Consider the following 244,890-nt stretch of genomic DNA (forward strand, 5'->3'; position numbering starts at 1 on the left):
AAAATAACTCTATTGTTCCAGCAAATGTGCAGTTACAAAACAGAATTTTAGTAAATTGTGAATTAAAATGACAATTGACTACATTTTAGAATTTTAACTAGCAACTCATAGCTTATTTTTATTGCATTGATAAGTTTTATGTAGACATGCGACGTGCTGAATTTCAGAAAGGTTCTAATGAATCTCTGTTTCATTTACATTTGATTTTACAATTAAAAAGTCAACAGGTCGTTTGATGTGACCTAAAATATCCCATATGACTTCGCACTACATTATGCTACACCCAAGGTATTAAAACGAATAGACCTGTTAACATAATTCTATAGGCCTGACATCTGGCACCAGAACCCCTACAGTCACAGGTTTTTCATTCCTTCCCTGAAGGGGACGGCGGGCCTATAGTAGGAACTGTCCCGGCATTCGCCTTAGTGGAGGAGAATGGAAAACCACGGAAGACAATTCCCAGGACAGCCGACGGTGGGAACCAGCCCATCTCCGTCTCCCGAATGCAGAGGTGTAGAGCAACGGTAGAGCCGTGACCACCTGTACACCGAAGCCTACACTGCAGCCGCCGACACCATCTTGGGATTAGTGTTTTTTATTCGATCCGCCTTGTCAATACCTAAATGTATAATCACAATTTATTGTCTACATCTTTTCACGAGTACATTTTTTGAGAAGCTCAAAATTATCATCATCAGCTCACAATTCGAAAACCTCTTCACATTTCTAGGAAAGTATAGCATAATCATCTCCGTACAGGCAATGAAGGCCTTTGGAGGGGTGGAAGGTAAAGGCTTCAACTATCCGTAATTTTCCCCCAGGTATCAACCTGGTATTCATTTTTGATGTAGGCTGAGTGACCCTCAGGACCATATGCACCTCCGGAATTAGAAATCTCCCATCTTAAATTTTACATCTTCCTGACGAGGAATCGAACCCGCGTCCTTCCGGGTCCAGGTTCTTACAGGGGTTAGACAAGGCTGTAATCTTTCACCTTTATTCTTCATAGTTTATACGGATCATTTGTTGGAAGGTATTAAGTGGCAGGGAGGGTTCAGCTAGGTGAAAATGTAGTAAGCAGTCTGGTTTATGCTGACGACCTGGTCTTAATGGCAGATTGTGCCGGAAGCCTGCAGTCGTTTGGAACTTGAAAATAGATGCATTGAGTATGGTATGAAAATTCTCCTTTCGAAAACTAAATTGATGTCAGTAGGTAAGAAGGCCAAGATAACTGAATGTCAGATTGGGAATACAAAGCTGGAAAGGGTAGATAATTTCAAGTATTTAGGCTAGGATGTGTGTTCTCCCAGGATCGTAGTATAGTAAGCGAGATTGAATCTCAGTGAGCTCGCAGTTGCGATCAACGCTATTCTGTGAGAACGAGGTCAGCTCCTGGACTAAACTATGTTTACATCGGTCTGTTTTTAGACCAACTTTGCTTTATGGGAGTGAAAGCTGGGTGGAATCAGAATATCTTATTCATAAGCTAGCAGTAAGCAGGCATGCAAGTAGCGAGAATGATTGCTGCTACAAACAGGTAGGACTAATGGCAGGAAGGTACTCGGAATAAGAAATAAAGGCTAAGCTAGGAATAATAATAATAATTTCGTGTAGCTATTTCTAGCCGAGTGCAGCCCTTCTAAGGCAGACCCTCCAATGAGGGTGGGTGGCATCTGCCATGTGTAGGTAACTGCGTGTTATTGTGGTGGAGGATAGTGTTATGTGTGGTGTGTGAGTTGCAGGGATATTGGGGACAGCACAAACACCCAGCCCCCGGGCCATTGGAATTAACCAATTAAGGTTAAAATCGCCGACTCGGCCGGGAATCGAACCTGGGACCCTCTGAACCGAAGGCCAGTACGCTGACCATTCAGCCAACGAGTCAGACAAGTTAGGAATGAAGTCGATGGATGAAACTGTACGCATAAACCGGCTTCGGTGGTGGCGTGGTGTGAGGCGAATGGAGGAGGAAAGGTTATCTAGGAAAATAATGGACTCTGTTATGGAGGGTTGCAGGGGTAGAGGGAGACCAAGACTCAGTTTCAAGTACCCTGGATACTTAAGTTTGAAATCAGTTCAAGACATAGTGTTAGTCATACGCTAAGTAAATAAAATAAGCAAGAGAGGTGTAGGACAGGGTGCGAAAACCCCAGGGTGGGAGAGAGGGGTCTCCCCTATCAAAGGTTCCTCCCGAGTAAAATTGCCCTGTGGGACGGGGGACACTTTCTTTATAAAATAGAGAGGAAACTGTAGAACACATATTCTATTGAAATTAATGATTTTATTGTGCATATTTATATAAAAACACCAGCAATAATACACTGTAACTTTTTTGTTGATTACTAATAAATAATAATAATAAAATATGAATAAAAATATATAAATAAAATTACTCAAAAACTTAATAAAATTAATAAGCATAATTAACCGAAATGTCCGTAGTATAGGCGCCAGAGTTCACCAGAATGGATCCCTCGAATTTAGATAAGAGCATGATAAACTTTATATCCCAGGGGGTGTACATAATGCTGCGTACTGGTACATCTGCTGCAGGCCTTACCTAACCTCCTGAAAACGACTAATTAGGTAGGAACTGCACCTAGGTTCATCAATAACACTGATTTTAAAATAGCTAACTATATTCTTAACAAATTCCGTGCATGAGCACCTCATCAACATACAACATTATACATATAATACACACATAAAATATTGCTGGAAGACTCCATATTTACAACAACAACAATAATGATGAAAATCGTGGGAAAACGAAAGCGAGAACTAAGCTACCATTTGTAGATAGTCCGATGAACAATGTACATGTATGAAGATAAATACCCTTCACTGTCTCTATATCAATTCGACTTACCGATTCTCATAATCGGCAGTTATCACATCACACAGATACTGTACCTTGTACTACTGTGTTCACATATTTTAACACTTGTTGTAAAGATATATACACACGTCTGTCGATCCTCAACATAAATTTATGGAAAGTCTGAGATAGCTTTCACCAACATATAATGCTAGGCCGCCACAAGTGCTACAATACTTAATGCGCAAGCACTCTCCACAATCATCCACTTTCCACGAACATAACAAGACTACACTCCACGAACGTTTGAAGTCCAGTCCATTGCAGCCGTGTCACTCCAGTACCGTGTATCAGCACTACTTCCTTCCCGTACAGTGCGTCAGTTGTAGTTCTCTTATACAGTGTCACTGGTTGTAGTTATCTTCCTTCTCGTTCCTTCACAATCACCTCTACAATCACCCTTACAATGCTTCTTACAATCTCTTGGTTGCCGCCGTATGATCAACCTTTATAGACGTCTTGATTGGTGCTTGCCCACCAATCATGAGTGAACATCTTGTCAAGACCAAGCCCTGAACTACTTCTTCCTACAATAACAAACTCTGGGGAGTTTTACATGAATCATCAAATTTCCCTGGTACAACAACAAGCTCATCTCATCAGGCTGGGATATATACATGACTCATGAATTTCCCGACACAAGTACATCACAACAGACACTGGGGTAGCCATATGACTCATTCGAATTACCAGAGTTATTAAAGCAATGTTTTCCCACTCGTGCAAAACAAATTACTCATACCTACATATGTGGATATCTTCCAACTTATAAATATAAATGACAAAACATACAAATGAAATACCGATAATAATAATAATAATAAATCGTATACTGACAATAATATCTCTACCTTCTACATATAATTCGGGGGTGTGATATATGTACTATCACAACACATAATATAGAAATAATAGAATGACTGCCAGACCTTGAGCAATAAAACAACGCTACGGTCGCAACTCCGCACCTGCAGGCTATTGTTCATTTTTCACTCTGGCAAGTCCATCTGAAACCCGAGTAAAGAACATAACTTACTTGAAGCTCTCCTCCTTTGCCATCGCTCCAGTAGCTCGAGCTTACACTACTCCTGTACTTCTTGGAGAGGGAGTGTTTCCGATAGGTAACCAATAGGACAATATTCACTTACGCAGCACACAGACTGACAAATTTCTAAGGAGGGGGTAGTTTACTTACAGGGCTAGTTACGCCCTATGATCCTTCTCCCCGCCCTACCATTTCTTTCTAACCTCGCACCCTGGAATAGGATGTCAATAAACATGGCGTGGTACATGTGAAAATCACGCATACAGCTGTGTAAGGTATTTCCAAACACGTCATCAGTTTCAAGTATCGAGATAACATAGATTGGAGGATGGTGGAAAGCGTCACCACATATACGTAACTGTTATCCAACACAATAAGAGACTCTTAAAAATAAAAACTGTTTTCGTAGAACAAGTCCATCTCCTTCTCTGATAAAAAAAAATATAATCAATGCGTGTGGCTATTTCTAGCCAAGTGCATCCCTTGTAAGGCAGACCCTCCGATGAGGTTGGGCGGGTGGTGGTGGTGGTGGTGATTATTGTTTTAAGAGGAAGTACAACTAGGCAACCATCCTCTATATAACACTAATCAGAGGGAAAAGTGGAAGGGATCCGACACTTCGAAAAATGAAGATATCGGTCAAAGAAAGACAAGGGCCACGAAGGGCGTGAAAATGAAAGACTCCCTAGCCCTCGCAAACCTAATAGCGTCGGGGTCGGAAAAGAACAAGTGTTGACCCAGAGAAGTCGGATAGGATAGACGAAAGTGAGGAGCCTGACACAAGTAAGTGGAAGCAATGCCAGGATTCAGCTGAGGGCCCCATGGTCGCCAACCCACGCTCCAAAGTTCAGAGCCCCTGAGGCCCCTTTTAGTCGCCTCTTACGACAGGCAGGGGTTACCGTGGGTGTTATTCTACCGCCCCCACCCACAGGGGGAATGGGCGGGTGGAGAAGCGATGGTATTGTGGATGAATATCCGATTCGTTAACCCACGGTGAGCAGGTCAATGAAAAAGTGTTCAAAATGGTTGGGAGCCCAAAATTCTCACTTGAGGAATGTGCTTATCTGGTAAAGCCTTTTGGCTCAGTGTTAAGCTTTTATCGAAAAATCTGTGCATGTGTGTGTTCAGTCCCTCAGCCCGAAGGCTGGTTGGTAATGCCAACCAACCATTACCAACAGCTCCGCCATTAGCTGTCGTAAATGGCCTAGGCATCACTGAAGAGGCGTACTAAAGAAATGAGGAGTGAGATAGTATCCCGTTGCTTTCCTCACTGAGCCAGAAGTTGCTATTACATTCAGTCTGCCAAGCCCACTGAAATGTATGCACCAACCGACCCTATGAGCAATATGTTCACACCATTCACAGCAGGAACTCGCTGCATAAGGAATGGCATTGCTCATACCTCAGTCACTTTCATACTGTCAAAGTCAAGGATATGACTGAGACAGAACAAAATTATTCTAGCCCATATCAGAAGTCACAGTGCATTATAAACACTAGGTCTCGCCAGAAAAGGCTTTTGAAAAACCTGACTAGTATACTAGTATGTAATGTGGCGAAAGCTCTCATGTCCGCTGTGTGTCAGGTATAGTCCGCGCACCCTTTATCGATATTTCTTTGTACGGGGGGTGGAGGAAGGAGGGAGCTCTCACGGTTCCGGTTATACTGCCAACTGAATGAAAATGAAATCTGAATTGAATCGATAATATGATCGATCGATATAAATTTTCTAAACCTTTATTATCTTAAGCCAACAACTGTGTCACACACACATTATATAACATTATATAACATTTCTCGATGCGAATCTTGTTCCTAGCATGAATTCTATAGTTTGGCTTTGCTGTGTAAACAACAACAGTACTAGTACGTAAAGTGTACGCCAGATGTCTCACAGCGATGCATAAGCGATTCATAGTTTGTGTTTCAAAGGTTGCCAATACGAATCTCGAATATTGCCGAGGTCGACCTATTCAGCACTAGGGTGTCCATGTATCGCTAAAAGGTGCGCGTACGGTACGTGCCATAGTTTATAATGCAACTAGCATATTATGTACCCGTTCTTGGCACGGGAATTGGTAATCGATTTCACAATGGATAGGACATATACCAAGTTTGATAGAAATATATACTGTAGTTTCTGAGTTATAAGAACTCAACAAAGGGACGAAAAGGCAAATTGACAAAAAAGCTATAAAAAAGTTAGACTGAAAAGAGGTCCGTTTATGATATCTCCCTTATTAATCCTCGTATGAAAATGATGCCACGAGAAAAAAAAAAGGTTTTAGAAATTGATTTCCTTTAAGGCAGGTAGATTTCCGTTAATTTTGGATGTGTATATTTTGTGAGCGTGCAAAATCACCGTTTCCGTTTCGTGTAAACCCCCAGTCAGTTCAGGGATTTAGAAACAATACTGGCCCTAATACCTACCCAAACACAGGTGGGTTCTAAATATGAAGTTTGGTAAAAATATATATACTCAGGCGAACAAACAGACACCAAAGCTTAACAAAATATGCAGATGGTCATTATTACACCTGAAACGGATAACTAAATGAAAATTTCGACAAAATGGTCAATGTACAGACACGCGGTCGTTACGATTTTATTTATATATATATATTTGAAAACAGCGCATTTTTCTAACGATTACGACATGTAAAATATGGTTGTGAAGTTGGACGTAACCTACCAAGACTCCCATGATACTACTCTGCCGCTTTGTTTGAAACGAAAATGGCCTCTTCGGCTTACCAGACAAATCGTTTTCCAACGACAGTTATAAGGGAAGTACGGTCATGTTTCATAGAAGTTATTAGTGAAGTGGATTCATCTGTACAAGAAAGGTGGATCTCACTTACTGCATCTTGTATGGTTCTACATCGAATGGACAAGTCGATATAAGGCTTCTCCTAATTCTTCCTCATAGCGCAAGAGCCTAGAAGCGACTGCTGCTCTTCAGCCCGAAGGCCTGCAGATTATGAGGTGTCTACACCGGAGCCACTATATCGCCATCAGATAGCTCCTCAATTGTAATCATGTAGGCTGAATGGACCTCGAGCCAACCCTCAGATCCAGGTAAAAAATCCCTGACCTAGCTGGGAATCGAACCCGAGCCTCCAAGTAAGAGGCAGGCACGCTACCCCTACACCGCGAGGCTACATGTGCATGAAATTGCTGTAAGATATTGCGTAACATACAACTGAGACATTCAGTTTTACTAGGCCGTGCCCCTGCCTGTCGTAAGAGGCGAATAAAATGGGCTCCCAGGGGCTCTGAACTTGGGAGAGTGGGTTGGCGACCACGGGGCCCATAGCTGCATCCTAGCATTGCTTCCACTAACTTTTGCCATACTCCTCACTTTCATTATCTTATCCGACCTCCCTTGGTCAACTTTTGATCATTTCCGACCGTGACGGTATTAGAGTATTCGAGGTCTAGGGTACCTTTCATTTTCACGCCCTTCGTGGCCCGATGCCTTCATTTATGGAAGTGTCGGATCCCTTCCATTTTTTCTCTGTGATTAGTTTTATATAGAGGATGATTGCCTAGTTGTAGTTCCTCTTAAACAATGATCACCACCACCGCATATGCTCCAGTAAAATAGGGGAACCTGCTTCTCCTGCTGTATGGTACTCCAACACTGACCAAGGTGTTAACCGTAATTGGTTATTTCCACTGGCTCGGGGACTGGGTGTTTGTGTCATCCTTAAACAGAAAACACAAGGAAAACAAAGGAAGAATTAAAAATACAGTCGAACCTCGATATATCGAACCTCCATTACTCGAATTTTCAGTATCTCGAAGTAACTTAAATTTCCCGACCGTTTGTCCTATTATTCGCGTGTATTTATTTCTCTATTACTCGAAACTCGGTTACACGAATTTCTCGACTTCTCGAAGCAAACATTTCCTCCCTTGAAGCAAGGAATACGCTGTAACTCTAATTTTGTGCAACATTAGCTGTGCAATAGGACATTTGTGGTTTGTGGGGAACAGTTAACAAGTAAAGAAAGAGTTACAGTGATGCTGGGTGGTAATATGACGAGAACCGAAGAACTAAAACTTCTAGTGATCGGAAAATGGCAGAGCCTCGCTGTTTCTCGGGTGTGAATTAATTACCGGCCCCCGAAGTCGCCGATGACAAGCTCCATTTACGAATCTCGGTATTGACGAGAAGTTTCAACGTGAAACCATAACAAACAGAAGAGGCTAATGGTTTTTTTTCCAAGTTTTTAAACAAAAGCACATGCTTTTGACAGCTGTCACTTTGAAAGATCCTAACCCAACGTTTTTGAACAAGAGACCGTCGCTAACCTCACTGCTGCCATCTTAGCGGAGGTATGTTTCTTGTTTTACTACTATATCCTGTCTTCTAAAAAGTTACTATAATGAGGGTTATAATTAAAGTGATGCCATAAAATAGAGTTTGTTTGTATATTTGTACGTACTGTTAAATATAATGTGTTCAGTATAAGCCAGTAGGTACATATGATTTAATTATGTGCTATACATGCTCAAAAACGGTATTTTCTATATCTCGAAATTTCGATAAATCGAAATAAAATTTAGCTCCCGAAGTGATTCAAGATATCGAGGTTCGACTGTATAAGAAAAAAGTACCAGTAAAGAAGTCTAAAATATATAAGAATTTTTAAAAAAAAGTTGAAATCCGTAGCGCTATACTACTGCAGTTGACCAAGTAAAATTAATATATATATTTAAAGCAAAGACTTGGTACTCCCCTTGTGGGAAACAACTTATGTGCCTCGAAGTTTGGCCCCCAAAATCTTAAACAGCCAACAAATTTTCCACGTGGGACACAAAGTGACTGCTGCTTCAAAAGCATATTTCCAGAGTTTGAGTTGACAGCATTGATTCTGGATAAGAAATACTGTAGTATTAATTCCTGGTTGCTTATCACTCAAGACCACGATGTTAGAAGATGGGAACTCTTGATCCCATTTCCGACCAGAAAGTAGCAGTTTTACATAAAGTATCTAATGATAACTGAATTCTCAGCAGTAGCACAGCTCTCTATCCTGAGTACCAAGTGGAAACAGAAGAGATTATGCTAAAGGAACGCTTCATTAGTTTGATATCAGAATATAAAGATAAGGACGGACTTCACATTACTTCTTCCTGTAACCTTGGTGGGAGCAGCGTCTTGATGCTTGCCTTATCTCAACCATTATCAGGCGCCTAGTGCTTGAGATATCTCTGATGACTCCCTCTCTAATATTCAAGCTTAAACGTGTGCATCACTTCCCATCTTAAACATGGCAATTCAGTTATATTTATTATAGATTACTGTACAGTATGTTGAGTATTCATTCCAAAACAAGACATGGCGCAAGAGCCTCGAAGTGCCTTGGCCTACCAAGCGACCGCTGCTCAGCCCGAAGGCCTGCAGATTATATGGTCGTCACGACGAATTCTCTCATTGGCTTTCTATGTCGGGGCCGCAATCTCACCCTCAGATATATCCTCAAATGTAATCACGTAGATTGAGTGGACCTCGAATCAGCCCTCTGATCTAGGTAAAAATCCCTAACCTTGCCGGGAATCGAGCCCGGTTCCTCCGAGTAAGAGGTTGGCCTGCTATCCCTACACCGCGAGGTTAGCTTATTCAGTCCGAAGGCTAGCTGGACCCCCAACAGATCTGCCATCAACTGTCATAGGCTACCTAGGTATCTCTAAAGAGGCATACTTGGGAACTTAAGAGTACGGTAGTTTCCCGTTGTTTTCCTCACCGAGCCGGAAGTTGCTATTACATATCAGTCTGCCATGTCCAATGAAATGTACGCACCGCCCGATCTTATGAGCGATATTTTCGCATCATTCATAACAGGAGTCCGCCTCTGTAGTGTAGTGGTTAGCGTGATTAGCTGCCACACTCGGAGACACGTGTTCGATTCCCGGCTCTGCCACGAAATTTGAAAAATGTTATGAGGGCTGGAACGGGGTCCATTCAACCTCGGGAGTTTAACTGAGTAAAGGGTGTTCGATTTCCACCTCAGCCATCATCGAAGTGGTTTTCTGAGGTTTCCCACTTCTTCTCCACGAAAATGCCGGGGTGGTACCTAACTTAAGACCATGGCCACTTCTTTTCCTCTTCTTCACCTATCCCTTCCAAAATTCCGAACCCCCAAAAGGTCCCTGTTCGGCATAGCAAATGAGGTCATCTGCGCAAGGTACTGGTTCTCCTCCCCAGTTTTATCACGATCAAATGTCTCATGCTCCAAGACACTGCCCTTGAGGCGGTAGAGGTGGGATTCCTCGCTGAGTCCCGGGGAGAAACCAAACTTGGACGGTAAACTGACAAAGTAAAATTTTTAAAAATCATAATAGGGACAGGCTGCATAATTTTTTTGCTAGGGGCTTTACGTCGCACCGACACAGATAGTTCTTATGGCCTAGAAATGGGAAAGAAGTGGCCGCGGCCTTAATTAAGGTACTTTGCCTGGTGTGAAAATGGGAAACCACGGAAAACCATCTTCAGGGCTGCCGATAGTGGGATTCGAACCTACTATCTCCCGGATGCAAGCTCGCATGCATAATGTATGGCGTTACTAGCATCTCTCATACCTCAGTCACTTTCATGTTATCAAAGCTAATGATAAGACTCAGACAGGTCAATGTACAAACAGAGAAAATATCGATTCAGTGGTTGAAGCTCACGTGTTATGTTGGACGGTATCACTTTTATCATTAACTCGTCGGGGCCATGTTGTTTCGAGGCTATGAATCGAGAAGAAACGCTTATTTTAAACAGATGTATACTTGGCCGCAAGAAGCTGTTAGAGTTTTCACATTGTGTGTTCTCGTGATGTATTTATGTTCAAGTTGTATTTTTAAAAAACTGGTAGTTACCAACACAAAAAAGAACTACCAGATGGCAAAATTCTGGCACCTCGGCGAAAGTAGGTAGTAGCGCGTAAAAACATTATTATTATTATTATTATTATTATTATTATTATTATTATTATTATTATTAGTCTATTATTACTATGATTGTTATTATTATTATTATTAATAATAATTATTAATAATATTATTATTAAACTGGGGAGGAGGACCAGTACCTGTCATAGGCGGCCTCACGTGTTGTGATGAAGAGGAAACTTAGGAGGGGGGGGGCGATGGGAAGATTGGAAGGGACAGGCAAGGAATAGGAATGGAAGCGGCCGTGGACTTAACTTTACCATTCCGACATTTGACTGGAAAAAGACTGGGAAACCACGAAAAAGCACTTCGAGGATGACTGAGGTGGGAATCGAACCACCCCTCTGCTCAGTTGATCCCTGAGGCTGAGTGGACCCCTTTCCAGTCCTTGTATAACATTTCAAATTTCGTTGCAGAGCCGGGAATCAACCCTGTTCTTCCGGGGTGGCAGATTATTATTATTATTATTATTATTATTATTATTATTATTATTATTATTATTATTATTATTATTATTATTATTATTATTTCACGGCTTTCCCCACAATGTGGTGGGGTCGCGTTTACGAACTGTGTTACACAGTTAGACTTCGCTTTGTTTTACAACCAGTTTCCCACCAACCCTAAGGTACATGGAAAGATGTATTTTTCTGTGTTAGTTAGAAGTGTATATGAAAAGAAGTGTGTTGGAACAAAATACAAACAACCTGCTCCGGGTTATTAATTAACCAGTCGCGGTTAAACTGATCTTAATGGGGGTAATCATATTAACGAGGTTATTACAGGTTACAGATATCTTCACATGGTTATGAGTAGGGTCCGGATGTTTACGCAATAATAGGTTAGAATACATACTTACTGAAGCGAGTAATAGGTAGAGTCTACCCCACTACAGTAATGTTATGAGATTTGCATAAACATTACGGGTTCGGCCGATTAGAACCCCCTAGAGTTTATGTTACTCTCACTACACTACGTGAGAGCGGGCTAGTCGACATTTCCTACTAAATAATTTTGTTACTAAATAACCCCTAATGTTATGAGAGTTATGAGAATATTTAGAGGTATGGCTCCAGTGTATGAGATCCACACCAGGAAAATATCCGAAGCAAAGCAGCACGATTTGTTCTTGGTGATTTCCAATGAAGGAGTAGTGTTCCGAAAATGTTGCAAACTTTGGGCTGGGAAGACTTGGGAGTAAGGAGACGAGCTGCTCGACTATGTGATATGTTTCAAGCTGTCAGTGGAGAGTTGGCGTGAAATGACATTAGTAAACGAATAAGCTTGAGCGGAGCTTTTAAAAGTAGGAACGATCACAGTATGAAGACAGAGTTGGAATGCAAGATGACAAAATAAGGCAAATAATCATTTATACCACGAGAAGTAAAAGATTGGAAAAAATTATCAGGGGAAATGTTCGATACATTTTCAAGTTCTTTAATAACGTTTAAGAGAAGTGGTGGTGATTACTGTTTTAAGAGGAAGTACAACTAAGCAACGATCCTCCATATAATACTAATCAGAAAGAAAAAGTGGAAGGGATCCGACACTTCGAAAATGAAGGTATCGGCCAAACGAAGACAAGGGCTACGAAAGGCGTGAAAATGAAAGACTCCCTGGTCAGCGCAACCTAATACCGTCGGGGTCGGAAAAGAACAAGAGTTGACCAAGGATGGTCGGAATGGATAGATGAAAGTGAGGAGCCTAGCACAAGTAAGTGGAAGCAATGGCAGGACTGGGGCCCTGTGGTCGCCAGCCAACGCTTCCATTTTGAGAGCCCCTGGGGTCCCTTTTAATTGCCTCTTACGACAGGCAGGGGATACTGTGGGTGTTATTCTACCGCCTCCACCCGCAGCGGAATAAGATTTGATAAATAGCTATGAAACTACTGGTGGGGTATCTGTCAGCTGGGCAATATCCCTAAATGCAGATGATTGATTGATTGGTTGATTGGTTGATTGATTGATTGATTGATTGATTGATTGATTGATTGATTGATTGATTGATTGATTGATTGATTGATTGATTGATTGATTGATTGATTGATTGATTGATTGATTGAAAATCCTAAACACATCTGGGAATCGAATTCGTGTTCTCTACACCGTAACAATTCTCGACGCAGGCACTTAAGTCAGAGATCCATACCTTACTGTTTCTATCGTTATTAAGTTGATGATAGCGACAAGATATGCAAGTGTTATTTATTGTTCACTTCCTAAAGGTCACTCGACGAATAACTTAACATTAACAGGTACTTGTGCTCGTTTCGAGTACAAATTGAGATGAAACGGCGTATTTGAAGAGCACTCATCAGTTTTGCATTGGTTTATTGGAAAGGTAAACACTGCGCTCAGTGTAAGTGCATCTCTTAAATAAAGTTGTTCGAGCAGTGAGGAACACCTAATCACTTTTCACGCCAATAATTACTTTTGTCACTTTAAGTTGTGTTTCTCTCTCCCATGACCCAACTTGGCAGGTTCGATCCTGGCTCCGTCCGGTGGTATTTGAAGGTGTTCAAATACGCCAGCCTCGTGTCGGTAGATTTACTGGCACGTAACAACACTCCTGAGGGGCTGAAATCCGGCACATCGGCGTCTCCGAAAACCATAGAAATAGTTGGTGGGACGTACAACCAATAATATTAATGGTATTATCTCTCCCATGAATCTTCTTCTTCCTGGCCTATTTACCAATGTTACTGGAGTTGAAACTTGATGTAGATTCAGCTCCGTTTTACTGCTGGATACCCCTTCCTGGCGTCAACCATATCGTGTGTTTTTATGGTGCTTGGAGTGTTGTAGGTGAAGACAAATACCGAATCCCAGAGTCAGGTGAATTAAGCCCTACGCAGTTAAAATCCTCGGCCGATCTGCGAATCGAATCCAGTACCCTCTAAATCCAACACCAGTACGCTAACTTTTCAGGCAAGGAGCAGTATTGCCTCTCTCCCTACTAAATTATATCCTTCATCATGTTTTAGTGTTTAATATTGTTGCTTCTGATCTGGTCGCGAGCCTCATGGGGTAAGGAAAGTACTTCTGCTGCGTATGCGCATGTCCCTGGTTCGATACTCGACCATTGTAGGTATTTCAATTCTAAACTGAAGATTGGGTCGGTGATCACTCAGTCACTTTAGGCCAGCTGAGGAGGTCAAAGTGAAAAAACATGTTCTATATTTCTAACAGCTTAACAATTCGCCCTTTGTCGACGACTTTGTTGTAATTGCAGATTGCAGTCTTGGTTCTTGGAAACAGGTGCATTGAGTATGATATGAAAATTAGCATTTCCAAAAGAAAGGTTGTGTTACAAGGGAAGGAACCTAAGAGGATTGAATGACCGGCCGGCAATACGAAACTGGAACAGGTGAATCATTTCAAGTTGTCAGGATATGTATTCCCCCACGATAAAATAGGGCTGGGTAAAATTAAATCAAAATGCAACAAAGCTAATGCAGCGAGTTAACAGTAGCGATCGACGGTGTTCTGTAAAGAAAGAAGACAACTTTCGGACGAAACTCTCTTTATCGGTCTGCTCTCAGAAATACTACTGTACGGGAAGGAAAGCTGGGTAGGCTTAGGCTATTTTATTCATAGGTCGGGTGTGAAGGGTATGACAATCGCGAGAATGATTGCTGGTATAAACAAGTGGGAACAATGACAAGAGAGTACGTGGAATGAGTATAGATAAATTCCTATTTATCAATCAATCAATCAATCAATCAATCAATCAATCAATCAATCAATCAATCAATCAATCAATCAATCAATCAATCAATCAATCAATCAATCACTACTGATCTGCATTTAGCGCAGTCCCCCCGCTGACAGATTTCCTACCTGTTGTTTCCTAGCCTTTTCTTAAATGATTTCAAAGAAATTGGAAATGTATTGAACATCTCCCTTGGTAAGTTATTCCAATACCTAACTCTCCTTCCTACAAACGAATATTTGCCCCAATTGGTCCTCTTGAATTCCAACTTTATCTTCATATTGTGAGCTTTCCTACTTTAAAAGACACCACACAAACTTATTCGTCTACTGATGTCATTCCACGCCAGCTCTCCGCTGACAGCTCGGGACATACTACTTAATCGAGCATCTCGTCCCTTTTCTCCCAAATCTTCCCAGCCCAAACTTTGCAACATTTTTGCAACGCTACTCTTTTGTCGGAAATCACCCGGCACAAATCGAGCTGCTTTTCTTTGGACTTTTTCCAGTTCTCGAATCAAGTAATCATGGTGAGGGTTCCATACACTGGAACTATACTCTCCTTCACGTCATCACTACAACCCCTAAACTCCCTCATAACCATGTGCAGAGATCTGTACCCTTTATTTACAATCCCATTTATGTTATTACCCCAATGAAGATCTTTCCTTATATTAACACCTAGGTACTTACAATGGTCCCTGTTACGGGGTTACCCGTGCAGCAGAAAGAGGTTAAAAAGGTGCGGGCTTGAATGGGTCTACCTACGATGTCAAGAATAGATTTAAAACTTTAACAAAGGTTATATTTCTTTTAGAACTTCAAACTTAACAATTTTTTCATAGCAATGAGACAACAGATACTACAATAACAATCTACGAACAAGTCTTGCAATCCAAGATTAGTGACTCTTACAGATCCTGGGCTTCAAGCCCCTCGTTTTACAATTTCTGAGCTCCTAGCTCAAATTTACAACTTATCCAAGGGCAGAAATCCCCTAATTCAAAGAGCGCTTGCTCCCAAAATTACAACATCTAGACTTTCAGAGGCATTCGTTACAAAATTTTGGAAAAGAGCAAACAGGCTCTCACTTTCTCAAGCCTATTCAAAGTAACATTACATCACTCTCTGGTTTCTCAAACCACCATTTACAAATGGAACTTATTATTACAGGGGTATTAAATACCCAACCTATTGGACCTTCGTGGGATAAGAATAACAGGTTAAATTAATGGTCCAAACACAAAATGAATTGAGGCGTGTACTTGCACTCCTAGATATTGAACCCGACGGGGGCATGATCCAAGGACCTTTGGTTGATATTGATCTTCGTAATTACGCACGCAATGCTATTTAAGGGAAACAATGCTGAAACTGATTAATATTCATATCATTGATAGAGGTAATACCGAAACTAATTAATATTCATACCATTGAGATAGATAAATTGTGTCTTTAAAAAATGTTTCTACGAGATTTCTTTGCCTGTGACTTATTGCGCAGTATTGTCCTTTGTGCAGCGGGGGCCCGCAGAGGAAGCCAAGCCACCTTAGACCCGGGAGGGGTTATGAATGGTGATTCCCCGTGACATCACTCGAGACTCAGAGAATGAGGGGAAACCAACTTTTTCGAAACGAAATATAGGAGCCATCTTGGATTCGGACTAGCCAACTTAATTACCTACGATCTAGAAAATCAATGAAACTCAGATTATGGAGTCGTCTCTCGATTTAAAAGGGATAAATATCACTGGGACATTTATTTAGAGTGTTTAATGTCCCTTTCCTTGATAACTTTCAGAAGAAGAAAGAATACTGTGTTGTTTCTGCGTGGAAAAGTACTGGGCCATCTGTTTATTCTCATGACACGTCCTCGAAGAAGGGAGTTCACCACGCAGGGTGGGGGAAGCCGGACAGATTTTAATTAATTAAAAGAGATCCATTGAAGGTTAATTGAATGGTTATGTCTCAATCGCATCAACTAAATATTGGTCACCGATTAGCCGTACTATTATACCTCGAGTATGCCGTGAATAGGCAATACGCAAATTAGTGGAAGGGGTATCGCTCCCTTGTAAAAACTACTGCAGTAAGGGACAAGCATCATTCGGGACTCGCGGCTCATCGACGGCGAAGCTATGCTCGGTTAAGCCCTCGTTAGTTCTTTGTTCAAGTGAAGTTAACTCCCATTTTAAATGAAATAATAGAATTCGCATAAACAGTGTATAGTTTTGGTCTCTGTGACGCCAGTGTTAACTTTTTATAAAACCGTGATGTGTAAAGTAATATTATTATCATTACTATAGCCCGATAGTATTACTTAGCGGCGGACTGAATAGTGGCCGAGAGATAGACGGGATTCGGTACTGAACCGCGGACTACGTAGTCGCATACGAGATCGTGACCGGACGTTCACATTGAACGCTGTTAACCGGAGTGTGGAATTAAACAGTGGCGTTGTGTGTGTACAGGATTAACTGCCAGCGGCTCCACCAGCACGGAACCATGGGCTCTCAACTTCAAGGTGGTATGGAGATGCAAGTAATCACCGCGGTGCCCATGGACCAGGAGTAAGCCCAGGATGGACCTCCCGAGCTGACGAAGGTGTCATCATGTGATAGAGATGAGTACAAATTTTCAATATCTGGCATGCCTAATGGGGATGGGAATATCTATTGTAAGCTGACGCTATAAAAGATTAAAGATATAGTCTAGTTGAAATAGAGCGCCGAAATGGGCGCGTAGTTGTTAATTCTTAGTTTAGGAAACCGACGACAGGTCTGAGTAATTGATTGTAAATAATTTAGGGAATATAATAATTTAGTTTTGCATGTGGTAGAGATTTATTCAATTATTTTTTGGGAGATTTTATTTGATGATTCACGTCAGAAGACCAGGAGTAATGAGTTTAGGGGAGTGCAGTGAGAGTAGTTATTAATTAGAGTACTTATTATTTTGATAAGTGCATGGCAAGTAAAAACGGTAAGTACTTTAGTGTGTAAGGCACGTAACTACGGGGCTCAGCGATCGAACTGACAGCAAAAAAACCCTTTGAAATACTTAGATAGGAAGCGTTATGAGTTAAATTGATAATGTGATTAAACTTACCAGGATGTGATCATAGTGCGAGTGTCAAATATCAATTCGTGTGAATATTAATTAAGTAATAAATGTATTGCCGTGTGACGATAAAGTAACCAAGTGCTGATCATCGATTAATTATCAGTCAGTAATCAGATGTTAATTGCCGTGCGAGCACGTAATTGTGTTGTAATTGCTGAATAGATTCCGCACGATGACCATGTATGATTAACGCAGCGGGTAAGTCATGTAGAATGGCAATGATAATAATAATAATAATAATAATAATAATAATAATAATAATAATAATAATAATCGGGCAAATATTAGCATTGTAATACCGGAGCCGCGTTGTGAAAGTGATGTGATACTGTTGGGAAAATATGTGTTGAATTCGAGGTGATTTGCGCGAGTGTTTGAGACCTCGGTTTATTGTAGACGTACTTCCTAGTGGAGTGGTCTTGTGTCCTTATGAAAGGGAATGTTACGCCTGTTAATGGAGGCTGTCGACCGCATGTGGAATGGGGAGCGTTTCTTCTGCCCCGGCCACCAGTCGTGTTTTTTTTGTGTATATTCAGCTGTGTGGAAAGCAGGGGCCTTTTTAAAGTAAAGAGAAAGAGGCCTGTTTGACGGCAAAATATGCGATTCATTCAACACGCCAGAGTAGTGTATTTATTAACAAATGGCCCGGCCGATAATGCTAATGTTTACTCGTGAATAATTGTTAATTGTTCGAGTATAATATAGATAGGGATTACAGGACCCCGTCTTCATTGCAAGAGGTTGTCAGTTCGATGCTCAACGTAGACATTGGAGGTTTACGGCGTCTGAAGGAAGATCAAAGTGCCTTACATATCCGTTGCATATCATGTATGATTTATATGTTCTTTATATCATGTGTGGTTGTAATAAGGTCAGGAGTGGTTCTGTCCATCAGCCTGGCGATGTCTATAATAGCGAGGGTCGGTTCGAACCCAGGTGTTGTTTCATATGTGTGCATTTTTCTTTTACGCCTTTTCATTGGGAAATCTAGGTCTTCATTAGAGTAGGGATTGCTCAGATATGATGTCGGTGCATGTTAGTTTTATGTGTTAGTGATAATATAGCCTCAGTGTTATGATAAAATTTCCATTCGCTACATGTCACGATACATCGCTTCGCGATAAACGTACTCGTTTCTATCAAGCATAATGGACAGATGTCCATATAATAATTCACAACAAGTATGTGTAGTAATGTATTTCATTAGTGTGTCTTGATGCGCCATTTCCCATCATCATTAAGGTTGAATAAACCGGTTTGTGAGTTAAATTTTTAATTCGAATGTGTTCTCATTGTAGTTAAGTATGCCCGTCATCCTACCCTGTACGCCTTTAAGATAATGTTAGATAAGCGCCTATTTTAATATACTTTGACCCATGTGCGACCCTGTTGATCCTATGCCGGTGCCTTAAAGGGTAGGGGCGGGTGCAATATGAACACTTAAAACCTAAAGGGCACTAGTCCGATGAAACAGGGGCTATTACAAAACTACTGAGGTGACACGTATATAAATTACTTTAACACATTATAGAAGGAAAAACCGTTACAAAACGTAGTCACCTCAAAGCAAGATGAAGGGAAGCTCGAGAGGGTACATCACTCTCTATCCCCGATTTACAGTTAAAGATTTTATGAAATTTTTACATTACCCGGAAGAAATTTACATTTTATAAACGTAGGTTACATGGTTAAAGATTCGGACCTTCCCCTTGGAATAATCTGCGGAGGTAGCTACAACAAGATAGATGTAATTATGTGGCCATACCTTGTAGCAGTTCTAGCTGCCGATGAAAAGGCCGCCCGCCTCCTGTTTAACACACACACTCAGATATATGTCGATCAATTGGCCAAGAAACGTGAAAAGCCGCAGTTTATAAACCCTCAGGGAAGGTTTGAAATCATTCAAGACGAAACCAGCCACACCCTCTCAATTTATTGGTTGATTTCAAAAGTTACACTCAGAATCGAACAAGAAGCCTGTGATAGGTGGAAAATTAATTACAGAAATTAGAGATTGGCTAGGTTCAAAACTAGCGGAAAGAAAAGGAAATATTGCCAAGCTAAAAATAAATGAACATCATTCAGTTACAAAAACCTAGAAATACAAAACTTCTTTAAATTATAACTTCTTACACCTCGCAACAGGGTGCATGATCATAGTTTTTAGTAGTGTCATCTGTGAAAGAATGTCCAAACTTCTTGATGAATGGCAAACGAAACAAGGATAAATTTACTTTTTTTTCTATTTGCTTTACGTCGCACCGACACAGATATGTCTTATGGTGACGATGGGATGGGAAAGGCCTAGGAAGTGGAAGGAAGCGGCCGTGGCCTTAATTAAGGTACAGCCCCGGCATTTTCCTGGTGTGAAAACGGGAAACCACGGAAAACCATCTTCAGGGCTGCCGACAGTGGGGCTCGAATCCACGATCTCCCGATTACTGGATACTGGCCGCACTTAAGCGACTGCAACTATCGAGCTCGGTAAATAAATTTACTTAGTTTAGGCAACTGCACAATAACAAAATTACATAATATTTCTGTGGTGACATCTTCTGAGTAAATTTTTAAGTTGGTGTAGTTTCTGTCTCACTGTTTTACCAATAGAGGGGTTCGTTTAGGCGCGGAATTTGAATGCGCGGCGTTGGGGTGTACTTCCCGGTACAGTCCCCAAACGGAACTTTCACCCCCAACAACGCAGTAATTAAAACTGAGAGGACTATTCCTATTTGTGAAACACATAAACGGACTTTTAACCCCATTTATCATCGTGCCATTACCTACTGACCATCTCACAACATTCTCGGGGTCATTTCGCAGTTGCTCACAACCTTGTAACTTATTTATTACTCTGTAGAGAATAACATCATCTGCAAAAAGACTTATCTCCGATTCCACATATTTAGTAACACACTCGATAGATGAAGGTGTACGTATAAACCAACTTCCGTAGTGGCGTCGTGTGAGGCGAATGGAGAAGGATAGTTTACTAAGGGGGAATAACGGCTCGGCCGGAATCCGCTATTATCGGTACGTTCGCGGATTGGTCATGTATTTCTTCAAAAACGTTTTCCACGACGCAACTACACACTATCATACTGACTAGATCTTGCTCTTCCATGAGCTGACCTCCAAACTCTTTTAAAACGAAAGGAATGTGAAGGCTCGAAAATTTCGTCTTATGTTTCGCAATCGTAAAAATATATACTGTATATAACTAAACTTTTGACAAAACTGCTATTTAACACCACCAGTGCCACCTGTTGACGAACTTATGGAATTACTACGTCCGAGAGATAACGGAGTGTTTTGATGCGATAGCAAGACTGACTGCATTGGCTGTAGGCTGTAGTTCATTTCTGTTGTAATCATTATTCTCTCCCTAAAATAACAAAGACAAGACGATGCAATATTCAATAAACAAACATGGTGGCTGGTAGAGTTAATGTATTGGAAGGTAATGACACTATTTTGAGTATTTTAGAAGAGGGTCATAGTTTATTGTCTATTAAAGATTTTGATACTGAAGATAGTATTTCATACAGTGAGAATCCTAACTTGTTAGCGTTAAATAACAGTAGGTCGGTGGATGCAGAGTGCGTCTCGGCCCATAAGTGGCCATGGCTCTACCGTGGCTCTACGCCTCTGCATTCGGGAGACGGGACAGGGCTGGACTTCATGGCTGGCCCCAACCGTCGGCTGTCCTGAGAATGGTTTTCCGTGGTTTTCCATTCTCCTGCACTAAGGCGAATGTCGGGACAGTTCCTGGTAGAGGCCACGGCCGCCAACCCCCTCACCTTCTCCGTGCATCTCCTTCACATCCTACACATCTCCCAGCCTGAGAGACGGCGTTACCGTCTAAGAGGCCCACCTCCCCTTTCAGGGGATGATTGAAAACATTTTACTAGTAGTACAGTAATGGTAGGTCCGTAGATGTAGAGTGGGTCTCGGCCCATAAGTAGCCACGGCTGGTCCGCGGTCCAATAGCTCTGCACTCTGACCGGCTAACAGAGCAGAGGAGGGGTGACCAGGTCTCTACCGTGGCTCCGGAGACTTTGCCTGTGCTTTGAGGAACGTTCCAAAATCAAACCCCATGGCACTACAGCCCTTGAAGGGCCTTGGCCTACCAAGCGACCGCTGCTCAGCCCGAAGGCCTGCAGATTACGAGGTGTCGTGTGGTAAGTACGACGAATCCTGTCGACCGTTATTCTTGGCTTTCTAGACCGGGGCCGCTATCTCACCGTCAGTTAGCTCCTCAGTTCTAATCACGTAGGCTGAGTGGACCTCGAACCAGTCCTCAGGTCCAGGTAAAAATCCCTGAACTGGCCGGGAATCGAACCCGGGCCTCCGGGAGGCAGGCACGCTACCCCTACACCACGGGGCCAGCATGAAGAAGGTTACCAGGGCTATATGTTGTTTTAAATGTCATAGACAATGAGGTACGATTCACCACCTTGTCCTGTTAGGTTTTTAGTGTATAGTCAAATACTAAATAATTTTAATTCTATAATCACGCCGTATTTCTTTTTAATTGTAATAAATGTGTAATATTGTTCCTTTGGCAAAACTTTTATTGTATAGTATTGAATCAAAATCTCAAAAAAACTATTATTACCGCATTTAAGTTGGTAAGCTGTCAATCTTTTCCTCTCTGTCGAAATTCGCTGAGAGAGTATAAAAACTTACCATTTTGTGGCCTATTTTTAGTTTTGATTTATATACCCCCTACCCGCTATATCCCACAAACCCGGGTACTGTTTGTTGTCTCTATACATTTTTGCCCCCGCATTTTTAATTCCCAATCGTCGCTACTGCGCACTGACTGACTGCAGTTGTGAAACGTTACTTGATGTCTCTTGGAGTGTGTTAACCGTAGAACAACACCCTACCACTTTCATGGCACAAACAACACTCTGGGGTCACCGATGACCCAGTTAAAGTACGTAGTTTAAGCCACTATTTAAACATTCATTTTGAAATGTTGTGTTATAGCATTACAGAATTTCTTTCTAGTTAAATGTGGATTCAGTACCTTTCAGCAATTACAATACCGTTTAAATGGATAACATAATTACCCTCTTACGTACTAAAAACTATCTGCTGAATAAATGATTTCAGAATTACTTTCTTGTACACATGAATAACATAAAAAATATAATAAATCATTGTTTGTTGGCTCCTGGATAGTGGTGTACACTAATGTACTTTCTTAATCTTGAATCTTGAATGGAGTGGGTTAGTACACAATCTGTCAGTATTTGATACCATAGATTATTTTCCAGGGAACTGGTTTTCCGTTATCTGTTGACACTCTTTCAATCTCGTCCTTGACATCATCCTCTTCAACTGTTAGCTTACATCTACACCGTTACTATCAGCTGCTTAACCACTGTATTCAGCAATAGTTGCACCCTCGCAGAACGACTGTCCTTTGTTTACTTCTCGCGGAGGACGTATTTAGGCGGTGCACATGGCTGCCAACCTGTTCACATAGGAACTAACCCCCCCGGGTCAGAGCCGTGAAGTCTAGGCAAGACCATTGGTCTGGAAAGGTTAGGGTAGGTCCTGGACAACATCAGTGAAAGAGGGACAAGCAAAGCAGGTCTGGGGGCGTTTTAGAGCCGCGAAGAGGCCTTAGCCTCTATTTTCCCGTGGAAACACCATTAGTACGGACTGGTCAGAGTAGAGACTGCACAAGAACATTGGTCTGGAATGGTATAGCGCGTTCTATATAAGCTAGTAGTGGAAAAGTGAATCACAAGTTCCTTCCGTATTTTTTTCCCGATAGAGATTGCAGCGCATTCTATTATCTAAGTTTAATATCATATTATTCCAGTTCTTTATTCTACATTGTTTCCTTCAAAAGTCCCATTTACTTGTGCTTTTCTTCTACCTGGGTCGGTAACGGAATTTCATTACCATGATTTAATACGTTGAACAACACCTCATCGTCTGTAGGGGAACTTTATACCAGCTAATATCTGTGGCTTTTGTGCTTTTACTGCTGGTATACTTATCTTCGTACTTAAAAAAACACCAAAACATTTATTAAGAGATTATACATGAAAAATATATCATGAATGAATGAATTAGCTTCAACGGGCAGAAGAATATCACAAGCATAAATTAACTAAGTCGAAATTGTTTCTATTAGCCTATAACAAAATATTTTTTATGAACACTTACTATGCATGGTAGTTAATGTGGAAGAACAATATTGTAAATGTTAAATGCGTAATATTCACAAAGGTAAATAGCTGGGGGTCATTTATAGTAGGATTCATTTCAGACCCTTGATATTTTGTTCAAGTCCAAAGGGATCTACGATAAAAAAACGTTTCTGAACAACTGATTTAGGTCATGGAAGGTATATTTTGTTTTCATCTCAGAAATCTAAGGTACAGAGTGATGATGGTGCTATTGCACTTTTAATTAATTTCGTGTGGTTATTTCTAGCCGAGTGCAGCCCTTGTACGGCAGACCCCCCGATGAGGGTGGGTGGCATCTGCCATGTGTAGGTAACTGCGTGTTATTGTGGTGGAGGATAGTGTTGTCTGTGGTTTGTGAGTTGCAGGGATGTTGGAGACAGCACAAACACCCAGAACCCCGGGCCATTGTAATTAACCAATGAAGGTTAAAATCCCCGACCCGGCCGGGAATCGAACCCGGGACCCTCCGAACCCAAGGCCAGGACGCTGACCACTCAGCTAACGAGTCGGACGCTGTTGCACTGTGCGATCATTATATACATTTTTCGTTGCTAGTGGTTTTACGTCGCACCGATACAGATAGGTCTTATGGCGACGATGGGATAGGAAAAGCCTAGGAGTTGGAAGGAAGCGGCCGTGGCCTTAATTAAGGTACAGCCCCAGCATTTGCCTGGTGTGAAAATGGGAAACCACGGAAACGATAATTATAATTAGGGACCCGTGATTTCATCTGAGATATGACACGATACCACGTGTTGATCACGATACGATCAGCTCTCAGATAACGTGTTCATCGCTCCTCAGCACAGCTGAAGTTAGTATTATTGGTAATCATGGGAGCTCAGTGACTTTGACCGCAGTCGGAGAGGTGTGATGCCAGTAACTCGCAAACAGCTGTTTCCCTGCCATGGTATCGTGGGTGTAATCATTGGCTTGACAAGCCACCAACTACTTTTGTGGATTTTAGGTGTAAAGTCGCGTTGTTTGTTGCGTTTACCTCTTAACATGAAAGGCAAGCCGACATAAGCGCCGCTCTAGCGACAAGATCGACCTTGAATGTCCGCAAAGAGGTATCCGACCAATCAAATGTCTTTTATATACAGAGCGAAGATAATGTCTCAGTGTGTCACGTGTTTTCTCCACGTGCCTGCTGTCAAAGGTGCTGTTGTAAGATTTAATGGTGCGTGTGCATTTGTGAACAAAAATGTGAAGTGCAGAACGACGTTCCTGGAGGTAATTTATTATTACTATTCGTGGTCTTTCAGCAATTACCTGGGGTCGACACTTCGTAAGGATCTGGCCAAGTTTTACGGATGGATGCTTTTCCTGGTACCAACTCTATGCGGATGGATCCATTCACTATTCTGTATTTCTGTGGTGGTTTGTAGTGTGATGTGTTGTATGTAATAATAATAATAATAATAATAATAATAATAATAATAATAATAATAATAATAATAATAATAATAATAATAATAATAATACCGAGCTCGATAGCTGCAGTCGCTTAAGTGCGGCCAGTATCCAGTAATCGGGAGATAGTGGGTTCAAGCCTCACTGTCGGCAGCCCTGAAGATGGTTTTCCGTGGTTTCCCATTTTCACACCAAGCAAATGCCGGGACTGTACGTTAATTAAGGCCACGGCCGCTTCCTTCCATTTCCTAGGCCTTTCCTATCCCATCGTCGCCGTAAGACATATCTGTGTCGGTGCGACGTAAAGCAAATAGCATAATAATAATAATAATAATAATAATAATAATAATAATAATAATAATAATAATAATAATAATAATAATAATAATAATAATAATAATATGGTCTCAGCTACCGTGTGCAAACACCTTTTTTAAATTGATACCATCTGGCTGTTTACTTGTCAAACCGAAAATATCCTTGAAGGAGTAATAAGAGTGAAATGGGATTTTATCTGAGTTTCTCTTAAGACCAATATTTCGACGTTCCGTTTCACTGTAGGCCTACTAGATCGCAGGGCAAACCGAATCTCTCTTGGGCGTCTATGGCTGAGTTTTTGACGAAATTTTGGGTAAACACCTAATGTGTCATCATCATCATCATCTGTTTACCCTCCAGGGTCGGCTTTTCCCTCGGACACAGCGAGGGATCCCACCTCTACCGCCTCAAGGGCAGTGTCCTGGAGCTTTAGACTCATGGTCGGGGATACAGCTGGGGAGAATGACCAGTACCTCGCCCAGGCGGCCTCACCTGCTATGCTGAACAGGGGCCTGGTGGAGGGATGGGTAGATGGGAAGGGATAGGCAAGGACGAGGGAAGGAAGCGGCCGTGGCCTTATGTTAGGCACCATCCCGGCATTCGCCTGGAGGAGAAGTGGGAAACCACGGAAAACCACTTCCAGGATGGCTGAGGTGGGAATCGAACCCACCTCTACTCAGTTGACCTCCCGAGGCTGAGTGGACCCCGTTCCAGCCCTCATTCCACTTTTCAAATTTTCGTGGCAGAGCCGGGAATCGAACCCGGGCCTCTGGGGGTGGCAGCTAATCACACTAACTACTACACCACAGAGGCGGACACCTAATGTGTCACCAGATATATTTTACATGGCGACATCGTACGGCATGGAGTGTTGAATGAACTTCTTTCCACCTTTAAAAATTCCGACAACCTCTGCCGGGTTTGAACCCGCTATCTTGAGATCCGGAAACCGACACTCTACCACTGATCTACAGAGGCACCTTATGTAAATGAATATGTGTATTAGCTCGAACACAAATAGGTACCTAGTCCCCGAGTTAGAGGACTTAACCAGCGGTGGTGTGAAACTCCCAGTCGGAATCGTACCCTGGTCTCTTTGTCCTGAAGGGAACTACTCTGACAATTCAGGCAAGGAGCTGGACACATTGTAGAAGACAAAATTGTACTAATTACCGAATCCTGATGTCTACTGTACTTACTTGACGATGTCGATGATTCGTTGAAGTATGAATATGACGACGTCGATGCTGGTGTGGAGCATCGTCTTGGTACGAACATAATCCAAAGCGATTCGGTGGTTGAAGCTTGAAACGGCCAGGCTTTACCAAGTGCGGAGGTACTATGCGCAGATATCGAGCTGATTTTTTATATATATATATTTTTTTTAGGCTTTGTTTTTTATATTTTTACTGATATTTTCTTATTTTTCTCATTTTTTCCTTGTTTTCGTTTCATTTTTTGCTTAAGGACGACACACACACCCAGTCCCCTAGCCAGCGGAAATAACCAATGAAGGTTAAAATCCCCGACCCGGCCGGGAATCGAACCCGGGGCTCCTTGAACCAAAGGCCAGCGGCCGACGATGTTAGATTCATGCGGGAGATGAGCTATCACATTTCCTAACTGGTTCCTCAACATTGACGTACCGCTATGGGAAATTATATACTCAACAATCATGAGACCTACCTTCCGTCGAATGGGAGTTCGTATCTGTAGACCACTACGGACGCCTCATCGTCGCGAACAGTGTTTCACATGGGTCAAGGAACGACGTCAGTGGTCCTCGGATGCGTGGAAGAAGGTTGTCAGGTCAGATGATTTCCATGTGGATGTTCCGGTCCACATCAGATGTAACCAACATAAAGCCACATTCCCTGATTGCGCCGTTGGAGTCTTAGTGCTTCCCTGGAGTGGCTGTGGGACGATCTGGGAAGTGCTCCTCTGGAGTCCTAGGACCATGGTCATCCTTGAATGGCACCTCTGCAGAGAACTGTTAGCTATCTCTATATTCAGATGGTCTTTCCCGACCTCTGTGCCAACAGGACAACGCACCTCGCTATCAGGCTCGGATCACAAACATATGGCTAGAGGAACACACGACAACGAAGCCCCCAAACTCACCGGACTGTAATTCCATTGAACATTTTTGGGATATGTTAGCAATGAGCTGAGAGATCTGCTCCCATTTTCCAGCAAAATGTGCACCAACTGACGGACTGATGTAGCAGGCATAGCATGCTTGTCACCTTATGAAATCTGTTCCCCGACGTCTGCAACCCATGATCGCTCCAGAATGATGGACCAACTCATTAGGTAAGTGTTTCTTATTCAAAGGTTGTCGAATGTATATGTGTTCAGCATGGCCCATTAAAACATCTCCACATATCTCAATACCATCTTTTGGGAAGTATAATCCGAATTCTGTTGTGCCAATTTCTTCCCTTTTCAAAATGATCCTAAGCCTCTGTAATTTTAGAAAATTCTAATTTAGAAATTACGTTTGTGTACAGTACGTATATTTCTGTGCATTTAATGGCTGTGACCAAAACACCAGATCAGTAAAACACCAGTACAAGGTGATAACTCCGTCCTCCACGACATTGATAGTTCTCTGCTGGCGGCTAATCTCGAGGTTATACATTTTACACATTTTGGGAGGGAACTTTGGGTTCACCCGCTGTGAGTGGGGGCGGTAGAATAACACCGACGGTATCCCCTAAGCGTCATAAGAGGCGACTAAAAGGGACCCAAAGTTCTTGTAAATTCGGAGCATAGGTTGGCGACAACGGGGCCCTTAGTTGACTTCCCTCTGTGGGTGGGGGCGATAGAATAACACACACGGTGTCCTCTGCCGGTCGTAAAAGGCGACTGAAAGGGAACTTTGGAGTGTGGGTTGGCAACCACAGGGCCCTTAGCTGAGTTCTGGCATTGCTTCCGTTTACTTGTGCCAGGCTCCTCACTATGCAGAGGCTAATCCCACACTACTGAGGTGACTAGAATGACAAAATTTATGATTTACAGGAGAAAAACAGTTACAAAATCGTCGTCACCTCAAGATAAATAGAAGGGGAATTTGAGAGGGTAATGCACCCTCTACCCCTGATTTACAGTTTACGTCTTTAGGACTTACATGAAATTTTACATGAGAAAGAAGAAAGTTTACATTTTAGAAAACAGGCGGTTACATAGTTAAAGATTATAACCTTCCCTTCGGGTCAGCTTGCGGAAATAGCTACTTAGATGGAAACACTGTTGGCCATTACCTTAGCTCATGTTCTGCCTACCGAAGATTGAGGCCCCCGCCTTCTGCCTTAACACACACACTCAGTAATTCGACGATCAAGCAGACAAGTTAACTCGAAAAAGCTACATCTTTTATACCCGAGAGGAAGCTTCTAGAAGGCTCTGGACTAAATTCGGACACACAGTTTCATTTTTATTGTTGGATTAAATAGGTACAAGAAAGTCAATTCAGTTGAGAAAACCTATAAATACAAAACTTCTTTAAATTTCTAGTTATTCGACTTTGCACCAGAGTGCATGAGATCAGTTATTTAAATAGAGACATCTATGGAGAAAAGTCCATATTTCTTGAAATAGTTGTTGCAACCAAAACAAAACAAAGAAACCCAGTCGGTTTAGGAAACTTTAAAGTAACATATTACTCTGCATTTAGTAGTGACATCTGATCAATGTCCCAACTTCATGCACTAGCTGTTTCAAGTTTTGTATGATAGATAACGTTCTCCAAGGCGCTTCTTTTAAATGCGCGAGGTTGAGATGTACCAGCTGTTTTCATTAACGCAGATTTGTGGTTCTAGTCCCAAAAGTGGCTCATCAATGTAAACCTGAATTGTGTTTTGCAACTTGCCGGTATGAAAAAATCAGTACCAAATATTAATAAATACAATGTAAAAGTGGACATGTAAACCAATGATGTCTTTTAGTTTATTTACTTTGTTTGACTTCATTCATCAGCACAAAAAATATATTGAAATGTATGTTGATTTAAGAAGAATATGCTAAGTTTTCTTATTTTGTTACAAGTTGCTTTACATCGCACCGACACAGATAGGTCTTATGGCGACGATGGGACAGGAAAGCTCCAGGAGTGGAAAGGGAGTGGCCGTAATTAAAGTACAATCCCAGGATTTGTCTGGCGTGAGAATGGGAAAGTACGGAGAACCATCTTCAGGGCTGCCGACAGTGGGGTTCGAACCCACTATCTCCCGAATACTGGATACTGGCCGCACTTAAGCAGCGACTGCAACTATCGAGCTCGGTGTGTTAACAAATAACAAAAACCTTACTTTGTAGACGTAATGAAAGTAAATGTATATAGGAAATTGTATAATGCTATATGTGTCCTTTGTCTACGGATAATTTCCTTGTCCTATCAGACTCTATAATTTCTACTCTGCTCTTTCCACATGATACATACACCAAATAATAATAATAATAATAATAATAATAATAATAATAATAATAATAATAATAATAATAATAATAATAATAATAATAATAATAATAACAACTTGCACAAACCTTTACTGGGCGAGTTGGCCGTGCGGTTAGGGGCGCGCAGCTGTGAACTCGCATGTGGGAGATAGTGGGTTCGATCCCCACTGTCGGCAGCCCTGAAAATGGTTTTCCGTGGTTTCACATTTTCATACCAGGCAAATGCTGGGGCTGTACCTTAATTAAGGCCACGGCCGCTTCCTTCCCATTCCTAGAACTTTCCCGTCCGATCGTCGCCATAAGACCTACCTGTGTCGGTGCGACGTAAAAAAAAAAAAGACAAACTTTTGTTTCCATACGGTTAATGCAAGTACCCTTCTCCGCCTGCTTCCTTCGCCCTTGGTAGTCTGCCTGTCGTCACGAGCACAATAAAGCAACCTGCTGATGACCTACGGTCTATCAATCTATGCATGGTTCTATGTCTGTCGTATGTGATTATAGAGGACAAGCCACAAGAATGTTGAACACACTACAAAGAACGGCCTTGCAGTGGAGCAAGGCCGACCTCATTCTAAACCTCTGTTGAAGTTTATAACGGAGGTTCCCATTCAACACGTGACGAGGACTTTCACCGCAATCAGAGCTAAGATGTTCTTCTGCTTATCTGTGAGAAAACAGCTTTGGAACAATGGCGGATTACACGTTCCTCGTTACGTACTTGAACTGATACCGTGAGCCGGAGTGTCAAACGTTCAACTACGACAAGTGCGATGGAGAAGGCGAACAATCAACAGGCAAATGGCATAGAAACCAAACAAGGTACTGTACACACCATTCACATTAGTCAACTTGCTTCGCTACGGAATTCTATACGGAATTCTAAATGAAGTCATCTACACGTTGTGAATAAGATTTTTATTAAATTGCTTAATAGCATAGGTATTTAAAATTAAATTTTAGGCGCCTTCCCGTAAACTACCATTTTATCCAGCGTGAATGAAGTTATTTATAGCCTAGACTGTAGTGCCTCATTCCCCGACTTTTCAAACCGATTTTCATTAAATTATCTTCAGTCATTTTCTTGTGATGCGCGTACATACATACATACATACATACATACATACATACATACATAGACAGAGACGGCGGAAAATTACAAATTGCATTTCCTTGTTACTGAGGACATAACCGATACTGAAATACCGTTATTTTTAAATTCTGAACAATATTCAGGCAAAACTCTTGTTGTTGTTTGAGTCATCAGTCCATAGACTGGTTTGATGCAGCTCTCCATGCTACCCTATCCTGTGCTAACCTTTTCATTTCTACGTAACTACTGCATCCTACATCCGCTCTAATCTGCTTGTCATATTCATACCTTGGTCTACCCCTACAGTTCTTACCACCTGCACTTCCTTCAAAAACCAACTGAACAAGTCCTGGGTGTCTTAAGGTGTATCCTATCATTCTATCTCTTCTTCTCGTCAAATTTAGCCAAATCGATCTCATCTCGCCAATTCGATTCAGTATCTCTTCATTTGTGATTCGATCTATCCATCTCACCTTCAGCATTCTTCTGTAACACCACATATATACATAAAAGACGAGTTTTGTCTGTACATTGCTCAGAATTGAAATAGAATTGTATTTCTGTATCGGACGTGTCCAGAGTAACAAAGGAATGCATTTCTAATTTTCTTTCGTCTCTGTCAGTCTGTCTGTCTGTCTGTCTGTCTGTCTGTCTGTATGTATGTATGTATGTATGTATGTATGTATGTATGTATGTATGTATGTATGTATGTATGTATGCATGTAGGTGCGCGCATCACGAGAAAATGGCTGAAGATAATTTAATGGAAATCGGTTTGAAAAGTCGGAGAATGAGGCACTACAGTCTAGGCTATAAATAATTTTATTCACGTTGAGTGAAATGGTCATTTAGAGGAAGGCCTAAAATTTAATTCTCAAATATTTATGTCATTGGTGGTTTTATCGATAAATACCGCATAACTAAAGTCATATAGGATTACATTTACGTTCATTTATGTCTTATGCATTTTTACCGTACCGGCAATGATAACAGAGATAATCGTGGATTTTTTTAGTTTTGTTGCTAAGTCTATATCAACGCCCAGCTACGAGCAAAATGCATGAATAGAATTTAATGAAAATTGGTATGTAGAGTCAGGGAATAAATAATTTTAAAATACGTATGTTATTGACCCTGTCACAAAGTGCTACATAACAAAAGTCATAGAGAGTAAAATTTCCTTTCATCTATGCTTTATTCAGAGTCAGAAGGAAACTAAATGTGAAGGCCTAGAATATCGAAAGCTCATAAAACTGATCAACAATAATATTACATTGACCATTGTTTTTTGTAATATGCTTTGTTTGTTTTGTTGTCACTTAACTCCGATAGATCGGATTACTGCCGCATATGGAGTGTAACAGCTTGCCTAAATATTGGCGGGAAGTAGCTGGGGAGTTAGATTAACTTTCTTCTTTAGCATGCCATTCCTCTGGTTCATATATTTTATGATGCTGCTGATACGTACAATAATATACTGGTCCATCATAGTATTCCAGCTATTCGATTCCTACTATGAGGCGCTGACAGGAATGAGCGGTGTGCACACTTAACGGAATAATAGCAGAGGAGTGTTCATGGCCGTCAGCGACGTGGTCATTCCAGCTCTGGAACTCTGGACTGTTCGTTAAACGTGAGCAAATGTGTGGTTTTTCATTAGATTTCAAATGATAGCATTGCTTTCAATCGCGATATTTCTCCTGACGTCATTGAAATGACCTATGTTGATTTCAGTTGAGGAAAGCACCAAGTTAGTCTTTCTGAGGATGTAAAAAGGCAGGTAGAGAGTGCGTGTTTGCCATTATAAAGAAAACTCCCAAACTTGATTGTGACTAATTGTAGGGAAGAAGGCCTACCATTATAATGAAAATTCGCTAAAGCAGTCTTCACATGAGAAAAGACATATGGTGACTTTCCTGTGGCCGGCCGAATTAGTTTGTTAGCTTTATCTCCATGCAGTTATTGCAAGTACCCTTGTCTGTTTGCTTCGTTCTCCCTTGGTAGCTTGCCTGTCGACACGAGCTCGTAATCGCCCACTACACCACAGTGAATCCCACTTTAACTTAACCCACAAACTATTTATTTATTTATTTATTTATTTATTTATTTATTTATTTATTTATTTATTTATTTATTTATTTATTTATTTATTTATTTATTAAATTCCCCCGGTTTATAGCTCGCAATAGAAACATATTCTGTTGCTCTATTACAATTATAAATATTCTACAGGTATCTGTTTTTTCTCCATAACAAAAATTATTAATGTAATCCCCATATTGTACTGTCCAGAACTGCTCAAGTACCAAAATATAGCTATTTTCTTTCATTATTATAAACTTAAAACATTACGACTTCAAAACTGAGAGTGATATTTTAATGAACGATTCGGAAAATGTTACTCTAAATTTGTGCCAGCTCCCTTTAAAAATTCATATGCCTGAGACCGAAAGTTTAAGGACAGGAATCGTGTTCATGAAATATGCAGGTGTCTTTAAACTTTTGGTAGGACCTGTACAACAAGCGCGCAAGAACTCGGGTTGTGAGCGCCTGAATGCTTGCTGAAGACGTCGCAACAGCAATAGGCAAGGATGTAATATCTCAAACCATAAGGAAATGCATTCATGAAGCTGGCTTAAAAGTCAGGGCGAAAAGAAAAGAACCATTCATTAACCAGCGCAATAGGGTGAAAAACTGGAGTTTGCTCGCGCATACCTCAACAAACCCATGGAATACTGGAAAAAGGTTATATTCTCGGATGAGATGGGTGAAGGTATGTGTGGCGTAAACCAGATAAAGAATTTGACCTTAAGAACATTGTACCAACTGTCAAGCAAGGCGGATGTCATGGCATGGTGTGAGGATGCATGAGCTACTGGTTTTTGTTGAGGATATTTTGACTGTCACAGAATATGTGAACATACTCCGTGTTAATCTGCTGGCCAGTGTTGCGAAATTAACACTTGAGCACTCGTTTGTTTTTCAACAAGCAACGATCCCAAGCATACGGCTCGTATAACAAAGAATGACAGCTCTATAATGTTCGTGAGCAATTTCCAACGCTTCCACAGTCCCCGGACATCAACCCCATAGAAAAACGTGTGGGCATTGAACGGAGAGTAAAGAAACGGACATGCTCATCAGAAGGAGACTTCATCGACCATCTGAAGAAGGAATGGTCGAAAATTGATGCCGAAACCACATCAAACCTTGTAGGATCCATGTCACGAATGCTTCGAGGAGTTATACAGGTTCTTTCACTCAAAGTGGGGCCGGCCGGTCGGTCGGTGCAGCGCAGCGAGTAGATGGGCGAGCTGAAGGTCAGACGAGCACATAGCAACTCGCTGAACTTGGGGCCAGGAGAGCGCCCGTATGAATCGCATGTAAATAACAAGCACACATAACAACGCATAGTCAAAGTAAAATAATTTCTCTCTTTGTCACAGAAGATGTTGAAAATGACCTCCTCCTGCATCTACACATTTATGGCTCCATCTAAGGAAATTTTCATTCGTACGCATTAGTTCACCTACTGAGATAGCTTGAATTTCTCTCGTGATATTTTGTTTGAGTTCATCTAGAGTGTGAAGATGGGAGTGTTGGCTCCAGTAACTGCAGACGGGATAATAGGGCCTATAGTTTTTGAAGCCACAATCACTGGGCAGAGATATAGGAATGACATTCTCGTACCATTTTGTAACCATTGACGGACAATGAATGCCAATCTGGCTATTTCTAGCAAGACTCGGCAACCGCGCATACGGCTAACGAGTCATTAAGTTTAATTGAGGAAATTTTTGACAACAGGGTAATTAATAAACCATTGTGGCCGACAAGATTTATGGGGGAAATTGAAATATAAGGTTTATGCAACAAACCTTCACACTCTAGATGAACTCAAACAAAATATCACGAGAGAAATTCAGGCTATCTCGGTAGATGAACTAATGCAACGAAAGAAAAAGTCCTTAGATGAAGCCAGAAATGTGTGGATGCAGGTGGAGGGCATTTCCAATATCTTCTATGACTATATGAGAAATAATTTTACTTTGATTATGCATTATTAAGTGTGCTTGTTATTTACATGCGAGTCATACGGGCGCTCTCCCGGCCCCAAGCTCAGCGAGTTGCCATGTGCTCGCCTGATCTTCAGTTCGCCCATCAACCCGCCGGCCCCACTTTGGGTGAAAGACCCTGTAGATGCCCAGGGAATGCACACGATGTATTGTTTGTCAAACTGTGTGTGTTTGATGACAGTGTTCCAATATGTATGAATATTAATTTTGTGGACAGAACATTATATTAGTTTTGTTTTGTTGTAAAGGCTGCATAATTTCTATCTGTAGGTGGTTCTTCACACTTTATTAAGAGATGTATTTGATGAACTAGGCATGAATTATTTATGTTTTTATTAAAGATATGTGTCAAGCCACATATGCAGTGTACGAATACTTATTTTACCCACTGCAGTAATAGAAGTACTTCCTATAGGGTAATTTACCCCATTCTTCTTACTTCTCGACTGCCGGTATGAGTTGCTCAGACGGTTGAGGACTGGCCTTCTGAACCCAAGTTGGGAGGTTCGATCCTGGCTCAGTGCAGTGGTATTTGAGGGTAGTAGCGGTGATTAGGGGGGCGAGGGCTGGAACCCCCACTTTCTGGAGAAAATATTATATTTTATTTCATTTTGGCCGGCTGAAACTAGGAATTATAAGAAATATTCAAAACAGTAATTTGTACAAGCCCCGTTGTCTTATCAACTATTTCTTTCCTTCATTTTCTTTAGTTATTAGCAAAATTTTTCTTTCTTTCTTAATCTGCTTACTCACCAGGGTTGGCTTTTTCCTCGGACTCAGCGAGGGATCCCACCTCTACCGCTTCAAGGGCAGTGTCCTGGAGCGTGAGGCATTGGGTCGGGGGATACAACTGGGGAGGATGACCAGTACTTCATCCAGGCGGCCTCACCTGCTATGCTGAAAAGGGGCTTTGCGGGGGGATGGGAAGACTGGAAGGGATAGACAAGGAAGAGAGAAGGAAGCGGTCATGGGCTTAAGTTAGGTACCATCCCGGAATTTTGCCTGGAGGATAAGTAGGAAACCACGGAAAAACCACTTCCAGGATGGCTGAGGTGGGAATCGAACCCAGCTCTACTCAGTTGACCTCCTGAGGCTGAGTGGACCCCGTTCCAGCCCTCGAACCACTTTTCAAATTCCGTGGCAGAGCCGGGAATCGAACCCGGGCCTCCGGAGGTGGCAGCTAATCACACTAACCACTACACCACAGAGACGGACATTCTTCATCTTCAACTTATAAAAATGATGACGGCATTAACTCACTTAATTCTTAGTTCTATAGCCTACAAAAGGCTCGGCCTGAACACTGTCAGAGTCGGGATAATTTTATGTGCAGATTATTTACTGACCACATAACTCGCAGTTCTAAGAGGATTCTGGATCTCAAGGAGAGCCATTTCATGGTAGAGTTCATATGTGATGCCAGCTTTGTGTGCATTCGCGCCAGAATGAACTCATTTGACCGCATTAGCACGAGTAAGCTAAAAATAGTCCCGTTCAGTCACGCTGCACATAAAAATAGTTTACTTAGAGAAATACTATCAATCCAGAAGCGTTCAGGAGAAGAGTTTAAGAATGTTAATTGCTAACAAAACATTATATCCCCAAAATAAAAAAGTACAAATTAACATAAGGAATAAAATAAAGCCGACCGAGCTCGATAGCTGCAGTATCCAGTATTCGGGAGATAGCAGGTTCGAATCGCACTGTCGGCAGCCCTGAAAATGGTTTTCCGTGGTTTCCAATTTTCACACCAGGCAAATGCTGGGGCTGTACCTTAATTAAGGCCCCGGCCGCTTCCTTCCCACTCCTAGCCCTTTCCTGTCCCATCGTCGCCATAAGACCTATCTGTGTCGGTGCGACGTAAAGTAACTAGCAATAAATAAATAAATAAAAAAGTAAATAAAATAAATAAATAAATAAATAAATAAATAAATAAATAAATAAATAAACAAATAAAGCCGAAATGTCCCGCCTCCTTGATCTACATTGTGACAATGCGACGTGAACCCGGGGGCGTTGCAGTGCTGTGATCTCGTGGTTTTCCTCTGTTTACGTCACCCAGTGGCTATTATCGGGAAGAAGCTGGTATATGACCGCTGGTAATTTTGGCAAGACCGGGCGAGTTGGCCGTGCGCGTAGAGGCGCGCGGCTGTGAGCTTGCATCCGGGAGATCGTGGGTTCGAGCCCCACTGTCGGCAGCCCTGAAGATGGTTTTCCGTGGTTTCCCATTTTCACACCAGGCAAATGCTGGGGCTGTACCTTAATTAAGGCCACGGCCGCTTCCTTCCAACTCCTAGGTCTTTCCTATCCCATTGTCGCCATAAGACCTATCTGTGTCGGTGCAACGTAAAGCAAATAGCAAAAAAAAAAAAAAAAAAAAAAATTGCAAGTAGAATTCTGTTATCTTTTAAAATTTATCTTATAAATTGAGATCAATTTCTGAGGAACTAATCAATTTTATGAAAAGTTTTGCTGTAGATCAGAGCATAATATCTTCATTGATACTGCCAAATACTAATTCTATTCAGTTGACTTGTAGTTGGACAGTATTAAGTGAAAAGGAACCAAGACTTGAAATAATAAAAAGTGAGTTAGTGGTAGTTTTGAGTGTGGTTTAGTATTGCCTATTTTCAACAAAAAGAACCAGCACCACATCCGTGTGGATTTCGTAATTTGATAAAAGTAATCATTCCTCGGTACTGTAGTAAGACATTATCTGAAAATCCCTAAAGTATAAAAACTCACCGAAAAATTGAGTTTCATTTACCCCAGAAACTCTTTGTAAATCACGTTTGTGGTATTCCCTTTTGGGACCTAGATGACCATGCGACATACAACTGTACATGTGTAAAACAGTCTTCTCTCAAACTGGAAAAAAAAAAGTTTATTCTTCATGGAGATTCCAAATACCTATTTCTACGCCTGTAACATAAAAGTATCCTCATACAAAGGATTCACTTACTTTTTTAATTCATTCACGCCCATCCGCCCTTGCTTGGATTTTCCGAAAACAAAAGAATACATGTTTCTTTACTTTGAAAGAACATTCCAGATACAAATTTTCATGCCTGTAACATCTTCAGTTTTTAAGATATAGGCTAAGTATTCCTGTAAAAAAAATCATTTTTTCACTTCCTTTCACCGTCCTCTTAAGTGAATTTCCCGAAAACTAAAAATACGTGTTTCATAATTTATAAAGGGGCTTCCAAATATCAATTTTCACGTCTGTAACATCTTTATTATTTTTGGATATAAGTATCCTCATACAAATCATTCCACTAATTTTTCAATTCTTTCACCCCGCATTGAGTGGATTTTCCGAAAACAAAAGAATAATTCCTTCTTTACTTTGAAAGAACATTCCAATTACAAATTTTCATGTCTGTAACATCTTCAGGTTTTGAGATATAAGTATCCTCATAAAAATAATTCAAATCTTATTTGACCACCCCCCCCCTCCCTTAGAGTAAGTTGATTCACTCCCCCCCCCCAAAAAAATACGCGTCTTTATTTTTAAAGGAGATTTCAAATACCAATTTTCACGTCTGTAACCCTCAGTTTTTGAGATATAAGTATTCCCATGAAAGAAATTCAATTTTTCACTTGTTTTCACCGTCCCTCTTAAGTGAATTTTCCGAAGAAAAAAATGTGGTTCTTTATTCATAGAGGGGCTTCCAAATACCAATGATCACGACTGTAACAACTTCAGCTTTTGAGATATATATATATGTATCCTCAAAAATAATTCAACCCTTTTTTCACATAACTCCCCCCCCCCCACCTAGTTGATTTCTCCACAAAATGCGTGTTTCTTTATTTTTGAAGGAGATTCCAAATACCACTTTTCACGTCTGTAACATCTTTTGTTATCTTTAGAAATAAGTATCTTCATATAAATAATTCCACTAATTTTTTCCAATTTTTCACCCCCCTTAAGTGGATTTTCCGAAAATAAAATAATACGTGTTTCTGTACTTTGAAATGTTTATTTAGAAATGTTTAAACATTTATATTTGTTCCAAATCTCGAGTTTTAAGGATTTAAACATAAATAAGCATACTGTACATGTTTATACATTTCTAAATACTTTGAGTGTGATTACATAGAATCTGATGATGTTATTTCAAGAACGAAACGTCATTTTATCTTAATTGTTTCCTTTTCAGGTAGTTTATAAACTGATTAGGTTCGTACGGAAGGACGCGGGTTCGAATCCCCGTCAGGAAGTCGTAAAATTTAAGAAACGAGATTTCCACTTCCGGAGGTGCATATGGCCCTGAGGTTCATTCATCCTACACCAAAAATGAGTACCAGGTTAATTCCTGGGGGCAAAGGCGGCCGGGCGTAGAGCTAACCAATCTACCCCATCATGTGCCGAGGTTAGCAATGGTGGAAGCCTTTACCTTCCACTCCTCCAAGGGCCTGTACAGAGGTGACTTTGTTTCTTTTTGCTTTGCTTTATAAACTGATTTATTCAAAATTAGTTTCGGCATACTGAAGAATTTAACAGCTGTAAATCATAGAAAACGGACACTTTTATATTCAACAACGAGTCAGGGGCTGTTTCCCTCCTGATGAATGTTATCCAGTTAGTCTTTCCATGCGTACTGTTTCTTTTTTTTTAACTTGTTGGACTATTTGGTACTTGTTTCTTTTCCCTGTACAGTATCATATAAAACCACATATTTCAATTTTCATGTTTCCATTTGGAGTTGATAATATTCATCATCCTCTGGCCTCAGGTACCGTAGGCAATCAATCTTATAATTCGAGAATATTTAGGTTCACCCTGTCAGAATACAGAGGACCGGATGAGTTGGCCGTGCGGTTAGGGGCACACAGCTGTGAGCTTGCATCCGGGAGATAGTGGGTTCGAGCCCCACTGTCAGCAGCCTTGAAGATGGTTTTCCGTGGTTTTCCAGTTTTACACCAGGCAAATGCTGGGGCTGTATCTTAATTAAGGCCACAGCCGCTTCCTTCCAACTCCTAGGCCTTTCCTATCCCATCGTCCCCATAAGACCGATATGTGTCGGTGCGACGTTAAACCAATAACAAACAAACAAGAAAAAGAATACAGAGGACCTGGACATCTGTTGCGTGGTCTGTGGATTAAGTTTAAATTGCTATTTGAGTTAATTACGACTTGCTAAAATCTACTTCGATAATATCTGTTCGGTTCAGAGCCGTAGAAGTACTTAGTGAGAATTAAAAGTAATATCATCAAACCTATCCTCGCCGCTATAGAGCGTCCCAACCTTAAATTGCAGTACAGCGTAGATGGAGCACGCTGTTGCGAAATCGACTCGTGAAGATCACGCTCGAGTGTGACTCAAACAGGGCGTCACAGTTCCACATTTTTCGTTTGTAATTTTGTAATTTTAAGTTCATTCATTCATAAATTAATATTTGTAGGATGGTAAAATAAATACAACATACCTTAATCACTGGCGTTGCTCTCAGACATTGGACGTACACCTTCTAACATTTCTGCAAGGCCTGATGTTCCCGCTTTGGATGAAACGGGTTCGGGAGATGAACTTGAGGATGATCCGGACGATGAAGAAAGTCGTATTAAAAACTTTTCATCGTCGACATTGTCCTGTAATTCGTCTGCTTTCCACAAAACTCTTTCATTTTTCTTTACTTCGTTCACGTAATTTGCCCAATTGTCATGTTTTTATGGCATAAAAATTTTAGTTCAGCATTTGGAACAAAACCATGTTCATTACCCGCGTGGACTAAGGCAAATCACGGTCCTCGGCTTTTCGGTGGCCTAAGTCCCGAACTCACCCCTTCAAAAGCGGCCTGCCGTGCACTTTTCACTGTCGTATCCTTCCATTCTCTTGTCACTGTCTGCCCAATATTTACCCACGATTCATCTGTGTAAATTATCGCTTTATTTTGTGCCCTCAAACGTTTTATCTCCCTGAGATATCTGTGCCTCCAATTAATAATTTCATCGGTTTCAGTGAAAGCTGCTTTATTACCCCGTCTTAAATAACAGAAGCCTATATCATGTAAGAAGCGATACAACGTAGTTTTAGAAAATCGTGGCAAAGAATCTTCTCCATTTACGCGACTCAAAATTACGTTCAATGTCAGTGGTACGTTAGCAAATAAAAGAGAGTGAACCACACGACGCATCCACTTCTAACAATTTCATCATATTTAATTTTTCTGTCGTCCTTCTCTTTTTTTTTTTTTTTTCCGAGAGTTCGCAAAGGACCATGTGTGTGTGTTCCTTTCTTATAGCATAGATTGTTCTTTCGGAACAACCTGTAGCTTTAGCTGTTTCACTGATTGCGCTGCTCATATTCATAGTCTTTAAAAAATAATCCAGGACACTCATTATAATATTGCGTTCTTTTCCCCTGAGTTTACCTACGGGAACGTTTATTTTTAATTTGACGATCCATTATACATCCTTCTGCACTTTTTCTTCGAACTAAGAACTATATATACGAGCACGAACTGACAACTACGCAGACTACACAAACACAATCCACTTGTCCTCAAGAACTATACATTTATCACTGATCTTGTCCGGCTCCATGGCTAAATGGTTAGCGTGCTGGCCTTTGGTCCAGAGGGCCCCGGGTTCGATCTGGAAAGACCTGCACTCGGCCTCTTCGGAGGCCATACGCCATTAAATATATATATATATCACTGATCTTTATTTAATCAATCTTATAATACTGATTAAATGAACACCACTGCACACGGCTGCCAGTATATTTAAAAGCTCAGCCAGCCGAGTCACTCGTGAAACGTAAACAAACGAGACGTTCTCCCTGTCATAAATTATGAGATAACGAGATAGGGACTTGAGGTATGATTTAAAAATAACTTCCATATTCGAAGAGCGTTTGCTTTGCTTTAACCACGCCACGATCCTTCTGCACATTTTCTTCGAAATTAGATCCCCACGCACGAGCACGAACTCACGAACCACACAAACGAAATACACTTTCCCTCAAGAATTGTACATATGTCACTGATATGTATTTAATCACTATTGTACATACTACTGACTAAATGAGCACTGCACTGCATGCGACTGTCTGGAAATGTTAAAAGCGCATGTTTGGGAGATCACTATCGGTACTTCAGCCAGCCAGCCAGACAACCAGCCGAGTCACGCCCGAAACCAAAATTCAAGGAGATATTCTTCCTGTCACAAATTAATAACTAAGCAAGATAGGAACTTCGGGATTGTTTTAAAAATAACTTCCATATCTGAAGACCATTTGCCTCGCTTTGACCCCCCATGCAAATTCAATAGGAAAGACGCTGGCCAGCGACTGACTTTTTCGTGCCTACACATAAAATTCCCTGAACATGACTGAAAATAAACGCATATACTGCATTTTGTTATCATTTAAATTTAAAAATAAACTTATCTACATCGAGCTGAAATGTTTATTTACCATCAGTGAAAAAATTAGGAAAATAATGAATATAAAATACTAGTTATGGCATGATAAGTTCTATGCAATGAAGATTTTGCATTTGGCGAAACTTTCCATTATATTACCATTTTCACACTAAATTATTTTTTTTTACATTTTTTTGTTAACGGCATCAAATGCGCCTTGAAATTCTGTATTGTACCCGACATAGTCAGTCTGCGAACACGAGACACCCCAGGGGTGCTCAGTTCGGTGGCTGTAGGCTTATAAAATAAATGAATGTGGCAGGATTATCACAGGGTTCATCGAATAAGCACGTTCCAGGTATAGAACAAATATGACACTTTTATTTAATTAAATGCAATATTGGCCATCCTGAAGTCTGTGATTATGACTATGATCACTACGTTATGGAATTTAATATGGCTCTTGATGTAACAAACAAATGGGATGGTACACGGCAGTTGTTTCCCTAACATTCTAACAGAGTGTTTACATAGTTAAATTTTTTTTATCGTCTTTAAAGTTATTAAATTATTTATTTAAAGTTGAATGTAAAATTGTCATTCAGAAAAATGAGGTCTGGGCCAAGCCTTCATCGACAATCTGGAAAAAATGCAGTAATTGTAAGAACGAGTATAATAAAAAAATATCCAAGATTCAAAAAGTTAACAATTATAACAAAAATAAAATTTACAGTCGTTATCTTAACAATTTTGTAATTATAAAATGAAAAGTTGAATTTGCCTTGGTTTTCTCTAAGTTAATCCGAGACGTCGGATATACCTGTTCACGTCATCTCACATCTCTTTTCGTGAGAATTTATACTGAACTTTAAGCATCTGATCAATCATTAAACAAAATAAAACGCCTTCTGGGCTTGCGAACGTAAGTAAATGGGGGAGAATATCATCCATGTGGAAATCCCGTCCACTATCAATCGATAATATCAAAGTGTCACATATTTTCAGAACAGAACACATAGAAAATAATTCTCTAACTACTAACAAATTGCTACTTCTACAGCTAACTACGGAAATTATCAAGAAGACTGTGATTACTAAGAAGAAAATATCTACACTATGTACATGTCGACGAGTGTCGATCAACCGTATTACTCTCCTGTTAACAGATTTATTGAGTTCCAGCCAGATTGAGTTACCTCATGAGAGCGAAAAATTGTATCGACGAATGAGCTGGCATAATCACGAATCCAATATTATTTAGATATTTCGTCGAAGACCTGTTCTTTAGACCTAAAGCCTTCGCGAACATTCACCTGTACCTTCAACTTGAAATTATTGAATCACTTGAGAAAAGTTGGGATATTCCCACGAATTAAGAAGTACATCGATTAACATGGACTTTCATTTTCTTCATCTGAAGACACTAATATTAGACTACACCGCATTCATCTCGAATAATCCATTAACATGTGAAAAGCTCAGTTTCACGAAGATTCATGTCATGCGCAATTATTCCATATACTCTACACGTACAGTGTACCACAATGACGACTCTAACTTGTCGCATCCTAATCTCAAATATGTGTAACCACGAAATATCAGGACCTACCATCGTCCTACAAATACATAATATCCACTTAAATGTGTCTCGATGATCAATTACTCCAATTAATTATCACATGCCCCCAATGCACATATTCACATTAAATTCGTACATAGAATTCAGACTCAATATCCCGATGACACGTTATCTCAAACACGAGGTACAAGTAGAAGTTCTATTACAAGGAAAATATTGAAAATATGGACGAAATATCCTACCCTTAAATCCATCGAACATAAATTAATTCATATTCGTGACGAAATTCACTCAGTAAGCAAAGATGGTGTCGATAACACATGGATAACTCTATCAGAACCCTCACTGTCAAATTCATGGCCACATGGTTATGAAGCAATCGCATGTGTCAGTTTTACGATATACTCGAGCAAATATACAACCATAAAATGTGTCAAAATAGCTTACTAAGAAGAAAGAAAGAATAGAACAAAACTACATAGAACAGATATAAATGAGACGTAATCGACTTAACTTAAGGAGAAATCTTCACGTCTGGAAGTCTGGGTTCTCAATCAGCCATGCTAGGATGAAAGGATCTGCATCCCGACGCCGCCGACGGTGGTCGAAGGTTTAGAACTTCATGGTGAAGCACTGGTAATCCATAATGCGAAGTTCCGTCCTCTTCTGGAAATGATCACGTCCACGTCTTCCGCGTCCACTCGTGAGAAAGCTGAAACTTACACAAAGTGCTTTAGAATAAACTCCAAACACACACGTAACTGTATTTTGGAAATGACACGTACTTAAGGGATTAATATCTGCACATTCGACGTCTGATCACAGCACTGTTCTAAGTTGAATACAATTATCAGAGGTGTAGAGCACAGGAGTGAAGCCACTGTTCTTGACGACAGTATTCACGACGTTCCACGTTGAAAATCTTGCTGTCAAGGGCTCTGAGCGACTGACGATGATAGTCCAGGAACACGTCAGGGTGAGTGAGAGTGAGTACTCGTATCACATGACTTAAATATCGTGTCTGGTGCACATGCACGGAAGTAAAGTCAATTTAGGTACTAAATTCTTCTACCATATGAACACACAACTTCATCACCATTTTAGCCACAAGGTCGTGTAAATTATTTCAAAATTTTAGTCTTTAATTTATATCCTCTAAATGTGCTATTATTTATCCAGTTTATTTTAATTTAATCCTTGAGCCTTCCGTACTTATGCACGTCACCACCAAAGATATTATAAGTATTTCATTCATATCGTTCCTCGCAATTACAAGTGACACACGCTGGCCTCCTTTCTCTCGCCAACCTTCATTTTTTTTATTCTGTTAGTCAACCGGCCGCCCTCTTCTCGTAAAAAAAACTCGTTCTCGTCCTCGCCCAAGGTCGCGCACACCCCATCTCGCCGACAAGCGAACACAAGCCAGACCAACACCTGTCAGTCATCTGTGGCCTCACGGTCACAGTATATAGCACGATATTCACCCATTTTAACCGATAACATTCTGATTCACGGATATTTGGCAAACCCGCTGCATTGGAGTAGGACAGCGCTACCCGCAAAACATGGGAGAAGGAAAGAGACGGAATTATCCCATTACTGCTGTACTGCAATTTAAGGTTGGAACGCTCTATAGATAGAGGCTCTATTCACTCCAATCCTGACCCGGTCGAATGACTGGAAACAGACTGTGGATTAAAATTGTCATCATCAAACCTCCTAGAGTCAACCACTTTATTATTGCAGATGTTTATCGTTGTCCAGTTGTTAACGAGTCACCGCTTCCGGCTATCAGCTGACCGACACGACTTCCTCATACCATCTGACACGGAAGTAACGAGCATATTGTGTTACCTTGACGATGCAGTAGCCCGTGAAGTCAGCAGTAAAAATCCGTATAGGTCTAACTGAAATCTTAAGGATGTAAAATTATTATTTGAGCATTTTTTCTTGATAACTATTCGTCTCATACATAATACTGGTTATCCAAGTGTTTTTTTCTTTTTTCACTTTCGGTATCTGTCTATCTGTTTGGCTTGGCATATGTCAACCAAACTTTGTATTTGGAATCTACCCATTCAGGGTTGTGTCGTCAGGTGCACTTGACTTCAAAGTCATCGCATACAGTTGGGATTTATAAGAAAATCAAAACAGTATCTCCATTAATATTAAGGTAAGGTAAGGGTTATTCTGCCCGAAGGCAGGTCCGAACCTCCGCAGAGGTGTTCCTGAGCCGGAGTTTGCGTGCGGTTGGGTGGCCAGTTCCTTTCCGCTCCTCCATTCCCTTACCCCCAACCAACAGCGCGTGGCAACCCATTTAACTCCTGACCACGCCCAGTGTTGCTTAACTTCGGAGATCTCACGGGATACGGTGTTTCAACACGGCTACGGCCGTTGGCCCATTTATATTAGATCTATCAAAAAATATTATTTACCGAAAGTTGTGAGAATTGCAAATCCGATCGTTTACGCCATATACACATTTATCGTACAGCGAATAATGTCGGAAATACGAAAAATTGATTCTCATGAGATGCTCAGTGAATATCTCTTCAGCGTCAATTCAAGGTGGGTTTACAGGAAAACTAAAATATAGATTTTGCTTTTTTTCGATAGGGCAGATAATGATGATATCATAGGTGTTAACATAAGGAAAGTTCTTCATTTGGGTAATTAGGCTACATTAAGGAGGGCTTTTTTGTTCGATTTGCTTTGCGTCCCACCGATACAGATAGGTCTTACGGCGACGATATGATAGGGAAGCGCTAGGAGTGGGAAAGAAACGGCCGTGGCTTTAATTTTGCCTGCTGTGAAAATGGGAAACCACGGAAAACCATATTCAGGACTGCCGCCCACTATCTCCCAAATGCAATCTCACAACTGCGCGACACTAACCACTTGCTCTGTAGGTTGTAAATAAAGATTACAGATCTCTTCATATTGTTATGAGGGTATGTATGGGTTGTAGTAAGAGTGTGAGGAAAGAGAGTGAGTAAGTCTCTGGTAAGACCGCAGCTATAGAGTATGGTTGCAGTGTAAGGGACTCGCACCAGTATTGTTTGATACGATAACTGGAACCGATTCAAAGAAAGCAGTGCGATATATTGTGGGTAATTTCCGACAAAAGAGAAATGTTACGAAAATGTTGCTAGGTTTGGGCTGGAAAGATCTGGGAGAAAAGAGGCGAGCTGCTCGACTAAGCAGTATGTTTCCAGCTGTCAGTGGAGAGACAGCGTGGAATGGTGTTAGTAGACGGATAAGCTTCAGTAGAGCTTTCAAAGGTAGGAAATATTATTGGAATTCAAGAGGACAAACTGCGGGAAAAGTATGAAGAGGAAGTAGGGAATGGAATAGTTTATTAAGGGAAATGTTCGATAACATTCTGAATTTTTTGAAGTCTTGGTAAACAACTGATAGGGAATCTACCTCCTGGGTGACTGCCTTAAATGCAGATCAATGAAGATTCATTTATTGATCGGTGATTATTGTTTAAAGAGAAAGTACAGTGGGCAACGATCCTCTATTACCATTAATCAGAGGGAAAAAATGGAAGGGATCGACATCCGACACTTCGAAAAATGAAGGTATCGGCCAAAGGAAGACAAGGGCCACAAATGGCGTGAAAATAAAAGACAGCATAGGCGTCGTCACCTAGTACCGTCGGTGTCAGTAATGAACAAGAGTTGATCAAAGGATAGATGAAAGTGAGGAGCCTTGTACAATTAACTGGAAGCAATGATAGGACTCAGCTAAGGGCCCCGTGGTCGCCAATCCACGCTTCCAAGAGCCTCTGGGACCCATTTACGATAGGTATGGGTTACCGTGGGTGTTATTTTGCCGCTCCCACCCGATTCATTGATTAATCGCTCATCAACAGTAGGTTTCGTGGGTTTTCAGTTGCAGTGCTACACTAGCGGACATAGGGATTACAGTATGTCACTTAGAAGCAGGGTCAATTTCTGCACAACTTTGAACAAAGAATTGTACCGTACTATACATTCAGTAATCGTCCTCATTCTGTCTCGATTAGGTTCAACTTTATCGTACTTCACATTACCACCACATGCTTCCAGAAAAAAATCTGTTTAACATGTCAACATGTGAACTGAAGCACGGAGAACGTACTGGCTATTTTCAATTTGTAAAATCCCGTTCGCAGAATGGGTACGAATACAGGAATTACTTTCTGGATAAATGATGGAAGGGCAATAAAGGTTAAAGTTCTATATCCAGAATGTTATATTTAAAAAACCAAACCAAACCAAACCAAACCAAACCAAACCAAACCAAACCAAACCAAACCAAACCAAACCAAACCAAACCAAACCAAACCAAACCAAACCCCATGGCTTAACAGTCCCGCTTACTAAGCGACCACTGATCAGCCCGATTATGTGTTGTCATTTAAAAAATACACTGGCGGAAAAAAAATCAAACACCATGAAATAATGAATGTAGAACACGTAAATTTTGGCAATAATTTGTCGAGGTAACATACTTCATTGATTAAAGGTACAATACTACAGGTTAATATCCAGCGAGAAAAGCTATCCCAAATGTGCCATGCTGGTCCATTAATAACCGGTGTAATTGCCTGACTGTTGAATGCAGGCATGCAAACGTGCATGCATTGAGTCGTACAGGCGCCGGATTGTGGGATGGAGTTTCACACCTGTTGCATTTGGTCGGTCAATACAGAGACGGTTAATGTCGGTTGTGTATGACACTGGAGTTATCGTCCAACGGTGTCCCATATGTGCTCGATTGGGGACATATCGGGGATCGAGCAGGCCAAGACAACATGCGACACTCTATAGAGGACGTTGGGTTACAAAAGCGGCATGGGGCGTGCATTACCCTGTTGAAAACATCGCCGGCAATGCCGCTCATGATCACCAGACGGACGTACATATCTGCAGTCAGGGTGCGTGGGATAACCACGAGAGTGCTCCTGCTGCCATAGGAAATTGCTTCCCAGACCAGAACTCTCGGTGTAGGTCCAGTGTGTCGACGCCGCAGACAGGTGGAATGCAGGCGCTCACCTCGCCTCCTTCTAACCAACACACGGCCGTCACTGGAACCACTGCCTTCGTAATGTACAGGCCGTACTGTACCTCCGATGACGTCACACAAAGAGGCGAACTGTTTCCTCCGCCCGAACCGTGTAATACAAGGACATGATGCGTCTATACATTTTGTAATCACGAAATATTTACAAATATTGTATTAATATTAAGGTGAGATCACTAAAACCTGTAATCGCATCGAAACTCGTAAGTCAAGTCTATGTAATTTTAGTAGAAGTAGGTTTGAAGTACGATCTACGCGGTCAAAGCTTGAGGGTTTTGCTCGTTAATGTACCCAACAAATTATTATTATGAATTAATACAAATATGGAGATAACAAACGTGCAATAAAAAACTTTATATCCATACCTCTAGATGGCCATAAATGCAGTAACTTTCTTGGCTTTTTGTTGTTGTTGAAACTTCTGGCACTTTCCTTCGAAGGCTTTCACGAGACCCTTTCTTTATACAAATATTTGTATCATTTCTTGTTTAGGAATAGCCCATGTTTTCCCAAATATTAATGCACTGAACAGCCAGATCTATTAGTTACTTCCCACATTCACGGAAACTGCCGAGGAATGGTTTTTACTCGCATTAAGTTGAGGAGAAAAAGTAGCGCGTACTCAACATTACGAAACCAAGAAATAAACATATGTAGGCTCCATTGGTTACTGTCCATTTTTATACTTGTTCTGTATCAACAATAAAACGCTCTGCCGTAAATCTGTGTAACAAGAATGTCAAAAGCAGAACTCATCATCAGCTCTGGAAAATCAGTGAAACATACACCTTTATTCTTCGTAACAGGTATTTTTTGAGTTGGGATTCTCGTTTTTCATAAAGGTAACCTGCCCCCATAAGAAGAAAATGAAAATATTAATGTCTATTTACTTGCATAGTTGTATTTTCTCAGTGGCACACACAAGTTCTTAGCACTGTGGCAAATGCGTACTTTCACACACTGTATTTAAATTTGTAGCATATTATATTTCGACGTAAACGTGATATACGATAACAATTCAATGAATAATTTACACGAGTGTATTACGTCCCTTGAATTTACATTACTCACCACGTGAAGATACCATGCCTAACCTAAGCTATGAGGTCTCATTATTTTAATAACAGCTGTTTATGTAAATCCTGATGTGATAAATTTAAAGAAAAACATGCAATATACTTAAATATACATTTCTGTCCCTCAACGGTCACAATTATCCAAAGAATGCCACCAATCCTTATGGATTACATTCACAAGTACAATTTGTAACATTCGCGTAGCTCGCCTCAAGTGATCAGCTGATTGGGTTAGCGCGTTTTCTACAGTACGGCCTGTACATTACGAAGGCAGTGCTGGAACCAAGGCAGAACCGGCTTTCATCAGAACAGATAACGGACCTCCACTCCGTCCTCCAATGAGATCCCGTTTGACACCACTGAAGTCGCAGACGACGGTGGTATAGGGTAAATGGAATGCACGCCGCAGGGCGTCTGGATCGGAGCTGTCCTTCAAGTAACCGATTTCGAACAGTTCGTTGCGGCATTGTGGTGCAAACTGCCGCTCGAATTGCTGTGCGCCACAGCCATACGCCGAATACGGCGGTCCTCCCTCTCGGTGGTGTTACGTGGACGTCCGCAAGGATCATATAAGAGAAATAGATCCGTCACTCCTGTATAATAAAGTTGGCTGAGAAAACAGGTCATGGAAGCTACAGTGGCCACTTTCTCTCTGCCAACATAAGGAAATAAATCCCACGATAGTACCTCGTAGTAAACACGATGATGATAGTTGTTACTTTGTTAAAATTTTAATTGTGATAGAGATAATGATTGTATTTCGGTAGGAAAGTTGTATCTAAAGCTTCTCTCGTGTCTTGTACTTGAAAAGTAAATTGCAATTACCGTATTTGTATCTTGGCAATACTGTTATAACGCTAGTTTGTATCGTTGTTTCACCGTTCGCATTTTAATGTAAATATACATCTATTAAGTGATAAATGCAACATTGATTACTGAAAATGTTAATGCAATTCATATAAAACCCCAAAACGCCCATACTTGCCTAAATCACGATCTAACATAACCTCATTCTTTCGTTCGTTCGTTGAACCCTTCCCACGACTTTTATGTATGGGAATGGAAAACACGAGAAGGAAAGGATGAAAGTAATACAGAGCATAATGCACACAGTTTATATTTTGAATTTATTTATTCCAAACAGCAGGTAAGAAGCACAATCACACAGACGTTTACTCGCAACAGCTAGGTAGTTCAATGTGAAGTACGTTCATGACCATAATACTATTTCTTCACACTAAGAACGCGCATAATTATAATTTCACACCATACTCTCAAAAAACTGGATCAAAAATCTCGTTCAATGCGAAAGAATCTCAACAAATTTTCGTCCAACAAGCACTATTACATACCGTACGACCAAGGTCCCTTCGCGCGCAACGATAACGGTGTTGTTTTGAATTTGCTGTACCACGCAACTGAATGTGTAATACCAACCTGTGCCTTCTAAATTAACCCTCTAAAAGAGAATTTTAGTTTTCATTAGTTGGCGGAGATCGATTGGCCCATCTCAGAACTGCTTCGGACGCTCCCTATGAAGTGTCACCCCGTTGGACGTCCGGAGCCCGTTCTTCTTGCGAGCGTACCTTCTCGTCACCACCGCTGCTAGCACGCATGCGCAGTGGAGACCTTCCTGCTAAGTCATTCTGCAATAACGCAATAGGAAAATCCACCTTCATGTAGCTCAATTATACGGCCTCTTTCAACCGCAGTGAGCTGTTGATAATGGTCTCTTCGGCGTCGTAAAGGCATTCTTGACTCACTCACAGTCACTCCGTCCAATCTCACAGGTAACTAACGCTCTCGCGCAGTATAGCCCGTATTTAAAGCAAACCTAATGTTCAACGTCATGGGGCCGCTACTACCGCCACGCTAATGTAATTTACGGGAAATTGAACCAACGTCATCTTTCAGATGTATAAACATGTCTACCAGCGTTCATTAATCTGACACAGCCGGGCTGAGTGGCTCAGACGGTTAAGGCGCTGGCCTTCTAACCCCAACTTGGCAGGGTCGATCCTGACTCAGTCCGGTGATATTTGAAGGTGATCAAATATGACAGCCCCGTGTCGGTAAATTTACTGGCACGTTAAAGAAATCCTGCGGGACTAAATTCCGGCACCTCGGCGTCTCCGAAGACCTTAAAAAGTAGTTAGTGGGACGTAAAGCAAATAACATTATTATTATTATTATTAATCTGACACAACCCCTTCTCGGTGTTCGGAAATTTATTTCCGCCCGTGTAAGGTAAATCCGGTACAGATGCCGCATACACTGTAGGCAGATGTTCCCATCGTTAGAGTTAGACGGCAGTGTGTGTGGTTTTACAGTTTCCAAGGAAGAACTATTGTCAGCGAGTGTGATGAAAGTTGCTCGTATATTACTCCAATTATAGCCAATATCTTGCGGAAAGTACATGTTTCCTCCTAACGAAGTGTTTTCTTGTGTTCATTTATTGAATATTAAATTGGTTGCAAATGCTTAAATCAGTCGTTTTCAGTCAAAAGCAAAATTCTAATTGATAATAAGCTTATTTTTGGCCATGTTGGCCTCGATTTACAACAACAGGAGGGTGCGGCGTCTCTACTTGATAGTTGGAAGAGTTACCGCGCAACAATGAGGCAGAAATGAGTCATTGCTGTCAGATTCTGAAAGCGATCGGGAAATATTCAATACTATTCAGAGGATACCGGGATTTTATTAGAATATTTTATTGCCTCACCATTCTTGAAGTATATAGGTACCTTATTTTATTGCTTTCATTGTTAACATTGTTGTTATTATATACACTTACATTATTTTCAGAGACAAAAATGTATTTGATAGACCAGAGAGTGTTTTTAACATGGATAAGGATAAGTTTCGAGTGCAGGCTAACAACCACCTGATTCTGTGATAACGGGAAAAGGTTCCAAATCTGTTCATGTACTAAGTCAGAGAGTTATATTCAAGTTGAAGAAATTAGCTTAAATTTGAATTTGCTCTTGATTATTTTACTTGCGGCATCTCTCCCGAGCAAAGTGGGCACCTATACCGGATTCCAGGGAGATACGCCGCTGATGCAACAATTATTTGTTCTTTCCTTTCTCCCGTTTATTTTCAACTACGTACGTTTTGATCAACTCTGGTCTAATGTAAATATTTTTAAAAAAATTTCTACCAACTTGCAACAATTTTTAAAATAAATCTACGGATATATAACAAAAAATATAAAAAGTGCGGCAACTCTACTGGAATTAACTTACCTTCAAAATTTTAAGCTTTTGTGTGGTCATTTGTTCAGTAGCCTAAGCTCTGCCGTTTCTTTTCCTCTCCTGCCCTTGTTGGGTAATTATTCTTATTATTATTATTATTATTACCTACAGGATGTCTGCGGTACATGCTGGCAGCCATGCTGTTCTGCGGCGTGGCCCTCAACTACATCATCAAGGTGATGCTCTCCGTTGCTATCGTTGCCATGGTGAAGCCCCATGGTCACAGTGATGGCTCCAATAACACCAACATTTCAACAGAAGATACTTGTCCCGGGGGAGAGGAAGAATCTGAAGAGACTGGGCAGGTATATAAATATTAATAAAAAGCAGGAATTCTCTAAACTTCACTATTTACATGGATCTGTTTTGGGGCTGGGTGTATACCTAGAATTAGTGCCATCAATCTCACACCGACAGTAACCATTGCAACCAGTGTTTGCCTATCATCTTCTCACTGTGCGCTTTCTTCATGTAACTAAGAGCTTGAGAAAATCTCGTATCATTTTTTTTCGTGTGGCTATTTCTAGCCGAGTGCACCCCTTGCAAGGCAGACCCTCCGATGAGGGTGGGCGGCCTCTGCCATGTGTAGGATGATGATGATGATGATGCTTGTTGTTTAAAGGGGCCTAACATCGAGGTCATCGGCCCCTAATGGTACGAAATGAAATAACAAAAAGGTCAAATACATCCACTGACCAAAATAAAATAAAAATTGTCATGAACAATGATTTGATGGACATGAACCCAACAAAAAGCTACCAACCAACCAACCAACCAACCAACCAACCAAACAAACAAACAAACAAAAAAACAGTGGATCAGACTTAAAAAAAGATCGAAAATAATAGTATTACTGACCAAGGGACCACTTATAAAGCACAAGGATGCTTGATGTCTAAAGGGGTGCAAAATCCATGTCTAAGGCCCCACAGAATGGTACATGTCACGAGTAAAGTAGAACCATGGTATTAGTCATGTCGGGGTACTAATCAAAAGCAGCGAAGACTCACGGTGTTCCACACAAGAAGGTACTACTCACAAGGTTTGCACTTCGTACAGGGAACGCAGACCTATGGTGTTTCTCACACAATGGCGCCACTCATAGCCAACGCAGACCGATAATGTTCCTCACCTAGGTGTACTAACCACACATCCCGTGGTGTTCCTCACAGAGTGGGTACCAATCACAGCCAACGCAGACCCACGGTGTCGCTCATACAGTGGTACAACTCACAGGCAACGCCCAGACCCGCGGTGTTGCTCACATGGGTACGACGCACGGGTACTGGAAACCCACAGGAGAACCCCCTCCAGCTGCTACTAATCACAAACTTATTTCATACCTAATACAGTGGTACTACTCGCAAGTACAGGCAACCCATGGTGTTCCCCGCGTGATGGTACGATTCAAAATTAGTTTCATGGTTCTAATTCAGTCAGCCCTTGGTCGCCCCTTTTAGTCGCCTCTTACGACAGGCAGGGGATACCGCGGGTGTATTCTACATGTGCGTCCCCCACCCGCAGGGGGTAGTGTGTTTGGTCCGCGAGAGGTATTTTATTTCCCTCAAGTCCGCCGGCAAGCCGGTTAGGACCCCCCTATCCGCCACCTGGGACGCGCCACGTGGGAGTATCACCTCTCCCCCTGCTACGCCTGCGTAGCAGGTTCGTGGCCATGTGTAGGAAACTGCGTGTTATTGTGGTGGAGGATACTGTTATGTGTGGTGTGTGAGTTGCAGGGATGTCGAGGACATCACAAACACCCAGCTCCAGGGCCATTGGAATTAACCAATTAAGGTTAAATTCCCCGACCCAGCCGGGAATCGAACCTGGGACCCTCTGAACCGAAGGTCAGTACGCTGACCATTCAGCCAACGATTCGGACTCGTATCGAGTGAACCCCGTTCTACTCCTCAGTCCAGAATTAAAATCTTTCAACTGGCCGGAAAACGAACCCACGGCCTGGGAATAAGAAACAGGCACGCTACCCCTACACCTCAGGGATGGCTAATAATAATAATAATAATAATAATAATAATAATAATAATAATAAAGTTGTTGTTTGAGTCATCAGTACATAGACTGGTTTGATGCAGCTCTCCATGCCACCCTATCCTCTGCTAACTTTTTCATTTCTACGTAACTGCTGCATCTTACATCTGCTCTAATCCGCTTGTCATACTCATACCTTGGTCTACCCCTACCGTTCTTACCGCCTACACTTCCCTCAAAACCCCAACTGCACAAGTCCTGGGTGTCTTAAGATGTGTCCTATCATTCTATCTCTTCTTCTCATCAAATTTAGCCAAATCGATTTCCTCTCGCCAATTCGATTCAGTATCTCTTTATTCGTGATTTGATCTATCCATCTCACCTTCAGCATTCTTCTGTAACACCACATTTCAAAAGCTTCTATTCTCTTTCTTTCTGAGCTAGTTATCGTCCATGTTTCACTTCCATACAATGCCACGCTCCAGACGAAAGTCTTCAAAAACATCTTTCTAATTCCTACCTCAATGTTCTAATTGAGCAATTTCTTTTCTTAAGAAAGCTCTTCCTCGCTTGTGCTAGTCTGCATTTTATGTCGTCCTTACTTCTGCCATCGTTAGTTATTTTACTACCCAAGTAACAATATTCATCTACTTCCTTCAAGTTTTCGTTTCCTAATTTAATATTTCCTGCATCACCTACTTCGTTCGACTGCATTCCATTACTTTCGTTTTGGACGTATTTCTTTTCATCGTGTACTTCTTACCCAAGACTCTATGTATACCATTCAGAAATTTCTCCAAATCTTCTGCAGTCTTAGAAAATATAACGATATCATCACCAAATCTCAGGGTTTTGGTTTCCTCTCCTTGGATTGTGATTCCCTTTCCAAATTGCTCTTTGATTTCCTTTACTGCCTATTCTATATAAACATTGAAAAGGAGGGGGGCAAACTGCAACCTTGTCTCACTCTTTTCTGGATTGCTGCTTCTTTCTCAAAGCCCTGGATTCTTATCACCGCAAATTGATTTTTATACAGATTGTAGATAATTCTTCGTTTTCGGTATCTGACCTCGATCACCTTCAGAATCTCAAATAGCTTGGTTCAATCAACATTATCAAATGCCTTTTCTCATAATAATAATAATAGTAATAATAATTAGAGTTGTCGATTTAATTAATTAGTCGAACAGATTAACCGATTAATCTACAAATCCGATTAACCGATCAATGTACAGTACCTTAGCCGACTAATCGAACCAATTTAAATTGTAGTGTGGCGCAGGAAAAAATAATCGTTTTTCGTGGCACAAAACCTGTGTATTGTATTGTCATTTGCCATTTGGTGAGCTATCCTCAATTATTGTATGATTCTCTGATCATTAAAATAAGCTGATGTTCATATCTTTCTTTCAGAAAGATGAAAGCAACAATACCTCCTTAATTGCTTTCTTGTAAAATGAGGGTTACGACCATCGCTTTTACCAACTATTGAAGAGAAAATACCCGTCAGGCTAATGTAGTATATTTGCGGACCTTTACTAAACAGTCAGGTGGCATAATGGCAGTGTTGCCAGGTCTCCGGAAATTTCAGAAGATCTTCCGATTTCTTTACAACACACCGGAACCCCCCGCCCAAAAACAAAAAACAAAATCTCTCCCGAAATTTCTTCTAATCAAAATTTAAGGAAAATAAATAATAATGATGAAAAAAATGAAATGGCGTATGGCTTTTAGTGCCGGGAGTGTCCGAAGACAAGCTCGGCTCGCCAGGTGCAGGTCTTTCTATTCGACACCCGAAGGTGACCTGCGCGTCGTGATGAGGATGAAATCATGATGAAGACAACACACACACCCAGCCCCCGTGCCATTGGAATTAACCAATTAAGGTTAAAATCCCCGACCCGGCCGGGAATCGAACCCGGGACCCTATGAACCGAAGGCCAGTACGCTGACTGTTCAGCCAACGAGTCGGACAATAATAATGATAAATGGTGCTTAATATTTGTGACGAAAAACTCTTTCTTTTTCTTACTGCGTGATGTTCTATCGATAACATCACTCGTTAGTACTTCCCCGCATTAATTTTAGTCTCGATTTACGTAATCTCTGCCCCTCTTATTGAACTCAAAACTCAGGCTTGACTGCACCATTCGAAGGGGAATCACCGACTCGCATCTAGATCTGTATCCTGCTACGACTTCAGAACTGGCATACAATTTCTACACCTGATGAATAACTACGTCTACAGGAGGAGTGGGAGAAGAAAGAGAAAAAGGAGAAGAAGAATAGAGTGGCCAGAGAGTACGAGTGAGTGAAATTGTATATTATTTTCTCATGTATGTATGTTGGGTATTCAGCCCGAAGACTGGTTGGATCCTCAACAGGTTCACCATTAGCTGTCATAGATGTCCTAGGTGTCACTGAAGAGGCGTACTAGGGAAATGAGGAGTGAGGTAGTTTCCCATTGCTTTCCTCACTGAGCCAGAAGTTGCTATTGCACATCAGTCTGCCAAGCCCACTGAAATGCGTGCACCAACCGACCCTATGAGCGACATTTTCACACCATTCATAACAGGTACTGGCTACATAAGGAATGGTATTACTAGCATCACTCATACCTCAGCCACTTTCATATTGTCGAAGTCAAGTATAAGACTGAGACAGGTCAATGAAAGTAACAATTTTATTCTATCCCGTACCAGAAGACACAGTGCACTGTAAACACTACATCTTGCCAGCAAAGGCCTTTTTTTCTCTCATAATAACTTCAAATGACTATTGCATTCTTTAATTAGTTATATTATAACATTTTAGTGCTCGAGAAACTACCGAAATTTTCATTAAAACTCCCGAAATGTTTAAGTACAATTTACCGATTTTTTATTTGTAGACCCAGCAACACTGCATAATGGGTATATGTGGGGAAGGTACTTGAGAAGAATGTCATTGAAGAATTTCCAGGTAATGTGCGAATCGACAGTTACCAATTGCTAGAAAGACACGGTAGAAAATGTGACAAATTAAACCCTGGTTCGTGTGTGGTTGTTATTCAGAAGAATTATATTCGCAATCATTGTTTGTGGACTTCAGTTACAAATATGGCTTGTGAACCGATGAGAAGAAAACTTGGTGAAATACTATTGAAAGGTGACAGACAGACAGTATTTTGTGTAAGAAATGCGGAAAATCATTCAGTTATGCTGAAAGTACAAGTAGTCTTCAATATCATCCTGAGGATATTCACCCCTTCCAAAGTGTATCTGTATCTATCAATGCCTATTCTACTTCATCTTCTCAGTCAACTTTGGAGCACCTAATAGTGAAGTCTGTCCTCTGTTAAGGAAAATGAACTTACGAATAAACTAGTAAAGTGGATTGTACAGGATAGTAGGCTGGTCATTATTGTTTCTGATCGTGGTATTGAAGAGGTTTTACGAGAAGCTCTCATTTCTCACGCACCATCTTCGCTCTAGACACATGGTAAAAAATACAAGTTGTATGACTTAGAAAGGTCAAAATTATTAGATGAAATGAGAAAAGCAGACTTTGTTAATCTAACGGAGAATTTTTGGTCTTCCACATATAACCGTAGCTCCTTGGGGGTTACATCTCACCGGATTTATTAAAATGGGGGATTATTGTATTTCAATATTACATTGCTGCTAACTGCACAGAAGAGTTTGAAAATGTAGTTCGTTGAAAGGGGTTTGGAAGACAAAGTTGTTGTTTCCACTGTCAATGCAAGAAATATCATTCTAGGAGTTGAGAGACTAAAGTACGACAATTTCCGGTGTGCAGCGTACGCTCTACAATTAGGTATAAAGCAATCAAAGGTAGTGTGTGTGAACCCGATTAAAATTCTATTAATCGACCGATTAATCGATTAAAGGCATTCCGTTAACCGATCAACATTTTTAATCGATCGACAGTTCTAATAATAATAATTAGATAAAAGGAAAATCTTTTGAAACAATAAGCTGAAAAGAATGGGCTTAGGATCTCCTTTGAAAAACAAAATAATTGACTAATATCCCAATACCTCCCAAACAACTAAAAACAAGGTATAGTAAGATTGAAAAAGTTACAAGTTGCTTTACGTCGCACCGACACAGGTAGGTCTTGTGGCGACGATGGGACAGGAAAGGGCTAGGAGTGGGAAGGAAGTGGCCGTGGCCTTAATTGAGGTACAGACCCAGCATTTGCCTGGTGTGAAAATGGGAAACCACGGAAAACCATCTGCAGGGCTGCCGTCAGTGGAAATCGAACCCACTATCTCCCGTATGAAAGCTGACAGCTACGTGCCCATTAGCTCGGTGTTTCCCACTTCTTCTCCGGCAAATGCCTGGATGGTACTAACTCAACGCTTCGGCTGCCTCCTTCCCTCTCTCTTGTCTATTCCTTCCTATCTTCCCATCCCTCAAAAGGCCCTTGTCCAGCATAGCAGATGAGGCCGCCTGGGCGAGGTACTGGTCATCCTCCCCAGTTTCATCCCCGACCGAAACTCTCACGCTCCAGGACACTGCCTTTGAGTCATTAGAGGTGGGATCCATCGCTGATTCCGTGGGAAAAACCAACCCTGGAGCTTAAGCAGATTAAGAAGAAGAAGGTGTAAAAATAAAGTAACATTTTCTTCAGAACCGTTGTACTTCGTCACCGTTACTACAGTAACCTAAATAGTAAATAACGCGGTGCTGTGCCGCGAACTTCCAGTCTGAGATGAGATAACGGCGACCGGTAAGAAACAAGTGAAAAGAAAACTCTTGCGTTCCCGGCACGATTGCGCACGCAGTATACTAATTTAAATAGTGAAACCAAGCAAACTTGGTGACCACGAGGAAATTGCGAGCCCTGAAGATGGTTTTCCGTGGTTTCCCAATTTCACACCAGGCAAATGCTGGGGGATGTACCTTAATTAAGGCCACGACCGCTCCCTTCCCAGGCCATATGTCGCCGAAAACCTTTGATGTGTTGTAATATGTTGTCACACTGTTGAGTGGCAATAGTGATTGCTCCTAAATCCTACTGCCCTCCTTAGCTCCATACTCAGAAGCCAATTATGATACTTACCATTAAACTATAATTAAAATCATAATGCTGTTTACAACGTTTATTCTTCATCTTATTATTATTATTAGCTGCAGTGCCCATCATTGACGGGACAATCATACAGCATGCGCAAAGTTATCTAACTCCTCAGCTACTTTCGGCAAATATTCAGGCATGTTGTTTTAGTCGGGACGCAGCAGTGATCACTACTACTGATCTGCATTTAGGGCAGTCGCCCAGGTGGCAGATTCCCTATCTGTTGTTTCCCTAGCCTTTTCTTGAATGATAACAAAGAAATTGGAAATTTATTGAACTGATCTGCATTTAGGGCAGTCGCCCAGGTGGCAGATTCCCTATCTGTTGTTTCCCTAGCCTTTTCTTGAATGATAGCAAAGAAATTGGAAATTTATTGAATATCTCCCTTGGTAAGTTATTCTAATCCCTAACTCCCCTTCCTATAAACGAATATTTGCCCCAATTTGTCCTCTTGAATTCCAGCTTTGTCTTCATACTGTGATCTTTCCTACTTTTAAAGACACCACTCAAACTTATTCGTCTACTGATGTCCTCCCACGCCATCTCGCCACTGACAGCTCGGAACATACCAGTTAGTCGAGCAGCTCGTCTCCTTTCTCGCAAGTCTTCCCAGCCCAAATTTTGCAACATTTTGGTAACGCTACTCTTTTGTCGGAAATCACCCAGAACAAATCGAGCTGCTTTTCTTTGGATTTTTTCCAGTTCTGGAATCAAGTAATCCTGGTGAGGGTCCCATACACTGGAACCATACTCTAGTTGGGGTCTTACCAGAGACTTATATGCCCTCTCCTTCACATCCTTACTACAACCCCTAAACACCCTCATAACCATGTGCAGAAATCTGTACCATTTATGTGATTACCCCAGTGAAGATCTTTCCTTATATTAACACCTAGGTACTTACAGTGATCCCCATAAGGAACTTTCACCCCATCAACGCAGTAATTAAAACTGAGAGGACTTTTCCTATTTGTGGAATACACAACCTGACTTTTAACCCCGTTTATCACCATACCATTGCCCGCTGTCCATCTTACAACATTATCGAGGTCATTTTGAAGTTGCTCATAGTCTTGTAACTTATTTATTAATCCACACAGAAAAACATCATCCGCAAAAGCCTTATCTCTGATTCCACTTCTTTACTCATATCATTCATATATATGAGGAAACATAAAGGCCCAGTAATACTGCCTTCAGGAATTCCCCTCTTAATTATTGCAGAGTGAGATAAAGCTTCGACCACTCTAATTCTCTGAGATCTAGTTTCTAGAAATATAGCAACCCATTCGGTCACTCTTTTGTCTTGTCTAATTCCACTCATTTTTTCCAGTAGTCTCCCATGATTCACCCTATTAAATGTCATAGACAGGTAAATCGCGATACAGTCCATTTGTAATCCCATTTATCGGAGATGAGTGGCAGTATGAGAGACAAATCACATCACAACAAACAATGGTCAATGTAATGTTACTGTTGATCAGTTTTATGAGCTTTCGATATTGTAGGAATTCACTTTTTGGTTTTTCTTCCGACTCTGTGATATTAGGGCATCTAATGTAAAGGGAGTCCTTACTTTTCTTTCAATACCCCCTTTAGTCTTATTCTTCAAGCAATCGTTCTTTTACAGTTTTTTTCTCATTTTTATGATCATATTCGTAATTTTTCTTGTTGATATGTACCGATGACCAGTCGGTTTTACACCTTAAAGGAATCATAACAAAAACCATCGCAGTTAACACGAGTGAACACTATTTCCAAGTAAGCAATGCTCGGCGTTGATATGGACTAAACAACAAAAGTCTAAATTCGTCAATTCTGTTATCATAATCGATACGGCAAAACTTTATAAGACATAAATGATCGGAAATTGTATTTTCTATAACTTTCGTTATATAGCACTTTTCGATAGGACCAATAACATAGGTATTTAAAAATTAAATTTTAGGCGCCTTCCCCTAAACTAGCATTTTATCCAGCGTAAATAACATTATGTATATCCTAGACTGTAGTGCCTTATCCCATGACTTTACACACCGATTTGCATCAAATTCTGTTCACCTGGACTTAGCAACAAAAACCGAAATTCATGAATATCTCTGTTATCACAGCAGGTACTGTAAAAAGATATAAACCGAGCTCGATAGCTGCAGTTGCTTAAGTGCGGTCAGTATCCAGTAATCGGGAGATAGTGGGTTCAAACCACACTGTCGGTAGCCCTGAAGATGGTTTTCCGTGGTTTCCCATTTTCACACCTGGCAAATGCTGGGGCTGTACCTTAATTAAGGCCACGGCCACTTCCTTCTCATTTCTAGGACTTTCCTATCCCATCGTCGCCACAAGACCTATCTGTGTCGGTGCGACGTAAAGCAAATAGCAAAAAAAGAAAAAGATATAAATGATCGAATAATTAATTCTATATAACTTTGCTGATGTAGTATGTATCGATACGACCACTAATGATATATATGTTTGAGATTACCTGTTTTGCCTTCCCCTAAACTACCATTTCACTGAGCGTGAATAAAATTATTTATAGCCTAGATTATAGTGTCTCTTTCCCCAACTTTACGTACTGATTTTCATTAAATTATCTTTAGCCATTTCCTCGTGATGCATCTATGGAGAGGAAGGGGAAATCCTATGATTTTATGCTCAGGAGGCCACCACAAGTGATGTAAAGAGCAAGTTCTCATCTGTGTGTGTATTTCAGGGTGGAACGTTCGAGTGGGATGGTGAGATGCAGGGACACATCCTGGCTTCCTACTTCTACGGCTACGTGGCCACACAGTTGCTTGGTGGCTGGACGGCGGACAAGCTCGGTGGTCGGTGGGTGTACGCTCTCGGAGTAATGGTTACTGGGATACTGGCGCTGTTCTGTCCTCTGGCGGCCAACCTGCACCCCACGGCCTTCATGGCTCTGAGGGCACTGCAAGGTGCCTTCTCGGTAAGAAAAGGCGTGGTACAGCCACTCAAGTTATTATGCGAGACGTCTATCATGTATTGTAATCAGATATCATCAACAAGTTGAAATGTTCATGTCAGTTTTAGTTGTCTACCTCCCAGCTCTTACGTCGGCTTTGTGGTGTGAGCCATTATTATCTTAAGCCGATCTTTCATTTAATGTAATAGTATACGTATTTCACATAATTAGATTTCTACCTGTTTGAAGCACAATAAATAAATAAATAAATAAATAAATAAATAAATAAATAAATAAATAAATAAATAAATAAATAAATCAATCAATCAATCAATCAATCAATCAATCAATCAATCAATCAATCAATCAATCAATCAATCAATCAATCAATCAATCAATCAATCAATCAATCAATCAATCAATCAATCAATCAATCAATCAATCAATCAATCAATCAATCAATCAATCAATCAATCAATCAATCAATCAATCGATCAATCAATCAATCAATCAATCAATCAATCAATCAATCAATCAATCAATCAATCAATCAATCAATCAATCAATCAATCAATCAATCAATCAATCAATCAATCAATCAATCAATCAATCAATCAATCAATCACTCCAAGGGAATGATGGTAGACTGTCTAGATTTTGCGGTGATATCGTCATTCTGTTAAACGGCGTAGAGACCGCTAGGATTCAAATCGAACTATTACAGGAAATCGCCGAACAAACTGTTCTGCAGATATCGTTTGAAATAAACAGAAGTAATAACTAACATCAAAGACGCACCGCCAAAACTCCGGACGAAATACGGGGAATATCAGGTGAGTAGAACATTTAAGTACCTAGGTGTTGATGATCATGAAAAATGGACTGAATAAAGGAACGAATACGCAAAGTTGAAATATAAACTACCAAACGTTACGCATGAGCTACAACAAAAAATGCTTCCCAAATCTCTAAGATACGTCACTATAAGACGGTTCTGAAGCCAGTACTTGTGTATGCAGCCGAAACCCTATCCCTAAATGCCAATAAAGGGCTCCTGGAGAGAACTGGATAAAAAAGGAACGCAGAATAAACCATGGGATCCGACCACAAGAATGGAATTCACCAAAAAAGATTCAACAAGGACGTCTATAACAAAATAGAGGAAATTTGACGGTCACCTCAAACGAATGGACAGAAACGGGTTGTCCAAACGGATGTTTCACTTAATTGATTCGAAACTTAAAACCACGATGCCTTGGTTTAGGAACACCAAAGAAGACCTTCACGTGCTACGTATCAAACCGGAAGACGCCTTTGACAGCGGCCTTTCTCGAAAAACGATAGTGACGAACTGGCTAAACCGAGACAAAAAGGGGGGGGGGGGGGACACTGTCCTTTGGACAGAGGAAGGCAAGCAGGCCCACTCAGAAAGAATGAGGGAATTCTGGGTTCAAAAGAAAGCAAAGTTCACTGCCAAATGTAACAAGACATAATGTGGTCCTCGATGGCCCCAGAGAATAAATGGACGGTGTTGACCAAGCGCCAAATTGTCATTTCGAGATATTGACGTGAACGCGTTTATTAGCATATAAATTCGAGTCGTGAATGAATTGGCAGATTTCTTTCACCATAAGGAGGACTAAGGTCAGTTCTATTTACAGACCAATCACCAACTGCATAGCAAGTCATTAAGTGTCTGATTTTCCATAAAATGTCGCTTAGTCAATTTTAAATTTCGGAAGTAATTCATTCTTTCTGTTTCGCATCAACTGACCAAGTGACAATTTTGTCGGTTGGTCATGTGATGCATATTAATGTTATGCTTTTACTTATGTTTTACATTGGGGATTGTTACTACGGAAGGGTAATAATCTAGGTAAACAGACGTATAAATAGTTTTATGAGTAATGTTGAACAAAACTTTTGTTTATTATTCTACAATACCGTTAGCATACATACAAAGAAACATATTATCCTCACTATTACATACTGACATTTTACAGATGGGTTTCACTTATGCCGGTCTATCTACTTGATATCACTAACAACAGAAATTGAAATAAACTTCAGAATGTTCAATCTGACACAGGAATGGGAAGTATCATCAGCTTCATCTAAGTTTCCTCTTCAACAATGAAATCAAGTTCCTGGCAATCGAATCCATCAATATCGTCTTCAATACCCGGATGACTGCAGAGTTTACGATAAAAATCAGTGGCATCTTTTGGAATAAGTGACATCAAAGAGCGTATGTCGCTGAGCTTCGCTTCTGAAATGGGTTTTCCATTCGGCCATAGAGGTGTTAACACATTGCTAAAATAGTGGGTCACGCCATTTTGTGAAGGACGACCAACAGCTTTTTTCTTCTGAATGTTTATTTCAACTGGCTGTCCTTTATATTCCTGCTTGAAGAAAATGCTAAATGGTTTGTCTTTATGTAACTCTATCTCTTTTACTTTCAGCCAGTTTATCTTCTCTCTCAAATTATTTGTCTTCCGGTTCACGATTTGTTTCTCAAGTAAATCTGTACTTTTAAAATCCTCAGACTTCATTCTGTGAACAACTAAGGAATTCCTCTTCCTACAAAATTTCATCACATTGATGTAGTCCTCTGCTGTATACAACCTTTGCTGAAGTTTCAGTGCACATTCTATGTCCCCGAAATCACTATCATTGGGGAGAAAGCTGTGTCCTGCAACAAGGAAACGTTGAGTGATTTTTTTCACTGTGATATGCTGTTCTAAGATAGCTTTTAACATCAAAACCATTTTTATGTTTCGGTTCTGTCCTCCACAGGAATCTGACCACAAGATTACTTCTTCAACAGCTGGTAGCTCTTCCATTAAATATTTCATCAGGCATGAGGATACCTCCTGTGACCCTCGGCCTGCCTCACCCTCTAACCAAACATAGCAGTGTCCTCTTTCATCCTTACCGCTGCGTATTCCTAAGTTATAAAGCCATAACTGCCTTTTATAAAAGACTGTATTTGTAGGAATTCTAGGCAATGGCAAGGTTTTCTCTAGGTCAAAACAAAGAACTTCCAGGGCGCCATCTTTTTTTGCCTTCGACATGTCCGATGATCTCATATCCTGTGCAATTTTGGCTTGTTCAAGATGATTTTCTGTTTTTGATTTAAAATTCTCGGCTTCGCATCCAGTTGTGTTTTGGATCTGAACTTCCAATGTGTCACAAACATTGCATGTGTCCTTTTTTCAGTGGTTTCCTTTTGATGTTGAACTTCGTGAGGAATATCTTCTTATAACTTGCTTTTGATACAGGATTTGAAACCTCGTCCTTGTACATATCATACATGACATTGACCGTTATTTCAGGGGCAAGAAATTCTGCTTGTGTATCGCTTCTCCTATAGTGAGATTTGTAACGTGGAAACTTCTTTATGTGGTCTATGACTTCTCTCAGTTTATTTTCAGGGAGTTTATTTCTTCCACCAGCCAATCCACGACGATCCACAACGCCCCTTGGTGACTATATCTTCTTAATTGCCAGATGAACCTTTCCACTGGAGATCCTAAATGTTTGCAAGAAGAAACTTTTGCATACTTTGACACCGCGGATGGTGTAAGTTCTTGTGGCTGTTCTTTTGTTGGAGTCCTTCACTCTCTTCCGTTTGACATCTTTTGTTGTTACCATGGCACAAATAAGAGCTGTTTGTGCATCGTGTGATGTAGTACTATAGAAGTTTTTAAACTCTTCTTTCACTGCATCAATTCCTATCTTGTTCAGACATTTATATGAACAAATGTATTCTCTAAATTCTTTGGGTTCTTTAAGATATCCCCGCTGTGTGATATAGGTTTCATTTTCAACACATTTCATCTTCCTAATTCTTCGATTCTGAAATTGATATTTTCTTTTCCGACCTTTTCTTGGTCTCCCTTCTCCCAGAGAATCATTATTTTGAGCTTCCAATATCTGAGATGCTTCATTCATCGGCTGAGGAGTTGAATAACGGGTCTGGCTAGCCGCATAATTAGAGATGTTGGAGTCTAAAACAACATGTTCATTAGTAGCATTACTATCATCGAAACTAACGTCTGTATGGGAATGAGAGAAGTGATGTTCGTCCAGTAATACAGGAACGGACTGCTGTTGATCTTCAGACCGTGTATTTACCTGTAAAACAGAAACACTATATTGTGGAGTAAGAATGTATTTCTTCCTAGAAAAACCTTACCCGACTCTAATCTACAGTATCTGCCTGGCAATGCTATAGGATATGATGGTGTTTCTTTTCCATTAAATAAATCGTACTTACCTTCAACAATGTTGTTGCATCCATTCTTCCCTCAACAAAGTTTAAATCACTAGAGCATCTCAGTTTTAAATCTGAATAATCATCCTGAAGATTGCTAGTCGTGGCTGTATTACAGCTCAGAACAGTAGTTTGGGTAGCATGACAGCATTTCATTGGACTCAGCTCAGTCAGACTGCTGTAGAAAATGACATCTTTTGGAGATTTGTAAACGGGTGTCGCAATAGCTGGTGTCTGTGGATGTAAATCCGGCTCATCTTCCTGCGTAATGAGAAGAGGATATAGAATGGTGAAACTGTTTGAAAAACAATCCATAAGTAACATGTATTTGTCATGTACCGTATGCTAGTGGTACTGTGATGTAGACTGAACAACTAACCTGTAATAATGTTTGCAAGTAGATTTCCTTCCTTGCTAACTCGACGATTCGATGGGCTCTTGAGGAAGACCTAAAGTGATCCATGCCAAAACAGAAGTGAATAGTGTTATTAAGCACTCTCAAAATAATTTTGTTGATATGAAGACGGTAGACAATCACGGAGAAACTTCACTGATGTCACAGGAATAAAAAGGCGGGAAGGAGCAATACGCATAACATGACCAAGCGACCGCCAAATGTCGTTTAGTCAGGTGATGCAAAATTCAACTGCATGAGAGTTTCTTTGGTCAGTTGATGCAGAAATATCTTCAGGCGATATTTAGATTGGCGCATGGTCCTAATCGATTTATTTTCGATATAAATGATGTTCGAGAGTACGAATATTTTTTTCCATGTAGTTTGAAGCCTCGGCTACCAGGTGGTGTAGATATCTCGAAAATTGAGAATTGGCGCTTGGTCAAGTGATGCATAACACAGTCCAAATAATAATAAAATAAATAACACAAGGCCACGAAGGGAGCCGGAGTTTTGATCATAAAACCAGGAACGTCGAGTTCACAATCTCTCCGCTAGATGGCAGCTAACTGATATGTTTCGTAAATTAATAACATTAGTGAGATAGCAAGCGGATTGAATTTCTCTGTTATTGTCAATGAAAGTTCGTGAACATGAAAAATTGGTGCTTCCGACATTGTACATCGGGCAGTGCCAAGAAAGTAGAAGGTGTTACTTTTCATGAGTTTCCTGTAGATCCAGTTCTGAGGGGAAAATATTGAATTGCTTTTTCCAGACAGAGAGAGATGCAGGGATCTCTGCGGTCGCTTATTGACTATTCGACTTTAAGTAGAAACGCGAAAGTCGTAGAAAATAGACAATAGTCGACGGATGCAGTGTGGGTCTCGGCCTACAAGCGGAGACGACGGGTCCGTGGTCCGACATTTCTGCACCCGGACCAGCCAATCAAGCAGAGGAGGGGTAGCCACGGCTCTACCGTGGTTTTGTATTCGGCATGTGGAGAGGGGTTGGTCCCCACTGTCGGCTGTCCTGAGAATGGTTGTTCGTGGTTTTCCATTTTCCTGCAGTAAGGCGAATGCCGGAACAGTGCCACGGACGCCGATCCTCTCACCTTTTCCGCACATCTCCTGGCCTGAGAGACGGCGTCACCGTCTAGGAGGCCCGCCTCACCCTTCAGGGGAGGAAAGAAGACAAATTAATAGTAATAAAGTATAATAATACTTTAATGCCTTCAATGGACGAAATTTTCGCCACCTAGGCATCACCACTTAGAGGTCAGAAACACAGTACTGTAATGTAAAATGTGAATACAATTTAACAAGCAAATGAAACCACCAACTAAGACAAGCTGTATATAAATTGAGAAATAAAATACAATTCCTGAAGACGTTCAAGAAGAAGGAAATGTCTGAACTTGAAGAAAAAGTGGATAAAATTTAATCGGCTGGAACTGAAAAGTATTAAATTGTTAAAACGTATCCGCTGACTAGAATTAAAAAAGTGATGATAAAGAATTATCATGAATTTAAAATAATCAGTGGATCTAATTAAGAATGCCTTATTTTCTTATAAAATGATACAAAAAATAGATTAAGGTATAACAAGTCATTGCCTTGAACTATGCCGACAAAAAAAAAAATCAAGGATGTTCTTCGTTTTAGGCTCTATTAAGAACGATGGTGGAAACGGATCGGCGGAGAAAATTTTTCTTTTCGAGAAAATGAGATTACTTCGTTGCTTCCAGGCGTGCAATTCAAACTGAGGAACTTGCCGATATCCGTATTTTTTGTGATGAAAACAACTACCACGAATCATACTGATACAAAAGTGCGCCAAGCAAGAACTATGTATGTATGTTCAGTCCGTCAGCGATGCCGCTGGTGGGATCCTCAACAGCTCTGCCATCAACTGTCATAGATGGCCTAGGCATTACTGAAGAGGCGTACTAGGGAAATGAGGAGTGAGGTAGTTTCCCGTTGCTTTCCTCACCGAGCCAGAGTTGCTATTACATATCAGTCTGCCAAGCCCACTGAAATGCATACACCAACCGATCCTATGAGCAACATTTTCACACCATTCATAGCAGGGACTGGCTGCATAAGGAATGGTATTACTAGCATCGCTCATACCTCAGTCACTTTCATATTGTCAAAGGCCAAGGATAAGACAGAGACAGGTCCATGAAAGTAACAAAATTGGTCTAGCCTATACCAGAAGACACAGTGCACTGTAAACACTAGGTCCTGCCAGCAAAGGCATAAGCAAGAACTAGCACTTCTGTAATATGCATCTGACACAAAGTTCACGGTTTCCTTAAATCTATACTGGCATGCCAACATAAAAAAATTTATCACAAAATTTCACAGGAGCTACGGAAATACATCTTACATACGTGTCCATATAGACACGCTGGGCTGTTAAAAGTTAATGCCCTTCAGCTCCGTGGCCGGTTTAATATGGCACAAACTCATCCATAATGAATATTCACATGATATTTTGTATAAAATGAATTTGTAACATTAAAACCACCTAAATCCTGTACAAATATAATTTGCATTACCACTCATGACATGAAACGTTACAACACAGCCTTCGTGATGAACAGGCCGTACTGCAGCTCGGATGACGGTGGTGGTGATTATTGTTTTAAGAGGAAGTACAACTAGGCACCTATCCTCTATATAACACTAATCAGAGGGAAAAATGGAAGGGATCCGACACTTCGAAAAATGAAGATATCGGTCAAAGAGAGACAAGGGCCATGAAGGGCGTGAAAATGAAAGACTCCCTAGCCCTCGCAAACCTAATAGCGTCGGGGTCGGAAAAGAACAAGAGTTGACCAAGACAGGTCGGATAGGATAGATGAAAGAGGAGCCTGGCACAAGTAAGTGGAAGCAATGCCAGGACTCAGCTAAGGGCCCCGTGGTCGCCAACCCATGCTCCAAAGTTCAGAGCCCTTGGGGCCCCTTTTAGTCGCCTCTTACGACAGACAGGGGATACCGTGGGTGTTATTCTACCTCCCGCACCCACACGGGGAGCTCGGATGACGTCACGCAAAAAGGCGAACAGTTTCCTACGTTCGACCCGCACATTGCAATCACATTATATGTCTCTACCTTGTAGTTAAGATTGGTGGTGGTGGTGGTAGTGGTGATTATTGTTTTAAGAGGAACTAGGCAACCATAAGCCTTTGCTGGCAGGACTTAGGGTTTACAGTGCACTATGTCTTCTGGTATAGGCTAGAGCAAATTTGTTACTTTCATAGATTTGTCTCTGTCTTACCCTTGGCTTTGACAATATGAATGTGACTGAGGTATGAGCGATGCTAGTAATGCCAATCCTTCTGCAGCCAGTCCCTGCTATGAATGGTGTGCAAATGTTGCTCATAGGGTCGGTTTGTGTGTGCATTTCAGTGGGCTTGGCAGACTGATATGTAATAGCAACTCTGGCTCGGTGGGGAAAGCAACGGGAAACTACCTCACTCCTCATTTCCCTAGTACGCCTCTTCAGTAATGCCTAGGCCATCTATGACAGTTGATGGCAGAGCTGTTGAGGATCCCACCAGCGGCATCGCTGACGGACTGAACATATATACATACAGGCAACCATCCTCTAATAACACTAATGAGAGAGAAAAAATGTAAGGGGTCCGACACTTCGAAAAATGAAGGTATCGGCCAAAGGAAGACAAGGGCCGCAATGGGCATGAAAATTAAAGAATCCCTAGGCCTCGCAAACCTAATACCGTCGGGGTCGGAAAAGAACAACAGTTGACAAAGGAAGGTCTGATAGGTTAGATGGAATTGAGGAGCCTTGCACAAGTAAGTGGAAGCAATGCCAGGACTCAGCTAAGGGACCCGTGGTTCGCCATCCTACGCTACAAAGTTCAGAGTCCCTGGGGCTCTTTTAGTTACCTCTTACGACAGGCATGGGATACCGTGGGTGTTATTCTACCGCCCCGACCCACAGGGGGCTTGTAGTTAAGAAATATTCTCAAATGTTTTACTATTACTAGAACAGATGAGATCATCAACATGTGTAATCGTTTGATATCTCGTAAGTTCGTCTAGGTAATATTATGAGAAGTAGATTTAAAATGTGATCAAAGTGGTCAAATCATAACGATTGTATTACTCGTCCATGAATCCAAACAATCATTATTAATGTGCGTTAATAAAAATATGAAAACTCTAGGTGACCAAAAATATAGTGCAGCTATCGCGAATTTCTTTTCTTGGAACTTCTGGCACGATCTGCATTGCTTGCAATGCCTAAATATTGTCTACTAGCTGTTACCCTCTGCTTCGCTCGCGAGGATTTCGTAATTTGATCAAAATTACTTGTTCCTCGCTATTGCACTAAGACATTATCTGTAAATCCCTAAAGTATAAAAACTTACTGAAAAATTGCATTTCATTTACCCCAGAACCTCTTTTTAAACTACGTATGCGGCATTGCTTTTTGGGGCTAAGATGACCAGGCTACTGGCAGACCTAAATCTGGAACATGCGACATGGAACTCTACATGTGAGAAACAGTCCTCTCTCATGTCGAACGATAAAAAGTTTTCTCTATTTCTAAAGGAGATTCAAAATACCAATTTTCAAGTCCGTAACATCTTAGTTTTTGAGATATAAGTATCCTCATAAAGAGCATTCAACCCATTCTTCACTTATTTACGATCTCCAGCTTAAGTTGATTTTCCGAAAACAAAAAGTACGTGTTTCTCTATTTTTGAAGGAGACTACAAATACCAATGTTTACGCCTGTAACATGTTATGTTTATGAGATATACTGTAGATATACTCTTTTAAAAACTGGCCAACTCTTTGGCTGAGTGGTCCGGTTCACAGGGTTCCAGCTTCGATTTCGGCCTGGGTCGGGTTTTTAATCACGTGTGATTAATTCTTCTGGCTCGGGGACAGGTTGTTTGTGCATGTCCCAACACTCTCCACTTCATATTCACTCAACACTCCACATTACTAACCACAACAGGAACTCGCAATAGTAATTACATCCCTACACATAGGGTTGCCGTTAGGAAGGGCATCCAGCCATAAAAACAGGGTCAAATCCACATATGCGGCTCAGTTCGCTCCCGAAACCCTGCTGGTGTAGGAAAAGCTCATTTTAAAAATTCGCCCGCTTTTTTATTCTTTTCACTCCCTTAAGTGGATTTTTCAAAAAAAGAAAGCGTGTTCATTTATTTTTAAAGGAGATTCAAAGTACCAATTTTAACGTCTGTAATATCTTCAGTTTCTGAGATATATGTATCCTCATATACATACAGTAATTCAACTCCTTCCTCACTTCTTTTCACCCCCCATCCTCTCCCCTTGAGTGGATTTTCTGAAAACAAAAATGTGTGTTCTTTTGTTTTTAAAGGAGATTCCAAATACCAATTTTCATATATGTAACATATTAGGTTTTTGTGATATATTGTAAATAATTTCGCTGCTGTAGAATCCTGGAGCTGACGTCATGGTTACGGCAGTTACGGCAGATTCCTAGAGCAGGAGTAGTGTGGTGGCAATATTTCCATAACAGTTGGTTTTAGGACCTTAAAGCATGTTTTTCGAGCCTGGAGGGCTTACGAGTTTTGTTTTTGCGTCAAGGGGCTTAAATTGAGCTTTGTCTCGTCCTTGTACGACGAATTCGATATTTTGTCTGTATTAGCCTATTATTTCTATAACTCCCCGTGACCCCCCCCCCCTTCCCGCGAATTGTTTTGAAAATAAAATACAGCTCATGTCCCTTAGAGGTAACGAACATTTACGTTAGTAAAATCATTTTAGAATCGGTCCAGTAGTTCCTGAGATTAGCCATTACATACAAACAAACTTTACCTCCTTATATAGTATAGACTAGCAATAGTTTAATTTACTGTAAATTGTTAAAGTGCATGCATAACTGTGACAAAATCATTTAATAGAAGGTTCTACATTTTGGACTGAACTGATCTTTTATTGCACGTCTTCAATATTACCTAACCCAAGAAATAACACAAGTGTAGGCTCACTTGGTTACTGATCGTCTATGTTACTTTTAGGATTGCACTTTATCAACAATAAAGCGCATAGCCATAAATCTATATAAAAGCAGAACTCATCCGCACCTCGCGAAAATTAGTGAAACATACTCCTGTATTCTTCGCAATAGTTACACTTTCGGTTAGGATTTTCGTCTTGCATGAGTTTCCCCTGCCCTCATTCCAAATAAATGAGAATATTGGTGTATAGTGTGTATAGTCACTTGTAAACCTATAGCTGGATATTCATCGTGATTCACACAACGTTATTTAAATCATTAATATTATATTTCCACAAACATGTGCTATACGGTAACGATTCAGTTAATAAAATCCAAGAGAAGCATTATATTCCTTGAATTTACATTACTCACCACATGAAAATAACATACCTAACCTAAACTATGAGGTATCATTATCTCAGTAAGAGCTGTTTATGTAAATCCTGATGTGAAAAATTTGTAGAAAAAGCATGCAATATACTTAAAACAGTCATCAGTCACAATTATCCAAAGAATGTTCTCAATAACAACGTAATATTGTTACTTTCACAAGTTCAATCAAGATCGACTCCAATCCTCAGCTCAGATGGTGGTGATTGGTGGTGATTATTGTTTAAAGAGGAAGTACAACTAGGCAACCATCCTCTATACAACACTAATCAGAGAGAAAAAGTGGAAGGGGTCCGACACTTCGAAAAATGAAGGTATCGGCCAGAGGAAGGCAAGGACCACGAGGGGCGTGAATGTGAAAGACTCCCTAGCCCTCGCAAACATAATGGCTTCGGGGTCGGAAGAGAACAAGAGTTGACCAAGAGAGGTCACTAAGGATAGACGAAAGTGAGGAGCCTGGCACAAGTAAGTGGAAGCAATGCCAGGTCTCAGCTAAGGGCCCCGTGGTCGCCACCCCACGCTCCAAATTTCGGAGCCCGTGGGGCCCCTTTTAGTCGCCTCTTACGACAGGCAGGGGACACCGTAGGTGTTATTCTAACGCCCTCCACCCACAGGGCGTCTACCTCAGACCATAATATAAAAAAATCATGGCGGCCGAAGTAGCCGGATTGCTGGTATTGGCTAACAGGAAAATATCGCGTACATATTATATAAACGGCGGTAAATTAACATGATAAATGTAACATCATAGGGAAAATCACTTTTACATGTATGAAAACGCTTCGCCAACAAGAATAGCATATATTCTACTAGAAAAGAGACCAACAAGCTGATTATTTAGAAATTTCAATTCGTCAAATAACGCTTTATTCTTAGATTTCACTTCGCTTGATAGATGAAAATACATGATAAAACTGTTAAAATGATACTTCTAACATCATTTTGAATGTTTCAAAATAAATTAATGTACGAAATTCCTCGATTTATTCGCTCTCATGAGAACTGTGAAACACAATTTGTTGCCTTAGCTTTGAAGTGGTTGACAATTTCCCAAATTCAGCACCCAACGAATAGGAAGTACACCCGAAATAATAATGTTATTGGCTTTACGTCCCACTAACTACATTTGTTACGGTTTTAGGAGACGTCGAAGTGCCGAAACTTAGTCCTGCAATAGTTCTTTTACATGCCAGTAAATCTAACGACACGAGGTTGACGTATTTGAGCACTTTCAAATACTACCGGACTAAGCCAGGATCGAACCTGCCAACTTGGGGTCACAAGGCCAGCGCCTCAACCGTCTGAGCCACTCAACCCAAGTTCACTGGAAATGATTATGTTAACCCAATGGACGGCCCTGGTAATGTTAACGTAACATTAGCATAACAGCACTTCACACAATGAGAGTAACCTTAGTAATGAAACGTTCAGACACTAAATATATATTAGGTTTTTACCCATTAAAGAACATGAGTGCAAAAACTCTATTGACTAAATGATTTTTAACCACATGCATGAGCTTCAGTTCAGCGCAGTTTGCTTGATAACAGATAACCACAGCATGAATCGCAAAGTGGTGGTAGTATAAAACCCTACGTTACAAACCCAGCTAATCCCTCAAGTCACTAGTTCTTCTGTGTAACAGTATACAGATTGCTCCAACTGTCACATAAATTTTGTTATACTCCAAGATCCAGCCAAACATTTCCGCAGGCAAAGCACAGATTATTGTAAAATAAACTTGCATCTAAATCACTCGACACTTTGAAACACATAGACACTGACAGAATAAAACAATATCAATTATATTCTATCTAAATCAATATTTTTGAAGAGACACGAATTGTTTTAAAGTAGAGAAATGGCTTCCCTAACCTCAGAGTTATTCGCAAAATGATGTACTGTATGCACGCTACAGTTTTGTCATGGACTTCAAAATAATCACGAGGGTATAGTGCGCATTGGTATCACCTAAATATCACTATAAAATTTGTCACAAATGGAACATAATAATTACTTTTACACATATTAAGTGAAAAAATCCCTGGCAAATTAAGAAATATATGTTTTTTTGGAGAATATGAATACGTACTTTACTACTTTACAAGTACATTTGGTGTTGCGCTCACAGTGACACACGTATGTCTTTTGTCTTACACTTTGAACAATTTCGTGTGTGATATCTGTGTTCTCTGAAGTTCTTTGCTTTCGTTTCATTCTTCACTTGTTAATGACATCATTTCATGAATTGTATCGCGATATGGAATATTTAATAGGCGACAAAATGATATGGCCAATGTACATAAGAAAAACTCAGTGGACTAGTGATTTCGTTCTAACAGAAATAAAAATATTTATTGGTCCAGGGATCATTCTATTTTTCTTTTGACCTCCATTTTGCTGTTTGTACTGGCCAAAGATAATGAGAATCTACAGACATAGCACTCCCATTCCACGGTGCTAGCCCTGGACCTGAATAAAGTAACAAAAGACGGCACCAGCAGCGAATGGACAAAGATAATGAGAATCCACAGACATAGCCCTCCCATTCCACGGTGCTAGCCCTGGACCTGAAGAAAGTAACAAAAGACGGCACCAGCAGCGCAGTACGTCATAAACCAGTCCTGTCTACAAGCCTTAAGTATGTTTTCATATTTCTCAAATAACGACGGTATTTCTTAATTTGCCAGGGATTTTTCACTTGATATGTGTAAAAGCAATTATTATGTTCCATTTGTGACAAATTTTATAGTGATATTTAGGTGATACCTTTGCGCATCATACCCTAATCACGATGTATATTCCTACTCCATTTCTATCTTAATGTTCTATTCCGTAGGAAACCTAAGAATAGATGTATGAGAGGCATTCCCATAGTTAGACTAAACCCTAGTCCACCTAGTGCACTCATGTTCTTTTTAATGGGTAAAAACACGATCAAAACAAGCATATTGTCACATTACTGCGTATAATTACAGATCGTATGTGTCCACTGACTCATATAAATACACTCGCACACTTATATTTTACAAAGAAACTAACATTTGTCGTCAAATTACACAGGCTTCATATGATAACAACAAACCAAAAACAAACCCAGATTTCCAACAATTCCGGCTACTCGCTTCGCCATCTTTGAACGATCGAGAGTAGCATCACTGCCTTCGTGATGTACAGGCCGTACTGTACCTCCGATGACGTCACACAAAGAGGCGAACTGTTTCCTCAGTCCGACCCGTGTAATGCAAGGACGTGATGCGTCTGTACCTTTTGTAATTATGAAATATTTACAAATGTTGTATTAATATTACAGGTGAGATCACTAAAACATATAATCGCATCATAAGTCGTAAGTCAGGTCTATGTACTTTTAGGAGAAGTAGGTTTGAAGTGCGATCTCCGCGGTCAAAGCTCCAGTGTTTTACTCGTCGATGTACCCAACAAATAATTATTATGCATTAATACAAATATGGAGACAATAAACCTGCAATAATAAATATTACTTCTATACCTCTAGATGGCCACAAATACAGTAGCTTTCTTGCTTTTTTGTTGTTGTTGACACTTCTGGCAGTATCCTTCGAATACATCCTTGAGACCCTTTATTCTATATAAATATTTGTATCACTTTTTGTTTAGGAATAGCCCTTGTTTTCCCAAATATTAATGCACTGATCATCCAGATCTATTAGTTACTTCCCACATTCACGGAAACTGCCGAGGAATGGTTCTTACTCGCATTAATTTTGGGGAGAAAAGGCAGCGCGTACTCAACATTACGAACCCAAGAAATAACCATATGTAGGTCCCATTGGTTACTGTCCAATTTTATACTTGTTCTGTATCAACAATAAAAAGCTCTGCTGTAAATCTGTGAAATAAGAAAGTCAAAAGCAGAACTCATCATCAGCTCTGAAAAATGAGTGAAACATACACCTTTATTCTTCGTAATAGGTATTTTTTTCGGTTGGGATTTTCGTTTTTCGTAAAGGTTACCTGCCCCCGTACGAAGAAAATTAAATTGTAAATGTCTATTTACTTGTATAGTTGTATTTTCGCCGTGGTACGCACAAGTTCTCAGCGTTGTGGCAAATGCGAACTTTCACACACTGTATTTAAATTTGTAGCACATTATATTTCCACAAAAACGTGTTACACGATAACAATTAAATGAATAAATTACACGAGAAGTAACACGTCCCTTGAATTTACATTATCTACCACGTGAAGATACCATGCCTAACCTAAACTATGAGGAGTCATGATCTTAATAACAGCTGTTTACGTAAATCCTGATGGGATTTAAAGAAAAACATGCAATATACATAAAATTTTTGTCTCTCAACGGTGAGAATTATCCTAAGAATGCCCCCAATCCTTATGGATTACATTCACAAGTACAATTTGTAACATTCACTTAGCTCGCCTCAATCGATCAGCTGATTGGCTTGGCGCGCTTTCTACAGTACGGCCTGTATATTACGAAGGCAGTGGTAGCATTAAGGTCTGAGCAACTGAGGATTGGAGTCGGTCTTGGTTCAATTCATAACATTCATGTAGACATCCCTAATCGATTAGCTGATGGGCTTGGCACGCTTAGTACAGTACGGCTTGTACATCACGAAGGCAGTGGTTACGTGGACTCCCATTCATTTGCCATGTTTGGACACTTATGGTCAGTTAGACCAGGTTAGACTATCTTTACTAACTTGCAATCTTCGCTTGCTTTCCTCGATGTTTCTCCTACAGTAGTTTCTCTAAAGCAAATCTTTACTGTTAGTGTCATTTATGGCATTTTTCCTGTGAAAATAGTATTTCCTTTTTGTTTTGGGAGACATAACCCCCATGTTACACACGCTTTCTATAATTGGGTTCTCTAACGTGAATAATGTGCAACCAGGAAATGTCACGAAATAATGTAACATTCAGAAATCCTGCAGTATGGCGAACATTAAGGAAGCGACACGGCGCTGAAAGATAGCAAGTCATTGACTTCATGTTTTCCTGCTCCGACAGCGTTATATGTAGCAGTGGTTCCTGGTATAAAGAGAAATCTGACTTAATTCTTCCTTCTGCCGTTCGAAGGCACTTGCTTCAATACTGAGTGTTTAAAAAATGTGCAATTTTGACTTGATGCTTTTTTAGCTCCAGTCGATTCAGTTAAGAAAGATGGCGATTGGTCAAGGTAAAGGTATACTGCTTCTGGAGCAAACTGAAGCCTATGGCTAAATATTTGTAGGACATGGTGAAACGACACTTAATATTTGTGTACTTTGGCATAGAAAACCAGCAGCGGGCTGTAGATTTGTGAGGTCACAGAAAAGTCTGAAAATTCCACATCCTAAGACACTGATGATCGTTAAGGCGCTGAAGTCTAAACGGTCTGATATCGAGGTTAGCCGGTTCGAGTCCCGTTGGTCGAAAAAATTTTCACCATCAGAATGTTGACCAGCAGGGTAGGGGAGGTGGTGGTATACAATGTCTAATCACTAGATTACGTACCGAAAGCCTGGATTAAATTCCAAACCTCTCCACAGTGCTCATATGGAGTGAGGGCATATGGCGCTGTTGATGGTGATTCGTCCGTCGGATGGGGACGTTAAGCCTTGAGCAGACCCTTTGATGCTATTCGACAGGAGTAGGCTATGTGCCGGCACCGGGTTTCACCCTCTCCGTACTATCATATATCACGTCATTCATTTCATCTCATTAACTCCTCTGATGAGGTTGACGTCAGGAAGGGCATCCGGTCATAAAACCCCGCCACAACAGATTCATCTCACCTCACACCCGACCCCGTAGGGAAACGGACAAGGGCTGGACAAACATTCTAATTGAGATACGGAAATAACTTCTTCAATTCTTACATCTTGAAGATAGTGCGTTCGAACTCCACTGTCGGCAGCCTTGAAGATGGTTTTCCGTGGTTTCCCTTTTCAACACCAGATAACTGGTGGGGCTGTACCTTAATTAAGGCCACGGCCTCCCTTCCTATTCCTGTCACATTGTCACCATAAGAGCTATCTGTGTCGGTGCGATGAAGAAAGAACCCACCTTCTCTAATTAAACAACGCCTCCATTACGAAACCGAGAATCTGAAATACGCGGAAAATTTGAGTTCACTTATCATGGCCATTGAACCATAAAACCCATTAAGTAGTAGATTTTGAGAGGATGTGGTTTAACTTCTTAAGACTGACATTCTGTTTCGATTTTTTCTACCAATACTGAATTAATCGAACTCAATTTGATGGTAAAAACGCGGAAACTTTATTTTGAAAACATTTCTACTTGAAAAATACATTTCCAGTTTCGTCTAACAACGATTACTGTAATAAAAAAATCTGCAGGAATTCAACACGATGAAGTAGTGATTGATCGTATATTGTTGACAGTAACTTCCTTATAATCATTCTAGTGCGCAATGAATGAAATACGGGTAATTGAAGGTCTTTCCGGAATAAGGAGGTAAGCAAAAAGTTATATAAAAATGAGATTTCAGTGGAAATAGTGTGTATTAGCACACCTCTGTGCTGTGGTGTCATCTTATGTCATATATTTGAACTTCAAGCTGGTTACAGCCAGCAGAACTTTGTGCTCCGCGATGTGAGGTTGGAACATCAGTCAATATGGTGGGCAGTGCTTGTGTTGGTTCATTACCAGGTGTATTGTCCGGCTCCATAGCTAAATGGTTAGCGTGCTGGCCTTTGGTCACAGGTGCCCCGGGTTCGATTCCCGGCAGGGTCGGGAATTTTAACCATCATTGGTTAATTTCGCTGGCACGGGGGCTGGGTGTATGTATCGTCTTCATCATCATTTCATCCTCATCACTACGCGCAGGTCGCCTACGGGTGTCAAATCAAAAGACTTGCATCTGGCGAGCCGAACTCGGACACTCCCGGCACTAAAAGCCATACGCCATTTCATTTCATTACCAGGTGTATTAGATCACTTAAATAATAAATGCCATAGACCAAATCATATCTATACTTCGAAATATTATATGTATACTTTGAAATATTTTCTTGAAATTTTCGTTGTTGTTATTTTTATTATTGCTCATATTACTGTATTTTGCTATCACTTGTGTTCCAAATGCTCCTACAGGATTTCTCTTCTGTTATTATTTATTTACTTACATAGTTTACGCCCACATTGGAGCACTTAAATCAAACCCAAATACATTTACGTTAACAAAGAATTAACTGAAGATTTAGCTTGCATCATCTTCTTCCTTTACCAAAACCTCTTCATTCTGGCTGACCCGGCTGCCATTTCTTCATCAGATATGACATATTGTTTGTGTTGTACAGTTTTTAATGTCAATCTTATTTGTTTGTTCTTGAGAATCCTTTTTTCTTCTCTATTTTCAATTTGCTTCATTGTAATATTCAGCTCTTCTAAATCAATCTGAACTTCTTTAAACCAATTATTTTTTGTTTTACTTTTCCAGAAGTAATTAAATAGTTGTTTTATTATCCTATTATCATTTAATCTAGAAAGATGACAGAAAAAGGCAATTTTTCTTTTTCTCATCGTATCTATTATAGATTCACTTTCCCTATAAACAACTGCATTAGGCAATAATCTCCATTGTCCTCTCTTCTGTTATATAGAAACGTGAAACATACTTGCAGATTATTTCCCATTTTATCACTTTTAATTCATACATTATTTTTAAAACCTTGAGTTATAAAAATAAAATATTGTTTTTAATAGATGAACTAATTTGTACACTTGCATATGTATTTGCTTCGTCTCTCTTGAAAATGTACTGATTTGCTCGTTACATCCTTATTCTGTCATAGAATTACGGAGTTTTACTACACTCTTTAATAAACTCTCATGATACCTCACACCTTAAGATGGTCTGCCCTATTTAAAACAGCTGATATTATTTACTGTATGAAAATGTTTTATTTTACAGGGAGTTATCCTTCCTGCCACCAACGTGCTCATGTCCAAATGGTTCGCGATTGAAGAGAGGCCGAAGATCTCTGGCCTTGTCTTCGGAGGTTAGTGAGTAAGTCATTAAATAATACGATATCTCTCAGTTACACGCTGTAGATCACTGAGACTGTACCGGTACAAAACGTGTGGATTGTGGAAGAATGATACGCAAATCTTTGCAATGGCAGTAAGTGAACGTACACATTTATAATCATTCCCAATTTATCACGTTGTGTTTACTTTTGAAAACACTAATTGCGTTGTTGGTGGCGGTGATTACTGTTTTCAGAGGAAGTACAACTAGGCAACCATCCTCTATATTAACTCTAATAAGAAAGAAAATATGGAAGGGATATATGAAGGTTTCGGCCAAAGGCAGACACTAACTGCAACCATAATCATCACCAGTAGCGGAGATGGGGAGTTGGAAGTGGTGAGGGGGGCACAAAAGTGTATAAAAGAAAAGTACCGTGGTCTGGGCAATATAGTAGGGAGAGATAAATAGTGGGGAGAGATAAAATAATAATACTCTGAGTGAATTTCGACAGAGAAGTAAAAGTTGACAGGTTACCAACTTAACTGCAATAATAATATATATATATAGATTTTAATTCAATACTATACAGCAAAACTTTCACCAAAGGAACAAATAGACACACGCGCAACTAAGAGTTTGTACCATCAGGTACTAATCGCGCTTGCACACGTTGCTACGCGAGTCTCCCCTACTTGCTGTGACGCTATACGAATCGGTTGGCTGCGTCGAATGACATTTTGTGCATATTTTCCCTAAGTATTGTTTTTTTTTTTTTTTGAATTTTTAAAGAAATTAAAGGCTAGAATCAGGTAATAGAAGCAGGATTTGTGCAAATTGTATGTATGTATGTTCGGTCCGTCAGCGATGGTGCTGGTGGGATCCTCAACAACTCTGCCATCAGCTGTCATAGATGGCCTAGGCATCTCTGAAGAGGCGTACTAGGGAAATGAGGAGTGAGGTAGTTTCCCGTTGCTTTCCTCACTGAGCCAGAGTTGCTATTACATATCAGTCTGCCAAGCCCACTGAAATGCATACACCAACCGACCCTATGAGTAACATTTTCACACCATTCATAGGTGGTGGTGGTGATTATTGTTTTAAGAGGAAGTACAACTAGGCAACCATCCTCTATATAACACTAGGCTAATCAGAGGAAAAATCGAAGGGATCCGACACTTCGAAAAATGAAGATATCGGTCATAGAAAGAGAAGGGCCACGAAGGGCGTGAAAATGAAAGACTCCCTAGCCCTCGCAAACCTAATAGCGTCGGGGTCGGAAAAGAACAAGAGTTGACTAAGAGAGATCGGATAGGATAGATGAAAGTGAGGAGCCTGGCACAAGTAAGTGGAAGCAATGCCAGGATTCAGCTGAGGGCCCCATGGTCGCTAACCCACACTCCAAAGTTCAGAGCCCCTGGGGCCCCTTTTAGTTGCCTCTTACGACAGGCAGGGGATACCGTGGGTGTTATTCTACCGCCCCCACCCACAGGGGGTATCACGTTGTGTTTACTTTTGAAAACACTAATTGCGTTGGTGGTGGTGGTGATTACTGTTTTAAGAGGAAGTACAACTAGGCAACCATACTCTGTATAACACTAATCAGAGGGAAAAATGGAAGGGATCCGACACTTCGAAAAATGAAGATTTCGGCCAAAAGCAGACACTAACTGCAACCATAACCATCACCAGTAGCGGAGATGGGGAGTTGGAAGTGGCGAGGGGGGCACAAAAAGTGTATAAAGCAAAAGTACCAGGGGTCTGGGGAATATAGTAGGGAGAGATTTAAAAAAAAAAATCTACTCTGAGTGAATTTCGACAGAGAAGTAAAAGTTGACAGGTTACCAACTTAACTGCAATAATAATAGATATATATTTTGATTCAATACTATACAACAAAACTTTCACTAAAGGAACAAATAGACACACGCGCAACTAAGAGTTTGTACCATCAGGTACTAATCGCGCTTGGACACGTTGCTACGCGAGTCTCCCCTACTTGCTGTGACGCTGTATGAATCGGTTGGCTGCGTCGAATGATATTTTGTGCGTATTTTCGCTAAGTATTTCTTTGAATTTTTAAAGAAATTAAAGGATAGAATCAGGTAATAGAAGCAGCATTTGTGCAAATTGCGTTTTCTATAATTCCTAGTTTTACTCCTAGGTGGCCATTAGTATCTGATGGCACAAAACATTAGTTGTGCACGTGTGTAATTGTTCCTTTGGTGAAAGTTTTACTGTATAGTATTGAATCGAAATAAAGAAGAAACTATTCACTCATTTTCTTACCAAATAGTACAAAGTTTTCATGACATCGAGTGGCGAAGACTCGAACTGCTGCGTAACTTAGTTTGTTAAGAAGACCCGTAGGTAGCGCAAGAAGTCAAAACACAGAAATGCAATTTTTACATCACAGGCACTTTTGTTCAGATCAGCTGTAAAATTTCAGTTGTACCCTTTGGGTCCTTTCTCGCACAACGGGTCACATATAAAGAAAGAAATTTCTCATCAATTTAATTTTTAAGCTTAACTTTACCTCTTTGAAGGAAAGAAAATACACATTGACAAATAGAGAAAGTACCATCACACTGAATGGGAAATTGCACACGGTGAAACTGCCTCATAACAGAGATCCACATCACGGTTGAGGAGCAATTACCTAACAGATTTTCGAATTAAGCTACCAAGGTTCTAAGATGGAAATAGGAAAGCACCCTTGGCCTTGGTATTTAACAATTTCGGTAAATGTAGAATGAAATGATACCATTGTGATAGTACATATATCACACCCCCGAATTATAAGTAGAAGTTAGAGATATTATTGTCAGTATTCGATTTATTATTATTATTATTATTATTATTATTATTATTATTATTATTATCAGTATTTCATTTGTATATTTTGCCATTTATATTGGTAAGCTGGAAGATATCCACATATGTAGGTATGAGTAATTTGTTTTGCACCAGTGGGAAAACATTGCTGTAATAACTCTGGTAATTTGAATGAGTCATCTGGCTACCCCAGTGTGTGTTGTGATGTACTTGTGTCAGGGAATTCCATTTGTCATGTATATATCCCAGCCTGATGAGATGAGCTTGTTGTTGTACCAGGGAAAGTTTGGTGATTCATGAAAACTCCCCAGAGTTTGTTATTATCTTGGGAGGAAGAAGTAGTTCAGGGCTTGGTCTTGATTTGAGATCACTCATGATTGGCTGGCAAGCACCAATCCAGACGTCTCATCTGAGAGGAGGGGGATGTTGATGTCTATAAAGGTTGATGATACGGCGGCAACCAGATGATTGTATTAGGACATTGTAAGAGAGATTGTATGAGACATTGTAAGGGTGATTGTAGAGGTGATTGTAAAGGAACGAGAAGGAAGATAACTACAACTACAACTGACACACTGTACGGGAAGGAAGTGGTGCTGATACACGGTACTGGATTGACATGGCTGCAATGGACTGGACTTCAAACGTTCGTGGAGCGTAGTCGTGTTATGTTCGTAGAAAGTGGCTGATTGTGGAGAGTGCTTGCGCATTAAGTATTGTAGCACTTGTGGCGGCCTAGCATTATACGTTGGTGAAAGCTATCTCAGACTTTCCATAAATTTATGTTGAGGATCGACAGACGTGTGTATATATCTTTACAACAAGTGTTAAAATATGTGAACACAGTAGTACAAGGTACAGTATCTGTGTGATGTGATAACTGCCGATTATGAGAATCGGTAAGTCGAATTCATAGAGACAGTGAAGGGTATTTATCTTCATACATGTACATTGTTCATCGGACTATTTACAAATGGTAACCTAGTTCTCGCTTTCGTTTTCCCACGGTTTTCATTATTGTTGTGTTGTAAATATGGAGTCTTCCAGCAATATTTTATGTGTGTATTATATGTATAATGTTGTATGGTGATGAGGTGCTCATGCACGGAATTTGTTCAGAATATAGTTAGCTATTTTAGAATCAGTGTTATTGATGAACCTAGGTGCAGTTCCTACCTAATTAGTCGTTTTCAGGAGGTTAGGTAAGGCCTGCAGCAGATGTACCAGTACGCAGCATTATGTACACGCCCTGGGATATAAAGTTTATCATGCTCTTATCTAAATTCGAGGGATCCATTCTGGTGAACTCTGGCGCCCATACTACGGACATTTCGGTTAATTATGCTTATTAATTTTATTAATTTACATATTTTTATTTATGATATATTTTATGATTTGATTTTATTTATCAGTAGTTATCAAATATTACAATTGGCTTCCCAACGTGTGGCTGAATGATTGGTACATCTGTTAGGCTTATAAGCGTAGGTGCACTTGTCAGGTGTGGATGGAATTCTACAAACTGTGTCAGTGAAGTGTTTTATATGTTTCATGTGTATTTTGGAGTATGAAGAAATGTTGTAGCGAGTCCAGTATTATAAAATTGAGAAGTAGAGAGGTTTTTAAAGTTGCTGGTACTAAGAATCAGGAGAAGAGAAGGCAAAAGAATTCCACCACATTGAGTTCATCTAATTTAAGTGAGAGTAGCAAAATGGCTGATAGTAGGAAGGATCTATTGGCAACGATGGGTGAGGAACCGAGTAACCCGTCTCAAACTCAGAATGTAGAGGTTGTTAAGGAAATGGTTCAAGGGGAGGCTTTAACTTTTAGTATGATTAAATCGCTATTTAATGAAATGTCCAGTAAGATTGATAGTAAGAATGAAGAGTTGAAGGTTGAATTGTCTAGTAAAATTGATAGTCAAAGTAAGGAATTAAATTCAGTTAGTGTTGAATTAAATGTTGTTAACAGTAAAAGTGATGCATTGTCCAGTAAAATCGATAATAATAATGTTGAATTGTCTAATAAGATTGATAGTCAGAGTAAAGAGTTGAAGAGTGAATTGAGTTTTTTAAGCAATGAAATATACAGTATTAATAGTGAATTAAATTCAGTTAGTACGGAACTGTCTAGTAAGATTGAGAATCAGAGTAAGGAATTAAATTCAGTGAGTGTTGATTTGTCTAGTAAAATTGATAGTTTAAGCAGTGCTGTGAATGGTAGAATAGATGAATTGAACCAGAAGTTTGATCATCAAAACAGGGAAATTCAGGAAGTCAATAATAAGGTAGAAGCTCAATGCTTGGAACTGACCGAGAAAATCGAATGCCGATTTAATGTAGTTAGGAAGGAATTTGTTGAAAACAGCAAGGAATGCGACAAGAGAATAAAAATAGTGGAAGATAAAGTCGAAGAAATAGATAGAATTAAAACCAGCCAGAATGTTTTAGTGAAGCGAATAGATGAAAAGACTGAGAAATTGGAGAAAGACCTCAAGTCAGTAGAAGGAAATGCCAAAATGGTAGTTGAAGAAGGAATTAAAGCATGTCATGTAAAGTTAAGGCAGGAGATCAGTCAAATCCAAGTAGGTAGCAGCATATGTAATAGGTACGTATCTTGTACGAAGGACTCTGAATTACCCAAGTTTAATGGTCGGCAGTTTAATCCGATGGAATTCTTGAAAACGGTGGAGAAACGGTTTTGCAAGAATCTTGACGATGGTTTGATTGATTGGAGTATGGTTGATGAGCTGTTGGATGTTGCATTTGTTGGAGAAGCGAGATCTTGGTTTCAAGTTTATAGACAGGGTATTTCGAGTTTAGAGGAATTTAGGGAGAAATTTAGTTCTAAATTTTGGAGTGAAGCTATTCAGGGAAGGGAAAGAGATCGCGTGCTATTTGGCAAATATAGACCTCAGGAAGGTGTATCTATGACGGAGTATTTCTTAGCGCATGTTCTGATCAGCCAGAATATTGAAGGTCTAGCATCGGAGAGAGATACAGTCCGCCAGATGTTGAGGCATTTTCCTGAGAAGGTCGGATTAGCTGCATGTATGCAGAATATTGTTACGATTAAGGAATTAGAGCAGCTGTTAGAGAGGTTTGATGCTTTGGAATGGCAGGGGAGGACTAGGCAAAGTGAAGGTAGGAATTACGGGAATAATGGGAGACAAGGTAATCAGCTAGGGGGAGATAGGAATAATCAGAATTTCAGTCATTCTAGGCAAGGGAATCAGGGTGGTAATTCCGGAAGGGGAAACATACAGTCTAATCAGGGAGTTAATCACCAGGAATATTTTGGCAGAAGACCTAATCAAGGGGAATCAGAAAGTAGGGGGCGTACGGATCAAAGACCTCCAGAACAAGTGCCGAGACATGATAATAGTGAACAGTCCATGTCAAGTAATTTAAACCGGAATCGGACTTCTTAGTTGGGTCAGATAGGCAGTCCGATACCGAAATTCCTATTCACGCGATGAAACAGGTAAGTTACGAGGTAGACGTGAAAGAGGAATTATTGTATGACCATGTGTTTTGTGTTCAGGGAGATTTTCAGAATAGGTGGCGTGAAGAAGGTAAGGAAGATGTGTCGGATGACTTACTTTGTACTAGTGGTGATGGTAATAGCGGTGTTGCGATCGATAATCTTGTGGAAGTTTCTGAAATTGAAAGTGAAGTTTTTTGTGAAGTTGATGAAGGTTGTTTAGTAAGTGAAGTGTGTTCACGGAGTATACATCATGAGGATGTTTTTGTTGATTTAAGTGTACGTGAGGAGAGTAAAGTTAGGTCCATTATGTGTGAAAATGGTGACTTTGAGATTAATGAAACTTCTGATAAGAGAGTCGAAAGTAGCAGTGTTGTTGGTATGAAAGTGGTGCAAGTAGGAGCTGATATGGAAGGTGGTGAAGATGGATTAATTGTTGAGTCATTAAGTGGTAATGATAGCAACATTATAGTGTATTACGGTAAGAATTTCAGTAATAGAGTGAGCGTGTGTGAGAATGGAAGTGTGCGTGAGATGAAAGAAAGTCTATCCAAGCGAGTGCGTAATGTTTTATTTAATGCTGAGAGTTGTGTGAAAGATTTGAATGACGTGTTGTATGATATCGATGTGGAATGTGTGAAAAAGTATGTGATCTGTTTGCTTGCATTAATTATGGTTTTGTGGAAGAGTAAACGTAGTGAGATTCCCGCGCATTTCAGAAATAGGGATTTCTTTGTTATGAATGTTCTGAATGAAAGTTTGTATGATTCTTGTGTGACTGGATGGTATGAATGTCTGTGTGTGAGATAGAGTGTATTCTAGAAGTAGTTAGTTTTATTGCGGTACGCATTCCTCGCTTATCGATGCCAATGTTAAGTTTATGTATAGTTTTTTCATTAATATCAGGGTCCGTATACTGTGGACAGTAGAATAGGCAAGTGTGCTTATAGGCTCCTACCCGCTGAAAATAAGGTTCTTGGGACATTTAATATCTATAGCCTTCGCAGATATAAGAGATAGGATCTGCACCTTGGATGTATATATTATCAATATTAATGTATGTGTACAGTAGCAAGAAGGGATTGTGTTCAATGCTATATGAAACAATCAGAGTTGTGTGTATATAGCCATATTATTATTATTATTATTGTTTGGACAAATTGTATTTCGTGTGTGCGAATACAATGCAGTAGACGCAATGTATATATCATTATTACAGTAAATTATGTGTTCAGTTATGCCATTATAAGGTTATGTATGAAGTTCTGTTTTATGGTGAATCATAATATGTGATATCATCGATTCACCAAGGGGGCGTTATGTGATAGTACATATATCACACCCCCGAATTATAAGTAGAAGTTAGAGATATTATTGTCAGTATTCGATTTATTATTATTATTATTATTATTATTATTATTATTATTATTATTATTATTATTATTATTATTATTATTATTATTATTATTATTATCAGTATTTCATTTGTATATTTTGCCATTTATATTGGTAAGCTGGAAGATATCCACATATGTAGGTATGAGTAATTTGTTTTGCACCAGTGGGAAAACATTGCTGTAATAACTCTGGTAATTTGAATGAGTCATCTGGCTACCCCAGTGTGTGTTGTGATGTACTTGTGTCAGGGAATTCCATTTGTCATGTATATATCCCAGCCTGATGAGATGAGCTTGTTGTTGTACCAGGGAAAGTTTGGTGATTCATGAAAACTCCCCAGAGTTTGTTATTATCTTGGGAGGAAGAAGTAGTTCAGGGCTTGGTCTTGATTTGAGATCACTCATGATTGGCTGGCAAGCACCAATCCAGACGTCTCATCTGAGAGGAGGGGGATGTTGATGTCTATAAAGGTTGATGATACGGCGGCAACCAGATGATTGTATTAGGACATTGTAAGAGAGATTGTATGAGACATTGTAAGGGTGATTGTAGAGGTGATTGTAAAGGAACGAGAAGGAAGATAACTACAACTACAACTGACACACTGTACGGGAAGGAAGTGGTGCTGATACACGGTACTGGATTGACATGGCTGCAATGGACTGGACTTCAAACGTTCGTGGAGCGTAGTCGTGTTATGTTCGTAGAAAGTGGCTGATTGTGGAGAGTGCTTGCGCATTAAGTATTGTAGCACTTGTGGCGGCCTAGCATTATACGTTGGTGAAAGCTATCTCAGACTTTCCATAAATTTATGTTGAGGATCGACAGACGTGTGTATATATCTTTACAACAAGTGTTAAAATATGTGAACACAGTAGTACAAGGTACAGTATCTGTGTGATGTGATAACTGCCGATTATGAGAATCGGTAAGTCGAATTCATAGAGACAGTGAAGGGTATTTATCTTCATACATGTACATTGTTCATCGGACTATTTACAAATGGTAACCTAGTTCTCGCTTTCGTTTTCCCACGGTTTTCATTATTGTTGTGTTGTAAATATGGAGTCTTCCAGCAATATTTTATGTGTGTATTATATGTATAATGTTGTATGGTGATGAGGTGCTCATGCACGGAATTTGTTCAGAATATAGTTAGCTATTTTAGAATCAGTGTTATTGATGAACCTAGGTGCAGTTCCTACCTAATTAGTCGTTTTCAGGAGGTTAGGTAAGGCCTGCAGCAGATGTACCAGTACGCAGCATTATGTACACGCCCTGGGATATAAAGTTTATCATGCTCTTATCTAAATTCGAGGGATCCATTCTGGTGAACTCTGGCGCCCATACTACGGACATTTCGGTTAATTATGCTTATTAATTTTATTAAGTTTTTGAGTAATTTTATTTATATTTTATTTATTTATTATTATTATCATAAAAATGTTACACCATCCGCGATGTGTAGGGACAGCCTGTCTGGTTTCCACCCCGAAGCTCAAAGTTCCCAGTTCAAAGATAGCAGTAATGTTGTTGGTTCTACATCCTACTAAGTATTTCACAGTGTATTGCTGGTACAGAGATGCCATAACTTTATTACACATGAGTTCTTGTACGGTGATGATGGTGGTGATTTTTCTTTTAATAAGAGGAAGTACACATAGGCAACCATCCTCTGCATAACACTAATCAGAGAGAAAAAAGGAAATGTTCCGGCACTTCGAAAAATGAAGGTATCGGCAAAAGAAAGACAAGGGCCACGAAGGGCGTGAAAATGGAAGACTCCCTAGGCCTCCATACATAATACATAATAATAGATGAAAGTGAGGAGCCTGGCACACGTAAGTGGAAGCAATGCAAGGACTCAGCTAAGGGACCCGTGCTCGCCAACCCAGGTTCCAAAGTTCAGAGCCCCTGGGGCACACAGCTAAGGGTCCCGTGGTCATCAACTCACGCTCCCAAGTTGAGAGCCCCTGGGCCCCTATTAGTCGCTTCTTTCGACAGGCAGGGGTTACCGTGAATGTTATTCTACAGCCCCCACCCACAGGGGGAACTGCCACGAAACTATCGTCTTTGAGCTCCGTCAAATATCCACCGTCTGAGTCACTCAGCCTAGATGTATCACAACAGTATGTGGACTGCTAATCTTTCCACTGTAATTATATTACGAGTATTAGATGAAACAATATTGGACAATTCTTTGGTGGATGTGTGTAACACTGTTTGCATTGTTTTCAGGTAACTACGCTGGGACTCTCATATCGATGGGCTTGTCTGGAGTTCTAGTGGACGTCATGGATTGGACTTCGGTTTTCTATGTGTACGGAGGAGCTTGTATCTTGTACGTTCTACCATGGTTATACTTATCTTCTGACACACCCGAAGTGCACCCTAGAATCGGTGAGAAGGAGAGAGATTACATCATCAATGGCCGTCGGGAGGATATTGCTAAAATGGAAGACCAGAGTCAAGAACAGGTACTAGACATATCAGAAGGGTAGGGGTTCGTTCAAGTGGAATGTAGACGACGGTGATGTTATCACAGCAAGATGCTGGCAGCAACCTCAGTTGCCAATCAGTCAGCAATGATCTGCATTTTGGGATGTTACCCAGGTGGCAGATTCTCTATCACTTGTTTATCTGATACTAGCTGATGTACCCGTGCTTCGCTACGGGATTTTCAGAAAGACTGACTTTGTGGTTTTCCTAACCTGAAATCAACGTAGGTCATTACAAAAACGTAAGTATGAATGTAGCGATTTAAAGCAATGCTATCATATAAAATACTCGATCAAATGGAAAGCCGCACGTTTTATCACTTTTAACGAACAGTGCTGCGGTTAGATTGCGGTGCCAATCTAATAGTCCAAAGTTCCAGAGCTGGGATGACCGGGCCGCAGATTGCCATGAACACTCATCTGCCATTATTCCGCTAAATATGCACACTGTTCATTCCAATCAGTGCCTCAGAGTAGGGATTGAATAGCCCGAATGCTATGATGATCCAGTGTGTTACGTACCAGTAGTATCAGCAAATTTATAAACCAGGGGAATGGCATGCTAAAGAAGAACGTTATCTAACTCCCCAGCTACTTCCCATCAATATTCAGACAGGCTTATACACTCTGTACGACTGGGCGAGTTGACCGTGTGGTTAGTGGTGCGCAGCTGTGAGCTTGCATCTGAGAGATAGTGGATTCGAACCCCATTGTCGGCAGCGCTGAAAATGGTATTCCGTAGTTTCCCACTTTCACACCAGTCAAATGCTGGGCCTGTACCTTAATTAAGGCCTAAGGCACTCCTAGCCCTTTCCTATCCCATCGTCGCCATAAAAACCTATCTATGTCGGTGCAACGTAAATCAAATAAAAATACTCTGTACGGAGCAGTAATTCTATCTACCGGAGATGAGGGGCAACAGAAGACACAAAGCACATCACGATAAACAATGGTCAATGTAATGTTATTGTTGATCAATGTTACGAGCTTTCTATATTGTAGGCCTTCACATTTAGTTTTCTTTCGACTCTGTGATTTGTAAAATATTTTATACCATAAACTGTAGTTTCTTATTCTCCGACTTTACATACCGATTTTCATTAAATACTGTTTACCCATTTTCTCGTTACTCGGCGCTGATATGGACTTAGTAACAAAAATCCAAATTCATGAATATCTTTGTGATCATAGCCAGTACGGTAACAATGTATAAGACATGAATAATAGGAAATTTAATACTATATAACCTTAGTTATGTAGCATTCATCGATTACACCTCTAATAAGAAATATTCGAGAATTACATTTTAGGCCTTCCCTTAAACTACCATTTCACTCAGCGTGAATAAAATAATTTACAGCCTAGACTATAGCGACTTATTTCCTGACTTTGTATACCGATTTTCATCGAGAAAGGACTACTAATAACAACGATATTTGAGAATTAAATTTTAGGCCTTCCCCTAAACTAACATTTTTCTCAGCGTGAATACAATTATTGACAGCCTAGATTGTAAGAACTTATTCCCTAGCTTTGCATACCTATTTTCTTTTAAAAAAACGGCCACTAATAACATAAATAGTTGAGAATTCAATTTTAGGCCTTCCCCTAAACTACCATTTCACTCAGCGTGAGTAAAATGATTTATAGCCTAGATTGTAGAGGCTCATCCCCCGACTTCACATACCGATTTTCATTAGACCACTAATAACATAAATAGTTGAGAATTCAATTTTAGGCCTTCCCCTAAACTACCATTTCACTGAGCGTGAGCAAAATGATTTATAGTCTAGATTGTAGAGGCTCATCCCCCGACTTCACACACCGATTTTCATTAAATTCTCTTCAACCGTTTTCTCGTGATGCGTGTACAGACAGACAGACAGACAGACAGACAGACAGACAGACAGACAGACAGACAGACAGACAGACAGACAGACAGACAGACAGACAGACAGACAGACAGACAGACAGACAGACAGACAGAAATTACGGAAAAGTAAAAAGTGCATTTTCTTGTTACTATGGACATGACCGAGACAGAAATACCATTATTTTCAAATTCTGAGAAAAATGTACAGACAAAACTCTTATTTTATATATATATAGATTTTCTTAAATACTTTCAAAGAATTTGGAAAGTTATTGAATATCTCCCTTTGTAAAGTACTCCAATCTCTACCTCCTCTTGCTAAAAATGTCAATTTGCCTCAGTTGGTCCTCCTGAATTATTACAACTTTATCTTCCTATTGTGATCTTTCCAATTTTTAAAAACATCACTCAAACTTAAGTCGTAGACTTTCACGGCCAATATATGACATTATAATATATAATTTTAGGGATACTAGGTGGCGTAATGTAAATAATCTCCTGATGCGTTTCGATCCTGCGACCAGGACCATCTTCAGAGCAATAACAAATAATGTATTGGCAACTGTCGCTCCATAGTAACCAGACTCAAGATAAAGAGATTCTGTTAGAAATATAGTTCATTCCAGGGCCTCCAGAGTCAAGGAAGGAGATGTTGACCAGGGTAGCCATGATCTACTCAGTATATAGCCGTCCCCTTTGTTATACAAACTTATTCGTCAACTGATGTCGTTGCACGCCATCTCTTCAGTGACAGCTCGGAGTATTCCTTCCTACCCAAAGTTTGCAACATTTTCATAACACTGCCCATTTTGTCAGAAATCACCCAGAAAAAATCGTGCCGTTTTCCTGTCGTTCTTTTCCAGTCCCCGAATCAAGTAATTCTGGGGAGGCTCCCATACACTGGAACCATACTCTAATTAGGGCCTTACCAGAGACTTATACGCCCTCTGCTTTATTTTCTAATTACAAATCCAAGTATCCTCGTAACTATATAAAGAGATATGTACCCTTTTCATATAACCCCGTTTACATGATTACTCCAATGAAGATTCTTTTTTTTTTTACAAGTTGCTTTACGTTGCATCGACACAGATAGGTCTTATGGCGACGACGGGACAGGAAAGGGCTGGGAGTGGGAAGGAAGTGGCCGTAGCCTTAATTGAGGTACAGCCCTAACAATTGCCTGGTGTGAAAATAGGAAACCACGGAAATCCATCTTCAGGACTGACGACAGTGAGGTTCGAACCCAGTATCTCCCGAATAATGGATACTGACTGCAGCTATCGAGCTCGGTCCAATGATGATCATTTCTTATATTAACACCTGAATATTTATAGTGACCCTTTGAGAAACTTTCACCGAATCAACGCAGTCATTTCCTCTCTGTGAAGCTCACAACCTGACTTTTTACCCCGTTTGCCATCATATCATTGTCTGCTGTCCATCTCAAACATTGTTGAAGACGCTCACAATCTTGTAACTTATGTATTACTCTATAGAATAAGATCATCCACAAAAAGCCTTGTATTTGATTCCGGTTATTTGCAAAAACAGTATAATGTTGTGCATGGTCACTAAATAATATAAAGACTAATTTGTGGGAAATGGGGGGACATGAGAGCTGAGTGGTGCAATCACTCCTTTCTCCCGAAGGCGGTCGCTGTTCGATTCCTGATCAATGCATATGGAATTTTTGAAATGGAAATTCATGTCCCTGTGGCTCGGATTTCACGTACAACTGTAGGACCCATGGCTACGTTCACGATATCAACAGTCACGTGAAACTACAAGATTGCTTACTGTATGTAATTGTGGATGTTCTGAGGAGTGACCAGTTACATCAAGTTACACATTACGGATTTTATTACAGGTCTGACCTATTGGCACCCAACATTCTTTCTTCGTCAGCATAATCAGTCCCACTAGGTAAGACGACTGATGCAAATTTTCTTCCTTCAGAAGGGTCTGTAGTTTCCCGTCTCCTCTACAGATCTACGTAGGTTCAGCCTGCCTTAAATGTTGCCCATCCATCGCCTTCTGGGACGCCTTGAACTTTTTTTCCCTTCGCAAATATTTTCAGCATCTTTCTTCCTACATATTCCTGGTCCGTTCTTTTCATGTGCCATATCATTTCAGCCTAACTTCCTTGACCTTTTCAGACACTTTCACCACCTTCATCCTTCCCCTTACTACCTTGTTTCTTATTTTATCGAGCTTTGTATGCCGAGTTCCAATCCTCAGCAAACTCATCTCTCTACCACACCCAGTTAATCAGCCCATTTTCTTGTCACCGGCTAGGTTTCTGATCCGTAAGTCATAGCTGTTCGGGCTGCTGTCTTGTGGATCTTACCCTTGAATGCATCCGATGCAGTCACACAAATCATAGTGAACACCTTCTTCCAGTTTCACCGTATGGATTGCATCCTGCTCTTCATTTCTTCCTCCAATCCATCATCTTGCTGGACATATGAGTCACGCCACACAAATTTGTTTATTGTTCGGATCTCCATTCTATTCATCTTTACACCTGCTTCGGGGTTATTAATTCGGTTTTGGTTTTGCTAATCCTCATTCCTCCAATGTCCAATACTTTTCTGCATCCCTTTAACCATTCCTTCACGTCCTTCTATGTCTCTGTGCAGAGCACCACCTTATCAGCGAACATGGGACCTCGTTCCTTATATCCTCGCTTAGCACATCAATAATAATAATAATAATAATAATAATAATAATAATAATAATAATAATAATAATAATAATAATAATAATAATCGTACGTTCTAAGCTCACAGGGAAAAGCATTGTTAAGGCCATCAACACGTTTGCTATACCTGTTCTCACATACTCATTTGGAGTCATAAAGTGGACTACAACGGAGTTGAAGGATCTTCAAACGAAAGTGAATGTGTTACTGACAAAACACAACATGCATTATCCAAAATCAGCCTCAGAAAGACTCACTCTGCCTCATTCTGATGGTGGTCGTGGACTAATAGACCTTGAGAAATTACACAATGAACAAATTACATCACTAAAGTGCTACTTCAAACATAAATCAGAAGCCTCAGCCCTACATAGTGCAATGGTTGTGGCAGATAACGGTTTTACACCCCTCAATATGAACACCCCGGCTGCACTTACAATGCCATTCTCCACAAATGAAGAAAAGATCGTTCTATGGAAAAAGAAACATCTTCATGGGCGGTATCCAAATGAGTTAAATCAGCCATATATCGACACTCAAGCGTCGCATGAGTGGCTGACACATTCGGATATATACCCAGAAACAGAGGGCTTCATGTTCGCCATACAAGATCAAGTCATTGCCACAAGGAACTACAGAAAGCATATACTGCATGATCCGTCTGTCAATTCAGATCCGTGCCGACGATATAATACATCTCCAGAAACCATCCAGCACATAACCTCGGTTGTCAATTAATGGCAAACACAGACTACAAGTACAGACACAACCAAATTGCAAAAATCATTCACCAGAAATTAGCCCGACAAAGTAACCTAATCCATTGTACCACGGCATATTGGAAGTACAAACCCCAATCAGTCTTGGAAAGTGAACATTACAAAATTTACTGGGATAGAAGTATTATCACTGATAAAACTATTACCTGCAATAGACCAGACATAACTTTTGTAGATAAAAACAAGAAAATCTGCTTCATAATTGACATAGCATGCCCTAATACTCACAACCTTCAATCAACATATACAGAGAAGATTTCCAAATACACCGATCTGGCCACACAGATAAAAACCATGTGGAAACTCAACAATGCTATCATAATTCCAGTAGTGATTGGATGTAATGGTATTATACCAAAGACACTACACAGGAGCATTGAAGCCCTTAATCTCCACCCTCTCACTTAAAGAGAATTACAAAAAGCAGCATTACAGGCCACTTGCCATATACTAAGAAAGTTTATTGGCATGAACCATCCACCATACATAGAGGACTAATGAAAATCGTCCACTAATAATTATGGCCGTTTATATATAGTAAATATCTCATAAATATCTGTCAAGTCTATTTGTCAACAATGTTAAGTATATACCGATATGTAGGAAGCATATGTGCGTATGTATCAAATAGTACTTCTTCCATGTACATTGTACCGAAGAAGCTCATAAACCCAATTATAAAGTTGTGAATTATATAATAATAATAATAATAATAATAATAATAATAATAATAATAATAATAATAATAATAATAATAATAATAATAATAATAATAATAATAATAATATTTTACGAGGGAATGTGGAAAATCTTCAAAAGACACTTGTGAAGGGTCCGCACTCCACAAGAGCGTGGGATTCTTACCCACTAAAGACTACACACCTTTCTCCCACGATGTGTATCATCACCCCGGAACCACTCTCGCATTACTTCAGGGTGATGTCGTGCTTACTTAGTCTTTCAGACTTCTTCTTTCTTCATTTCTCCTTTACGGGCGTTCGTACGCTTCCAAATCCCTCTTCTTCTGACGAAGGACATCCTCCCATATACAGTACACTGCCACCCGATCCCAGGATTCCTGGTTTCAGTTTCCACACATCTCTTTTTTATATCATCCGATGGCCGCACACAAAAAAAGGTGTGAAGTACATCATTGATGTCGTCACAGTATATGCATGCTGCATCACTCGCTTCTCCCACTCTATGCAGGAATTTCTGGGAATGTCCATGTCCTGTTAGAAGCTGTGTGAGGTAATAATTGACTTCACCATAAACACTTCAACCCAGATATCCAAGCGTTGTATCAGTCGCTTGGTCCATTTACCCCAAGGGTCACTTTCCTATCTGAGTTGCCATCGCCTCATCCGTTGACTGAAAGCACGCTTCTCTGCACATTTCTTTCCCAGTGGGTACGCCAGATTTCTTGTCTATCCAATGCAAGTAGATCTATTGGGGCTATTGCTGCCACCGTGAGGATTGCAGGTTAAGAAACCGTGCGGTATTCACATGCAATACGTAAAGCTGCTCTCCGTTGTACGGCAGTTATACTTCTCCGCTACCAAGCAGATCTCAAGGATTCAACCCAGATTTCAGAGCCATACAGGAACACTGACTGAACCGTCGACATGAGAAGGCGTCGTTTACTGGATTTCGGACCTTTAATATTTCCCATCAGTCTACTAAGTGCATTAATATCTTTTACTGCCTTATCTGTCACTCTCTGAATATGATTCCAAACTGTGAGCTTGGAGTCAAGTGTTACTCCTAGATATTTTGTTCCCGTGGACGTTTCAATCACTAATTCTCCAACAGTAATTGGCACAAGAAAAGATCCTTTTCCTCGTCAGAAGAACTATCTCAGTTTTGTGTTCTGCTAGTGTTAGCCTGAGACTAATCATCCACTAGTTATGCGCCGCGTCACCTGGTTCAGTTTGATTTGAGCCATCTTAACATTACGAGCGACCACATCATCAGCGTAGCCCAAAAACTTCGTATCATCTGGCATCTCCACACGTAACAAGCCATCATACATGATGTTCCATAGATCTGGGCCAAAGATCGATCCCTGCGCTGCACCAACCGTCCGTCGTTTTGTCCTTTGTCCGTCTTCCGTATCATACAGCACAGTGCGATCCTTGAAGTAGTCTTTCAGTATGCGCACAAGATACTGTGGTAGCTTGAAAGTTTCTTCATGAGCTTCCAACATGTCGCTCCATCTTGCCGAGTTGAAAGCATTCTTCATATCCAGGGTCACTAGAAGTGTCAATTTGCGGTAATGATGATTGCACTTGACCAATCAGCTTCTCGTTTACTGGCAAAAGAGAAAGAACATTTCATTATGGTTGAAGGAAGTAAACAAAGATCTGCAGAAACTGGGAGAAATAGAAAGAGACTTAAAAGACCTGACATCTTTCAGGAGGATGCTTAAACAAAACAGGTTCCAGGACAAACCAGGAAGACAAAGAAGGAAGACAGGTATCCTCTGGATAAAGGAGAGGAAGGAAGAACACAGCCAGAGGATGCGCAATTACTGGGTAAACATCAAAAGTCACCCCAAACGCAATAGTTGAATATCGTGGTCCTTAGTCGGCCTATACGAAGCAAGAAGAAGGAAGCAGTAACAAGCTGAGAACGGAACCTTGCTGGACTCCTACTTGAAGAGGAAACACGGTCTTCTTTCCAACATTCCACTTTTAAGGGTCTAGGGCCCACATTTGTTTCCGACTTGCTGTAGTTGCTTTAAAGCTACTTGTTCTTCTGATAAGTTAGCAAAATAATACATAGTTTATTTTAATCTGGAAAAAATAATTGCTGAAACAGATTAAGTATTTTTTGAGATTGCCCTCAATATGCAAACAAACTCTCAACGTCTTCGCTTTATAAGTATCTTTATAAGTAGTATTAATAGATTTTTTTTTTTTTTGGCTGTTGGCATTGAAAACATTCCAGTTACAATGTTAACAGAGCATACACTGAATGAAAATCGTCACTTACAATCTTTAACTAATACACAGTGCTCTTATATATATTAAAATAAGTGAAGCTATCCCCCCCCCCTCTCCGTTGGTTTAAGACTTCGCTCATCCACATTTCTCCATCACTTCTTTCGTTCAATACGCCCTCTTGAACTCTTCTTTATTCTGTCCTCTTTGTCCCTGTACACTCGTATAACAGATGTCTCATTGTTTCTTCACTTTCTCCGCAGATTATGCATTTATTTTTGTCTTCTTTAGCCTAGTGCCCGTTTGCCAGAGCTTCGTTCCCGCGCCTGAATCTGTCAATGATGATTTGGTCTTGCTTGTGTCCTCTTCTGCGTAGGTATCGCGGTAAATCCGTTGTTCTAATATTCTTATATATTTGGCAGCCCTGGGATCCCTCGATCTTGTTGAATCTGACTTGCTGTTGTATGTCTTTGTCCTTCTTGCACAAGCTGTCAAGTACGTCCTCGTCTTGTCCCCACTTCCTTCTAACCTCTTCTGGTGACAGGCCGTTTCGGTTGTAATATTCTCGTCGCCTCGTCTCCCATTTGCATAGTCTCTTTATAATATTAAAGTAGAAAATATCGCAGTAATTACAATAATATTAATCAAGTCGAAATATCTTCCACAGGAATCTTTTCCTGTCCCTTGGCTCAGTATTCTGACATCTCTTCCTTTCTGGGCCAATGTGGTTCTTCAGGTTGGTTTCACCTGGTTGAGCTACACACTAATGACAGAACTACCAACTTACAGCAAGAATATTCTTCACTTCAGCCTCACAAAGGTAAGATATGACATATTCCAGCCACAGAGTATGTATGAGTTGGACCTCATTAATAATAATAATGATAACAATAAAAGTACATTTGGAAGGCAGGGATGAAATGGCTTCATGGACTAATAAGATTAGCGTGGAGTGTTGGTAACATGCCTCCAGTAACTGCACATAACTATAAGAAAGCGAACAAGAAGGATTGCAACAACTATGGATGTGCCAAGTCTAAATCAATCTACCGACACGGCATCCTACTCTTAAAACAGGTCGTGAGGACCAGGAAGCCGGACACTCGTTTTAAATATCGGCTCTTGGCTAACTTACGACCTATTTAAACTGGTCACATTCCCACTTTTCTGCCTAATTTGAATTAATGCTCCAAATTACTAAAATCTAAATTCAATCCCATCTGAAAAGGCCCGTTTGTTAAGAAGGGAAGCTTTCGACCCTCTAAATTCTTCTTCTCCTAAATTACTCCTACCCCATGATTAAATTTTTAATAACCTAGCGAAGAGGGGGTTTCATTCCTGACATGGGGAATCATTTTGTTCTCCATGACAAATCGCTTCTCCCCCCAACAGTGTACGTGATATATATTTTACGACTTATAGGCACGTAGTGGAAACAGATGAGTAGAAGGGTATAGTTTTCACCCTGGGACTCACACTAAAAAAATGTATATAGAAGCATTTTTACTGATCAATATACCAGGCAAAGTGTTCACTGACATGGAAGGGAGGGCGCGATCAGTGGTTGAGAGGACTGGATGATAACGACTGTGGTTTCAGACCACAGAGGGGCTGTCAGGATCAGATTTACAGAATGTACCAAGTAATTTAAAAATGCTACGAGAGGAATAGACAGTTTATATTTTATAGATCTAGAAAAGGCATATGACATTAAAAGCGCCCAAAGGTATTTATGTTGACAATTGGACTGCAGTGAGAATTGATGGTAGAATGAGTTCTTGGTTCAAAGTACTTACAGGTGATAGACAAGGCTTTAATATTTTACCTTTCGTTGGTCGTAGTTTACATGAATCATCTACTGAAAGTTGTAAAAGGCAGGGAGGGATTCAGTTAACTGGATTTTTAGTAAGCCGTTTGACCTTTGCTGACGACTTGTTCTTAATGGCTGATAGCCTGCAGTCTAATATCTTGGAATTTGAAAATAGATGCAATGAGTATGATATGTAAATGAATCTTTTCAAGACAAAACTGATGTCAGTAGGCAAGGGATTCAAGAGAATTGAATGTCAGTGTGGGGATGCAAAGCTGGAACAGGTAGATAATTAGGATGTGTGTCCTCCAACGATGGTAGTACAGTTCGTGAGATTGAATGAAGGTGCAGTAAAACGAACGCGCTGAGCTCGTAGTTGCGATCAGCAATATTCTGTAAGAAGGAAGTCAGCTCCCGAACGAAACTATCTCTACATCGATCTGTTTTCCACTTCCATGTTTCAGAGCGGTCTAATCTCGGCCTTTCCGTACGTGTTCGCCTGGATCTCAGGAGGTGTCTTTGGGACAGTGTCTTCTTGGCTGCAGGCACGAGGATACTTTTCCCGCATGACCGCTTACATTGTTTTCAATGGGATAGGTAAGTTCTTTAAGACTAAAATATTGTATTTTCTGTGTTAATCCAAGTACTTTAAGTGAAGGGCAAGTTACTATGTTCCCCTCCTGTGTTGCCATAGAAGGTGATCACTGTGCTAGATGTCATACACTTCCAGCTATCTCGGGAATACGAACTGTCAGAAGCCACATTTTTCTGAAATTAATTCGCGTTACGGGGGGACCTGCACCTTTCAACTTAGAAAACGGGGTGCATTAAACCTCTTTTTCCCCTCAGCAATGAAAAGGAATACTAAAAGGAAACTTAGTAAGACAAACATATTATTCCTTAATAATATTCCTACATATTTATAAATCAAACACATGAATATTTTTCTATGATTCTTCTTTTATTATGATTAGTAATGTTGTAGCTACAACATGTACTAGAATCAGTGAAGTCCATCAAGTATAAATATTATTTTATGAAGTTATTTCAAGCGGTAGTCAATGTTTTCATTAATTTTCATTTCAAAATATGTTTTTAACATAACCAATGAAGATAGCTCAATAATTCTAGTATATCTTCTTCTTCTGAATGAAATATGCATACATGAAAAATTGAATCTTAATACATTAATAATTTAACAAAATTTTCGCACTGTTATAAAGAAAAAAGTTCAATTTGAAATTTAAACAAAATGAAAAATCGCATTTTTGGTCGGTCAAAGATGTCGGTCTCCCTTAAACTTCAAGCTTCCTTTCGGCGTTACAACGTCTATACAATAAGACTACACATATTCGAACCTTAGTGTAAGGCTCGGTTGTCAAGCCTTGCCCGCCGTAAGCGCAGTGCTCGTGTTACAAATACTAGTGCATGAGGGTGTAAGTCGCTTCCTCTCAGTCGGTTCGTACTTCCCCATGTTGCTGACTCAGGGCCGTGCTCGCCTAGCGGTGATAAGCTCCAGTTACCTCTTTAGGTCTACAAGTAAACGTTGAAACATTGAGCTACGTAGGCTGTGGCATAAGGATCGACTCTGTAATTGTATGAGTATTTGTGCAGTGGCAGCTAGAAGGACCCCGTAGACTCCGCGGGGCGGGGACATGGATTGTGAGGGGCGTATGACTCTTTCTTACTTCAGTAGCTGAAGAGTGATTTTACATATTGAAAAAGCTACAGCACACAACACAGTATTATTTGTATTACAGAGAGTTATTGCAAACTTTGACCGTTGTAGTGCAGAGCTTCTTTCGTCAATAGTAGTTATTTCTGAAAGAATGTGGATTTCCCAGCCTCTTCAAATAATAACCATCCCTTGCTGCCACTCACAACAATCAACAAGGCCTTTGAAGTAAAGCAAGTTCTGAGATCCCAGTAGTCAGCGAAGATGTGATAACTCGAAACTCGAAATACTGCAGTTACGAGCCTGTTTATAACTCTCGGCAGCCAGTGCAGTAGCGAAGTAGGCCTACGATGGACGGTTGAGTTGTAAATTATTTGGTCCTAGGAACGAGATTATTTCTTAATATTGTGACGGTAAGCGTGTTTGGAATATGCGTTTCGTGTATTGTGCCCTTTTTAAGGCATGTGTTGTGGTGACCCTCTTGTAGACTTTTGCCTCGGCTGCTGCTGAAAAATAAAAATACCGCACACGTAGATTCCTACCTCAGGCGTGGTGCGTCCATTGTTTTCCCGTACTTGGGCTGAAGTGGGGGTGGAAAGAAATAACTAGGGGTAAAGCTATCTACAAATAACGTTACTCAAGACAAATTCAAATTAAACTAATAGAATTTATTAACGAAAGCAAAATAAATTAAGCAAAAATAACGCAAATTTAACTTTAATTGAAATAAACTGGATTAAATGACTTTAATTAACAAAAGCAACTGGATTAAGTTGAATTAACTCATAAAATAACCAATCAAATGGATTAATTCCAAATTAGATAACAAAACAAATGGATTAACTCACAATCGTCGAAAGGACGCTAACGTAATAATGTCTTTTCTGAATCTTCTAGCAGTCTAGTCTAGACTCATAATATCATACTCTCAAGTGTAAAACTGAAATTACCATATGATTTAAAATCATCTCAAATTAAATAATTAATCAATGAAAATAATTAATGTTTAGCTGCAACAACCTAAATAGTTACATAACTTCACTCTCTCAAATCATGACCTCCAACCTGGTCAAATAACTCAAATATTAACTTGAAAATAGTGTTAAACCAAATTATACCAGGAACACACACTTCTCCAATTGAGACATTACTTCTCTTACTATTGTTATAAACTTTGATACACTGCAAGTGGCTGAAAGTTGCCTATCATTGCTGTCTTTACTCTTAAATCAAATAAACGTCACAAATTAATTGATCGGCTGTAATAAAGTCTTAGATTGTCCACTGTGATGGTTACTGGACAAAATATTACAATAACAGGAAAATACCTCTGTTTTGTAATAAGTCAAATGAACTCGCCTTCTATACCTACGATTCATTATCGCTTGTTACCTTCAACCTACTTAATTCATATGTAACACTTTGCATTGTTACTGGCGGCAGGTTCCACCTTCTTAAATTAGATTTTGCGGCATTATTTTATACTCGCATACTATCCAAGGTCGGTTCATTTGCATGATTCAAGTCTAATTTACATAAATTGTAGTTGTGACATTTTTTTGCGGTGCCTTTAGTAGCGTAAATTATATGCTGCGATTTATAGACGGTGACCACCGGGCTGTCCTTGTAGCTCTACTAACTATAAACAACCCTGCTTGAAATGTATATTTACAAATATTACACGACACTGTCAACCTAGTGTTCATTAAAAACATCGGGAAAAAAACACAAACAAATCTAAACTACGCCTATAATTAATTCAATAGAATGATCTGATATCCGCGTACCTTTTACGCGAACTGAATTTAATCACTGTCAATTAATTGAATTATTATTACTGAATAATACAAGTCTTTACGCTACATCAAAATGAATTAAGTCAACGATTATTTAAACTCACACGGTTATAATTTTATTATTATTTTTTACAGACGCTGATGTGCTATTGGTGGCAATCAATCTAAATAATTCGTTTTACTCATAACACATAACACAAAATTTCAATCTAGAAATTAAATCATTTCCTCAACAATCGCAGAATAACTCCTATCTCATTGCTACCTCACTCAACGGCTTCGTTATTATCTCGGTCTAACCTCTCTTCATTGGAGTATCTCTGCTATTCAACAACTCTTCTTTATTTATGTGTTCTCGACGTAGACCTGAACTCCAATTCACTTGAGCTAAATAACTTCAGAGATTCACTTTGTCGACATTTTAACCATAAGACGAAATTCATTTAGTATACGCGACGTGATCCTCTAGACTCTACTCTTTTACTTCTTAATTATATTCAGGGATACCATTTCATACTTGTAGTCATCTTTTATTTCGGACCTCTTGATCAAAATACATTTCAACATTTATATCTCTGCAAGTTAGTAATGGATTCCTACTCAAACATGTAATATTAGTCTCTATTTAAAACATGATTTCCTACCAATAGACTTTAGCTCTCTAACTCCCATTTGCATCAAAATAATGAAATCTATCCGTTTACCTTCGAAATTCGGAATATTATCACTATTATTATTATTATTATTATTATTATTATTATTATTATTATTATTATTATTATTATGCATCCCAAACATCGTAGATACCTTATTGCTTGATGAAATACGCTACCTCAGTTGAATTTAGTGTGCTTTTCAAACAAAATATTTTTAAAATTATTATTATCTCCAATCAGCAATAATTATGGACTTAACTTATCCCTGTGATCAATTATTTCCATCTTTCTAGTACCGAAACCCCAAGGCGGTTTCAGGCCTTTCATTGATTACAGAGCGTTAAGCCGTAAGGTCGTATTGGAATCAGTGCCCTTTCCTGATTTTCATTCATGTTTTTCTTTGTTTCGTAAGGCTAATTTCTTTACCATCCTTTATCTTAACCAAGCGTATAATCAGGTTCCTCTGGCGGAAGAATCGAAATATCTGACTGTTTTCGCTACACATTGGAACTTGTGATCCCCACGGGCACGGCTGTTCTTACCAGACTGCTGGATAAGGTCTTCTCCGACATCGAATTCGAATATCTGTACCATTACCTTGATGATGTCGCGTGACTTTTCGGAAACCTTTGAAAAACACTTGGATCATCTTAAGAAAGTCTTAAATCGCCTTTGTAAGGCCAGATTAACAGTAAAGTTATCTAAGGTAGCTTTTACCAACTCTTCGATGTCCTTCTTATGGCATAGTGTGTCATCCGATAGAGTTTCAATCGACCATACCAGAACGGGGGCAATTCATGACTTTAATTCTCCGAAAGATGTTAAAGGGATCGCTAGATTCATTTGCATGGTGAATTTCTTCAGGAAATTTCTTCCCTAAACCTACTCCATAGGAAATGTGTCAAGTTGAGTAGGGGCCATAGCAGCGAAGTGCGTTCGAAGACTTGATGTTAGCTATCTGTAACGCCCCAGTCTTAGCTATGCCAGTTTTCTATAAGACGTTCATCCTTCAGACGGGCGCCTCATCATCTGCAGTCACTGCTGTCCTTTTCCAAGAAACTGAACTCGGAAGGCGGCCAATTGCCTATAAGTCTAGGAGCTTTTCGACTCAAGAGTTCAAGTACTCCATTTATGAGTTAGGACTTGCTGTGTTGTTCGCCTGGAAAAATTCCGCCTGTTTCTTGAACATGTTAGGTTCGCATTGGAAACCGACAATCAGGCCATAAGTTGGGTTTTAGCTAGACCCGTCGTAGAGGACGTATCGCCCGATGGCCCATCCGCATCTCGGCGTTTCAATTTGACGTGCGACACATTCGGCGATCGGAGAATGTGGTTGCAGATGAGTTAAGCCGCATGTTTTCTGGAAAGGTTGATCCCATTGATTCGGAAGAAAGTTCTTCTCCATCTATTTCCATACTTTCCTGCGTTAGTGCTATTTTTACTGATGCCCCTATGCTATTCCGTTACATTGAAAAATATCAACGGGGAAGATCGAGCACTGGCACCTATTATGGAAACCCTTTCATCTCGGGAATATGTTGTCTTTTATGTTCTGAGGAATGGTGTTGCCCTTCGAGGCATGATCAAAAGATGAATGTTGTAGTTCCAGTTGTTCTTGTGTCTATGATCTTCAAGTAATACCATGAGACCCCATTAGGTGGACATTTAGGCATCTTCAAAACTAGAGAAAAAATTAGAGAAATGTTTATCTGGAAGAGTATGGACGGCGAAATTAGGGAAATGGTTAAAGCTTGTAAATCTTGCTTGCTCAGTAAGCCCACCTTGTTCACAAAGGTAGGGTTATGTTCGGCTCCATGGTGTAGGGGGCAACGCGTCCGCCTGTCACTCGGCGGCCCCGGGTTCGATTCCCGGCCGGGTCTGGGTTTGTACTTGTAAATGATTAATATCCCTGGCCTGGAGAGTGGGTGTTTGTGTCATCCTTAACGTTCCTTTCCTCAATTCAACACTTTACACTTCCGAAATTACAATTACACGCAGGTTCATATCATATGGTGCAAGTAGTGGCAAAAGATCTACAGAGGTCTATGCCACGAACGAATATCATTATTTAAAAAATCAAAGCTAGGGTTATTATCATCTCATCAAGCATCTTGCCCTATGGAGCGATTATGTATAGATTACGTCGGGCCCTTTCCTCTATCTAAGGGGAATGGGATCAAATTCATCCTTGTGTGCATAGACGGATTTACATTGTTTTCATGGCTTTTTCCGACAATTCAACACTTTACACTTCCGAAATTACAATTACACGCAGGTTCATATCATATGGTGCAAGTAGTGGCAAAAGATCTACAGAGGTCTATGCCACGAACGAATATCATTATTTAAAAAATCAAAGCTAGGGTTATTATCATCTCATCAAGCATCTTGCCCTATGGAGCGATTATGTATAGATTACGTCGGGCCCTTTCCTCTATCTAAGGGGAATGGGATCAAATTCATCCTTGTGTGCATAGACGGATTTACATTGTTTTCATGGCTTTTTCCGACAAATGTGGCCACCGGTCAGTCTACCATTTATTGCCTTAATACTATTTTTGCTTCTTTTGGCCCTTGTAAATATAATAGTCTCTGATAATGCCAAGGCATTCACCTCTAATTTATTCCGCAAATATTGTTTCAACCTATCCATCTCACATGTAACAGCATCAGCCTATTACCCACAACCATCCTTGCTGAGCGGGTTATCCGTAATCTTCGATCTGCCGTATCATCTATTATTATTATTATTATTATTATTATTATTATTATTATTATTATTATTATTATTATTATTATTATTATTATCTGCGGACGGCCTTTTGAATGGATTTAGCCCAGTTTTATGGTCGGATGCCCTTCCTGATGCCAACCCTATGTTTGGGAATGTATTCAACAATGAATGTTTCTGTGGTGGTTTGTAGTGTGATGTGTTGTTATTTTATTGAAGCTGTGTGTTAAGCTAAGCATAAACACCCAACCCCTGAGCTATAAGAATGAACCTGACGCGATTAAGACTACTGTCCCGGTCGAGAATGGGGCCCTCTGAACTGAATGCCAGTACGCTGACAATGCAGCTACGGCGCCAGACTTCTAGTTGGCCTTTCTGAAGAATAAAAATGGTTAAAGCATTAGAGACCTACGCACAAGTTTTTAGATTTAAAGTATCCAGTGGCGTAGATCTCTTTTCAGTCCTTTTATAGTTCCAAGTAGAGATGGCTAAAAAATTACGTAGCAGTTACTTTGTCACAGTTACATGTCTGTCACTGTTACAAATGTAACGAGGACAAAAAATTACAGGTTACCGAGTAACGACAGCAGAATAACGTACCAGTGAAAACAGTAACTGGGAAGTGGAATCTGACACTAGTAGCAGCTTACAGATTCAGAATGTCATTCAGAGTTCAAATAGTACGCATGTCTTCCAAGTGAGAGCGCTTTCGTAGGGAATTGCTTTAAGTCTAATATACTATAGTCTATTATACTCTACAGTGTATTTGTTTAAGTTGCTGTTGTCATCTGGTAACTAAAGTGTAAACTGTTCTAACATATTCAGCTGCTCAGGGGTAATCGTTGACTCAGACGTCGCGCAGGGCTACCTACATTATAATATTATTAAACGTTTCACACGTATAATTTTTCCTGAACCATAAATAATTTAGTAAGCTAACTTTCCATATTGAAATTATAGATAACATATTATAGATATGATAACATTATTTCATTTTACTTAATCGATCCTCTTGTACCGGTTTGTGTCGAGGTTTGGCACAGATCATCATGTTTTCTTGTTTTCTATCCTTGATCGGCCCATTGTCAAACTCACTCGTCTAGATTTCAGAGAGCCGGGCTGAGTGGCTCAGACGGTTAAGGCGCTGGCCTTCTGACCCCAATTTGGTAGGTTCGATCCTGGCTCAGTCCGGTGGTATTTGAAGGTGCTCAAATACGTCAGCCTCGTGTCGGTAGATTTACTGGCACGTAAAAGAACTCCTGCGGGACTGAGTTCCGGAACCTCGGCGTCTCCGAAAACCGTAAAAGAGTAGTTAGTGGGACGTAAAACAAATAACATTATTATTAGATTTCAGAGAAGACGCTATGTTGTCTTCTCATTTCATCCGTTGTCTGCCTCTCCTTAACTTTATAGCAAATAGTAATGCGTGTTTTGCTGCACCGACTTTCAACAGTGTAGTGATGCGTGCGCGCATGTGCGAGTGAATGAATGGGACTTCGCAACACAGCTGTAAGGAGACAAGCTTGAAGCCGTGACCAATAAAAAATGAGTAACGTTGAACATTTTGTTAACTGTTATTTTTCACAGTTACACAAAAATAACTTCTTGTCACACCTCTAGTTCCAAGATTTTTCTCTCTGGCTGCAGCCACCGGAACTACATTACATTTCATTCTATATTATAGCTAAAGTATTCAATAAACAATTAGTTCTCTAACATATGACACACGTCAGTCCTAATGGCAAGAGTACGTAACAAGTTTAAGTAGTTAACAGAACATACGAACAACACACATAGAGAATTCTTATTAAACGCCTTTGAGTAAGTGTGTTTTTAACGAACTATTTAGAGAGATTGCCGTACAATTTATTTCGTGATATTTTAGACACACGTTCGTAGTAATTAAAGTTTTTGATTTTTATGATTATTGTTGTAAGTTATTAGGGTCGGTGGGGATTTTAGGCCCCTTATACTCTTCCTCCATCCTTATTTACGCCTTAGAAAGAATCAATGTATATTTGACTGTTTGTGTTGTCAGCCGCCATTGGACCCGCCATCTTCCTGCTGCTCATCACACTACTGGGTTGTGACTCGACCGCCATTGTGGTGTGTTTTGTAGCTATCGCTACGCTCAAGACTGGTATCTACGGCGGCAGTATGTTGAACAACCTGGATTTGGCTCCGAACTTCGTGGGCTCTACGACGGGCATTCTCTATACGCTGGTGAACCTGACGGGCGTGGTGTCACCTATTGTCAACGGAGCGATCACTACAGGGCAGGTACTTACGCTACTCTACTTTACTTAGAATATAATAGAACACTCCCATCCCCTTATTCCGGATCGCCTGGAACTGGAGAGAAAGTAATAATTTATTGCAATCCAAATTATTTTTGATAAATGCGTAATTTTGTTATTTTAAAATATTATTATTGTTATTATTATTGAATTTCCCATTACAAACCTTATTTTACAAGTAGTATATTAGGGCTATAGATAGTGAGACTAAGTTAATACATAACAGTTCAATTAAAATAGAGATGACTTATAAATTAGATGGAGAAATTTAACAAACACTTTATAACAACATCTTCTCTGAAATACCATAGTGAGAGGTGCTTGGTATTCTATATTACACATGTTTAAATGCATTAATAATTCATATCTACTCCTGTTAAAAATCGGACACTCAAATAAGAGATGAGGAACAGTTTGTTGCATTTCACAGGTACAGCTGTAGGGCTTCTGAACACTGATTCCAAACCTCTCGAAGTATGATCCAAACTTTCCATGTCCTGTCAAAAACTGAGTTATAATATGTTCATGTTGCAAAAATCTACTTTGTAATCTGTCTTGAATATTTGGAAAGAACAACTCTCTTCTTAGCCGGCCATTATTGCTGGTGATCCATTGGTTGTTCCACATATCTTGTGTATACTCCCTCAATTCCTTTTTTACATGAGACATAGGGGACTTTTCATATATCAACAAGGCATCAGAAGAAGTAGTAGCTGCTTTGGCAAGTTCATCAGCTCTCTCATTTCCTTCTACTCCGTCATGACCTCGGACCCATTTCATGCAGATATGGTTACTGTAGCCTAATATGTGTGATCTTACATTAACAGCTACCGGATGAAAGTTATATTTTTCTTGGATTGCTCTCAAAGCTGCCTGAGAGTCACTCAATATTTGTGCAGCACAACTGTGTTTTTTAATCAATATAACTGCCTGTTGTATAGCGCACACCCTCCAGGGTTGGTTTTAGCATCCGACTGAGCGAGGGATCCCACCTCTACCACCTCAAGGGCAGTGCCCTGGAGCGTGAGATACTGGGTCGGGGATACAACTGAAGGAGAGGATCAGAACCTCGCTCAGATGGCCTCACCTGCTATGCTGAACAGGGGCTTTATGGGGGATGGAAAGATTGGAAGGGGCAGGCAAGGAAACGGTCGTGGCCTTAAGTTAGTTACCATCCTGGCATTTGCCTGGAGGAGAAGTGGGAAAACAGGGAAAGCCATTTCGAGGATAGGTGAAGTGGGAATCGAACCCACCTCTAATCAGTTCACCCCCCCCCCCCGAGGCTGAGTGGACCCCATTCCAGCTCTCGTACCACTTTTCAAATTTCGTGGCAACACCGGGAATCGAAGCCGGGCCTCCAGGGATAGCAGCTAATCACATTTAGCACTAATTTATCTATTACAACATTAAACATTACAGTTACGCCTAATCACTGTTTACAACCAATGCCTTTGCTGCCAAGACCCAGTATTTACAGTGCACTATATCTTCTGGTAGGGGCTAGAAAAATGTGTTACTTTCATTGATCTGTCTCAGTCCATCATTGGCTTCTACAATATGCAAGTGACCGATGTATGAGCGATGCTAGTAATGCCATTTCTTATACAGCCAGTACCTACTGTGAATGATGTGAAAATATCGCTTATGGGGTCGGCTTGGCTTGGCAGACTGATGTGCAATAGCAACTTCTGGTGGTGGTGATGGTTATGGTGGTGGTGGTGGTTATTTTTTTTTTTTGTTTGTTATTTGCTTTACGTCGCACCGACACGGATAGGTCTTAAGGCGACGATGAGGAAGGGGCTAGGAGTGGGAAGGAAACGGCCGTGGCCTTAATTAAGGTACAGTCCCAGCATTTGCCTGGTGTGTAAATGGGAAACAACGGAAAACCATCTTCAGGGTTGCCAACAGTGGGGTTCGAACCCACGATCTCCCGAATACTGGATACTGGGCGCACTTAAGTGACTGCAGCTATCGAGCTCGGTATGTTATTGTTTTAAGAGGAAGTACAACTGGGCAACCATCCTCTACTAACACTAATCAGAGAGAAAATATGAAAGGGATCCGACACATCGAAAAATGAACGTATCGCCCGAAGGAAGAAAAGGGCCACGATGGGCGTGAAAATTGAAAGACTCCCTAGGCCTCGAGTGCTCCAACACCGTGGTCACCAACCCACACTCCCAAGTTGAGAGCCCCTAGGCCCCTTTTAGTCGCAACTTATGATAGACAGGGGATACCGTGGCTGTTATTCTACCGCCACCACCCAAAGGGGGAAGCAACTTCTGGTTCCATGAGGAAAGCAACGGGCAACTACCTCACGCCTCATTTCCCTGGTATGCCTCTTCAGTGATGCCTAGGCTCTCTGTGACAGCTGCTGGCGGAGCTGTGGAGGATCAAACTAGCTTTCAAGCTGAATACTCAACATACATACTCAAAATGGTACTTTTAAAATTTTATTTATTTTCGTCCTACTGTAGATATTCATCATCATCATCATCATCTGTTTACCCTCCAGGTTCGGTTTTTCCCTCGGACTTAGCGAGGGATCCCACCTCTACTGCCTCAAGGGCAGTGTCCTGGAGCTTCAGACTCTTGGTCGGGGGATACAACTGGGGAGTATGACCAGTACCTCGCCCAGGCGGCCTCACCTGCTATGCTGAACAGGGGCCTTGTGAAGGGATGGGAAGCTTGGAAGGGATAGGCAAGGAAGAGGGAAGGAAGCGGCCGTGGCCTTAAGTTAGGTACCATCCCGGCATTCGCCTGGAGGAGAAGTGGGAAACCACGGAAAACCACTTCCAGGATGGCTGAGGTGGGAATCGAACCCACCTCTACTCAGTTGACCTCCCGAGGCTGAGTGGACCCCGTTCCAGCCCTCGTACCACTTTTCAAATTTCGTGGCAGAGCCGGGAATCGAACCCGGACCTCCGGGGGTGGCAGCTAATCACGCTAACCACTACACCACAGAGGCGGACACACTGTAGATATTAACAGTCTTATATAGTCTAGGGCAACATGTACCTTAGCATTATTAATTTGTATTAGTGCAAGTATGTATTTATGTCATGAGTCTAAAGAGAGTTTCTCTCAGTTTACAGTAGGTACATATCATGAATAACTGGATGACTATATGTATGAATTAATTAATTAATTAATTGATTGATTTCATGATTGAGTTGTATTCATACATGCATGAATGAAAAAAACACTCCTCTCTCCCAGTCACGGATAGCTACTAACTGGGGAGGGAACCCTCATTATTGAATGAATGAATTAATTAATTAAAATTCAATCTGTAATCAATGAATGAATGCTCTCAGCCTACACCTGCGGAACTCCAGCAGCTTACTTACTTACTTTACACTTTTTTGGCTCAGTGATATTACGGCAAACGAGGCATAAGTTCCCAACCTCCCCTTTTATAATTCCTTTTTCCATTACTTGGAGGGAACATTCCTTCACGTTTTTGTTCTCATTTCGTTAGTCATCTTCGTTATATTTCTATGCTCTCATATGGGTCATTATCGCTAAGGCGTCAAGTCATTCCAATGTGACATCATGGTCAGCGGGCTCGAGTCCCGCCGTTGAAGAAAAAAAAAAAAAAAAAAAAGGTGCCAGATTTCCATTTGTGAAAATCAAATGATCAGAATTATGACTTTCAATATATTAAACGTCCGTCTCCTTGGTGTAGTGGTTAATGTAATTAGCTGCCCCCCTCCCCGAGGGTCCGGGTTCGATTCCCGGCTCTGTCATGACATTTTAAAAGTGCTACGAGGCGTGGAACGGGGTACACGCAGCTTCGGGAGGTCAACTGATTGGAGTGGAGGGGGTTCGATTCCCACCTCCCAAATCTTCGAAGTGGTTTTCCGTGGTTTCCCCGCTTATTCTCCAGACAAATGCTGGGATGGTACCTAACTTATGGCCACGGGCGGTTCCTTCCCTATTCCTTGTCTATCCTTTCCAATTCCCCCCCCCCCGCCCGCAAGACCCGATCAAGTGAGGCCGCCTCGTCGAGGTACTGGTTCTCCCTCCAGTTTTATGCACGACAAAAAGTTTCATGATCCAGCACAATGCCCTTGAGGCGGTACGGTTGGGATCTCTCGCTGAGTCGGAAGGAAAAACCAAACTTTGAGAGTAAACGGATTAAGAAAGAAAGAAAAATAAAACCCAAATTGACAACGTTTAATTTCCTTGCATCTAACGAATCATTTTCGGGAGACATCTCTATGGAATGGGGAGTGGACAAGTGTAGGATTCAGTGCATAGAAAGGACCTGTGAAACTACCACGAATGTAATAATCAGTTCTTCAGAGTATGAGGAGATGAGGCCTCTTTGAAAAGGAGCCTTCTTATACGTATCTCGGGCATGGCCATCCGTCAAATACTTCACATCACAGGCTGCACGGTAGCCAGGTAATATCGCGTCACACACATCGTATCCCAAATTTTCAGATGACCCCCCAGCCGCAAGACATACAGTATTGATGTACAAATTGTCACCATCAGAATGTTGGCCAGCGTGGTAGGACAGGTGGTGGTATACAATTTCTAATCACTGGATTGCGTACCATAATCCTCTGTGCTTCAGGTTGAAGATATATGACGTTGTTGATGGTGATTCCGCTGTCGGATGGCGACGTTACCCTTGAGAAACGAATCGGTGTCATCTTTAGAGGAGTAGGCTATGTTCCTATACCGGATTTCACCCTCAGTCTACTTCATTGCCATCGTCATACACTCACCTTGGCGTGCAGGATACCCATGGGGGTCAACAAGAAATATCTCTCCGGCGGCCACATGGCATTACATCACATTATCTTTCTGATCAATAATGGATAATTACCACACGGCCTTTCAACTTATTAAAACAACCATCACCACCAGTTAGTTCCATGGCTAGTGTGAAATAGAATAATTAGGTCAATGATTATTGAACAATGAACATCCACAGCCTGTTTCCAGTCATTCGACCGGGTCAGGAATCGAATGAAGTCTCCATCTAGCGGCGAAGATAGGAATTGTGTCGGCTGCCGAGGCCTGTCGCACTCCTCTGGGGCAATGATTAATGACTGACCGATGAAATGAAGTGATATTGGAGAGTGTTGCTGGAATGAAAGATGACAGTGAAAACCGGAGTACCCGGAGAAGAACCTGTCCTACCTCTGCTTTGTCCAGCACAAATCTCACATGGAGTGACCGGGATTTGAATTACGGAGCCCAGTGATGAAAGGCCAGCGGGCTTCCGCCTGAGCCACAGAGGCTCCCTATTATTATTATTATTATTATTATTATTATTATTATTATTATTATTATTATTATTATTATTATTTGTTTATTTTTCATTTATTCTCATTTCACTTCAGGTGATGTATTGGCTCCCACTGAAACGCGAAACAAACGGCGTTGCGAGACAAAGCCAGAACTGGTAGTCCCCGCAGGCATCCCTCTCTCGCGCGCAGCTGTCGGCTTAGTCACGCCCAGCCACCGCTCCGGTTCCAAGATAATTGAATGACCCAGTATCAGTTCCCACATTGCATTCTCAACCACCTTTAGTCCTTATACTTATCTCCTAAACGCTACTAGCTGAAATTATTTACAAGTGGAGCTCAGCTTTAAAAGAAAGCTCGTTCCCAGATAGGTTGTCGATTGTTGACACTGCACATTTTTCATTCCAACTGACCTCATTACAAAGTTCATGGTTATCAGATGGACCCAGGTAAGCTAGTATCCAGGTCATCTTCAGACTCAAGAAAACAGGTGATATCAACAACAGAAATAAAGCATGAACCTTTGCAACAAGTATCGCGTGTTAGACCAGATAAATACAGTAGGTTCAGGATCAAACTAGTTCTAGTATCCATTCCAGATGAAAAAATGACTGCATATTATCAAAAAGATATTCAGAAAACTCTACATTAATCTGTAAACGACTGAAATACCCCAACCAGCCTCCAAAACTGAGGCGTAGGTTCTCTGCAACAATGTATGTCATACATTCATCAGTTCATTGTCCGGCTCCATGGCTAAATGGTCATCGTGCTGGCCTTAGGTCGCAGGGGTCCCGGGTTCGATTCCCAGCAGGGTCAGGAATTTTAACCATCATTTGTTAATTTCGCTGGCACGGGGGCTGGGTGTATGTGTCGTCTTCATCATCATTTCATCCCCATCACGACGCGCAGGTCGCCCACGACTGTCAAATCAAAAGACCTGCACATGGCGAGCCGAACTTGTCCTCGGACACTCCCAACACTAAAAGCCATACGTCTTTTCATTTAATTTAATTTCATCAGTTCATTTGAGCCGAATGTAATAATTCAAAAGCAGAAGAAAAATGAACTACCTTCCAGGAGAAGTCTTGGTGATATTATTAACATTATATTTGACGTGTTCGTATAAATGCAAACATTTGAGAGGCTGTCTACAATCTTCGCTTTGGTCTTCAAGTAATTGATGTCAATACCATACGCTCAGCTCACTTAGTCTAGCCTTTGTATGAGGGTTTCTAGTTCATATTCATATGATGGAATTATCAGAATATCAACCGCGTAAATGAGATTGTCTATTTTCCTGTCGCCATTATACCGTCATTGCAGTCTCAAGTACTTCCCTTATGCAGTATTCTTTTCTTAGTCCGGTTACCGTCCAGGTTAGTTTTTCCCTCGGACTGACCTAGGGATCCTACCTCTACCGCCTCAAGGGCATTGTCTTATAGCATGAGGCTTTGGGTCTGGGATACAACTGGAAAGGAGGACCAGTACCTCGCCCAGGAGGCCATACCTGCCATGCTGAACAGAGACCTTGTAGGAGGGGAGGAAATGGGAAGATTGGAAGGGATAGACAATGAAGAGGGAAGGAAGCGGCCGTGTCCTTGGCTAGCTATCACCACAGCATTTATCTGGAGGAGAAGTGGGGAACGGCGGAAAACCACCTCGAGGATAGCGGAGGTGGGAATCGAACTCTCCCCTAGTCAGTTGACCTCCCGAGGCTGAGTGGACGATAGAGTTAGTTTATTTACCAACTCTATAAAATGGACCCCATTCCAATCCTCGTACCACTTTTCAAATTTCGTGACAGAGCCGGGAATCGAACCCGGGTCTTCGGAGGTGGCAGCTAATCACACTAACCACTACACCACAGAGGTGGACTACTGTACTGTATATATTTAGTACTAGTGGGGAAAATCCACCCTTGTCTTACTCTAGCAGCAGTAGAGTAGACCGCCTGAGAGTATGATATTGACTCTGACCGTACCGCCAAACATCTATAATTAATTAACCACATTCTTAACTTGGTCACTCCTGTTCTTGCATATTCCCATTAGAGATTGTTTGTAAAATCGGCCTGGGGAGTCTTATCTACCTTTATTGTCTTTAACGTAATTTTTTCTTGTTTTTTGCAGCAAACACTCACCAAATGGCACACCGTGTTCTACATCTCTATCGGTACTTGTGTGGTGCCATTCATTTTCTTCTGGATATTCGGATCCGTAGAAGAACAGACCTGGAACCAACCTAAAGGGAAAGAAGAAGTAAGAAAGGACTCCTGTAAGACCTCGCTTAAAGAACGACGGTCGGTGTCGTATGGAAGTAGAAGCAGTCCAGTATCCTCTCTTCAAGATCTTCATACGTGACGAGCTTGTGATACAGAGAATTATTTTAACATGTAAACATACACAAAATCAATCTGTCATAATTTCTTTGTAAGACAAGACATTTCACGAAACATCCAGGCACTAAGGGTGCAAGTACAGTGGAGGCAGCTAGTGCCGATCTGAGCGAGGAAATGCCTCATGTTCCTAAATGGGAGTGGACATCGTAGCATTGGCGTGTCGGCGCAGCTTATGAGTGAGAAAGCCTGCTGGAATGAAATGATCATTCTGGTTTCCGATACAACCCCGATCGGATTGCAATGTCACCTCATGCCTCTGTATTGGGCGTTTCTTCCTGCTGTGGTCCTAGCTATGGATATGAAAACAATGATATCAAAAGTATTTATTAAAGTTATGGAAAAAATATACTAATTATTTTATACGTTTAATATCCTCATTATCATCATGAATAGATAACCCTTGATTAAGAAGTAGTGGAAGTTAAATTTTCATTCGTATTAAATATGACTACAAATCAATGTGTTAAAAGCAGTTATAGAAAATTAATAATGAAACGAAAATATATAATAGTTTACTTCTAAGCTGTTTCAGTTTTAGAACTTTTCCATATGAAAGTTACGCCAATTCTTGATTAACCTATGTTCGATTTTCATTTAATGTGGCGGAAGGTTTCGATTTCCTTTCTTAAAAAGACAGAAAGAAACCACATTCCAAATCTGCTTTGAATTAATAGAAAACGTAATGTTATTCAACATAAAAAAATGTTGCTCTCAACCCGTCAGTTCCATGAACCGCAATTTTTCTGGTCTTAACTTTAAGCTAACATTATCAAAAGTAAAAATGTGGACAAAAATCTTGCCTGACGAGCGGCTTTCGTAGCACATCCTTGCATAGCTCTTGGAAACAGAAATATGTCTGCAACTCTCAACTGCCCATGCATCATTGTCACGTTAAAATAACGTACCAGGGAGCATTTGGACCATGGCGTAGTTGTCCAGATCAAACCATAACAGTAAAATTATTAATGGACAACTACAAAAGAAGACAGAAACAAATGATTATCACTTTCGTAGACTTTCGGAAAGTTTATGATTGCGTTCACCGACCTTCAGTATTAAAAATATTACGAAATTTTGGATTACATCCTAAATTAGTTAAAATGATAAGCTTAACGTTAACAAACACTAAATCAAAAGTGAAGTTTAGAGGAGAATTATCCAAAGCATTCATCAGAACAGGACTAAGACAAGGTGAGGTACTATCAACACATGTTTATAGTTGTACTCTGGAATACTTGATGAGAGAATGGTATAACAAGAATAAAAAATATAAAAACTGGATACACTAAAGATGAAATTAGCCTAAATTGCTTAGCATTTGCAGGTGATCTGGCACTATCTAATAACCTTAATGAAGCTCGGACTCAAACCACAAGTCTCCAAACTATTGCTGGAAAAATAGGATTAACAATTTCATTTGAAAAACTAAAATAATGGCAATATAGCCTCTTTTAATAAGCAGTGTTCTGATATGTGGGAAAGAAATAGAAATTGTAAAAAAATATAAATACTTTGGAGAAACTATAACATACAATTTAAACGAAAATATTCTTGGACAGAAAGAACGAATATATTATCCAGAGCTCAAAAAGTAACCAGAAATACATACAACAAGAAATGCTTCTCAATAAATACAAAATCGAAACATTATAAGACTGTAGTCCAACCTGAAATAACTTATGGAAATGAAACATTATTAAAATAAAGCAAAAGAATAATATAGACACAATTTTAAAAATAGAAAGAACATGCATTAATAAGAAGTATCAGAAAGAAGGAGAATGGCATATCATCCCAAATGCAGAAAAATATCAGGAAATAGAACCTATAATGAATTTCATAAGAAGAGAATATAATTCTTCGGTCATCTGTTGAGAACACCTCAAGACAGGTTAATGCGCAGAATTTTAGAAAACCTTTGGAAAAAAAACAAGCTGTCTGGATAAAAGAAATAAAAGAAGACATGAACGAATTAGATATAATACTGACGGATTTAAACAACCAATGTAAATAAATTGAAGAATAGTAAAATTAGATTCCTACCAAAATGTGATAGAAGAGAAACAACTAAAAGGGCATTTTCAGAAGAATAACGACAACGAAGATCGAATAGAATAAAGAAATACTGGAAGAGCAGAAAAGAAAAACCATAAAAAAATCATAGAGGACCGGACAGAAATTGACTACAGTGGTCCAATGCGGCCAAAATGCACAATAAAAATAATTATATAAAATGCCACAAACTTTAAAAGAAATATTGGCTGCAATAACATGTTTAAATATATTATTTCCTTTTGTGTGATAATTTTTAAGGGAATGGCTCATTCCCTTCATTCCATGCAATAACCACCCCTGCTCACTGCTCTTCTTAAATTGCAGTTTCCGGACACGCTGTACTATTTTTCATACGCTTCAGGATAAATTCATCCTCAATACAAAAAATAGGCTCAAAATTATCTATATATCGTACTCCATTATCTGAACGGATTTAATGAAATGTGAAACAAATTACTTCCTCTACAGATAAGCTGGCTTTGGATCTCTCGTTTATTATTATGCTATATTTACTATACGACTGTTAACCTATAAACGAAATTGGGCTGTACCTTCAGGTAACCCTTGGCTAAGGGCAACTATTCCTTGAGGACTTTCTGTCTTCTCTGGTCATAACCGATGCCAGACTGCCGAAGCGGTAACAGTCTTCCTAGCTGTGTTGGGGCCAGAAAGTACAGTACTTGGCACGCAATGCTGTGCACTAAAACGCAAGTATCAGCGCCCTAATCTGCTTTTAATAGCTCATCACTGCTGCCAACTTGACTAATCACATATTGAAATCATGAGACGTAAACATCAACAAACTAACCTCAATGTAAGTAACAATAATGCAGTTCCCTTATACACGTAGGCCCTAAATGATCAATGAAGATCTTCATAATTAAGTCGGTTTTCAAGCTCAATGAGGACTTAAGGAAATAAACACACTCTCTCAGCGCCAATTTAGTGTTATATGTTTCTACATTTGTAGCCTCCGTGGCTCAGGCGGAAGCGCGTTGGCCTCTCACCGCTGGGTTCCGTGGTTCAAATCCTGGTCATTCCATGTGAGATTTGTGCTGCACAAAGCGGAGGCGGGACAGGTTTTCTCCGGGTACTCCGGTTTTCCCTGTCATCCTTCATTCCATCAACACTCTCCAGTATCAATCAATCAATCATTCACTACTGATCTGCATTTAGGGCAGTCGCCCAGGTGGCAGATTCCCGGTCTGTTGTTTTCCTGACCTTTTCCTAAATGACTGTAAAGAAATTGGAAATTTATTGAACATCTCCCTTGGTAAGTTATTCCAATCCCTAACTCCCCTTCCCATAAACGAATATTTGCTCCAATTTGTCCTCTTATATTCCATCTTTATCTTCTTATTGTGATCTTTCCTACTTTTAAAGACACCACTAAAACTTACTCGTCTACTGATGTCATTCCACGCCATCTTTCCACTGACAGCTCGGAACATACCACTTAGTCGAGCAGCTCGTCTCCTTTCTCCCAAGTCTTCCCAGCCCAAACTTTGCAACATAAACGCTACTCGTTTGTCGGAAATCATCCAGAACAAATCGAGCTTTTTATCTTTGGATTTTTTCCAGTTCTTGAATCAAGTAATCCTGGTGAGGGTCCCATACACTGGAGCCATACTCTAGTTGGGGTCTTACCAGAGACTTATATGCCCTCTCCTTTACATTCTTACAACAACCCTTGAATACCCTCATAACCACGTGTGGAGGTCTGTACCCTTTATTCACAATCATATATATGAGATTACCCCAATGAAGATCTTTCCTTATATTAAGACCTAGATACTTACAATGATTCCCAAAGGGAACTTTCACCCCATCAACGCAGTAATTAAAACTGAGAAGACTTTTCTTATTTGTGAAACTCACAACCTGACTTTTAATTTTTTCCATCTGTCAGTCATTAATCATTGTCCCAGAGGAGTGCGACTGGCTTCGGCAGCCGGCACAATTCCTATCCTCGCCGCAAGATGGGGGCTTCATTCATTCCAACCCTGACCCGGTCACTGACTGGAAAACAGGTTGTAAGTTTTCATTTTCATATTTCTACCTTTATTTTTATATACGCATTACTATAATCGTATTCTTCGGTATTTACCTGGTGTAAATATTTCAGCTCCCTTCTTGAAATCTGCTATTATTTGTGAGACTGATGTGAAACGACACTGTAATAACACAAACAAATAAATTACAAGAACATATGCCTTAATAATAAGAATACCGAACTCGATAGCTGCAGTCGCTTAAGTGCGGCCAGTATTCGGGAGATAGTAGGTTCGAATCCCACTGTCGGCAGCCCTGAAGATGGTTTTCCGTGGTTTCCCATTTTCACACCAGGCAAATGCTAGGGCTGTACGTTAATTAAGGCCACGGCCGCTTCCTTCCCACTCCTAGCCCTTCCCTGTCCCATCGTCGCCATAAGACCTGTCTGTGACGGTGCGACGTAAAGCAACTAACAAAAAGTAAAAAATATATATATATATATAAATAATAATAATAATAAAAATAATAATAAGAGAATAAGAATAAGAATAAGAATAAGAATAAGAATAAGAATACACAAAGGCTAAGTCTGCAAATCGTATCAAAGTCGTAACAAGACAAGGTTAAGTTAGGTTGATAACGAAATTTCTTTCCATTTCAAATGAACTGATTTTTATAGAGGAGGAAGGGTTGCTTTCCTTTTCGGAGGAGTTTTTGCAGATTTTTCTTGCTTTTTATACATCCTTATTGAATTCTATACATACAAATTGGACGAAATAAGTCCGTATTAATAAAATGCTGCGTTTGTCATTCAAGGCCAACTACGTTATTAAACGCACTATTCGAACATGTCACAATTCTACTTACATGGTATTACGCAAATAGATTTAAAATCCTACAGAAAAATAAAATATGCTTTACTTATACTCGCAAATGTTACAGTAGTGATTTTCACAACACGACCGTGGCGGTACGTATAATCTCGCCAGTAATCGGGAGATAGTGGGTTCGAGCCCCACTGTCGGCAGCCCTGAAGTTGGTTTTCCGTGGTTTCCCATTTTCACACCAGGCAAATGCCGGGACTGTACCTTAATTAAGGCCAGGGCCGCTTCCTTCCACTTCCCAGGCCTTTCCTATACCATCGTCGCCGTAAGACATATCTGTGTCGGTGCGACGTAAAGCAAATAGCAATATATATATATTCACGCAAGTCAAAAAAAAAAAAAAAGACGTCGTATCCGCAAGTTCGGAAGTCCGTAAACCGTACGGTTAGTGACACTGAATCGAACCGCCCACTTAGAAAGTAACCCTAAATCACTACCTTCAGTATTAACAGGGGAAAAAGTTTGTACCCTTAGTATATGCACTTATATGGCAGTGTCTTAATAACAAGTGTTAATGAAGAAAGATGAAATGGAAGAGCCCGAAATTACTGCGCGGAGCCAGTGCCAGTCACAGCTAGAGCTCCAGAATCCATACCCCTCCCCACCAAATTGAGAGGTCGTGGGAGTTAAAAATGAATGATCAACATTGCTTCTCAACACTCTGTAGCAGAATCAAGTAACTCATGAATGGGTATTCAAGTGAGCTGTCCTTGTATAGCTCCATAGCTGGTCTCGAGCTGAACTGATCCCAGGGTTTACGATTCTGATAAGTTACTGCCAACATTTAATGCAGGAGCAATAAAAGCGTTCAACTTTGCCCTCTATTATCTATCCTCCTACCAAGCTGTTACGAGATAGTATGTTTATAACAGTGCTGTTACTGGATGCTGAGGAGAATGGAGCAGAAGGCTGAACCACAGCTAGCGGCTGACAAACAAGGTAAGTAGGTGAGTTCTCAAATAGAAGTTTACTCAACCAAATGTTATATGGGTTGCATGGAGCAGTGTTGACAAATTTCCTTTGGTCTGATACTTCCAACATGCTGTAGCCATTGTCTCTTAACACTAGAAGTAGGGCCCATAGAGGAAACACATTTGTACCGTCTTAAAGTCTTAATCTTTGTATTGCAAAACCATTATAAATAAATAAATAAATAAATAAATAAATAAATAAATAAATAAATAAATAAATAAATAAATAAATAAATAAATAATCCAGGCTTTTGTCACGCAATCTAGTGATTATAAATTGTATACCACCACCTCCCCTACCCTGCCGGCCAACATTCTGATGGTGAACATTTTTGCTACCATCGGAAATCGAATCGGCTAACCTCGGTGTCAGACCGCTTAGACTTCAACGCCTTAACGATCATGGCTACCAGGCGGGCAATAATAATAATAATAATAATAATAATAATAATAATAATAATAATAATAATAATAATAATAATAATATGTTTATTGCAGCGAATTGCCATATACAAATAATAAACAAAAACATTCAATGCAGAACTTAATTAGAGGAATTTTCCTTCCTTCACACCTTAGTAGGTGATAGCGATCACACTACTTCCCACATAAAGCACATATGCATCTCTCATTTGGCGGGTGATAGTGTACTTCGTCGTGGCGCATAGTTTGAAGTGAAAGCCGTGCACATCTAGCCTTGTTGCTGCGTGCCGTAACTCGTAGTTGGCTTCCTTCCATTTGTCTTTCATCATCGCATCTGTACTGTAGAAGTCCAGCCAGATTTCCGATTTCTTACTCTGATGTTCGCGAAATAAACTTTGGTATGCTGGAGTTTTTGGGAGAGAGAATTTATCATTGGAAACAGGATACCTGTAAACAAGAAATTATAATAATAATAATAATAATAATAATAATAATAATAATAATAATAATAATAATAATAATAATAATAATAATAATAATAATAATAATAATAGTATGGCCTCAGCTACGTGTGCAGAAATTTTGATCTGATGAAATCTAAGCTGCCTGCCCGTCAATTTCGGCGTTCTGCTTTACTCTACCCGGTGGCGGGGTAAGCCGGATCTCTCTCTGGCGATCTATGGCTGAGTTCTAATTCATTTTGTCGGTAAATACCAAATGTGACACCAGAGTTCTGTGTAAATGTCCATATCGTACGACATAGAATGTCGAATGGACTTTCCTCCGACCACCTGTAGCATTTTTGAACCCGTGATCTTGAGATGTGGAGGCCGAAACTCGACCATTGATCTGTAGATGGGGCTATTAAAATTATATGACTTTGATTTCACTGTCAAATATCAAATTGAAGTGCCTTATTCAGACCTGAACGTTGGAGACCAGGTCAGTATCCAGGGGACACTCAATAGGTATCCTGAAACGGAGTTTACTTGCGGTGGTACGGTCAGTTCCTTTACGCTCCTGCTATAGCCAACAGCACGAGGGTTACCCATCCAAATGATGACCACGCCTGATGTTGCATTGCTTCGTAGATGTCGCGAGATCTTGATTTTCAACATGGCTACGCCGTTGGCGAGAATTCACTAGAGTTAATAAACGACAAAGAATCATGAGTTGAATGTGCCTCAATCGCAACGATCCAGTTATTATTCTTTGGCGTAATTCACCTAGGAGAAGCATATGAAATGAGTAAATTTCTAAGGAACTTAATCCCTGGACGGCAACTGTTATTAGTCACAGTGGCAAGGCAGATCCTGGGACGTGAACTAAAACAATACCTGAGATAACAAACTGAAATGGCGATAAGACGAAAGGGGTGTCAAATACGCCGACCAGAAATCAATTGAGAAAATTTAAACAAATGCCACACATACTGAAAATCATAGTGTAGGAATTCCATTTGAAAGGAGAACCTGTGTTAAATGTTGGTGGTGTTGGTGGTGATTATTGTTTTAAGAGGAAGTATAACTGGGCAACCATTCTTTCTTAACATTAATCAGCCCGTAGGGGTCGGAAGTGACTACAGTTGGCCAGGGGAGGTCGGAGAGGGAAAATTAAAATGAGGAGGTTGGTGCAAGTAAGTAGAAGCAATGTCAGAGTGGTGGTGGTGATTATTGTCTGAAGAGGAAATATACTAGGGCAATCGTCCTCTATTAACATTAATCAGAGGAGAAAGAATGGACGGGATCTGACACTTCGAAAAACGAAGGTATCGGACTAAGGAAGACAAGGGCCACGAAGTACGTGAAAATGAAAGACTCCCTAGGTTTCGAATGCTCTAATGCCATTGGGGTCGGAGAAGAAGAAGAATAAGAAGAAGAATAGTTGACCAAGGGAGGTAGGATAGGATAGATGAAAGTGAGGAGCCTGGCACAAGTAAGTGGGAGCAATGTCAGGACTCAGCTAAGGGCCCCATGGTTGCCAACACACGCTCCCAAGTTGAGCCAGACTCAGTTAAGGGCCCCGTTGTTGCCAACCCATGTTCCCAAGTTGAGGGCCTCTGTGGATGCCAGGACTCAGCAAAGGGCCCCATGGTTGCCAATCCACGCCCCCAAGTTGAGAACCACTGTGGATTTCCATGTTTAGTCACCTCGTTCAACAGGCAGGGGATACCGTGAATATTTTCTACCACCTCAGTCCACAGGGGGAGACTGGCTGATAGTGATGCGAAGAGGACAAGTAAGAACTAATTGGGATGAATTACAGTTAACTGAATTGTACTCAATTACAGTTACAAATAACTTTCGCAACAAATAATCAGTGAAATTAAAATTACTTTACAGAACGCTAGCCATAAGGAAATCGCTGACCTTTTTCGCATGGGGCTGCAATAATACAAACATTTGTACGAAATATACCTAATCATTACTTCATTTTAAAAATCTTTCTTTAGCATAGAAAGATTAAGTCACTGTCGTCACTTGGTGAGACCAAACATGATCGCTTGGAACTTTCGAAATGATCTTTCCCCATCAGTTTTATTTTACTAAATAACTTTTAGTGTTTCAGATAATTTGCTATTTATTTTACAAATAAAATAATTGGTTCTAAAATTCTTATCCCTAGCCTCGACCTCTTTTGGGGAAGGACATCTTTGCGTTTAATGAAAATACGCCTTACAGGGGCACTTGAAAGATTACCCGTCTTTAAATTTAAGAACAAAATTGGGATAACTTTGATATCTTTGGAAGTCGTGAATAGTTAAGAAAGTACCTCATCCACAATTGGTGAAGCAACTGGCTCTGCTGCAGTAGAACTGAAAAAGTTATCTTCATCATAATTTGTTTGTTTCTCGTTTCTGCTTCCGTGCAATGTATTTCAATTACTAGAAAGTAGCGATTATAATTTTATTTCCAGAAGTAAATTATAAGTAAAAATCACTTTTTGTAAAGAGTAACGGTCGCAAGTAAACATTACTAAGGATGTGATCGTTACACCGAGCTCGATAGTTGCAGTCGCTTAAGTGCGGCCAGTATCCAGTAAGCGGGAGATAGTGGGTTCCAGCCCCACTGTCGGCAGCCCTGAAGATGGTTTTCCGTGGTTTCCCATTTTCGCACCAGGCAAATGCCGGGGCTGTACGTTAATGAAGGCCACGGCCGCTTCCTTCCATTTCCTAGGCCTTTCGTATCCCATCGTCGCCGTAAGACATATCTGTCTCGGTGCGACGTAAAGCAAATAGCAAAAAAAAAAAAAAAAAAAAAAAAAGTGATCGTTATAAGTAATCCAATTACTTTTACGTAATTACATTCCAACGCTGCTGACAAACCGACAAGAAGTCATTAGAATTATTACACTGCTCCAGTCGTTCCGGCCGTTTTCTTCGGGTTAATCTCTTGGTCAACTTACCATTTATTTATTTATTTAGTAATTTAGTAAGCAGTCTGGCCTTTGCTGACGACTTGGTCTTAATGGCAGATTGTGCCGAAAGCCTGCAATCTAATATCTTGGAACTTGAAAATAGGTGCAATGAGTATGGTATGGAAATTAGCCTTTCTAAGACTAAATTGATATCAGTAGGTAAGAAATTCAACAGAATTTAATCTCAGATTGGTGATACAAAGCTAGAACAGGTCGATAATTTCAAGTATTTAGGTTGTGTGTTCTCCCAGGATGGTAATATAGTAAGTGAAATTGAATCAATGTGTAGTAAAGCTATGCAATGAGACCGCAGTTGCGATCAACATAATTCTGTAAGGAGGAATTCAGCTCCCATACGAAACTGTCTTTACATCGGTGTGTTTTCAGACTAACTTTGCTTTACGGGAGTGAAAGCTGGGTGGACTCAGGATATCTTATTCATATGTTAGCTAGTTGTTGTTTTACGTCGCACCGACACAGATAGGTCTTATGGCGACGATGGGATAGGAAAGGGCTAGTAGTGGGAAGGAAGCGGCCGTGGCTTTAATTAAGGTACAGTCCCAGCATTTGCCTGGTGTGAAAATGGGAAACCACGGAAAACCATCTTCAGAGCTGCCGATAGTGGGGTTCGAACCTACTATCTCCCGAATACTGGATACTGGCCGCACTTAAGCGACTGCAGCTATCGAGCTCGGTATTCATATGTTAGAAGTAACAGACATGAAAGTAGCGAGAATGATTCCTGGTACAAAAAGGCGGGAACAATGGCAGGAGGGTACTCGAAATGAGGAGATAGAGGCTAATTTAGGAACGAACTCGATGGATGAAGATGTACGCATAAACCGGCATCGGTGGTGGGGTCATGTGGGGCGAATGTAGGAGGATAGGTTACCTAGGAGAATAATGGACTCTGTTATGGAGGGTAAGATAAGTAGAGGGAGACCAAGACGACGATGGTTCGACTCAGTTTCTAAAGATTTAAATATAAGAAGTATAGAACTAAATGAGGCCACAGCACTAGTTGCAAATAGAGGATTGTGGCGACGTTTAGTAAATTCACAGAGGCTTACAGGCTGAACGCTGAAAGGCATAACAGTCTATAATGATAATTTATTTATTTATTTATTTATTTATTTATTTATTTATTTATTTATTTATTTATTTATTTATTTAATTATTTATTTATTTATTTATGCCTTTCTAGACATGGCGGGGCTCAGGCCATGAAGCTTGCTATTATGGAAAACCATACAATTATACATCTACAAAAACATAATATACTGGGCATTATAACGTCCTAAAATTAAAAGTACATTTAATATAATTTAAAGTTAACGTAAAATGCAATTTAAATGAATTTAAATTGTAATGAAAAACTCATTTTAAAATTATTAAATGGATGCACAGCATTTAATACTATTAAAAATTAAATCTTGTCCGCCTCTGTGGTGTAGTGGTTAGTGTGTTTAGCTGCCATTCCCGGAGGCCCGGGTTCGATTCCCGGCTCTGCCACGAAATTTGAAAAATGGTACGAGGGCTGGAACGGGGTCCATTCAGCCTCGGACGGTCAACTGAGTAGAGGTGGGTTCGATTCCCACCTCAGCCATCCTGGAAGTGATATTCCGTGGTTTCCCCACTTCTCCTCCATGCAAATGCCGGGATGGTACCTTACTTTCGCCACGGTCGTTTCCTTCCCTCTTCCTTGTCTATCCCTTCCAATCTTCCCATCCCCCACCAAGGCCCCTGCTCAGCATAGCAGGTGAGGCCGCGTGGGGGAGGTAGTGGTCTTTCTCCCCAGTTGTCTCACGCTCGAGGACACTGCCCTTGAGGCAGTAGAGGTGAGATTTCTCGCTAAGTCCGAGGGATAAACTGACTCTGGAGGATAAACAGATTAAGAAGGAGAAGAAGAAGAAGAAGAAGAAGATGTAAAGGAGAGGGCGTATAAATTTCTGGTAAGACCCCCAACTACAGTATGGTTCCAGTGTATGGGACCCTCACCAGGATTACTTGATTCAAGAACTGGAAAAAGTCCAAAGAAAAGCAGCTCGATTTGTTGTGGGTGATTTCAGACAAAAGAGTAGCGTTACAGAAATGTTGCAAAGTTTGAGCTGGGAAGACTTGGGAGAAAGGAGACGAGCTGCTCGACTAAGTGATATGTTCTAAGCTGTCAGTCGAGAGATGGCGTGGAATGACATTAGTAGACGTATACATTTGCTTGGTGTCTTAAAAGATAGGAAAGATCACAATATGAAGTAAAGTTGGAATTCAAGAGGACAAATTGGGGCATACATTCGTTTAGAGGAAGAGAAGTGAGGGACTGGAATAACATTCCAAGGGATATGTTCAATAAATTTCCAATTTCTTTACAATCATTTAAGAAAAGGATAGGAAAACAACAGATAGGTGATCTGCCGCCTGGGCGACTGCTCTACATGCAGATCACTCTATGGAGACTGTGAAAGCACGTTACCTGAAATATGCCCTGGGAATATACAAACTGCGATCTTCCGTGGCTCAGGCGGAGCGCGCCGGCCTCTCATCGCTGGATTCCGTGGTGCAAATCCCGGTCACTCCATGTGAGATTTTTGCTGGAAAATGCGGAGGTGGGACAGGCTTTTCTCCGGGTACTCCGGTTTTTCCTGTCATCTTTGATTCCAGTAACACTCTCCAGTGTCATTTCATTTCATCTGCCAGTCATTAATCATTGCCCCAGAGGAGTGTGACAGGCTTCGGCAGCCGGCATAATTCCTATCCTCGGCACTAGATGGGGGCTTCATCCATTGTTCTGCCTTCTACAGCCGACAGCAAGAAACTGCTCGAAGAACTGTAAAAGAAAAGAAGAGAGATCTAGCCGGAATTCTTAGGAACAGAAGCCATTATATCATGATCTGGCACAAATCATGACCCTATGATTTCACTAGCCGCACGCAAATACCACCACGAACTCTGCCAGTGAGAACGTTATCACGAACCAAATGAGAGTTGTATCTGTGAACTGTGTGATCAGGTTTGTGACCGATAACATGCTACTCATTGTAGTAAACAGATCGCTAATGGAATTCTACAGAATCTGACTTATAAGCTCTGCGCATCCTGTGGATATTATTGACATGAAATGGCGAATGGCTTTTAGTGCCGGAAGTGTCTGACGACATGTTCGGCTCGCCAGGTGCAGGTCTTTAGATTTGACGCCCGTAGACGATCTTCGCGTCGTGATGAGGATGAAATGATGACGAAGACGATACGTACACCCAGCCCCCGTGCCAGCGAAATTAACCAATTATGGTTAAAATTGCCGACCCTGCCGGTAATCGAACCCGGGACCCCATGTGGCCAAAGGCCAGCACGCTAACCATTTGCCCATGGAGCCGGACTGTGGATATTATTATTATTATTATTATTATTATTATTATTATTATTATTATTATTATTATTATTATTATTATTATTATTATTATTATTATTATTATTATTATTATTGCTTTAAGGGGAAGTACAGCAACGTAACTATAACCTCAAAGTGTTTAAAGAATTAGCTGCATTACGCTTTGCGAATAGGAATTTCCCAGGACGTAACTTAGATGAATAAAGGCAAGGTCGTACATTTTCCATCATTTCCTCAGAATGAGAAGCCTCCGTGGCTCAGGCGGCAGCGCGCCGGCCCGTCACCGCTGGGTTCCGTAATTCAAATCCCGGTCACTCTATGTGAGATTTGTGCTGGAAAAAGCGGAAGCGGGATAGGCTTTTCTCCGAGTACTCCGGTTTTCTTTGTCATCTTTCATTCCAGCAACATTCTCCAATATAATTTCAATTTCATCTGTCAGTCATTAATCATTGCCCAAGAGGAGTGCGACAGGCTTTGGTAGCCGGCACAATTCCTATCCCCGCCACTAGATGGGGGCATCATTCATTTCATTCCAGACCTGTTGAAACTGCGAACAGGCTGTGGATTTTAATTTATTTTCTTTCCTCTGGACAGTGGTGAGGCAGCCATATTGCTGGACGTGTATTATGACTGTGGCCGGCTGGAATTTCTGTTACTGGTGTCTCCTAGCTCCTAGCGTTATCTCGATTGTATGCTAAATTCCTAATGCACCGTTTTATCTTATGTCGGTGCATATCAAATACAATTTGTACTATTATTTCAATTCTTTTGACGAATACCTGATCCAAACTCTGAATGTTGGGCTGCAGAGGAAAGGGACGAATAGAAACTTCATGTAGCTGATAAGAGGAGGTTTACATGGGCCCGTAGTCGGAAAATCTCTGGAAGTAACACAAAATGTAGATGGTTTCGTCACTTTTAACGATGACGGAAGGAGTGCATGGCTGCTTCTACTAGATTGCCAACTAGTTCTTTGACTTCTTCTGATGCCTTTTTCGTTCAGAATGTTGTCGATTTCAGACATGTTGGTAGCGTTTCGTAACAGTTCTGCTGAACAATATTTATTAGTACCAGTCTCTCACGTTCCTTAAGCAAGAGACCCTGGCGCTGGCCTTCTGGCCCCAACGTAGCAGGTTCGATCCTGGCTCAGTCCGGTGGTATTTGAATGTGCTCAGATACGTCAGCCTCGTGTCGGTAGATTTACTGGCACGTAAAATAACTCCCACTGGACTAAATTCCGGCACCTCGGCGTCTCCGAAGACCAAAAAGTAGTTAGTGGGACGTAAAACAAATAACATTATTATTATTATTGGACCCGTCTGCGACCTCTAGCTCTTTTCCTGAAGTTCTTCCATTGCAAGGGGAGCTGAGTATTCTGTACTTTCCTTCGTTCCTCGTGAGATATCCGATGTATTCTAGCTTTCTTTGTTTGATGGTCTTTCGTAGCTCTTTCACTTAATTTATTAGCTCAATGCGTTTTAGTCAGCCCCATGATCAATACAGGGTGATCGGAAACAATCTCACCCTTCAATAGATCACCTAAATATCCCTCTTAACTAGCGAAAAATAACTTCAAAATACTCAACACTTTCAAGAAATACTGTATGCCCATGTAATCGCCTCAGCCAACTCCTCGTAGCCATAATAGTGCGGGCCGGACAGATGGCAGGTGACTCTCTGTACGTTCAAATAGTCTTACCTCCCCTTAAACCCCGCCGGTACATCGTTATACTTTGCCAACACCACATTTCAATTACTCCACTTTCTCTTATACTCCTCCCTTTCCAGAAATAATAGAAAACAGTGCAACTGGTAGCAATGACGTCTATACCACGTCTTCTAATGCTGAAAGTTATCAAGGCCTAAACAATAAATAATACCAACCAGCAGTTATGGGACATAGGACCTACGCGTCGGCGGTCCCACTATTCATTATCCACGTGCGTGCCCTTCGGGAGCTGATAAATAATTTGAAAACAATAATTCGATACCTCATGCTGTTGTTATTTTATCAGATGCTGAAGTTAGCAATCAGATCGCTTCGCGGGGAAATTCAAATGGGCTTTGCGAGGGGATGTTGCAAAACCTGTACGTGACTTAAGACCGCTTGAGAACCATGTCGATAAATCAGCATCAGACGCACCGTGGGTACTTGTTATGGAGCGATCCTATCGGCAGGGAGGTTCGTGTTCAAATCCCTCCCCTGAAGATTTCTTTTATTCTGCTCTCAAACGATGGAAATCTAGAACACATCATAATGTAAGCATCTGACACATTGTTCCATTTACAAAACTTGAAAGCAATGGGAAAAACGTGGCACGAATTTCTGAGAGCAAGACATCGGAGACTCATGTTGTAGTCCAAGCGCTGCGACCCTCTCCCCTCGTCGCACCTCGCGCTGTTAGCTGCTGAATGCCCGATAGTTGCCGGGATCGGAGGGATAGTGTGCGCTAGGCTTCGCTCAGTCAGATCGCCACTGCTAACAACCATGCGTTGCTCATCGTATATACATCCTCACCTCATACTTCTGACTTAATTATACACATAGCAGAGTGCTGGTATTGCACTTCCTCTTGCTTCTACATTCTTATAGAAAGACACTGCAGGGCTGGTGTTAAAGAGTAACATGGTTTTCTTTTTATAGGTAGATCTGCTAAAATGAAATGCATTCTTCAGGTTTAGTGTTCTCTTATGTTGGTTGGAGTAGAACTCGTGATTATGGGTCGGACCACACCACTGATCTCTCGAGGAAGCGATGGGTACGACTGCTGGTAATGCTGTAAAATTTAACATTTTACTTTAATAATAATAATAATAATAATAATAATAATAATAATAACAATAATAATAGTGCATGGGACTAGTGGGAACAAAATCGAAGTGAAATGCTTCGCTTTCGCAGATGACCTAGCTACCATTACTAAGAACAAGGAGAAAACTAGGTATGCTATGGAGACATTACATAGTATAGCATCACAAGCAGGCCTTCAGATATCATTCGAGAAAGACGCGCACATGCAGAATTTTAATAAAAAAATGCAAGAAAGATAAAACTGAAACGACATATGAGACAAATTCACAGGCATCTTTTTAAAAATTTCTTCGAGAAATAATTCTTTCTTTGGGATTAGACAGTTTAGCTAATGATCATAACTTCAGAAGGCATTTAGACTAACTTGGGGTCATTACAATAAGCGAGTAATGTCACATAATGCTAAATTGAAACATTACACAACAGTTATCCTACCGGAAGCTCTATATACACCAGAAACCTTAAATTTAGGACGTCAAACTAAAATTGAAGATATTGAAAAACAAGAACGTAAAAGTCTTTAAAATGTTTTTGACCCCATGCAAGTAAATGGAATTTGGATCAAGAGGTGAACTGCACAACTCTATACTTACACAGATAGTTTCATCAATACTGTACGGAGGAGACGTTGGAATTTTTTTGGGCACATTTTTGGGATGGATAATAATAGAAACACAAAAAGGTAATAAATTCCCAAAACAGGAGAACAAAATGGCTGAAGGAAACAAGAGGGGACCTGAATGAATTAAACATCGGGCAAGACATAATGAAAAATCGCGAAGTCTTCAGGACCCCAGTAAATAAACACACATATATAGTCAAAACTAGCAGCAGGACTGGTACATAGTAGTCAGAAGAACGGAAGAGGCAACACAGTGAGTTCATGAAGAGATTTTGGAAGAATAGGAAGGCGAAAATCACCAAGCCATTAAACAAGTCCCAACGCGCTCTATGAATGGGCATACCGAAACAAGAGGTGCATGGCAACTGTATAGGCTTGGTGGTGACCTAATGAGCATGAAATGAATGGCGAAGACATCATTAATATCCAGACCCCAATCCAGGGGAATTAACAGTAAGAGGGGGTTGATTCTGTGAACTGAAACAAAGCCGGATTCTAACTTCCTAAATCTTAGGCTACCATCTTCACTGATCACGCGTAGCTTGTGAAACAGCCTTGGCAACACCGCAGACTACAACTCCAAAGACTTAAGGCTTGACGTTCACCAAACCAACCATCGAAAAGGGATAACCTGAGTGTAGTGGTAGCCCACGTCTTGATCTCAGCATACACCCCTGTTTCGAACAGAGAATACTTTTACGTAATTTGTAAGGAAATCATCGTTTCATTTCGTGAAGGGCATGGTCGTGTATGGTGGCGCCATTCTATATTAGTGTAGCCTATACTTCACTAATTCTACCAGCGTACATCTGGTTGATGACTGACATCAGAGACCACTTCTCATTGTTCTCAGTGTAGAACAGTAGAGTATTCCTTGAATCAAAATACCTCGTGCCGTACTATTTTTACACTCTATTAAACAATTAGGTAGTATAAATTAGCAAAAGATGGTAATAACTTATAACGTAGAAGGCTACCAAGAATTTAACGAATTAATCAAAGATTTAGAAGCTCAGAATGCTGAAGTGTACGTCCTTTTCTTAGCTTCTAGAAATGAGAAGGGAGAGTATTGGTGTCCAGATTGTACGAGAGCAATGCCAGTCATGGAAGAAGCGCTGAATCACGCAGATGAAGATGCTCATATTATCTACGTAGAAGTCGGTGGGATTGAGTGCTGGAGGAATCCTGACTGTCCATTCAGGAAGGATCCTGATCTAAAGCTGAAGCATGTTCCAACTTTGATTGCGTGGGGAAAGCATGAGAGATTAGAAGATGAAGAATGTACCGATCTGGAACTGCTGAAGACAGTTTTCAGCCAACCAGAAGAATGAGCTAAGATATGCATGGACCTTCTTGGCGGTAAACAACTACAGCAATAATTTACAATCAAATTGATTTAGTGAAGGAAGTGTTGAAGAAATAATGGAAACTGTAACACATTCGGTTTAAATTAATATTAACAGAATAAAATAAAGTGAACAGAAGAAAGTGTTGATATCAGTTGACAAAGACTGTGTGTGAAGAGAACTTAGGTGAAAGTTATGAGCAGGCTAGGATTTTGATGACATATCATCTTTTAATTGGTTCACAACAGACATAGCTAACTTGTACAGAAATCCTGGCCATAGTTCCCACATTGTAGAAATGACAATTGATAGGTCAATGTATACCTTACTGCAAGTACATGGAATTTCGTATATCCCAGGATGTAAAAGTTGGGACAATTTGTCCTTAGTTTTACTCAGACTGTGAGCAATTTTAGTGACGGTGCCAAACACTATCTTTATATTGTGTTTGAGGAGGACCTTGGCAATTCGATGTGTGGTGTTATGAATTGTAAGGTAGGTAGGCAGTTCCCTTCACTTCTTCCTTCTGTGAGCTTTGCTTGGTCGTTTCTCTGGGATGCAGGGCTCCATGAATCTGCAAATTGCTGTAATCATTACCCTTGAACGTGACTTCGAGTGTGTCCATCTCCACCTGGATGTTTGCTGGCTCAAAAAATTCGTCTCGCCCTCTTGGTGAGTGACGTGAGAATGCCTTGTTTTTGTGCTGGATTGTCCCCACTTTTACATCCTGACGAAATTCACTAATTGTGGTAGGGTATACATTGGCCAAACATGCTGGTCCATTGATACTCGTATCAAGGAACATGAACGTAATATTCGTCTGGACCAGCCAGACAAATCAGCAATAGCTGAGCACGCTCTAGCGTCGGGCCATGATGTCATGTTCCAAGATGCTCGATTTCTTACTCACACAAGACACTACAGGTCCAGGATTATACGGGAAGCTATGGAAATACATACGTAGAAATTTTAACAATTTCAACAGGGACACTGGCTATCAATTAAGTAATGCCTGGTTGCCAGCCATTAAAGATCTACGTAGGTAGTTCCTTTCCCTGTCCCTTCACTAATGTTATTTCGTTTCGGTGTTTTCCAAATTCGTACGTTTCTCATCGCTAGATGTTTCTTTTCAGACTTGTGTCAATGGCATACCTTCATATGTGCGTACGCCTGTTATGTTATGTGACCCTCTCAGACTGATTCTGATGGTTCTGCCCGTTGCTTACGCTATTATACAAGGCTGGGAAATGAGCAAGGAGAAGTGGGGTCGCAGAATTTTTTTTCAATTCTCCCGCTAGGATCGCCTTTCTTAGACATAAGTTTTGAATGTCTTCGTACGTTCAGCATGGGTCTTGTGACAAGTGCTTGTGAAAATTCGCTAATGTACAGCTAATTATGATATTTACGGAGAAACCACGTGTTCTGAATGTTGCCTATCATCCATTTTTGTTGTAGTAGTGCAAATAATTATGAATATCATGCCATGTTTGAAACATTTCAAGAAGATTTATGGCTTCATTGAAGCTGTTCCTGTAACCAACTTTTTCTGGGCTTACTTTCTGCAAACTCCTTAGGCCAGCAATTGTGTCTGTCGATAATATTACTTTAGCCCTTGCAACATTCATCTTTTCCAAATTTGTAGGGTATATTACTTTCCTAGTTAATTTCCGCACACGTTTCACTACCAATAGTTTTTTCAGGTGGTACAGCTTGTTTGCATGTTCTGCAGTCATCAAGTTACTTTAAAATTCAAGCTCACATGTTGTGAACTTACATTTCTTTAAATATGGCCAGGGTCAAAACTGAAAAATATAGGACTGCTGGGATCTAATGGGTGCTGAAGTCGATGTACAAAGTCTGTCTCCTTTCCACACAAGTAGTGAAACATGGCCACATTCACTTGACAATTATCGGTCAAAATTCGGACGACTTGGAGTACACAATCTTTAACAGCCTGTAAGGTCTCGCGTGTTAATTTGGCTAGTTGATCTCCTGTCAGGCTGTGTGTAAAATAATATAACACAGGAATCCTCAAATGTGTAGAAACATATTTGAACGTAATGCAGAGCAATTTATTAGCAAGCGTATCTTCAATACCGACATGATCTCCCTCTATATAATTCATTCCAAGAAGCTTATCCAAATTCCTGTCATAGACCAGCTTTGATTTTATTGCCATCTTATCTATGATTATAGAACCTACCTTTTCATTATCATGCTGTAAGGATTTATTTTCTGTAATCAGACGAGCTCGTACCAAGGGAGTAATTCCTGTCTCCCCTCTGGAATGGCTAATGTAAGTTTTTAAAGTTTTTGGTGTGGTAGGTGCAAAGTATCTAGACATCTTACGAACCGGTAACCTTTGGATGAGCTACAGACATTTATAGCATTCTCTGTGAATTTACTCTTTTGTTTACAAAAAGCTTGAATCTGTTCCAAATCACCTTGTTCAGCTAGTCCTGTAATTTTATTTATTTGACTGTCAAGTCCATGTTGATATTTTTCATTTTTGAGTTGATGTATCCTTTCATTTAATAAATATGCTTTAATAATATTATTTTGCTTCATTACAACTGCTCCTTGTTTCCTATATTTTCTGACTATTCTTTTTAGTTTCAAACCTACTCTAGTGCAGTATAGTTCAATAGAACACTGTGGGCCTATGGTTTTATATAATGGTTCGCTGATAATTACAGGTGGAGGGCCATTCTCTTCAGTGGCTGTACATATAATTGGCTCCACATGAAGTTGAATTTTCTTAATTTCCGTCTTCTGTGGACTTCCTCCTATATGGTCTTTCTGTATGTGATTGTTTGTGTCGCGGAAAATCTTGAAATACGGATTGAATGACGAACGGAAGTAGGATTTTTATTGCTGTGCTTACACTATAATCTGCGTATTTCAAATGCCTACTGCAAACGGTGGAATGTACGCTAGGTTTCCACAGAGATCTAAGTCTATTTCCTTGACGACAAACTGCCAATCACCATTTAGTTTTAAGTTCCTCGTCTTTCGGAAATATGTGAAAAGAAATACCACATCATTTTGAGGTCTTTGATTTACACTAGAGTAGACCGTGTTTTTTAAGTTTATCCGATGTTCGCATTACGTAAATACGTCGTTAATTTCAGTCACTAAATTATAATCAACTGCACTAGCACAAGAAAGCTCATAAAGTACAAAATCACTTCTTGAAATGCTCGTGAATGTTTGAATGAGTACTTCGCCCGCGCAATTTTATGGCTAAGAAGAGTGCACCTAGCGGCAAAACGATGCTTTTCACGAGCCCGAGCAAAAATCAGTTTCACGACCAGTGAGGCCTTGTATAATAGCGTAAGCAACGGTTCTGCCAGCTTCCGCGTCAGAGGAGCCATCTGGTGACGAATGAACGTACCATTTCCACTTCTACTGGGTCACGTCTAAATTCAAAGCTCTTTGTTTTAGAAGCCTTTCTCGAGGACTGTCGAGATTTTCTTCTGATGACGCAGAGCACAGTTCTCTGCGAAACGTAAAAATTTCACATGTATATAACATACCTGCCAACCCTTCCGATTTATCCCCATGTGGGTGGGGGTGGTAGAATAACACCCACGATATCCCCTGCCTGTCGTAAGAGGCGACCAAAAGGGGCTACAGGGGCTCTGAACTTTGGAGCGTGAGTTGGCGACCATGAGGCCCTTAGCTGAGTCCTGGCATTGCTTCCACTTACTTGTGCCAGGCTCTTCACTTTCATCTATCCTATCCGACCTATCTTGGTCAACTCTTGTTCTTTTCCGACCCCGACGCTATTAGGTTTGCGAGGGCTAGGGAGTCTTTCATTTTCATGCCCTTCGTGGCCCTTGTCTTCCTTTGGCCGATATCTTCATTTTTCGAAGTGTCGGACCCCTTCCATTTTTTCTCTCTGATTAGTGTTATATAGAGGATGGTTGCCTAGTTGTACTTCCTCTTTAAACAATAATCACCACCACCACCACCCGACGCTATTAGGTTTGCGACTCCCTTCATGCCCCTTGTCTTCCTTCGGCTGACACCTTCATTTTTCGAAGTGTCGGACCCCTTCCATTTTTTCTCTCTGATTAGTGTTGTATAGAGGATGGTTGCCTAGTTGTACTTCCTCTTAAAACAATAATCACCACCACCACCGCTCCTCTTAAAACAATAACCACCACCACCTTCGAACCATCGAACGTTCTCAATGTTGTTCATTTTTCCACTTTTTTACTTTATCTTGTTTTCTGAAGCAGCCGTCTTACAATGCAGAAAGATGGAGACAAAGTCAATTGCATTTAACAAGTTTATAGCACGTAACCTGCGGTAAAGTACAGATGTTGATTCACAACGGAGCTTTCCCAGCTCATTCCAGCTCTTTACAACATTCTGTTTCCTTCTGCTGTTTATCTAAAGCAGTAGTTTGTCACCTGATATCTTACTATATTAGTTATCATGTCTACAGCGCAGTACAAAAACAGCACTGCATTAGTTGGCTGTACCGGACTGCAATTGTTCTGTTCGTTACGCAACCACGAGTGATAACCGTAATGTCAGTTCACGTTCAAAACAAGGTAGTGAGTGTTACGTCATCATTAGCACTCGGATTCTTCTGGAATTACATATTCCATTCCTTTACTATAGCTCATTCCACGTTAAGGAATCAGTATTGCTTTTATGGACCTACAAGGAGTGAACACACCCCCTCTTAGACACTCATAATTCCTTGTGATTAAGGCCTCAGGGGCTCTGAACTTTTGAGCGTGGATTGGCGACCACAGGGCCCTCGGCTGAGACCCGGCATTCCTTCACTTACTTGTGCCAGGCTCCTCACGTTCATCTATCCTATCCGACCTCGCTTGGTCAACTCTTGTTCTTTTCCGACCCCGACGCTGTTAGGTTTGCGAGGGCTAGGGAGTCTTTCATTTCCACGCCTTTCGTGGCCCTTGTCTTTCTTTGGCCGATATCTTCATCTTTCGAAGTGTCGGATCCCTTCCATTTTTTCTCTCGGATTAGTGTTATATAGAGGATGGTTGCCCAGTTGTACTTCCTCTTTAAACAATAATCACCACCACCACCACCACCACCACCACCACCACATTGTGATTAAGGAATATTATAATGTGCTTTATATTGTATTATGAAAGAAAGAAATAAAGAAAATGGTTTTGCCGGTGAGTCATTACTTAACATTCTCTATTGATAAATACATTCCAAGGGAGGAAGCAGAATGGCGGGAACAGCCATCGCTTTGTTGCCTTCCTTTATTTTCCTTCTGAGTTTCTCTGGTAGGTGTTACCATAGAGTTAGTAAATAATACACTAGAGGTAGCATTGGCGCTGCAGTCGCGTGCGAAGTTGAACGAGCGCGCTGTTTGGCTAAAGCTGGATTGTTTGGCACAGTCATTACTGGAGCTTCCCGCTAAATTTAAGTATATACTTCTCTGAAGGAAAATGCCAGTCTCCTGTGCAGCTTATGGCTGCATAGAGAGGTTCATAAAGGGCAGTGGCGTATCATTTCACAGGTACGTTTCCTTGAAATTCATTTCCGTGCGTATAAAATAATACTTTGCATGACACTTATTGTCATGTGAATTGGCCTACGTGGGCTTACTTAATGACTGATTCCCCTGTCGGCGTGAATGAATTTCTTTGGATCTTTCCTTGAAGACTGAAATTAATGTTTTAGGAAATGTAAGGGATGACATTTTTCTTTCGCTGAAAGCGAATATCCAGAAAAATACCGAGCGAGTGGTTGTAGGCTTTAGGTCACATAGCTGTCAGCTTGCATTCAGGAGATAGTGGGTTTGAACCCCACTGCCGGGAGCCCTGAAGATGTTTTCCAATTTTTACACGAGGAAAATGCTGGGGCTGTACCCTAATTAAGGCCACAGTCGTTTCCTTCCCACTCCTACCCCTTTCCTGTCCCATAGTCGCCGTAAGACCTATGTGTGTCGGTGCGACATAAAGCAAATTGGTACAAAAAAGAAAATAAGAAAAGATGTACATGATAGCCTGGAATTGTGCTTCTTTTTTACTTTCTGTGTATACAGTATTTATAGCATTAAAAGCTATTGAATATATTTTCTGTATATACAGTTTGTTGCTTTTCCTTCGTACAATACGTGTAGCAGTCCCCATTCATACCTTACCAGATTTTAAAATATAGAGACTATTATAGATGTCCTGCACCGTGTGAACATCTGAGTCCTTTACTTTCGTCAATATTATTCCCTGAAATGTCATATGGAGATATAAGCATAATAAATTATTGACCAAGCGAGTTTACCGCGCGGTTAGGGCCACGCAGCTGTAAGCTTGCTTTCGGGAAATAGTGAGTTCAAACCCCACTGTCGGCAGTCCCGAAGATGATTTTCCGTGGTTTCCTATTTTCACACCAGGTAAATGCCGGGGATGTACCTTAATTAAGCACACGGGCGCTTCCTTCCCACTCCTAGTCTTTTCCTATTCCATCGTCGCCATAAGGACTATCTGTGTCGGTGCGATGTTAAACAAATTGTAAAAATTATTATAAGTATTTTTTCGGTTCTCTTCAATCATATCATTTACCACCCTCTATTTCCATTAACGAAAATCATTTTATAAGTTAAAATCTTAAAGCAATTCATGCATTTCAGGAAAAAACTAAATAAAAACTCCATAATAGTATGAAACCACAACCGAGTGTCGTATTTCCACTTGTAATCGCGTTTAGAAAACATCGATAATAATAATAATAATAATAATAATAATAATAATAATAATAATAATAATAATAATAATAATCAGAAAATGAAATCATACTGGGCCAAGAAAAAGCAGAAGATCTTAACTAAGAGTTAAGACGAGCCCCGTGGTCCCTAGTAGGCCAAAACGAATAATAATAATAATAATAATAATAATAATAATAATAATAATAATAATAATAATAATAATGGCTTTACGTCCCACTACCTACTTACACGGTTTTCGGAGACACTGAGGTGTCAGATTTTTTCCCACGGGAGTTCTTTCATGTGCCAGTAAATTTATCTGCAAGAGGCTGACATATTTGAGCATCTTCAAGTATCATCGGGCTGAGTCAGGCTCGAACCTGCCAACTTGGGTTTAGAAAGCCAGCGTCTAAACCAGCGATAACAATATTTTGTCTACTTTACCCCCAAATCTCGCCAACGCTTTTAGGCCTAGAAGCTCGCTCATCCGCTTCGTACAAGAGGGGACATTTTCGGCCGTTGATCAGAACTATACCAAAGTCCTGGTCATTTACACAAAAGATAGCGAAATATACGTGCCCTCCTTCTAAACCTATGTTGTTAGAAGACTTAATATGAACAGTATATTGATTTTGTGTTTCTTAACTGCACCTGAACACCGTGCTCTTTTATCACGCATTTCTCCTGTATTTATGCTTTTAGGGCTTTCTTTTTTACTGGAGAGAAGCATCGCAAGTATACTGTAATATCTGAGAATGTTTACATGTAAGAATTTTAAACCATATCTGTATCCACACAGTTTTAAAAGTCCTTTATTTACATTGATGAGTATAGCGGAGTGAGCTTTTTGCCAAACAGCTGCGATTTCAACATGTTCCGCTGGCTACAGCGATTCTCTCGTAGACGGTGGCGCCAATGCTACCTCTAGTGTATAATTTACTAACTCTATGCGTGTTACGCATAATCCGTTACGGTGCGAATCACCGGCAGCTTATCACTCTTAAAGGGAAGTCATTTATTTATTTATTTATTTATTTATTTATTTATTTATTTATTTATTTATTTATTTATTTGAGCCCTCGCTGGCGAGATGTAGTGTTTACATTGCGCTATGTTTTCTGGTATGGGCTAGAGCAATTTGTTACTATCATTGACCTGTCTCAGTCTCATCCTTAGCTTTGACAACATGAAAGTGACCGAGGTATGAGCGATGCTAGTAATACCATTCCTTATGCAGCCAGTTCCTGTTATGATTGGTGTGAAAATATCGCCCATAGGGTCGGTTGGTGCATGCATTTCAGTGGGCTTGGTAGACTGATATGCAATAGCAACTTCTGGCTCGGTGAGGAAAGCAACGGGAAACTACCTCACCCCTCATTTCCCTAGTATGCCTCTTCAGTGACGCCTAGGCTGTCTATGACAGCCTTTGGTGGAGCTGTGGAGGATCAGACCAGCCTTCGGGCTGAATACCCAACATACATACATTTATTTATTTATGTGCGTGTGTTACAATATTATTTTACTGTGCAGCACTTGTTACTTAAGATTCTGATGCTGTGGTGTGCAGCAATACATCACGGCACGACTTGTACTGATACAGAAATTCGCTATGATGTTTGTCTGTGCTTGATTTTGTTATTTAGTTTTTCTTCCTTAAGAGCATTTTATTTTTGCCACATTTTTACCACTTTATCACAAGGACAATTAAATGTTACCATTCTTTACGTGGGGCGATATGAGGGTACAGTAGTACCCGGCGTTGCCTGGGCAAATTTGTTAAATAAACTGCATCCCCCAACCCCGAGCCTATAAAAATGATCTGTTGTCTATTTTCTCCCAGTTTGCCTTGAACTTTAATACTGAGGATTTGGATGTGCAGTAGTCTATCTATGCTGCTGTAAAAACCGAACTAAGCCCTCCCTACTACACCTGTACCCTAACTTAAAAAAAAATTGCATCTTACTATCTTCCTTCTTTTGTTCAGGTCAGCATTGAGTCTTCGGTTCAGAGGGTCCCAGGTTCAATTCCCGGCCGGGTATGATTAATTCTTCTGGCTCGCGGACTGGGTCTTTGTGTTTGTCCTAACACTTTCATCTTCATGTTCAGACCATGCACTACACTACCAACCACCACAGAAACGCGCAATAGTGATTACATCCCTCCATTAGGGTGGGCGTCACGAAGGATATCCGGCCGTAAAACAAGGCCAAATCCACATGTGCAACACAGTTCGCATCCGCGACCCCACAAATGTGGGAAAAGCGGTAGAAGAAGAAGATCTTCCTTCTTTTATTTAGAATTTAAGTACTGAGTTTCACCAATTGGCTCTATATGCCACTGTTTTCCTGTGATGTTGTTGAGCAGAGCCATTCGATATGGCAACCTTGTTCTCATAAGAGCAATACTGCTTTCTTAACTTGGAATGAGCTATAGCAGACACGTGAAAATGAAACATGTCGGCGAATTGTGCTTGTGATATGGTTATAACTGTGATTCATTTTACAAATTTTTACATATTCTCAGTAACATTACATATTATCTGAAGAATGTCCGACTCGTTGGCTGAATGGTCAGCATACTGGCCTTCGGTTCAGAGGGTCCCGGGTTCAATTCGCGACCGGGTCGGGGATTTCAACCTTCATTGGTTAAGTTCAATGGCTTGGGAGCTGGGTGTTTGTGTTGTCCCCAACATCCCTGCAACTCACACACCACACATAACACTATCCTCCACCACAATAACACGCAGTTACCTACACATGGCAGATGCCGCCTACCCTCATCGGAGGGTCTGCTTTACAAGGGCTGCACCCGGCTAGGAATAGCCACACGAAATTAATCTGAAGAATGTAACATTTTTGTACATATCTAGGAAATTCTTTAAAAAAAATAGTGTCAGTTCGTTTAATTTTCAGACTACACTAAAATTATTAGCGAATTTCATCTCATATAGAATATAATTCAATTCCTAAAGATGGCTTTAAAATTAGGATTTCTAACCATTAGTCTGTGAAATACAGTAGGTCTGAGTGCATCAACAACACTATTCCATTGTCAGAATCTGGTATGGCTAGGTGCCTTTCATTGGTCAGAGTTTCTAATAAACTCCATGCAGTCTTAAAACGAAATCCAGGTTATCCCAGCTTTCTGTCTGTTTGCAAGATCATTAATGGTGAACCAAAAGAGCACCCGGAAGATATTTCACCCAGATAGTTTTACATTTTAAAATATGCACAGGTAACTTCCTGCACTGTTGAACAGTCCTTCTCAGCCTGTAAGATCATTTTTTTGGAGAAATTCTTGGTGACACACTTCGCATCACGATTTAAAAAATGCGTACTATTTATGCCACTTAATAAGGGGTTAAAGAGAGATTCTATTTTAACTTTATTTGGTGACTTTTATTTGTTTCATTTTCAGGGCATAAGAACAACAGGAAGTTAGCTACGACAATAAAACTCCGGAATTTACACTGCATAATATTATTTAAAATATTTACATTATTTTCATTATGACTTTAATTTTATTATTTACTATCAAAATCAGAAAACAGTAGACTACATGTATAAATTAGCTGAAACAACAACGCTGACTTTATCATAAAATATGGTCCCCCTGTGGGTGGGGACGGTAGAATAACACACACGGTATTCCCTGCCTGTCGTAAGAGGCGAATAAAAGGGGCCCCAGGGGCTATGAACTTTGGAGCATGGGTTGGCGACCACGGGGCCCTCAGCTGATTCCTGACATTGCTTCCACTTACTTGTGCCAGGCTCCTCACATTCATCTATCGTATCCGACCTCTCTTGGTCAACTCTTGTTTTTTCCGACCCCGACGCTATTAGGTTTGCGAGGGCTAGGGAGTCTTTCATTTTCACATCCTTTGCGACCCTTGTCTTTCTTTGGCCGATACATTCATTTTTCGAAGTGTTGAACTCCTTCCATTTTTTCTCTCTGATCAGTGTTATATAGAGGATGGTTGCCTAGTTGTACTTCCTCTTAAAACAATAATCACCACCACCACCACCACCACCACTCATAAAATATGGAGGTATTTGAACTAATTTATTGTCTTATAGTATAACCATAAATCATAAAAGGAATATACGAACATGCTTGTAAATTTAGTGCATTATAATAGTTTGTGAATATTACATATTTTACTGATATTTACTACATTTTTATGTACATACCATGTGTATGCATAAATTTTTGCCGGTTTTGTAGTAAAGTAAACACGTAATTTCCAAGGGAGATTCATCGTTTTGTCTATTCAAAATATTGGCCATCTTTCAGGTAAGTTATGAATAACATGTCAGAAAAACTGCTTGCCTTTTGCGGCAAACCATTCGTCGAGCTATTTTCCAACTTCCTCGAAATTGCTGAAGTGCTGCTCTGCGAGCGCGAGCCCCAGTGATGCGAAGAGGTGATAGTCAGATGGCGCCAGGTCGGGGCAGTAAGGCGGGTGTGGAAAAATGTCCCATCCAAGCGATTTCTAGGCGCCTTTCACTGGTTTTGCTGTGTGAGACGGCGCATTGTCGTGTAACAAAATCACTTTGCCATGTCTTCTGGCCCATTCCGGTCGTCTTTCGATCAATGAGTGAATTAAATTAATTATTTATCGACGATTGCGTTGTGCATTAACGGTTTCGCCAGGCTTGCTCGTCTTCGCACTTTTTCGCTCTACCAGGGCGCGCACTGTCTTTCACATTGAAATCACCACACTTGAATTGTCGAAACCATGTCTCTAATCAATGGAACGTCTTCACCGTACGTTACTACGAGCAAACGGTGACTTTCCACCGTCGTTTCCTTTCTTATAAATAAGAAAAGCAATGCGTGCCGCAAATGTTCTTTTTCAGGCAGAAACGTCGACATGATCACTGAACGATACAACACAGACGCTAGTGTTTGGCGAACTCAACTTGTGTGTGTTGGTAGGTTAATGTCAGACGAAAAAACTGACGTATGTGTCAAATTCATACGCTGCGTGCTGTTCGCTGGCGCCATCTCTTAGTGAAAATGAAAAAGCCTTATGCATACACCTGGTACATAAAAATGAGGGCCCTAGTCACCAGTGTGTAATACGGATGTTATACAACATTTTATACATGTGCTACGAAGTCAAAACAATTGAAGGACAGATGAGCAGGAATCCGTCTGAAAAAATCATCCATTTAAGCTGTGAACTTATAACTGGTGGTGGTGGTGATTATTGTTTTAAGAGGAAGTACAACTAGGCAACCATCCTCTATATAACACTAATTAGAGGGGAAAATAGAAGGGATCTGACTCTTCGAAAAATGAAGATATCGGTCAAAGACAAGGGCCACGAAGGGCGTGAAAATGAAAGACTCCCTAGCCCTCGCAAACCTAATAGCGTCGGGGTCGGAAAAGAACAAGAGTTGACCAAGGGAGGTCGGATAGGATAGATGAAAGTGAGGAGCCTGGCACAAGTAAGTGGAAGCAATGTCGGGACTCAGCTGAGGGCCCCGTGGTCGCCAACCCACGCTCCAAAGTTCAGAGCCCCTGGGGCCCCGTTTAGTCGCCTCTTACGACAGGCAGGGGATACCGTGGGTGTTATTCTACCGCCCTCACCCACAGGGGGAGAACTTATAACTGCAAAGATTGAAATAACAGAGACATTTAATTGTCATGAAGACGAAGAATTATATGGACTGAATGAAGAATAACATCTGTGCTCAGGCGATAAATTATTTTCCATGGTAAGTTCTCCCACAACGGTATCCCCTGACTGTCGTAAGAGGTGATTTCAAGGGGCCGCAAGGGCATGTGTTGGCGGCCACGGGGCCCTTCGCTAAGCCCTGGAAGTGTTTCCACCTTCTTGCGTCAGGCTCCTCACTTTCATCTATCGTATCCAACCTTCTATGGTTAACTCTTGTTTTTTCCGACCCCGGATGACATTAGGTTGCGAATCGTAGGGAGCCTTTCATTTTGACGCCCTTCGCGTTTGATCAATACCTTTATTTTTCGAAGTGTCGGACCCCTTCCACTTTTCCCTCTGATTAACACTAATAGAGGATGGTTACCCAGTTGTACTTCCTCTTAAAACAGTAATCATTTCCACCACCACCTTCTCTAACAACGTCCGGTGACTCATACGAAGGGGAGTCAAAAAATAACCAGAATGATTTTATTTCAGCAAAATACTGGCTACCTTTATTCAAATTCACTTACAGACATTGAAAGTATTCTCCCTCAGACACAATACAACGGTTCCAGCGTTCAGTCCACTGTTCAAAACACTCCCCCAAGCCCTTTCTTGATAGTCTGTCGAGTATACCCGAAATTGCATTGTTTACTTTTTGATCACTTTGAAAATTACGACCCCGAAGTTCCCTTTCCACTGCAGGAAATAGGTAGAAGTCGCATGGTGCTAGGTCCGGTGAGTAAGGTGGATGTGGCATCACCTCAACGCCCAGTTCGGTTATTGTGTCTTGTATCTTGTTTGCCCGATGCGCAGATGCGTTGTCCTGGTGCAGGATCCATCCCGTTTGAGCAATGTTTGGTCTTGTTTATCATTCCAGCAATCTGTTCAGTGGTTAAACGGCGGTCTTCCCGCAACATGACATCAATTGTGTTCACAATGATGTCGGTTTTTGAACTTGAGGGTCTTCCGGGGCGTGGAGCATCTTCAAGATCAGTTTTACCCTCCTTAAGTGTTTGTGCCACTCAAAAACTTGCGCCTTTCCCATGACTTCCTCTCTGTAAACTTGCAGCAACATTTCCGCTGATTGTGTTAGAGTTTTGTTCAGGAGAACGCAAAATCTATTTGAAGCGCGCAGCTGCAACTTGAGATCCATGTTGGGTACAGCGAATACGGCCTCCTTAGTCAGGTGTTGCCCCGCAACTGAGCCTGAGGCGAATGACGGAATGGCGTGCTTCGCACTGTATCACTCAAGGCCAGACCTTTCATCACCTGCAAACTCCAGCGCGGCATTAACAAAAAAAGGTGATTTTCTGACACCGGAAAATATTATGGTAGGGTGTTTTTAAATAAAAAAAAGTAAAAAATAGTAAACCTTGCAAAGGAACGCTATAACCGGAGTATAAAAAATACAAGATAGGTGGGAGCTCTCTGAAGCTAACTAAAGGGACAGTTAACGATGTCGGGAAACGACAATAAAAGTGTGGAATATGACAAATAAACCCGACAGTATAAATAAATGGACATTCAAACGATTTGTGGAAGCAAGAAAACATACAATATCTACAACTAACTACAAAAGTTTTCATTCCGTACACTGAAGGGGTGGGATGGGCCTCCTAGACGGCAACGCTGTTTCCGAGGCCAGGGAGATGTTCGGAGAAGATGAGAGGGTTGGCGGTCGTGACCTATACTAGGAAATGCACTGGCATTCGCCTTAGTGCAGGAAAATGGAAAACCACGGACAGCCATTCTCAGGACAGCCGGTGGTGGGGACCGGCCCCTCTCCGTGGTTACGTCTCAAAACTCACGAGTTTCAAAACTCACGGGCAAAAATTATTTACAAATAGTATCAAAACTCACGACTACAAACTGGTTGCTAAAGTAAACATTCTAATGAGTCTCAAAATTCACGACTCCGGACAGCAGGTGCTTGCGATGACCGCAGGAGGGATGAGGTGCGCGGTGACTCACGCTTCCCTTACGACAGGCAGGGGATACTGTGGATGGTATTCTGCCACCCCAACCCACAGGGGAAAAATAATAGCTGGGGAATGAAAGAGACCGAGGTATATTATTATTATTATTATTATTATTATTGTTAAAATATTTTGCTGTTGTCTTAAAGCTAATATAATGCATTTGTTTACCTTTCACATAAATTTATAATAATGACGTGTGGCCACCGGGGAGGTCTGGTGCAGGTCTTTGGAGTTGACGCCGTATAGGTGACCTGTACTTCTGTGGGATGAGGCCCTTCACAAGATGAAGGCACTAATGCTGAAGACGGCACGAACACCCAGTCCCCGAGCCATAGGAATTAACTAATGAACGCTAAAATCTCCGACCCGCGGAAATCGAACCTGGGATCCCTGGACCCCTTGGACCAAAGGCCAGCATGCTAACAATTTATGCATGCAGACGGACGACATAAAATCAAAGTAGGTATATTGCCCATTGCTAGTTAAAACAAACTATCAGTTGGTAGAACTGGGGCTTAGTTCCATTATGCAGCCAGAAGGCGGCATTTACTTGAATCATCATCATCATTAGTCGTTGTGCTCATTACTGAGCGTCGTGACCTCATAACTCCATCATTTCCTTGTTGCAACCTTGACAAGATGTCTCCATCCAGAGCGGTTTTCACATTTCGTTAGTATGACCTGAAGTGGTAGCCCAGTGATCTTCTTCGCCTGATCTATCCATCTGCTTGCTGTTCTTCCTCGTGGTCTACTGCCTTCAATTTTGCCTTGTAAAATTACCTTTTCCAAGTTCTCTCCGTCTCGTCTCAAAATGTGGCCAAGGAACTGGAGGTAACGTTCACTCACACGGGAAGATAGACGTTTCTTGATGCAGAGTTCTTCCAGAATGGAAACATTAGTTCTTTTTTCTGTCCAGGATACACGTAGCATTCTCCGCCAACACCACATCTCAAAGGCATCAATGCGCTTTCTGTCTTTAGCATTCACGGTCCAGGTCTCACAGCCGTACAAAAAGACGGAGAACACTAGTGATTCTACCAAGCGCATCTTCGTGGCTTTTGATATTGCCCGGTTCTGCCAGATCTTAGTAAGTTTAACCATTGCAGCACGACCTAAGACAATACGTCTTTTTACCTCTTTATCACAGTTTCCCGTGTCGTTGATGACAGACCCCAAGTATACAAATTCCTTAACTATATCCAGGTCTTTTACTTGAATAAGGAATTTTATTTAGAGATATTAAAGGTCAAAACAGTTACTTCACTCATTTAGTTTCAACACTTGCAGATTCATTCGGTAAAAAGGCGAATTTCTATTTTTATTAAGAGTTCATTTATTCGCTTATTTCAGTAGATTGTCTACCCGACACACGTAAACCGAAAAAAAACAACTCATTACGCATTCCATTATTCTGTGCGATATAACTGAATGATATTTGAAACTCATTCGATTATTTAAATAATCGGATGGAAGTTATTCGATTATTAAAAGTATTCCATTATCCCATGACTAATAGGGGTGGACATTTATCCATTCAAAGAAGAACTGGCCCTGTTCGTGAGTTTTGAGACTGGTCCAGGTAGAGAAACCTGTTCTTACTAATCATCTTCCTGGAATTTGTGAGTTTTGGGACTCGTGAGTTTTGAGACGACACGCTCTCCGTCTTCCGAATGCACAGGTGTAGAGCCACGGTAGAACCGTGGCCTCACCTTTTCTGCTCGGTTTGCCGGTCGGAGTGCAGAGATGTCGGACCACGGACCAGCCGTGGTCACTTGTAGACGGAAGCCTATTCTGCTCCACGTGTGTTTGGGGGTGGTAGAATGTTACCCATGGCATCCCCTTCCTGTAGTAAGAGGCGACTAAAGGGGGTCCCAGTTGCTCTCAACTTGGGAGCGTGGGTTGGCGACAACGGGGCCCTGAGCTGAGCCCCAATGTTGCTTCCACTTATTCGTGCCAGACTCCTCACTTTCATCTATCCTATCCGACCTCCCTTTGTCAACTCTTGTTCTTTTCCGACCTCGACGGCATTTTGTTGCGAGACCTAGGGAGTCTTTCATTTTCACGCCCTTCGTTGCCCTTATCTTCCTTTGACCGATACCTTCATTTTTCGAAGTGTCTGTTCCCTTCCATTTTTCTCTCTGATTGGTGTTAGACCTATATAGAGGATGGTTGCCCAGCTTTACTTCCTCTTAAGACAATAATCACCACCACCATCACGCCTACTCTGCCGAATGCTCTTTAGCAACAGCTTCACAATATTGTCATTGTCTGAATTTAGATTCACGGCCTTCGGTGAGTGAATGTTGTCCTTTACAAAATCCTAAAATAAACGCTATGGCGTAGTTCCGTTTGTGTCTTGGTCGAGTCAACATCGCAGTGCTTGCTCTCTGTATTGTGTGGTCTGTGCCTGGCCTGTTGTGCTTGTGTATCTGTCAAATAGCCAACTTATATATATATGAGTGCTTAAATATTGCGGATGTGAGCGTATATATTCGCTGGACTACAGTAATTAAGAGAAACAAGATTTGGCCCCTGATACGGGCCAGACCATTAATCTGGCTCTACAAAGTTGTTACAATAAGGGTACTATACAGTTGGATGCGACGGATTATAACACATCACAAACATATTTGATGATAACAGCAACCGCAGCAGCAGCTACTTCAACATCAACAACACCTGCTAACGGATATGCCTGTGCCTACTACTAGTGATATGTCAAATGTTCCACCAGCTACTGACAACAGTGTATCAGGTATGCCCTCTACTATAACCTTTTACTGCACATTGTTGCCGTGAGGCAACATATCACTATTCACCTATGCAAGTGAATACAGAATGTGGACAAAGGTAGTTTTGCGGCACACCTTCAATCAGACACATATGCTAGTGATATCTTTTTTTTTTTTTTTTTTTTTTTTTTTTGTTTACACACAACAGACGGCAAAACAGGGCTACAACCAACTCCTTCCATCCCATCAACATCCACGCGTAACAACCACCGTTTATTTTCCGTGGGCCCTTCCCATCACATTACCACATTCTTCAGGAGTACTTCTGGCTCAACTTCAAAGGCATTACCGACCTCCGGTCATGCAAATATACTTGCGCAATACATACCCATGGTCAGTAGGCAGTGATGATTGGTAGTGATGTGCGGGAATGACGCCTGGAATCGCGAGAATCGGTTCCTACGACTCCGATGTCGCACTCAACGTCGCATGCGAGGAATCGGTTCCCGATGACGTCACCGGTGTGTGCTGGGCATACTCACTAGAGTGAGTCTTCCGTATACAAGTGGGGCAAATTCGAATGTGCGATATTTACTATTTCTTTTGTACACAGAGAAATGTCTTATTGGCTGTCATGAATGGATTATGCCACATAATAATGAAATAACAATTTATCCTGGTTGTCTGGAAATCACATTTCACATTCCGATACTGGTTGTAGCAATCGAATTGTTATTTATGCTTATACTGTATTTTTCTATTGCAGTTTTCAAATATCGCTAGTATAAACGTATAAAGTCTGTGAACTTAAGTCACATTTATATAAGTACACAACTTGTTTCGTAGTATACCTGTCTTCCATTACATTTAATTTGCAACGAACATTTCGTGCTACTGTCCGATTCATTGGCTGACTGGTCAGCATTGAGGCCTTCGGTTCAGAGGGTACTTGGTTCGATTCCCTGTCGGGTGGGGTATTTTAATCACCTCTAATTAGTTCTTTTGGCGCGGAGACTGGATGTTTGTGTTTGTCCCAACATTTTCCTGTTCATATTCAGACAACACACTACACTACCAACCACCAGAGGAGCACGCACATAGGGCTGGAGCCAGGAAGGGCATCCGGTTGTAAAACAGGGCCAAATCAACATGTGCGATACAGTTTGCACCAGCGACCCCATAGGTGTGGGTAAAGTGGTAGAAAAAGAAGAAAAACATTTCATACTACTGCTAGATATTATTATGAGAAACTGTCAGAATTACTATTTTTGTTTTCATCACAGCTTAACATTAGTTAAGGTTGTCTCTTTAGTACAATTGTATTTTGTTGAAATAGTAGTGTTATATTATGTCATAATCCCCGTACAAGTTTTGATATGTTTACAATCCATACAATTTGATTAGTTTCAGACAGAGAATCATATTTTCTGGTCAAATTACAGTCGCATTACAATAGGCTATGTAACTGCAGGACACTGCAATGAGAGCAGGCATGGCTTGCAAAGTTACCCGGTTATAAACCAAAACGAACTCACATTACAGAACACATTCGTGCTGCACGTGTTTACGTATCTGCATCATACATGGTGCTACTAGTTCCTCGGAATCGATTCCGGAATTCCCCAGGCATATGGAATCGACTCTTCGCGATTCCAGTCGCAACCCATCACTAAATTGATCGGTATTTGAATGTTAAAAGCCTAGCGTAAAATTGCTGCTGCTACTTATCGTAATTTCACTCTCCCTATTTGGGAGTGGGCCACCAGTCCAACTAGGGGACTCTTTGACCTTATATTTTGGTGGGGTAGGGGTAGCGTCCCTGCCTCATACCCGGAGGCCCCGGGTTCGATTCCCGGCCACGTCAGGGATTTTTACCAGGACCTGAGGGCTGGTACGAGGTCCACTCAGCCTACGTGATTAGAATTGAGGAGCAATGTGACGGTGAGATAGCGGCCCTGGTCTAGAAAGCCAAGAATAACAGCCGAGAGAATTCGTCGTGCTGACCACACGACACCTCGTAATCTGCAGGCCTTCGAGCTGAGCAGCGGTCGCTTGGTAGGCCAAGGCCCTTCAAGGGCTGTACTGCCATGGGGTTTGGTTTTTATTTATTCTTATTCTTCTTTCTTATTCTTAATCTGCTTACCTTCTAGGGTCGGTTTTTCCCTCGGACTCAGCGTGGGATCCCACCTCTACCGCCTCAAGGGTAGTGTCCTTGAGCTTCAGACTCTGGGTCAGGGGATACAACTGGGGAGAATGTCCAGTACCGCGCCCAGGCGGCCTCATCTGCTATGCTGAACAGGAACCTTGGTGGGGGATGGGAAGATTGGAAGGGATAGACAAGGCAGAGGGAAGGAAGTGGCCGTGGCCTTAAGTTAGGTACCATCCTGGCATTTGCCTGGAGGAGAAGTGGAAAACCACGGAAAACCACTTCCAGGATGGCTGAGATGGGAATCGAACCCACTTCTACTCAGTTCCGAGGCTGAGTAGACTCCGTTCCAGCCCTCGTACCACTTTTCAAATTTTCGTGGCAGAGCCGGGAATCGAACCCGGCCCTCTGGGGGTGGCAGCTAATCACACTAACCACTACAACACAGAGGCGGACGGGGTTATTTAATTGTTATCAAATTATTGGACGGGTGAGCTTTGACACACGCATTTTAAATTTCGATTGATGTAGTTTCTGGCGTGTGGTTTGCCACAAAAAGGCGTTACCCAGTGTGAGTTACACCCTGTACCCGCCTGTTACCCCGGTTTATTTAAACTTTCATGTATTTAGATAGTGATACAATATTTACATTTTCGTATATTAAATGCACTTCTAATTGTTTCAGAGTTTTTTGCTTATTATTCAATATACAGCATTCACAAGAATGAATTTCACTTCAGTTTTTGAGTTCTTTTCTTGGTGTCATTATTAATTTACAATTATTAATATTGTGCTTTGTGTTGTTGTTACATTTAGATGAATTTGTTGTGTGTTGTTTTGTTTTATTTTGAAAAAAACATATTTCTTGTATATTTATTCTCATTAGACATTTTCTATATTATAATTATAGCATGTTCACTTAAGATGTTTTAAAAGTGTAACATATTTTCAATGTATTCCTTGTATGATTGGTTAATGATTCTGACTTTTGACCTTAAGGTTACCTACAGGCTTAACAAAGGGCGAAACATGTTCCTAAGAAGTGTACATAGTGTTAAGTAAATTTCACCTACGTAGCACGTGGTTGTATTGAATAGGTGGTACAATAGATTAAATTATTTTGTGGTAATTTGCTTACAAAAATAATGCCAATTAAAGCTCTAGATAATGAATTGAATAAATGCATAGAATTATGTATTTTAGGCTCAGATGTTACTAGAGTAGAACGCAGCCCGGAAGGCGGTTTGAAGAGGGTTGCGCAGTAACATTCGCGCGCTTTGTAGTATGACGTGCTTTCCGCTGAGCCAATAGAATCATTTCAGTAAGAGGTGCCTGTTTGTGCGGGTCACGAGTGAATGTTTCGAGTATTATTTGTAAATATCATAATCAACGAATTTAGGGAACTATTTCCGTGTGAACGATAGATCCAGGAAGAGCAAAAAGACAAGTATTCCGTCGACAGGCGAGGGAAATAGTATTTAAAGTGTATTTGTATTTTGTAAGCATGCAGCAGCAGGCGTTCATAGGGGAAGGTGAGGAACGCCATGTTGCCACGCTTCAAAAGAAGACAGCACTCGCGTGTGGTATCGGCCTGCGAACAATACAGAGGATAAAACAAGCTTCGGAAATAAAAATAATGCGGTGTTCAGGTCACCAGAGAAGAACCCTTAGAGGAAGAAGCCAGTGACGTTCCTCGATGATTTCAATAAAAATGTTCTGCGTACAACAATATTTGATATGTACAAAAACGGCGAATATCCTAAGGCATTGAAACTGGACCGTCCATTTACCTACCTTAATATCTCGAAAATTTTCCTCAACACTTTCGCGGGTTTTGATGTTAAAAATTAATTTGGACTTTTGGGAAACGTTTAAGTCCACGAAAAATATAGGTCATCGCTTTGGAATTCAAGATATAACTGGAAGAAAAAATGTTTACACATTCATGCTGTTATGCTCTCTGCACTTCGCCTTCATTTCTCTCGACTTCCATTTAACTTCTTTAATATCTCAAAAATTTCCCTCAACACTTTCTCGGGGTTTGATGTTAAAAATTAATTTGGACTTTCACGAAACTTTTAAGCCCACAAAAAATATAGGTCGTCGCTTTGGAATTCAAGATATAACTGGATGAAAAAATGTTTACACATTCATGCTGTTATGCTCTCTGCCCTTCGCCTTTCACTTATCTCACCTTACATTTACCTTCCTTAATATCTCGAAAAGTTTCCTCAACATATTCGCGGGGTTTGGTGTTAAAAATTAATTTGGAATTTTAGGAAACGTTTAAGCCCACGAAAAATATAGGTCATCGCTTTGGAATTAAAGATATAACTGGATGAAAAATTGTTTACTCATTCATGCTGTTATGTTCTCTGCACTTCGCCTTCATTTCTCTCAACTTCCATTTAACTTCTTTAATATCTCGAAAATGTCCCTCAACACTTTCTCGGGGTCTGATGTTAAAAATTAACTTGGACTTTCAGGAAACTTTTAAGCCCAAAAATATATAGGCCATCGCTTTGGAATTAAAGGTATAACTGGATGAAAAAATGTTTACACATACATGCTGTTATGAGTAGGCAAATTGGCATCACCGCACCTCATACTTCTCTCTCTCTCTGCGCAACGAAACCGCCTTCCGGGCTGCGTTCTACTCTAGTAGCTGGTACTGCACGGGTCACACGACTGTCTCAGAGGAGACTGGGGAGCGATCGGCCGGGCGATGCCGAGCGAGCGAAGGCCAAATCCGAATGCGAGCGATTACACACGAGTAGAATTCTTGAAACCGATCACCAGAGTCTTGATGCATTACTCCCTTGCAGCACTCTGTGCCTCACTTACGTCTGTACCACCGACTCCATACTTCCCACATGTCAGAAACCGAACTTATATTTCAACACATTTACCTATTTCTCCTATTTTTTCCGTGTGGGTTTCTTGAACCAGAATGCTATGAGTCTGGTGTTCTTTGAGAACCTTTGCTAGGTGTTCACACTTTGCTCTGCTTATGCCCTCGATGGTTAGTTGGCATATTTTCATTGAAGGGCCAATGTTACGAACTTGAGGGCCCTGAAAAGAGCCCCTAGGTGTGTTTCTTCTCCGTTTTCCTTCATCAAGAGGTCGTACGACAGACTTATTCTAATGATTCTCACTTAGCATCACCCTGGGGACATGTGTAGGGTAATTTAAGGTTATACAGTGGTCCTCTATTCATTCTGATATACGTAGCAGCTTCTCCAGCTAAACGACTGAAACCCAGACACCCTTCTTGGTGCACTGCAATGAACCTACAAGACACCTCCTTTAATGTGTCGTACGCCTGGAAAGAACAATGGCAACAGCAATACTCGTTACCACATCATCACTTCATTAAGAACCCCTGCAAGTGCCTAGATGGATTTTTCCTTCCCAGACGGCAGTGGAGGACGCTAAACCGAATTAGGACCGGCCAAAGTAGATGTAGAACCACTCTTTTCAAATTTGGATAGAAGACATCACCGCAATGTGACTGATGAGAAGAGGAGCAGACAGTGGATTACATTGAATTTGAGTGTCCTTTGCATGCCTTTTTTTTTTGCTAGTTGCTTTTCGTCGCACCGACACAGATAGGTCTTATGGCGACGATGGGACAGGAAAGGGCTAGGAGTGGGAAGGAAGCGTCCGTGGCCTTAATTAAGGTACAGCCCCAGCATTTGCCTGGTGTGAAAATGGGAAACCACGGAAAACCATTTTCAGGGCTGCCGACAGTGGGGTTCGAACCTACTATCTACCGAATACTGGATACTGGCCGCACGTAAGCGACTGCAGCTATCGAGCTCGGTATTGCATGCTTTTATAGAGGCTTCATAGAGGACTTGGTCTCAAGTGAAGCTCTTTTCTGGCTCTCACCTTTGATTTGGAACTTTAGTTATGAACTTGAGATGGTTGTTGTACATACTGTATATAATATTGTATTCATCATACGCTAAATAGTAATAATTTCTCCTATTCTTCCCAATCATTACCCTCTCCCCTCAGTATCACAACAGACCATCGACAACACAGTTCAAGAATGAATATTTGGTACATCAAATAATCCGACTCATCATGACCTTAATTACTCAAGCTATATCTGTCACCCGGGCAGTATACAAATTGAATTTATTCGTTATCTTCTTTTTCACTACTAAGCACTCAAACTACTACACAGGAGTTATAAAATAATTCGGTGAGCTAGTAAATATGGGTAGGAAGAATATGGATGCAAGGAACATCTTGCAGAAAGTCTTGAACGTGTCCTGTATGAACATAATATCAAGATAGCATCCATATCCGAAACTTGATTTCAGCCTTCTAAACTGGTTGTAATTCGTAACTATATAGTGCTTATATCTGATTGACTGGATGGAAAAGGAGGAGCCGCCTTAATTATTCACACTTCGCTTGTTTCTCAACACATTCCACTCACCTGTGTTCTATCCCTTTCCGTCCAAGTGACCGCTGCGTATATTCAGACTGGTAGTATAGACTTCACATGTGTCTCCGTTTATTCTGCACCGCTCTTTGTAATCGACATGATGACATGGAATGCACTATTATTCCATTGCACTGCACGATATCTTGTGTGTGTGGTGATTTTAATGCCCATACCCCTGGATGGGGATGCTATTTCACAGATCGATTTGGGGATTCCCTTTTACAAATGGTTAACGCTTATGATTTTATTATTTTGAATTATCATTCTCCTACGTTGGTACCTTCACCGTACGCCCGCCACTCGGCTGTTCATGTAAGCATATGCTCCTCTTACGTCGCCACCATAAGTAACAGGCCAGTTCTTTCAGACTCAGTGGGTTCAAATCATTATTCTATTGAGATTAAACTGCAAACAACTGTAACTACCATTCCACATAAAATTCCTCGCAATTAGTGAAACATCAAGAAGGCCAATTGGAACGTTTATTCGAAGAACAAGATACAGGAAACTCAAAATTTTCTAGTTAAACTGTCAGCAGTTGATAGTTACTCTCTACTTGTTCGTGCTTTGGAACGTGCTGCAGACTCAGCTATACCACGCACGAGGCTAGTTCCCATAAAGGGACATCCCGCACCATAGTGGAATGCACACTCCTCACATGCAGTTGCTTTACGCCGAGACTCCATTCCGCTACCTTAGGCAACATTTTACAATGTGACAATTTTATACAGTACCAGCGTACTAACGCATATGTTAAAAATTTTAATGAACCAGAAGGAAAGGAGTTGGTGTTGTAAACAGGATAAGGTTTACCAGAACACAACTTGTTTATTTGCTTCATATAGAAATTTACAAGAATAAACATAAAATTGTCTTGAAGCAAAGTAGATAATTAAGCTTGGGAGAGTTTCTGTCACTGTACACTATATACACTTGGAATGTATTTACACTAGCTTCTATCTTGAAAAGATAGTTCGTAAGAATGTTCAGTTCGTGATAGTCGAAAACTATCAGTTTCACTAGCATGGATTAGTGAAGAGAGTTCCTTCTACTTGCAGTGTTTGAGTTTATGAGCTTGCACTGAAGGAAAGCTAAGTACACAATTAGAGAGTCTAATGTGTGACTGTCGGAGCCTGAGGGAGATAGGGGATATGTAGAGTACAGCATTGGGGCTCGACTTGGATGAAGGAACGGGAACTTGGAACAGTGACCTGAGGTGAAACCTCATACTACCAGAATTCCGTCCACCTGGTCGAGACACATTTTTAAGAGGAGTAGCCTCCGTGTTCGACGTACAGTGTATTCTGGAGCAAGACACTGGGGAGAATCCTGGAGAGTGGTAGGCAGGGAGCTCCTTTTATACAGCACTCGACGTTACAGGCACGCGCACTGAAGGCTGCGCGTCGAGTCTCGAAATATCCACGCTTGCGTGCGTGCGGCTGGCTGGCGCTGAGCGGAGAGAGCGGAGGACATACAACAGTTGGCAGCAGATTTTTTTCATCTCTAAATCTGACACATGTATCAGTGATGTATGGCATCGTATTAAATCGTTCAGAAATAGGAATTACAGTCATCAAGAAGATACTGTGGAAAGCTCTTGGCTAAGAGAATTTGCGTGTAGAATTGCTCCAACTTCTGTTATAACCCGTCGTATGTCTTTCAATCTACAACCGACAGGCCATTTTTTAAGTACTCCACTTAGTTTAGAAGAACTTCAATTGGACATTAAGAACAGTTCAAATACGTCACCCGATATGGACCATATTAGATATCCAGTGTTACAACATCACCCCCTAGAAGCTATGAGGCATTTGTTATGGATTATAAACACAGTTTGGTCTACACAAACTATTCCGGCTTCATGGACAACGCAGATGATAGACCCAATACTCAAGCAAGGAAAGACACCAGGAGATTCCGCCTCATATAAATCATTAGTATTATCATCATCAAGACTGTGGAATGGATGGTTAAACACAGACTGGAATGGTGTTGAAGAAACTCAATTTATTACCAAGGACACAAAGCAGTTTCCGCAACAATCGAGGATCTTATGACAGTCATGCACCTCTTATGTTTGCCATTCACTCTGCCTTCATTAAGAACATGATTTTAGCAGCTCTATTTATAGACATATCTTCTGCTTACGATAATGTTCACATGTCAATCCTAATCGATAAACTACTCGCGTTGGGCCTTTCTGACCCCTCTGTTGCAAGTATCTATACGGTACTCTACTACAAATAAGGGAGACTTCCGACATCGGAATGTACTGTTGGGTCCACGGCATGTAGTTCAAGGCCTCCCACAAGGAGCAGGTTTGAACCCCTTATTAAACAAGATATATACCACTGATCTGGAAGCAATATTTTCTTCACCTGTCACCATTCTTCAGTATGCTGATGACGTCTGCCTCTTCGCTTCGACGAATACGATTGGAGACACCAAACAGCAGCTCCACGGCGCGGTTAACAGCATGGAAACCTGGGTAATAAGCAACGGACTGGAAATATCTGCAAGCAAGTCCAGAGCATTATTTTTACACATCGAAGACTACAGCATCCAATATTAAACTCGGTCTTAGGTCCGTTTAATTTCTTAGTACAAGCTCACGGTAAATTTCTTTGGCTAATATATGATAGCCGATTGACGTGGTCCGTTCACTTCCAACATCTTTTGAAGAACGCAGAGAAAGCCTTTAATATTATACGTACTTTAACTAGAACGTGGTGGGGTGCCTATGCCATTGTACTGTTCACACTATATAGATATACTGTACATTGGATTACGACTGCATGTTTCATCATAGTGGCTTGAGACGCTATATTAAAACATTAGACATATTATAGTTCCGATGTATTCGGCTTTGTATAGCGGCTATGAATTCAACTCCGAATAACGCTCTTTTACTAGAGCAGCTTAAATGCCACTGCAAATACGGAGACATTTGCTGTCATATATATTCACCCTGAAGCGAGCATCTGTGTCAGATTCTCTCACCATTTCAGGACTTCAACATCTGTTAATTATCATTATACAACAACGCTAACCACAGCTATTACAAGAATTTCCGCTCTGCAACAGACATGTCTTTCTCTCTAACTTCCAATTATTCACGAGCAAGGCGGTGAGGACCAGTACATACGAGTATGATACGCCGTACCAGCAATGTCTTCGTCCGATACCATTCCATAAACTTCATACAGGCCACAGCACGCAGGCTATTCCGCAAGTGTTGGAGGAATGTCTATCAACCAACTGTCCTAATGCATTTAGAATACATATGGTTCAAGGCCAACTTTACTTCCATTGTAGGATGTTTTTACTTCTGTCCAAATACCTCAGTTGCAACCGAATATTCATTACCTTCGGATAGATCAATATTTTCTGCAGAAGCCATAGCGATTAGTGCAGCTCTTGACTACATTGGAAATGGTACACGGTCAGTGTGTGTCAACTTAAGCGATTCCGTAAGTGTTCTTACTACGCTATCTACGCCTAGATTACGCCAATCTACCAATGTACATAGCATTACTATTCTTCAGAAAGTGTACGCCTTAATGCAAAGAGGATTTAGCATTCATTTTGTGTGGATACCTGCTCACAGTGGCATTATACATAATGAACATGTGTGGATGGTTTTGTTAAAGACTCAACTGGTTTTTTAACCCAAGGTGAATAACAGTTTTATCCCTTTCTACATAGAGAGTATTAATTCTGTGCCAACTTGAGTGTGTGTGTGCATTTTAAATTTTAAATGCATAGACTAGCAACAGTGACTGATTTACATGCAATATTTGTAATATTTTCAAAATAATCCATTTCACCTCTAGCTTGTTTCATTTCAGACTTTTGCAGATCAGCTAATTTCTTGTGTAACATGAATTCTCCCAGAGCAGAATTCTAAATGTGTTCATTTACGATTTGTATGTGTTTATATATATATTGCTGGCGTTATGGTCGATCCAGACCAAATGCCATATCTATATAAAAAGAAAACACGCATGGGGAATCTAAAGGCAACACTTTTTTTCTTTTCTTTTTTTTACAATTTGCCTTACGGTGCACCGACACATGAAGGTCCTTCTTTCCACATTTCTTTACACCTCCTTACTCAACAGTAGCGTAGCCTGGATCGACCAATAGCGGGGGTTAGAACATACAGTAATAAAGGCGCTTGTGAGAGTGTAGTGAGCGAATACGTGAGTGTCATTATAAGGAGACTAATATAAGTCAATTATGTTGATATTCAGATTGGACGTGGTTTCCCATTTTCACACTAGGCAAAAGCTGGGGCTGTACCGTAATTAAGGCCACGATCGCTTCCTTCCCATTCCTAGGCCTTTTCTGCCCCATCGTCGCAATAAGACCCATCTGTATCGGTGCGACGTAAAGCAACTAAAAAAAAAATCAAATCAAATTACAGTACAGTATTAAATCTTACATTAAAATACCAACAAGAACAATATGATCACGGTGAATGGTTTTACGGGGAAAGGTATGTTCATATTACAATCTAAATTCGAACTTTTGCGGCTTCTTAGAAAATAGATTCAAGTGATCTGTTGGTTCTACAATTAAGTTATGTCTCCGTGAATGTTCAAAAGAGCCAACACATTGAGTCTATTTTCACTTGTTTACTATGAGTTCCCGTTTATATTCTTTTGTAAAATCTTTATGGGGGCGGGGAGGTATCTAACCTCCCCCTTTGGCTACGCCCCTGTTACTCAATTTCATTGGCCAACATTCATTTCATCCTCATTAGCTTCTGAAGTGAGATCCTCTTGTGGGTGGGAGCGGTAGAATAAAACCCACAGTATCCTCTGCCTGTTATAAGAGGGGACTAAAAGGAGCCCAGAGGCTCTGAACTCGGGAGCGTGGGTTGGCCCTCAACTGAGTCCTGGCGTTTGTTCCACTTACTTGCGCCGGCTCCTCACTTTCATCTATCCCATCCGACCTCCCGTGGTCAACTCTAGTTCTTTCCCAACCTCGACGGTAAGAGGTTTCCGAGGCCTAGAGAGTCTTTCATTTTCACCCCTTCGTGGCCCTTGTCTTTCTTTGGCCAATACCATCTTTTATTCAAGTGTCGGTCTTTTCCATTTTTTTTTCTCCCTGATTAGTGTTGTAAAGAGGATGGTTGCCTAGTTGCACTTCCTCTTAAAACAATAATCACCACCAACACTCTCAACTGAAGCTGGCATCAGGAAGGGCATCCGGCAGTAAAAATATGCCACATAATGCCGTGTCACCTCATCCAGACCCCGTACCAGGAAAAAGAGGCTGAGGGATATACAGACATATTCTAGCCAAGATATGATTTCGCTTTATGCGGGAGATAACAGAAACATTGCCACTATTGTTCGCAGGATGTCTGAGGTACATAGTAGCAGCTCTACTTATTCTCGGCGTGCTGCTAAGCTACGCCGTCAGAGGAATGCTCTCGGTGGCCATCGTCGCCATGGTGAAGTCAACCAACTCTACCTCATTGAACATGACGTCCAGTGAAGACACGTGTCCAGGCGAAACGGAGGAATCTGCCGATAAACAGCAGGTGAATCAATAACGTATTAGATGAACCAGACACTAGTTGTGCATTGATTAATAATAATAATAATAATAATAATAATAATAATAATAATAATAATAATAATAATAATAATAATAATAATAATAATAATAATAATAATAATAATATACATACATACATACATACATACATACATACATACATACATACATACACTCATTCAATCTCTCAATGAGCGCAAACTATTGTGCAATTTCCTTGCAGGTATTCATTTCTCATAAACAATTGAACCTATAGATAAAATATTTGTTGAAGGTATCCACAGGGTTTCTATTTATATGCGAGGTGAATTATGTTTCGATAATACTTAAAATTAGGTCTGATAAAATATTAAATGGCTCGCCTCTGTGATGAAGTGCTTAGTGTGATAAGCTGCCACCCCGGAAGGCCCGGATTCAATTCCCGGCTATGCCACGAAATTTTACAAGTGGTATGACGATTGGAACTGGGTCCACTCAGCGCCGGAAGGTCAACTGAGTAGAGAGCGATTCGATTCCCACCTCAGGCATCCTCGAAGTGGTTTTCCGTGGTTTCCTCACTTCTTCTCCAGCCACGGCCACTTCTTTCGCTCTTCCCTGTCTGTCCCTTCCAATCTTCCCATCTCTCCCACAAGGCCTCTGTTCGGCATAAGAGGTGAGGCCACCCGGGCGAGACACTGATCCTGCTCCCCAGTTGTATTTCCGACCAAATGTCTCACGCTGCAGGACACTGTCCTTGAGACGGTAAGAGGTGTGATCCCTCGCTGATTCCCGGAGGAAAACCAACCCTGGAGGGTAAACGGATCAAATAAATAAAACATTAAATGCGACAAACATACACTATCACGCGCCAATTTTCCTCCTGTAGGTGAGGGCAGTAAGATACACCCACGGCATCTCCTACCTGTCGTTAGAGGGGACGAAAAGCGGACCCTAGGTGGGACAACGTTTCTCCTAACTGAGTCTGCCATTGCTTGTACTTACTTAACCTCCCTTGGTCAATTCATTTTATTTCTTTTTGGCTGTGACCGTATTAGATTTGCGAGACCTATGGAGTCCTTTTTTTCATGCCCTTATTCCCCTGTGGAAGGGAGCGATAGAATATCATCCACGTATCCCCTGCCCATCGTAAGAGGCGACCAAAAGGGGAGTGTCAGTTAGCGGCCACGGGGTTCTTAGCCGAGTCCTGTCATTGCTTCCACTCACTTGTGCCAGGCTCCTCACTTTCGTCTATCCTATTCGACCTCCCTTGGTCAGCTCTTATTCTCTTAGCTTTCGAGCGTGTGCTAGCGGAAACGATAATAACCTAAATTAGCCTACTTGTTTCCCTTCCGACTCTGCCGGTGCGAATACTTTTCACCCCTTTTTGTCTCTATAATTTAATTAATTAAATTAATTAATCCCAGCGATCTGCATTTAGGGCTATTGCCGAGATACTGTCAGTTGTTTACCTAGTCTTTTCTTAAATTACTTCAAAGAAGTTAAAAATTATTCTTTAATTTCTCTTCCCAGCCCGAAGTTTGCAACATATTTTGTTAGAAATCACACGGGACAAATCGTGATGCCTTCTTTTGGATATTTTCCGGTTCTCGAATCAAGTAATCTTGATTAGGGTCTCCTACACTTCAACCATACTCTAATTCGTGTCTTACCGGTTATTTAATTAAAAACTCTCTCCTTTACATCCCCCTGTGGGTGGAGGCGGTAGAATAACACCCACGGTATCACCTGCCTGTCGACTAAAAGGGGTCCCCAGGGATTGGAGACCACGGGGCCCTGAGATGATTTCCGGCATTGCTTCCGCTTACCTGTGCCAGGCCCTTTACTTTCAACTATCCCATCTGGCCTTCCTTGGTCAACTCTTGTTCTTTTCCGACCGCGACGGTATTAGAGCACGAGGCCTGGGGAGTCTACGCCCTTCTTGGCCATTGTCTTCCTTTTGGCCGATACCTTCATTTTCCGATATGTCAGATCCCTTCCATTTTTCTCTCTGATTAGTGTTATTATTATTATTAATAACAACAACAACAATAATAATAATAATAATAATAATAATAATAATAATAATAATAATAATGTTATTTGCTTTACGTCCCACTAACTACTTTTTACGGTTTTCGGAGACGCCGAGATGCCGGAATTTAGTCCCGCAAGAGTTATTTTATGTGCCAGTAAATATACCGACACGAGGCTGAGGTATTTGAGCACCTTTAAATACTACCGGACTGAGTCAGGATCGAACCTGCTAAGCTGGGGTCAGAAGGCCAGCGCCTTAACCCTCTGAGCCACTCAGCCCGGCTCTGATTAGTGTTATTTCGAGGATGGTTGCCTAGGTGTACTCCCTCTTAAAACAATAATAACCACCACCATCTCTCCTTTACATCCTCACTATAACACATAAATACCCTCATAACCATACGGAGAGAACTGTAACCTTTATTAAACCTGCTTTATGTGATTACCCCAATGAAGATCTTTCCTTAAATTAACACTTAGGTACTTACAGAGATCTCCTTGAGGTACGATCACCCTCAACAACCCAGTAATTAAAACTCAGAGGACTTTTCCTCTTGGTAAAACTCAGAACCTGCATTTTCACCCCGTTTATCATCATACCATTGTCTGCTGTCCATTTCGTAACTATGTTGAGGTTTTGTTTTACTTGTGTTTTTTTTGTAAGTTGCTGACAGTCCTGTAACTTATTTATTACTCTACATAATATAACATTATATGCCAAAAGCCTTAAGTGTGACAACAGTTTTTTCTCATATCCTCTCTATATTTCTCTACACCGAAATGCAGTCCTTAAATCAAAGAGGCTGTTAAAGAATAGTGGTATAACTATACGGGAGGACCTAACTAAGACCCGTACTGACATTCTCAAACGTGCTGTAAGCCATTTCGGACTAAATTCAGTGTGGACTATGGATGGTGTTATAATCGTACGCACTGGTGATGTGTAACATCGAGTGAAGACGAAACGGGATCTCGAGGAACTGAAGAAACGCTACCCAGCTCCACTGAAATGATGTGGCGAGATAGTTCGTATTCCTCATTCTCTATTCTGATATGCTTTACTTTGTCCGTTATGGCAACCCGTAATGGTGGGAAGTCGTTGATTCGTTCAATAAATATATATATTATCTCACTTCATCACATAATTTCTAAAGCCGTAAATTATTTTTATATTGATATAGGCTACTAAAATAATCATACTTCTTTGAAAGATCTGTTATTTAACTATTGTGTTTAATCCTTTATACTATATTGAACTCATGAAAAGTAATGAGTGTGTCTTATCTGACTTACTATACGATGTTAGTGTGAGAAATACAAGAATTCTTAAGGTCATTCATATCAGTTCTCAGTCTCTTGTTGACTCCTCCCATATATCTGAGTTACGGCACATTTTTGACAAGAGTTCGTTTGATATTATCGCAGTCAGTGAAGCATTTCTTAAACCTTCAGTACCAGATTCTGCCGTCTGTCTTCATGGGTATAATATTTTCCGTAATAACAGAATAAACGGAGCCGCTGGTGGTGTTGCAGTTTACTTGAAGAACAGCATAAAATGTAGTGTACTTAGCAAATCTCCTGGAGAATAAAGTAAGAAACCCGAGTACATAGTCTTAGATATAGCCCTTTCAGACATTACAATTCTTTTCGCTTTATATAACGTCCATCAAACGTAGGATGCATGGACACATTCCTGAAGGATATGTATTCTCATGTTATGAATTATGAATATATGTTCGTTGTGGGCGATGTTAATGCTTGATTCGGAACTGGGACGTTTGAAAGCGAAAACACAGGTGACGTGCTCAACGCTTGTAAACTCGACTACCTTCCATTCAATCCAACCTTTAATACTGCCGCTTCCGATAGCACTCTCTACATAATCTCATCCAACCGCAATAAGTTGGTAGTAGAATACGGACAGGAACCAGCTGCCGATATTTCTGGTCATCACTTGCTCTATGCTGTATTCACTTTATCCACGCCAAAACAATTCTTGTTCGAGACTTCAGTAAATTTGACGTAAACAATTTTCGTGCTGACACTGAATTACTACCCTGGAATACGTTTTTCCAGTCTTATGACATAGATCAACAAAGTATCTCTCTTCGACAGCTTTGTACTTTCTCTCTATGACAAGCATGCGCCCCAAAAAATAATTATCGTAAAACACCATTCAACACCATGGTTCAATAAGCGTAGTAAGGAATTGATAAGTAAACGGGAAAGAGCTAGGAAGAAATGTATTATAACAAAACTTCCAGATGATTACGAGCAATTCAGGATCTTGCGTAATGAGACAAGTCATTAGAAACATTTAAGTGAAGTATGCGTACAACAGTTTCCGTAACTGTAAGAGTACCTCAGCTTTTTGGCGTGCTGCGAAATCACTTGGTATTGGAGTCAGTCACTCTCTAGATAGCCAGATGCCTGTCATTCCATCTGAATTAAATGAGTATTATATGGCATCAGTCTCTAACTTCAACTCTCCGAAAGAATCAGAAACTGCCAAACATTATAGATTTCTCACTCCAAGTAACAGAGATAACTTCTATTTCATGTACGTACACCCTTCACAGGTAGGAAAATCAGTCAGAACGTCCAGATGATATCTCAATATCCATGATTTCTACCTGCATTGACATATTTCTTCCTGCCCTTGTGCATTTGTTTAACTTATCTCTACAGAATGGACTTTATCCCTCAGAATGGAAGCGTTGCAACGTACGTCCTGTGCCTAAAAGAAAAATACAGCAGTCTGTAGTGATTTTAGGCCTATTAACATCATCTGTGCACTTAGTAAGGCACTAGAAAAATTGTTCATGAGCAGATATGTGAATATCTGTCTAAATACCACATTCTAAATCCCTACCAATCCGGCTTCAAGAAGGGCCATATTACTACTACTGCTCTGCTGAGAGTTACGGATGACATACGCGCGGCCACCGATAAGAGGCAGCTTACTATCTTATGTCTCTTTGATTTCTCTAAGGCATTTGACTCTATTAATCATGAGTTGTTTCTTGCTGAGTTGAAGTCAATTGGCTTCTCGCAGAGTGCTCTGTCGAGGTTTGAATCATATCTATCAAATAGATCACGAAGAGTCACTTTTGTTGACGGACGATCCCCTAGCTGTGAGTCAGCAAACCGTGCCGTACCACAAGGATCAGTCCTCGGTCCTTTACGTTTTTCTATCTATATTAATGACATCTCTGAAGTCTTTAAAAGCAGTACCTTTCACATGTATGCTGATGACTTACATGCTTACTCCCACTTCAGTCCCACCAACGCACCTTCTTGTATAATGCATTTTAACCATGGCATATCTCGATTGATCGAATGGAGAGCAAATCATAACCTCCAGTTAAATGTGGCTAAGACTCAGCTTATTTGTATAGGTTACACAAAACTCCTGAAAACTGTTGATCTCAAATCTCTCCCAGAAATAAAAATTCTAGATACAGATATTCATTATAGTGACACCGTTAGCAATCTAGGACGGATTTTCGACAGAACCCTATCCTGGTCTGATTATACGTCAAATTTGATCAGAAAAGTTGTGTCATCCATGTATATTTTCAAACGCAACGTGTCATGTACACCATCTTTCATGCGAAAACTACTTGTTCAAAGTCTTATATTCCCAAAAATTGACAATGGATCAGTCGTATACAACGACTTGTCTGAAATTTTGAACATAAAAATACAGAGAGTACCAAACGCATGTGTTCGTTACGTTACAAATGCCAGGCGTGATTAACACATTATACCCTATTACGTACAGCTGCAATGGTTGAAACTCCATGAACGACGGGAAATCTCAGTAGCCGTTACTACGCACAAAATTCTCAAATTGAAAACCCCATCCTACCTTTATAATGTTCGGCTCTATGCTAAATGCATTTAAACCTATGGTGTCAGCACATAAGAGAGATAATAGGTTTACAAAAACTACCCTTCAAATTCCCCTTCACCATTAAATTTAACAAATCCTTTGTTTGCACTGCATCCCGTATCTTTAACGCCTGTAATCTTCACCGTTTTGCAAATAACACTAACTGTATCCAACTAAAGCAGTCCTTAACATCTATCTTCCTGGAGGAGTACTCAAGGGGCTGAGATCAGGCATTCTTGTGTCTAACAATCAGAAATGTGTATATTTCTAAGTAAATTGTTTCTCTGGTTCAGCTTTATATTCTTTAGCTTCTTGTAGTATAAAATAATAAATAGGTGTAATGATATACTTTCTTACTCCTTATATAATTTATGTTGTAATTTCATTGAATTTGGTACCTGTATTTTATTTTTTTAAGTTTAATGTTTAATTTAATATTTTAATATTAAAAAATGTAGTTAGTGTGTTCATAAACCTGTATTGTACTATACGAAGACGTTAAATAAAGGGGATGTTCAGCCTCAGTGGCATGTAAGTCATCAATAAATTCAAATTCAAATTCAAATTCAAATTCAAATAGTTTTAGGCTATATAGACTACTGTATACAGGTTGACCCCAAACTCCACATACAAACTTTCGGAGGTTGTTCACGGACACCTTCTGAGTATATTGGTATAAGGGAACCGTGGTCTACGGTGGCTCGGTACAGGGTAATAATGTAATTATGATTTATTCGGGCCGGGCTGAGTGGTTCAGACGGTTGAGGCGCTGGCCTTCTGACCGCAACTTGGCAGGTTCGATTCTGGTTCAGGCCGGTGGTTTTTGAAGGTGCTCATATACAGCAGCCTCATGTCGGCAGCTTTACTGGCAGGTAGAAGAACTCTTGCGGGACTAAATTCGGCACTTTGGCGACTCCGGAACAGTAAAAGTAATTAGTGGGACGTTTACTGTTGCCATTCGTTGCCTAGCATGGGGCGAAAATGGCGCCCCTATTACATCTTAGGGTATCATTTTACGTTCTTTGATGCTTTCTCTTAGCAACCTTTGATGCGTCATGTTTCATTTTTCTGTTTTCTCCTGATGAAGAAAGGCAAGGTCCCTTTTGAAACGCGTTGAGTGTGTTTATATAGTTCATTACACGTCATAAACCCAAAATATACAACATGAATAATAAATAATATTAATTAATTAATTAATTAATTAATTAATTAATTAATTAATTAATTAATTAATTAATTAATTAATTAATTTATTTATTTATTTATTTATTTATTTATTTATTCGGTCATCCTTGTTTCCGTGAAAATACTTTCACAACAGTGAAAAGCCTGTAATATGCCTTTAGAGGGTGTTTTAAACGAAACAATTCCTTGTCTTTGGCTTCCGACATGCTTTTTTTATTTTTTTGCTAGTTGCTTTACGTCGCACCGACACAGATAGGTCTTATGGTGACGATGGGACAGGGAAGGTCTAGGAGTGGGAAGGAAGCAGCCGTGGCCTTAATAAGGTACAGCCCCAGCATTTGCCTGGTGTGAAAATGGGAAACCACGGAAAACCATTTTCAGGGCTGCCGACAGTGGGGTTCGAACCTACTATCTCCAGAATACTGAATACTGGTCGCACTTATTCCGACATGTTAAAAAGCTCTTGCGGGACAATATCCCGACACCCCACCGTCTGTGAATAACTAGCATTTAGGACGGACGAAAAACGTAGTGCAATACAGGTACAAAGCCAACTGCGGCAAAAAGCCGAACGAACTGCAATTACTATATAATGAGTACCGGAGACCACGAGTCCCTCATACCAATATACTCCCTGAACAACCTCGGTGGAGTTCGGCTTCACCTTGCATGTAAGAAATCATCAAAGGTCCAATAATACTGCCTTATAACCCTTGCAGGCTTACACCTCACCTTCTACTTTCATTTAATTGAGTTAAGAGGGTATGTTTGTTGTTTTACACTAAACCAATAACAACCTCCCACCCTACTGTTTCAGGACGGCCCGTTCGACTGGGACGAACAGCTCCAAGGGGAGATCCTCGCCTCATACTTCTATGGCTACGTTGCGACTCAGTTCGTGGCCGGCTGGGCTGCAGATAAATTTGGTGGTCGAGTGGTGCTGGGTCCCGGAGTTCTTCTGTCTGGAGTGTTGTCTCTGCTGTGTCCCGCCTCGGTTGACGTACACCATGGAGTTTTCATGGCCAACAGAGCACTGCAAGGAGCTTTCTCTGTAAGTCTGGACTGTGAACTTTGGAGCATGAGTTGGCGACCACTGGGCCCCTAGCTGAGTCCTGGTATTGCTTCCACTTACTTGTGCCAGGTTCCTAACTTTCGTCTATCCTATCCGACCTTTCTTGGTCAACTCTTTTTCTCTTCCGACCCCGACGCTATTAGGTTTTCGAGGGCTAGGGAGTTTTTCATTTTCATGCACTTCATGGCTCTTCTCTTTCTTTGCCCGATACTTTCATTTTTCGAAGTGTCGGATCCCTTCCTTTATTTCTCTCTGATTAGTGTTATATAGAGGATGGTTGCCTAGTTGTACATCCTCTTAAAACAGTAATCACCACCACCATCACCACCACTTCTCAACTTTGGAGCGTGGGTTGGTGACCACGGGGCCCACAGCTGAGTCCTGGCATTGCTTACACTTACTTGTGACCGGTTGTTCACTTTCGTCTATTCTATCAAACCTCACTTGGTGAACTTTTGTTCTTTTCCGACCCTGACGGTATTAGGTTTGCGAATCCTAGGAAGTCTTTCATTTTCACGCCTTTGTGGCCCTTGTCTTCCTTTGACCGATATCTTCATTTTTCGAAGTATCGAATCCCTTCCATTTTTCTGCAAGAGGATGGTAGCCTAATTGTACTTCCTCTTAAAACAATAATCACCACCACCACCACGACGAAGAAGAAAAGGTACTGGGCGAGTTGGCCGTGTGATTAGGGGTGCGCAGTTGTGAGCTTGCATCCGTGAGATAGAGGGTTCGAACCCCGTGGTTTTCTGTGGTTTCCTTTTTTCACACCAAGCAAATTCTGGGGCTGTACCTTAATTAAGGCCACGGCCGCTTCCTTCACACTCCTGGGCCTTTTCTATTTCATCGTTGCCGTAAGACCTATCTGTGTCACTGCGACGTAAAGCAAATTCTAACTAATCGAAACAGACTTTCAACGTATTAGGTCGTGTTACGTACATGTAGTACGTGTTAAAGAGATGTTAAGCACAGAACAAAAATGGCCAGCCGGACACCAGTGGGATCCGAACCCACAACCTCCCGATTTCGCGTCGGTTGCTCTACCAGTTGAGCTATGGTGGCCTAGGCCATCTTTGTTCTGTTTGAAAGGATCTGAGCTACAGGTCTGGCACTGCTGCTAGCACACTGTAGAGTGCGTTTAAGTCGCCCGTTGTGGGGCATGTCAATGAATATTGAATTTTCACGACCGCATTGTAATCGAAACAGACTTTCAACGTATTAGGTCGTGTTACGTACATGTAGTACGTGTTGAAGAGATGTTAAGCACAGAGCAAAAGTGGCCAGACCTGTAGCTCAGATCCTTTCAAACAGAACCAAGATGGCCTAGGCCACCATAGCTCAACTGGTAGAGCAACCGACGCGAAATCGGGAGGTTGTGGGTTCGGATCCCACTGGTGTCCGGCTGGCCATTTTTGTTCTGTGCTTAACATCTCTTCAACACGTACTACATGTACGTAACACGACCTAATACGTTGAAAGTCTGTTTCGATTACAATGCGGTCGTGAAAATTCAATATTCATTGACATGCCCCACAACGGGCGACTTAAACGCACTCTACAGTGTGCTAGCAGCAGTGCCAGACCTGTAGCTCAGATCCTTTCAAACAGAACAAAGATGGCCTAGGCCACCATAGCTCAACTGGTAGAGCAACCGACGCGAAATCGGGAGGTTGTGGGTTCGGATCCCACTGGTGTCCGGCTGGCCATTTTTGTTCTGTGCTTAACATCTCTTCAACACGTACTACATGTACGTAACGCGACCTAATACGTTGAAAGTCTGTTTCGATTACAATGCGGTCGTGAAAATTCAATATTCAAATTCTAACTATTAGCAGACGAGAGTGAACAGGATTCTGGAAGTGAAGAATCAGCAGACAAGAAACAGACTGCATTTCAGGATATTCCTTTGTAACTGCGACCTAAAATTTTACCTTATATCTTGTCATTAATATACTGTTTTGTAATTCATATGTCTTTATTACTAATCTTGACCATAATGGCCAGTATTGGGTCTGTATTGACTTAATTACTTGAAGCTTTATTTTGCATTCTAGATGCACTTTCTACTTTCAAATCCACTTTTAAACGCACCTTTCCAATGCAAGATCCATTTAAATTCTTTTATTGTAATCCATCTCTTACTTAGCCATAAGCTGCACCTTGACCTGACATAAATTATGCTGGTTCATATGTCTTCTCATATGTTTCTTTAAGTAAGTAAATAAATTACTTTTAGTTAACTTTTGAAGTTAAACTACGAGTTAAGCTTTATGATTACTTAGTGGAATATAATTCCGTGCGGGACTAATGCAGGGTTAACATTTGTCACTCTCTCCTTACACATTCGTAACATATTTTTCTCGATTTTTTTTGTCTCGCTGACTGAATCGCTTTCCTTGTCTTCCAGGGAGTGGTTCTCCCCTCAACTCACGTAATAATTGGTCGCTGGTTTACTGTAGAAGAACGATCAAGAATTTCCGGCTTTGTACTGTCAGGTAAACATCCATGATATAAATCTGACTGGTTCAGTACTAAAATAAATCAGTGTTTTCTATCTTTATCATGAGTTTACCTAATATTTATACACATGGTGTTTTATTTTCCCTGATCGTAAAACCAAATTAAAATTAGAGAGTAATCTCATTTTTGTAACCTTGTAACATTTTTGATTACAGAGAAAGCTTTGATAATTCAGTTTTGGGATTAGCCAAATTATTATTTTTCTTCTTTTTTAACGGCTTCATGGGACCACTTCGGTCAATCATTTAATGGCCATTTTCTTCGCTAAATTTTCTTTCCGAATTGCCAAGTAGCTCTTCATTCGTTCTGATCTTTTCTGTCTTTTCATATATTTTTCATTGTATGTCGTTTGTCTGTTCTTTGGTTTAAATCTTATTTTTAAGCTTTTCAGTTTCATTATATTTTCTGTTTTGTTTTATTGTGCAAATTGTCCAGAGTTATTTCTAGTTCTTCTATATCCTCTCTAATTTCCTTAATCCACCCTACTTGTTGCTTCAGGTTCCAGAGTTTCTCTATTAATTTTCTTATTATCTGGTTCCTGATGTCCTCATAATGTGACCAAACAAAGAGATTTTCTTTTTCCGTTTCCGTATAGTATCTGTGATGGGTTCCAGCTCTCTGTATACCATTTCATTTGACACTACCTACCATTGTCCATCTTTTGGATATTTTTATAAGTTTTGCATGTCCTTGCTATTCTTCTCTCTACTTTTAGGATGTTATCGATTCTGTTTCTGTAAGCGACTTTAAAAAGAGTTTCGCTTCCGTATGTCACCTGTGATTGAACTACCGTCTTGTAATGTTTTAATTTTGTTTTGATCGATAGACAGTTTCTATTGCATGCAGACCATGTTAATTGTTTATTATTATAGTAGTTTTTTTCTGACTATTGTAGTTGATATATGGTATCCCTTTGGGTGGGGACGGTATAATACAACCACGGTATCCCCTGCCTGTCATAAGTGGCGTCTAAAAAGGGGCCAGGAGCTTTGAACTTGGGAACGTGGTGTAGTGACCACTGTTTCCGTAAATAAGTCTGATATTGTTGCCACTTACTTGTGCCAGGCTCCTCGTTTTCATCTTTCTATCAGGCCTCTCTTGGTCGACTCTTGTTCTTTTCCTACTCCGAAAGTATTAGGTCACGAGGTTTAGAGATTCTTTCATTTTCACGCCCTTCCTGGCTCTTGTCTTTCTCTGGCCGATACCTTCATTTTTTAAAGTATCGGACCCCTTCAAAATTTCCTTCTTGCTACTACTACTACTAATAATAATAATAATCGTATGGCCTCAGGTACCGTGTGCCGACATTTCGATTTGACGCCATCTGGCTGTCTGCTCGTCAATTTCGACGTTCCATTTTACTCTAGGCCCACTAGATGGCAGACAGAGTAAACCGGATCTCTTTTGGGCGTCTATGGCTGAGATAGGGGAAGGTTGCCCGGTTGTACTTCCTCTTAAACCAATAATTACCACCACAATCTCAGTCCGATTAGCTTTAGTGAGGTAAGCAGTAAAACACAGGACAGTGCCATTATTGTTCATATGCTGTCCACCTTTCCCTAGCAACGAAGTATTTATTTGTTTATTTATTTATTTATTTATTTATTTATTTATTTATTTATTTATTTATTTATTTATTTATTTATTTATTTAATCCGTTACCCTCCAGGGTTGGCTTTTCCCCCCAACTCGGCAAGGGATCCCACCTCTACCGCCTCGAGGGCAGTCTCCTGGAGCGTGAGACATTTGGTCGGGGCATACAACTGGGGAAGAGGATCATTACCTCGCCCAGGCGGCGTCACCTACTGTGCTGAACAGGGGCCTTGCGGGGGATGGGAAGATTGGAAGGAATAGACAAGGAAGAGGGAAGACAAGGGTGAGGTGGGTAATGAATCCCTCTCTACTCACTTAACCTCTGGAGGCTGAATGGATCCCATTCTAATCCTCGTACCGATTTTCAAATTTTGTGGCAGAGCCGGGAATTGGACTCGGGCCTCCAGGGCTGGCAGCTAATCACATTAACCACTGCACCGCAGAGGCGTACAAGTATTTATTTACTGTATACAGTATAATAGTATGAAATATTGTGAATTCGGTGTTGTGTTGATTTCTGCAATTACAGTTCTCAGAATTACAGAAGAGCAGCATCCACGGCGAAACAAGGACCCAATATTCCATAGCCAGGTATGTGACACCTGTTGGAAAGGTCGTCCATCGTGGAACATTCTTTCCGGTGTCCGTCACCGTAGCGTAACGGTTAGCATGATTACCTACCATCCTCGGATACCCGAGTTCGATTCCAGGTACTCTTAGAGATTTTTTTTGCTAGGGGCTTTACGTCGCGCCGACACAGATAGGTCTTATGGCGACGATGGGATAGGAAAGGCCTAGCAGTTGGAAGGAAGCGGCCGTGGCCTTAATTGAGGTACAGCCCCAGCATTTGCCTGGTGTGAAAATGGGAAACCACGGAAAACCATTTTCAGGGTTTCAGAGATTTAACAATGACAGAAGTGCTGGTATGCGGTTAAAATGGTTCATGCAGCTCACGTCCATTGGGGAAAATCCCGGAAAGAGCTACACCACCTCAGAATTTCCGGTAATAAAGAGCAGAGCATCAGAAAAGTCCGAATTTACTTCACGTTACAAAACTGTGCGAGGAGCGATTGAATAATGAGACACGAAATACCAGAGCAACGTTAGCTGTCGTTAACAAGTCATGAAGGACAATCATGGACGACTTCTCCAGCAGGTGTTACGTGTCCGGGCACGGAAAACGGGGCCGCTTTTCCGTGCAAGATGTTGTACAAAATCCAAAAACAGTGGACCAGATAGTCTACAGAGATTTCATTATTATCCCGTTTTTGCTGGATTTGAACCGTATTCGTAACGCCAGAAATTTACCCCTCCAACGACAATGGATGTAGCAACATGGAACTACAACCCACATCGTTGAGGAGTCAATCCTTCTGCAACGACACTTTGGAGATCACCTAATTTCTTGTGGAACTCCATCCCCGTATCCTTCCTGCTCCTCGTATCTAACGCACCCAAATGCCTACATATGGGGCATGTTGAAGGAATCCGTATTCAAGACAGATGGCACACTATAAGTATTCACGAATTTCTCGAGAAGATGTCGTCATTTTTGGTATCCTTACAGCAGTAACCTTTAATCATCAGCATGTTCAAAAATCTTCAAAAACATCATGAACAATGTTTGACACGTGGTGGTACACATTTTAATGTTAAAAACATGTCTTAGTAGACAAAGTAGGGGGGTGAAAACCGTGAAATTAAGCAATTTCCTCAATTGTGCCGAAAGTTGAAGGGCTAATAGGCCTGGAAAGTTTTTAAATTGTGAGTCTTGGATAGCTCTATCAAATTAAAAGAAAAAAAAATTGAAAATCACTTCCGTCCTAAATGCAGTTCTGAAAAACAGCCGAAAATCGCTTGTTTCTTTACTCGTTTTCTTTTTTTATTCAAATCCTAGTCAAATTAACTTATTTACATAATTATTTCTGTAATGTGTTTCTTGGTTCAATACCCTCAGGTATGTTTGATTTTTGAAAAATGTCCACACCAAATGTAGTTATAAGGGCTCAAGTGAAACTCTGCATTGACTCACATTAGCGCTCGTAGTGGTAGAGAAAGACAAACTGCTAATCTAATCGATGAATAACGATGATTAAGGAAAGGATTGTAATTTTTAGGAATAAATAAAGAATATGTTCTCTTACTTTATTATATTTTATTTACCTAAAATTCGTAGCTCATATCCCTAGGATGTTTTTAACGTTGAGTTGGTTGCCTGAAGGGCAATAATTGTGGATTATTGAACACATACTGTATCAAGGCAATTAAATAATATTTTAGTGTCATTTATTTTTGCGCATATGGTATACTCCAATGAAAATAACTCCCTAAAACCATTACAGACCGTACAACAATCGTGTGTCAGTGAATTTCATTCCTGTATTCGCAGCGAATGCGGCTGGTAACCTGGTCGCACTGAGTCTGTCTGGCCTTCTCGTGGAGCAGTTGGGCTGGCCCTCCGTCTTCTATGTCTTCGGAGGGATCTGCTTGCTCTTCATCGTACCCTGGATATATTTTGTTTACGACGCTCCAGAGATTCATCCAAGGATCTCTAACAGGGAGAAGGACTTTATCATCAGAGGTCGGCAGCAGAGCCCCATCGAAGATCACAAGGTGCAGGAGAAGAGGGAGGTAAATATACCACTAGAGATTACGATCAACAAACAACACAGCATTGCCAGTAAGTGGGATTGCTTCCACTTATTTGTGTCACGCTCCTCACTTTCATCTCTCCTATCCGACCTCCCTTGGTCGTCTCTTGTTCTTTTCCGAACCCGACGCTATTACAGTATTCGAGGGCTAGGGAGTCTTCCAGTTTTACACCCTTCGTGACCAGTAGCGACGATTGCAATTTAGAAGTAGGAGGGGGGGAGGAATGTACAGAAGAAAAGTACCCGGGTTTGTGGGGGATATAGCTGTGAGGTGGGGTATGTACTTTGCGACTACTCCACTCACATATAAAAATATAAAATTGAATTAAAATGAAAAATATTAACATATTCATGAAACACAATGCTCAATCGTCGGACTCTGTACTCACATTTAGTTCTTACCTGATTACTTACACATACAATATTTGATGGGTGCCAGCTACAACTCAGTGCAGCAATAATAGAATGAGAGTCTTGATTATCTCAAGGGCGTGAGGTAATAAGCTTACTTAAACAGCATAACACATAGGTTCTAGGAAAAGGAGATTGTCGCTTCGTTTCCCCATTGAATTTAAGGTTATCTAATTCTACCATTGAAATTTGATATTGAGCAAAATATATTTTTTAAATTTTGTCCTAAAATAGTAAGACTTGCTGCGATAAAACAGATGAGAATAAAATTATGTCATAATAACTGAAAGAAACTAGGCATTAAATTTAAATTCCTCTTGACCGGACATTTAAAAGTTATACAAGATATATATCCCTCACTGTTCACTTGACTGTACCTTCAATACTTTGACTGTAATTACGAAGTATTCCTTTGAGTTGGTGTCTCAAGCCTAATTTGGTGATGTATCGTTTTTGTTTCACTGACGAGATATAGCATGGCATGAAACTTGATTCACACTCCGAACATTTAATCCATATGGTGACTGACGACTAAGTATCCATGTAACTGCTGCTTCTCCATCTCACGGACTGACTACTACCATCTCAGTAGTACTCCGTATGGCAAGGTTTGGTATCCCACCGACTTCACTGCAAGTCTCTCTTTCCAATTCCTTCCAACCAACAGCTTCCAACTAACTGAACTCTCCGAATGACCGACCGACTGAGGCCTCTCCTTCCCAATGACTGACGCTATAATATACGGTGAGCTTATATAGCCATTAGTTGACATAACTACGAAATCTCCAAAAATAGCGATGATTTCACACCCACCCAACTCAAACTGTTGCAGGTTGTAGTGAAATTGCCTGGGGCACTCTAGGGACTCCCAAAAAATGAGCTCATCGTTAAATGCATACGATGACAGAGCGACGACTCGACAGTTACGATAGCAGTATTGCACAATGTGTTGCAATGTCAAAAGTTATTTCACACAATTTATCTATATCTGATATTATGCAGCAACTCTTACTTTACATGCCTTTAATGTTAGTCTACACACACATATATACTGTATATATACATAACAAATTAACTACAATCACGCAAGCGATAATCAATTACTTCATAGCGAAATTAGATTACAGAATTGAATTAAATAATAATAGTTACAATAATAATAATAATAATAATAATAATAATAATAATAATAATAATAATAATAATAATAATAATACAGATATAATCTTGTAACGGGATTTGAACCGTTACAACACGAAAACTGAAACAAGCTGAAAATGGTAAATTTTTGATGCTCTCTTAGCGAATTTCGTCAGAGAGGTACAGTAAAGGTTGACAGTTCACCAACTTAAGTGCAGTAATAATAGATTTTTGAGATTTTGATTCAATTCTATTGAATAAAACTTTCACCAAGGGAACAATATTACACATGTATTACAATTAAATCGAAGTACGGCGTGATTATACAATTAAAAATCATCTAGCGTTTGACTACACACTAAGAGACTAACAAACACAAAAGATACTGCCAGACTGACGAGTGTCCATGACCTTGACAAAAAAAAAAATACAAACACTGCTACCCTTCCTCACAGGACATGAAAAGTCTCCACTACTTGCTGTCGTGCTATAAAAATTGGTTAGTCGCGACGAACGACATTCTGTGCGTATTATCGCTAATAATTTTCTTAATAATGAATTAAAATACAGGAAAGAATTAGCTGTGCAATTGACCAGATACGCGACCAGTTACTGTCACCTACTATAAGACGTTTGCCTCTTATGTATGCTTTTAGTCCATAGTTCCTAGCTGTTACTAGGTGATATCGCAAGACTCTCTGTTCCATGATTGTCTCTTTATCCATATCTCTTCTTATCCAAATCCTTTCTCCTTTTAAGTTCTTCCCATTGAGGATAATTTTGTTCGCCTTCAAAGAAGAAATCAACTTAACCTTAATAGGTCGTTTCCCTTTGACTCTCCCCAGCCTATAGATTTCATCAATATCTTCTTCTTTACAATTTATCTTTATATGGTTATTTATGATATCTAACACTTTATTCATTAGATCATTCAGATCCTCCTTTTCCTTCTATGGAATGCCGTATATGAAAATATTTTTCCTCTTTGCGTCCTGGATAGTCATTTTCTGTTGCCACTTTAATTTATCAGTTTCTCCTTCAATCTCCTTCATATTCGACTTCAATAATTCTATTTCCCTAGAGTTTTCCACCACCTTTTCTGTCATAATTCTTGTCTCTTCTTTTATACAGTCTTTCATTTCTGTCATGTCATTTCTCAGCTCGCGAATTAACTCCCTCGTTTGCTCAAACTGGCAAGCATCTCTGACTATTTCCCTAATCTTATCTATGTCCTCCCAGCTCAATGAACCCGTTGGTCCAGGGTTCATTTCTATGCCTCCTATTATCAGAAGAATTGCCACCACTGCTGCTACCATCAGAGTTCCCTCAAGCCCAGATTTTCGTAAATGCACCTTATCACTTGGCGTACACACACACTTCACTCGCCCGTGCCATCGACCTATGGCCGCGCGATATTGCTCTATAGCAATATTCATACTTCTCACTCAGCACTCACTGCACAATACAACCTCTCGCTTCGCTAGCTCGATTACAACTGGAAAGAATTAGCTGATAGGCAACAGGGCTTATACAAATAGCTTTTTTTTAAAAAAAAATTCCTGTAATTCCTTGTTTTAGCTGGCTAAAATGGAATACAAATGTAATGTTTTCTCCACAAAGTTGGGGGGCTACTACCTCCCCTCGTCCCTCCCTAATCGCCGCTACTGTTCGTGGCCCTTATCTTTCTTTGGTCGACAACTTCATTTTTCGGGGCGTCGTATCCCTTCCATTTTTTCTCTCTGATTAGTGTTATATAGAGGATGGTTGCCCAGTTAGACTTCATCTTAAAGCAATAATCACCACCACCCCCACAATCGAAGACAAATGCATTTATCCATAATCACTGGAGAATGTCCAAGGCAGCTTCCACACCAAAATGGCAAATAGCATATCGTCGGTGCGGAAGCAATACTGTGTATCTCACAATGCACTTCGTATCCATTATTTTCGTTAAGATTGGTCACCCCTCCCGGCCACACATGGACATGAGGTCGATTACAACAATTTTTGTTGTGTTCATTTTCCTATGCGTACGTGTAAAGGAAAATGAACCTTATCGTACCGTACTCTAGGAATTTATGTTGGCATGACGTATTTAGGCACTCCTAGAATCCGGAGTACACATCAATGAACAGAAATACTACAAATAAAAAATATACAATACGTAACTAACATTAAAAACTGGAAAAAATATAAAAAATATGATACTAAAATTATAATTATTGTCGCCCTTACTTATTATTGACTTTGACTCTATACTGTTCCATATCTGTGGGTCAAAATTTGTGTTATGTACATACCTGGTTACAAAAGCTCGTTATTATACCCCGTACATGGATGATACTTCACATATTAATAATTTCCCGTATTTTTTCCTACTCAATATGATCAATTTTAATCTGGTTATTTAATGTACGGGTAATTGATGAATGTGGAATCTCCCTTTTCCAACTTCGGTTGTCCGAGACAGGAGATACAAGACTTGATTCATCCTGAAATATAAGCATGCATTTCTGTATGTGTAGTTTAAATGTCCTATAATATAATTTTAACCATGTGTACTCGTAATGATTCCACTGTTTTCAGTTTGTTACTTGCCAATTACTACTCAAATCCCTTCGCAACTTCAACAGCAGGTATAGTACGCGAACCTTTGCTTGAGCCCTGAGCTCCATAGTGCTGAATGGGAACTAGGGCTGAAGGAAAGGTTCGCGTACTATACTATTCCCTCATTCACCACTTTCGTTTTTTTCTCCCACAAGCATTTTACAATTATCAATAATGTCGACAATTTCCCTGGCCTTTTCCATTCCTTGTTCATTAATTTTACAATAGTGTAATATTCAGATTGTCTTTCAATTTTATTTATCTCTTCCGATTACAAATATTTAAACCGTTATGCTCTTGTACTTTCACATTGTTTCAAGAAATGTGCATTTCCTAACTCCTTCTCACATAATAAACATGTATTTGCAACTCCTTCAAATGCCTTATTTTTATAAACTCAAATCAGCCACCGTACCATTCCCCTGTATTTTCTTTTGGTTAATTTATCATGCATTATTCTCATACCTGGATATACATTCATGAATTCCTCCAAAGCTCTCCTATTATCACTCTCAGCTCTTAGCATTTGTATTTCTATATATGCTGCTCTCTAAGACACTCTTACAGTACCATGTATTTAAAGATCTATCACAAAATTTTGAATTGATTTCTTCCTTCGTTTTGGTTTTTTAAATTCGTTTTTAAAAGAAATTTGTTTAGATGTTTTATGTAATTCATTGTCAATAGTAAATTACTGCTTACACGATATATGCAAAGAAAAACGTATTCATCTCCGGGAATAGCTGTGCAACAGGGGAATTTCAAAATTAAAAAATGTGTAAGCCCATTTTACCCTAAGATAAATAGTGTGAAAATTGGACTTGACTTTGATGCTCTTGCCGTACTGTACCCTCTTAGTGGATTTTTCTCTCTAGCAGATTGTTATGCCACAAATGTTATTACGAGATATGTTATAAATATTTAATCTAGTTAAGTAAATTCACTTCTTCAGGCAGTGTCATCTACTCCGTGGGTCAGTATCATGACGTCGCTTCCTTTCTGGGCTGCGGTGGTCATGATGTCTTCCTTTTTGTGGATCAACAACACGCTACTCATTCAGCTGCCATCCTACATCACTAACGTCCTGCACTTCAACATCAAGCAGGTATGTTGCACTGTTTCTCTCGTTCTTCTTCGACTACTTATGGACAATGAAGTATTCGAAATATTTTATTCTTTTCGATTTTGTTCATCGAAGGATCACGAAACGTAACATTGTGCATTCATCTTGGCCCTTATTTTCTTGACTTCCAATAATTCTTCATCCTTGCACTTTGCTGTTTCCTCCTCTCATGTGTTCACATGTTATTACCTTTCCTCTTCTTCCGCTAGAAATCTTGTATCAAACTTCTAAAAGTTGTTCTGTCTTGCACTATATCGTCTGTTATTCCAGTCTCTGTGACACCTTTTGTTTACTCCTTAGATTCACTGGTTGCCGTTCTTGCTCTAGTAAACATGGTTAAACACTCCTTTTTTATTTCATTCTCCTCTTTCTGATCGTGTCTCACATCCTTTCATTTTATTCGTCCTTGTATAGATCTTTATTTTTCCTATGTCTGCTACTCTCTGAGATACTCCTACAGTATAATGTATTTAAGGACGTATCACAAAATTTTCAGTGAATTTCCTTCCTCGTTTTGGTATTGTTAATTCGTTTCTAAAATATGTTTAACTTTTTACGTCATTCGTTGTCATATTCAGAGCACAAAATGACTAGGATGCTCGGTATACTAAACAACACGTTAGAGAGGTTCAGGCTAAAAATAAACACAAAGAAAACGAAAATGATGGTCGTTCAAAACAAGAAGACAATGAAAACAAACATTAAATTAGGCTGTGAAAAAATAGATTAAGTTAAAGAATTTTGTTGTCTGGGTAGTGTTATTACCAATGACAATCAGTGCCTGAGAGAAGTCAAAAAAGAATAAGAATTTATGTGGCAAAACAAGTGTTTCAAAGCAGGGAAAATCTATTGTTAAATAAGCACATAGGAATTGACACCAGGAAGAAATTTGTTAAAACGTTTGTTTGGAGTGTGCTAACTTACGGTTGTGAGACCTGGACTTTGGGAAATCAAGCGCAATCAATACTAGAAGCTGCGGAAATGTGGTTCTGGAGAAGACTGACAGGGACGAGTTGGACAGGAAAAAAAAAATCCAAATCTTGAATGACGTTGATGAGAAACGGACCTTAATTTATTCAATAGAGCAGAGGAAAGCTAAATTTCTTGGACACGTCCTACGACATGACACCTTTCTCCAGAATGTCTTCGAAGGAAAGGTCCTAGGGAAGAAGTCGAGAGGAAGATCGCATCTCTCATACCTTAGGAACATAATCACCCAGCTGGGTTTTGCTTCCTATGTCACGATGAAAAGAACTGCTGAAGACCGTGGGATGTGGCTGCAGCGACAAGGCTTAGCTTTAGATAATGGACGGATGGATGCCTAAACTCTCCTTCCTCGCTTTTCAATGATCCTCAGATTTTCCTTAATATTTTCTGTACCGGAAGGTACACCTCAACACCGCGCAATCAAAAGAAGCGCCTTAATGAACTCTATCTATCCAACAAAACGTGAAACTGCTTCTGCAGGAAGTTGGGACATTAATCAGAAGATGTCACTGCTGAATAATTGAGAAGTTTATCATTTCTAAGTTTCCTAAACTGATTGGATTTATTTTGTTTGTTTTGGTGAAGGCCTACTTCAAGAAGTTTTCTCCATAGATGTCATTACAAAAACTCTGCTCATGCACTCTGGTGCAAAGTGGAAGAACTTGAAAGAAATTTTGTGTTTATGGGTTTTCTCAAGTAAATTAACTTTCATTTGTTTTTTGTATATATTTCAAAGTTTGCAACACTTCTTTCTCATTCCGCCAGTTTTGAATCTGGCCAATAGGAATTTTCTGTAATTATTTTTCAGCCTATCAGAGGCTTCTTGTTGTTTTTTTGGGTGTAACTTTTGATTCTGCCAATAAAATCGAGAGGGGGTATCCGGATTAGTCCAGAACCCTCTAGAACCGTCCCCTCGTGTACATAAGCTGCGGCCTTTCCGGCTACCTTGTCTCTTGATCGCCCTATTTCTGAGAGTCTGTGTGTGCTAAGACAGGAGGCGGGGCTCCTCATTCTTCGCCAGGCAGACCAGCAGCCAAGGTAATGACCACCAGACTTATTTTTCTGTAGCTACCTCCGCAGATTTACACGAGGGGAAGGTCCTAATTACTTCTATGTAACCTGTTTTCTAGAATGTAAATTTCCTTTCGGTTAATGTAAAATTTTTTAAAAGTCTTTAACTGCAATTCGGGGATAGAGAGTGCGTTACCCTCTCGAGCTCCCCTTCTACTTGGTTTGAAGTGACTAGGATTTGTAACCTTTTCTCTATTCTTAAAGTGTTAGATTAATCTCCACTCTAGTCACCTCAGTGGCTTGGGATTAGCCCCTGTATCATCGGGCCGAGAGCCCAATTAGGGTTTTAAAAGTTCTAGGAGCGCAAGTGTACGCTTCCATTCATTTTGTGTTCGGGCCAGTAATCCAACCTGTTCTTTTTCCATGAAGGCCCAGTAGGTTGGGTAATAAATACCCCTGTGTAATTTAAATTGTGAATTGTCCCTAGAGAGGCCAGGGATTTGTAACGTTGCCTTAAGCGGGCTGTTAAAAAATCTGTTAAGTTTAGAGAGCATGTAAGCTCTTTTCTAAGTTTTCTGTAATAGTGAGGGGAGCCTCTAGAAGGCTAGAGATTGTAACTTTTGGACCAAAGTGCTCTTAAATTTGGAGATTTCTGCCCTTGCTTAAATTATACCTCATTTACGAAATTGTAAATTTGTAAAGTAGGGGCTTCAAGCCCAAAATATTTAAAGTTCTGAATCTTGGATTTTCCAATTTTTGAAATTGTCATTGTACCTGTAACCTCATTATTTCACTGAGTGAAAAACCTTGTTAAGTTTGAAATTCAGAAAGAAATATAACCTTTATTTAAAGTTTTAATTCAATTTCTGATATCGTAGTTAGACCCATTCAACACCCGCACCTTCTTTCAATCAATCACTACTGATCTGCATTTAGGGCAGTCGCCCAGCTGGCAGAAGTTTGTCCTCTTGAATTCCAACTTTATCTTCATATTGTGATCTTTCCTACTTTTAAAGACACCATCCAAACTTATTCGTCTACTGATGTCCTCCCACGCCATCTCTCCACTGACAGCTCGGAACATACCACTTAGTCGAGCAGCTCGTCTCCTTTCTACCAAGTCTTCCCAGCCCAAACTTTGCAACATTTTTGTAACGCTACTCTTTTGTCGGAAATCGCCCAGAACAAATCGAGCTGCTTTTCTTTGGATTTTTTCCAGTTCTTGAATCAAGTAATCCTGGTGAGGGTCCCATACACTGGAACCATACTCAAGTTGAGGTCTCACCAGATACAAATATGTTCTCTCCTTTACATCCTTACTACAACCCCTAAATACTCGCATAACCATGTGCAGAGATCTGTACCCTTTATTTACAATCATATTTATGTGATTACCCCAATGAAGATCTTTCCCCTCTTTCTGCTCCACGGATATCTCCGTAACATTTTCCTTTCCTTTTCCTCTATCTCTTCTATTCACCGGTTTTCATGCAGACACTGGCTTGATTACTATGTTGTAATATTTGATTTTAGTATCCCTTGAGAAATTCTTCCTATTGTCGGTTATTTTAGTCAGTTGGTGTGCTAGCTTCAGTTCTGTTGATCTGTTTACACTCCAGGACACTGCTCTTGAGGCGGTAGAGGTGGGATCCCTCGCAGAGTCCGAAGGAAAAACGAGCCCTAGAGGGTTAACAGATTAAGAAAGAAAGAAAGAAATAAATAAAGAAAGAAAGAAGTGCGGTAATAATAGTTTTTTTGAGATTTTGATTAAATACTGTACAATACATTGTATTACAATTAAACAGAAGTACGGTGTGAGTATACAATTAAAAATCGTTTCGTATTTGACTACACATTAAGAAACTAACAGACACTAAAGAGACTGCCAGACTGACGAAGGCGCTCGGCACCCTTCCTCACAGCACATGCACCGAGCTCGATAGCTGCAGTCGCTTAAGTGCGGCCAGTATCCAGTATTCGGGAGATAGTAGGTTCGAACCCCACTGTCGGCAGCCCTGAAAATGGTTTTCCGTGGTTTACCATTTTCACACCAGGCAAATGCTGGGGTTGTACCTTAATTAAGGCCACGGCCGCTTCCTTACCACTCCTAGCCCTTTCCTGTCCCATCGTCGCCGTAAGACCTATCTGTGTCGGTGCGACGTAAAACAACTAGAAAGCACAGCACATGCAAAGTCTCCACTACTTGCTTAGACGCTATACAAATCAGTCAGCAGCGACGAACGACATTTTGTGCTTATTTCCCCTAATAATTTTGTTAATAATTAATGGAAGAATTAGCCGATAAGACAACAGGGCTTGTACAAATTGCTTTTTCGTTGAATAATTCCTAGTTTCAGTAGGGTAAATTGTAATAAAAATGTATTTATTTAGCGTATGGCTAACACATCACATTACATATAAATACAGTAGTAATACATAATATTTATAGTTTGAAGTATTTACAGGTTCAAATTATTTACATAGTCAACACACAAGGGTGAGAGCAGAAAAATGTCTCTAGGGTTTCCCTGGTAGGCAGTGAGAGGACACTGCTCCACAACGAGCCGAACTGTTAACTTCACAGCACCACAACTGCACGTCGCTGACTTTTTTTTTTTAAGAAGAAGAAAGAGATAGCAGGTAAGAGTGGGAAGTGATACAAGGAGTATCTGCCGGTTTCCGAGTCAGACTCGCTACCACGGCAAAGTTTGTGTTGGTTGGATAGTGTTAAGGTATGGTATTGAAGGGTCAGGGAAAAACCACATAGGCAGAAAGAAGAAAGAGCCTACATGTAAAACCTGACATCTTGTGATAGCACATGCAAGGATGTGGGCTGGAAAAAGACCAGAGGTTGTGTTAGTTAGGAAGTTAAGTATTCCCCATTTATGGAGGGAGTTGGCACATCTGCCATGGCCAGTGCGAATCCTGCTGATAGTTGTCCAGGTTTTCTGTGGTAGATCAAAACCCTCTGGTTTGTTTTTCAGCCATGGTAGATTGTGATATTCTGATGGAGCACTGGATATCCATACTTGATTCCAGGCCTGAAACACATTAAAGTTAGGGTGGTTTCTGGCTGTTCTAACAGGTGGGTGTCTAGATTTTAGCCTGTTAATGAGAGCATCATTCATGTCACCATGGATTGGCAACTGACTGTTGTTAGTTATTTTCTTATAATCTCGTAGGAGAGCATTTTCTCGACGGAGGTGAGGTGGTGGAATGTGGGATAGAACAGGTAGCCAGAAAGTGGGAGTAGATCTAATTGTTCCTGATATCATAGTGTGATTCATCTGAGGGTCAGTTAATTTGGTGTGACTGCTGTTCAGCCATATTGATGAGCAGTATTCTGCAGCAGGGTACACAAGACCAAGAGATGAAGACCGTAGGGTAGATGCTGATGATCCCCAGGTGGTTCCACACAGCTTTTGTAGGATGTTGTTCCTTGATCGTAACTTAGCAGCCGTATTCTGAAGATGTTTCTTGAAGGACAGAGTTCTGTCAAGAGTAATCCCTAGATATTGTGGATATCTGTTGTGGGCAAGACAAGAGTTCTCAAACTGAACCTTGAGTTCACGATTGGCCATTTTGTTGCTAAGGTGAAAACATGTAACTACTAATACAAATACTAAACTAATAAATGTATACTACTAATAAAAATGTAATGTTTCCTCCACAAAGTGTCTATGACCTTAGAAATCGCCACTTCTGGTTGCAGTCCTGGGTAAAACAGGAATTCCCATCGTCCGAGAGTTTTACCCTGTAAGCGTGAAGAAAGCGACCTATTACAATGCTTCAATAATATGTTTTCTTTTTCTAACGGAATTCTATTCTTTATCAAACATGTTTCTGTTGCAGAGCGGTTTCATCTCATCACTCCCCTACCTGGTTGCCTGGCTTGTGGGTCCTTTCTTCGGCTCGCTGTCCTCCTGGCTCTGTGCTAAACGGCATATATCTCGCATAAAGGCTTATAGAATCTTCAACGGCATCTGTAAGTGCAACATCAATGTAGAAATGATATATTTTGTGTGTTTGTCGCGAAAAAGACGCAAAATACAGATAATCTTTTCATTTCGCGAAATACTTAATCTTACATGCTGCCATGCCGTATTGTCATGATGTAATAATCGAAATAAATGTCCAATGTACCAGGTCGTGTTCAGTACATACAGTATGTGCTGTAGAAATGTTAATCAATCACCACTCATTTACATTTATGGCTGTCTCCCAGATGGCAGATTTACCGCTATTGTCCGTCTTTTTACATAAGTGTACTCTTTCCTTAAATTACTTTAAATAAGTTAAACATTATTCCAATCCTTAATTCCTCTTCCCAGACCGAAATTTGCAACACTTTTTGTAACATTACCTTTTCTTTGTTTGTTGGAAATCACCCAGAACAAATCGTGCTGCCTTCATTTGGTTTCGTGTTATCCAGATGAGGGTCCCATACACTAGAACAATCTCTAACTGGGGTCTTACCAATAATTTATACGCCTTCTCCTTTCAGTCCATACTAAAACCCCTAAATACACTCATAACCACGTGAAAAAATTTGTAACTTTATTTACAATCCCGGTTATGTGGTTACCCCAACGAAGACATTTCCTTGTATTAACACTTAGGTACTTACAATGATCTTCTAGGTTTACTGTCAGCCCATCAACACAGTAATTAAAACCGAGAGAACTTCTCATCTTTGTGAGACTTACAACCTGATTTTTCACCCCGTTAACCATCATACCATTGGCTGCTCTCAATCTCTTTGTCGAGATCTTTTTAATTTACTTGTGCCAGGCTCGTCACTTTCATCTATCCTATCCGACGTCCCTAGGTCAACTGTTGTTCTTTTCCGACCCCGACGGTATTACAGCATTTGAGGCCTAGGGAGTCTTTAATTTTCTCCCCCTCGAGGACCTTGTCTTTCTTTGACCGATATCTTCATTTTTCGAAGTGCCGGATCCCTTCCATTTTTCCCTCTGATTAGTGTTATATAGAGGATGGTTGCCCAGTTGTACTTCCTCTTAAAACAATAATCACCTCCTCACCTCACCTACCTCTTACAACAATAATCACCACCACCAGGAGATCGTTTTAATAATGTTATTGAATTTACGATCCACTAACTACCTCTACGGTTTTCGGAGACTCCGAGGTGCCGGAATTTAGTCCCGCATGAGTTGTTGAACGTGCCATTAAATCTACCTACACGAGGCTGATGTACACTGACTGACAGAGCAAATGCAACACCAAGAAGGAGTGGTCAGAACTTTATGCCAATTGCAGGGTAGACTGACGTCACTGAGGTATGCTCATGATATGAAATGCGCCGCTGTGTTGCGCACGTAGCGAACGATAAATGGGACACGGCGTTGGCGAATGGCCCACTTCGTACCGTGATTTCTCAGCCGACAGTCATTGCAGAACGTGTTGTCGTGTGCCACAGGACACGTGTATAGCTAAGAATGCCAGGCCGCCGTCAACAGAGGCATTTCCAGCAGACAGACGACTTTACGAGGGGTATGGTGATCGGGCTGAGAAGGGCAGGTTGGTCGCTTCGTCAAATCGCAGCCGATACCCATAGGGATGTGTCCACGGTGCAGCGCCTGTGGCGAAGATGGTTGGCGCAGGGACATGTGGCACGTGCGAGAGGTCCAGGCGCAGCCCGAGTGACGTCAGCACGCGAGGATCGGCGCATCCGCCGCCAAGCGGTGGCAGCCCCGCACGCCACGTCAACCGCCATTCTTCAGCATGTGCAAGACACCCTGGCTGTTCCAATATCGACCAGAACAATTTCCCGTCGATTGGTTGAAGGAGGCCTGCACTCGCGGCGTCCGCTCAGAAGACTACCATTGACTCCACAGCATAGACGTGCACGCCTGGCATGGTGCCGGGCTAGAGCGACTTGGATGAGGGAATGGCGGAACGTCGTGTTCTCCGATGAGTCACGCTTCTGTTCTGTCAGTGATAGTCACCGCAGACGAGTGTGGCGTCGGCGTGGAGAAAGGTCAAATCCGGCAGTAACTGTGGAGCGCCCTACCGCTAGACAACGCGGCATCATGGTTTGGGGCGCTATTGCGTATGATTCCACGTCACCTCTAGTGCGTATTCAAGGCACGTTAAATGCCCACCGCTACGTGCAGCATGTGCTGCGGCCGGTGGCACTCCCGTACCTTCAGGGGCTGCCCAATGCTCTGTTTCAGCAGGATAATGCCCGCCCACACACTGCTCGCATCTCCCAACAGGCTCTACGAGGTGTACAGATGCTTACGTGGCCAGCGTACTCTCCGGATCTCTCACCAATCGAACACGTGTGGGATCTCATTGGACGCCGTTTGCAAACTCTGCCCCAGCCTCGTACGGACGACCAACTGTGGTAAATGGTTGACAGAGAATGGAGAACCATCCCTCAGGACACCATCCGCACTCTTATTGACTCTGTACCTCGACGTGTTTCTGCGTGCATCGCCGCTCGCGGTGGTCCTACATCCTACTGAGTCGATGCCGTGCGCATTGTGTAACCTGCATATCGGTTTGAAATAAACATCAATTATTCGTCCGTGCCGTCTCTGTTTTTTCCCCAACTTTCATCCCTTTCGAACCACTCCTTCTTGGTGTTGCATTTGCTCTGTCAGTCAGTGTATTTCAGCACCTTCGAGTAACACCGGACTGAGCGAGGATCGAACCTGTCAAGCTGGCAAGCGCGTCAATCATCTGAACCACTCAGCCCCGTTCGAGATTTTTATTTATTTATTTATTTATTTATTTATTTATTTATTTATTTATTTATTTACTTTTGCAGTCGCTCACCATCCCCTTTATTACTCTACACCAGGGCCTCTCAAACGCCCAAAATCTCACGCGTGCAGATAGAGGCGCAAGAGCTCCGTGCACTGTGCATCGCTGCCGCTCGGCATGGCTCGGATCAACGCTTCGTCTCTGGGCTACTCGGCTAAGCTCGGCTCAACTCGCCTATACTCGGCTATACTCGGCTCAAGTCAGCCCGGATTTGGAGCGCTACGGCGCAAGTGGGGCAGAGGGAGACAGGCGGAGCGAGCGAGACAGGCGTGAGGAAAGAGAGAGTAAGCGCTATTGCTCCAAATCGAGGAGTGGGGGGTCTGCAGTCTGGTCAACCAAGCCAAGTCGTCTTTTGCACCGTGCACAGTGCATGCACCACGCGCATGCACTCTGAGGGGCCCTGCTCTACACAGTCTAACATCATCCGTAAAATGCCTTATCTCTGATTCCTGCTCCTGTTTCCTAGTCCACACCTCTTTTAATTTGAACATCCAAAATAAAGTGACTGTTAAATATTTTCTTGTGTCCACAGCCTGTATTGGTCCTGCTATCTTCCTGCAGCTAGTCATCCTGCTAGGCTGCCACACCACCGCCATCATCGTGTGCTTGGTTTTCACCGCAGTCTTACAGGGTGGCTTCTACGGAGGCTCTGTTACCAACCCACTGGACCTAGCTCCAAACTACGCGGGTACTACCAACGGTATTATGTTAACCATCGGCAGTGCCACTGGTATTGTGGCACCTCTTCTCTACGGAGCGATTCTTAAAGGGCAGGTGAGGTAAATCTTTCATTGTTACTGACGGTAAAACAATACGGACAAAGTCTGTCAGTTAGGGTCCCTTCTTATCAACTAAAATGGCGGTCAGATCGAGTGGTGTTGGGAGGGATGCACACGCACGATATTATTAGCACCAAGAACATGGATAAATAGATCCTCCCTTATCCCATTAAGAAATATTAGTCGCTGTACAGCTACGGGCATAAGTATTGTAACAGATCGATGTCGGCAGGATATGCTGGTATCAAGTTCTTCTTAAAAACAATGATCAACACCATCACCACCTTATCCTGTAGTTAGAGTTATGAGAGGATATTTGTCAGCCAGCCCCGTGGTGTAGGGGTAGCGTGCCTGCCTCTTACTCGGAGGCCCCGGGTTTGATTCCCGGCCAGGTCGGGGATTTTACCTCGACCTGAGGGTTGGTTTGAGGTCCACCCAGTCTACGTAATTAGAATTGAGGAGCTATCTGACGGTGAGATAATGGCCCCGGTCTATAAAGCCAAGAATAATGCCGAGAGGATTCGTCGTGCTGACCACACGACACCTCGTAATCTGCAGGCCTCCGGGCTAAGCAGCGTTCGCTTGGTAGGCCAAGGTCCTTCAAGGGCTTTAGTGCCATGCGCTTTGGTTTGGTTTGAGGATATTTATCCATTTTTAGTTCTTCTTAAAGCAATGGTCACCACCATCATGACGAAAACTACCCTCTCATGCCTTCACACTGTTGCTAAAAATGCTGTGGCCCTCCATGGACGTACGTCACCACATCGACCGATCAGACACTTCATTCTCCCAACTGGCCATGTCAATTTAGTACTTTTTCACATTCTTGTAACATATTACCTGTTCTGCATGACTACATTGTTCATTCCTCAATTGAAAACATCTTCACTTGATTCCGAAGGCGTATATTAGGTTTGAAAGCGACCTCATCTGGCCATCGAAGTTCATGTTTGGCTAACTCTGTAACTTAAAGAGTTTTCAATTTTCAGGTAACACATTAATGAGTATTTTGACATAAATACTATATCCTATGCCTCGGGGTCAACCGCAAATTTGTGTAACGTGACACGACAAAATGTAAGAAGATGTACAATATTAGAAGGATCCACCTTTCAATACTTCGTTGTAAGTTGAACTAAAAAGAAGTCACAACTTGTTTATTGGGACCGGTTTCGACACATTACAAGTGTCATCATCAGCCAAATAGTAAAGTAGGGCAAGATATAAAGATCTTAAAACAACTAATACATTGAACACAGGCAAAAAATTAACATTGATTCATATCGTAGCAATTCGGTTAATGTCCAAAACACAACGATCGCAGTCAAGAGAGTAAACAGAACATCATTGTCTTGCGGCGAAAACAAATATAGTTGAAGTTCACAAGCAGGTCGTTGCTGGACAGGTCTTGTAGGCATGTGTTTCTCAGGCCGAAGAGTAAAAGGCGACGTAATTGAAGTCTTAGGGAAACAGTGTAGGATTTAATTTCGTCAAATTCAAAGTAGATATAATTTAAAACATTAAAAAGAATAAAGTCAAATAAAAATATATTAAAAATAGGAAGAAATAATAAAAGAAAATTGTAATGTGAGGTTCAACTCGAAACAACTTGCCGTAGTAATTGATAGATGAATGGGAGATGATAAAGAAAAGGTTGGGGAACGTTTATTAGAGGGTGGTGGTGGTGGTGGTGGTGATTATTGCTATTGGAGGAAGTGCAAATGGGTAAATAACTTCTATATAACACTAAACCGAGGAAAAAAGAGGAAGAGGTCCGACACTTCGAAAAATGAAGAAATCGGTAAAGGGAGACAAGGGCCACGAAGGGCGTGAACATGAAAGACTCCCTAGCCCTCGCAAACCTAATAGCGTCGGGGTCGGAAAAGAACAAGAGTTGACCAAGGGAGGTCGGACAGGATAGATGAAAATGAGGAGCCTGGCACAAGTAAGTGGAAGCAATGCCAGGACTCAGCTAAGGGCCCCGTGATCGCCAACCCACGCTCCGAAGTTCAGAGCCCCTGGGGGGTTAGAGAGTGGGAAGGAAAGGAAAAATGGAAGGGATCCGATATTTCGAAAAATTAAGATAACGGCCAAAGGAAGACAAGGGCCACGAAGGGCGTGAAAATGAAAAACTCCCTAGCCCTCGGAAACCTAATAGCATCGGGGTCGGAAAAGAACAAGAGTTGACCAAGGTAGGTCGGACAGGATAGATGAAAGTGAGGAGCCTGGCACAAGTAAGTGGAAGTAATGCCAGGACTCAGCTAATGGCCCCGTGGTTGCCAACCCACGCTCCGAAGTTCAGAGCCCCTGGGGCTTAGAGGGTGGGAGGGAAAAGGAAGAGGTGGTAAGGTGGGGGGGGAACTAAGGAGGATCAAGGGGGATGTTGCGGAAGGGGGAAGTGGCATGAGAGGGTATTGTGTAAATTGTGAAAGATTGATCTCTTACTTGTTGACTTCAGGTTATTTAAAATGGAGATGAGAAAATCGAAAAGGGCATTGGGCTTCTCAGAAATATCATTCAGATTAAGATTTGGATTGAAAAACTGGTCAAGGTGTATAAAACAGTTTTCGGTGATGTCTAGGAGAGGGCATTTATTCAGAGTGCTGAGAATTTCAATATCCTGGTTTATTGTAGTGAAAACATGTTTTGTGTCATGTATGTGTTGTCCCACTGCCAAAAATCTGTTGTGCTTTATTGCATTAACGTCTTCAAGGTACCTAATTTTGAAGTTACGACCAGTTTGACCTATGTAAGAAGAATTACAGTTGTGTCACTTAAAATGATATACGCCTGATTTAGAAAAGACGCTTGTTCTATTAATGGAGTCTGACGGAAGCGTAACCATAGCAACCGTGCAAGGCCATGACCGGGAGATATCTTTGTGATCATTTGATTTTCGCAAAGGAAAAAGTGGTTACATTTTTTCCCTTCTAAGTATTTATCTTAAAATCTGCATGCATTTTCTTTGTACTCATACACATTAATGTCTTCACGTAACAATGTGTAAAGAATTTCACTGCATAGGATACCTTCGAACGTAGGCGTAACAAAAGCATTTGCTCACATTCGGGAACATGAAAACCGGTTTGATTTATTGAGGACCGTTCGATTGCACAAGCAGAACTCGAGGAAACTTGACAGAGGAGGGGCCTTAAAAATGAGCTGGTTTGCGATTAATCATTCTGAAACCAAAAGACATTCGAAGATGCTTAAGATGTCGAAGAATAGAGCATTTGACCCCTTACATTCACATAATGAACTTTCCAAGTTTCAAAAGAATAACACGGTCCTAGAGAGATACAAAATTTGAAGATGGAAATATTTTTGTAAACTTGGCAATTTTACCGTCTAAATGTCAATTCCGTCTACCGTTAGAAAGCTCTCTCTGACCCCATGATGTCGGTACCACCAGTAACATGTCGTACGGAATTTCAAAAGTTACCGAATATTTTTGAACATTTGGTATCATTGGAAATAGGAATTCCAGCTGTTCTCAGACTTCAACTTCATAAATTATAACGGAAACGATCCATACGACTTGCATACGTGCATCTGCCGACCGATACGAACATTCGCAAGGGAACATCTTATCCACAGCTATGTCATCCATCTGTCTCTGTTCTCATCATTGGGCACTTATAAATAAAATAGTATTGAACTATCTTAGTTTAAAAAAAGTCAATAACCTGATGAGCTATACTTTGTTCATTGTGGCAAAATGTAATCAACCAGTCACAACTGATCCGCACTTAGGACGTCGCCCAGGTGAAAGAAACCCTATCTTTTGTTTTACCTAGTATTTTCATAAATAATTGCTTCCGTTTCGCTGTGCAACGTCCGGGGAGCCATCTGGTGGCGAATGAACGTGCCATTTTCCACTTCTATTATAACGTCTAAATTTCAAAAAGCCATTGTTTAAGAAGCCTTTCTCGTGGACAGTCGAGATTTTCTTCTGATAACGCAGAGCACAGTTCTCTGCGAAACGTAAAGAATTTCACCTCATTTTCTTGACACGGCGTAAGCCCAAACGCCTATACAGTATCATGTCTATAATTGCAAAATATTTGGAAATTTATTGAACATCTCGCTTGGTAAATTATCCTAAACCTTAACTCCTCTTTCTATAAATGAATATTTTCCTCAATTTGTCCTCTTGAATTCCAGCTTTATCTTCTCTCCTTTTGAAGACACCACTCAAACTTGTTGGTCTACTAATGTCATTTCACGCCATCTTCCACTGACAGATGGGAACATACCACTTAGTCGAGGAGCTCGTCTCCTTTCTCCTAAGTCTTGCAAGCCCAAACTTTCAACATTTTTGTAACGCTACTCTTTTGTCGGAAATCAACCAGAACAAATCGAGCTGCTTTCATTTGCACTTTTTCCAGTTCTTGAATTAAGTAATCCTGGTGAGGGTCCCATACACTAGGCCCATACTCTAGTTGGAGCATGGGCGCCCATATGACAGTTTGTAGCGGGGGCGGGGGGTGGGGGGCGGGGGGAGACGTGGTGGTATTTAGTATTTTTAAGATTTTGGAAGATAAATGGTGACTTGTATTCTGCGGTAGAATAACTCACGGTATACCCTGCCTGTTGGTGGGAGACGGTACTACCACTTCTACGTAATACTGACTTTTAAATCATTTTCTTGAAAGGAAAACACCTGACTATATTAGATTTTTGCCTTTCCCTGAGAGCTATGGGGAAGGGGGGCGACCCTACCTTGCCCCCGTGTATGGGCGCCCTTGAGTTGGAGTCTTACCAGAGACTTATAAGCTCTCTCCTTTACATTTTTACTACAAATCCTAAACACCCTAATAACCATGTGCAACGATCTGTACCCTTTATTTACAATCCCATTTATGTGATTACTCCAATGAGATCTTTCCTGATAGTAACACCTAGGTACTTATTGTGATCCCCAAAAGGAACTTTCACCCCATCAACGCAGTAATTATAACTGAGAGGACTTTTCCTATTTGTGAAATTCAAAACCTGAATTTGAACCCCGTTTATCATTATACCATTGCCTGCTGTCCATCTCACAACATTATCAAGGTCATTTTGCAGTTGCTCACAATCTTGTAACTTATTTATTACACTATACAGAATAACATGATCTGCAAAAGGGCTTATCTCTGATTCCACTTCTTTACTCATATTACATTTATAAGAAAACATAAAGGCCCAATAATACTGCTTGAGTAATTCCCCTCTTAATTATTACAGGGTCAGGTAAAGCTTCGCCTACTCTAATTCTCTGAGTTCTATTTTCTAGAAATATAGCAACCCATTCAGTCGCTCTTTTGTCTAGTCCAATTTCATTCATTTTTGCCAGTAGTCTCTCATGATCTACCCTATCAAATGCCTTAGGTCAATCGCGATACAGTCCATTTGACCTCCTCAATCCAGGGTATCTGCTATATCTTGCTGGAATCCTACAAGTTGAGCTTCAGTGGAATAACTTTTTTTTGCTAGTTTACGTTGAACCGACACAGATAGGTCTTATGGCGACGATGGGATAGGAAAGGGCTAGGAGTGGTAAGGAAGCGGCCGTGGCCTTAATTAAGGTACAGCCCCAGCATTTGCCCGGTGTGAAAATGGGAAACCACGGAAAACCATTTTCAGGGCTGCCGACAGTGGGGTTCGAACCTACTATCTCTCGAATACTGGATACTGGCCGCACTTAAGCGACTGCAGCTATCGAGCTCGGTATAACATTTTCTAAACCTTAACTACCTTCTATCGCATCAGTTATTAATTTCGCAAACAATGTCTAACATAATCAGAAAGAATGCTTGCCTAAAGCTTATATGTAATGCATGTCAATGCATGGTCGCCACTTAAGCATTGATCAATTTACTTTAAAATAATGTACATTAATTTATTTTACAAGTTGCTTTACGTTGCACCGACACAGATATGTCTTATGGCGACGATGGGACAGGAAGGTACTAGGAGTGGGAAGGAAGCGTCCGTGGCCTTCACTAAGGTACAGCTCCAGCATTTGCCTTGTGTGAAAATGGTAAACCACAGAAAACCATCTTCAGGGCTGCCGACAGTGGGGTTCGAACCCACTATCTCCCGAATACTGGACACTAACCGAACTTATGCGAGTGCAGCTATCGAGCTCGGTAATGTACATTCAATTCTAGTACATATTCTGTAATACTGCTTGCGGTTTAAAATTTTGAAATGTTTCATGAAGAAGATTTAAACGATTTTTTCTGTTGGGATTCCCCACACTCATAGTTTGAGAGCCACTTCACGTCTAACGAAACAGAGACTTAAGTCCATACTTGTGTAATATTCACTCCCTGTGAGAATTATTTGACCACAGTTTCTGTGTTTCTTATCGGATTCTTTTGTCCGCCCTCTTCTTATCTTCAACATTCAAGTAGTTAATTTAACTTCTTATCGCGCACGTGTTCGCGTCATGTTTCATCGCACTTGTATTCAATGTTTATGTTTTCATTGTTTTTAACAATGTTGTTTCTAAAACTGTAGGGCCACGTTTTTCCCCAGAATTCGCCAATGTACGCGGTCGCTCATTTCAACTGTTATTTTGCTTAGCGGTGTTTCTACGGATCCGTACCTCGGCGGTTTGTGCCTCTACTGTTAGTAACACCACTGCGCAAGAGCTGGCACTCCAGTTGCAATTTTCAATGCCAAATGACAGTGTTATCGCCCCCCCACTTGACCGCGCACACGTGAGTGAAAATGGAGGAGGCCCGCACAAGTTTATCGCGGCGTGATACTGAAGATTGTTTAACTACTGTAATGTATATGATGGGACAAGCATACAGTACGTGCAATCTAACTCCTAAGCTACTTTCCGCAATATCAGAATCAGGCATGCTGTTTTACTCGAGACGATATGTCGAATCACCTGGGGAGCAGGACGAATCGTCCTGATGTAGGATTGAGGCAGCGGTGGTTTTACCGCGTACATATCCGCTGTCGTCTCAGCGCGTGCTGCCATGGCCGACTAAATAATAACAGTGAAATTTCAGAGGGTTTTATTCAATAACAATTGGCCACATTATTCCAAGCTTGAAGAAAGTGGTCGTATAATAAATTTACAAGAAAAACTGTTCGCAGGAAATAACAACAGAGCAGTAACTGCAAATGTGATCAGAAAGAAACATTGGTTCACTAGACATCCTACCATTTCACGATAGAGGCAACGCAGTCATTTACGTATTAGTAGCTGTGATAACGAGATTAGTGTCCATATATAGTACACATTCAACAATGCTGTCGTCAGAAAAAATACCCTTGGTCTATTTCTAATACGATATTATGTTAGCGTAAGTTAATGCTGCTAGGGAGGCGATTCATTTTAAATTTTAGTTAATTTTAAACATAACCATGTTTTCTAAGGAAGGCCTTGGTAACAATCGTTATTATTTCACGAAGGCGAATGATTTTATTGTTTCCATGAAATGTAAGCATATTTCAGCTGTTGTTTATGCATTTTGCTCAGAACGTGTCACCTCGCGTACTGATCGATCGTGTGAATGGTCTCGACCTCGCATCTCAAACGTAGGGAAAGAGAATTACAACAGGGGAAGAGAGTAGAGAACTTTTTCTGATAAAAAACTTCAGGCTTGATGTTGGACCTATTGAAACTCCTGACATTGAAACCGCATGTACACCATCACAATTATGCATGAGAAGAAAACTTCAGAATCACTTAAAGTTGCCAGTAAGTGGTTATTTATATTGTGTGCCTGTATTTATAATATGATCAAGTCCACGTCTGTAATATAACGGTTGGCGCTACTAGCTGCCTTCCTCGGGGGCACGAGCTTGAATCTTGACACTGCTAGAAACTTAAGATTGGCATGAGGGTTGGTATGTGCTTAAACGGTGAATGCAGCTCATTTCCATTAGGGATGTCCTTGAAAAGAAATGCACCACCTCGGGACGAGGACATGAATTTACGGATTTAAAATACGATATTTCTGTGAGCTATTGATATTGCGTAATGGACACCTATTTGTGTAATTATATTTGCCTATTGAGTTTCCAAATCCATTTCGTTAGGTAGTGACGGAATACTATAACATTTCATACTTTGGTCCGTAATACAGTACGGTATATGATTATTATTATTATTATTATTATTATTATTATTATTTATTATAATATTGGCTATAATTAAGACTATGGCAATACAATGTGTATCTATTATGATGTGTGTGCTCTAAAAATGATGGCCTACTGCGCTTGCTTTGCAAATATAACATTGCTAAAATAATTTCTTTCTAATTGTCAATCTATTTGTAAAATGGTTAAAATACATGTTGTAAAGAGTTATTTTGCATTAATTAAAATGTATAAATCCCGAATTACTTCTTGCGATTTACTGCTATGATTCACCGTCTTTCCACATGCATTTCATGAGTTCGTGAAGAAAACCTTTGTATCGCAGTATCTATTAATGCAGGAAACAAGCACATAGTTCTGCCCGAACGTCATGACATAAAAAAATAACTATCAGTTTCCCGCTGGCTCCGCCCGCAATGTACAAAGTGTGGTGTTGTTCGTTACTATCCTCACGGATGTATTTGCAAAGTTTCGAGTTAATGAAATAAAGCACATGATCTGCTGTGGTAACAGAATGTAATATGTCAACAAACCACTTGAAAATACATCACACAAAGAAATTGAATTAAACGTTCCTTGGAACAACACTACGCACCGAACTGTTAAAAAGTCCTTCAAAGATCTTCGTCATGGAGACAAATGTACTCTTCTCAGAATCTACCAATTTAAGTAGTTATTACCTTAAAAGAAAGCGCTTGATCCACTGAGTGTTTTAGACCAAAACGAACTGTGTACCCCAATTAGAACGAAAGATATGATTACTTCAATGAGAAAAAATGAAGAAATGTGATGTCAAATTGAATGTGCACTCATAACTTTCCTCAGAATCAACCAGTTTGAATAGTTAAGAGCTGAAATGAAATAGCTTGATCCACTGAGTGCTCTTAGGCCAAAACTAACTCCGTACCACCGAGCTCGATAGCTGCAGTCGCTTAAGTGCGGCCAGTATCCAGTATTCGGGAGATAGTAGGTTCGAACCCCACTGTCGGCAGCCCTGAAAATGGTTTTCCGTGGTTTCCCATTTTCACACCAGGCAAATGCTGGGGCTGTACCTTAATTAAGGCCACGACCGCTTCCTTTCAACTCCTAGCCCTTCCCTGTCCCATCGTCGCCATAAGATCTATCCGTGTCGGTGCGGCGTAAAGCAACTAGCCAAAAAAAAAAAAAAAAAAAGAACTCCGTACCTCAATTAGAACCAAAGATATGATTGCTTCAAAGAGACAAAAAATTGAAAAAATAAAATAATTTGAGGAAGGCGGAAATTAAGTGATTTATATTACCTGATGACAAATCTGTGCATGAATACCTTTCAGTTAAAAAATGAAGGAAATCGACCGGATAGAATGGCCTGACTGACTGACTTTAGTTTTCATGAAAAATTTTAATATATATTTAATATATAGATCATCTGGAGACAGCACTGTAAAGTGAATCGTCTTCTTCTACTACTTATTCTCCTTCTTAATTTATTTATTGGGTTCCGCTTTCGCGTTATCCCCAGCCACTGGTCGTTTTATCGTGTAAAGCCAAAACAATTGTAAAGCGGGGTGGGGGCAGATAAGAAATTAGCTGAAAACATATGTAGGTATCATACACTGTGTCAAAAACAATACAAAACAGAACTTGGGATAGAGAATGTACAGGGACACAAGGTTCTACTCTTCACGCCAGTGTGATCCATCCTGGCGGCTATCTGTATTACAAACATGACTGGATCAACACATAGGGAATGCGGTCTTTGAATCTACTTTAGACAAAAACATAGAAAAGGATTCAGCGATAGCGGGTCACTGTAAAATGATTAAATATATGCATGTACACATCACACATATTCCAGCTTATTATGGTCAGCTGCTGATGAAGGTGCCCCTAAGTATTTCTCGTAATTTCCACCCGGAGCAGCACATTGCCATACGCACGGAGCACTGATCTCTATACATCGATCGCTGATGGCAGGTCTCCGCTGCAGGAGAAAGTACGCCAAGTTGAGTGCGCGGTTCGCCATGTTGGCGTACCCAACCTAGAGCTCTCCTTATGGGGAAGCAATGATAATAAAGTCAATTTTAAGTCGCAATTAATGGCGCATTGGAATAATTAAAAATATAGAGACATGTTCACTCAAAGCATAAGGACATTGGAATCACTGACACGTCATTCCGAGGTCACTAAATCTCCGGGATAGCAATAAACATGAGTGTATAACAACGGCCGACAAACATTAACTTAGGTGCTGAATACATGCAATTAGCGATCGGTAACACAATACAAGTGAAAACCAGTTTCTGGAAACATTGCTGTAAATTGTATACATGTATGCCACGAAATTATGCATTCTTAAAATGATGTACCTATAAACGTAGCTCACTATACAGGCCTAGATTCGACATTCGTAATCGGTGCTTGATAATGAATTTCTGTTTCCTGTTTCAATGAAATAACGCGCATATTATCAAATTAAAATATCAGTGAAGCAAATGTACACATTTATAAAACCAGCAAATATTCAAAACTTGTCAATATATCACATTACCTGCAGCTTAATTTACTATTACAGACCTCTTTAATTAAATTCAGCTAGCAAAGCGATATTGATAGTCATCATCAGATATATGTAACACCAGTTAAGAGTCCCAAATACCACGAATTGTATAATGGGATAGCCCCAAACACCCACCACACTTTCCCTTCTCACTCCCATAATTATTACTGATGTAAATAAGGTCTAGAATTCCCCCAGACTTCATTTTCTAAGATTATTATAAGGTCACGTCAATTATTTCATCGAAACAGTCAGTTTAATTACGAGAAATAAAAAAAATATATAAGTAAATTTTTACTTGCAGTTAATGTTCAGTAAAATTGAAAACAGTTGGCTGTACATCACTTCTAAGGTGTACAGTTTGTCCATTTCTATCAAAACAGTCTTCCTCTAAGTGATCCGAGCAGAGAACAGCTGTTTTAGAAGGCTCCCAATTCTCCCGCCTGATACTCCTAATCGATGATCTTAGATGTTCGGGTCTCGAGAAAGGAAACCTACAAAAATGAATTGCCATTTTGCTCCCGGAATATGCGAAATAAGATACAATAAACCTAAAACTCAAAACACTACCCTAGGAAGATTCTTATGTACAGTATAAAACTCCCCGAGGAAATGATTTCTCCTTCTACTGATCGGTTCTGTTTGTACATCCATAAGCTGAACACTGCGGTATGTTAATACCCCGTAGAATGTTTCTTCATTCATATTTCAGATAAACACATCATCATCATCTGTCGGCTTTTTCCCTCGGACACAGCGAGGGATCCCACCTCTACCGCCTCAAGGGCAGTGTCCTGGGGCTTCAGACTCTTGATCGGGGATACAACTGGGGAGAATGACCAGTACCTCGCCCAGGCGGCCTCACCTGCTATGCTGAACAGGGGCCTTGTAAAGGGATGGGAAGATTGGAAGGGATAGGCAAGGAAGAGGGAAGGAAGCGGCCGTGGCCTTATGTTAGGTACCATCCCGGCATTCGCCTGGAGGAGAAGTGGGAAACCACGGAAAACCACTTCCAGGATGGCTGAGGTGGGAATCGAATCCACCTCAGTTGACCTCCCGAGGCTGAGTGGACTCCGTTCCAGATCTCATACCACTTTTCAAATTTCGTGGCAGAGCCGGGAATCGAACCCGGGCCTCCGGGGGTGGCAGCTAATCACGCTAACCACTACACCACAGAGGCGGACTCAGATAAACACATACATATTTAAATTGAATCTTGTAATCCACAAGTATACTACAAGGCAACGAACCTAAATTCGTAAAATACACTACTATTTACTTTGCAATAACAAAGCACAGAACACTCGTGGAACTACAATCAAGAGGCCTGGCGTCACTGAACTAAGCATAAACAAAGCAAGCGCGCTCCTCGTGGTCTACTGCACCGTGCGCTCACTGCCATCTTACTGCGCCAGTCACCTTCTATTCGGCTTACTGGTAACCAAGCTACCAGCCATCCAGGCACGGAGCCTATACAGCCTGTCTCGTAGGCAACGGTCTAGGGAGGTCAAGTCACGAATGCTTCTTATGGAGCCGCCATATTGGGTCTTTAAGCGAGGGTAACCAAAGGCAAGTGTATTAGATTTTAGAGGATTTCTGTGCCGTACATTGAAATAAAAACAAAATACCAACTATTTTTCATAAAGAATTTAATTGGACATCTACTGTTCATGTATATATAACTATAACTGTATAATACTCAAATGATATGAATACATTCACAGCTATTTGAAGAGGCAGATAATTAACAGAGCCTGAAATTCATTTTTTTTTTTTTGAGAAACAAGTATCAACAGAAAAGCTCATGTCCTACTCTTTTACTTCCTTACAACATTGTCTTTCTGTGTTTCTTATTAATATCATCTGTGAAATACGTAATCTTATTGACATAAACATAGAAATCCGTATAGTACCTGTGTCATATTATGATTACCGGTACATGAAATACTGAACTTGAAGTACTGTACTTAAAGTACTAAAAGACAGTTGTAAAAAATTACCTTCAGCGTTTTCTTTATTAAGAAAGTAATTACCGATACTGCGTTTCTAAAAGGTTACTCCAGTACGTTGACAAGCACTGAATGCCTCTTGACTTGAGTGCATTAAATTATGTATGGTAACTGTTGTTATCCATTCTTGTAGTATTTCTTTGGGTTCTAAGGCAAAAATACTCTGCATATGTGCAACAAGAGTGGTGTTCTTAGCTACTCTTAACTAGTTTATTGATAACCCTTGCAGCTATATAGTATAAAGTGGTGCTGGTGATTATTATTTTAAGAGGAAGTACAACTGGGCAACCATCCTCTATAAACACTAATCAGAAGAAAACAAATGGAAGGGGTCCAACACTTCGAAAAATGGAGGTATCGGCAAAATAAAGATGAAGGCCACAAAGTGCGTGGAAATGAACAACTTTCTAGGCCTCGAATGCGCTAATGCCGTCGCGGTCGGAAAAGAATAAGTGTTGACCAGGGGAGGTCGGATGGACTAGAATAGGTGAGAGCTAACACATGTAAGTGAAAGCAATGTAAAGACTCAGCTAAGGGCCTCGTAGTCACAACCCAAATTGATTTCCCCCTGTGGGCGGGTGCAATAGAATAACACCCACGGTATCCCATGCCTCTCATAAGATATGACTGAAAGGGGCGTCAGGAGCTCCTAACTAGGGAGCGTGGGTTGGTGACCACGGGGCTCTTAACTGAGTCATAACATGTTTCGATAATAATAATAATAATAATAATAATAATAATAATAATAATAATAATAATAATAATAATAATAATAATAATAATAATGGTTAAGAAAATTAAAGCCACTGGTAGACAAGATTCCATAAGAAATAGAAATTCAGTCACTATTAAGTTGAGTTAACCTAGGTTAGGCTATTTTAGGGATTACATTAGGATATTGTTAGGCTACGGTACGTTAAATTACGGTTAGTGCGAGTGTTGTAACCTTTAAGTATTTATCCAGCCATCTCCATAGAGCATTTAAGATGAATGAAATATAGCTGTAAATAATAACTACAGTACCGTATAAGACTGCTATTAACAATTGTTGTTGTAATGATGACAAGCTGGACACAAATTGTTGGTTTGAAGTGATAGGCCAGCGAAATTAACCAATTACGGTTAAAATTCCTGACCTTGCCGGGAATCGAACCCGGGATCCCTGTGACCAAAGGCCAGCACGCTAACCATTTAGCCATGGAGCCGGACACATGAAAAGGAAATTTTCATAAACATTAATACTACTATTACACATTTCCTGTTACTTTTCTTGCTTGTTTTGAAAAACATTTCTCTTTCTTTGGGAGGTTTCCTATTATATGTCAAAGACTTGGGTGGATTAGGGACGTTGAAAATTTTTGGAATGAATTCCACTTGAGTAGTTTACGTTCATCTGCCCCCTGTCCGACTCGTTGGCTGAATGGTCAGCGTACTGGCCTTCGGTTCAGAGGGTCCCGGGTTCGATTCCCGGCCGGGTCGGGGATTTTAACCTTAATTGGTTAATTCCAATGGCCCGGGGGCTGGGTGTTTGTGCTGTCCCCAACATCCCTGCAACTCACACACCACACATAACACTATCCTCCACCACAATAACACGCAGTTACCTACAAATGGCAGATGCCGCCTCCCCTCATCGGAGGGTCTGCCTTACAAGGGCTGCAATCGGCTAGAAATAGCCACACGAAATTATTATTATTATTATCTGCCCCCTTTAGTTCAAACTGCGATTCTTCAAAATTACGCTAGAAGAAAATACATAATAAGACCTATAAATATAAAACATCATTCATATAAACATATTATTATTCAGGAATAATACGAATGTATAACTTCACTAACCGCGCACAAGGCGGAATTATCTGTAGTTTGCCATTTGTCACGCCTACAGTTTTGTACCCACTGAGCTCTCCTTTGCTTATCTCTCGGGAAGCGAAACACTCTAATTCCGCCAGTTGTCTTATTTTGACAATTTGGTGCGGCACAGTATCCCATTTTCCTTCAAAATACAAGTAATAACTCACATCATTACATCGGGCACGCCCACATAACAACGATATTTAAGACCCAATTGCGGATTTAGCAACACCGCCTCGTAAAGCCCATTTGAATTCGCCCGCAAAGGATTGTGGTAGCGTGACCATACCTCCCTAGACAGACCTTGCTAGGTATCGCGGGAATGTAGGTATATGAGCACATCAGCGAAGTTGAAAATCTGAAAGTAGAAAAAGGAAAGAGTCTTACTTAGATATAATGTAGTGTTCTAGAGATGTATAGCTTCAGGACTTCCCGAGTGGGAGGTATTGATGGACAAGGAAACCTAAACACTTTATCTGTGATACTTCCGTACATTACTAAGCTAGGTTTCATAATTTTAGCCACCACAGTTTCTGACGCAAGGTCTTGGTGATTATTTTTACTAACACACTTTCTTCTTGCTATTTGCTTTACGTCGCACCGACACAGATATGTCTTACGGCGACGATGGGATAGGAAAGGTCTAGGAATTGGAAGGAAGCGGCCCGTGGCCTTAATTAAGGTACAGCGCCGGCATTTGCCTGGTGTGAAAATGGGAAACCACGGAAAACCATCTTCAGGGCTGCCGACAGTGGGGCTCGAACCCACTATCTCCCGATTACTGGATACTGGCCGCACTTAAGCGACTGCAGCTATCGAGCTCGCTCTAACACACTTTAAAAGTACGGTAGAGCCGCTTCAACAAATTTATATAGCCTCATCATTAGGCCAGTAAATCGCGGCTGGGGATGAGGATGAGGATGGTTGCCTAGTTGTACTTCCTCTTAAAACAATAATCATCACCACCACCACTCATCTATCCGAATGACTGATCAGTTTCATCAATAAGGATGCATTAACTGAGGAGGAAACATTACTCAAGTACGTACTTCAGTCAGTTTTACCTTGGATTACACGCACCAAATATCCACACACAAGTGCCTGCGGAGCTGTTACCACAGTGGCGCACACTAGTGCCTGCGGAGCTAACGGGTACTACTTTCCGGATGGCCTTCGTGTATAGAGAGAGAGAGACAGTGAGAGACAGAGAGGGAGCATTAACATTACTATTTGTACCCATTTTGTCAGTTTCGATGTAAACCCCCCTCCATACCCGGCACTATATTCCTCAAACCCGGGTACCTTTTGTTGTTGTCTATACATTTTTGTGACCCCCCCCCCCCACTTCCCACTTCCTAATTACCAATCGCCTCTACTGAATTTATAAATTTATATAAAGTAGGTACTTTGTGGTTGTGTTTCAGCAAACCCTCACTGGATGGCACACAATATTCTACATCACCATGGCGATGGGCATTATTCCTTATGCATTCTTTCTGGTGTTCGGATCCGATGAAGAACAGAGCTGGAACAAGCCACAGGACAAGAAACGCGAAGCGATTCATTTAACAGTAGATGAAGAATCTGTCGACAACAAATGTTGAACACCGACCGGTGTTAAACGCTAATACCTTCGAACTGCTGGTGGAAATGAACCTTCCACTGTGCCAGTCCCTTCCAGTGAAACAGACTTATTCAGCTGTCGAGAAGTGTTGTCAGTGTAACCCTTCTGAGGCTAGACTGAGCCCTTTCGAGTTCCTAGTTAGCCCTATTTTACTAGAAAGGGCCCTCTGGGACTTTTAAACAGTTTCGCATATTCTGGTGTAAAATCGAAACTTCTGAGTTCAACTTTTATGGTATTTAAAAATTAAGGTAGCTATCAATAGAATATAAAAATCAGCCTAAGTGGCTGATACGGTAGAGTGCTGGCCTTCTGAGCCGAAGTTGGCGGGTTCGATGAACATGTTCATGTTGGTATATTTACCGGCATGTAAACGAGCTCCTACGGGACAAATTTTTGGCACATCGGTGTCACCTAGAAATCGTAGGAGGGCAAAGTGTATTGTTTATTTGTACTTCCCCTGCCGGGCTGAGTGGCTCAGACGGTTGAGGCACCGGCCTTCTGACCCCCACTTGGCAGGTTCCATCCTGTGGTTATTGAAGGTGCTCGAATACATCAGTCTCGTGTCGGTAAATCTACTGCAACGTAAGAGAACTCCCGCAGGACTGAATTCTGGCACTTTGGGGCGGAAACCGTAAAAATACTTAATGGAACGTTAAGCTAATAACATTATTATTATTATTATTATTATTATTATTATTATTATTATTATTATTATTATTATTATTATTACTATTATTATTATTATTATTATTTTATTTCCCATGGTGCAACAGCTCCGAAGGACCTTGGCCTACCAAGCGACTGTTGCTCATCTCGAAGGTCTGCTGATTACGAGGTGTTATGTGGTCAGCACGACGGTTCCTCTCAGCCGTTATTCTTGGCTCTCTAGACCGGGGCCTCCATCTCACCGTCAGATAGATCATCAATTGTAATCACGTAGGCTGAGTGGACCTCGAACCAGCTCTCAGATATGGGTAAAAATCCCTGACCTGGCTGGAATGGAAATCGTGGCCTCCGGGTAAAAGGCAGGCACGCTAACCTACACCGCGGGGCCGGCATTATTATTATTATTATTATTATTATTATTATTATTATTATTATTATTATTATTATTATTATTTACTTCCCCTTAGAACAGTGATCACCCAACAGCGCCGTAATAAGAATTGAGAAGTGTAAGATCAATGTATAACATTAAATAGCATGTTGAATTGTGACCAGCAGGAAACATAATTAATGACGAAGTAAACATCCGGTCGGATGAAATAATCCCCATAAATAAAGAAATAATCAGGATTTATTTACAACTAAGAACATATACATAAATGTAAAAATTCGGAGGTCCCAAAAAAGAAGTGTAAATAAACAGAAAAGATAATAACAATATGCAATATTCATTGTTATAGTAACACTACTTCACAGAGAGATAAACATGCAAATACTTTGAGGACTGTAATTGTTATTCACAGGGTGTAAAGCAGGACCATAGGTCTGGACAAATAAATGACCACATAAAGGAATAATGCTAATAGATTTTCTCTCTCGCTGATTTTTCTTTCAGCAAGAAACAATTGGTTAACAATGGTGATCTATCATCTTTAACAACAATAACAGACATTTTCAACAATAGGATAGCTCTCAGAGCACTTTTTATAACAACGGAGAATAATTGAGCTTCCAGTTTCCAAGGCCAACGAGCCTTCACGCATCCTAATAACTCTCTTGCACTTTCGTTACCCCTTTATTCCTCAGGGAAGCCAAAAAGAACACAAACATGAACGGAAAGAATCCTCAACTGATCGCGAGCGGAGTTCATACTAGAAATACAGGCCAAGACTAAGTTAACTTCCAAAATATTAGTAACATTTGGAAAATAGCCCGAAACACCAAAGAGGGAGGGAATACATAAAAGCACAAAGCGATCCCATGACATAACGTAATGGGGCACGAGGGCCAGTGAAAGAGAGGCTAATCCCATACTACCTAGTGACTAGAAGGAAACCAATCATTAATGACCGAAAATGAAAGATGCTATCAAATTTCGAAAATCCTAGTCACAAGAAACACAAATTGAGAAAAAGAAAACGATGGTCCACACTCGTGCTTAATTTTAGGACATTGTACCCATTAGATCGGTTATATTTGTTGCTTCAAAGGCTTAAAGAAACCTACATTGTACAGAAATAAATTGTTACCTGATTCTACATTAAAACAAGTACGCAGGGCACGATCCTAAACTTTACATCCTAAGGGAAAGCTGCCATCTTTCCTGAAGCCACAACAATGTTCTAGAATCACACAGTTTGGATGAGAAACCTGCCTTACTTGCTGCCCCAGCACGCCAGCTGTCTCACTCAAGGTGAGAACCTCGTCCGTCGATCAACAGCCTCTACCTTACACAGGGCAGGCTGGGCTAGGATTGGTTGAATAAAGTTTAGTAGCATTAACCTTAAGAAGAGACAAAAATAAGTGGTTGTCAACCCCAAATCATTACACTTCCTGCTAAATGAATGTAAATGAAAGTTCCAACATATTTTCCTAGGTGGCAATCTCAAACTGGAAAGTGCTATCCTAGGTAGGCTTCAGAACTTCATATTAGCATAGGGTTCAGCTTATCTCCATCAGAGGTCACATTATGCAGGTGTTAAAAATAATGCCTAACTCTGAGAAGAGGCCCACTTCATGTTAATGTACATTAATAATAGCAAATAACGTGCAGAGAACTTTAAGTGTAAAGCTTGATAAATTATTGTAATAAATACATACATAAATTGTTCTTGTTATCATCATCATCATCATCATCATCACTGAAGGTATTCTCGAAGACCAAATCGTTCAACAACTTCCGTCTTCAGCCTACGTCAACCTTTCAGGAATTACTGGGAATTTACTAAGTCAAGACATTGTCTGTTCACTGATTTCCAGCGAGTTTATAACTGTCTCCGTACCGTAACGGTTAGCACTATTAGCTGCCATCCACGGGAGCCGGGGTTCTAATCCCGATACTACGAGAAATTTAAGAGTGGTAGGACGGCTGGTATGTGGTTAAAATGGTACATGCATTGGTGGTTCTCGGGACGAGAACATGTCTTCTTTTAGGCAATTTATCGGTCTTAATCTTCCGAGGCCTTGCTAATCACAGTAATCTGACCTCAAACCAACCCCAGATCCAGGTGAGTGGGCCGTTAAATGGTCCTTAGCTAGGGTAAAGTTCAAAGGATCAGGGTGATCACAAAATCCCATTACCTTCTATGTATGGGGGTTCATTAAACATTAAACAGAAGGTTGCTGCTACACGTTACGAGACAGTTGATGAACTTAAGAATGCTGTTCGACATCCATTTACTACCATCACATTCATATCGTACATAGAGAAGAATCACACTCTGTTATGAAAACGATGGTGTACACATAGACACCCTGGAATGAATAATAATGAATTGTCACACTAACTCAAAGTTGTCCTCTGCCATGATCCCACAACAATAAGACACAACAATTCATTACCATCTAATGTAATACATAGGGAGTGATTGGACTTTGTGACCACCGTATGTATCTAATAAATTCCACATCAAAGTAGGCTTGGGACAAAAACATTTAATACTTTATATTTTGCTCTTTTCAATCTAGTGTTATAGCAAGTAGTGAGATAGAACAAATTGTACAGACACTAAGGTCTTGAAAGTGAGTCGTGATGAGTGCAAAGTTTATCCTACGCAGATTATATTGTTCTAGTAAGTGAGACAGTTGAATAGCTAAAGGAAAATATATCACTAGACTAGATGTATCAAACAAGATTACCCTAGTGATCAATCAAGATAAAACAGAGTGCATGAGACTTCCCACGATCCAGCCCCATTCTTTGAAGTTGATGCTTCTTCTTCTTCTTCTTCTTCTTCTGCAGTCACCTCACAGAATGTACGGCAGGTGACGATCATGAAGTAAGGTTTTGTATTTTGCTTTCTCATATCAAAGTCATCATATGGTGGATGTCGAAACGTTGTCGGAGGTTGAGCGCTTGGGATAATCTCCTCCTCCCTCATCCATGTCTCCCTTCTAAAAAGGGCACTAGGAAAGTCTTGCAATACGCAGAAACGGTTGCCTGGACACCCCTGTTATGGTGAGGGATGAAAAGAGCGGTGAAAACCGGTCTAGAAGACAGCAAGGCGCGACCTTCACATCAGTTGTTACCAAGCAGTGGGATTGAAAGCAAGTTAAGATGTCAGTGTGGTCTAAAGGTGAATATCGCGCAATTATCCGCTACAATTTTGCTCGTGGATTACCTGTCGACCAGTGCCTGGAGGAAATGACTCCTGTGCTGGGGAAAGACTATCCACATCGGACAACAATTTTCCGCTGGTACAAGGAGTTCCAAAGGGGAAATTTTGGGGTTGAAGACGATCCTCGTTCTGGGCGACCGTCTGAATCAGTGACTGAGGAAACCATTGAAGCTGTGGGGAAAATGTTCCAGCAAGAGAGGCGGTTGACATATCGGTAGGTAGCAGAGACCTCCACATCTCCGCAACAGACATTCTTCAATTCTACACGACCATCTCCGTGTTAGAAAGGATTGTTCCCTTAGGGTGCCCCATTCACTTTCAGAGGAACAAAGGGCATATCGAGTGAAATGGTGCCGAAAAAATGCTCAAACAGTTTGAAAATGGTACTTCGCGTAACGTCAATAGCATCGTTACAGGTAACGAAACTTGGGTTTATTATTACGATGTCCCAACAAAATCCCAGAACAAGGTGTGGCTGTTTGAAGATGAGAGTACTCCTGTGACTGTGCAAAAGTCAAGGTCAGTGAAGAAAAGAACGATTGCAGTATTCTTCACTAAACGGGGCATCCTGACTCGGGTTGTGCTAGAAACACAAAGGACAGTTACTGCGAAGTGGTACAGTGAGACTTGTCTGCCTCAGGTCATCCAGGCTTTCAAGCAGCTCCGTCCAAGGTCACGGCTCAACACTTGGCTCTTGCATCACGACAATGCTCCAGCACATCGTGCTAATGTAACAATGGATTTTTTTGTCAGATGAGGTTTACTGTGCTTGATGAACCTCCATACAGTCCTGACCTTGCCCCTAGTGACTTCGCACTCTTCCCAGAAGTGAAGATGAAGCTGAAAGGGCGGCGTTTTGCATCCGACGAGGAGCTTCTGGCTGCATGGGAACAAGAGTGTGAAAATGTAACCGAAAGGAAGTGGTAGAGTTGGTTCAGTGACTAGATTCGACATATGGAGAAGTGTATTGAGTGTGGTGGAAATTATTTTGTAAAAGTCTAAAGTGTTCACTCACATTGCAAAACTTTCCTAGTGCCCTTTGAATCTTGCTTTTTTGATCAGTTGTATCAGACTATATTTGTCATTTCGGAAGACGTGTTTGATATAAATAGGCTGATTTCCTTTTATTTGCTTCGTAAGATTTCCAGTACAGTAGAATCCCGATTATCCGAACCTCGATCAACCACGGTTCCATGTTATCCGAACCCGATAAAAAAATAAGTAACGACCGCATTTCCATTGTCACCAAGACTTATTCACGGCTCGAGTCTAACCGCCCTTTTCTAGTCGGTATCAGACTAAACGCGCTTGAGTAATTTCTCACAAACCACTATGTAATTGCTGTTTCGTCACTTACTGTAATCGCTGTTGGTCAAATTAGCGGATAAAATAAAACTTGAACGTTCATATTAACCTCATTTGTTTGTTCTGTCTAGTCCATCAAATACAGTTTTTCTGGTAAATATCCGAGATAGGCTTGGTCCACTTTAACTCGGATAATCGAGACTCTAGTGTACCTCCTTCTCGCTGATACAGATCATCAGGATCTGCGATACACCCACATTTCAAAGACCTGCATCGACGAAGCTACACTACTGTGTAAAGCTGAATCTGTAACATGTAACAGTTGATGAGTGGGGCTGCGATTCTTATATTTTTACATTTTCCATTCCTTTACTTGTAGACAACTAAAAATTTAAAAGAATGTCGGTGAATTGTGGTTCTGATATGGTTATACCTATGTTTCACATTTTACATATTTTTACACATTCTTAGTAATATTAGATATTTTACATATTATGTGAAGAATGTTACATTTTTGTACATATCTAGGTAATTATTCGAAAAAAATATTATGTCAGTTCTTTTAATTTTCAGACAATAGTGAATTAATCGGCGAAGTTCATTTCATAGAGAATATATTCATTTATGTTATTGTTTCAAGGATCTCATAAGCTAATGCTCGTACTGGGACAGTACATTAAAGACTTACAGTTACAATATAAAAGACAAATTGAATTATTGATAATACACAGCTGATAACAATTCATAAAAAATTTAATTTTTTTTCAAGGATAGAATTGTTGTTCAAAAGTTTGTATAAACAGAACCACATAGCTCGAAATGAAATCTGATAATAAGTTCATCTAAATATACTAAATTCAAGAGCATTAAATTTTGTCCATAAATGTTTCTTAATATTGTTTTGAATTATTTGAAATTCTGACAATTATAGAGTCTAGAATGGAATTAAATGCTGTTATAGCCCTATACAATACAGCACTAGTTCCATACTTCACTGTATTCACTCTCCAGACATGTAAGTTTCCAGACTGCCGTGTTGATGTCTGGTTTGCACAACTTCTCTGGTATTTTCATACGCCCAGATATGCGTATAGTGAAAGTTCTGCACTCCATTTCTGGTAAACTGCGCTTCATCGGTAAACAGAATAGCGGAGATGAAATGTTGCTCCTGAACACACATCTGTCGTAAGCAGGTAGAAAATGCTGCTCTGAGTGGAAAAGTCAGCTGCATTAAGGCCTTGGACACTTTGAAGGTGATATGGATAAAGGCGCTGTTCTAGTAGAATCCTCCACACTGTCATATGACACACATCCACCCTTGCCTCTAACTGCCTGGTGCTGCTCCTGCTACTTTCCTCAATTTGGTTGCGAATTCGTTCCTCTGTGTCAGGTGTTTATGTGCTCCTAGGTCCTCCATTTTCAGCACCACGTCTGCTAAATGAGCCTGTTTCGCAAAGACGCTCTTGTATCCTGAACCCGTCCATACAGAAGGAGCATGTCAGCCATTTCCTGATTCGAGTAACACATTGTATCACGGCTTGTACTGTACGTGCACTCAGTAACAATTGCCAACACGTATCACTCTACTTGTACTGTACGTGCACTCAGTAACAATTGCCAACACGTATCACTCTACTTGTACTGTACGTACACTCAGTAACAATTGCCAACACGTATCACTCTACTTGTACTGTACGTGCACTCAATAACAATTGCCAACACGTATCACTCTACTTGTACTGTACGTGCACTCAGTAACAATTGCCAACACGTATCACTCTACTTGTACTGTACGTGCACTCAGTAACAATTGCCAACACGTATCACTCTACTTGTACTGTACGTACACTCAGTAACAATTGCCAACACGTATCACTCTACTTGTACTGTACGTACACTCAATAACAATTGCCAACACGTATCACTCTACTTGTACTGTACGTGCACTCAATAACAATTGCCAACACGTATCACTCTACTTGTACTGTACGTACACTCAATAACAATTGCCAACACGTATCACTCTACTTGTACTGTACGTGCACTCAGTAACAATTGCCAACACGTATCACTCTACTTGTACTGTACGTACACTCAATAACAATTGCCAACACGTATCACTCTACTTGTACTGTACGTGCACTCAGTAACAATTGCCAACACGTATCACTCTACTTGCACTGTACGTACACTCAATAACAATTGCCAACACGTATCACTCTACTTGTACTGTACGTGCACTCAATAACAGTTGACAACGCGTATCACTCTACTTGTACTGTACGTGCAGTCAATAACAATTGACAACGCGTATCACTCTACTTGTACTGTACGTGCAGTCAATAACAATTGACAACGCGTATCACTCTACTTGTACTGTACGTGCAGTCAATAACAATTGACAACGCGTATCATTCTACTTGTACTGTACGTGCACTCAATAACAACTGACAACACGTATCACTCTACTTGTACTGTACGTGCAGTCAATAACAGTTGACAACGCGTATCACTCTACTTGTACTGTACGTGCAGTCAATAACAACTGACAACGCGTATCACTCTACTTGTACTGTACGTACACTCAATAACAATTGCCAACACGTATCACTCTACTTGTACTGTACGTGCACTCAGTAACAATTGCCAACACGTATCACTCTACTTGTACTGTACGTACACTCAATAACAATTGCCAACACGTATCACTCTACTTGTACTGTACGTCCACTCAGTAACAATTGCCAACACGTATCACTCCACTTGTACTGTACGTGCACTCAATAACAATTGACAACGCGTATCACGTGCACTCAATAACAACTGACAACACGTATCACTCTACTTTAGCTTATGATCTGTGTGGAACTGTTTACTTTGCTAAGCAACTGACATCACTTGGATTTGAATGCAAAACAAGTGTACACAAACTTGAATACGAACGAAACGTACAAGTGGCCTATGTGCCCTACACAAATGTCCAACCTGCATAGTGAAGTGGTCTGTTTTATGTACAACACAAACAATGTCTGAAACACGGAAACGAAAGCAAATAAACCATATGTTTACTGGACATATTCTGCTTGTTGTCAGGTCCTCTGTCGAATCCCCGGAGCTTTCCCACATATTTAGTTACACTCTGTATATACCGGTACCAATTTCTAGCCTTTCCATAATATTCCTGAATTTCTACAAGTCCAAATCTGCTAAGGGGACGAAATATGGGCCCCCTATGTCACATATTTCGGCACTTTGACATTACATAAGAATCTGGGCGCTAGTCATGACATGCCAATGACATTCAGATCGGACGTCATGGTTGCACGCGGAACTTTTCATTTCAAAAATATTACTTTTCGCAATGCTGATCCTGACTTTGTTTGAAATTGATAATAATACTAAACTCAGGAATGCTGAGCAATTCAAATACCTCTGAGTTTGCCTTCTACGGTATCCCCTCCCTGTCGTAAGACGCTATTGAAAAGAGACCCCCATGTGGAAGAGTTGGGCGGTGTGCCGCACCAAATTTCCCTTGGTGGCGCACTTCTTTGAATGTAATATACATTCTTTGACCGCTATCGACCTTACGGTCGATTTATCCCCGGACGTGACGTATGACTCGTTTTCTCCTTGACAGAGTGCGCTTCCGGCCATCAGCCGAAGTGCCCTCTTAGTCAGTCTTGTGTCCGCATTCTTTGAAACAAGTTCGCAGGACGGTTGTAGCCGACATGGCGGTCGAGACAACAATGTACTTTTTGAGATACGAGATCTTTGACCTGTGCCGTTTACTTTTCCTTCAGTATATTTATCTGCTTGAATGCCCGGCTCTTTATCTCGGTCGCTTTGGTGACTACCTAATGCTCTCAGCAACGCCCGACTATTAAGGTAACCTTTTTCTTTGGCTTGCTATGGTTGCATGGGCGTATTAGTTATGTACATTTAACCGTAATGTTGCCTTTGGTCTTATTGCTAGTTTTCTCTGATCTTGTGTGTTCTGTTTTTTGTGTGACTTAAACCTGTAAGGATGGAGGATGGTTTTAGTCAGTGGTGTGTTTGTTTGGCGTGTATGTGATCTGAAGTTCGAGACCTATTGCCATTTTTTTTTATTCGTCGATTTTTCTCATGGCCGAGCTCTTGATGCCTGACGTCGTGTTTGACGCTATGACTGGTATTCATGTTCGTCCGTGGTGAGGCGATATGAATACGTTGCAAGCGTGATGGTTACGATGAAGCTACTGTGAATTATGTGGGGATATGCCTTGCCTTGATGCGGCAATCCTTTGTTATTTTACGCGTCTTGTATTGAGCTCATGAGTCCATGAAAGCACTTGTCTTGCTATGCGGATCTCTCTGTGTCCGTTATGTGTCTGGACAAAACTGATTCTACCTGTATACATTTCTTTTGGGTCTCTATGGTGAGTGTGTACGTGTGGTTGTGCTGTATGCCTGCCTGATTAACAGCATTCTCCTTTTCTTACAGTGTTATTTTTTTTAGTATTATTTACATTTTCTTATTTTCATTCCTCAGGCTATTTGCTGGCCTAATTATATATTTACGTTTGTTGCTTTCATTTGCATGAGTCTTCCTTCATTGTTAGCATTGTTTACTCTCCTCGTAACTATGGCAGCCATTTTTATTCTTTGATTTCTTTCTGGGATGCTGTGTTTTTCAAACGGGGGATTGTTGCGTGATGGATCTCTTCTCTGGGATGCTGGTCCATATACATGGAGATGTGTGAGATGTAACGTGTATGTTTTTATTTGATGTGCGTGTAAGTTCTTTCGATGTATGTCCACTGATATTAATTCATTGCGAGGACGAATGTGTCATACGTCGCGTGTATGAAATTATGTGGAGGAAGTAAATCGTATGTTACAAGTTTGTGATTGAAAGAAGCTTGTGTGGCCATGTTTGATGTCTTTTCAATCTGCCTCTTGATATGATTGGATGAATAACCTATATGATAAGTTTCTACGCATATCTCCGTGAGTTATATTTCAAGCTTGATTTTATTATTTTGTTTGTTTGATCTCTTTCGCTTTATTTTCATTAATAAACCCCCATGTATTTTCACCCCGTTCTTTCATTTATCGGGAAGGGTTCTGGGTTCTTTCCGTCTCCCGCTCCTCCCTTTAGTTTAATTTGGTTCGAGTCCAGCTCCAGACTGTTTTAGTCTGTTCCAGCCCGTCCACGGCCTCGTCTCGTGAGGTAAGTTGGTAAGTATTCACGGACCTGTTGGTGTGTGTATGCGTGCGTGTGTGCGTATGTATGTGTGTGCGTATGTGCGTGTGCGTGTCTACGGTAGCAGAGTGTGTGTAAGGTATGAGTGAGTGTGAGTGCGGGTGTGTGGGCGGTAGAGCGGTGACCACAGGTGGTGATGAGACGTGGTTAATTTTTTAAAAGGAAGCAGAACAATTATCAGATCCGACACTTAAAAGAATGAAATTATCGGCAAATGAAAGGCAAGGGCGACGAATGAGCATGGAAATGTATGACTCCCCAGGTCTCGCAAATATAATACCGTTGAGGTCAGAAAAGAAGAAGAATTGACCAAGGGAGGACAGACAGGACACTGGCAGAAGGAAGTTTAAACAATATCAGGCTCAAATAGGCGGTTATATGTATTTCCTATAGTACAGGAGTATTGTTTTAGGAAGTGTTAAGGAAATACGCGCGTTTCTTCTACTGTAGATTCAGCTAGCTTGCGTTCGACTTTGGAGGCAAGGGAAAGAGTGCGGTTTGTTTCTTCTACTTGCGTGGTGAGAGAAACAAAGGCTGTGGAAAGGTAATAATGGCGTGTGTCCTCCGGAAAGGCCTGGCGCAGATCTTTCTGGTTGACGCCCTATAGGCGACCTGCGAATCGGCGAGAATGGGGCCCTACAAATGATGAATTCTAATACTAAAAATAACAGACACCACGCAGCTGGGAATCGAACCCGGGACCTCTTAAACCAAATGCCAGCTCGTTTAGCCGTGCAACCGCACTGTGGAAAGGCACTACGCCATCTCAACGTCCGGACTTTTCCTCATACGCGTCGCTTCCGCCAATCACGGTCACATCCTGGAGCGCTGCAACATTGTCGTTATCTCACGGAAAACACATGCGAGCTACTGTGCTTTTTGTTGAGATTCGTTTAATGTGAGAAATTCCACGCGTCACAAGCCACTGGTAAGATTTATTTTTGTTTATATAGATAACACATAAGTCCGCCTCTGTGGTGTAGTGGTTAGCGTGATTAGCTGCCAACCCCGGAGGCCCGGGTCCGATTTCTGGCTCTGCCACGAAATTTGAAAAGTGGTACTAGGGTTGAATGGGGTCCACTCAGCCTCGGGAGATCAACTGAGTAGAGGTAGGTTCGATTCCCACCTCAGCCATCCTCGAAGTGGTTTTCCGTGGTTTCTCACTTCTCCTCCAGGCAAATGCCGGGAATGTACCTAACTCAAGGCCATGGCCGCTTCCTTCCCTCTTCCCTGTCTGTCCCTTCCAATCTTCCCATCCCTCCTCAAGGCCCCTGTTCAGCATAGCAGGTGAGGCCGCCTGGGCGAGGTACTGTTCATTCTTCCCAGTTGTATCCCCCGACCCAGAGTCTGAAGCTCCAGGACACTGCCCTTCAGGCAGTAGAGGTGGGATCCCTCGCTGAGTCCGAGGGAAAAACCGACCCTGGAAGGTAAAGAGATGCTGATGAAGAAGATAACACATAAACCTTCATACTCACGAAATCCTTACAGCTTAACCCCCTCTGAATGGGGGCTAGGAAGATCCACGAAGTCCCCTGCCTGCCATAAGAAGGGACTAAAAGAGTGACCAGGGATTCTCAACTTGGGAGCGTGTGTTAAGCAACTACGGTTCCCCTAGATGAGTCCATCATTGCTTCCAATTACTTGTGCCAGTCTCCTCGCTTTCCTTTTTCCTACCTGACTCCTCTTTTTCAACTCTTGTTCTTTTCCGACGGTTTTAGGTTTCCGAGGCCTAGAGAGTCTTTCATTTTCATGCCATTCGTACTTCTTGCCTTTCCTTTCCCGACGCCTTCATTTTTAGAAGTGTTGAACCTCTTACTTTTCTTTTTAAAACAACCTTCCAGCATCATCTCAACATTACACTTTAAACAAGGGCACCAACTCGTTATCAACTGTAACTGTAACTGTACAAATGTAACGAGGACAAAAAATAACAGGTTACCGAGTAACTACAACAGAATAACGTACTGGTGGAAACAGTAACTGTGAAGTGGGAACTGTTACTATAGTAGCAGCTTACAGACACAGAGTTCAGATAGTACGCATGTCTTCCAAGTGAGAGCGTTTTCGTAGGAGATTGCTGTAAGTCAATTACACTAAAGTGTATAGCCCTATAGTGCTATTAAAACAATGTGCGTGTTCTGACAGTTCGCAGCACGTGGAGTGGGAGCGCTGTGTTGCCACATGATCCGGCAGGAGTTCCTACATCACAGTTAACATCTCTCGTTCTGCGCTAGGCTCTGCGGAAAATAATATCCATTAACGGCGATCATGAAAGAGTTAGACAAACGTTAAATATCGTTGCTATTATTCCAAGATGGCACAGCAGTAATTTTATCAGCTCAAATATCGTAAGTCAAACTCCTCATTCCCCTTCCTCATAGGCTTTAATCAGTCGGGTTTTGCCCGGTGTTGATAATCTGTCATGTGATGGTCCAGATGCATCCACTCCCTCTCTTTCCCCTTCACCTTCTTCCCAAGGTTCCTTTTATTTATTTTCTTTTTCTTTCCCTATTCTAATTACTGTAGCTTGAGAAATTTTTAAAGCTGCTGCTGTTCTTTCTACAACTTTGTTAACGTCTATCAGTGGGCCTCCATTTTCCCTTTAAGCCTCAAAATATTCTCCTAAGGCACATACCATATCGCGAGTTTGACCACGAATAGCGAAGTCATGCCCCCCCCCCCCTCCCATTACGCTTGCCTTTACTCGAGGTGAATACATTCTTCGTCTCCCTCGTCGTTTATCGGCGCTATGAACGGGTTGCAACATTTTGAGTTCAGTAAATGAGACGGTGTTAAAATTACACTATGCTACACAATACTATAATTTACACTACACTAGAATGCCAGCCTCGATAACGATACACTTTATTAACATGAACACAATAGCACTATAATATTGAGTTGATTTCAAAAACACACTATACAGACAATGATATCACTCAAAGTACACATTGATATATAGCCCAGCCACATGTGCTACGGTATACTATATTGGCAACGTGGAACTCGGACCGACCGCCTCACAAAGCTTTAAGACAGCGGGGGTAGGAAAAGGGAGAGCGCATGTCGAGTTGGGATTGGCTGAAACGGGAGGCGTGTACTGGTTGCCATAGTAACTGCCACCTCCTACTACCACGCCTTGACCTGTCAGAACACGCACATTGTTTTAATAGCACTATAGTACATTCTATAGTGTATTTGTTTAAGTTGCTGCTGTCATCTGGTAACTGAAGTTTAATGTTATGACATATTCAAGTGCTCAGGGGTAATCGTTGACTCAGACATCGCTTAGGGCTGCCTACGTTATAATATTATAAGTTTCACCCGTATAATTTTTTCTTGTACCATAAATAAATTAGTATGCTAACTTTCCATATCGACATTATAGATAACATAACACTACTTCATTTTACTTAATCGATCCTCTTGTACCGGCGTGTGTCGAGATTTGTCAGACAGATCATCATGTTTTCTTGTCTTTTAACCTTGATCGGGGCATTGTCAAACTCACTCCTCTAGATTTCAGAAAAAAGACGCTATATTGTCTTCTCATTTCATCCGTTGTCTGCCTCTCGTTAACTTTATAGCAAACAGGAATGCGTGTTTTGCTGCACCGACTTTCAACAGTGTAGTGATGCGTGCGCAGATGTGCGAGTGAATGAATGGGACTTCGCAACACAGCTGTAAGGAGACAAGCTTGAAGCCGTGACCAATAAACGGTGAGTAAAGTTGGACGTTATTTTTAACTGTTACTGTTCACAGTTACTCTTTTGTAGCAGTGACACCGGGCGAGTTGGCCGTGCGCGTAGAGGCGCGCGGCTATGAGCTTGCATCCGGGAGATAGTAGGTTCGAATCCCACTATCGGCAGCCCTGAAGATGGTTTTCCGTGGTTTCCCATTTTCACACCAGGCAAATGCTGGGGCTGTACCTTAATTAAGGCCACGGCCGCTTCCTTCCAACTCCTAGGCCTTTCCTATCCCATCGTCGCCATAAGACCTATCTGTGTCAGTGCGACGTAAAGTCCCTAGCTGTAGCAGTGACAGGTGTAGCAGTGACACAAAAATAACCGTTTGTCGCACCTCTGCACGTCAATGCTGAGGACGTGTGTGTAGAGTTTCGCGACATTAGGCGCAACGATGCCGAAGCGGATGGACCTTTACTGGAACAGCATTTTCTGATGCAAAATATAGCTATTCAGCAATCCAAAGAATGTGCAAGAAGCGTGATTTCTTAATATCAAAGAACGGGATCAGTTGTGTATTGAATAAAAAAAGGCAATAGCCGACTGGGCTTATTTCCAGAGGGAAAAACCAGACAGAAACCACGGCCAGAGACCAGGCGTACACCAGAAGTAGTGAGGAAAGGGAAGGCCCTTGTCTCAGGTGGTAACTCTGCCCCCCAAAAGGACTATCGCACGTAAGTTGGGGCTGTCTACTTCAACAGTTAACACCATAATCAACAAGGACCCGCAGTAAGAAAACCGGCATAAGCGCCGAATTCACAAGCTGTTGCCTCGTAACATTTCGGAACGTCGCACTAACGCAAGAAAGCAGTATGAGGGCTGTCTGGCAGGGAACAGATGGGAAAATGTGCTAACATTAGATGAATCATATGTGTACCTTAGTGACTGTAACAAACCCCGCTCGATTTACTACCGCCCTGGAGATTAAAAAAAATCAAACTTTGTATGAAGAACGCCAGGAAATTTTTCCGAGGGGTTTCATGATCATCGCTGGATACTGCTACAATGGCAAGTTAACCATTCGCCGTGTCGCTAATAATGTGAAGGTGAACTTTACATACTATCAGCAAGAGATTTTAACACCCATTTACAACACAGATATCCCAGCACTGTATGGGAGGGCGAAATATCAGGTATGGGTACATCAAGATAAGGCATTCATCCACACCTCTCATCTGATTCGTCTGTTCTTAGAGAGAATGAAGATGGAAACTGGAATCCATGCAATTCCTTTTACTGAAATTCCGGTTAAGGCACCCGATGGGTCACCCATGGACTTATGTACACTTGTACTCCTAAAATGGGCCTTAGAAAATAGACGTCTGCGCACTATCAAAGGCCTCTGTGAAGCCTAATAGGAGGAGTGGGATAACATAGACGAGCTAGCTCTGCGAAAAGATCTGCTGCAATGGAAATTAGGTTGTCGAGCTATAGCTAGGAAGGCTGGCATGATCGTTGGTGGAGACATGGCTTTTCATAAGCTAATTACCCTTCAAACAGAGTCCGCAGAGTCTCGAACGATCATCTGTATTCATACCTACGCTAGAATTGGCGTTCTAGAGATTATGGGACACTTCAGAAATAAGGGATCGTTTATTCATTCTGAAGTGTTCATTAAAATATAACGGTATAACAGAGAGTGTTATGAGATAGCCTACCGTGTATTCACACTTGAGGTGCTTTTTGCTGATTACCAGTTCACACTGATTGATGACCAATGAAACACAGTCTGGCACAATCAGAGAATGATTTCAATCGCAATCTTATCAGTCCACGAACGTGACCACTAAAATCAGATAAAGTCTCACGTGAAGAGGTGTCTATCAACAATGATCATTTTGGACTTTGGAGTGATGCTACTCCCTTGAGTAAAAATTACGTTCAGTTATGGATATCCTATAAAAGAATAGCTGTGAATACCAGCCTAATGCTTAAAGATGAGCCACGATAGAGAGTGAAAATTTTTAAATACCTGGGAATATCGGACCAACCAACGGCATACTCATTCAGCGAACACTTACAGGATGATATTATATTGCATAGAGTAATAAGTAAGTTAGAGGATTGTGAGCAATTACAAAAAGTTGACAATGTTGAGAGATGTGTAGCAGATAATAGTCTGACGGTAAACAGGTTGAAAAGTAAGGTTGTAACTTTCACCAAGAGATAAGTCCTCTCAGTTTTAATCAGTGTGTTTATGAGAGTGATACCTAGGCTTTTTCTCCCTTTTAAGTCGCACCCCACGCATATAGGTCGCATAGGATAGACGAAAGTGAGGAGTCTGCTACAAGTAAGCCTTATATTATCACCTAGGTACTTACAGATTTCGCCATGAAGTTACCACCCTCCACCGAGCAAACTGATTGCGCGGTTTGGGTCACGTAGCTATCAGCTTGCATTCGGGGGATGGTGAGTTCGAACCCCACTGTCGGTAGCCCTGAAGACGGTTTTCCGTGTTTCCCCATTTTCAAACATGGCAAACGCCGGGACCGTACCGTAATTAACGCCACGGTCGCTTCCTTCGTACTTCTAGCTCTTTTCTATCCCAGGCGACTAAGAGGACCAGGGATTTTGAAATTGGGAGGGTAGGTTGGCGATTACGTTTCCGTATCTGAGTCTGGCAGTGTTTCCAGTTACTTGTGTCAAGCTACTCGCCTCCAACTTTCATGTCTGACCTTGCTTGGTCAACTCTTGCTCTTTTCTGACCCCGACGGTATTAGGTTTGTGAAGTGTAGAGTGTGTTTCGAAATATCGGACCTTATACATTTTTCTTCTGATTAGTATTAATAGAGGATGATTGCCCACTTGTACTTCCTCTTAAAATAATCATCATCACCATTAGATATCACTGCCATTTTATGGGCCGTACAAGGAAGTAATAGAGCGAAGGACACGGAAGTAGAATGAAGTACATAGGAGTTTCTTCACCTCGGATGTCATGACGGATAGGGATTCAACCAGTCAGCACCAGACTCAGAGAAAATTATGCCATAATAGGTCAGCCAGGATTCCGCCACAAACCGTCTCAAAATACAAAATTCCAATAGGCTGGGGACTGCGTGTGTAAATATTGTACTCGTAGATAATAATAATTTCGTGTGGCTATTTCTAGCCGAGTGCAGCCCTTGTAAGGCAGACCCTCCGATGAGGGTGGGCGGCATCTGCCATGTGTAGGTAACTGCGTGTGATTGTGGTGGAGGATAGTGTTATGTATGGTGTGTGAGTTGCAGGGATGTTGGGGACAGCACAAACACCCAGCCCCCGGGCCATTGGAATTAACCAATGAAGGTTAAAATCCCCGACCCGGCCGGGAATCGAACCCGGGACCCTCTGAAACCGAAGGCCAGTACGCTGACCATTCAGCCAACGAGTCGGACTACTCGTAGATAGGAACGTAACATCTAAGTGCAACTCTCTTCCTTAATATTAAAAGGATAGATGTTAGATTGCATATCACAGTGGTTCTCCAAATGTTTAGCTGTCATCACCCTTCGTTAATTTTGCAAACCCCATTCCTTCTCAGCTGAATCCTGTGATTGCTTCCACTTACTTGTGCCAGGCCCCTCATTTTCATCTATCTTATCCGACCTCTCTTGGTTAACTCTTGTTCTTTTCCGACCCCGACGATATTAGAACATTCGAGGCTTAGGGAGTTTTTAATTTTCACGCCGTTCCTAACCCTTGTCTTTCTTTGGCCGATACCTTCATTTTTGAAAGGTTGGGCCCCTTCCATTTTTCTCTTTGATTAATGTTAATACAGGATAATTGGCTAGCTGTTTTCCTCTTAAAACAATAATCACTACCACTAAAAGTAGTCCCCTAGATTGTCCACAAATTGTTGCCAACGATGCGGGAGACGTCGGATACCAGTCGCCTCACTATGGGTGAATTTAGCATTTTCATATTTCACAGCTTGGACAATGTCCTCTCATATCCCAAACCGTTTCCTATGCAATTGTTCTTTCACTTTGTGGATGACGTCAAAATCGCACGGAGACACATCTGCTGAGTATGGCGGCCGTTCCAGTAATTACCTTGACACATTCACTGTGCACGGAGCCTGACTCACTACTGCAGTCCCATCGCCCTATGAGTGGTACCTGTCCAACGTACCGCCATCTCGCGCCATGTCCATGTACTGCAACCATACCACCCACGCCATTGCCCCATAGAACCACATGACAGCATCATTGTCCCCATAATTTCGGCCTACCGCCATGTAGCACCATACGTCAAGGCGTTCGATGGTATGGGACCTTTTTAGTCTAGAGTCAAATGCCACCTCATCTAGAAAACGAAGAAAAATAAACTTCAAAGTTATGGGTGAGCAAAAGCTCTTTCGACCATGCAAGGATCAACTGCACTCCTCCGTTCCAAAGAATCAAACCAACGGCCTCCCAGGGCCCTGGTGCGTTCGCGACAAAAGATCAAAATATAACACTTAACTAACTTAAAGGCATAAATGAACGGAGGGAAATTTAGGATGCAATGTTTTTTCCGGCAAAATGGCAAGCAAAGAAAATTTTAAAAACCTATTTATTATTCCTTGATAAAATCACGATTATTGAAATTAACCCTGAATAATTCTACCATAATGAAAATAAAATATACAATATCCGATGGACTAAATACAAATTTGGAGATGTCACTTCTCTCATTTAGGGGCCGATGACCTTCGATGTTAGGCCCCTTTAAACAACAAGCATCATCATCATCACTTCTCTCATTGAGAAATTTTAATAATTCATATTTGTTAATATTTATCGATTAAATGTCGAAGTTGTTAGTTCCATTCCCTTTTTGACATGACAATAAGTATTACATTAAATAATCGGCACAAAATCCTTTTTATGAACAGAAATATCCTTGTAAATGCGACGGTTCTTATTACAAGCCTTCTTCACTATTATAAGAGACAATTATCTATGCGAAAAATTGGAGACAACTTGGAGTGGTCGCCTAACTAATTAATTATACTAATAAATAAATAAACAAAAGAATAACCGAACACTAGTGGATAATATCATAATCATCAAAATAAAATTTGACTGATGTCGGGTCCAGAAATCGAACCCACATCACTATGAATCCGATGACAAATAACGAGACAGAACCCGTTTTGGAATCCAAACAACACAACTCAAGGAGCGTATTGAAAGAAAATATGTCAAATATTTTAAAACAAACTATAACAATATACGCATGCAACTGGCTTTATAACGTGAAAGAAAGATTGTGTGACAAAAAAATCCATGGTCTGCCTTGGAGTCGAACCGATGATCACCAAGATGCCATCTATAAACGGGTCTCTAAAAACGGTGTCGTATGAGTTGCGCCGAGTATAGGTTGCGCCGTGTTAAAATCAGTATACAGTTACTTGCGCCGTGGTCATTAATCATTCTAGGAACTATTATTTAGCGTATGGCTTATACAGACATAAACAGTAATATATATACATATTTACAGCTGAGAAACAAAGCAACTTGTGCTTTACAACTGAATGTCTAATTCTTCGATCCAGCGTGCAGCATCCGGAGTTAGCAGCAGGAAGTCATCTTCATCACCGTGATACGCTCGAATCCTACATTCCCGGACGATATGACGAACAGTCTGGTGTGGAGCTCCGCAGTCACAGTCTGGATTAGGTAGCTTTTTCCACTTATGGAGAGCGGCTCTGCACCGACCATGTCCTGTTCTGATTCTATTCAGGGCAGTCCAGGTCTTGCGTGGTAGGTGGGATCCACCTGAGAAGAAGGTATGAAGGCGCACATCCGTTGCTGCTTCCCATCTACTTTTCCACTCAACAAGAGATTTAAAATCCTTAGCATCCATGTTAGAGGCATCACGCAGAGTTGGATGGCGTGATTTTAGTCTGTTAAGATTCAGAAGTGGCAGGTCACTATTCACGGGTAGACTAGGATTTCTTGAGATCTTGTGAAATTCCTTCATAAGGGCATTAGATCGGCGTAGATCAGGTGGCATTATACCAGTTAGCAGTGGAAGCCAATGAACTGGAGTAGATGTGATTGCGCCAGATATGATGCGCATTGTGGTATTAAGTTGGGTGTCAACAAGCCTTGTATGATGACTGTTCATCCAAACAGGTGCACAATACTCGGCACTTGAATACACCAAACCCAGGGCTGAAGATCGCAAAGTGGTTGCTGAAGATCCCCAGGTAGTTCCACACAGTTTATGAAGGATGTTATTTCGAGACTTCAACTTTTGTGCTAAGTTCAGGAGGTGTTGTTTGAAGGATAGTGTACGGTCCAAGATGACACCAAGGTATTTTGGGTTCCAGTTATGACGAAGAATTCTCCCTCTGAAACTAACATTCAGTTTCACGTTCGCCAAACGATTATTTAAATGAAAGCAGGACACTTCTGTTTTGCTCGCACTGGGTTGGAGTCTCCAGATTTTGAAGTAATCTTCCAGTAAAGACAGGTCTTTGGTCAGAATCTCTTCAGTCGTCTTCATTACCTGATCTTGTACAGCTAGAGCCAAGTCGTCGGCATAGCAGAATTTTCTGGATGAAGTGTCAGGAAGGTCAGAGAGATATAAGTTGAACAATAATGGTGAGAGAACTGATCCTTGGGGCAATCCGTTGTTCAGCTTCCTCTCCTTGCTTATCTTGCCTCCGGTGATTACTTGGAACTTCCGATCACTTAACATGTTGTTAATCAGTTGAGCCATCTTTCTGCATGGTATGATACGAAGAAATTTGTAGATAAGTCCTTCCCTCCATACAGTGTCAAAGGCAGCAGTAAGATCAACAAATGCTACAGATGTTTTCAGCTTCATTTGATATCCTGCCTCAATGAAGGATGTAAGAGACAATACTTGGTCACAGCAGCTACGTCCTGGTCTGAAGCCTGCCTGTTCAACTGGAATATGCTCTAGGATTGCGCTACCTATTCTGTTATATATCAACTTTTCAAAAAGTTTGTAGCAGCAGCTAAGAAGTGCGATGGGTCGATAGCTTTCTACCTTGTTGCTGGGTTTGCCAGGTTTCAGAATAGAAATTATCTTTGCCTTCTTGAACTCCAATGGAAGTTGACCAGTCAGCAGGATGTCAGTAAAGAACTCTGCCAACCATTTCTTAGCATATCCTCCCAAATGAATAAGAAATTCTGGATGGATGCCATCGAAACCAGGTGACTTAAAAGGTTTGAGGTCCTTCAGTCCCATGTCAATGTCTAAAACTGTGAAGGGACGTGCATATTCAGATGAGGGAGATGTTCTAGGAACTAGAGGTCTTGTTTGGGAATTGCACAGGGAAGTTTAGTGTTTCAGAATGAGACAGTGTCCACTCCATACTTACCCCTTATCAGTGTTATCCAGCCACGTGCTAGACCTGGTTTGTTTAGTGTCAAATCATTCAAGTAATACTTAAGCGGCTGTTTTAAATTCAACGGAGATCGTCTCAATAAGACATAATGAAATACAAGGATGTTTCTTTCATTTTCTCCAGTGTATTTGGAGAAAGGTACAGGAAATCGGACTGACAAAACTCTACAAAGAATGTCAAGAAGTGAGGCTGACAATTCGGAAGTGCGGGGCTCTTGCCTTCTTGAAGCCTGAAGATGTGGAAGAGGGCTGGCTCTATATCCACGAAGAAGCGCCACAGAATCCTAAACTTGGCCAGTTTTTTGGACTATTTTGTGGAAGAATGGCTTGAAAATCATAATGTACCACAAGCAATCTAGAACTGCCACGGAAGACGCCACAGAACAACAAATGCTGTTGAAGGGTGGCACCACAAAATTAACAGTATTCTAGGGAGACCGCACCCACGAGTTAAAGATCTCATTTTGTGTCTCAAATCCGAAGCAGAAAGCTCGAATTTTAAGATTGCCAGGAATGAACTTCATCTTGAGGGCAAAAGAAGAAAAAGAAGTTACGTGCAATTAGACCAAAGGATCTTGAGAGCAACGGAGGTCTATTTGGAAAGCGGTAATGTAAAGAAATTCATCAGAAACATGTCTTATATCCTCCAACTGGATTAGACATTTAGTACTGAACCGTTCATTCAACGGTGCTTACTTTGTATATATGGAATGTAAATATTAGGTTTAAGACACTGACAAGGTTATAGGCCTACCGAAAATTTAAATCATGTATATAGGCATTAGTTTTCATAAGGATGACAAGGCCGAATGGCCGCTTTCTGTATTGCTAGACTTGGTTTGTTAAATAATGTCGAATCATTCAAGTAATACTTAAGCGACTGTTTTAAGTTCAACGGAGATCGTCTCAATAAGACATAATGAAACAATCCTGATAGAATGAACATTTGCGACGGAAAACTGTAAATATCAGTGATTGTTAAGATTAAAAAAGCTTCTTCATGACGCTGATGGAACGTAGGCTTCCCATCACTGCTACGGGGGTTAAATCTACGATAATTTTAGATAGCGTTTATGCTGGACAAAGCTGGCGTTGAAAATATTATTTCTGATTTCTTCATATTTATATCAGCATCACTGTTAGAAACATTTTCATTTGTCATTTATTAATATTTCATACCCAGGGGAATGCGACAGGCCTCGCCAGGGCACACAATTTCCTTTCTTTGTTAGTAGCTATGGTTCATTCTTGAACCCTATCACTTCATAAGGGGTGCATGTCGGGGAAACGTAGGGTGAGACAGTTTTTTTTCTGTTTTCACTGGCCATTCTTTATTCAACAAATTCGCTACATTCCATTTGCCATCCATTAATCTTTGTCCGCAAAAGCACGTCAGATCTCGCATTCGGCAGTATTTTCTTCCTTTAGCGGTATTTCATCCTTCATTCATTCTATTCCTGACCCTATCAGTTAGCTACAAACAGGCTTTGGATATTCTTCATAAGACTGAAAGACTGATTACATGTTTCCACACTTGGTTTGTAAATTAAGTCAAACTACGTAGTTATACACATTTCACCCACTGATATAAATACGATGCAGGTTTTCTAAATATGCAAGAAACCAACATTGATAGAGTGAATACTGAGGTCGATAGCTGCAGTCGCTTAAGTGCGGCCAGTATCCAGTATACGGGATATAGTAGGCTCGAACCCCACTGTCGGCAGCCCTGAAAATGGTTTTCCGTGGTTTCCCATCTTCACACCAGGCAAATGCTGGGGCTGTACCTTAATTAAGGCCACGGCCGCTTCCTTCCCACTCCTAGCCCTTTCCTGTCCCATCGTCGCCGTAAGACCTATCTGTGTCGGTGCGACGTAAAACAACTAGCAAAAAAAAAGAGATAGACTGAATTATATTTTTTATATATTAATTTCAAAATCTCAATACTACAGATATTCACAGACATTCCTTGAACTTGCAAATAACCCCTTGCGGTGCAGCGCAGGTAGCAGATGCTTAAGACAGCTGTCAAACCACTTCTACTCCCGGCGGGGAATCTCCACGGCGCAAATTATACTCGGCGCAACTCATACAGAACCCTAAAAACTCCCTATCTCAATTATTCATAAGGTCAACAAATCAATAATAATACTGGCGTTCCAGTTATTTAATTTCTTTATAGAAATAAACATGAACGAGTTAAAAAGAATCCTTTAAATGTAATCGGGTTTATGTGAAACTCCCAGCATTCAGTCTTAGTGGACAGGCTTCAACAATAATATTGCAGTGACCCTACTCACAAGGGAAGTGCTAACGCACCCTTTCTAAAATCATATATCATACAACGTCTAACCACACCAAATAATGGTCGGCCGCAGAATACTTCTGGTCAACAACTCAAGGTGAGACCAATCGTCTCCCTGAAAATACATCATGGTAAATATCATTTCAACTGATATCCTCATATCATATGCCAAAGCTCCATTGGCTTATTAATTCTCTGCCTTTTTACAATTCTTTAATTCAATATCAAGCCACTATTCATCTTTTCAATTTCACATTCATGGACTTAGAATGTCCAGGTTCACATCCATCCGACTACATAGAATATCTCAGCCTATTTTTTCCTACAGTTTGAACACAGACAAAAATCAAATATAGATTTAAACGTATCCATAATATTATTATAATATTATAGAGAAACAAATACTTGAATAAAAGGAAAACTTTCATCTAAAATGGGAGGGCGCTTGTTCGTTGTCCAGGCTTGTCAGAAGTTGCGCATATAATTAATACAGCTATCTGCATATTCTTATCATGCAAAATTACATTAAAGTAAGAGTGCCTTCCTATCTTCATGATTATTATGCCGATAGTGGCATTTTGAAGACACTGTCACCATGCATTACCAAAATAGGTTAGAATATTCCATAACATGAAATATACATATCACGGTTTGAAATCATCAATAATACAAATCTACATTTTGCCCTCCTGATCTAAAGCACTCTCAGACTTACTGATATTTTTCCATTAAATCACGCACATGCATTACATTAAAATTATATTTTACAGGCCCGAAATTTTAGCCATATAATAGAATTTCAGTTCCCATCTAGATGAATATACATAAAGAATATTAAGACCACTCACAAGTTATCTCTCTCTAATGCAAGAATACATGCAATTTACATTAATAACCTTTTTTATGTGATCTACAAATTACATAACCGTGCATTTATGTGGATAAAAATTTACATTTTCTGTACTTATCATCATGTCGCGAAATCCATGGTTCGGGCCCAAAAAAGGCCCTTATCGTCGCTTAGCCTCTCATGGCGCTGACATGGATCACAGGTTCGAATCCTCTTCTATTCCTGCTGAGCACGTTCATAATCCCAGGTTCCTCTTCTTCACTGTAACAACTCTAATGACGTTGAAATAAGTTGCGTCACTCAAAACACAATTTTTCAAAACTGTAACAGAGTTCTCGCGGTCACGTTACTTAATTATTCTCAATACTATCACTTGGACAAGGTTTTTCACACCGCGTATTTGCAAAATGTATATTATCACTCCGAATATAGGTAAGGTCAGAACACCAGCGGACCGTGGGTCTGCCTTCAATCTTTCGCGTCAAGTGGATATTGTATCATCATGGCTGCCCCTTTTATAATATTACCCCTTCACAAACAATAGACGGCGGCCAGTCCCCCTCCCCCACATTTTTTCACATTAGTGGTTGTACGGGTTGTATGACATCGGTAATGCGCTCAAATGTGTGACTCAGACTCTTAAGTACTCTTGTTATGTGCGGAATACGCATCGATCGGCGGTTTATTTAAAATTTATTATCAAAATGATGCCTTTACGGGGATCCCCCGTGCGGAGTCTGCGTACTTAGTTGGCGTGGGGACGCTACTAGTGGTTATATAATCAAATGGTAGCGTAAATTTCCACATGTTAACATTTTATAAACAACTCTAATTTTGGCAGAGGTCTATTATGAAAACATATGACATGCCGAGGTTTCCCTTACTATTGTTATGCATATCTCGAAATCTTACCACACAAATCAAGCTTGCATGTTGGCATTGCCGTGTTTCGGCCATTTTTAGTGGGCGGAGTTATTACTATTGATTTTCTTTCCTTGTCATTTTTCATAGCTCGCTCTCTATCTGGGGATTTCTCAAGCTATGACGGAGGAGGCGTTAGTAAGGCTCTATAAGATGGGTATGCTTAGCCGCCATTTTGGTTCATACATGTGCAATGGGCCATGTGATCAAACTCTAGTTTCTCCTACGGGCGCTCGCTTCGTTACATTGAACGTATTGCTTTAATCACCACGTGCAGGGACAGAATACTGCTATATCTGAGTGGATATTTATTACATAATGGTGGGTTGTTCTGCACCTAATAGCAGTAATATCTGTACTCGGGACAGGTTGTTTAGATTCCTTTCTGGTCTGCATTATGTCTCCACTGCTACACCTTCTACTTCAACTGTTGACTTAAACCTGCATCCAGTTCCCACTGATATTATAGACTACAGCCCTTAATTCAGTCACATTGATCAATCAATATTCAGTTCTGCCCCCAAAGTCCGGCAACAGGAGTTCAACATTCAAACACCACAGTTACAATATTTGTCAAAACTAACTTCATATGACAGAAATAATTTGTTTAACGTTGGTGGCATTACAGCACATGCATTATCGAAAACCAAGATCTGTGGTAGGCCTATAAGTTATGCAGACAGAACTATGAGCTTTCTGACTCAAGCTCCGAAACATTCGTATTTTTTATTTGGCTGGTCTAAAGAAACCCAATTGTGAAGTTATGAAATTAATTTGCAACTATGAGCTCTTTATAGGGACTATGAGCATTATATAATGCAAAGTGGTGCTAATCTTGTACAGGAAATAATTGTGAATGATAAACGTACCAGTACATGTTCTCCAACGTGCTGTAATTGAAAAGAAAAATTGTTAGTTCTTCAAAATTCGATCCTATGCTGTTGTGGACTTTAATAAGAATGTACGTAATGGAATATTATTGTTTTGTAAATACTGTAATAAAAGGTCGTTTATAGGAAGAGGAGTTAGGGATTGGAAAAACTTACCAAGGAAGATGTTCAATAAATTTACAATTTCTTTGCAATCGTTTAAGAAAAGGCTAGGAAGACAACAGATGGGGAATCTGCTACCTGAGCGACTGCCCAAAATGCAGATCAGTATTGATTGATTGATTGATTGATTGATTGATTGATTGATTGATTGATTGATTGATTGATTGATTGATTGATTGATTGAATCCCAGTTACTTGGGTGTGTTCGTCTTCGTACATCACATTTCAGCGTTATTTTTGTTCGAAGAATATTTTTCTTATTATTTCGATAACATTGAAAATAGCACTGAATCATTTTCACGCAAGTATGAAATACCGATCACATGGTATCAAAATCTCATATCACAATTTATATATCTTCGACACTGACCAATTACCACGTCAGATTCCACGATTTAAGAATGGCAGTAGCCTATATCAATTCCACGGTGTACCTCATTTCATTTGACGGTACCGCAGCGCATAGCTTACGAACAGCTTATCCTACTTATCGATAATATAATAATAACAAAAACCGATTTATTAGTAATCTATTTTTCTAATATTTCTCCAGTAGGAGTACATGCCTCGTTTGTTTGTTTATTAAGAGGCAAATTATCAACGACCTTGCTTTTACAATCACCGTACAAATAAAAATTACACAATAATCCACGAAATATACTAATATTTATGTTGAGTAACCGCTTGAGTAATACTGAGAATGAGTATTTTTACAATATGTTAGTTTAGTATTACTTTCTAGCGTGGGGAACAGTAAAAAAAGAGGGATATACAAGGCTGGGGTGGTCAACTGCCTTACAAACGCAATGCAGGAATGAACCATAATGGCGAGCGAGCATACCTAGTCTTTAGAGAGCCCTAGGCGTTAGAGGCGTTGTGCAAACAGATGCAACCTAATGCAACTTTCTGTAATGTAGACAAGGGAGCTTAACAAAGTTTTCACTGCCTAAAATAATTAAATAAATATGTACATGACCGATACGGTCACGGTACTATCATGAGTATCATGCTTTCCAGGACATACGAAAATGTGAGGAAAAGTAGTTGTCATCGTATGTGATTAAATTAAATTTTACTACTCACATAAAATTTTCTAGAATCTTTTGAAAAATCAAATTGCCTTTGAAATTAGAACTCGTGCATTAGAACATGGACACTTGGACCTGAAACTGTAAGAGAAAACTGTTAAACTGTTGTGAGAATGGACAGAAAAAGAACATGAAGGAGTATTGGATCCGGAGTGAGGAAACTTCACGCGAAGAATAATAAATGTTGTAGCGTGATCCTAGTGGTCAAATCACTTTTTAATAATAATAATAATAATAATAATAATAATAATAATAATAATAATAATAATAATAATAATAATAATAATAATAATAATAATAATAATAATAATAATAATACCGGGGTACACCTTCTCCATCCAGTTAAAGTGCGTGCCCTCTATAAGGCCATCTGTATTATTGAACTTAAACCAATGTAATGCAAGGTACTTGGGTTTGCAACTATTAGATGCGTCTACCATCGACCTAAGTGGCCCCTTTGGCGGGATTAAGGACAATTAAGTCTTAAGTGAAAGTTGATTTTTACCGTTGGATAACCTTAGATTTTAAAGCCTGTTTTATTCTTCTGTCAAGGTTGTCAACAATTCTGTCCCCTCCAACTCCTGTATCTATCAACCAGTCAGAAGTTTTGTGAATATCTTCTCTAGCCAATTAAAACTGGTGTGTGTACAGGCATCCAGCCTATCTGTAAAGAGTTTTGGAAACTTCCACTGGAAATACTATAAAAGCTGGGCGCTTTAGGGCTGGATCATCATCTTTATCGCTCCTGTTCATTGTGTGCGGCGTGTTCCTAGGGGGCAGGGGCCGCAGTTCGGCGTTTGGAAGGCCCAGCAACTCAAAGTAATGGCAGAATTTTCTTAACATGTGATAGCTCCGGCAGATAGCATGAGGGGAAGGTTACTAACAACTTTTATTCATCTTAAATTCTATGTTCATGGTTTAAATGTAGATTTTCGGCAAGTCTGAGAATTCTGTTGAAATACCAACTGGGAGACATGTAAATTAAGGGAACAAAGAGCGATTACCCCCAGTTGATTCCCATTCAACTTGGTGTGGGGTGACTAAAGTTTCTAATAACTTAAATTCTTAAAACTCTTTAGGAAGTTAATGTTTATCATTTAGTTACCCCGGCGTAGAATAGGTTTAGCCTCTGTATTATTGGGCCACAAGCCCATTTAGAGTTTTAAAAACTTATAGAAGGAGTGCAAGTGTATCGCCTCCTACCCTTTTGTTCATGGCCAATCATGTTCAAGCTTTTCCTTTTTACATTAAGACCATTTAGTATGGGCACTTATTACCCCTGTTTATGTTTCTATAAAAAAAAAATGAAAGACTGTTGAGCAGAAGATAAGCGCAATGCAGGGCTAAGTGGGTGTGAATACCTTATTTGAAAATTGTCAGGTATAACCTTGTGCGCTGTAAGAAATTTATGCCTCTGAGAGGCTGGACTGTATTAATTTTGGAGGTCAGACTCCTAGGCTAGCGGAGCAAACATACTCCTATAATATAGTGTACCTGTTCAGAGCTGTAATGCTCATCTCCTTGTATATTATGATGTTGATAATTCTCTCCAGTTTGGTACCTGATGTTTTGTACATTAAGTACTTGTTGTTGGAGCTGGCGAGTTCATTATAATCTTGTGATGGTTTATTCACATCTTCTATTTATCAGATTTTAATTTTTTTAAAAGAACAATATAAAATTTCGAATTTTGTTATGTTAAGTTATACTCTTGTTAATTCCTTGCCCGCGATCCACGATATTCTTGTAATAATAATAATAATAATAATAATAATAATAATAATAATAATAATAATAATAATAATAATAATAATAATAATAATAATAATAATAATAATAACACAATGAGACTGCAACGAATTCAATTTATTAGCCATTTGTAGTCCGCCTCTGTGGTGTAGTAGTAAGTGTGAATAGTTGTCACCCCCGGAGGCCCGGGCTCGACTCCCGGCTCTGCCACGAAATTCGAAAAGTGGTACGAGGGATGGAACGGGGCCTACTCAGCCTCGGGAGGTCAACTGAATAGCGGTGGGTTCGATTCCCACCTCAGCCATCGTGGAAGCGGTTTTCCGTGGTTTCCCCACTTCTCTTCCAGGCATATGCCGGGATGGTACCTAACTTAAGGCCACGGCCGCTTCCTTCCCTCTTCCTTGCCTATCCCTTCCAGTCTTCCCATCCTCCCGCAAGGTCCCTGTTCAGCATAGCACGTGAGGCCGCCTGGGCGAGGTACTGATCATCCTCCCCAGTTGTATCCCCTGACACAGAGTCGGAAACTCCAGGACACTGCCCTTGAGGCGGTAGAGGTGGGATGCGTCGCTGAGTCCGAGGGAAAAACCGACCCTGGAGGGTAAACAGATAAAAAAGAAGAAGTCATTTGGAAAGAATGAAGAACACCACCTACCAGGTGAAAAGAACAGGAATTACAAGAATCGATAAAAATGAAGAACTATTAGGCAAGGAGGAAAGCTCAACAAATGTTGTTTCCGCGTGGTCCTAAGGGACCTATTAGCACAGAAGATGAAAAAGAAGGATAGTAGTAGTAGTGCCGGGATGAGTGGCTCAGACGGTTAAGGCGCTGGCCTTCTGACCCCAACCTGGCAGGTTCGATCCTGGCTCAGTCCGGTGGTATTTGAAGGTGCTCAAATACGACAGCCTCGTGTCGGTAGATTTACTGGCATGTAAAAGAACTCCTGCGGGACTAAATTCTGGCACCTCGGCGTCTCCGAAGACCGTAAGAATAGTTAGTGGGACGTAAAGCAAATAACATTATTATTATTATTATTATTATTATTATTATTATTATTATTATTATTATTATTATTATTATTATTATTATTATTATTATTATGTGCGTATGGACCCAATGGATCACACAAAGCTCTAATGATTCTGTTTTCTGAGTTGCCAAACAGCTCTCATCCTTTCTCCGTGGATCCTTTTTCGTTCTTCTGTCCACTTTGCTCCAGTCTTCTTTTTCACTTCGTTCTCTGGTTGCACTTTCCATCCATTAATTTTTTCCTGTAGCAGTAGTAGTAGTAGTAAGATTTAATTTAAAACAAACATACTTATAGTATGCAATTACAATAATGATTTTTTTCTTGAAAATTCATCGTAAGGAAATTACCATTTCAGGTATAAATGCTAGTGTATAATTTGTAGAGAATCTCTTATGGTCTGTAATAAGATTTTCTTTATGTCATAACACGGAATTTCTACATTTTGGATAGTTGCTGTGTTCTTCGAAAGGGTACAGGAGGCCTCTGAAAATCATTTGACCAAGAGGAATATTATACTTGACTGACAGGTATGGCAGACATGGTGTATAAATTGCTTGTTTTTCCAGATTTACATCCTGAGACGGTTTGCAAGTCCGTTTCGAGGCGAATGGTAGGATGTAACACCATCGCTTTATTCTCTTTCTTATTGATGGCTACGATGCCCATTCTTCTCGCTGAGTCGTCGGTAGACGTAGTGAACTTCTTCATGCACCTCCCATCTACGTTGTCCTTGAGCAATTGATATCCTTGCTCGATAATAAGACGACGACGTGGGATATAAACACTCACTACCAACCACACGCCAATACATGCAGATTCTTGAAGGAATATGGCCAGAATTCTACTCAACTGACGCCATGATGGAGAGGAAATGGGCCGGCACAAACCAGGAACTACGACACGTAGTAACAAGGTTGGCTATACGTGGGTTCCACCACAAACTCTGTTACGGCGCACTACCACGAAGTAACAGGAGACTGCGAGTGTACGCTATGTGGTAGAAGATGTGAGCGATATCACATAGAGGTATGCAGGAATGCCCCCTGCGGGTGGGGGCGGTAGAATAACAC

The 244,890-nt window shown here is 40.8% G+C and overlaps 2 protein-coding genes across 7 annotated transcripts; both read left to right on the top strand.

Moving 5' to 3' along the window:
• The first annotated feature begins 27,227 nt into the window (after nucleotides 1–27,227).
• On the top strand, nucleotides 27,228–120,191 carry LOC136881328 (sialin). Of its 3 annotated transcripts, none has more exons than XM_067154143.2 (9): nucleotides 27,228–27,956; nucleotides 53,733–53,926; nucleotides 63,406–63,639; nucleotides 82,633–82,720; nucleotides 92,644–92,882; nucleotides 101,869–102,021; nucleotides 103,476–103,608; nucleotides 111,908–112,149; nucleotides 119,563–120,189. In XM_067154143.2, exons 2-9 carry the CDS (start codon nucleotides 53,747–53,749, stop codon nucleotides 119,791–119,793), a joined length of 1,500 nt encoding a protein of 499 aa, XP_067010244.2. In that variant the 5' UTR covers nucleotides 27,228–27,956; nucleotides 53,733–53,746; the 3' UTR covers nucleotides 119,794–120,189. The 3 variants fall into 3 exon arrangements, with proteins under 3 accessions (XP_067010244.2, XP_067010243.2, XP_067010245.2); XM_067154142.2 differs by lacking the exon at nucleotides 27,228–27,956 and adding an exon at nucleotides 30,793–30,920; XM_067154144.2 differs by lacking the exons at nucleotides 27,228–27,956; nucleotides 101,869–102,021 and adding an exon at nucleotides 30,793–30,920 and having other exon boundaries at nucleotides 119,563–120,191.
• Nucleotides 120,192–125,612: 5,421 nt separating this feature from the next.
• LOC136881132 (sialin) lies at nucleotides 125,613–215,679 on the top strand. Of its 4 annotated transcripts, none has more exons than XM_067153798.2 (9): nucleotides 125,613–125,701; nucleotides 166,789–166,973; nucleotides 174,901–175,134; nucleotides 177,563–177,650; nucleotides 181,658–181,899; nucleotides 187,030–187,182; nucleotides 193,051–193,183; nucleotides 196,523–196,764; nucleotides 212,708–215,679. In XM_067153798.2, the coding sequence occupies exons 1-9, from the start codon at nucleotides 125,647–125,649 to the stop codon at nucleotides 212,885–212,887; spliced, it is 1,512 nt and encodes a 503-aa protein (XP_067009899.2). In that variant the 5' UTR covers nucleotides 125,613–125,646; the 3' UTR covers nucleotides 212,888–215,679. The 4 variants fall into 4 exon arrangements, with proteins under 4 accessions (XP_067009899.2, XP_067009900.2, XP_067009898.2 ...); XM_067153799.2 differs by having other exon boundaries at nucleotides 125,645–125,709; XM_067153797.2 differs by lacking the exon at nucleotides 125,613–125,701 and adding an exon at nucleotides 154,434–154,840.
• The last annotated feature ends 29,211 nt before the right edge of the window (nucleotides 215,680–244,890 follow it).

The sequence above is a fragment of the Anabrus simplex genome, chromosome 9 (assembly GCF_040414725.1).
Source record: "Anabrus simplex isolate iqAnaSimp1 chromosome 9, ASM4041472v1, whole genome shotgun sequence".
In the NCBI taxonomy this organism is placed as follows: Eukaryota; Metazoa; Arthropoda; class Insecta; order Orthoptera; family Tettigoniidae; genus Anabrus; species Anabrus simplex.

Excerpts from the sequence above, each read along its gene's own strand:
- LOC136881328 (XM_067154142.2), top strand. The coding sequence starts at position 30,872 with ATGGAGAAGGCGAACAATCAACAGGCAAATGGCATAGAAACCAAACAA. Across the intron at positions 63,640-82,632 it reads CACTGCAAGGTGCCTTCTCG|GGAGTTATCCTTCCTGCCAC; the intron begins GTAAGAAAAGGC and ends TTTATTTTACAG. Across the intron at positions 102,022-103,475 it reads TTCACTTCAGCCTCACAAAG|AGCGGTCTAATCTCGGCCTT; the intron begins GTAAGATATGAC and ends TCCATGTTTCAG.
- LOC136881132 (XM_067153797.2), top strand. The coding sequence starts at position 154,777 with ATGCCTGTGCCTACTACTAGTGATATGTCAAATGTTCCACCAGCTACT. Across the intron at positions 177,651-181,657 it reads TTCCGGCTTTGTACTGTCAG|CGAATGCGGCTGGTAACCTG; the intron begins GTAAACATCCAT and ends CTGTATTCGCAG. Across the intron at positions 193,184-196,522 it reads TAGAATCTTCAACGGCATCT|CCTGTATTGGTCCTGCTATC; the intron begins GTAAGTGCAACA and ends TTGTGTCCACAG.